The sequence below is a fragment of the Rana temporaria genome, chromosome 2, assembly GCF_905171775.1.
Source record: "Rana temporaria chromosome 2, aRanTem1.1, whole genome shotgun sequence".
Lineage (NCBI taxonomy): Eukaryota > Metazoa > Chordata > Amphibia > Anura > Ranidae > Rana > Rana temporaria.
In genome coordinates this window covers 449,425,264-449,675,806 of record NC_053490.1, presented here as the reverse complement: position 1 = coordinate 449,675,806, position 250,543 = coordinate 449,425,264, and the positions used below count along the sequence as shown (strand labels likewise).

At 44.2% G+C, this 250,543-nt stretch overlaps 3 protein-coding genes and 1 non-coding gene across 7 annotated transcripts; 2 read left to right on the top strand and 2 right to left on the bottom strand.

The window, feature by feature from the left end:
• The first annotated feature begins 22,528 nt into the window (after positions 1–22,528).
• SLC13A5 (solute carrier family 13 member 5) lies at positions 22,529–185,963 on the top strand. 4 transcript variants are annotated; one of them, XM_040338481.1, is made up of 13 exons: positions 22,529–22,666; positions 51,410–51,786; positions 141,748–141,876; positions 143,888–144,024; positions 151,254–151,465; positions 158,033–158,201; positions 161,900–162,022; positions 166,794–167,009; positions 167,657–167,781; positions 173,995–174,110; positions 179,130–179,291; positions 182,958–183,095; positions 184,594–185,963. In XM_040338481.1, exons 2-13 carry the CDS (start codon positions 51,682–51,684, stop codon positions 184,720–184,722), a joined length of 1,761 nt encoding a protein of 586 aa, XP_040194415.1. In that variant the 5' UTR covers positions 22,529–22,666; positions 51,410–51,681; the 3' UTR covers positions 184,723–185,963. The 4 variants fall into 4 exon arrangements, with proteins under 4 accessions (XP_040194415.1, XP_040194414.1, XP_040194418.1 ...); XM_040338480.1 differs by lacking the exon at positions 22,529–22,666 and adding an exon at positions 44,393–44,441; XM_040338484.1 differs by lacking the exons at positions 22,529–22,666; positions 182,958–183,095 and adding an exon at positions 44,393–44,441.
• Positions 108,235–108,960, bottom strand: LOC120927664 (phosphatidylethanolamine-binding protein 4-like). The gene has a single exon (XM_040338485.1). The coding sequence runs from the start codon at positions 108,858–108,860 to the stop codon at positions 108,261–108,263; it is 600 nt and encodes a 199-aa protein (XP_040194419.1). The 5' UTR covers positions 108,861–108,960; the 3' UTR covers positions 108,235–108,260.
• Positions 185,964–202,354: 16,391 nt separating the features above from the next.
• Positions 202,355–202,427, bottom strand: TRNAT-UGU. Its single transcript has one exon. It is a non-coding gene; the product is annotated as a tRNA-Thr (tRNA).
• A 31,018-nt stretch (positions 202,428–233,445) lies between these two features.
• On the top strand, positions 233,446–244,248 carry MED31 (mediator complex subunit 31). The gene is made up of 4 exons (XM_040338479.1): positions 233,446–233,591; positions 236,373–236,447; positions 238,755–238,851; positions 243,725–244,248. The coding sequence occupies exons 1-4, from the start codon at positions 233,567–233,569 to the stop codon at positions 243,915–243,917; spliced, it is 390 nt and encodes a 129-aa protein (XP_040194413.1). The 5' UTR covers positions 233,446–233,566; the 3' UTR covers positions 243,918–244,248.
• The last annotated feature ends 6,295 nt before the right edge of the window (positions 244,249–250,543 follow it).

Sequence of the window (250,543 nt, the reverse complement as noted above, 5' to 3'; positions counted from 1 at the left end):
TTACAAGACCCAGTGCCGATGCTGACCTCCCTGGGGCCCTAAGCAAAATGACATGGCACATTAAAAATGAGAATGGTGGAGGGGGGGGGGGGGGGGGGGTGCTGACGGCAGTGACATGTCACATTAAAGAAAGTTGAGAAGCGGGGGGAGGGGGTGTTCTGCTGTCGTAAATGACTCAGGCCAGCCAGCGAGTTTAGAAGCGGGGTGAGGGTGCGAAAATGACTTCTCACCAGGTGGGGCCTCTAGTAATTTGGGGGGCCCTTTGCAGCTTTGCGTGGCCCTAAGCGGCTTGCATAGTGCGCCTATAGGGAGGATCGGCCCTGACAAGACCCTTTGGCCCTATATACTTTGAACAGCAGTATACAGGCGGTGCAAACAAGACAAGCACAGTAGGTTTGTTACGTAGAATCTGAACCATGTCCTACTTTGCTGCTGCATATTGCTCAATTTCCTAAAGAGACCCTCAACAAACTACATGACACTTGTGCCTGGTGATGAGGCCATTGATGTTCCAGTGGTGGCCCGTGAGCCTGTGGCCATACAGGCTTGGCCCCCCAAAGCGCACATGCTGTGTGGCAACAATATGTCGATTATTTTAGGGGTGGTGGGGGGCCATTACAATGCCAGATCTTGGCTCAATAAATTATTTTTTGGGGAAAGAAAAATTCTAGAAAAAAGGGGGGTTGCCATCCGGGGCCCCCTTTGAACAAATTCTGTGAAGAACTCCTGTTCTCTGAAGGCCTCCATTATTTCCGCAAGTCAAAATTTAGCAAAAAAAAATAATGTCAGTCAAGCCTTAGCTTTCTCCCCATATCTAACCCACAAACTCATCCACTGATCATAAAGTCCAAAAATCCAGTTTTGTATCGTCATATTGCACGATTGTTTTTCCGACGTTTTCTACCGACTGTGAACGACGTTCTCATTCACGCAATATCCCTTTATACACTGCGCATGTGAGAAGCTCTGCACGTTTCCCCGCCCATGACGATCGTTCTAGTGATTGCCACGCCCCTTTTTAGTCGGTCAATGCAAGATGGTAAAGAGTCTGAAGACATGATGGAGGAGAGACAGCAAGCTGCAACCAGGCAGGAGAGAGGCCAGGCACACACCAGGAGGAACAGGAGGTACAAAGCCACCAACATGAGCTTTGACGAGATGGCTGAGATGGTGGCTATTCTAAAAAAGGAGGACTACGACGGCAAAAAAGGGCCTTACAAGAACCCCAATAAACTCAAGGCCCAGATCATGGATAAGGTACGGAGGACTATCCATGCAAAATTTGGGGTGCAGAGGTCCAGGAGCAGTTGCGCAAGAGATGGTCTGATTTGAAAATCCGAGAGCCAGAGCAGCTGGAGAGAATTCGAAGGGTCCTCAGAAGACGTAAGTAATTTTCATGTGTACTCTGAATATTTGTTTTTATTATTTTGCGGCATGTGCTTTTTATTGCAGGTAGTGTATATATACAGGTCAAGAATAGTCTCAAGGTTCATGTTTGTGGGCATAATAATTGGTTGGTCATTCTATTTAAGATCTTTTTATGTGAGACCAATTTTTTATTTAATGTAGATGTGTTATTAACTAGATTTAAATAATCCAACTTAAGTCAATATACAGTAAAAGAAGAGTATGCTCAGCACAGCAGTAGCACAATGGTTGGCATGGCCGATCCGCCCTATAGGCTTACAATGCAAGCCGCTTAGGGCCCCGCAAAGCTGCGAAGGGCCCCCCAAATAACTAGAGGCCCTGCCTGGTAAGAAGTCATTTTCGCCCCCTCACCCCGCTTCTCAACTCGCTGGCTGCATGGGAGAAGAGGCAAGAAGTCAGCACCCCTTGCTTCTCAATTTAATGTAAGATGTCATTTCCGACAGCAAAACACCCCCTCCCCCCACTTCTCAACTTTCTTTAAAGCGGGGGTTCACCCTATTAATAAAAAAAAAAAAAAATTCCCTCTAGCATAACACGAGGCATAGTAGCGCGAGCTACAGTATGCCTGTCTTTATTTTTTTAGTCCGGTACTCACTGTGTAATCGTAGAGACAAGATTCCGACCCCCCTCGGGGAATGGGCGTTCCTATGGAGAGGCAGCATGATTGACGGCCGGCTCTGGCACGTCACGCTTCTCCGGAAATACCCGAAATAGGACTTGGTGCTTCACGGCGCCTGCGCATAGTCTGTGCGCAGGCGCCGTATAGCGCCGTGAAGAGCCGAGACCTGTTCCGGCTGTCTTCGGGGAGCGTGACGTGCCAGAGCCGGCCGTCAATCACCTTCCCTCTCCATAGGAACGCCCATTCCCCGCGGGGAGTCGGAATCTTGTGTCTACGATTACACTGTGAGTACGGGGATAAACAAATAAAGACAGGCATACTGTAGCTCGCGCTACTATGCCTCATTTTATGCTAAAAACATGTTAATAAGGGTGAACCACCGCTTTAATGTGACATGTCACTGTCGTCAGCGCCCCCCGCTTCTCATTTTTAATGTGCTATGTCATTTTGCTTCGGGCCCCAGGGAGGTCAGGATCGGCACAGAGTGTTGGTCACAAGAACAACCTAGTTAGGGGGTCACACAGAGGTGATCCAGTGTATACTTGTTGTTTTTCCATGTTTTTCCATGTAGGAAAACTTGGCCAAAGATAGAGAAGTGCAGAAGCTTTGGTAATGAATAAAATCCTGTGTTAAGCTTAGAAGGATTGTACCACACTTTTTAAAAAGAATGATTGATATTCCTCTTTCAGGCCTCTAATCTTTTTGATTCATGTATCCCTTTTTTTACAATCTCATAGGCCGCAATCAAGCTGCAGCAGTGGAGTCGGCCAAGCCCCACCCTCGCCGGATGTGCAGGAAGTGCAAAATGCCACCACATCAGGTCAGTGTCATACAGCACAGCTTCAGGTAATACATGTAGGCCTGCATAATTTTAATACATGTTTTTTTCCAAATTTCAGGAGGTGTTCGAGCTGTTGGGGGCAGATTAGACACCTAGAGTGCCCAGGTGCTAATTGGGGAGATCATGTCCTGCAGGGCAGAAATAGAGGACACAAACCTCGCCCTCAAGAAGATCATAAAGAACAACCGAAAGGTGGACCAAAACCTCAAGAATCTGATTGATGTGCTGTGGAGGGTTTAAAAAAAAATAGATGTAGACAAGTATTTAAAAGCAAAAATATATTTCTTGACAAAAAAAATTAAACAAATTCTATTAAGATATTTTTTGAAAAATGAAAATGGCACATTTTAAGTGTGATACAATAAATATTTTTGGATACTCAACAATGTGTGGCTTCTTATTATATCAATGCTGCCTAAAAGAAAAAATCTAGATTTGTGGTGTTTACATTGACAATGATGAGTATTTAGTACAGGAAAATAAACATGACACTATGATAACGTAGGATAAAGCTAGAATGAACTCAAATTAGAAAAGAATCAAACAAAGAAAAGTACTAGAACAGGGACATAAAAATTGGGCCTTAGGCACAACACAACACTGCAACCCCTCAGATACTGTAATTGGAGCGCAGCAAAGAGCCACATGCAAAGTATTGCATCACAATTTTTTATTAGACGCCCCTGTTAAACAGGGACATAAAACTTGGGCCTTAGGCACAACACAACACTGCAACCCCTCAGATACTGTAATTGGAGCGCAGCAAAGATCCACATCCAAAGTATTGCATTAAAAATTGTTATTAGACGCCCCTGTTAAACAGGGGCAGAAAAATTGGGCCTTAGGCACTGGTGGCGGAGCCCAGAAACAAAAACTTTCTTACTAGCTATCAGCAAGATCAGTGAGGAGGAAAAGGATATTCAGTCAGCAGCATAACAGGACAGTCACTCAGCATCAGCATAGGCAGTCTCCAAGGGATCTGTCATTTAAAAAAAAATATTCAGTTACATCTGCATCAGGTGCTTGGTAGCTGGTGCTGATCCAAGCCTGATTCATTTTTATGAAGGTCAGTCGATCAATGGAGTCGGTGGAGAGGCGCACCCTGTGATCGGTCACAAAGCCTCCAGCAGCACTGAATGTGCGTTCTGAAAGAACGCTGGATGCAGGGCAAGCCAGTAGCTCAATTGCATACTGTGCAAGCTCTGGCCAGGGATCCATCCTCAAGACCCAGTAAGCCAGAGGATTTTCGGTGGGGAAGGTGTCCAAGTCTGATCTTGCCCCTAGGTATTCACGCACCATGTAAACCAAACGCTGGCGATGGTTGCTGGAACCGGTCATACCTTGGGGCTGCGGACAAAAAAATTGTCTGAACGCATCGGTCAGACGGCCACCTTCTCCACCGCTCCTTCTGTGACTCACCGAAGCCTCAGCAACACGTTGTCCAGGAACAGGATTTGGTAATCCCCCAGGTTCTGGGAACGCGTTGCACAGACCCTTCTGCAAGGCCTCCCGAAGATGTTTCATCTTCTGCTCCCTCTGCGACGGCAAGATAAGCTCCGCAACCTTACTCTTGTAACGTGGATCAAGGAGAGTTGCCAGCCAGTAATGATCCCTCTCCTTGATACCACGAACACAAGGATTGCAGGATCATGGAGGCCATGCAGCGTAGGTTTGCTGAGGCATTCGGGGCACAGTCCTCTGGGTCACTGAGGACTACAGAATCTGCAGCCATCTCATCCCAGCCACGTAAAAGTCCACGGGTTCCTTGGGACTGTAAGTGATCCCTTAAAGACTGCTGCTGCTGAGTGCTAGGCTCCACCTCCATGCTGCTGATACAATCATCCTCCTCCTCCTCCTCCTCCAGCTCGTCCTCTTCCTGTGTGCTAGGCGGGCATGCAGGACCACTGTCTGGATAAAGGGGGCCTTGAGAGGTAAGGAAGTCCTCCTCTTCCTCCCTCTGTTCTGCCTCAAGGGCCCTGTCCATTATTCTACGTAGCGTGTGCTCCAACAGGTGAATAAGAGGGACAGTCTCACTGATGCATGCACTGTCACTGCTCACCATCCTCGTGGCCTCCTCAAATGGTGACAGGACAGTGCATGCATCCCTGATCAAGGCCCACTGGCGTGGGGAAAAAAAAACCCAAGCTCCCCTGACCCAGTTCTGCTGCCATATTGGCACAGGTACTCATTGATGGCCCTCTGCTGCGTGTGCAGCCGCTGCAGCATGGCCAATGTAGAGTTCCATCTGGTGGGCATGTCACAGATTAGGCGGTTCTTGGGCAGGTTGTATTCCCTTTAGAGGTTTGTCAGCCGAGCAGTGGCATTGTATGACCTTCGGAAATGCACACAGACTTTCCTGGCCTGCTTCAGGACATCCTGTAAGCCCGTGTACCTGCCCAAGAACCGCTGCACCACCAAATTGAGAACATGAGCAAAACAGGGCACATGGGTCAGTTTTCCCTGTCGCAGGGCAGAGAGGAGGTTGGTGCCATTGTGGCTAACCACCATTCCTGGCTTAAGCTGGCATGGCGTCAACCACCTCTGAGCCTGCCCCTGTAGAGCTGACAGAACCTCTGCCCCAGTGTGGCTCCTGTCTCCCAAGCACACCAGTTCTAGCACCGCATGGCATCTCTTGGCCTGCATTCCTGCGTAGCCCCTTGTACACCTACAGAGCACGGCTGGTTCAGAGGAAACATCAGCACAGGAAGAGGCCACAGAGGAAGAAGAAGAGTAGGGGGTGGAGGAGAGAGGTGTGTCAGAACCAGTAGTAGTGTTTTGGAGGCGTGGTGGCGGAACAACCTCCAACACTACTGTACCTTGCCCTGCATCCTTCCCAGCTGCCAGCAGAGTCACCCAATGAGCCATGAAAGAGAGGTAACGTCCCTGTCCATGCCTGCTGGACCATGAGTCAGCGGTAAGATGCACCTTACCACTGACCGCCCTGTCCAGCAAGGCATGGACATTGCCTTCCACATGCCGGTAGAGAGCGGGAATCGCCTTCCGTGAGAAAAAGTGGCATTTGGGTACTTGCCACTGAGGTACCGCACATTCCACAAACTCACTGAAGGAGGCAGAATCTACCAACTGAAAAGGTAGCAGTTGAAGTGCTAACAATTTTGCTAAGCTAGCATTCAACCGCTGGGCATGTGGATGGCTGGGAGAGTACTTCTTTCGGCGCTGCAGCAGCTGGGGCAGGGAAATTTGTCTGCTACCATCAGTAGATTTCCCGCATGTACTACTAGGTTGTGACACACCTATTTCTACACCTTCAGTCCTATCAGTGCAGGCTTCAGAGAGGACTGAGGGTCTAGTGGGGTTGGAGCTCCCAGCTGATGAGGGGCAAGGGGAGGTCCACTTTGTTCTTTGGTGTGGGTCTTTCAGGTATGCTTGCCAACGAACTGCAAGGCAGGTCGACATATGTCTGGTCAAGCATGTGGTGCCCCAGCGGGTGATGTTTTGGCCACGCGAGATACGCTTGAGACATATGTTGCAAATAGCAACGGTGAAATCTGATGCACATGTCTCAAAAAAGGCCCACACCAAAGAACTTTTGCAGTACCGTTGAGACACAGCAGCGCCCTGCACAGGCGTAGCTTTGCGATGTAATGCAGTTGGTGTGCTGCCCTTAAGCTGTCCCCTGGAGGGCATCCTGTCTCTTTGGAGATGTGCCTGTGCCTCTTCTTCCTCCTCCTCCTCTTCCTCCTCCTCTCTCTTATCAGGCACCCATGTAGAGTCAGTGACCTCATCATCCCCTCCCTCCTCATCACTGTCGAAAAACCTGGCAGTATGCTGCAGCTGGGGGAACATGACTGCCAGATTGCTGTCCCTCTCGGGCACCCGCTCTCTCTGGGCTCACATCAATGCCTTCCTCTATCTGTGTTCCGTCATCGGAGCCTTCAAAACGCTGCGCATCTTCATGTAGCATGTACCCAACACTGTGTTGAAACAGTTCGGGGGACTCCTCAGGAGGACATGGTGGAACTAGGGAAGGATTGTGTGATGCCATTGTGCAGAGGGAAGAGGACGCCTTGGCAGCTGCTTTGCCAGACAAACTAAGCTCAGCCTGGGTGAGAGAGGATGAGGACGGCTTGGTCATCCACTCTACTAATTCTCTGCATGTTGAGGCTCAACACGGCCAGCTCCCGAAAAGAAGGACGAGCGTGTCAGATGGCCACGTGCTGAAGAGGATGCACCGTGTCCACCACCAGCATTGGCTCTAGATGCAGAGCCTGCTTGGCCTCGTGACTCTCTGCCTCTCTTTGTTGTCCTTCCAGACATTTTAATGGCCGCAGGACAAAATCAGAAATAAACAGCACACGTGCAGTAAGAGCGACTGCGTTTATGTGCAATTAAATAACACACGTGCACTAACAGCAACTGCGTTTATGTGCAAATAAATAGCACACGTGCAGTAACAGCTGATGCGTTTATGTGCAATTAAATAGCACACGTGCACTAACAGCAACTGCGTTTATGGGTAAATAAACAGTACACGTGCAGTAAGAGCTGCTGCGTTTATGGGCAAAAAAACAGCAAACGTTCAGTAAGAGCAATTGCGTTTATGGGCAAAAAAACAGCACACGTGCAGAAAGAGCGACTGCGTTTATGTGCAATTAAATAGCCCACGTGCAGTAACAGCAGCTGTTTTAATGTGCAATTAAATAGCCCACGTGCAGTAAGAGCTAATGCGTTTATGGGCAAAAAAACAGCAAACGTGCAGTAAGAGCGACTGCGTTTATGGGCAAAAAAACAGCACACGTGCAGTAAGAGCGACTGCGTTTATGGGCAAAAACACAGCAAAACGTGCAGTAAAAGCGACTGCGTTTATGGGCAAAAAAACAGCACACGTGCAGTAAGAGCGACTGCGTTCATGTGCAATTAAATAGCCCACGTGCAGTAACAGCTAATGCGTTTATGGGCAAAAACACAGCAAACGTGCAGTAAGAGCGACTGCATTTATGGGCAATAAATAGCACACGTGCAGTAAGAGCGACTGCGTTTATGGGCAAAAACACAGCAAACGTGCAGTAAGAGCGACTGCGTTCATGTGCAATTAAATAGCCCACGTGCAGTAACAGCAACTGCTTTTCTGTGCAATTAAATAGCCCACGTGCAGTAAGAGCTACTGCGTTTATGGGCAAAAAAAACAGCAAACGTGCAGTAAGAGCGACTGCGTTTATGGGCAAAAAAACAGCACACGTGCAGTATTCTTGTAATTTTGTCTGATACTGAGACTTACTCCATTCTCGCCATGGACCCCATAATACAATACAAACGTGAGTTGAAGTCACTAATCACCAAAGGATGATCACTGGCACCAAGACTGCCAGTGATGTATATACTGCCCAAGGTACATAAGACTTTGGTGAACCCTCCTGGAAGACCCATAATCAGTGGTATAGATTCTATAACATCCAGAATTGGCAAGTATGTGGATCATTATTTGCAACCACTGGTGATGAGTACTTTTTTGAAAGATACAAAACATGTGATCAACACATTGAGTGGAAAACAACGTACGTTTTGATCACAGCAGACGTCGCTTCTCTTTATACGTCCATATCACACCATTTAGGACATGAAGTGGTACAATTTTTTCTTTCTCGTGATTCCAATCTTTCCATAACACATAGTAATTTTGTGATGGAACTATTGGACTTCGCAATAAAACAACCACTTTTGGCACAATGGCACGCATTATCTGCAAACAAGGGGCGTGGCCATGGGGGCTAAATTTGCCCCCAGTATGGCCAACCTATTCATGTCAAAATGGGAGCAGGATGTAGTTTTTCGAGATAGATCATCTAAACTCATATTATGGAAAAGGTTTATAGACGATATTCTGTGCGTCTGGGATGGTGATGTTGAATCTGCAGATGCTTTCATCTCATCTTTGAACTTAAATGACAGGGGGATTGTTTTGACTCATGAGCGAAGTCCTATCTGTATCCACTTTCTAGATCTTGACATTCGCATTGAAGAGGGTAGAATTGTCACATCTACTTTTTTCAAACCGACAGACAGGAACGGTTATATACCACTTGACTCATGTGAGTGAGTGAGTGAGTGAGTGACTTATATAGCGCAGCAAATGCGAACTTAATCGCCTCAAGGCGCTTGACATCCAGAGTCGTACCGGTCCTTCAGAAGAGGTGGGTCTTTAGTTTTTTCCTAAAGGCCCGATGGTTTTCCTCCAGGCGGATGGTAGTGGGTAGAGCATTCCAGAGCCGAGGTCCTTGGACCGAAAATCTGCGTTCTCCCTTCGATTTGTAGCGGGATTTAGGAATTTGGAGAAGGTTTTGGTTGGTTGATCGGAGCACGCGCTTGGTGACGTAGGGTTTTATTTTCTCGCTTAAGTATTGGGGAGCGTTCCCATGTATACATTTGTGGGTGAGGCAGAGTGTCTTGAATGTCACCCTGTCCTGTACGGGCAGCCAGTGGAGGGATCTCAAGGCCGGGGAGACTGATTCCCACGGCTTTTTACCTGTTACCAGTCTGGCTGCCGTGTTCTGTCTGACTTGTAGACGTGACATCTGGTATTTCGGTAGTCCTAAATAGAGGGAATTTGCGTAGTCGAGTCGTGAATTGATGATAGTTCCAACCACTACAGCTCTGTCTTCTTCCGGGATGAAGGGGATGAGTCTACGTAGCATGCGGAGCAGATGATGAGAACTGCTGACAACTGATCCTATTTGTGCATCCATCGTCATGTCTGCGTCAAAGATGACTCCGAGGCTTTTGACTTTGTTGCTTGGCGCAATGGTTTGTCCGAGGATGGTGGGTGGTATCCATGTGGTCCTAGAAATGGATTTCCTATTTGCGTGCAGGGTGAGTAGCTCTGTTTTGGATCCGTTGAGTTTGAGGGAGCTTTCAGTCATCCAATTGTCGATCAGTGTGAGGCATTTTCCAAGTTCATGAAATTGTTCTTTTTTGTTGGTGATTCGAAGGTAAAGCTGCGTGTCGTCAGCATAGGAGTGGTAGCGCAGGTCCTGTTTGCTGATGATTTTGAGGAGCGGGCGGATGTAGATGTTGAAGAGTACGGGTGAGAGGGGCGATCCTTGCGGGACTCCGCATGTAACGGTCCGTGTTTCTGATGTAAAACCTCCAAGTTTCACGGTCTGAGTGCGATTTCCTAGGAAAGATGCGAACCACGGTAGGGCCGCGTCCGAGACTCCTGCTACTTCCTTGAGTCGTGTGAGCAATATGTTGTGGTCTACCGTGTCGAAGGCTGCGCTAAGGTCCAGCAGCACTAGGAGACAGGATTCTCCATCATCTGCTGCTTCGAGGGCGTCATCCCATATCTTGAGAAGAGCCGTTTCTGTGCCGTGGCCTGGGCGAAAACCTGATTGTAGAGGATCTAGGAGTTTGTGATCGTCCAGGTGTGGCTGAAGCTGTTGTACTACTGCTTTCTCCATGATCTTGGAGATCGTGTTTAGGCTTGTTACCGGTCTGCGCTGGTTTGGATCTTTCGGGTCGAGGTTGGGTTTCTTTAAGAGGGGTTTTATTATGCCTTGCTTGAGGTTGTTAGGGACTATCCCTTCCCTGAATGATTGGTTTATGATGTGCGTTATGGTGGGTGCCAAAATGTCCGTGCATTCTTTCAAAAGTTTTGTAGGAACGATGTCATTGGGTGATGTGTTGTCTCGGAGGCTTCCGATGATGTTTTTTGTGGTGTCGATTGTAATTGGGACCAGCTCAAAAATCGTCGATCGTGGGTTATTTATGTTGATTTCTTCTTCTAGCTGTATCTGAATGTGGTTGGTGTGCTTTTTCTGTTGAACTGTTGCCCTAATCGTTTCGATTTTGTCGATGAAAAAGTCAGATAGCTCATTGCAGAATTCCTGTGTTTCACTTGCAGGGGGGTCCAAGCAGGAGGGGTTCATAGTCTTAGCGACTAGTTGAAAAAGTTCCCGTGGGCGGTTTAGGGCTTTGGAGATTTTGTGTGCGAAATGGTCTTTTTTAGCTTTAAAAATCGCTTTGTGGTAGTTCTTGGTGAGGGTTTTGTACTTTGTGAGGTTTTCTTTTGATGGGTTCCTCCTCCAGGCTCCTTCAGCTCTTCTGCGATCCTGTTTCAGTAGAGTGAGAGTGTCGTTGAACCAGCCCGAGTTGTTTTTCCGGCTGAGAGCTCTGCGTTTCGGAGCGACTGTGTCTGCTGTTTGTAGTAACGCTTTGTTTAAAGCGTTGAGTGTTTGTTCCGTTGAGTGGTTCCGATTTAGTACTTCTATTTTTGTCGCTAGGGTGGTTTTGAAGAGCTCAGAGTGTAGTTTCTTCTGCGATCTTGCCCAGTGTATAGTTGTAGGGGGTTTGGGTTTTTGAAAGATGGTATCGGTGGTTAATATGAATTTGATGGCGTGGTGGTCCGTCCAAGGTAAAGGTCTGTTGTCCAATTTTCTGATAATCACGTTTTGTTTGAAGATGAGGTCCAAAGTGTGACCTGACGTATGTGTTGAAGTCTTTATCAGTTGCTGCAGACCGCGTTCTTCGAGTTGGTCGATGCAGGCGGTAGCGATGGGATCCTGAGTTGAGTTAGCCCAGAGGTTGAAGTCCCCAAGTAGCAGCAGGTTTTTAGTTTTCAAGGTGTATGTCGAGAAGAATTCGGTGAAGGGAGTGAGGAGATGCGTCTTTGGACCAGGCGGTCTGTAGCATAGTAGTATGTGGACGGTTTCCTCGGGTGTTGTTTGCAGTTGCAGGGTGAGTGTTTCCATAAAGGGCAGTGAGTTCTGTAGAGTAGTTTTGGTGAGAGCGAGGTGGGATTTGTAGATCACTGCAAGGCCTCCTCCTCTTTGTCCTGTTCTATGCTCGGTTAGGATGCTATAATTTTCGGGTACCAATTCTGCTAGGACGGGGTTACAGTCGGGTGTTAGCCAACTTTCCGTGATAAAGAGGCAATCTGTGTTGTGTTGGACGACGAAGTCGTGGATTTCCTTTCTGTGCTTGACTGCAGATCTTGTGTTGATCAGGGCGCATTCTAAGTGTTGTAGTCGCTGCGGTGGCTTCTCGTTTTTTGGGTTTGGTTGGCGGTGGATTCTTAGAAGTTGTTCTTTCCGTAGTGTTTTTTGAATGGAGGTTGGTAGCGTTGCGGCCGCCTTCCTTAAGTTGCGGAGGGTGTCCGCTGCGTACTTGAAGAAGAGCATGGTGGGAGATGACTTGTTGGAGATGTGCTGATACTGTGGTCCTGTTGATCCAACGATGATGAGGATGGTGGTCGGGAGGGGGGGATTGATGATGTTCCCAGAAGGTCCCGTTGACTTCGCTCGGTGCCAGTGATGTGGATCGGCGAGATTGCTGCAAAAAAAGAAGATGGTGGCCCGGCCTAACCCGCCCCCCTCAGTTGATCCAGAGGAAGGCAAAAAAACCCTAACCTAGCGGCCAATTGCTGCGGCGAGGGAAAAAAATTCCTTCCTGACCCCAGAGGCGATCGGAGAACCCTGGATCAAGCTGCTAGGTGGACCCCGGGATGGGACTTACCTGGCCGGTGCGGTCTGCGCTGTGATGGGTGAGCTGGGGAAGGAAGTGCAGGGGGGGGTGAAAAGAATGGATAGAGGGGCCAAGAATGGCCCTTACTTACCGGGTTTTGTAGCCTGGGTGTACCAAGATGGCCGCCGGAACCGTAGCTAGGCCCAAGCCGCGGCCTCTCCTAGCTCTCCAGCCGAGATGTGGCAAGGTTAGCGTCAGAATCAGCCTCCTGATGCTTCTGGGTCTGGAAGAACCCTGCTGGATGGAGGTGATGCTACGGAGGAAAGAGGCAGGAAAGAGGTGGGATGGCCAGAGGCGGGGTTTGGTCACAGCCGCGGTCTTTCCTGTGGCTCTGCGCCCGAGGACGCCAGGGAGCCACAGGCGGAGGTCAGCGGCTGCGGAGGGGGCAGAGAGGTCTGATCGGGGGGGGCGTCGGTGCTGTGATCCCGAGAGAGGGTGCTCAGCGGCGGATGTCTCCTCTGGTGATCCGAGGGCGGAGGTCCGCAGAAGGGGGGGGCGGGAGCTGGACGGGGAGACGCCGGTCCTGGATCCCACGGAGCTCTGCAATAGAAGGGGGCTCGGCGGCGGGTGAGGCCTGGGCGATCCCCGGGGGGGCTAGAGGATGGATGGGTGTCGCTGCGGAGGGGGGTGTCCCGGAGCGGGGGGAGAACCGAAGTTCGGCACGGATGTGACTCTGTGCAACGCTGACAGGAGCTGCAGCAACACACGTCCGCACGTGAGTCTGTCTGACTGAGCACCGATGTACAGTACAGTACAGTGTCATCACCGTTCCTGGCTGTCGGCAGTACCTAAAGGCCAATTTTTACGCCTAAGGCAGAATTGTACAAACCCACTGGATTTCCATAGAGAAGCCGAAATCCTACGCTCTATATTTTTAGCAAAGGGCTATGATGGGGCGAGCCTTGATCTCACCATAAAAGAGGTGAGGACAAGAGATCGCCAAACACTCCTCTCGGACAGACCAATCGAAAGGGACACCAATGAGGACTTTGGATTGGCCTTTTTAACTACCTTTTCCAGCCAACACTGGGCCATTAAACATATCCTTAAGAGACACTGGCTGGTAATTAAAAATGATAAAATATTGGGACCACTCTTGTCAGCTAACCCTAGTCTTATTTAGGGGTGCTCCTAATTTAAGACACTCGGTTGCACCAAATGTATTGGATCCACCTACACGCCCTGTGTTTTTTGGTGATTTTAAAGGTTTCTACCCCTGTAGGAAGTGTAGGGCCTGTAATATTAATGCCCTTCGGGGTAGAAGATTTGCAGACTTCGACCAAGACAGGTGTCATGTACCCGATTAAATTCTTTATTACCTGCAGCACGAAATGTGCTGTATACTTATTGAGGTGCCCCTGTGGGCTTGAATATGTTGGCTGCACTGTCCGCAAACTTCAGGTCAGATGGGGCGAGCATATTTCCAATATCATAGCTGGTTTCGACAAACACAATGTGTCTAAACACTATGATTTGAAACATAATAGAGACCCAACTGGGACGGTGTTTATGGCTCTAGAAAAATACACGCCCCATTGGCGTGGAAGTAATGGTAAAAGGACAATTTCTAGAGCTGAAACCAGTTGGATTCACAGACTTGAATGTCACGTCCCGGGAGGTCTTAATGTAGAATGGGACATCAACTGCTTTATTAATAATGGTTGATGTCCCTTCCCATTAATTATGGTTCTATGTCTCCCTTCTTTATATTTTCTTTTATTTGTTTAGGATAAAACTTTCATTTTTCCTGTGCTAATGCTCCGGTGATAATCCTTCTAAGAGAATCCCCCTCTGGAAGGTGGCAATCTCTAAATTGAAACCTATAAAAAAAATTGTTTTTGCACAGTAGGTTTTTTTTGTAAATGTTGAGTTTGTATTCATTTATTGTTGTACATATGATCTTTATAATTAGACATTGTTGGCTCGCAAGGGTCTTAACAGTGACAGCATTGTGGAATAAGCATGGTGATGTTATCTGCAGTGATGCACACTGTTTTTCTTGTGTTTAGCATTCTGACATGTGTATACAAGATGTCACTGTGATTTTGTACCAATACATATCTTTTTTAAATTGCTGTTATTCAACCACCAGATGTCACAATTGATCCTGATAATTTTCGGCTCTTTGTGCACACCTGTTTTAGCTCTGAGGCGGCCCCGCTGTTGAACCAATGTTCTGTTGTGGGTGCTTGCTGCGTTTTTCGACATGCATTTGTACCGCGATTCTACTGCAATTTTTCTGTGATTTGTGTTTTTTTGTTAGCATTCCTTTAACCACTTCAGCCCCGAACCATTTTGCTGGTCAATGACCGGGCCACTTTTTGCGATTCAGCACTGCGTCGTTTTAACTGACAATTGCGCGGTCATGCGACATGGCTCCCAGACAAAATTTAAGTCCTTTTTTCCCCAAAAATAGAGCTTTCTTTTGGTGGTATTTGATCACCTCTGCGGTTTTTATTTTTTGCGCTATAAACAAAAATAGAACGGCAATTTTGAAAAAAAATAATATTTTTTACTTTTTGCTGTAATAAATATCCCCCAAAAATATATATACAAAAAAATGTTTTCCTCAGTTTAGGCCGATACGTATTCTTCTACATATTTTTCATAAAAAAAATCGCAATAAGCGTTTATTGATTGGTTTGCGCAAAAGTTATAGTGTCTACAAAATAGGGGATAGTTTTATGGCATTTTTATTAATATTTTTTTTTTTTACTAGTAATGGCGGCGATCTGCGATTTTTATCGGTACTGCGACATTATGGCGACACTTCGGACACTTTTGACACATTTTTGGGACCATTGGCATTTTTATAGCAATCAGTGCTATAAAAATGCATTGATTACTGTAAAAATGTCACTGGCAGGGAAGGGGAGTAACGCTAGGGGGCGAGGAAGGGGTTAATTATGTTCCCTCTCTGTGTTCTAACTGAAGGGGGGGTGGGACTGACTAGGGGAAATGACAGATCGCTGTTCATACATTGTATGAACATACAATCAGTCATTTCACCCGATCGCGGGTGCCCGGCGGTGATCGCGCCCGCCGGGCACTCGCATCAGCACCAGGGGCGAGAAGGGGGCGCTCGTGCCCCTAGTGGCTGCAATGCAAAATCACGTTCTATTACGTGATTTTGCGCAGCCGAGCCGACCTGCCGCTGTAAAACTACGTTGGGCGGTCGGCAAGAGGTTTACAACCAGCTATAAACAGGTTTAAAAAAAAAAACACAATTCGTAACAAAATTGCCGTAAAAACGTGGCAAAATCGCGGTACTTGCGTTTTGGATGCGGGTCCATTGAATTCTATTACATGCAAAACGCTGTTTTTTTGCGGGGAAAAAAATCCCCGAACCTTTCCAAAAACGCAGAGGCACAAAAATGCATTCCATAGGAACCCATCTTAAAAAATGTCCCTGCATTTCTGCAAAATGCACCAAAAAACACATTAGTGTGAATCGAGCCTTAGGCCTAATTCCTACACAGGTTGCAGTTGGCATATCCTGGTGCATTTTGCGTTTTTCAATACAAGTCTTCGATTCATTGAAGTCTATGGACCCAAAAACCTGAAAAAAGTCCCTGGTCCTTTCAATAAAATGCACAGTAGTGAACGACATCCGTATGAAACCATTTTAAATGGACTGTAGTGTGTTTCTGAAAAACTGAAACGCACTAAAAAATGCATAGGTGTGAACAATTGCAGCAGTTCCCGTTCATAAGTTGGTAGGCAAGCAATTCACCATTCAAACAAGTCTTGTGCATGGAGTGTCTTGAGCTGACTGCGTGGATCAGGAATGTGCACAAGTGCCCTCTTCATGTGTTAATGTGTATGAAGTCTTACATCACTGGTCTTTAGAACATTGACACTGTTCTACTAGGAACATTACAAATCTGCCAGCTTGTAGAATGCATGTGTTGATGATTTACTTTCCTATAGGCTAATAAATGTATAGTAGTGTGTGGAATTCAACCATTACAAATGTATATATTGATAAAATTAATCATTTACATTCTTGTGTATTACTTGTTCAGGGGCAGACTGACAACTCATGGGGCCCCCGGGAAATAGAAGATTATGGGGCCCCCGGGCTTACAGATAGCCACCATGCCAGGAGGCAGTGCAGAGGCGGGGCAGCTAAAATCTCGGGATTTTCACATCAAAAGCATGTTTTCGGACATATCAGGGACAGATGTAAAAAAAAACACAGATTTTTACATACTGTCCCTGGTTTTACTGAGCCTACAACCCTGATGGGGCCCCCTAATGGCATGGGGCCCTCGGGCAGTGCCCGAGAGCCTCAATGGTCAGTCCGCCCCTGTACTTGTTACGTGTAACTTGAGTAGTGTTTTTTCGAGTTTACTTGTCTAGCATTACTATAATAAATGTACTAGTATGTGAAGAAAGATCATTTTTTTTTGTAAGATTACATGGAGGTACAATATTGCCTATACTAATATAAAGGAGCAATATTATTATGTTTGTAGGCGGGTGCAGTTTATTTTCTCCACTGCAGGTGGTGCTCAGCCGCAGCTGCTCTGTAGCTGGAGGGGAAGTCAAGAGGACCTGGGGCCAAATCTTCAAAAAAGCTGCCTAACTTAACTTTCAGCAGTTAAGTTACACAGGCGTTAAATTTCTACCTAAGTGCCCGATCCACAAAGCACTTACCTAGAAATTACACGCCGTGTAACCTAAGTGCCTCCGTCGCAAGGCGGTCGTCTGCTCGAGGGGGCGATTCCTATTCAAATGAGGCGCGCTCCCGCGCCGGACGTTCGGCGCATGCATGTGACGTCATTTTTCCCGACGTGCATCACGCGAACGTACTTTACGCCGGGCTTTGTGGATCGCGACGGGACAATAAAGTTGCGTCGGGTAAAAAAAAAAATACGCGCCGGGAATTTTTTTTAGAAATTTTAAAAAAAACGCGGCGATCGAAAAAAAGGTTTGTTTTTACAAGGTCTAAACAGTTTAGGCCTTGTAAAAACATCCCTAATTTTACGTATGCAAAACGTAACTTACGCAGAAAACACAAAGCTAAAAAGCTTTGTGGATCTGCTTAAGTACTCATTTGCATACGCAAAGCGGCATTTCGACTCGAAATGCCCCCCAGCGGCAGATGCGGTACTGTATCCTAAGATCCGACAGTGTAAGTCTATTACAGATGTCGGATCTTCTGACTATCTTTGGAAAAATCCTTCTGAGGATTGTTTCCAAAGATAGCCACAGGGATACGCAGGCTGAACAGCAGTTCCGCCTGCGTATCTCCTTTGAAGATTTGGCCCCTGGTTCCTAAAGCCCCGTACACACGATCGTACGAAAAATACTGCATTCGATAATCTGATCATCAGTACAGAGCTTTGGAGAGCCGATCATGACAGTTCATACGATATTATCCGATCGGACATGCACAAAATTTTTTGGATCATTCGATTTTTGTTTAATCAGTACATCTGTTGTTCGAAAATGCAATACAAATGCATTACAACACATTACATCACTTCCGAACTTTTATTCTGTCATACGAGAATTTTTGTGACTTTAGTAAACTCTTCAGGTTCGATCTGAGATTAGCATCCAAAATAAAACAGACGATCATTCGTCTGATAATCTCATTGGCCCAGATTCTCGTCCAGCGGCGTAATTTTGTGCCGGCGTAACATATCCGCTTTACGTTACGCCTCCACAACTTAGCGGGGCAAGTGCTGTATTCTCAAAGCACTTGCTCCGTAAGTTGCGGCGGCGTAGCGTAAATTGGCCGGCGCAAGCCCGCCTAATTCAAATTTGGATCAGGGGGGCGTGTTTTATGTAAAACGACTGTGACCCGACGTGATTGACGTTATTGCGGAACGGCGCATGCGCCGTCCGTGGAATTTCCCAGTGTGCATTGCTCCAAAGTACGCCGCAAAGACGTCATTGGTTTTGACGTGAACGTAAATGACGTCCAGCCCCATTCACGGACGACTTACGCAAACGACGTAACTTTTTCAAATTTCGACGCGGGAACGACGGCCATACTTAACATTGGTACGCTGCACTTATGCCTCATATAGCAGGGGCAACTATACGCCGGGAAAAGCCTAACGTAAACGTTGTAACTTTACTGCGTCGGCCGCGCGTACGTTCGGGAATTCGCGTATCTAGCTAATTTGCATACTCGACACGGAATTCGACTGAAGCGCCACCTAGCGGTCAACAAAAAAATGCAGTTAAGATCCGACGGCGTAAGAGACTTACGCCTGTCGGATCTAATGGATATCTATGCGTAACTGATTCTAAGACAGACGCATAGATACGACGGGTCGGATTAGGACTTACGACGGCGTACATGGCGCTGCGCCGTCGTAAGTCCTTTGAGAATCTGGGCCATTATGTGTACCGGGTATTAGACTGGTAAATCATAACTTTACTTTTGAGCTCCTGCTGGCCGTGAATGCCCTGAAATACTCTGCCTTCTCCAAGTCCTGAGGAATATGGATAGATAAATGTAAGGCCTTTCTGAGCATAACAACGTCATGGTGATGAATAATGTACCCAATCCTTGTATATTCAGGTGCCTTTGAATACTTTGGACTTATTACTTATCTGTAAGAATTGTTACAGGCTGCTCCTTTAGACTTCCACTGTACTCTACACTCAAACTGTTTGTATTTCCTCTTTAAAAATGTTATAAAAACCTATTACTTAAAAAAAATGAGGAACTGGTTCCTCTATGGTTTCCTGGGTCACTAGGGAAGCAATCCGGTTGGATGCTGTTACTCAATGTTACTTTGGCAGCCATCTTGGGTCACCCAGAGCTTATTTAAGGCCCCAGCCCCTGGGTTTGGCATGCTTTATGAAAATGGGTAGTCTTGGGAAAGGTACCCTGTCTGTTAGGAACAGTACTAGGGGTAGGAAAAGGTTCCTGATGAGGAGGGTAAAGCGTAGGGTCGCATCTCTTCTGGACATCTTCCTAACTGGACACGAAATGGCCAGACCGCATTCTACCCCTTTCTACAGACACTGTCACGCTGGCTGGAACCTGCTCTTTTCACGTTGCTGTAACTGTGAGTGCACCTGGTTGGGCAGTCTTCTCACTGGGATTGTTGTGAACTGTTGCTGCATTGCTTCAATACAAGTTTAATATTGCACCTGACTGTGTGAATTATTGCTACCACACCACTCTCCACCCCACCTACATGTTGACTAGCATAATAAAATATATAATTTTAAAATCTCCAGCAGACCAAGCTCGAACATTTTGTTTGGATCTGCCATTTGAATGATGTACTGTCACTATGCACAATATTTCTTCCTTTCTTGAATGGCATAATTATCATTCACATATGGAGCTGCTGGTTATATTTTTGGGTGGCACGTTACCTCTGTATTCTCGCCGTCTAGGGTGAAAGGAGAGATTCTGAAGAATTCCAATGTCCACACAATACACTTCTTTTTCTTGGATTTATTTGGGAGAACTTCAGAAGAAAAGAAGGATGAGGGGTGGAAGGGTAGGTAGGTTCAGGTGCATAATCAAAGTAAAGTAAAGTAAGGAAACACTCAGCAAACAGTTCTCGTCGCCATTTTAGCCAGAGTGGGTATTGCTCACCCGGATAGGTCCCTCTCATTGGCCTAGCAGCCGGGATGGCGCACGAAGCAAAGTACAGTTTCTGCCACAGACCTTCCTTTGAAGATGAGACACTTTTGGTCCGGAATCCCCTGCCACAGGATTCAGCACCGGATCTCTTTAGCTTGGCTTCTTTAGAACTTCTAGATCCGACAGGCGACACTATCAAGCCTCTCGGTGTACGGTGCATCCTTCAATTAAGTTTCCAGGCCTTCTCCCAAGGTACCAGTCTCTTGCATTGCCCTCTCCAGGATAGGCCCTCCCCTGGCTTCGTTCTTCAAGTGGCTTCCTCCCGCAGGACGGACAGCACACGATCACCCTTTCAGCACAGGCCCCAGCCAGACAACTGGGCCCACAAACGAAGCCGCAGCCCGGGGCTGTTCTGTTCTTCTGTCTGTAACTCCACACAGTAATGCAAGGCTTTCTCCCTGGTGTGGAGTGTCGTGCCTGCCCCCTCCCTTGGACTACAGGAGAGTCAGGATGCCCACTCTCTCCCCTCCAACCTGGACATTTTCCATACACGATGCTCCAGTAAAGCTACTAGTATCGTGAGGGATCCTACCCATCCCTCCCACAGTCTCTTCCAGCTCTTGCCATCAGGTAGAAGGTACCGGAGTATCAAAACCAGGACTGTCAGACTGCTCAACAGTTTTTTTCCCCCAGACTGTGCGAGCCCTCAACTCCAATCCTCTTTGAAACCTCTTCTACAGCCTATAAATTGTGACCAGGAACGTCTCACTTCCCCTCTTTTTTACTCTTGAATATGCACTATATGTGTATAGGTTTATAATATTTTTATTTTTATTTTTTTCTTCTTTACTGTGTTTTTATTCCTTGTTTATTTATTTATAATTATGTTTAGTTTGTATGTAGCATCGTGGCCCTGTGAGATACGACATTTCATTCTACTGTATGGCCCGGATTCACAGACATTGGCGCATATTTATGCCGCCGTAGCGTATCTCCTTTACGCTACATCGACGCAGCGCAGAGAGGCAAGCATTGAATTCACAAAGCACTTCCTCCCAAAACTGTGCTGGGTTTCCTAGGCGTAAGCCGGCGTGAGCCATGCAAATGAGGCGTGACCCCATGCAAATGATGGGCCGAGCGCCAGACAGATAACTATAACGAACGACGCATGCGCCATCCCGTGGACGCATCCCAGTGCGCATGCTCACAAACACGTCGGAACAACTGCCTAAGATACGCCGGATCACTGCCTGTGGCGTGAACGTAACCTACGCCTAGTCATATTCACGTCCAACGTTAACTACGTAAAATACGAGGGCTTGAGTTCCCTGGTGCAGACCATTCCATGTCTGCTGCTGAGTTACACCTGCTTTATGGGGCTTAACTTTACGCCGGACGTACAACTTACGCGCACCAGTCGTAGCCTGCGTCGGGCGCATGTACGATCGTGAATCGACGTATCTCCCTCATTTGCATATTTGAATAGAAAATCAATGGGAGCGCCACATGCGTCCAGCGTAAATATGCGCCCACTCTACGCCGGCGTAGACAAGTTACGTCGGTCGGTTGAAGCCTGTTTTTAGGCGTATCTTAGTTTTGTGGGCACGGCGCACATTTGAACTACGCGGCGTATCTCGAGATACGTCGGCGCAAGTGCTTTGTGAATCCGAGGCCTATGTCTTTACATGTAGTAGAATGACGATAAAGCTTGACTTGACTTGATTTCTGGATACTGTTACATTTGTAACTGTCATGATGGTTTTCTACATGCAGTTTTTTGTTTGTTTTTGGTAATCAGTTTGAATTTTTATGCACCATAGAAGTGAGGGCATTAAAGCGGAGTTCCACCACTCCCTGCCCCTTACATGCCACATTTGGCATGTAATTTTTTTTTTTTGGGGGGGGGGGCTTCAGTAGGAGTGGGACTTCCTGTCCCATTTCCTCCTTGCGCCCAGGGACCGCTTAGGCAACTCGTCATATCGCCTTAAGCGGCCCCTCCCTGTAGTCGATCACCTAGGACATGTGACACGTCCCAGGCAATCGCCTGTCCACTCAGGGAGCGCAGTGCCGCTCGCGCATGTGCAGTGAGTGCCCGGCCGTGAAGCCAAAAGCTGTCACGGCTGGGTGCCCACAGTTAGAATGGAGGCGCTGGCAGAGAGGGGGGAGACGAGCGAAGCTCTGGGGTGGCCATGTTTCTGGACATTGGAGCAGGTAAGTGTCTGTTTAATAAAAGCCAGCAGCTACACCTTTTGTAGCTGCTGACTTTTAATAAACATAAAAAAGGCTGGAACACCCCTTTAAGGAGAACATGTGGAATTAGGACAGTCCTTCTCTCTCTTGGGCGTGCAACAATTCCGCTCACAAACTTGGGTGCCAAGACACGTAGAGATGTTCTGCTCTACAAAGCCTTGCTGGGTTCATAAAACGAAATCTATCAGAGGTCCAAGACAGTTAACAACCAGTACAGATATTGTGAATCACACACATTCCTCCCCTTTAGAGTTCCTTCGGACCATTGAAATCAGCTCATAATAAGAGCTTTCATGTAGAAGGGAATGAAGTGGAATTTAACAAAGCAACCAGATCTCTGGGGCCTTTCTCGGAAATGTGTCAGGGGGAAGGCATTAAAAATCTGTCCAAGTACACAAGTAGGACAAATAAGGAAGGAAGTGAGAGGCACCTACTGCAACCCTAATTTATCAGAGGCATCACCAAGCTCTTCGCTTGTTTACTAAAGGTGAGTTCCTGCAATTCCTAGGTCATTGGTTCTAAACATTAATGTACAGCAATTGCTTGCCAAGTACCCAAGCTGTATGTATGTTTATTGAGGCTGCTGGCAAAATTGACTTATGCCATGAGACTAATCAATGAGCAATTGTATACAATACAAAGGTAAGCAACCTGAAGCAACCAATAAGACGACATTGAACCCTAATCAGATCAGAAGCTCTTAATTGGTTGTTATTGGTTAGTGCAGTTTGTACAATGCTGTTTGTGATGCTGAAAAAGCCTGTACATTTATGTATATTACAAAAGTGATGCATACCGTATATATATATATAACGATTATGTATCTATATACTAAGAGCAGAGTTTTACCCTTATAATGTTTGTTTAAAAATCAGAATGTTTCTCAGTGTTTTTAGCCTATATAGGGTCAACAGAATAATAGTGCCAGTAGTTATAAATTTTTCTCAGTTTGGTGTGAATAAGTCTTTGAGCTTTTATTTATTTTTCTTTTTCAACTTTTTGTATTTTCTTGCATTTATTTTTATTGCATCTGTATTTGATTTTCTTTTTGTTACTTTCCATATTAGGAAGTATGTTGTTTTTTTTTTTTTTTATTGTGCAATGGTAAATATGTGAGAGGTATAATGTATGAAATGGTTAATTGGGAGATTGGTGAATGGAAACACTTGTGTGCTGTCTTGGGTGGCTTAGGCCCCATACACACGACCGAACAAGTCCGCTGAAACTGGTCCGCTGACCAGTTTCAGCGGACATGTTCGGTCGTCTGTATGTCCGACCGGACAATTTTCCGGCGGATCGGACAGGTTTCCAGCGGACAAATGTTTCTTAGCATGCTAAGAAACATGTCCGCTGGAAGCCTGTCCGTCGGACATGTTCGGTCGTCTGTACAGACTCACTGGACAGGTCCGATCGGCCGCCATCCCTCGCATGCGTCGAAGTGATTCGACGCATGCGTGGAAGCATTGAACTTCCAGGGTCGCGCACGTCGCCGCGGCGACGGCGCGGCCACGTCACCGCGTATCGTGTACGCGCGGATTTCTGTTTGATGGTGTGTACAACCATCAGACAGAAATCTTCGGGCGGACATGTCTGCTGAAAACGGTCTGGCGGACCGTTTTCAGCGGACAGTCCGTCCGTGTGTACGAGGCCTTACACTTATTTGGCCAATAAAAGTTGATCAGTATATGGAACACTACACATTCGATTTGATGAAGGACAGAGTTCCTGTCCGAAACTGTGCAATCTTGTATATGCATGAAGATTGAGGTAAAGTTCGTTTGAACAGACACTGAGATTGCATTTCCAATTTGATATATATATATATAATTTTTTCCCTCTTACTGTATATTTGTATTTGTATATATGTATACTTATCTCACAAAAGTGAGTACACCCCCTCACATTTTTGTAAATATTTTATTATATCTTTTCATGTGACAACACTTATGCCGCGTACATACGATCAGTCCATCCGATGAGAACGGACCGATTTCATCGGTTAACCGATGAAGCTGACTGATGGTCCGTCGCGCCTACACACCATCGTTTAAAAAAAGTGTCAGAACGCGGTGACGTAAAACACAACGACGTGCTGAAAAAAACGAAGTTCAATGCTTCCAAGCATGCGTCAACTTGATTCTGAGCATGCGTGGATTTTTAACCGATGGTCGTGCCTACTAACGATCGTTTTTTTTCTATCGGTTAGGAATCCATCGGTTAAATTTAAAACAAGTTGGCTTTTTTTAACCTATGGATAAATAACCGATGGCGCCCACACACGATCGGTTTTGACCGATGAAAACGGTCCATCAGACCATTCTCATCGGTTTGACCGATCGTGTGTACGCGGCATGAGAAATGACACTACAATGTAAAGTAGTGAGTGTACAGCTTGTATAACAGTGTAAATTTGCTGTCCCCTCAAAATAACACACAGCCATTAATGTCTAAAATGCTGGCAACAAAAGTGAGTACACCCCTAAGTAAAAATGTCCAAATTGGGCCCAATTAGCCATTTTAGTCTTGTGACTCATTAGTGTTACAAGGTTAACGGTGTATAGTCTTGTAACTCATTAGTGTTACAAGGTTACAGGTGTGAATGGGGAGAAGGTGTGTTAAATTTGGTGTTATCGCTCTCACTCTCTCATACTGGGTAGATGTTGAAGGGGTGGGGGGGGGGAGTCTGTCAGTGCTCAGACCATATGCTGCACACTGCATCAAATTGATCTGCATGGCTGTCATGCCAGAAGGAAGCCTCTTCTAAAGATGATGCACAAGAAAGTCCGCAAACAGTTTGCTGAAGACAAGAAGACTAAGGACATAGATTACTGGAACCATGTCCTGTGATCTGATGAGATCAAGATAAACTAATTTGGTTCAGATGGTGTCAAGTGTGTGTGTGTGTGTGTATCAGCAACCAGATGAGGAGCACAAAGACAAGTGTGTCTTGCCTACAGTCAAGCATGGTGGTGGGAGTGTCATGGTCTGGGGCTGAATGAGTGCTACTGGCACTGGGGAGCTACAGTTTCAATGAGGGAACCATGAATGCCAACATTTACTGTGACATATTGAAGCAGAGCATGATGCCCTCCCTTCGGAGACTGGGCCGCAGGGCAGTATTCCAACATAACGACTCCAAACACACCTCTAAGATGACCACTGCCTTGCTAAAGAAGCTGAGGCTAAAGGTGATGGACTGACCAAGCATGTCTCCAGACCTAAACCTTATTGAGCATCTGTGGGGCATCCCCAAACAGAAGGTGGAGGAGCACAAGGTCTCCAACATCCACCAGCTCTGTGATGTTGTCATTAAGGAGTGGAAGAGGACTCCAGTGGCAAAGTGTGAAGCTCTGGTGAACTCCATGCCCAAGAGGGTTAAGGCAGTGCAGGAAAATAATGGTGGCCACACAAAATATTGATACTCTGGGCCCAATTTGGACATTTACTCTTAGGGGTGTACTCACTTTTGTTGCCAGCTTTTTAGACATTAATGGCTGTGTGTTGAGTTATTTTGAGGGATAGATACACAGGGCTTTTTTTCAGGGGGAACTTGGGGGAACTCAGTTCCACCACCTCTGGCTCAGACCCTTTGGTGCCTGCTCACCACAATCAATTGTAAACACAGAAGTCTGGTTTCCGTGTTTACAAGTGACAACTCTGCACTCTGTGTGTAACCCCCCCTGAACTCTGCACTCTGTATGTAATGCGATCCTGGTATTTAATGCCCCTTTAAGGCCCTTCTACGGTTTGTGAAATCTGAACGGGGTCGTAGTTGAGTTCCTGCACCTATTTTCTGAGAAAAAAAGCTCTGTATATACATATTAATATACAATCCACCAGATGCGGATTGTCAATTGCCACGTCACCTGCCACATCCCCTGCCACCAGATGTGGATTGTCATTTGCCAATGTCGCCTGCCACAAGATGCGGATTGTCACTTGCCAGTGACTGTGTCCCAGAGTGAGGGCGGGCAGGGAGAGGTGTCAGAAAGCTACTACCCATCAGAATATGCAACCAAAGTGATGTTACATTGCGGCCATCTTGTCCACAGTAAGCCTAGGGTTAGAAGTCGGCAAGCGGACATCTTTATACACCAACCAGAGTCTTGCTTTTCAAAGTTATTAACAGTAAACTCAGCTTATAAAGTGAAATGTAAGTTGATTTTACTGTTAAAAATAACTGTGAAAAACAAGACTCCGGTGGGTGTATAAAGATGTCCGATGACGACTTCTAACCCTAGGCTTACTGTGGACAAGTGCAGGTGTACCAAGATGGCCGCGACGCAACGTCACTTCAGTTGCATATTCAGATGGGTAGCGGCGGCTTCCTGACAGAACACCTTCCTGCTCGCTCAGTGACACGCCAGCCAGCTCACCAGCCTTACCGCCCGGCATGATTGCACACTCACCAGCCTGCCCGTCCTCTCGCTCACCCGCCGGCACTCACCCGCTCATTATTTTCTCGGGGGGAGCAATTGCCCTGTTGCCCCCCCCTGGATCCGCCCCTGCAAGAGGAGAGTAGTCCTGAACCCCCCCCCCCCCCAAATTGCATGGTTCCTATGGAAGATCTTCGAAGATCCACAAGAGCCAGTCAGGAATATAAATCCTATAGCATGGGTGCTCAACCTGTGGCCCTCCAGCTGTTGCAAATCTACAATTCCCATCATGCCTCTGACTTTGGGAGTCAAGCTTGTAACTGTCAGCAGCTTGCAATGCCTCATGGGACTTGTAGTTCCGCAACAACTGGAGGGCCACAGGTTGAGCACCCATGTCCTATAGCCTTTGGACTGACTGGTATGACCCGGTAAGGGTTAAACCCCCTTTCTCATATCGTATTTTCTGTGTGTTGAGTTATTTTGAGGGATAGATACACAGGGCTTTTTTTCAGGGGGAACTTGGGGGAACTCAGTTCCACCACCTCTGGCTCAGACCCTTTGGTGCCTGCTCACCACAATCAATTGTAAACACAGAAGTCTGGTTTCCGTGTTTACAAGTGACAACTCTGCACTCTGTGTGTAACCCCCCCCTGAACTCTGCACTCTGTATGTAATGCGATCCTGGTATTTAATGCCCCTTTAAGGCCCTTCTACGGTTTGTGAAATCTGAACGGGGTCGTAGTTGAGTTCCTGCACCTATTTTCTGAGAAAAAAAGCTCTGTATATACATATTAATATACAATCCACCAGATGCGGATTGTCAATTGCCACGTCACCTGCCACATCCCCTGCCACCAGATGTGGATTGTCATTTGCCAATGTCGCCTGCCACAAGATGCGGATTGTCACTTGCCAGTGACTGTGTCCCAGAGTGAGGGCGGGCAGGGAGAGGTGTCAGAAAGCTACTACCCATCAGAATATGCAACCAAAGTGATGTTACATTGCGGCCATCTTGTCCACAGTAAGCCTAGGGTTAGAAGTCGGCAAGCGGACATCTTTATACACCAACCAGAGTCTTGCTTTTCAAAGTTATTAACAGTAAACTCAGCTTATAAAGTGAAATGTAAGTTGATTTTACTGTTAAAAATAACTGTGAAAAACAAGACTCCGGTGGGTGTATAAAGATGTCCGATGACGACTTCTAACCCTAGGCTTACTGTGGACAAGTGCAGGTGTACCAAGATGGCCGCGACGCAACGTCACTTCAGTTGCATATTCAGATGGGTAGCGGCGGCTTCCTGACAGAACACCTTCCTGCTCGCTCAGTGACACGCCAGCCAGCTCACCAGCCTTACCGCCCGGCATGATTGCACACTCACCAGCCTGCCCGTCCTCTCGCTCACCCGCCGGCACTCACCCGCTCATTATTTTCTCGGGGGGAGCAATTGCCCTGTTGCCCCCCCCTGGATCCGCCCCTGCAAGAGGAGAGTAGTCCTGAACCCCCCCCCCCCCAAATTGCATGGTTCCTATGGAAGATCTTCGAAGATCCACAAGAGCCAGTCAGGAATATAAATCCTATAGCATGGGTGCTCAACCTGTGGCCCTCCAGCTGTTGCAAATCTACAATTCCCATCATGCCTCTGACTTTGGGAGTCAAGCTTGTAACTGTCAGCAGCTTGCAATGCCTCATGGGACTTGTAGTTCCGCAACAACTGGAGGGCCACAGGTTGAGCACCCATGTCCTATAGCCTTTGGACTGACTGGTATGACCCGGTAAGGGTTAAACCCCCTTTCTCATATCGTATTTTCCATGTACCACTTTGCTCTTTTTTGCTCCTCCTTCCTCCTCTTTTTCTCTTTCCTTTCTAATCTTCAGGTCTCCTTTCTTCCTTCATTGAGAAATACATTGCACACAATGTACAGGCATACCCCACTTTTAAGTACACAATGGGGACCAAAGCATGTACCAGTATATAAAACGAAAATGTACTTAAAGGAGTTGTAAAGGAAAAAATAGTTTTTGCTGAAATGACTGTTTACAGGGTATAGAGACATAATAGTTAACTGATTCCTTTTAAAAATGATTAAAAATAGATAAAAATCAATCATATAATGTACCTACAGTTTCAGTTTCGTTTTTGCATGTTTCCTGCTTCTCTGCTGCACAGAGCCAATACAGGGCAGTGATGGTTTGGAAAACGAAACTGATTGGTGTTTAGGGGTTTTAGACACACAGTAATCACACCTCCTTGATTAGTGACCACAGAGAGAAAGCTCCCATGACTTTTTTCATCAGGAAACAGACAACCAGGAAGTGTTCAGAACAGAGAAGGATTAGAGCAAAAACGAACAATGAGGACATGAAACCAGGACTGCAGTAAGGTAAAGGAAGCTATTTAGCTAAAACATTTTTTTCCTTTAGTGACCCTTTAAAGTGAAGCAATGCCTTTTTTCACTTCTCAATACATGTACTGCATTGCAATAGTCATTTACAGGCATAACTGTTTACCTAGGCAAGCTGGCCGACAAAATCGGATCTGTTGTAGTCCTCGGTCCCCTCTCGTTGCTCCCCAAGCTCTTTGTCCCTGTCACTTATGGTTCAGAAGCAGTGTCATGTCAAGCTGACCAAGATTTGCCATAGACGTCAATGTTAAATGTTAAAGACCGGGAGCAGTGCTATGTCAAGCTGACAAAGATTTCCCATAGACGCCAATGCTAAAGACCAGGAGCAGCGCCATTTCAAACTGACCAAGATTTCCCATAGACGCCAATGCTAAAGACCAGGAGCAGTGATGTCAAGCTGACCAAGATTTCCCATAGACGCCAATGCTAAAGACCAGGAGCAGCGCCATGTCAAGCTGACCAAGATTTTCCATAGACGCCAATGTTAAAAACCTGGAGCAGTGCCATGTCAAGTTGATCAAGATTTCCCATAGACGCCAATGTTAAAAACCAGGAGCAGTGCCATGTCAAGCTGACCAAGATTTCCCATAGACGCCAATGTGTACGTACTTGCGAGTGTACAATGTGCCAATGTGTACGTACTTGCGAGCTCTGTAAAGTCTGCATTCTGGACCGTACCACAGTATTATACAACACAGGAAATTAAATGTTATGTCTCGAAAATGGTCGTTTCTCCCTTGTCTTCCAGGACGGCACCCTGAGAGATGACTGGTCCACCTGACAGGAAACACAATCAATTAAGAGGTTAAAAACCCCACCCCTCCCTGTGCTCCTCAGTTTTTGATTGTGTTTCCCCACAGCAAAACATTTGTTATTTTCTTATAGACCAAAGGCCTGTGGCTGGAGGTCCCCCCTGGGAGCTGGGCCGCAGGCACTGTGTAGCCTCTGGGCCCAGTAGGATGATCTTGTCCCTCCTGGGGAGTATCCCGTTCTTCTTCCCTCCTGAGTACTGAAGACCCAGAACTTCAGGGGCCATTTTTCCTTCTTTTCCTGCCTACCTGTCTGGGTGTCCATTCTGGATGCGGACTGGCTGATTCATCTGCTGGGTGGATCGCTCCTCTGAGAGTCGCTTCACAGGCAAGCCTCTCTCAGCAGCTCAGAAGGCCAAGAAAGAAGGCGCCCTTTCTCTCCTCACAAAACAGATGAAGAGAGGAAATCTCAGGCGGGGGCGTAATTGAAGAGCCCCCCCGGGAAGCTGAAGGACCCTGGGGTGTTGCCCAGACCTTCAGGGGCCTTTATCCTGTCTCCCCCCCCCTTACCTGCCTAGATGTTCTTTGTCAGATGGGGATGCTGGCCCTCCAGGGAGTCCTTCCCCTGGCTCCTGGCTAGGAGGAAGGGCTGAGAGTCAGCAGGAGCAGGCGCCCACATCCTCCTTTTACTGGAGGCACCATATGGTGGATGTTTGCCTAAACCACCCCAGCTGGGCTGAGGAATGTAAGGCATTGCCCCCCCTCTCCCTGTGTATATACTGCTACAGCTCCCTATGGGGAATGCAGTTGGGGGGGGGGCACTTTGGCAGCTATCCTCCTTGCGTATGAACTAGAAGGATGGAAAAGCAAGACAACAACAGTAAGTACTTTCGTTTGCCATGCAAAGCCCCAATTCCAGTCAGATGGTCTCTGGGCATGGGACATAATCTCCCCTGGGGTGCAGAGGAGCGAGAGTGCCTAGACCACCTCAGATGGGACTGAGGAACGCAGGACATTGGCGCACCCCCCCCCCCCCCGGGTATATACTGACTAATACAGTGCAGGCACAGCCTAACCCTACAGTTCCCTATGGGGACTGCAGTGGGGGGGGGGGACTTTAACAGCTATCCTGCTTGCTTGTGGGCCATAAGGAGGAAAAGCTAGCCCAGTGGTTGTGGCAGGGAGGAGTACTTCCTTTGGCCACGAGAATTGGGCTGCACAACCCCAATTCCAGCCAGTTGGTCTTTCAGCATTGGACCTAATCTCCTCTGGGGTACAGAGGAGTGAGGGTACCTGAACCACCTCAGATGGGAAAGAGGTGGGTAAGGCATTGCTTCCGTCCATCTTCCCTGTGTGTATATGTGTATATATTTAGTGGCGCAGTGCAGGACCGGGGGTCCAGTTACAAATGGCCCAGAAGCTACTGCTAAAACCACCAACCACTCTTGCTTCAAAGACATTGAGGTTAATCGCAACAGTAGGCTGCCAGCCTCTCCCTACATGTCAGGTTGTGTTGAAAGGGGGGGGGTCCTGATGGTTACAGAGTTCCCTACAGGCCATGTACAATGCTAAGCTAGTTAACTTTCAACAGTGTGGGACCAAACTTCTGTGTGGCACAGTAAGGGATCCTTTGTGACAGTTCCCCCTTTTTTTGGGGTAGCTTGTTTGTGTAAGCATAACCTCCCACTCACCTTACACTGGGTTTGTTATAGTGCATGAGGAAAGAGAAACCTTTGTTGGTTTAGGCTACAGTCCACTCTGTGGCAGATCTAAGAGCGATCTACTTTAAATCGCCTCCTACATCCTTTATTCAAGGAGTTTCTGTGCAAACACATGCAAGAGCTACATGATTGCTTAAAAAGTGTATATGTCTGCGCTGTGAATTAAACTAGTGTTATAAGTGAGCAAAAGGAAGGGGAGGGGGGGGAGGGGTGAAGTAGTGTGAACTTGGGAAGTGAAAAACTATGCAGACAAAAAATGGAAGGGACCTATGTGACAATCTATAAGTACAGTCCTAACTGGACCGTATTAAAAATCCATGGTGAAAATGCTTCGGTGAAAAAACCATATAAGTGATGAAGATAAAAATATATGAAATATATATGATATGCAAAAAGTCCCGGATTAGTCCAAGTAAATACAAAACAGTTCCAGGCAGGGCCGGTGCAAGGATTTCTGCCTACACAAGCGAAGCTCCATTTTGGCGCCCCCCCCCCCCCCAACGGCCACCCACCTCCCTTGCAAAAATGCTTCTTTCAATAATTACCCCCTTCACATATCCCCCCACACAGTATTGCCCCCCCTTCACATATCCCCCCACACAGTATTGCCCCCCCTTCACATATCCCCCCACACAGTAATGCCCCCCTTCACATATCCCCCCACACAGTATTGCCCCCCTTCACATATCCCCCCACAGTATTGCCCCCCCTTCACATATCCCCCCACACAGTATTGCCCCCCCTTCACAGTATTGCCCCCCTTCACATATCCCCCCACACAGTATTGCCCCCCTTCACATATCCCCCCACACAGTAATGCCCCCTTTCACATATCCCCCCATCACATACCCCCCACACAGTATTTCCCCATCACACATCCCCCCCCCCACACACACACAGCACTACCCCCCCCCCACACACACACACACACAGCACTGCCCCCCACACACAGCACTGTCCCCCCACAGCGCTAATCCCCCCCCACACACACAGCACTGCCCCCCACACACACACACACACAGCACTGCCCCCCACACACAGCACTGCCCCCCACACACACAGCACTGCCCCACACACACACAGCACTGCCCCACACACACCATTTTGGCGCCCCCCCAACGGCCACCCACCTCCCTTGCAAAAATGTTTCTTTCAATAATTACCCCCCTTCACATATCCCCCCACACAGTATTGCCCCCCCTTCACATATCCCCCCACACAGTATTGCCCCCCCTTCACATATCCCCCCACACAGTAATGCCCCCCTTCACATATCCCCCCACACAGTATTGCCCCCCCTTCACATATCCCCCCACAGTATTGCCCCCCCTTCACATATCCCCCCACACAGTATTGCCCCCCCTTCACATATCCCCCCACACAGTATTGCCCCCCTTCACATATCCCCCCACACAGTATTGCCCCCCTTCACATATCCCCCCCCCACACACACACAGCACTACCCCCCCCCCCCCCACACACACACACACAGCACTGCCCCCCACACACAGCACTGTCCCCCCACAGCGCTAATCCCCCCCCCCCCCCACACACACAGCACTGCCCCCCACACACACACACACAGCACTGCCCCCCACACACAGCACTGCCCCACACACACACAGCACTGCCCCACACACACAGCACTGTCCCCCCACAGCGTGTGTGTAGTAAATGTACTTACCTGCTCCTCGCCTCGGTGACTTGGTTCCCTACTTGCAGCAGAAGAAGCAACATGTGACGTTCTCCCTCTCTCTGAGTGCCCTGCAGTGCAATCTGGGAGTTGTAGTCACTGCAGAGCACAGGCACCAGAGGGCCAAGTGAAGTCTGTGTGCCTGTGCTCTGTTGGAGAACTACAACTCCCGCCATGCTCTGGGGCTGCCGTCGCCTTCTTTAGGGGAAAGGCTAGGAGGACGGCGCCGCAGCGGTGGAGCCTGCTATTGGATGCAGGCAGCCTGAGCCGTGCCCACCACCACTATGAATGGTAAAGTCTTGTCCCTCGTCCGCCGCCGCGGACCGGACTCTGCGGCTGTGTGCAGCGCGCCCGCCGCTTGCGAGTCCCACACAACATACACCTCTGCTCCGGACAATAAAAAAAAAAAAAAAAAGGTAATCTTTCCGCCCCATCCCAGGCTGCGGACCTGCCCGCCCCAAGCGGCCGCTTGGTCCGCCTGGTGGTTGCGCCGGCCCTGGTTCCAGGTGAAATTAATGGAGTAAGTGGATGGTTGAAAGTGAAAACAAAATCCAAAGACTACCTGAACCAACCACTTACCCATATCTATGTCCTAGTCTCCCCCCTTTCCATAAATAAAAACTCCACACATATTATCCTTGAATGGACGTAGGGGTCGGCCACAGCTTTATTTGTTAAAACATAAACAACATCTGTTTAACCTTAATACCATCTTATGGTAAATTACCAAGGGGGGGGGAAGCAACCAGCCAGCCGCCGGCCTAAACCGACGGGCATAAAAGCCTTCCCCCTTTTCCTTTATTATTATTACCGCCAGCTGTGACTTAACAATAAATATCTCACTTAAACACGATAACAAGGCCTGTAAAACCAAAGCCATAAAACGTAAACCGTACGGGATAACCACCGTCATAACACCACCGTAACATTTGTTACTCGCACATTTCCATATTTTTTTTTTTTTTAACAATATATATCCTTTTATTTCCTTTGTTTTTTTTTTTGTTTTTTTTTTTTAAACCACCTAAGCTGTTGGATAAAACGGGAAAAAACCAGGGGAGGGAGGGCGGGAATCTCACTTGCTGGGGGCTGCTGCAGGTAAGAGGAAGAAGGTGGGAGGGAAATCCCCCCTTAAAGCCTTGGTCACATGCTCCCCAAAACCCACCCCCTCGTTCTTGTTTAATTGGTCCTGTCTGCCTTGTAAAACCCACCCTCCCAGAGGGAGGGAGGGAGGAACTAAAGGGGAGAGACACGTTTAACCCTTTCCTGGACTGTCCCATTACCTCAGGCAGTCCGTGGCACCTAGCCCTACTTGGGCCGGTGCCCACCATGCACGTGGGTGAAAAATGTGCAGTTTGATCAAATCCACAACAGCATGCAGCCCACACCATAAGTGATCTTGTCAGCTTACCTCCCAGCTGTCACTTAAAGCCAAAGATAATTACCAATACTCCAAATTCCTGTTAGATGGCTGTCACTCTGTGTACTCATCGGTGATTGGTCATACATAAGGGAGAAAAAATCTGAGGTGTAACCTGGTTCTTCTATCACATATGAGGAAAAGGGGTGTAGCCAAGGTGGGTAAGTATACACTTACACTACTTACACAACGTGTAAGAAAAGGGAGCCTATCTCCACGAGCGCCGAGCTCGTCTCTCTGACTTCTCTCCGTCTCAGCTCCAATCCCTCAGTGTCCTCCAAGCCGATTGCTCGTGGTAAGATGGAAGAAACCGGGGTAGGGAGAAGTGAGAGAGGGGGGGCACATCGCGTGAATGGTACAACAAAAGTATATGGAAACACAAAGGTGCGGTAAAAAACTCACATGGAGCAGTGATGGAACGATCGCAAATCCACGAGCGCCGCGCTCGTCTGCCGTCCGTCTGGTGCTGCTCCTGATTGGTGCTCTGGTGTCACCAGAGCACCAATCAGGAGCAGCACCAGATGGACGGCAGACGAGCGCGGCGCTCGTGGATTTGCGATCGTTCCATCACTGCTCCATGTGAGTTTTTTACCGCACCTTTGTGTTTCCATATACTTTTGTTGTACCATTCACGCAATGTGCCCCCCCTCTCTCACTTCTCCCTACCCCGGTTTCTTCCATCTTACCACGAGCAATCGGCTTGGAGGACACTGAGGGATTGGAGCTGAGACGGAGAGAAGTCAGAGAGACGAGCTCGGCGCTCGTGGAGATAGGCTCCCTTTTCTTACACGTTGTGTAAGTAGTGTAAGTGTATACTTACCCACCTTGGCTACACCCCTTTTCCTCATATGTGATAGAAGAACCAGGTTACACCTCATATTTTTTCTCCCTTATGTATGACCAATCACCGATGAGTACACAGAGTGACAGCCATCTAACAGGAATTTGGAGTATTGGTAATTATCTTTGGCTTTAAGTGACAGCTGGGAGGTAAGCTGACAAGATCACTTATGGTGTGGGCTGCATGCTGTTGTGGATTTGATCAAACTGCACATTTTCCACCCACGTGCATTTGGATTTTGTTTTCACTTTCAACCATCCACTTACTCCATTAATTTCACCTGGAACTGTTTTGTATTTACTTGGACTAATCCGGGTCTTTTTGCATATCATATATATTTCATATATTTTTATCTTCACCACTTATATGGTTTTTTCACCGAAGCATTTTCACCATGGATTTTTAATACGGTCCAGTTAGGACTGTACTTATAGATTGTCACATAGGTCCCTTCCATTTTCTGTCTGCATAGTTTTTCACTTCCCAAGTTCACACTACTTCACCCCTCCCCTTCCTTTTGCTCACTTATAACACTAGTTTAATTCACAGCGCAGACATATACACTTTTTAATCACTATTCACTGTCTGTATTGGACAGATTTTTTCTTTGTTTGCTGCAGTGCCCACACCCATTCCCTGGCCCCCCATCACCTCCCTCCTTTTCCCATTTATCCTACACAGCGCAGGAGTATCACCTAGTTCTATACATGATTGCTTGATTAGGGCCTGCAGGTAGCTAGCTGCCTCCAGGCTTAATTGGTGACCATCTTGTCTAGAGGCTGTCTTAATTGGTCTCTAGGGCTGGGCTCATTGAGACTTTAGTTTTCTGATTATCCCCACCTGTGTATGAGCTGGATAGCATTGCTCAGTCTCAGAGAATGGAGGCAAGGTAGGACAACAGCTATCTAAGGTGTCCAACCATTTTAGGATTTGTTCCTTCACTGGTGGTGAAGTGTTAGTACCTACAACCCACCATGACTCCTCCTTGGCTGCAGACCTCAGTAGTAAAGGTTTGTCTATGCTGGGGTGTTTTTTTGACTCAGCAAAAATACACATCGAGTCTTACATCTCTGCTCGCAAGGGGTATATTGCTGTACATTAGTAATGCACTGCACTGAAACTTGTCTGATGTCCTTTATATCCTAAAAGTACTGTTATCTGTCTACAGATTAGTATGACACAACAGAGAAGGTGGTCTGTACTTTCTGCCTTTGTACCACATGATGGTAATGTACATCATTGAGTCTGGTGACATCTCTGCTAATATTTGCTATATTGCTACACATCAGACAGACACAGGATTGAGGTCGGTCTAAGTTTGTCTCCTGTATTACTGCCTTATTGGTTGTTTATCAGAAAGCCAGTAGCGGAGATTGATTTGTTGGGCTACATAGCAAAAATACAGATTGAACTTGGACCATGGGTAAAGCTTCTACTGACTTGGGTAACTGGTACAGCAGTACAAGGGGGCAGTATGCCGATTCAGACAGTGCTAGTTTGGCAGTAGCTGCCGATTTTAGGCGTGCGATTTGGCATATTGAGTCGCATTCCAGATCGCTTCAATATGGATGTGCTATCTCTATTCTGAGTTGTTATATTGGTACACATCAGACATATACAAAATTGGAGGTTGTCTGTCCTTTATGTTTTGCATACACGGCGGCTGAATATCTGAAGGGACACAGCAGTGAGTGTTGCTTGTCCTCTTTCCGCCTTGTTTTTTTCTGCCAGCAGGGAGACACATTGAGATAGTGGCATCTCTGCTCGGTATTGGTATGTGGCTACATACACTGCCTTATTGGCTGCATTTCAGAAACGCACAGCAGTGATCGGTGTCTTTCTGTTCTCATTGGTGTTTTTTATGTATACACAACAGGGGGTTGTTGGCTGCAATCCTCCAGGGAGATATGGTGTTGAAGACCCCTCGCCTGTTCATCCTGAAAATGTCAAGTTTTCCCTGCGACCTGTGTAATCTTGAGGTCTGTGGATCCAGAAGCAGGGACTAACTGGCGGTGCTACGACCTGCAGTCGCACAGACTCGAATGGTACCTATTGGTAGCCATAGTATATAACTTTTCGCCTGCGTTTTGCAGTCGCAGGTTGAGTCGCACCAGGGTGGGAGCCCTAAGCTCATCTATCCCTTTTTGTTGTGTAGCAAGGCCTCACCCAGGATTGGAGATACTGGGGTTGTTGCCTTACCTGGCAGTACACCAGATAGATCGCAGATGGGAAGACTGTCTGTTTGTTCTGGTTTTATGTCACTGCACAGCTGAAACACTCAACATTTAAGCTTGTCGTTGCTTCTGTTTCATATTGCCTTACCTCACTGTACTTCAGGAAAGCACAATGCTGCAAGTAGCTTGTGTCCTTTCTCAGTGTTGGTTCTATCTGACTGCACTACACATTGTCTTGTGTTCCATATTTTACTGTGTGGCACAGCAGAAGATGCACAACAGGGGAGTTGGTGTCTTTTTCCGTATTCATCTTGATCTTATAACCGTATTTGGTGGTTCGTCAGAAATACGCAACAAAGTAGGTTGGGTCTTTCTGTGTTAGATTTACGGCCTTGTTCTGCTATACATCAGTAAAACCCCACAGAAAAGAGTTCCGTCCTTTCTGCATTTGGATCAGTTATGACCTAGCTTGTTGTACTTCAGAATCACACAGCAGTTATGGTCTGCATGTGTCTTAATGTTTTAAAAAAAAAAAAAAAAAAGATTGGCCACACATCTGTACTGTACTGTGAGTACTGTCTGTCTACATTGAAATTCAGATTTGGGTCTTCCCATTTTCGATATGTTGGTTTAGTTAGCCACACTCGGGCTATTGTCTATGCGTGTGTCTTTTCTGTCTAAATCTATTGGGCTGTGCCCACAATATATGACCTTTTATTTTTTGTAATTTTAATAAATGCCTTTATCACAGTTTTTTTTATATTTCGGCCCTTTTTTCCCATGGAAGGGCCAGGCGTTCTGACCACAAATGGCGCATGTCAATCCTCAGGCCCTTACATTCAGGAATGCCGGAACCCTTTCCTAGGATTGAGGAAGGCGATAAAGAATCGCCTTGTTTAGTAAGAACTTGGGAAGTTCTATTCAGAGGAGTATTTTGGCCTGAAGATGAGGCATAAAGATGTATTCCAGACCGAATAGGTTTTGGCTCAGTGCAGGGACTTCTTTTCGCCCTTCCAGCAGAACTAGATGTACCAGTATGAGCGTTCCACTCCTGCTATGAACTCCATTTCCTGAGTAGGAACTCGGGTGTAGCCACAGATTGGGCATATTTTAAAAGCCCAGGGTTCAAGTTTCTGTTGATCTGTTACCATTAACTAGGGTTTCCTTTTAGTCTTACTGTTGCAAAAAAAAAAAAAAAAGTTGTCGGTCAGGGGCCCTCCTTTTTGCAGTGTTTAGTAAGACAAACCCTCCTGTTGTTCGATCTAGTCCCTTGCAGGTCAACACAGGTCTCCGATTAATCTGTTAGTGGTCATAATTAACACCTACAGGCTCAACAGGCTGCGGTTGTTAGATGTGGGAGGCAGACAACATTGCTAGCCTACACGTTCTTTTCATGATTGCATCTTGCGTGGCCCACTAGTTCCTGCATCTGTAGCGGGGAAGGCAGGGACATTGGTGTAGAAGACTTGCAGTTCAGCTGCATGATCCAGCTGAGATACCTTCATATAGAGTAGAGGTTAAAGCTCACTGCAGAACTAAGGTTCATCAAGGGGTTCTTGTAGTGGTCCCGGCCTATGGTAGGCCTGAGGTTACTTGCTTCTCTCTCAGGGTGCCGTCCTGGAGGACAAGGGAGAAATTACCAGTTACGCTTACCGGTAGCTGGATTTCTACGAAGTCTTACAGGACGGCAGGCCTACTTCCCACCCTCTTGTTCAAATCTATTGGTTTGTATAGGGTTATTGTGGTATGTTGTTACTCCTGTGCACTGGTGTGGGTCTTTACTTTATTACAAACTGAGGAGCACAGGGAGGGGTGGGGTTTTTAACCTCTTAATTGATTGTGTTTCCTGTCAGGTGGACCAATCATCTCTCAGGGTGCCGTCCTGTAAGACTTCGTAGAAATCCAGCTACCGGTAAGCGTAACTGGTAATTTTATTATGTTGTACAAAGGGGTCGTGTTCGGTTGTTGTAAAACAAGTGTGCAATTCATTTCCATGTGTAGGGAGTCGGGACCATTTCAATGTATATCTGTGTGTCATGCCGCGTACACACAATCATTTTTCAGCATGAAAAAAATGTCATTTAAAATGATCGTGTGTCGGGCTTCACATCATTTTTCAGGTTCTGAAAAACGACAAAAAATGTTTTCGAACATGCTGCATTTTTTTAACATCGTTTTAAACTATGTCGTTTTTCAGGTTGTAAAAAATTATCGTGTGTGGGCTAAAACGACGTTAAAAACCTGCGCATGCTCAGAAGCAAGTTATGAGATGGGAGCGCTCGTTTTGGTAAAACTACCATTCATAATGGAGTAAGCACATTCATCACGCTGTAAAAAGCGCAAATCGTCTTTTACTAACACGGAATCAGCTAAAGCAGCTCAAAGGCGAATGAAACTTCCCCTTTATAGTGCCGTCGTACGTGTTGTACGTCACCGCGCTTTGCTAGAGCATTTTTTAAAAACGATGGTGTGTGGGCAACGTCGTTTTAATGATGAAGTTGGAAAAACTATATTTTTTTCTCATGCCGAAAAATGATCGTGTGTACGCGGCATAACTCTTTATATTACTTGAGCACCTAATAAACTTATATGATATATACAAGCATCATATAGATTTGTTTTTACAGCAGATATGAGTTCATTTGAAATAAGCGCATAGCCTATAAACATTCTCTTCCACAACATTCCATGCACAAACGCATTAACATCTTTGTTACATGGAAGGATAATATATTCTGGACAAGAATTTAAAATGGTTTACAACAATTCAATTAGGTTTCCTACTTTTATGTACACATTCTTTTGGATAGGTTTACGTTTTCAAAACTATATTTACTATCCAATAGTTAAAACAACAAGGGCAGAAGATTTAATAGAGGGAAAGATGAAAAAATTGACCGAAGGTCCGCTTTAAAGTGGTTCTAAAGGTAAAAAAGGTAAAATATTTTATACCTTAATGCATTCCCTGCATTAAGGTGAATTTTTTTTTTGCCTCTTGCTGTACTGCATTCAGGAGTTTTGGTGTGCTTTAAGAAAGTGGACCAAACCCACAGGATGTAATAGAATGGGATGTAATAGAAGTCTATGACTAAGCCCAGCAAACCCGCAGAAAAGCTGCAGGAACACTGCACTGCACCCGCGGAGTGGGTAAACCACAGCACATCCATGCAAAAGCAGGCCTATACTATTATGCCCAGTGTATTGCTTCACAGTCACTGACCTGAAGATCTCTTCTTTCCTGCTGCTGGCACCACTCCAAGGCCCCATACACACGATAGAATCCATCCGCTGAAAAATCCCAGCGACTGGGTTTCAGCGGATAGATCCTATGGTGTGTACACTCCAGCGGATCTGTTTCCGCGGATATTTATCCCCTGGGATGGATTTCCAGCGGATAAATATTTGATGACCTGCTATCAAATCTATCCGCTGGAATCCATCCCAACGGATGGATCCGCTGGTCTGTACAGACTCACCGGATCCATCCGTCCGAAGGGATCCCCCACATGCGTCGTAATGATTCGACGCATGCGTGGAATTCCTTATATGACAGCGTCGCGCACGTCGCCGCGTCATAATCGCGGCGACGGCGCGACACGTCATCGCCAGAGGATTTCGGCGCAGATTTCGATTCGATGGTGAGTACACTCCATCGCATGGAAATCCGCGCAAATCCTCGAGAGGATTTATCCGCGGATACGGTCCGCTGGACCGTATCCGCGGATAAATCCTCTCGTGTGTATGGGGCCTTAGGCCCCGTACACACGAGAGGATCGATCCGCTGAAATTTTTCCGCGGACCGGTTTCAGCATGCTAAGAAATCGATCCGCTGGAATCCAGTCCATCGGATTGATCCGATGGTCTGTACAGGCTCACCGGATCAATCCGTCCGAATCCATCCCTCCCATGCGTCGTAATGTTTCGACGCATGCGTGGAAGTCCTTATATTACAGCGTCGCGCACGTCGCCGCGTCATCATCGCGGCGACGGCGCGACACGTCACCGCAGGGGGAATTCCGCGGGGATTTTGATCTCATGGTTAGTACAACCATGAGATCAAAATCCGCCAGAGGATTTATCCGCGGAAACAGACCTCCGGACCGTTTCCGCGGATCGATCCTCTCGTGTGTACTAGGCATAAAGATCACTAGCCAGGATAAGAGATGGGGTGCAGTTGGTATCACTCTGCATGGGACGACTCGGACAGGAGCCAGCATTACAGAGGAGGCATCAGCTTATGCGGCTCTTGCTCCCTATTACAGCTCCAACATTACAAGTAGTCCCTCTGCATTGCACTTTGATTCTCTGGGATGGCTGGTCAGCAAGCCCAGACCGCAATCTACCAGTCACCTATCCACAATTTACAGGTAGACCATAATCTACAGGTTGCTGACCCCCGTTTTAAACTGGAGTTCCACCCAAAAATGGAACTTCCACTTTTTGTAATCCTCCCCCCTTCCGGTGTCACATTTGGCAGGGGGGAGGAGAGAGGGGGGGAGGAGAGAGCAGATACCTGTGTGGCATAAACCACTGCGGTGATCTACGCTACTTCCAGCGCCTACTCTGTCCTCCCCCAAAGTCTTTTGGAGACACACAGGTCCCAGAAGACAGCAGGGACCAGTGAGGACGCGCATGGCGACTCACGCATGCGCAGTACGGAACCAGGAAGTGAAGCCGCAAGGCTTCACTTCCTGATTGCCTTACCGAGGATGGCGGCGGCAGCAGCCGAGAGCTGACGGGCAGATCGGCTTTGGCTGCCGACATCGCGGGCGGCCTGGACAGATAAGTGTCCATATATTAAAAGTCAGCAGCTGCAGTATTTGTAGCTGCTGGTTTTTAATATTTATTTTTTTTTCGGCGGACCTCTGCTTTAAGGTGTACCTGTCTTCATCAACAACCAAACAACGAGCACTACAAAATACATTTTGTCTCCAAAGAACTTTGTTCCAGCCATGTGCCAATTTTAACTGGGAACCAAGTCAGAGCTCTGGCACTCTCCCCAGCATCCACAATGCACGATGCGATACTAATGGAAGTGCCAAATCTCTAATTTTGAGCCTGAGTGGAGAACTTCATAAGGCACGTGGCCAGCTTCCGCAGCCTACTACATGCAAGATATCATTTCTTATGAGCAAAGGGTGTGTGCAGTCAGATGTGAAATATTCTTTACACAGACAGATTTGTTTTTTTAGCCACTTTGCGTTATCCGCCGGAGGCTCTTTACCGAGATCGGAGATGCAGGGTGTCAGACTGACATCCTGCACCACCGATCGCCGTGCTGCGCGCCCCCACGGGCGTGTGCCGGCATGTTATCCTGCTGGATGTCAATAGATGTCCAGTCAGGATAACAGAACCACTTCCCGGACGTCAGTTGTCTATTGACCGGGCGGGAAGTGGTTAGGCTGGTCATACACTAGTAAATTTTCATTTTAAAATGTTTAATTTTAGATTTTTTTGGGGGGATTTTCTAATTATTAGTAGGGTCAAATTAAAGGAGTTGTAAAGGAAAAAGTTTTTCACCTTAATGCATTCTATGCATTAAGGTGAAAAAACTTCAGAGTATACCGCCCCGGCCCCCCGTTATACTTACCTGACCCCTCGAAAGTCCTGCGCTCGGTCCCGACACCCTCTTCGCCGCTCAGCCTGGCCGCTGATTGGCTAGAGCGGATGGATTGAAAGCAGCGCAGCCATTAGCTGGCGCTGCTGTCAATCACATCCAGTGATGCGGCGTGCCGAGGGGAGGGGCCGAGTGATACAGTGAGCGGCTATGGCCGCTCGCTGTGTCACGAGAGCGCGCCCACAAGGACTACACACAATGCGAGCTCTCTCAAATGAACGTGTGTAGTTCGTGCGGGGAGGACCAGAGACAGTCGCCGAGGGACCCCAGAAGACGTGGATCGGGGCCACTCTGTGCAAAACAAGCTGCACAGTGGAGGTAAGTATAACATGTTTGTTATTTTTACAACCCCTTTAATGTTTGTCTTTTACCACAGTGATGGGAAAAATTGACGTAGCGTGATGGGCAGGTGCAGTCTACTTTCTCCACTGTAGGTGACGCTATCTGCAGTGGCACTGTAGTTGGAGAGGAAGTCAAGAGGGACATGGTTCCTATATGGTTTCTGGGGTCACTTGGAAAGCAATCAGATTGAATGTTGCCTCCCTATGTGACCCTAGCGACCATCTTGGGTTAGGCAGAGCCTTTTTAATGCCCATGTTTGGTGCGCTTTTGGTGAGTTGGTGGAGTAGGGGCAGGTGTCCCAGCTGTTGGGGACAGTGCTAGCTCTAGGGAAAGGTTCTTGAAGCGTGGGACTGCATCTGTACTGGACAATTCTCTGATTGGGCACTAGATGGCCAAACTGCATTCTGCTCCCTCTCTACTCTGTCAGTCCAGCCGGACTCTGCTTTTTCACTTTGTTGGGAACTGAGTTCACCCGGCTGAGTAACCTGTACAATTGTATGTGGTTTTGGTTTGGCAAAGTTCATGTATTTCAAAATCACTGCTTCTGAAGGACATTCGTCAAGCCGTTGAAAATACTGAGAATTTACGTACAAATGTTCATAAAATTCACTCAAACATTTGTTTGACAATCTACTAGTGCATACTCCATTTTAGGCCATAGATTTCACCTCTCTAGCAATGTTCTTTTATAGCTTTCTACTGGATTGAGGTGACCTACTTCCTATTTTTAACTCTCGCGGTACCTGTTATCTGTTTTTTTTTAACATCTGTAAATGTAGCAACAATTTCACATGTAATTATTCTCATGAAAGTGTTTAGCTTTGTGTTGTTGCTTAGGGTAAAGGGACATTGTGTCTTTATTCCTGCACAGCACATCGGACAATACTGGAAGGACCTGGAGACCTTGTATTACAATTGTCACCTAGGTATGGAAAACACCTTAGACTGAGAAGTTGGCATTGGGTACAGTTTCTGAGAGGATATTAGCTACTGTAGATATTAAAACTGAAAAGATTTCATCCACACTTTAAAAAATAAACCACATTTGTACACTTTGTACTTGTGGCTTATTTTTTTAATTTTTTTTTTACTCTTATGCTGGCCCTGGCCGTACATTATACAGTTTTCTAATTCAATTTCCTTTAAATTTACCTTCAACTATGTAGTGCAAGGGCCTGCCTAATTGCATACAAATTGAAAGTGTTTAGGTTTGACCTCATATATTATTATTATACAGGATTTATATAGTGCCAACAGTTTATGCAACGCTCATTATATAGTTTTGGTAAATGTAAAGGAAAATTGTACAAAAAAAAAAAAGAATAATATATGGCAAGCCTTACACACAGTATGATGTGCAATAAATTATTTAAGTTATTGGCAGTAGTAATGGTGACAGTGCCAGAATTATTATCATTATTATACAGGATTTATATAGAGCCAACAATTTACAATGTAGAGGGAGGACAGTACAATACAGTTCAATACAGAAGGAATAGGAGGGACCATGCTCAGGGCAGCCATCACAAATTGTGGGGCCCCTTACACAGCTTTAGGCAGGGCCCCCCTGGAGCAGAGAACCGAGGGGGGGCCTCCTCTCTCCTGTCACAAGATGATAAGCGTTATGGGGGGGGGGGGTTGGGGCTGACAAACAAAACAAAGTCAAGCCAAGTCTTCTTTTCTCTCTCCTGCCACGAGTTTCTAAAGTCAGACGTAAAACGTAAAAAAACAAAAACCATCCTGCTCATGGAGCTTACAATCCATTAAAGCGGGGGTTCACTCAAAAAAAAATTCTAACATTACATTGACCTGAGTTGTGAGAATGACATTATGCTGTTTTTTTTTATTTCCTTGCCGTACATACCGTTTTATCTATATTTTCACCGCGGCTTCCGGGTATGTAATCTGCGGGACTGGGCGTTCCTAATTGATTGGCATGCTTCTCACCGGCGCATACAGCGCGTCACGAGTTGCCGAAAGAAGCCGGACTGCGAGTCTGGTCTATACGGTGCCTGCACACCGACGTTCGGCTTCTTTCGGCAACTCGTGACGCGCTGTATGCGCCGGTGGGAAGCATGTCAATCAATTAGGAACGCCCAGTCCCGCAGATTACATACCCGGAAGCCGCGGTGAAAATATAGATAAAACGTTATGTACGGCAAGGAAATAAAAAAAAACAGCATAATGTCATACTCACAACTCGGCTCAATGTAATGTTAGAATTTTTTTTTTGGGTGAACCCCCGCTTTAACCTCCTTAGGGGTATTCCCGAGTCAGGCTCGGGGTGAATTTTTCATACCAAAAGCGGTATCCCCGAGCCAGACTCGGGACTGCATTGCAGGATACAGGGAGAGTTACTTACCTTGTCCCTGGATCCTGCGATGTGTCCCCGCTGTATGTGCCAGCTCCTCCGCTGTGTCTCCTCGCTCGATTCACAGTGCCGAGCTCCGTTCCCTGCGACATTACAATGCACAGGGACGGAGTTCGGCGCCAAATTCAAAAAGTGAAATACACAATACACATACAGTATACTGTAATCTTACAGATTACACATTACAGTACTGTATCAAATAATTTCACACCCCCTTTGTCCTTAGTGGTCTGCCCAGTGACGTGCATGCACTTTTATATAATAAAAACTGTTCTTTCTACCTGGAAACTGGAGATTGTCCATAGCAAATAAAAAAAGTGTCCCTTTACATCAAAAGTGCTTTTAGACCAGCTTGAAAACAGCGATAATAAATTAGAATCACTTGCAGAATTGATCGATAGCGATTTGTGGGGAAATTCGTCATCAAACAATAAAAGTAATGACAGCGACAATTCTGCAACTGAGCAAATTTCAGTGTTTTTGATTTAATTACATTATTGAATAATTTTTATTATAATTACATTATTATTTGTTATAATTAGTTATTAATTATATTATAATTTATGATTTTGTGTTTCAAACTTTATCATGCCCGGGGTGTCTACTAGACTCTTGTTTGGACAGATTTAAGTGAGTTATTCTTAAGAATTACAGGCCTAAAATATAAAACACCAAATTTCCATGAAAAATAATTGTACCGCTTTCAGCACCTAAAACCAGAAGGAATCATACCGCCAGGGAGGTTAAGTTGCTTGAATCCTGAGGTGTGTTTGTCCTTGATTAGGTGTTTTTCTTGTTTATTATTAAGTGCAACCTTGAATCTGAATTTAAAGCTGAAGTTTAACCAGATGCCGAATGCCCATGTACATTTACTGCGAAAGGGCGGCTGCTATGGGCAAAATCACGTACCTTTATGTGATTCTGCACCTTTGGGTCTGGGGCGCACCGGCGACCCACTTCTACTGTGATTGAACACAGCAGGAGCCAATAAGCGGGTTCGGCGGGTGCGATGTCCGCGGCCTCTGCCGATTGTTGAGACACAGACAAAACATCTGTTTACATAGGCAGATTGCCTGTGACAAGGGAAGGCTGTGATCCTGTGTTCCTGCTAGGCAGGAACATGGATCTCTACTTTCCCACAGTACAATCACCCCCCACACAGTTAGAAAGAACTCCCTAGGAACACATTTTACCCTTTGATTGCTCATGATGTTAACCCCCTTCCCTGCCAGCGTCATTAGTACAGTGACAGTGTATATTTTTTAGCACTGATCACTGTATTAGTGTCACTGGTCCCCAAAAAGGGTCAAATGTGTCAGGTGTCCAATTTGTCCGCCGCAACATTGCAGTCCCGCTACAAGTTGCTGATTGCCGCCATTACTAGTAAAAAAGAAATACAAAATTCCACTAATATATCTCATAGTTTGTAGAAGCCATAACTTTTGCGCAAACCAATCAATATACGCTTATTGGGATTTTTTTTAACCTAAATCATGTAGCAGAATACATATTGGCCTAAACTGATAAAGAAATTACATTTGCCATTTTTTGGGGGGGGGGAGTGGGGGCTTCAGTAGGAGTGGGACTTCATGTGCCACTTCCTCCTTCCGCCCAGGGGCCGCTTAGGTGACTCGTCATATCGCCTTAGGCGGCCCCTCCCTGTAGGCGATCACCTGGGACACGTGACAGGTCCCAGGTGAACGCCTGTCCACTCAGGCAGCCCAGCACCGCTCGCGCATGCGCATTGAGCGCCCGGCCGTGAAGCTGAAAGCTGTCACGGCCGGGTGCCCACAGTCAAAATGGAGGTGCTGGCGGAGAGAGGGTGGAGACGAGCGAAGCTCCGGGTGGCTGCGTCGCTGTACAGTGGAACAGGTACGTTTCTGTTTATTAAAAGCCAGCAGCTACACTTTTTGTAGCTGCTGACTTTTAATAAACATAAAAAAGGCTGGAACTCCGCTTTAAAGGGGTTGTAAACGTTATTTTTTTTATTTTTTAAATAGGTTCCTTTAACCGCTTGGGATCCGCGCTATAGTCAAATGACGGCTACAGCGTGGATCCGAAAATCCAAGTGGATGTCAATTGACGTCCGCCCCTTTGCGCGTTCCTCGCGCGCGCTCCAGAGCGCGCAGCGGGGAAACTCTGTGTTGGCCGTGTCCCTTGGACACAGCCAATTACAGATCGCCGCGAACGGCCAATCAGAGTGGCCGTTGGCGATGCGATCTGTGCGGCCAATGAGAGATGATCTCATATGTAAACATATGAGATCATCTGTCATTGCCGTTTTACACAAAGACAGCGGTGCTGTCTCTGGAGAGGAGACCGATCTGTGTCTCTTGTACATAGGGACACAGATCGGTCACCTCCCCCAGTCACCCCCCCTCCACCTACAGTTAGAACACAAAGCAGGGAATACATTTAACCCCTTCCTCACCCCCTAGTGTTAACCCCTTCAATGCCAGTCACATTTATACTGTAATTAGTGCATATTTATAGCACTGATCGCAGTATAAATGTGAATGGCGCCAAAAATGTGTCAAAAGTGTCCGATGTGTCCGCCATAACATCGCAGTCCCAATAAAAAACGCAGATTGCCGCCATTTCTAGTAAAAAAAATAAATAATAAAAAATAATAATTCTGTCCCTTATTTTGTAGGCGCTATAACTTTTGCGCAAACCAAAAATATGTAGAAGAATACGTATTGGCCTAAACTGAGGAAAAAAAATGTTTTTTTTTTTTTTTTATTGGGATATTATAAGTAAAAAATATTGTATTTTTTTTCAAAATTGTCGCTCTTTTTTGTTTATAGCGCAAAAAATAAAAACCGCACAGGCAATCAAATACCACCAAAAGAAAGCTCTATTTGTGGGGAAAAAAGGACGTCAATTTTGTTTGGGAGCCACGTCGCACGACCGCGCAATTGTTAGTTAAAGCGACGCAGTGCCGGAAACTGAAATTTCACCTGGGCAGGAGGGGGGTATATGTGCCCAGTAAGCAAGTGGTTAAGCTAGTGCATTGTTGGTTCACTTACCCTTTTCCTTCGATTTTCCTTGTTTTTTTTCTTTGTCTGAATTTCTCACTTCCTGTTTCTCCTCAGTAAACTTTCCACCATCATCCGAGCGGTGGAAAGTCAGTCAGAACAGCTTACTGAGGAGGAACAGGAAGTGAGAAATTCAGACAAAGAAAACAAACATTTAGAAGGGAAATCGAAAGGAAAAGTGAGAACTGGAGAATTTTGGAAATGACAGGAAAAGGGGCAATTGTAGCCCCCTTTTCCTCATGGGAGAGCGACGGGGGACAGTGTTAGGCTTCTGGGGGGGGTTTTCTTAGCCCCCTGTGAAGAAATTAGATTATTTGGCCTTTGGGTGACCTTTCCTGGGCCTGAATAGAATGCCCGGGAAAGGTCAGTTTAAACTTGCTCATTTGTCCCCCAGGTGACTTTTTTGGCGGGCTCTTTGAACTTTGGGTGACCCTTCCTGGTCTTCTGGACAGAAAGCCCGGGAAGGGTCAGTTCAAACCAGTCAGAACCAATGGGTTTTAGGCCGTTTTTGGGCTATTTAAAGCGGGTTCCGTCCAGCCCAGGCTCATTCGCCTCAGAAGACATTGGAGCTGTGGTGTTCGTCCCCTCCCCCCCCCCCCCCCACTCTTTTCAGAATATATCTTGTCGCGGTTGTTTCTTATGTGGTAGTGTCACCTTTGCTTTATTAATAAAAAATAAAAAAATAAGTTTTTTTTAACAGCAAAGGGGGACTAGCTATGCTCATACTTATTTGATTATATATTTATGTTAAAAATATCTTTTGTGAAGTTGGTTCTAGTGTGCTAGCTGGGTAATTGTGTTGGCAGCCTGAGCCGTAGTGGCTAGGTTAGCTTTAATGCTTAATTTTTATGCTTATTTATTTATATTTTGTTGATAATATTTATCACAATATTTTGAAACCAATATTAAATAACCGCGGCCTTTAACATCCAACAGTGGTCTGCTGTCTTTTATTTATTTATTTATTTAAAGTGTTAAGGGTAATTCCCGTCTGCTATCCCATACACTTTGGGCAAGTTGCTAAAAAACTTAAAGGGGTTGTAAAGGTTCGTTTTTGATTTTCTAAATAAGTTCCTTTAACCACTTCCCGACGGCCGTACGACTATATACGGCCGCAGGGTGGTTCTACTTCTCTGGGGCGCCGTAATTTGACTTCCGCCCCTTTCCGCGTTCCGCGCGCGCGCTCCCGAGCACGCAGCGGGGAACTGCTGTGCTGGTCGTGTCCCTTGGACACAGCCAATCACAGATCGCCGTGAACGGCCAATCGGAGTGGCCTTTTGCTAGGCGATCTGTGCGGCCTATGAGAGATGATCTCATATGTTTACATATGAAATAATTTCTCATTGCCGGCTCTCACAGACAGCGTTGCTGTCAGGGAGAAAGGAGACCGATCTGTGTCTCTTGTACATAGAGACACAGATCGGTCACCTCCCCCAGTCACTCCTCTTCCCCCACAGTTAGAACACTTTATAGGGAATACATTTAACCCCTTCCTCACCCCCTAGTGTTAACCCCTTCCCTGCCAGTCACATTTATACAGTAATTAGTGCATATTTATAGCACTGATTGCAGTATAAATGTGAATGGTGCCAAAAATGTGTCAAAAGTGTCCGATGTGTCCGCCATATTGTCGCAGTCGCAATAAAAATCGCAGATCGCCGCCATTACTAGTAAAAAAAAAATAATTCTGTCCCTTATTTTGTAGGCGCTATAACTTTTGCGCAAACCAGTCGCTTATTGCGATTTTGTTTTTTTTTACTAAAAATATGTTGAATGCGTATCGGCCTAGACTGAGGATAAAAAAAAAATGTAAAAAAAAAAATGAGCTATTTATTATAGCAACAAGTAAAACATTTTTTTTTTTTTCAAAATTGTCGCTCTATTTTTGTTTATAGCGCAAAAAATAAAAACCGCAGAGGTGATCAAATACCACCAAAAGAAAGCTCTATTTGTGGGAAAAAAAGGACGTCAATTTTGTTTGGGAGCCACGTCGCTCGACCGCGCAATTGTCAGTTAAAGCAACGCAGTGCCGAATCGCAAAAAGTCCTCTGGGCAGGAAGGTGGTTTAAGTGCCCAGTAAGGAAGTGGTTAAGCTAGTGCATCGTTGGTTAACAATGCAATAGCTTAAAGGAACCTATTTAGAAAATCAAAAACGAACCTTTGCAACCCCTTTAAGTTTTTTAGCAACTTGCCCAAAGTGTATTTCCAAAATTCTCCAGTAGACTGCAGTAAAGTTCACTCCCAAATGAATATAATGCCATGCTCTGTACTGATGTGTGTTAATGTGCTTGGACAGCTCCCAGCATAACTGTGAGTAACTTCTCTGACTCAAGCTAAGAGTAGAAAGAGGTTACACGTAAAAATCATTCCAAAGAATCTACAAGATGGTCAGCTCGGTAGTAGGCTGCGTTGAAATGTAGATGCTTGGTGTGCATACAGCCAATGACATTGCTGGGATGTAACCTTCTTATTTATCTCTTGTCAGGATACAGGCTGGCTGACAGCTCTATAGGATGACTTTCTCCTCCCATGTGATTGTCTACTAAGGGTGGACTGTGACCTTGCCCTCAAAATGCAGCTTGAAATTTCAAAACACACCTTGATTACCTCCCACTATCTACCTCAGCACTATATCAATGGGAGGAAGCCTGGCAGGATCACATTTATCCATTGAGTGCTGTGAGGACAGAGCTTGCCTGGATCTAAGTCTTGCAGGAATCTGTTGAAGTGACTCCAGCTGTATATTCATCCTTCCATATGATGGCACCATGTGTGAGACAACTTCTGAACTGCAAGAGGTTCTTCATTCTGCTTTTCACTCCCCTGTTGCTGCTCCCTTTACCCCTCATCATCCGCACAAAGGTAACGTGAGCTAAAAATATACAACGGTTATTTATTTATTGTTGACTTGTTGGCTCTTTGAATGTATTCTGTATTGTAATGCTGAATTGCATATCAATATATATATATATATATATATATATATATATATATATAATATTTTAACAAGTAAAAAGGTAATATGAACTAAAAATATGAAACGGTTATTCATTCATTGTTGGCTCTTTGATTGTATTCTGTATTGTAATGCTGAATTGCATATCAACATACAGTGTATATAATATTTTAAAGTGCAAAAAGAAAAAAAACTTTCTCTAATTAGAAAATCCTATGATGCTTCAAATTTCCTTCTGCAGAGCCGGCTTCAGGATGAACCTGTTGGTCTAGAAGTGCATACATAGTCAGCGCTTATGCATCGACAGGACGGTATTTTCAGTGTCGCTGACTGTGTATGCAGTGTTGACCAATTCTAGCTTGTGTAAACTACAGTTAACACGAAGGGTTCAAAACCACAATCATTATGTTGAACAGTTGACTTATTTAACCAACAATCTGATGTGTGTAGCAGCAGGCACCTCTGGATGACTAAAAAGTTGAAAAACCTTGTCTGTTTACTATTTTCCCCTTCCGAGATACACAGAAATAGAAGTATCTGCCTTCCATTGACTAATCATATTCACTCACCCATGGGCGTCCGCTGAAATGTTTTCAGGGGGGAGGGGGGCGCTTCAGCAGCAGCGATACAGAGTTGCGTTTTAACCTTTCTTCGACCGCTAGTGGGGGTTAAAAGCCCCATCCCCACCCCCACATTAAAATGTAAAAACACCCCACTGTGCCACCTGCATCTTTCAATATCTATTTGTCACTACTGTGTACCCCTCTCCACAACTGCACCTCTGGACCCCTTTACATTACACAGCACCCCTTTCCCTTGACTGAAACACTACACTATATTGACAGTGGGCCATATTCTTAAACAAGTTACGTAGGCGTATCAGCAGATACGCCTACGTAAGTCCGTTTCCTATGTTTAAGTGTATTCTCAAACTGAGATACACTTAAACATGCCTAAGATACGACGGCTTGCGCCGTTGTATCTTAGACTGCAATATTTACGCTGACCGCTAGGTGGCGGTCAGCGTAGAATATGCAAATGACTAGTCACGCCGATTCTCTAACGTACGCTTGCCCGCCGTAGTGTTTTAACGTCGTTTCCGTAAGCGATACGCGGCGTAAAGATAAAGAAGCCCCCTAGGTGGCGTACTCAATGTTAAGTATGGCCGTCGATCCCGCGTCGAAATTTCAAAATTTAACGTCGTTTGCGTAAGTCGTTCTTGAATACGACTTTACGTCAATGACGCACACGTCGGCGTCATTGACGTTTTCCGCCGAGAACTGGAGCATGCGCACTGGGCTTTTTGCAGCCCGGCGCATGCCCAGTTCTTTCGCATCAGGGGCGCGCTTCATTTGAATAGAAGACGCCCCCTTGGAGATCCGCCAGGCTACGCCGTGACACTTACACTCCGCTGTCCCAACTTATGGAGCAAGTGGTTGGGGAATACAACACCTGCTCCAGTAAGTTGGGACAGCGGAGTGTAAGTGCCCTAAGCGAAGCAGGCGGAGATTTTTTGAGAATATGGCCCAGTATATTTATTTCCGGTCTAAAAGAGGAACCTTTTTGAATGAGGGACAAATGGATTTGATTCCAGAAGAGGAACAGGCACTCTAAATAAGGAACAACTAGAAACTATGCCGTAGGCTACAACTCCGTGTTGTGTTTGCTCTGCGTTTCCAGACTAAAAATACATCAGAAAATAGTCTAGTGTTACCTGTGGCAACAGATGTTGGAACAAACAAAGCACAGGCCTGGTAAACTATATAAAACGGCGCTCCCCTCCTCTGGCGCTCGTATCGTATGTCACAGAGCTGGGTCTGTGTGCAAGGTCCCGCCCCCTTAGTTCGGCTCGTGTGATAGGCAGAACACTAGAAGACTATCAGAGGAGCCGAACTAGGTGGGCTAGACCTTGCACACAGACCCAGCTCCATGACATATGATACGAGCGCCGGAGGACAGAAGGAGGGGAGCGCTGCAGTCGCCGCTTAAATCGGCCCCAGGGCCAGTTCGGCCCTGCTCCTGGCTTTCCCTGGTGATTCCAGGGGGGGCAAACGACCCCCCCTTGCCCTATGGAGCGGACTCCCATGCACTCACCGAGTCAAGCGTATGAATTAAGACCCAGTTGGCCAACAGACTCAGATTCAAGTAGTCAAATCTTGCCTTCAGTCTTTTGGCATTGAATCATATCATCCTTATTCCTTCTGAACCTTACTTTTTGGACTCCACCTAATTGTTCATATCAGGGCGGCTGGTGCTCAAAATTTTTTGGGGAGCGAAAACAAACGGAAAAAAAAACATCAATTGCAGCCTCACTGTGCCCATCAATTGTTGCCACTGTGCCCATCAATTGTCGCCACTGTGCCATCAATTGTCACCACTGTGCCATCAATTGTCACCACTGTGCCATCAATTGTCACCACTGTGCCATCAATTGTCACCACTGTGCCATCAATTGTCACCACTGTGCCATCAAACGCAACCACTGTGCCATTAATTGTCGCCACTGTGCCCATCACACGCAGCCACTGTGCCCATCACACGCAGCCACTGTGCCCATCACACGCAGCCACTGTGCCCATCACACGCCGCCACTGTGCCCATCACACGCCGCCACTGTGCCCATCACACGTCGCCACTGTGCCCATCAATTGTCATTACTGTGCCCATCAATTGTCATTACTGTGCCCATCAATTGTCATCACTGTGCCCATCAATTGTCGCCACTGTGCCATCAAACACAGTCACTGTGCCATTAATTGTCGCCACTGTGCCCATCAATTGCCGCCAGTTTCCCCCCGTAAAATGCCACCAGTTTGGCCCATCAAATTCCGCCAGTTTGCCCCAAAAATGTCGCCAGATTGCCCCACAATACCGCTAGATTCCCCCCCCCCCCCCAACCAGACCCGGTGAACCTGATTGGCTGAGACGCGTGTCAGTGTTAGGCCCCATACACACCATAGAATCCATCCGCAGATAAATCCCAGCAAATGGGTTTCAGCGGATAGATCCTATGGTGTGTACACGCCAGCGGATCTTTATCCGCGGATATATCTCCCCCGGGATGGATTCCAGCAGATCGGATATTCGCTGACATGCAGAACAAATCCATCTGCTGGAATCCATCCCAACGGATGGATCCGCTCGTCTGTACAGACTCACCGGATCCATCCATCCGAAGGGATCCCCCGCATGTGTCGCAATGATTCAACGCATGCGTGGAATTCCTTATATGACAGCGTCGCGCACGTCGCCGCGTCATATTCGCGGCGACGCGTCATCGCCAGAGGATTTCGGCGCGGATTTCAATGCGATGGTGAGTACACTCCATCGGATTAAAATCTGCTGAAATCCTCGAGAGGATTTATCCGCGGAAACGGTCCGCTGGACCGTATCCGTGGATAAATACTCCCGTGTGTATGGGGCCTGAACCAGGGAATGCACACACTGTGCGCCCTCTGGTTAACCATTTGGAAGCCGATTAGAGCCCACAGGCTGTAATCGGGAAGCCTATCAAAGCTGCTGGCTCTGATAGACACTTCCAAAACACAACCACCGCTGTTATTCAGATAGCCGGTGCTCAACAGGGGGCCGGCCACCTGAATAGTGGGCAGCAGCGGCGACAATATATAGATTCATGCAATGCAGGAATCTATGTATTGTTGAGTGACAGTGCAGGAGAGAGGGCGTAGCGCTCTTGCGCCCACTATGGACGCACCGCCACTGGTTCATATGCACATTACACTAAAGTATTTTATTGGCAACCATGCTTAAATAATTTCAGCTGACAGTACTGAGCTCTAAAACAAGGGTTTAAGGTGCCATAGACCAGTTTTTTAATTTGAGATATAGGGGGCCTTAACGCCATCCCTTGACAACACCAAGGGGCTTCTTATATAACAATGAGAATATGTAATGTTAAAGGAAATGGTCAGACTGCGGGCATACTGTACTACAAGTGTTGGAGATTCGAAACCCACAGCAGGAGACAGACAAAGACTGGGGACATGTTACCAGAGACTGTCACGACTATCCCTTTGCAGGACCACACATCAAGTACCAAAGGGCCGTATGTGACTCCCAAGATGCAGGATGGGCACCAGGTCATTAGATATTAGATGATAGTCTACCAACTTGTTCTTTGTTAGATAGGGTTGATGACAGCCCCATTTACTGACAGGGGACAAAATAGCTGGGCACCTTAGAAATTATTGCTCAATTGTTACTGTTTTTACTAACTTAAAGCGGAGGTCCGCCAAAGAATAAATAAAATAAAAACCAGCAGCTAAAAATACTGCAGCTGCTGACTTAATATATGGACACTTACCTGTCCAGGGCGTCCGAAGTCAACACCCGGAGCCGATCTGTCAGTTGGCTGCTGCCACCGCCATCCTCGGTATGGGAATCAGGCAGTGAAGCCTTGCGGCTTCACTTCCTGGTTCCCTACTGCGCATGTGCGAGTTGCGTTGCGCGTCCTCACTGGTCCCTGCTGTCTTCTGGGACCTGTGTGTCTCCTAGAAAACAGTGGGGGAGGACATAGAAGGCGCTGGAAGTGGCATAGGATCACCGAGGTGATCTATGCCCGGAAGTGGAAGCAAATACCTGTATTTTACATTATCTGCTCCCTCCTCCCACCTGAAAGGTGCCAAATGTGACACCGGAGGGGGGGGATTCCAAAAAGTGGAAGTTCCATTTTTGAGTGGAATTCCACTTTAAGGAATGCATTGATACCTTCTCCCACTCCCTTCTTTATCACCTAAAACAGCAGTGCTTCTTTAACTAGAATGTTCCTGTTTAGCGCTGAAAGTAGCCAAAGAGACATCATGAGATGGTTGGTCTGCGCATGCACATCTGACCATTCTCTAATGGTCTTGTATTTTATATACATTCTGATATTCCTTTTTACAAACTTATTTTGTGTGGGATATTCCATGTCATGTTGGTTATTGATTCAGCATGTACACTGAATAAGTTCCAAACAGACTTTGTAAAAAAACATTCTTGCTAAGAATATACACTGTATTTCCAAAAGTATTGGGACGCCTGCCTTTAAACACACATGAACTTTACTGGCATTCCAGTCTTAGTCGGTAAGGTTCAATATTGAGTTGGTCCACCTTTTGCAGCTATAACAACTTCAAGGTCCATAAAGACATGGATGAGCGAGTTTGGGGTGGAGAAACTTGACTGGCCTGCACAGAGTCCCGACCTCAATCCCTTTGGGATGAATTGGAGTGGAAAATGCAAGCCACTTCCACATCAGTCTCGTCCACATCAGTGCCTGACCTCACAAATGCTCTTCTAGAAGAATGGTCAAACATTCCCATAGACACACTCCTAAACCTTGTGGACAGCCTTTCCAGAAGAGTTGAAGCTGTTATAGTTGCAAAGGGTGGGCCAACTCAATATTGAACCCTACAGACTAAGACTGGGATGCCATTAAAGTTTATGTGCGTGTAAAGGCAGGTGTCCCAATACTTTTGGTAATATAGTGTATCTGTAATGATAAAAAACCTGTATTGTCCCATGTGATTGTCTACTAAGGCCGTGTTCACACTTATGCAGGTTGCATTTTGCATTTTTTAATACAAGTTTTTGATATATTGAAGTCATTGAAACCAATAACCAGAAAAAAGTCCCAGCCCTTTCCATAAAATGCACAGATGTGAGCGTGACCCATAGGAAACCATGTTAAATGGACTGGAGTGTGTTTCTGAAAAACTAAAAAATGCATAGGTGTGAAGGCCTAAGGGGGGACTGTGACCTTTCCTCAAAACGCAGCTTGAAATTTCAAAACACACCTTGATTACCTCCCACTATCTACCTCAGCTTCCTCAATGGGAGGAAGCCTGGCAGGATCACGCTTATCCATTGAGTGCTGTGAGGACAGAGCTTGCCGGGATCTAAGTCTTGCAGGAATCTGTTGTAGTCACTCCAGCTGTCTATTTAGCCTTCCGTATGATGGCACCATATGTGAGACAACCGAATTGCAAGAGGTTCTTTATTCTGGTTTTCACTTCCCTGTTGCTGCTACCTTTACCCCTCATCACCCGTGCAAAGGTAATGTGAGCTTAAAATATAGAACGGTTATTCATTCATTGTTGGCTCTTTGATTGTATTCTGTATTGTAATGCTGAATTGCAGATCAATGTATATATAATATTTTAACAAGTGAAAAAAATAAGAAAAAAAAACTCTCTTATTAGAAAATGCTATGAAGTTTCAAATTCCTTCTGCAGAGCCAGCTTCTGGATGAACCTGTTGGTCCAGAAGTGCATAAATAGTAAGCACTTATGCATCGACGGGACGGTATTTTCAGTGTAGCTGACTGTGTATGCAGTGTTGACCAATTCTAGCTTTTGTAAACTACTGCTAACACAAAGGGTTAAAAACCACAATCATTATATTGAGCAGTTGACTTATTTAACCAACAATCTGATGTGTGTAGCAGCAGCAGGCACCTCCGGACGACTGAAAAGGTCGAAAAGCCTTGTCTACTATTTTTCCCTTCTGAGATACGCCGAAATAGAAGTATCTGCCTTCTATTGACTAATCATATTCACTTACCATGTCAAGTATATGGCCCTGTACACACGGTCGGGAATCCCGTCAGAAAAAAAACGTTGGTTTTCCTGACGGCATTCCTGGCAAGCTTGTCTTGCAAAGCCGTGCATACAGATGGCCATTCAAAAGAACCTCCGTTCTTTTGAATGGCAAGAACGCAGTGACATCATCGACTACGACGAGCCGGCGCTCGTCACATTCAATGCCGTCGCCGTCATCTTGCTACACCCCACACTAAACATGTATGTTACCACGCATGCGTCATACTCTCATCGAGCATGCGCAGGTTTACCTGGGACAGGTAAGCATACAGATGACCGGTTTTCTCGGCAGGAAACCCGACAAGAAACCCAACAAGAAAATAGATAGCAGTTTTCTCCATTTTCCCATCGGGATTCTCGGCTGTTTTCCTGATGGGAAATCTGCTAGGGAGCATACACACGGCCGGGATTCCCGGCCAAATGCTCTCCTGGCAGTTTTCCTGCCGGGAAAAATGGTCGTCTGTACGAGGCTTTTGAGTTAAGACCCAGATGGCCAACAGACATAGGCCCCGTACACACGACCGAGTTTCTCGGCAGAATTCAGCCAGAAACTCGATGGGAGCCGTATTCTGCCGAGGAAACCGGTCGTGTGTACACTTTTGGCCGAGGAAACCGACAAGGAACTCGTCGAGCCAAATAGAGAACATGTTCTCTATTTCCGCGTTAGTCAATGGGGAAACTTGGCTCGCCGAGATCCTCGGCGGCTTCACAAGGAACTCGACGAGCAAAACGATGTGTTTTGCCTGTCGAGTTTCTCGGACGTGTGTACGGGGCCTCAGTTTCAAGCAGTCAGATCTTGCCTTCACGGACAGAACTTTTGGCATTAGAACATATCCCTCTTACTTCTTTCGAACCCTACTTTTCGGATCTCGCCTAATTGTTCATATGCACATTCCACTAAAGCATTTTATAGGCAACCATGCTTGAATAATTTCAGATGACATAGCTTTAGGAGTACTGAGCTCTAAAACAAGGGTTTAAAGTACCATAGACCATTTTTTAAACTTGAGATATAGGGGGCCTTAACTCCATCCCTTGACACCACCAAGGTGCTGCTTATATCAATCAGAATATGTAATGTTACAGGAGATGGTCAGACTGCGGACATACAGTATCTCACAAAAGTGAGTACACCCCTCACACCTTTGTAAATATTTTATTATATCTTTTCATGTGACGACACTGAAGAAATTATACTTTGCTACAATGTAAAGTGGTAAGTGTACAGCTTGTATAACAGTGTAAATTTGCTGTCCCCTCAAAGTCACTCAACACACAGCCATTAATGTCTAGAGCACTGGCAACAAAAGTGAGTACTCCCCTAAGTGAAAATGTTCAAATTGGGCTAAAAGTGTCAATATTTGGTGTGGCCACTATTATTTTCCAGCACTATCTTAACCCTCTTGGGCATGGAGTTCACCAGAGCTTCACAGGTTGAAACTGGAGTCCCAGTTCTCCACAGATTACCTCACCAATCCATCACCTTTACCCTTAGCTTCTAGCCAGGCAGTGGTTGTCTTGGAGGTGTGTTTGGGGTTGTTATCATGTTGGAATATTGCCCTGTGGCTCAGTCTCCAAAGGGAGGGGATCATGCTCTTGTTCACTATGTCACAGTACATGTTGGCATTCATGGTTCCCTCAATAAACTGTAGCTCCCCAGTGCCGGCAGCACTCACGCAGCACCAGACCATGACACTCCCACCACCATGCTTGACTGTAGGCAAGACACACTTGTTTTTGTACTCCTCACCTGTTTGCCGCCACACCTGCTTGACACCATCTGAACCACATAGATTTATCTTGGTCTCATCAGACCACAGGACGTGGTTCCAGTAATCCATGTTCTCAAGTGTATAGAGATACCTTGTGCCAATTGTTCAAAAAATGTAAATACATTTATCTAAACAATAGGTGAAAAACTATATAGCTGCTCCCCAAAATAATGAACTTGCCACTGTGCGGATTAAAAAAATATATATTAATAGGAAGGGCTAAATGTGTCTGCTGTGTACACTGTTAAATGACCATATGCCATGGAATAAAGTGAACATGTACATAAAGTGCAAAATAAATTTGTAACAATTATTGTAAACCTATACATAAAGTGCAACAAATAAGTTGAGCTAATTCTTAAAGGGGTTGTAAAGGAAATTATTTTTTTCCCTAAATAGTTTCCTTTACCCTAGTGCAGTCCTCCTTCACTTACCTCATCCTTCGATTTTGCTTTTAAATGTCCTTATTTCTTCTGAGAAATGCTCACTTCCTGTTCTTCTGTCTGTAACTCACTACCGTAATGCGAGACTTTCTCCCTGGTGTGGAGAAAGCCTCTTGAGGGGGGAGGGGGCAAGCAGGCAAGTCAGGATACTCTCTACTTTGCAGATGGAGAAAGGAGCTGTGTGTTACTGGGCTTCCTGACACTCCTGCTCGCCCCCTCAAGAGGCTTTCTCCACACCAGGAAGAAAAGCCTTGCATTACGGTGTTGAAATACAGACAGAAGAACAGGAAGTGAGCATTTCTCAGAAGAAAAAAAGGACATTTAAAAGCAAACTCGAAGGATGAGGTAAGTGACGGAGGACTGCACTAAGGTAAAGGAAGCTATTTAGGGGAAACAATAATAATTCCTTTACAACCCCTTTTAAATTGTAAAGTCCATAAATTCAGTGTTTTGTCTTGATTGTTGACCCACAGAGAAATAAACAAAGGAAATTCCTTCTCCACTTGCAATTCAAATACACCCAAAGTGCTCAAATGTTAAATCTGCTCACCAGATGGACATGACCTTGTTAATTAAAAAGAAGGTCTAATGCTCTGTATGGGAAATTCTGAATGGATGCCCTGAGCCAGTGGATAGATCTTCGATGCTGTGTCCTCCTCTCCACAAAAGTGTGACGTATAAAAGACAAAGGAACAGTACATAGCGCAATACTGTTTTTATTTAAAAGATAACCTATATAAAATAGTCTGCTTACATTAGATGGTGCCTTGTCCTGGCACTGAGGTTAGGCTGCAATATATTGTATTGGAACCGCTCGCCGCTGAGCTCACGTTATAGAGCCGGCATGCGTTCCACTCCTTGTGAGCGAGAAACCCGGTAGTGACATGACCGGAAGCGCCTCGACGTACGTTTCGTAATTGCTATGTCATCAAGAAACTTACTTGTCACTGGGCATGATAGCCCTATATGGCTGGGAAGTAAACGTGATTGGTGGAGTCGCAATTCTCCACCCTCCACATCTCCAATGCGTATATACGGGTGGCTATTACCATTAACATTGTGTTTGTAATTTGTACATTTTCTCTCCAATTCATATTTTAAGCAGATACAATAATTGCAACAATTATTTGACATAGACCATTATTTAAAATAATAAAAAATATATTTAAATATCAATCAATAATTGGTGATGGACATTGATTTGTGGCTGGAATGTGTGCCCAGTCTTGTAACCATAATGTTTTTAAATTGTTTGAGCTATTAACTGGGAATTCTTTTAATCGTTAGTTAAAAAACAATTTAGGTCCAACTCTGTGTTCATTCCAGCTGTGTCACGATCAGGCGTCAGGCTCGAAGACCAATTGCTATAGCAGTTGAAGACAGGTATACAGACAGTCACTTCTGGCAGATGACACGGGCTCACCTGAGGTGCGGAGTCTAAGCGCTAACCGGACTTCATCAGAGCTTCTGATGGTGGAGATGGATTTTGCTGCGTGTTAGCACCAGGTCACAGTCCTCAGGATCGCCCCACCAGGAGGTGAGCAAGCTGGGGTCCAGTAGCGGATAAGCAGATAAGGATCAAACAGAAGCGTGGTCAGTAAACAAGCCAAGGGATCAATCACGTGTGGCTGCAGGCTGGGATCAAGCAGAAGAGTAATCAAAGAACAGGCCGAGGGTCAAACGCAGGTGGTTGCAGATTGGGATCAGGCAGTAGAGTAGTCCAGGAACAGGCCGAGGGTCAAACACGGGTGGTTGCAGATTGGGATCAGGCAGTAGAGTAGTCTAGGAACAGGCCAAGGGTCAAACACGGGTGGTTGCAGGTACAAATGGCATCAGAGCAGACAAATCGCAAGGCACTGGCTGGGAAGGCACAATAACCTGGCAAAGAGGAAGTGCTGAGACAAGGCTTTTATAGGAAGTCAGTGGGAGGAGCAAAGAGTTCAAGGTTCAGCTGCAATCAAGACACCAAGCAGAGTAGTCTAATGGATCATACAGGTTTATCTAGCAGATCAGGTAGGGAACTGTCCAGCATCCCAGATAGCTCAGTGGGAAAAGACAATGCCAGACACAGAAGAGGTTCAAGCCCAGGTCCTGACAAGCTGGTTGCATAGTGCCCAACCGGTATAACCATTTTGTTTAGTTCTGGGAGACCGCCGTTTTGAGGTGCGTACCTCTCCAATGTTTTGTCTATCCCATAGAATGTTAACAGTTTGGGATTTCTATTGTGAAATAATCTGAAGAGTTTTGACACACTATGCTTGGTGAACCCTTTTGCAATATTAGTAATGTGCTTATTGATCCTGGTCTGTAACCTACGTGTGGTTCTGCCCACATAGTGCATTGGATATGGGCATTCCAACACATACGTTACTTTTTTTTTTTTTTTTTTTGGAGCGGCCTTATTTTATGTTCTTGTTTATTAAGCTACTGATTGAAACCTATCTATTTTTCTATTTATTCTTATTGTAATTTATTGGCTTTACATCTAGTACAGTAGTGAAATCCTTCTCTGTCTAGGAATGTACTATGTTTTTTTGGGTGGTCTGGGATATTAGGTGCTACCCTATTTCTCAATTCTGGAGCCCTTCTGTAGGACTTTTAATTCCATGGGGGAGTAGCCTTTCTCGATGAACCTAGTGATGAGGATGTCTGGTTGTTGTAATCCTCAAGGCTGTCACAATTCCTCCTCATTCGCATAAACTGGCTTTTGGGTATCCCTCTAAGCCATTGCGGGTGATGACAGATTTGGATCGGCACATACCCAGTCCTATTACTTTCTTTGAAAAACGTTTTAGTTAAAATTTTGTTCTGTTTCTTTGTAAGTACCAGATCTAAGTAGCTAACTGTCTGTGTGGCATTCTGCCGTTAATTTCAGACCATAAGCTTTTTGTTTAGCATCTCAATGAATAAGCCTAGACTCTCTTTTGAACCTTCCCACATTAAAACAATATTGTCAATATATCTCTTGTAAAACAAGAGTCCCTCCCATTTTATGGTAAAGACTTTTTCTCCATCCCATTTGTTGAGTACCAGGTTAGCCACACTGGGGTCATACTGTGTCCCCATGGCTACCCCTTTGATCTGTTTGTAATACTGATTTTTAAACTAGAAGTAGTTGTTTCCCATAGCTATTTTTTAACCCTTCAATCAAAAAATTGCATTTTGCACCATTTTAAATGAGGATTGGTTTTTCAAGGCCCATTTGACCACTTTCAGGCCATCATGGTAAATATTGGTATAAAGTGATTCAATATCTATTGTAACCATTAAAGTACTTTTGTTGACTACATTTTCTTGTAAAATTTTGATGAGTTCCCTACTATCCTTGAGGTAGGATTTTCCTTATGTAACAAAGGGTTTGAAATAGATGCCTAAATATTCACCCACTCTGGAATAAAGGGAATCAATCCCGCTAATAATGGGCCTTCCCGGGGGTGTTCTCTAGATTTGTGCACTTCTGGGATAATATATATCAATGGTATTCTGGGAACTTGTGGAATAAGGTATTTTGCCTTTTTTTTTGGTCTAGAATTTTATTTTTTATGCCTTTATTTACTCACTCAGTTAATTCAGATTTCAGTTTGATTGTAGGGTCTGCTTTCAATTTCTTATATGTAGTAGTGTCTGCAAGTAGTCTGAGTACCTCTTGGTTATAATCTTCCTTAGTGAGTATTACTAGCCCTCCTCCTTTATCTGCTGGTCTCACTATGATGTCTTTTTTTCCAATTGCTTAATTCCTTCCCATATTCGTTTGTTTTCTTTAGGCCTCATTCACACGAGGCAGATCCGTTGCCACAGAGTCCGCCAGCTCAGTGGAAGATCTCTCTGTTGATCTCCACTGAGCCGGCAGATGACAGGTCCCTCTCTGATCACTGAGCGGGGAGGGGCTTGTCAAGCGCCGCTGAGTCCTATGGAGAGAGATTGGACGAAAACGGACAGCATGTCCATTTTCATCAGATTTTACCCAATCCGATCCACCAGGACGGATGGCAAACGTATCGCCATACCTCTGATTTTAGCAGATCAGAGCGGATTGGATGTCAGCGGACATGTCACCGCTGACATCCGTCGCTCCATAGAAGTACATGGAGCGCCTGTTCAGGTCCGCCGAAAAAACTGACGTAAATGGTCCGCCCGGGTGAAAAGGGCCTTATACTTTTTGAATTTCAGCTGTTTAACCTCATCCTGGATTAAGTGTTTGAATACCTTAATAAATTGATGTGTACCTTTTTTTTAGGGTTAAACATTGAGTTGTTTTTAAGCCCACTGTGTACAAACTTCTGAGCCCCCATATCAATTGGGGGAGGGTTTGGTAAACCTGCAAAATGCTTTTTAATATTGAGTTTTCTCACATATTTTTCAGTGTCGATTAAAATCTTCAAACTTGTCAAGGCTTTTATCTGGTGCAAATGTAATCCTTTAGCTAGGACCTCCATCTCTTCCTCTGAGAAATGGACCCCCACTAAATTAAAAAGGCTCATGTTTAATTGTTGCATTTTTTTTTCTCTGTCCTCTTTTTTAGATTATTTACCAATGCCATTAAAGTTCATTGGCATGTAAAGACAGGCGTCCCAATACTTTTGGTGATATAGTGAATCTGTAATAAGAATAAACCTGGCAATTTACTATAGATGGTACACCGAAAATGCATGAAGTCTCCTGCCATATCTACATGTATCTAGAGCAGCAGATATCTACACTATGAGCAACAACAAAAGCTAAAGGTTCAATCAGCTAATCAAATTCTGATGATTTTACAGGCTGCACATAGAATGAATGATCATTATGTAGATACTGTGACAATAGTCTAAATGCCCATGAAAGCTTTAAGAACAACTCGGCACAATCAGCTAAATTATACAGTTGAAACACACATATGTGAATAGTCTTAACTGCCAAAAACGTGTCATTTTGTGTAACCCATCTTGTGAAATGGTGACATCATAATTCCTGACTGCAGTTTTCAGTGTCACCTCCCCAAATCGTCTGATTTCGATGCAGGTTTTTCAGCAATGTAAATTTGGTTGCTTGTTTATAGGTGTGGTTCCACCTATATAGGTGTGAACATTTTTAACATATTATATTTTTTTGCATAATTGTATTATTACCACCAGTATTATGTTGATTAGTTATCATAATACAGTATTCACTGTATAGCCATGGTAGTATATATTCAGGTTCAGATTAAAGTGACATGGAATAAAATGAAATAAAAATACCATGTGACAGAAGAAGCTGCATACTGTACTTGCACCGATGAACATTTATGAATCTAAAAGTAAAGGTACTGTTAACTGTTGTCAAACATGGGTTCCTACTCTAAGAGCATACCAGGCCCATCGGTCTGGTATTGATTTTAAGGGGAACCCTTACGCCAAAAAAAGGCATGGGGGGCCCCCCAAAATCCATACCAGACCCTTATCCAAGCACACAGCCTGGCTGGTCAGGAAAGGGGGTGGGGCCTACCAGGGTGGTTTTGGGGGCAGGAGGGATCTGCGGCCCCGCACCCCAAAGCACCTTGTCCCCATGTTGATGAGGACAAGGGCCTCTTCCCGACAACCCTGGCCGTTGGTTGCCGGTGGGGGAGCTTATCGGAATCTGGGAGCCCCCTTTAGTCTTTAGGATTAAGCAGTAAAGGTAGGAGGAGGTGAAGGAAACATTTTTAAGAATCGCTGTAATTAGGCTTTTCCTCCACTTTGTCTCTTTTCATTTGTGAAGGGGATTATGTAAACATTCAACAAAAATGTACAGGCTTTTTTGCAGATGTTTTGATTGAGCGTTTCTTGTTTTTATAATTTCTCGGCAATGCAAAGCTAGTTACTAGGAGAACAAAACGCAGAATATGCACATTATGCACATTTCTTGCACTTATTTTGGGTGTTCAGATTGAAGTCCGTTGGGGCCAAAAACATTTGCCTTTTGAGCCTGTAAGCACTAGCTCAAGAGAAAAATTTAGGCAGTTCTGCTGGTCATGTTTGATGTGCAGTTCAGTGTTTATTTAATATTTGACTCAACATCCATTTACAAAGACCCAAGATAATTCAATTGTCTGGATGTTTAACTGATCTTGTTGTACATGCATTTAGTTAAATTTGAAAGACATGGAAATCTCATAGGCAAGCTGAAGACTAGTAGTCACCATAGTCTATCCAGTATAACTGGTATGTGATATTGGTGGTGGCAGCAGTCTTTTATTTTATATTATTTTTTCACAATTTTCTTTTTTAGATTTTTTTTTTTTTTTATATATAATTTATTCTTTTAACCACTTCAATACCGGGCATTTTCACCCCCTTCCTGACCAGGCCAATTTTCAGCTTCCAGCACTGTAATATTTTGAATGACAATTGCGCGGTCATGCAACACTGCCCATATAGAAAATGTATATTTTCTCTCCCCACAAATAGAGCTTTATTTTGGTAGTATTTGATCATCTCTGTGTTTTTTTTTTTTTTTGCACTATAAAAAAAAAAATTGTGCCAATTTTGAAAAAAACACTTTTTTACTTTTTGCTATAATAAATATCCCAAATTTAAAAAAAAAAACAAAAACAAATTACTTCCTTAGTTTAGGCCGATATGTATTCTTCCACATATTTTTGATAAAAAAATTGCAAAAAGCATATAGTGATTGGTTTGCACAAAAGTTATACAGAATAGGTTATTGATTTATGGCATTTTATTATTAAATATTTTTTTAATAGTAAAGGCGGTGATCTGCGATTTTTGTCAGGACTGTGACATTGCGATGGACAGATTTTGACACTATTTTGGGACCATTGACCATTATACAGCGATCAGTACTATAAATATGCACTGGTTACTTTATAAATGTCGCTGGCAGGAAAGGGGTTAATACTAGGGGGCGATTAAGGGGTTAAATCTGTTACCTAGGGAGTTATTCTAACTGTGGGGGGAGAGCACTGATTGGGGGTGGTGACCGTTTGGTGTTCCTATATACTTAGGAACCCACGATCTGTCTCCTCTCCCCTGACAGGACACGGATCTGTGTGTTTACACACACAGATGCACATTCCTACTCTGTGATCAGCAATCGCGTCAATGTCAAAAGCTGAGGACGTCATATTTACAATGCGCAGGATGGGAAGTGGTTAATATTTATTTATTTTCTTTCTTTTTTTTTTTCAGCCCTGATGGTGGGCATTGGCGAGATATCAGGGGTCTAAACAGACCCCTGACATCTCCCCTTTGAAACAAAGAAAGGGACTGAGGACGTAGATCGCCCAGTCCCATTCTCAGCAGTCTCAGCATTGAAACAAGAGACGGAGGCGCCTGTGTTCATTCATAAACTGGAGAAGAGTTAACAGTTTACTATACTCAGTTATCAAAGGACACAGGAGCATCAGTAGCGATCGTTCACTGTGTCCAATTCAGAAAATGAGTGGACTGGTAAATGACAAATTTACCAGCCCCTTCCTCCACTCTTCATCCTGACATCCCCCACAGCAGCCAGCAGGAGAGGAGAGAATCTGGCTGTGGGTGGAGGAGGAACGCAAAGGGGGGCCGGAGGAGGAGCAGCACACTGGGGGGGGGATGGAGGAGGAGGACATGGAAGTATGATCAGTGTGGCAGGGAGGGACAGTTGCAAGCACGGTGTAACCATTTCCAATCATAATCTATTTTTATAAAGGTGCGAGCCAAATCATAAGATAGTGAGGTAATAGCCATAGTATTGCATGTATCAATGATCATAAGATTGTTGTGTCACAATAGATATACAAGTGGTATGAAGAAATGTGTGCGTGGGGTTTACTCAAAGTTTGCACTTTCCATGAACTTTATTGTAGCCAGTGAAGTACAGTACATTTTAAGGCTTTTTGCCCACTTTTATTATAAAGTAACATTCAAAACTCACAAGGTTAATATCACACGAGTTTTCAGCATCACAATGGCAAATAGAAATTTTCCAGCCTCCTGGCTATGCAGACAACGTAGTCCCTGAGACTTGCCACATTATCTCATTCTGCCCTGTGTCAAACCAACTGCCCAACTTGGGGCTGCACAGGCTCCTGCCTAATTCTCTTAGTTTCCTAGGTGATGGCTCAGTTCATTCGGATTACCTCTTTGTGAGGCCAGATGAGACTCTCCTAGCATTTGTTCATACATGCTACTCTTGCAGCAAGTTGTCTCCAGGGGAGAGAGCCCTGAACCAAAGACAGCCCCTATACTGAAAGAGTTGTGCACACCTGCGCAATCAGGATGCTAATTTCTAGTAAAATGTGGACACAGGATTAGAGGATTTATTCCTCTCAAATCCTCTGGACTTCAGAACCCAACCCAGGAATTACCGCACCAGTCCTGCAATAAAACTGCAAGACCCATTTTTTCCACTTAGAACAGACATCTTGGAGCCTGTCGACCTGCATAAACATGAACCCTGGGTACAGTGGCGTATTAACCATGAGTGCAGTGTGGGGGGGGGCACTGTGACCCACATTGCACACATTGATGATCCCCTGGTTGACAGTCAGGGATGATCATTGCGGTGGGAGGGACAGCTGCAAGCACTAATCTCCCTGTATAGCCTTCGGTGAAGCAGCTGACAGCCACCAAAATGCCATACAGGGAGATGGCTGCTTGCAGCTGTCCCTCCTGCCACACCGATCATCCCAACTGTCCCCTGTGTCTTCCTCCTCCTCTGGGCTCTGGCCCCCCTCCATGTCCTCCTCCTCTCCTGAGCTCTGGCCCCCTCCATGTCCTCCTGGCTCTGGCTTCCCTCCTCTCCTCTCCAGTGGATGTGTCAGGATTGAGAGCAGAAGAAGGATCCGGTAAATATGTGATTTACCAGCCTGTTCCTTTTCTGAATTGGACACGGTGAGCAATCGCTACTGATCACTGCTGTGTCCTCTGATAAATGAGCAGAGTAGCCTGTGCTTCAGTTTATAAATGGGCAGGAGCCCAGTTTTTGAAAAAAATATTTAAAACATTATTTGTAAAAAATAATTAAAAAAAACGCAATAGTAAAAAATAATAGATAATAAAAACCACAAACTACTGACACTGTTCACCCACCACCCCCCAAATCATTGTGGGAAAAAAAATACAAAAATAAATTGTAAAAAATAATTTAGAAAAATTTAAATGGTAAAAAAAATATTTAGAAAAATGTAATTGTAAAAAGTCTAAATAAATCTGACACTGTCCATTGCACTACTCAGACCATCCACTGGCCCCTAAAAAGCATTTTGAAAAAAAAAGTAATAAATTAAAGCGGTTGTAAAGGAAATATTTTTTTTTTCCTTTAAAATAACAAACATGTCATACTTACCTCCACTGTGCAGTTCGTTTTGCACAGAGTGGCCCCGATCCATGTCTTCTGGGGTCCCTCGGCGGCTGTCTCTGGTCCTCCCCGCAATTACTGACCACAGTCATGCGAGAGATAGAGCATGGTGGTGAGTAATTGCGGGCGCGCTCCCGTGATACAGCGAGCGGGCATAGCCGCTCACTGTATCACTCGGCCCAGCCCCTCGGCGCGCCGCGTCACTGGATGTGATTGACAGCAGTGCCAGCCAATGGCTGCGCTGCTCTCAATCCATCCGCTCTAGTCAATCAGCGACCAGGCTGAGCTGCGAAGAGGTTCTCGGGACCGCGCGGGACTTTCGACGGGTCAGGTAAGTAAAACGGGGGCTTGGGGGGACGGCAACATCAGATGTTTTCATTTGCAACTCCTTTAACTTGTAAAATAAATAAATGTAAATAGTAAAAATTAAAAACTACTTGCACTGTCCTCTGCTCTACTAACACCATCCTAACACCATCCTGCACATACTACCCACCGCTGTACACTCCTCCCCCGCACATGCTAATCACCTCCATGCACTCCGCACTCCTCTCCTGCACATACTATCCTCCTGACCATGTGCATGGTTCATAATAATAAATCTACCAGGCTGAGCAAAATAATTGGGCCTTATCTACTATTTACCAGACCCAGTGTTAGGACAAGGTCATTTACCACCCAAGGCAAAGATGCAAAAATGCACCCCCCTTCGCTTTTCTATATTTTAAATATAAAAGTCAGAACGGCAATTCAAATACAGCAAGGTCCCTGCTTTTCTAGACCCCCTTTTACCACATCTGTTACTATACATTTCTTAAAAAGTCTTCCTGAAGTGCCAATAAATAAGTGTAATTTAGATTCTTGAACTCTGCAAATGGATAGGCCCTTATTATCTGCTCACATTCTGTCAAACTGCAAAGTTTTTAGCCTAGGATCAAGAGGTAAGACATACATGACTATGACAACCCTGAATGCTGCACAATGACCACTAACTGGAAATGTAGCATGCTTGCAATTTGGTATGGGACAATCCTAAATGTGTAAAAAAAGAAATCACATAATACCATGATGTAAGTGCAGTAAGGTTCCAGAACTTACGGCAACAAGTCAGCATTTTACAGCTGATTGCAATTTCAGACAAATGAAAGCAGACCTGTGATTGGTTGCCATGTACTCTTGCACACCTCTGTTCTTTTTTTAAAATGGACTAATAACTCTTCCACGAAATGTTCCAAATGCTGAGTGGACGTTTGTTATTTTTTTTAAGTTTTTCTTTAACAGGCTAGTTAACCTTTATCATGAGAGTATGAGTTACATTTGACTAGGTGAAGATCGGGATTCGTCTTGAGCCACTAAAGCAAGAACAGGCATTTATAAAACAAGAGTGAAATACAGGCTTTGCTTAGTTTATAAGAATTTGACTTAAAGCGGAGGTTCACCCAAAAATCAACTTTCTGCCATTAGATCCAGCATACTGCTGACATCTGCAGTATGCTGTTTTTTTTTTTTGTACTTATCGTTTTATCAGCCGTTGTTATGCGGCTCCGAGCGAGGATTTCTGCGGGGAATAGTGTTTTGGTCCATTTCAGGTCCGAATTCAGACAAAAACGTAAACAGGGACTCATCGGACCCATGCTGTGAGTCGCTCCGTGCTTCAGTGTGAACAAACCTTAAAGGGAGAGAGAGGCTGGAAGAACCAAAGTTACAGCATACAAATTCTGGGCAATGGAGGGAGTTTGCAATAATCTGAGACTAATGTGAGACTAGTGACTGAGTCCCATAGAACAGACATACCAGAGGAAGCAAGCATGAAACTGTGGGTGCTTCGTCCATTATTAAGACTTTTTGAAAAAGCAAATAAAGGTGGTTGGCCTGAAAAAGAACTAATAGTTATACTCAGAAGCCTGTTTTTACCCTGGTTAAAAATGTTTCTATAGCCTGGGTATCATTCCACTTTTAAATGCATTGTAAATGTTTTTTTTTATTTGGGTTTACTTTGCTATGTAGAAGAGAGATACATGTGTGTTTTTTATGCGGATGATGTCACTGATGATGTGACTACAAGTGCAAACTAAAAGTGCAAAGTGCACTTGGAAGTGCAGTCGCTGTAGATGTGAGGGGGACATGCAAGGAAAATAAAAAAACAACATTTTAGCTTGCACATGATTGGAGAATAAAATCAGCAGAGCTTCCCCTCATTTCAAATCTACCCCTCCGATTTACAGCGACTGCACTTCCAAGTCCACTTTCAGTGAAATTTCAAGCGCACTTTGCACTCGTAGTTTGCACTTGTAGTGCAAAGTGGATTTGCCTTACATACATAACCCCCAAAGTTTCTAAAAACATTTTTATTGGTAAGATTATTTACATATTTACATTTCTGTAATTTAAAGTATTGCTAAACCCACAACAGTAAAATCAGTCTGTATATGCAGAATAGCATGCTTGTTATACTCACTGTGGAACCTAAGGGGTTAATCCTCTGCACTGTGTAAAAAGGCTGTTTGATCCTGTATACACAGATCCTCCTCTTCCACTGACTCCAGTACAGATCCAGATAACACAGAGTCTATGGAGTCAGACTGCACATGCTCAGTTTGGTGTGTATTGCTTGAGAGTTTTTTTTATTATTTGGGAGAGTGCATGTGATCAGCACAGGGCCAATCAGCACTGTCCAGACAGGGGGTCAGGGATCCTAGATCCTGATAGGACAGCTCACATAATATACTCCTCACATAATTGCATCTCCACGTTCTGTGGGAGATCAGATATAGCGAATGCAGGGTCCTGGGTTTAGTAACACTTTAATCTAAAAATTAATGAACATACAAAAAAAAACACATTTTGCTTGGCCCCTTCAGCATACCAAGACTTTTTGGACAATTTCATACTCCCAACTTTGTAGGAACAGCTTGGGGATGGCCCCTTCCTGTTCCAACATGACTGCGCACCAGTGCACAAAACAAGGTCCATAAAGACATAGGCCCGGATTCACAAAGCACTTGCGCCGACGTATCTCCAGATACGCCGTGTAAGTGCAAATATGTGCCGTCGTATCTGTGTGCCGTACCCACAAACTAAGGTACGCCTAAAAACAGGCTTAATTCCGCCAACGTAACTTGCCAGCGTAGGGTGGGCGCACATTTACGCTGGCCGCATGGTGGCGCTGCCATTGATTAGCCATTCAAATATACAAATGAGGAAAATACGGCGATTCACAAACCTGCGCCCGCCCGACGCAGGCTACGAGAGGTGCGCATAAGTTGTACGTCCGGCGTAAAGTTAAGCCCCATAAAGGAGGTGTAACTCAGCAGCAGACATGTAAAGGTCTGCATCAGGGAACAGAAGCCGGCGGTTTTTACGTAGTTTACGTTGGACGTGTGTCTGGATGGGCGTAAATTACGTTCATGGTGTAGGCAGTGATCCGGCGTATCTTAGGTAGTTGTTCCGACCTAGTTATGAGCATGCGCACGGGGATGTGTCCACGACACGACGCATGCGCAGTTCGTTCAACGTACTTGTCTGGCTCTCAAACCATCATTTGCATGGGGTCACGCCTCATTTGCATGGCTCACGCCCACTTCCACCTACGCCGTCTTACGCCTTCGAAACCCAGCGCAGTTTAGGCAGCATTGGCTTTGTGAATTCCATGCTTGCCTCTCTGCGATGCGTCGGCGTAGCGTACAGGAGATACGCTATGGCGGCATTAATGTGCGCCGCTGTCAGTGAATCCGGGCCATAGATCATGTGAGTGTAAAGGCAGGCGTCCCAATACTTTTGACAATATAGTGTATGTTTTGGAGACCCAAAAGCTGTAATTGGCGGACAGAAAAGTTGGGAAGATCTGGCCATTGTAGTTCCCATATATAGGAAGATAACTAAATCATCCAACTGGCTAACATTGTATACAGAAATATTGGCTTTGGGTGGAATGACCCATCAGAAAATATTGTGGTTTGGTAAATCCTGCAAGAAGTAATATTTGTTCACAGTTGTGTAAGAGAGATGCTGCCTAACTTTGTGTGATAGTTATTAGGAAAAAGAATGACTCACTATTAAAATCCCAAGTAATTAGTATTAAGTAATCAACACGAAGTGAGAAAAGTGAGAGTTCATGTACTACGTTGTAAGTTGGTGTCTCTCTCTTCTTCAGCAGAATTTTAAATGGACATACAGTATTTTATACTGCATTTTATGTGCTAAACATATGCATTCCTTTTTACACTCAGCAGACCTGAGATATATTTTGAGATCATTCCTTTTGCCAGCATACATGTAATGGGAGAAAAGTTTTAGTCCCTCCCCATCTTCTGAGTTCAAATAATCAAGGCAAGCTATGAATTGAGTCATGTGAGTTCTCATCTACTGCCAGTTACGGAGTAAGGAGTATTTTAGAATAAACATGTATTGCCTTTAGCCACTTCATCCCCGGAGAATTAGGCTGCCCAATGCCCGGGCCATTTTTTGCAATTCGGCACTGCGTCGCTTTAACTGACAATTCCACGGTCGTGCGACGTGGCTCCATAACAAAATTGACGTCCTTTTTTCCCCACAAATAGAGCTTTCTTTTGGTGGTGTTTGATTACCTCTGCGGTTTTTATTTTTTGCGCTATAAATAAAAAAATAGTGTAAATTTTGGAAAAAAATCAACATGTTTTACTTTTTGCTATAATAAATATCCCCCAAAAATATATAAAAAAAAAAAAAAAAAGTTTCCGCAGTTTAGGCCGATACGTATTCTTCTACATATTTTTGGTAAAAAAAAGATTGCAATAAGCGTATTTTGATTGGTTTGCGCAAAAGTTATAGCGTCTACAAAATAGGGGATAGATTTATAGCATTTTTATTAAAGCGGATCTCCACTCTAAAGTGAAGTCGCGCTGATCGGCACCCTCCCCTCCTCCGGTGTCACATTTGACACCTTTCAGGGGGGAGGGGGGTGCAGATACCTGTCTACAGACAGGTATCTGCACCCACTTCCGGCCACACGATACGGGCAAAAGACAGGTTTTTTCCTTGCTTCCCGTCCGTCCCCCGTTGTATGCTGGGAACACTCGGCTCCCAGCACACAGCGGGAGCCAATCGGCGGGCGCAGCGCGACTTGCGCATGCGCCGTAGGGAACCGGGCAGTGAAGCCGGAGCGCTTCACTTCCTGGTTCCCTCACCGTGGATGGAGGGGGGAGCAGCAGGGTGACGAGCGATCGCTCGTCATCTGCTGCGGACGGCGCTGGACTCCAGGACAGGTAAGTGTCCTTATATTAAAAGTCAGCAGCTGCAGTATTTGTAGCTGCTGGCTTTTAATATATTTTTTTTAGTGGCACATCCGCTTTAATAATAATTCTTTGTTAGAAATGGCGGCGATCTGCGATTTTTTTTTTTATTGTGACTGCAACATTATAGCGGGCACGTCGGACACTTTTGATGCTATTTTGGGACCATTGTCATTTATACAGCGGTCAGTGCTATAAAAATGCACTAATTACTGTGTAAATGACACTGGCAGGGAGGGGGTTAACCACTAGGGGGCGAGGGAGGGGTTAAGTGTGTCCTAGGGAGTAATTCTATCTGTGTGGGGGCGGGGCTTACTGTGACACGAGACGGATCACTGCTCCCGATGACAGAGAGCAGTAGATCGGTGTTGTGTCACAAGGCAGAACAGGGAAATGACTTGTTTACACAGGCATCTCCCCGTTCTGCAGCTCCGCGACACGATTGCGGGACATTCTTTGTAGACATCCAAGTCTAATAAGCAAGTGGACTGACCCGCAGGGTCTTTGTCGCTAGTAGCAATACTCCATAGCAGTCAGCACACAGCGGACCAACTGAGCTACAACACTCATTACTATATAGGAGAACTGCTGGTTATTCAGTGACTCACTGTTCAATACAGTAGATGCCAGGCTCTGCAACATCTGGAGTTATCCATATACAGAGGGAAACTCTATTATTGAATAGCATCTCTGTACATTACTGCGACCATCTGCAGCATTCACGAATAAGGACTGCCGCAAGCTTGTTGCCCTTACTATACCTGTACAGTGTCACAGCCACTAGCAATTGGTCATCAGCATCCAAGCCCCACCATTATATAGCCGTTATTTCCCCACTATCCCCCGCGGGGACGCACTTGTTGGTTGTTTCCTATATTTATATTCTTGTCATTATTTAACCACTTAAGCCCCGGACCTTTAGGCAGCTAAATGCCCAGGCCAGGTTTTGCGATTCGGCACTGCGTCACTTTAACAGACAATTGCGCGGTCGTGCGACGTGGCTCCCAAACAAAATTGGCGTCCTTTTTTCCCCACAAATAGAGCTTTCTTTTGGTGGTATTTGATCACCTCTGCGGTTTTTATTTTTTGCGCAATAAACAAAAATAGAGTGACAATTTTGAAAAAAATTCAATATTTTTTACTTTTTGCTATAATATCCCCCAAAAACATATATTAAAAAAAAAAAAATTCCTCAGTTTAGGCCGATACGTATTCTACCTATTTTTGGTAAAAAAAATCGCAATAAGCGTTTATCGATTGGTTTGCGCAAAATGTATAGCGTTTACAAAATAGGGGATAGTTTTATTGCATTTTTATAAAAAAATTTTTTTTTTACTACTATTGGCGGCGATCAGCGATTTTTTTTTTTTTTTTTTTTTTTTTTTTTTTTTTCGTGACTGCGACATTATGGCGGACAATTTTGACACATTTTTGGGACCATTGTCATTTTCACAGCAAAAAATGCATTTAAATTGCATTGTTTATTGTGAAAATGACAGTTGCAGTTTGGTAGTTAACCACAGGGGGCGCTGTAGGAGTTAGGGTTCACCTAGTGTGTGTTTACAACTGTAGGGGGGTGTGGCTGACGTCATCGATCGAGTCTCCCTTATAAAAAGGATCACTCGATCGATACGCCGCCACAGTGAAGCACGGGGAAGCCGTGTTTACATACGGCTCTCCCCGTTCTTCAGCTCCGGGGAGCGATCGCGACGGAGCGGCTATAAACGAATAGCCGCGCCGTCGTCCCGGATCGCTCCCCGAGGGAATCCGCCCGCCGCACGCAGCGGAGGGGGTCCTGATCGGACAACCCACCCGCTAGAAGGCAAGGACGTATATATACGCCCTTCTACCTGTACGTGCCATTCTGTGGACGTATATAGTCGTGCGGCGGGCGTTAAGGGGTTAATAAAGGTATACGGTATTTTTCCGTTTGGGACCCCAACAAGTGCGTATATTTAGGCGTCCGGACTGCTTCTGTATATCTTGTTTTATGTTAGTCCATGTCTTTATGTGTTGTTTGTCTGCACGTACATAATAAACTTTGTTTATTGGTGCAACACTGGCCGGCATTAGGAAGCTGGTTTTTGTGATTGGCTTTTTGTAGCTTTATGCTGTAATTTTATCTACCTAGGGATTTTCTATATAATAAATGTAACATATTTTCTATCAATACCCTGATTATTGTCCGTTACTACCAATAGTAGCCCCTTACATCTCCAGGGTCTCTCTGCTTCTTGAATTTTCCCTGTGTGATATTACTAATTTTTTTGCATGTATGTTTTGGCTACTATGTACCTGCCACCACTTCTGTCTGACTTTGCCACGGCAAACTCATGCGGTCAGTCAGCCAATCAGGAGAGAGATGGGGTGGGGCCGGGCCGTGTCGGATGCAGTGTGTCATCTTCCCCCACAGTTTTATTTAATGGTCGCTTCTCCTTTTGTCAGTACCTTAGGCCCTTTTCACACCTGCGGACCGTATGTCCGCTTTTTCATCCATCCGTGTGCAGATGAAAAAGGGACATACATTGGACCCTATGAGATCGCGGGTGTCAGCGGATGAACCGATTCTGCAGACGGAGAAAAACCCTATTTTTCCTTCCGTCTGCAGATCGGATCAACACGGACATATGGTCCGTGTTCATCTGATTCCCCCCCATAGGGGAGAGCGGAGAAAAGTCATCCGCCGGCGTCCCACATCATGCTGTGCCCCACCATGTGCAATTTTTTGTATTTTGCTCCCCGAGAGGGAGAGCGTCCCCAGTAAGCTCTACGGGGAATTCCTCCCCCTCCCTGTGCTCGCCGACACTGCATAATGTGAGCGCTCACACAACCAGATATTCTAGCCTGGGCCGTGTTTAAGTGTGTGCACTGCAGACTGCAGTACACTGTAATCACTGAACTACATTATCTCCATCCCTTCTGTCCCCCCCGATCTGTCTCCCTCCCCCTCTCCTGTTCTTTCAAAACATTCACAATTTACTTTCACTTTCAGTTAGGCAGATAATATACGGTGCAAATTTCTTTCCTGCATCCACAGATTGCAGGAAAGAAACTTGCATGATTCCCCCATCAACAGACAGTGGTGACAGGGGAATATCCCTCCTTCCCAGCAATAATATTCTCCCGACAAACAGTGATTATCACCAGTGGCTATACAGCAACCACTAGTGATAATTATAAGAGAATCTGCTCATTAATGGTTCAAATCTCAGCCAGTTTCTGCTGAACCAGCTGAGATTTAAACTGTCTATGGCTGGTCTTCGCTCTTAGGCAGCCCATACATTGATTAACACTGTGGAGTGTCGGCTTCCTGGCGGGATTGGGCATGTGGGATTTCAAACACACCCGAGCCCATCTCTATTGGTTGTAGACAGTTGAGCTCCCTGCAGGTTGCTTAGCAGCAGTGGACCCTTCTCTGACATGCTGATCGGGATGCAATCCAGGTGATGCTCTTAGTCAAATCCTAGTCATAAATATCAGTGATTTTATTGATCAAAGCCCACACTTTACAGGCATAGAGCCCACATGGCTGCTGATCATACGGTTGATTATATTTATGTGGTTGTACTCTTGATGCTAATAAATACTGTGTTTATTAGATCTGACTGGGAGCATCACCTGGATCACATGCCGATCAGCATGTCAACAGAGAAGTTTATACAGCATTACTGCTGCTAGGTGACCAGCTGGGGGCTCAGCTCTCTATAACCAATAGTGCCAGCCTTCCCCTGCATGCACCCATAATGTCACCAGCACTAGGTCCTAATAGACTGCCGTCGCTGCCAAGGAGACAGACGCCAGACCAGCTCTGTAAATAGCAGGGACAGGACAGCTGGGGAACCCTAGACTGGCAGAACACCAGGGCCCGGTGGCAAGACAACCTTTGCAACCCTGATAGTTCTCCCACTGCTTTGGACCCTTATATTTTCTTGGTGTGCTGGTGACATATATCTCTTGTTTTCTGCCACCCTGGGGGGCCCCAGTATAGTAGGAAGGGAGCTCACTGCAGAACATGTGAAAGGGCCCATAGTGGGATCATAGTAAAGGGCCCCAGGATATATATATATATATATATATATATATATATATAATTGCATTTTATAGTTGGCCCCCCTACTTTTGTCCCTGTCCCCCCATGTGCCCCCCTAAATATGAAAGCTGGAGACGCCACTGTCCGCCGCCTCAGCAGGGATCAACAGAGCGATCCCCGCTGAGCAAGCGGAGGTTCACGGGGCGGATCATTACTGATCCGCCACGTGTGTAAGTGCCCTAAAAGTTTTTGTTTTTAATATAAATTCTTTGTTTATGGCTTTTTCAACTTGGTCCATTGTTTATTTTTCACAGCTTGAGGGCACACTCACACTATGAATCACACAGGAATGCAAAGCGCGCTTCTAGATCACATGTGATCCGAGTGGGGCGCAGGGCAATTTCAGCCTATTTATTTCAAATGGGCTGAAATCACACCACACCAAAAGTAATGCGCGTCTGTACCATGCGAGCTGGTTCGGGCAAACGCACTGCAGATGCGACCTGTATTTGGCGTGTCCTGAACTTTGCATTGACATCTGCTGCAGATCACAAGGGCAGTGCGTTTGGAATGCAGAGCAGGAAACATGCAGGGAACGTGGGTTTCCTGGACTACGTACCAATGTCAACAGGCCCTGAGAGAGTTCCCCTGCTCCACTATCCTGGGCTGCATAAAACTACTTTACATATTTAGGGTCTTTAACACTAGAAGGCAGGGAGGGATAGCCTGTGTGGCTTCCTACACCACATTCCAGTTGCACTGCCCTTGCGATCTCCTGTCAGTGTCAGTACAAAGTTAACGACACCCCAAATGCAGGTTGCAAAATGTATTGGGGGGGGGGGGGGGTCACCATGTTTTCACAGCCCATTAAAGTACCTGTCACCAGTCCATCAGAGTACCCAAGTACCTGTCACCAGTCCATCAGAGTACCTGAGTACCTGTCACCAGTCCATCAAAGTACCCAAGTACCTTTTACCAGCCCATCAGAGTACCTGTCACCAGCCCATCAGAGTACCTGAGTACCTGTCACCAGCCCATCAGAGTACCTGAGTACCTGTCACCAGCCCATCAGAGTATCCAAGTACCTGTCGCCAGCCCATCAGAGTACCCAAGTACAAGGGATGTTTGCATTCCTTGTGAAGGCAATAAAAGCCATCAAAAAAATATAAAATAAAATTATGGGGACAATGTAAATATAAAAAAATAAAGTACATAGGATAAAAAAAAAGAATCCCTCTGTGCTCGTGCGCAGAAGGGAACGCATTCGTAAGTCGCGCCCACAAATGTAAACAGTGTTCAAACCACACTTGTGAGGTTTCACCTCGATCGTTAGAGGGAGAGCAATTCCACAAGCGTGTGCAATTTTAAAGCATGACATGTTAGGTATCTATTTACTCGGCTTAACATCAACTTTGAGGCCCCGTACACTCGACCGAGGAACTCGACGTGCCAAACACATCGAGTTCCTCGTCGAGTTCAGTGTGGAAGCCGCCGAGGAACTCGGCGGGCCCACTTTTCCCATTGACTAACGAGAAAATAGAGAACATGTTCTCTTTTCGGCTCGTCGGGTTCCTCGCTGAAAAGTGTACACACGACCGAGTTTCTCACCAGAATCCAGCTCCGACCGAGTTTCTGGCTGAATTCTGCCGAGAAACTCGGTCGTGTGTACGGGGCCTCACATTATACAAAAACAATTGGGCTAATATTACTGTTTTTTTTGTTTTTTAAATTCACGAAAGTGTATTAAAGACCGCTGCTCAAATACAGTGTGACATAAAATATTGCAATGACCACCATTTTATTTTCTAGGGTCTCTGTTACAATATATATATATATATATATATATATATATATATATATATATATATATATATATATATATATATATATATATATATATATACAGTGAGGAAAATAAGTATTTGAACACCCTGCTATTTTGCAAGTTCTCCCACTTGGAAATCATGGAGGGGTCTGAAATTGTCATCGTAGGTGCATGTCCACTGTGAGAGACATAATCAAAAAAAAAATTCCAGAAATCACAATTTATGATTTTTTAACTATTTATTTGTATGATACAGTTGCAAATAAGTATTTGAACACCTGTCTATCAGCTAGAATTCTGACCCTCAAAGACCTGTTAGTCTGCCTTTAAAATGTCCACCTCCACTCCATTTATTATCCTAAATTAGATGCACCTGTTTGAGGTCATTAGCTGCATAAAGACACCTGTCCACCCCATACAATCAGTAAGAATCCAACTACTAACATGGCCAAGACCAAAGAGCTGTCCAAAGACACTAGAGACAAAATTGTACACCTCCACAAGGCTGGAAAGGGCTACGGGGAAATTGCCAAGCAGCTTGGTGAAAAAAGGTCCACTGTTGGAGCAATCATTAGAAAATTGAAGAAGCTAAACATGACTGTCAATCTCCCTCAGACTGGGGCTCCATGCAAAATCTCACCTTGTGGGGTCTCAATGATCCTAAGAAAGGTGAGAAATCAGCCCAGGACTACACGGGAGGAGCTGGTCAATGACCTGAAAAGAGCTGGGACCACCGTTTCCAAGGTTACTGTTGGTAATACACTAAGACGTCATGGTTTGAAATCATGCATGGCACGGAAGGTTCCCCTGCTTAAACCAGCACATGTCAAGGCCCGTCTTAAGTTTGCCAATGACCATTTGGATGATCCAGAGGAGTCATGGGAGAAAGTCATGTGGTCAGATGAGACCAAAATAGAACTTTTTGGTCATAATTCCACTAACCGTGTTTGGAGGAAGAAGAATGATGAGTACCATCCCAAGAACACCATACCTACTGTGAAGCATGGGGGTTGTAGCATCATGCTTTGGGGGTGTTTTTCTGCACATGGGACAGGGCGACTGCACTGTATTAAGGAGAGGATGACCGGGGCCATGTATTGCGAGATTTTGGGCAACAACCTCCTTCCCTCAGTTAGAGCTTTGAAGATGGGTCGAGGCTGGGTCTTCCAACATGACAATGACCCGAAGCACACAGCCAGGATAACCAAGGAGTGGCTCTGTAAGAAGCATATCAAGGTTCTGGCGTGGCCTAGCCAGTCTCCAGACCTAAACCCAATAGAGAATCTTTGGAGGGAGCTCAAACTCCGTGTTTCTCAGCGACAGCCCAGAAACCTGTCTGATCTAGAGAAGATCTGTGTGGAGGAGTGGGCCAAAATCCCTCCTCCAGTGTGTGCAAACCTGGTGAAAAACTACAAGAAACGTTTGACCTCTGTAATTGCAAACAAAGGCTACTGTACCAAATATTAACATTGATTTTCTCAGGTGTTCAAATACTTATTTGCAGCTGTATCATACAAATAAATAGTTAAAAAAATCATACAGTGTGATTTCTGGATTTTTTTTTTTGATTATGTCTCTCACAGTGGACATGCACCTACGATAACAATTTCAGACCCCTCCATGATTTCCAAGTGGGAGAACTTGCAAAATAGCAGGGTGTTCAAATACTTATTTTCCTCACTGTATATATATATTTATGTATATATAATGTTAGGGGGTTCTACGTAATTTTCTAGCAAAAAAATACTGATTTTAACTTGTAAGCAACAAATGTCAGAAAAAGGCCTAGTCTTCGAGTGCTTAAACAAGCTAGGCTGCAGGTCCAGTGGAGGTTGAGGACCTGGATGTGCTGTCTGATGAGGGTGCCTCAATTGTAAGGCTGAGTGTAAAAATAATAAATCTTTTGGTAGGTAAAACTGTATGTGTGCATGCATGTATTTCAATTGGTATTCAGCTGCTTATTTGGAGTTGAGCTTTAAAATAACTTTTGCAATAGGTTAGTAAATAAACATGGACTGAATAGGAGTATTTATGTTTGATTTACACCTGATTTGTTATCTGATCCCTTTTATATTTAAAGGCATATTAAAACACCAAGCCCTGCAAAATTCCCAAGTTCTGTTTACTGGAAGTATTTCAGGTCACTAGTAAATAAACATGAGATATCTATGTAAAACCATCCTCAATATCTTAGAATAAGATTCCAGAAGTACATAGACTTTCAGTGTGACGCCCCCCCACTGAATATCAGCATACTTCACATCTCCTATTCACGAAATGCTCACAACCTTTCACTGCCAAAAGCCACTGTGTCCTGAAATGGCCAAGAACGATCATTCCTGGCACAGTTAATCCACTATGCAAAGAGCTTCATTCTCTGCATGGAAGAGGAGGAAATCGGGAGGGATGCAAAGCGAAATGTTATGTACTTTATGTGTTCTAGGAATAACCTACAATTATTTATATGAGCGCATTCCTGAAAGCAAAAATGTGAAACTAAAATACATTTGAATGGCTTTACATTTTTTGGAAAAAAAATGTAAGAACCGAACGTCAGTGAGATATAAAAACACCAATTAATAGAGTTGTGTATGTATTAGGAGATATGCTTTTTTAAATCAAACATTTTTAGACATTTTTTTTTGTTTTTTAACATACAAAAGAAGTAGAGAAAAGAATGTTATAGTGCGTCCAGATACAGACCACAAGAAGGCAATACAGTAACAAGAAAAGCTGCTCCAGGTGAGTGCGGCCTCGTACACACGACCGGGTTTCTCGGCAAAAACCAGCAAGAAACTTGCTGGGAGATATTTTTTTGCAGAGGAAACCGGTCGTGTGTACATTTTCGTCGAGGAACTCGACGAGACAAAAAGAGAGCAAGTTCTCTATTTCCTCGACGGGAGTCAAACCGGTTCGTCGAGTTCCTCGTCGGGCTGGTTTTCCGACGAGAAACTCGAGCGTGTATGCTAAGGAACCCGCGCTTGCTCATAATAAAGTATGAGACGGGAGTAAAAGTAGCATTTGTAATGAAGAGAACACATTTTTAAAGCTGTAACAGACTGAAAAGTACAAATAGTCTCTTACCAAACTTTTACTTAACACGCAAACACATGAGATTAGCAAAAGCAGCCCCAAGAGTTGTGCAAGTTGAATCGAACTTCCCCTGCCGTCCTATGTGTTGTAGTCACCGCGTTTGAGAACGAGGAGATTTTGTCTTGACTGTGTGTACGCAAAGCAAGCTTGTTGAGTTCCTCGACAAGCCTAACAAGGAACTCGACGAGGAAAACCATGTGTTTCGCCCGTCGAGTTCCTCGGTCGTGTGTACGAGGCCTGAGTCTCTGGTTAATCCCCACACACACTAGTCAGGTGGGTAATGACTAAGCGCTAACATTTGCGTGAAACACGTCTACCTCTTTGTCCCCTGCTCCATCTGTCAACCACTTGTCATATAAAACTTCAATATAAGGATTTTTGGAAGTGCAGCCGTCCGGAATTATTTCTTCAAGGCAATACAGTAATCTCTAGAATTGTCATCAATCACAAAAATCAACACACTTTAAAGTGAAGTTCCAGCCTGCTCAGCTGAACTCCCACAATTTCAATCCCCCCCCCCCCCCCCCTCAATGTGAACCTGTGAAGCCAATTGTTTACTATGCACAGCTGCACCAGATTTAGTTTTGCTCCAGTTTTAGTAAATCTACCCCAGAATCAGAATCTGGCTCCTACAGATGGCCATTATAAGAGAGTGGTTGATCTTTGACCACCAAACACTCCCAAATGTCAGGTCCGAAATACTATACTGAGCTTAACCTCCCTGGCGGTATGATTATTTCAGAAAAAAGGTGCTGAAAGCGGTACCATTATTTGCAAGAAAATTTGGCGCTTTATACTGTAGGCCTGTAATTCTTAGGAATAACTCACTTAAATCTGACCAAACACGAGTCTAATAGGCATCCCGGGTATGACATTTTTTTAAAAACAAAATTATAAATTATAATATAATAAATAATTATAACAAATAATAATATAATTATAATAAAAATTATTCAATAAAGTAATCAACTCAAAAACACTGAAATTTGCTCAGTTGCAGAATTGTCGCTGTCATTTTTTTTTTTATGACGAATGTCCCCACAAATCGCTATCGCTCAATTCTGCAAGTGATTATAATTTATTATCGCTGTTTTCTAGCTGCTCTAAAACCATTTTTGACATAAAGGGACACTTTTGGTTGCTATGGACAATCTACAGTTTGCAGGCAGAAAGAAGTTTTTATTATATAAAAGTACATGCAGGACACTGGTCAGACCACTAGGGACAAGGGGTGTGTATTTTTTACATACAGTATACTGTAATCTTACAGATTACAGTACTGTATGTAAAGTGTTTGTTTACGTCGTAACGTCGCAGGGAACGGAGATCGGCGGCACACGGGGACACGGGGACACTGTGTGAATCGAGCGAGCACCCGCTCGCTCACACAGTGCGGATGCATCGCTGCATCGCCAGGGGGGTTAACCAACATTTCCATTTTTGTTGGGCCACATATTGCATGCTTTATTGCAACTTTCAAGTTGACCATTGATTTACTGTACATTGCTTCTCAGAGTCCATAAAGATTCCTGCTCTGGTAATATGCAGAAAAAGATCAAGTTCCTTTATGTAAGAACCCTTGAATTGGGCTTCTATGTCATCACCCAACATGTCTGCCAAATTTTTGGATCAGTTACCATATGGCTGGAACATGCAGAAGACTTTCTCTGCCAATCTTTTTTTCTTTTTGAGTTTACACTGAAAAATCACCTGCAAAACAAGTTATACGCACTTTATTTACTAGAGAAAAACGGTAAACTGGAAGAGAACCAGTATAGTGTTCATGTTGCCAACATGGCACCAGATCAAACGCTGACAAAGAATAAGTGTGTTCTTCATTCACATAACTGCTGAGAACAAATTCTCTTTGATCATTGACTTTAGCCCTTTCCAAAACTATGAAAAACCAAAGTTTGCAAAACCTTGGTTTTTCATAGTTTTGGAAAGGGCTAAACATAGTCAAATATACACAATGTATGAAAATATGTGAAATATAAAACATGATGACTCGTATTCAAGGAAGGTCGATTGTTTTGTGTGTGTGTGTGTGTGTGTGTGTGTGTGTATATATATATATATATATATATATATATATATATATATATATATATATATATACCGCGCTATCCGCAAGCAAACAGCAGCAGCTAGCACAACTTATGACAAATAGCCAAAAAACAAAGTGATATAAGCAAGTACAACGCTTAAATTGAAAAAAATCCTGATTAAAAGGACTATGAAATAAATCATGTTAAAACCAATTCTACTTTAATATTGACTCACAGACGACAACACTGAACTCATAATGTGTTTGGAGGTAGATATGTTTTGGTGGCAGTATGTGCAGAAGAGGAGCACAGAGGAGGGTATGATGTAACAGCTCAGTACTGCACATCACAGCCGAAGAGCAAGTCTCCTGCGGTAGTATGCAGTGCAGGTTTCTACATTGGTAGCTAGTCTGCTATGGTATCAGAAACATTGAGAAAGCCTCCCCATACACAGAGCAGAAAGGCTGTTAATCTGACAGCAAGTCTTGCAACAAGTGTGGCATCCTGGCACCAAAGATAGGCAGCAGCCTCTAAAAGCCAGTGCTGCTACTGAGCATGCATAGTGGAAGGGGCTGGAGTGTGACAGCACAGGAAGTGGTGACGGCACAGGAGATGGTGGGGAAGGAGTGACGGCACAGGAGGTGGTGGGAAGGGGGTGACCACACAAGTTGTAGTGGAGGGGGAAATGCTTGCTGTACATGTGGTTGTGTTTCCGATTTGTGCAGGATATCCAATATGCGTGTGAAACAGCGCTGGACCAGTGTATGGTTTGGTATTGAACGGAGGTAAATTGGACTTTGGGGGGTCTTGTACTCAAGGAGGATGTGGTATCGGTGAGACATTTGTGAGGTTCCAGCTGCTGCCTCCATGTAAGCGACAATAAGACACTCCATGAGGTCATTGACCATGAGTGTAGAGACGCTCCCAGTATAACGTTCTTTTTTTGTTTGTTTTTTTATATGATGTTTTTATTTTTTTTCAGGTCCTAGCTCACAAGTTGATCTGCCCTATTTTCATGTATTTTTTGTATGTCTTGTATTGTACTACATAAGGTTATCAATTTTCTGTAGTGTGTTGACGTCTAATGGCAGTTCTGGGCCACTAAAACTTGTTTACTAGTGTAATTTTGGTATCTTCCTCTGTCTTCCCCTCTCGTTTAATGCTAGTTAGTTTAGTCCTAGCTAGAGGGTCCCCTCCTCTTCCATCTTTCCTCAGTTAATGTTAGATTGACAGGACTCGGGAAAGTCATTGTCTTCTTACACATCAAAAGATTGGAAATACATCCTCTGTACTACAAATTAACTGAAGTAAAATTGTGTTGGATTCAACTTCTGTGCCTTATTGAAGAGTTAAGCAGATTGTGGATGGTGCCAAGTCAGCAGGTGACCATACTGTCCAGACAGTCTGGGTCTAAAGAGGCATGTCCACGCATAAAGCAGCATTTGAAACAGAATAAAAGTGGTAGGTAAAGCCAACGTTTTTCAGGGGAAATGCCTACCTCTTCATCAGATCTCCAAAGATGGATTTGTTTGGAAAAGACATGGAGCTGGAGATCTGGGAGTCTGACATTTTTAGACCCCTTTCACACTGGAGCCGTTTGCAGGCGATATTGCGCTAAAAATAGCGCCTGCAAACGACCCTAAACAGCTGCTGATGTTTCTCCAGTGTGAAAGCCCCAGGGCTTTCACACTAGAGTGGTGCGCTAGCAGGACGGGAAAAAAGTCCTGTTTGCCGCATCTTTGGAGCTGTGAAGGAGAGGTGTGTATACCACTCCTTCACCACTCCCACCCATTGAAATCAATGGGACCGAGGCGGCATTGCGGGTGGTTTTAACCCCATTTTGGGCCACTAGTGGGGGGTAAAACCGCCCCACTAGTGGCCGAAAAGCGCAGTGAAATTAGCGGTAAAACACACAGGGGTTGATTTACTTCAACTGGAGAGTGAAAAAACTGGTGCAGCTGTGCACAGTAGCCAATCAGCTTCTAACTTGACAAAAGATCTGGAAGCTGATTGGCTTCTATGCCAAAATTTGCACTCTCCACTCTTTTAGTAAATCAACCCCACAATTTTACATTGCCTTTATCTTTTGTTTCCAGCTTGGATCACACTATATATATATATATATATATATATATATATATATATATATATATATATATATACACACACACAGTGCCTTGAAAAAGTATTCATATACCTCCAAATTTTCCACATTTTGTCATGTTACAACCAAAAACGTCAATGTATTTTGTTGGGATTTTATGTGATAGACCAGCACAAAGTGGCACATAATTGTGAAGTGGAAGGAAAATTATAGTTTTCAAATTTTTTTTTTTTACACATAAATATGTAAAAAGTGTGGTGTGCATTTGTATTCAGCCTCCTTTACTCTGATACCCCTAACTAAAATCTAGTGGAACCAATTGCCTTCAGAAGTCACCTAATTAGTAAATAGAGTCTACTTGTGTGTAATTTAATCTCAGTATAAATACAGCTGTTCTTTAAAGCCCTCAGAGGTTTGTTAGAGTACCTTAGTGAACAAACAGCATCATGAAGGCCAAGGAACACAGCAGATAGGTCAGGGATAAAGTTGTGGAGAAGTTTAAAGCAGGGTTGGTTATAAAAAAATATCCCAGGCAAGGAGAGCATTAATCAGAGAAGTGGCCAAGAGGCCCATGGTAACTCTGGAGGAACTGCAGAGATCCATAGCTCAGGTGGGAGAATCTGCCCACAGGACAACTATAAAGAGAAATCCATAAAAGGGCCCATTTGCAGTTTACGAGAAGCTATGTGGGGGACACAGCAAACATGTGGAAGAAAATGCTCTGGTCAGATGAGCCCAAAATTGAACTTTTTGGCTTAAAAGCAAAACGCTATGTGTGGAGGAAAACTAACACTGCACATCACCCTGAGCACACCATGCCCACTGTGAAGTATGGTGGTGGCAGCACCATGTTGAGGGGATGCTTTTCTTCAGCAGGGACAGGGAAGCTGGTCGGAGTTGATGGGAAGATGGATGAAGCCAAATACATGGCAATCTTAGAGGAAAACCTGTTATGCCGCGTACACACGATCACTTTTTGTGATGAAAAAAAATTAAAAATGTTATCATGAAAAAAAATTACATTTTTCCAACTTCATCATTAAAAATTATGTTGCCCACACACCATCGTTTTTGAAAAATTATGAACAAAGTGACGGCACTCTAAAGGGGAAGTTCTATTCGCCTTGAGGCTGCTATTAGCTGGTTACTTGTTAGTAAAAGACGATTTGTGCTTTTTTGTCTGTTACAGCGTGATGAATGTGCTTACTCCATTATGAATGGTAGTTTTACCTCCCGTCTCATAACTTGCTTCTGGGCATGTGCGGGTTTAAAACGTTGTTTTTGCCCACACACGATCAATTCTCCCTGATGGTGCCCACTATCCTGCCCTGCTGCCCGGGAATGAGCTGGGCCCACCCCCTACCCGGGATAACTATACTCTACCCCCTCCCCCTTACCTAATTCACTCCCCATCACCAGATTTTTCTAACCCCTCCTTAAACTGCCCTCTGGTGTTCTCCCCCCAGCTTCCCCAGTCATGCCGGCCCTCCACCTAGGTTCCCTTCTTTTCCGGGCCTATCCTTTATGAATGGTAGTTTTACCTCCCATCTCATAACTTGCTTCTAGGCATGTGCGGGTTTAAAACGTCGTTTTTGCCCACACACGATCATTTTTTACGACACAAAAAATGACATTTTAAAAAATGACATAAAAAATTGAAGCATGTTCGAATTTTTTTGGGTCGTTTTTCAGAAGACAAAAAGTGATGTTTAGCCCACACACGATAATTTTAAATGACGTTTTTAAAAATGTCATTTTTTTTTCATCACAAAAAGTGATCGTGTGTACAGGGCATTAGAGTCTGCAAGACTTGAGACTGGGGCAGAGGTTCACCTTCCAGCAGGACAATGACCCTAAACATACAGCCAGAGCTACAATGGAATGGTTTAGATTAAAGTATATGCATGTGTTAAAATGGCCCAATCAAAGTCCAGACCTAAATCCAAATGAAAATCTTCATCCAATCTGACAGTGGTTGAGCTATTTTGTAAAGAAGAATGGGCAAAAATGTCACTCTCTAGATGTGTAAAGCTGGTAGAGACATCCCCAAAAAGACTTGCAGTTGTAATTGCTGTAAAAGGGGGTTCTATAAAGTAATGAAAACCATTTATAATTTTCCTTCCACTTCACAATTATGTGCCACTCTATTATAGAAAATCCGAATAAAATTTACTTTTTTGGTTGTAATATGACAAAATGTGGAAATTTCAAGGGGTATGAATACTTTTCCAAGGCACTGTGGGCCAGATTCACAAAGCACTTGCGCCGACTTAACTCGAGATGCGCGGCGTAATTGAAAGATGCGCCGCGCTTATTTTTGCGCCTGATCCTCAAAACGAGTTACGCCTGAAATCCATTTTTTTCCGTCCTACCTAAAAAAATTACACCGGCGCTTCTTCGAGCGCAAAATACGCTAGACACACCGCTGTTTTGATAGACAAAGATGCAAATGAGGGAGATAAGGCGATCCACAAAATTAAGTGTGTGCGGCGTAGATTACGCCCTGTGCGCTTCTGTTAGTTTCATGGTGTAAAATTACACTTTATAAAAGCAGCCCTAACTTTACACCAGCCGTGTAAATGTCAGCTAAAGCAACACCATTAAGGAAGAGCTGAGCACACACACTTGCAGGACAACAATCTGTATGCCAACATGCCAGGGGCATCCATGCGCATAGCTAGACTAGTGACTTTAGTAACCGAGGGTACCCCCTCTTCTGAGGGAACAGCAGTCAGGAGACGCCTCGCAGAATGCATCTTTGCACAGTAAACACACACATTAATTATGTCACAATGAGAATGCATGCATGCACACCCACTGTGGTCCCTAGCACAGACACATCACATGCACATCTAATTGGATTATATCCAAGTACCCCCACTGGTACTTGGGAGCAGTAACGCCACGCCACGGCTCCAATTACTGTATGTCACTGTGCATTCATACACCTTTCACACGGACCTGGGATCACTTCTCCCTGGTCCTGGGGATCCCTACTCCACCAAAACTGAGGGTGACACCCCTTATTTAATCAGGAATGCCACCCCACATTCATACATCATTCATACACATAAAACAAATCATAAGTACAGTAAAATAAAAAAAGTACCCCAAAACTTAACGGCGGCGGCGGGAGCTACGCCTGGGCCTGCCAATGGCACGGCCACGGCCAACCAGGGGAAAACTCCTGGGGGGGGGGTGAAGCAGGGGAAGGAGGAGCCTCCCCTGGTGACTGTCCTCCTGCTGGCCTGCCCTCCAAGGCCACTGCTATCCTATTCAGGCACACAGTCATGGCAGCCGTATTGGCCTGTACAGCCCGGGTGTTGTCCTGGACAGCCTGGGTCAGGGCACTCACCTCCAGGGCCACGCCTGTTGTGGCGGTCTGCAGGTCACACAAGCATGTGATGACCGCCAAGGAGTTTGTGGCCACATCAGAGAGTGACTCCTTAATTGAACCCAGGCTGTCCTCCATCTGGCTCAGAGTCTGTTTGATCTGAGCCAGATTGCGGGTCTGCCGGGCATTGTCCCTCTGCAGACTGGCCGGCAGACGCTCGGCCACCCCCCTGGTGTCATGGGTCGCCATCCTGCCTGCAGCCGAGTCTTGTGGCCTGGGAGGAGGGGAGAGAGAGACCCTTGTGGGGGAGGCCTGTTGGGGGAGGAGTGGGAGGGGCTACCCCTGATGGTGGCCTGACTGCTGCCAGCCTCAGGGGTAGCCTCAGGGGTAAACAAATCCGAGGCCAAAAGGACTTCCCTGGCAATGTCCATATCTTCATCCTCAGCCTCCACCCCCTCATCCTCCTCCCCCTCAACCTCCCCATGAGGGGAGGTGTGGCCACTCCCCTCCCCTGGGGACTCCTGCCCTTCTTGGGACTCTTCTGCAGCCTGTTGTCCAGGGGATGGTGCAGCCTGGCCTGATGGCCCAGCAACCTCCTGGCCTGATGGCCAGCAATCTCCTGGCCATCTGTGGAGGACACAAAACAATCACAGGTTGGAGGATCCACACACTTGGCACATCTTCCCTCCCCCCACCCACACATGCTAATCACCAGATAGAAAATCCCAAAACTTACCTGTCCTCACAGGAGAATCAGATTGATAGCCAGGCAGGCCCACCACCTGCTGTGGGTGGAAACACCGGGCCACTGCCCATTCCTCCTCACTCAGCCTGATGGGGCAGGGTGCGCCTCCTCCAGTGCCCCTGGCATGGGCATTGATCTTGACCATCTTCTCACGGACCAGGCTCTTAAGATCGTTGATCTTCTTTTGTATCCCACCGGGGGTCCTCGTCTCCCCCCCCCCCCCCCCAGGTGTTCCGGCTCTCAGGGCCATGTAAATAACGCCCATATTGGGCGATGCCCCTAGCAAGAATCTGCTTCTCTATGCTTGAAAAATTCAGCTTCCTGCGCTTCGGTGCCATAACACCCACCACTCAGCACCAACAAAAAACAAACACAACAAACAAACACAAATACTCACACAACAAACAAAAATACTCACACAAAAAACAAACACAAAAATCAAACCACACAAGCAGACAGCTACTACAAATTCAAAAACAAACACAACTACTACACTCTACTACTCCTCCAAAACTTTTATCTAACACTCAACTCACCAACACACACCAACAGACGACAGAGCAGAAGCAACTTGCTCTAGGAAAGGGATGTACTTTTGCAAGGGAAGTGTGTTTGTCTGGGGCTATTTATACACAGGGCGATTCTCAAACTAAGTACGCTTGGCCTTTTTCCTATCTCACTGATTGCGCCGAGCCAAGTTCTGAGCATGCCCAGTGAGGTGCAGATTCGTGCGCGCATGCGCAGTAAGGCCGGACCTTCATTTGCATGGGGTCACGGCTCATTACAATGGAGCACGCCCACTTCCTTCCCACTTGCAATAACCCCGCCTTACGCCTCAGGATTTAAGTTACGCTTGCGCAATTTTGTGCGCAAATGCGCTGTGGATACGGCACTTACAACACCAAATTAGGGCGCCGTAACTTAAATGACATAAGTTTTGAGTAACTTAATTTGCGCCGCTGTTTGTGAATCTGGCCCTGTGTGTGTGTTTATATGTATGCATGTGTGTGTGTGTGTGTGTGTGTGTATGTATGTATGTATGTATGTATGTATGTATGTATAAATATATATAATTATTTTTATTTTTTAGATATTGCATACACATGTCCACATTTCCTTTGTGATTGGTATCCTTTTCATGATTGGTGTTCTTATACATGAAAACGTATTAATGACAAAAACATATTTTTTAAGAATTGACTGAAAATGTAAAAAAAAAAAAAACAGTTTGGACAGAAATATAGGAGCTGACTTGCTTTTAAAGCTACAAGATATAGGGCTGTCATCCTTGCTTCACTACTTTGTGACCTGGACTAAATATGCAGATTAGGTGTTTTAACAATTCACTGGTTGCATGCATTTCTAAGCAGTGAAACAAGAATCGAGATGGCCACACACATACCTCCCAACTTTCTGAGAATAAGAATGAGAGACACCTATTAGCAAACGTATGTAGGCATAGGACGCACCCACTGCTACGCCCCCTTAACCACTGAAAGCGGAGGTTCACCCTAAAAAAATTATCTACCATCCCATCCAGCATACTTGCGTCAGCTACAGTATGCTTTTTTATTTTTTTTCACTGTACTTACCGTTTAATCGTTGATTTTCTTTTCTTCTTCCCGCGGGGAATAGGCGTTCCTATGAAGGGGCGTAGATGATTGACGTGCGGCCAAGGCGCGTCACGTTTTCCGAAAATAGCCAACCTAAGACTCTGCTATATACGGCGCCTGCGCAGTCAGCTCCTAATCGGTGCGAGCCGAGTCCTAGTCCGGCTATTTTCGAAAAGCGTGACGCGCTTTAGCCGCACGTCAATCATCTACGCCCCTTCATAGGAACTCCTATTCCCCCGCGGGAAGAAGAAAAAAAAATCAACGATTAAACGGTAAGTACAGCGAAAAAAAAAAAAAGCATACTGTAGCCGACGCAAGTATGCTGGATGGGATGGTAGATAATTTTTTTTAGGGTGAACCGACCCGGACCAATATGCAGCTAAAGGACCCAAGGTGTTTTTACAATTTGGCACTACGCTGCTTTTACTGGTAATTGCGCGGTCATGCAATGTTGTATCGAAACAAAATTTGCGTCCTTTTCTTCCCACAAATAGAGCTTTCTTTTGATGGTATTTGATTGCCTCTGCGATTTAAATTTTTTGCGATATAAACGGAAAAAGACCGAAAATCAAATAAACGAAATCTTAGTCAAACATTTAGGCCAAAATGTATTCAGCCACATGTCTTTAGTAAAAAAAATCGTAATAAGCTTATATTTATTGTTTTTTGCAAAAGTTATAGCGTCTACAAACTAGGGTACATTTTCTGGAATTTACACAGCTTTTATTTTATGACTGCCTATCTCAATTCTTGAGGTGCTAAAATGGCAGGGCAGTACAAAACCCCCTCAAATGACCCCATTTTGGAAAGTAGAAACCCCAAGGAAACTGCTGAGAGGCATGTTGAGTCCATTGAATATTTTTGTTGTTGTCCCAAGTGATTGAATAATGACAAAAAAAATAAAAATAATTTACAAAAAGTTGTCACTAAATGATATATTGCTCACACATGCCATGGTTATATGTGGAATTGTACCCCAAAATACATTCTGCTGCTTCTCCTGAGTACGGGGATACCACATGTTTGGGACTTTTTGGGAGCCTAGCCACGTACGGGAACCCGAAAACCAAGCACCGCCTTCAGCATTTCTAAGGGCGCAAATTTTTGATTTCACTCCTCACTACCTATCACAGTTTCGAAGGCCATAAAATGCCAAAATAGCACAAAACCCCCCCAAATGACGCCATTTTGGAAAGTAGACACCCCAAGCTATTTGCTGAGAGGCATGTCGAGTCCATGGAATATTTTATATTTTGACACAAGTTGCGGGAATATGACAAACTGATTTTTTTTTTGCACTAAGTTGTCACTAAATGATATATTGCTCACACATGCCATGGTTATATGTGGAATTTCACCCCAAAATACATTCTGCTGCTTCTCCTGAGTACGGGGATACCACATGTGTGGGACTTTTTGGGAGCCTAGCCACGTACGGGAACCCGAAAACCAAGCACCGCCTTCAAGATTTCTAAGGGCATAAATTTTTGATTTCACTCCTCACTACCTATCACTACCTATCACAGTTTTGAAGGCCATAAAATGCCAAGATGGCACACAACCCCCCCAAATGACCCCATTTTGGAAAGAAGACACCCCAAGCTATTTGCTGAGAGGCATGTTGAGCCCAATGAATATTACATTTTTTTGCCCCAAGTGATTGAATAATGACCAAAATTTTTTTTACAAAAAGTTGTCACTAAATTATATATTGCTCACATTCTCCTGAGCACATGTGTGGGACTTTTTGGGAGCCTAGCCGCATACAGGACCCCGAAAACCAAGCACTGACTTCAAGATTTCTAAGGGCATACATTTTTGATTTCACTCCTCACTACTTATCACAGTTTCGAAGGCCATAAAATGCCAAAATAGCATAAAACCCCCCCAAATGACCCCATTTTGGAAAGTAGACACCCCAAGCTATTTGCTGAGAGGCATAGTGAGTATTTTACAGATCTCATTTGTTTTTGAAAATAAAGAAAGAAAATAAAAAAAAAAATTTTTTTCTTTTTTAAATTTTCTAAACTTTGTGACAAAAAGCGAGATCTGCAAAATACTCACCATACCTCTCAGGAAATAGCTTGGGGTGTCTACTTTCTAAAATGGGGTCATTTGAGGGGGTTTTGTGCCATCTGGGCATTCCATGGCCTCCGAAACTGTGATAGGTTGTGAGGAGTAAAATCAAAATTACACCCTTAGAAAGCCTGAAGGCGGTGATTGGTTTTTGGGGTCCCGTACGCGGTAGGCTCCCAAAAAGTCTCACACGTGTGGTATCCCCGTACTAATGAGAAGCAGCAGAATGTATTTTGGGGTGTAATTCCACATATACCCATGGCATGTTTGAGCAATATATCATTTAGTGACAACTTTGCGCAAAAAAAGAAAAAAAATATATTTATTTTTCCCGCAACTTGTGTCAAAATATTCCATGGACTCGAGATGCCTCTCAGCAAATAGCTTGGGGTGTCTACTTTCCAAAATGGGGTCATTTGGGGTTAAGTTGAACCCCCAAACATTATATATTTTTTTTAAAGCAAAAGCCCTACAGATTAAAATGGTGGGTGTTGCATTTTTTTTTTCCACGCAGTATTTGCGCAGCGATTTTTCAAACGCATTTTTTGGGGAAAAATACACTTTTTTTTTATTTTTATTTTAAAGCACTAAAACACACTATATTGCCCAAATTATTGATGAAATAAAAAAGATGATCTTAGACCGAGTACATGGATACCAACCACGACATACTTTAAAATTGCGCACAAACGCGCAGTGGCGACAAACTACATACATTTTTAAAAGCCTTTACGGGTTACCACATTAGATTTACAGAGGAGGTCTACTGCTAAAATGACTGCCCTTTGTGTGATACCTCACATGCATGGTGCAATTGCTGTTTACATATGACTCCAGACCGACGCTTGCGTTCGCTTTTGCGCAAGAGCAGGGGGGGACAGGGATACTTTTTTTTTTTATATTTATTTAGCTTTTTTTTATTTTATTTGTAAACTGTTCCTTCCATTTTATTTATTTTTTACCATTTTTATTGTTATCTCAGGGAATGTAAATATCCCTTATGATAGCAATAGTTAGTGACAGGTACTCTTTTTTAAAAAAAAAATGGGGTGCTTTCCCAATTTCCCAATGGCGCTGTTTATATCCGGGGGGGGACATTCCCTCCCACTGAATGTAAAAGCAGTCTAGAGGCTAATTAGCCGCTAGGACTGCTTTTACATGAAAGCCGACCGCTGGCTGAAAAGAATGATACCAAAACCTGCAGGCATCATTCTGGTATAACCATTCAAAGTCCAGCAACATACCAGTACGTTGATGGTTCTTGTTGGACATGTATTGTAATCTTTTTTTTCATGCAGCCTGTTGACTGAATGAAAAAAAGATTGATCGGTGGGTATGCCCACCATTAGAATACCTCCCTTCTCCCAACCACTTCTAATGATGGGCATACATGCAGCATTTATCTATGCCGAAGCATGGGGGCATCCTCCCGCAAAAAAGTTATGCCGTGTACACATGGTCAGACTTTTCCACGGGAAAGCCTCCGTAGGAATGTCAACCGTATGTACGCAGCATTAGGAGCAAAATCGCTCCTCCGCCCCTAATGCCCCCATGCTTCGGCATATATGCTCTTTTTTTAACTGTGGTGGTGAAATCACCTCCTACAGCGTTGGAGTCGTGGCTTTATATATCGTGGGAGCAAATGCTGTTGCTGTCACCCTAAATAAATCCGCGCTGCAACTGAATGGCGTACCTGCTAAGCAAAAATGAAAAAGGTGAAGGGTTCTGCGCAACCTAGCACGCAGACATGGTGAAGGTGCTAAGTATAAATAAATAAATAAATAAATATAAATACTAATCAATGTTACCACAAACACGAGCAAAAAACAGCTCAATCCAATCCAGTGAAGAAGTGTAAGTGTCCAAACGGAAAATAGTACTATCTATACAATGTGCATAAAAATGTCCGATATAATATGCAGTGAATATATAAAAAATTAATTAAAAATTAATAGTATATACATATAAAAATCAATATATAAATGTATATAGTGAAGTCTCTAGCCGTGAAAGAGTGTCCATTCATAAGATGAGAAGTAAATCAATAAATAAATCAATCTGGTGATCCCGTGCTAATATTGATGCTTCAAACAAACACAAGCTGCCAGAAGAGATGTGGCTGATGTGATCACAGGGTAATTCAATAGATAGTGTTGATAGATGGATGTAATAATCCCTCCCCGAGCTCCCGGGACTCTTACCTCCGCACAGATAATCAAGTGCATCCACTATATGTATCTCGACCGGGCCTCCTTGTATACGCTCCACTAATCCTCATTAGATCTCCATGACAGGGTCCTCTCATCCATCCAAACCATTAGTGTGTCCAGGAGAGTAAGCAGGGGAAACACAAAAACAAAGGAGGGGACTCCAATCGTGAAGTAGTAAGCACAAGCTAATTATTTATTAGAAAGGGAAAAATGCTGCGCTTACATGTGTTCAAAAATATGACAGCACGGAACTATTTTTAAAAACGAGCGGCGTTTCAAGCGCCTGTATACGTCACTCCAGGTGTACGTCCTCCCGTCCAATCCCTACGCGTTACGACACGTGTCACGTGTCTTCATCTGGGGAATCTGATTGGCGGTTGTGGTAGTGTTTATGTACCCGAGTGACCGGAAGTACTGGCGTGGCCATTTTATTGGAGTCCAGAATGTAACCCATATATTGTCCATTCATTACAATGCATAGCAGAGAGCATCACTAAATATGACGCTACAACTTACAATCACTGAATTGTGAGGTCTCGTCTGCCAGCAATGCTACAATGGTGAATCATATTAATCACAAAAGGGAGAGAATGGAAAGCGCATACATACACATTATATGATGTGCAGAAATAGCAATATACATATCGGTCCGTTGGCAATATTTTATATTAGCCACAGGTTAAGACCAGCAGGAACGTCATCCATGATAGCGCTTATCATATAGATGTCTATAATTACATCAATAGTATAAATAAGCTTCTTGCATTAATGTATATCAAAAAACCTACATGTGCCATACATTTAAATAATTAGAAATGTTTTTAAAACTTTATGTATATAAAGGCCGGTAACTGGTAGAGAAAAATACCCTTATAGACGTCTCTACATGGTAAAATAGATATATATATATATATACACAGCACAGTGCACTATACATATATAAATAAAAATAATAGTATTTTTAAAAAATTATATAAAATATATAGTTAAAAGATTAAAACAAGGGTATATATAATATAATATAGGGAGGTCGCACACCTAGTTTGTCGCATGATAGTCAACATCTATGCGTAATATAACATCAATATGAATAATCACAGTAGTAAATATGCAATAAAAATATTAAAAATAGAAAAAACTTCAAAATGTTGTACAGTATATGAGATCAGAAATTACTTAAGAAGCAGTTGAGGTCAAATTCGACATTCATTCCTCCTGGTACTAATGTTCGCATACGATCGTATGCGAACATTAGTACCAGGAGGAATGAATGTCGAATTTGACCTCAACTGCTTCTTAAGTAATTTCTGATCTCATATACTGTACAACATTTTGAAGTTTTTTCTATTTTTAATATTTTTATTGCATATTTACTACTGTGATTATTCATATTGATGTTATATTACGCATAGATGTTGACTATCATGCGACAAACTAGGTGTGCGACCTCCCTATATTATATTATATATACCCTTGTTTTAATCTTTTAACTATATATTTTATATAATTTTTTAAAAATACTATTATTTTTATTTATATATGTATAGTGCACTGTGCTGTGTATATATATATATATATATCTATTTTACCATGTAGAGACGTCTATAAGGGTATTTTTCTCTACCAGTTACCGGCCTTTATATACATAAAGTTTTAAAAACATTTCTAATTATTTAAATGTATGGCACATGTAGGTTTTTTGATATACATTAATGCAAGAAGCTTATTTATACTATTGATGTAATTATAGACATCTATATGATAAGCGCTATCATGGATGACGTTCCTGCTGGTCTTAACCTGTGGCTAATATAAAATATTGCCAACGGACCGATATGTATATTGCTATTTCTGCACATCATATAATGTGTATGTATGCGCTTTCCATTCTCTCCCTTTTGTGATTAATATGATTCACCATTGTAGCATTGCTGGCAGACGAGACCTCACAATTCAGTGATTGTAAGTTGTAGCGTCATATTTAGTGATGCTCTCTGCTATGCATTGTAATGAATGGACAATATATGGGTTACATTCTGGACTCCAATAAAATGGCCACGCCAGTACTTCCGGTCACTCGGGTACATAAACACTACCACAACCGCCAATCAGATTCCCCAGATGAAGACACGTGACACGTGTCGTAACGCGTAGGGATTGGACGGGAGGACGTACACCTGGAGTGACGTATACAGGCGCTTGAAACGCCGCTCGTTTTTAAAAATAGTTCCGTGCTGTCATATTTTTGAACACATGTAAGCGCAGCATTTTTCCCTTTCTAATAAATAATTAGCTTGTGCTTACTACTTCACGATTGGAGTCCCCTCCTTTGTTTTTGTGTTTCCCCTGCTTACTCTCCTGGACACACTAATGGTTTGGATGGATGAGAGGACCCTGTCATGGAGATCTAATGAGGATTAGTGGAGCGTATACAAGGAGGCCCGGTCGAGATACATATAGTGGATGCACTTGATTATCTGTGCGGAGGTAAGAGTCCCGGGAGCTCGGGGAGGGATTATTACATCCATCTATCAACACTATCTATTGAATTACCCTGTGATCACATCAGCCACATCTCTTCTGGCAGCTTGTGTTTGTTTGAAGCATCAATATTAGCACGGGATCACCAGATTGATTTATTTATTGATTTACTTCTCATCTTATGAATGGACACTCTTTCACGGCTAGAGACTTCACTATATACATTTATATATTGATTTTTATATGTATATACTATTAATTTTTAATTAATTTTTTATATATTCACTGCATATTATATCGGACATTTTTATGCACATTGTATAGATAGTACTATTTTCCGTTTGGACACTTACACTTCTTCACTGGATTGGATTGAGCTGTTTTTTGCTCGTGTTTGTGGTAACATTGATTAGTATTTATATTTATTTATTTATTTATTTATACTTAGCACCTTCACCATGTCTGCGTGCTAGGTTGCGCAGAACCCTTCACCTTTTTCATTTATATATTTGTGTATTGTAAACACTTTAGGTTTTGCAGCAATTTATTGATACACTTTGTTTAGGGTTTTTCATTGAGTGTCTATAGTAGCGCATAAGCACTGTCACTTTAGTACCTGCTAAGCAAATGATGGTTAACATTAAAACAAAGTAACATTACAGTATAACAGTAAGATCATACCATACCTGCAAAGCAAATACCAAAAAAAAAACATAGTAAAAATTATTATTTATTTTAACACAACCTGTGCCTAAAATATATATATGCCGAAGCACGGGGGCATCCTACCGTAAAAATGTTATGCCGCGTACACACGGTCTGACTTTTCTACAGGCAAGCCTCCATCGGAATTTCGATCGTATGTACGCGGCATAAAATGTTATGCCGCATACACACAGTCAGACTTTTCCACGGGGAAAACTCCGTAGGAATGTCGACCGTATGTACGCGGCATTAGGAGCAAAATCACTCCTCCGCCCCTAATGCCCCCATGCTTCGGCATATATGCTCTTTTTTTAAAGTGGTGGTGGAATCACCTCCTACAGCACTGGAGTTGCGGCTTTATATATCGTGGGAGCAAACGCTGTTGCTGTCAAGATAAATAAGTCCGCGCAACAGCTGAATGGCTCACCTGAAAACAGTAAAGTAAATTACATACCTGAAAAGCAAGCATGAAAAAACATAACCATAAAACTTTGCAGAATAGAATACAGTAAAAAAGAGAACAATAGAGAGAGAATAGAGAGGGAGAGAACAATAAAATGACAACTATTTTTGTTTTTTTTATTTTATATTTTTTTGTGTTTTTATTTTCTACTTTTTTTTTTTAACACTTTTTTTTGTAACTGTAACTGTTCAACTTTTCGGTTCCAGGTTTGGGTCTCTCAAAATGCGATGGCATCTTGGGAGATCCTGTGTAAGTGTGCCTAGCCTGTGAAATGTTTTACCCTACGCTAATACTTCACTAGTGTGTGGAAGCGTTAAAAACATTCACCAATACAAAGACCAGGATCGGCAGGACAGCGGGGACAAAAATAATGGGTGTCACGCCTATATCCGCGCTTAGTACAGACACGACATCTTCTTTGGGGGGCTCGTTGGGTAGGGGTACTCTCGAGGACATACGGAAAAATGCCTCTCATGCAGTCGGCTTACTGCATTTGGTAGGGGATGGTGAGGTGCAGAACCGCCTGGATACAGGAGTTCAAAGATGATCTCATCCTGGAATGTAAGGAAGGATCCATTCCGTCCTGAAGCTTTGTATAAGACATAAGCATTCAGTAAAGTCAATTGAAATAAATATAGAGACACTTTTTTGTACCAGCGTCTCGCCTTATGGGCAATATGATACGGCGCCATCAACTGGTCGTTGAGGTCCACCCCTCCCATATTTTTGTTATATTCGTGGACACAGAGGGATTTCTCCACAAGACCAGCCGCCGTACGAATTTGTACTGTCAAGTCTGCATAAAGGGTGGTAAGAACAAAAACATTCTTATTGTCCCACCACTTTACAGCGAGTAAATTATTACACCTGCAGCAGGCTCTCGCCCCCAGTCTAAGACGGTAATCTACAAGCCGCTGGGGAAAGCCCCGGCGATTAGGTCGCACGGTGCCACATGCTCCAATCTGACGATCAAACAAGTGACTAAAAAGTGGCACGCTGGTGTAATAATTGTCCACGTATAAGTGGTACCCCTTTCCGAATAATGGTGACACCAAGTCCCACACAATCTTGCCAGCGCTCCCCATGTAATCTGGGCAACCCTCCGGCTCTACCTCACTATCTTTGCCCTCATAAACCCTAAAGCTCCATGTGTAGCCTGTTGCCCTGTCACAAAGCTTATAGAGCTTGACCCCGTATCTGGCACGCTTGCTGGGAAGGTACTGCTTGAAAGACAAGCAGCCAGAAAATCTAATCAGGGACTCATCAACGCAGACAACTTGCTGGGGATTAAACAAGGCTGCATAACGTTCATTGAAATGGTTTACGAGGGGTCGAATTTTGTAGAGCCGGTCAAATTCAGGGTCTCCATGTGGACGACAAAGTGCATTGTCACTGAAATGCAAGAACCGCAGGATCGCCTTGTATCGTTTCCTGGCCATGCAAGCAGAGAATGTGGGCATATGGTGGTGTGGACTTCGGAAATTGGTGTATGCCCATGTTGAGGATAAGGCCCAGAAAGGTCTTAAATTCAGAAACCGTAAGTGGTTTCCATTCTCTGGCAAGGACGGACTGGGGATTAGCGGCGATGTAAGTATCAGCATATAAATTACTCTGGTCCACAATAGATCTATAGAGATCTTCCGAGAAATACAGCGAAAAAAAATCAAGTGACGTAAAATCAGCTGTATCTACCTGAATACCGGGTTGGCCAGTGAATGGGGGAAGTACGGGTTCTGCAGAAGTGGTGGGGACCCAATCAGGATAGGCGAATTCTGCAGGAAGGGCACTATGGGCATGACGGGCCTGTCTTTGTCTTTTTCTCTGTGGTAGCGGGACACTACTTGTGCTTGCCACCTCGCCAGCTTGAACTGCACTTATGGGACTCGCCACGTCACCACGTGATACTGCAGTGCTGGATGAACGACCAGGGTGTACTAGGCAGCTGGTGCTTGCCAGTTCACCAGAAGGAATAGCGGCACTAGTACTTCTCTGCTCCATACAAGGGTCCTGCGGGTTTTTGCTGCTCAACAATATCAGAACGGGGTCGGGTACGCCTGGCCTTAGCAGGGACCACAACTTTGTCGTCAGAGCTATCTGGCATGAAGTCGCTGTCATATACAGGATCGTATTCTGAGCCAGAATCTGACAGATGCGTGACCTCCTCTTCACTATCTGTCTGGCTCAGAAACCTGTAGGCCTCTGCACACTATAGTGTACATTCGCTTTGCCATTTTGGGCTCTAAATTTAGTCGTACACTAGTGATGATTCACAGGTAAAAAAAGCACCTGACTGTCAGCAAACGTAGAAATAGGGTTGCCACCTTTTCTTCAAGCCAAACCCGAACACTTTAGCGGCGCATTGCAAATTTTTTTTGTGCTATACTCTATAAGATTTTAAAGACCTGGAGGAAAACATTTGGTGTGGTTAATTTTAACAGGTGGCAACAGATTTGTATATGACTATCTCGGTTACATGGGAAGCCACAGTCCAGTCTGAATAATGTGTCTGGGTTTTAGGCAGACTGAAATCCAGACACATGATTCAAAACCAGAGCTATTCATGTGGACCCCGGACAGGTGTCAATCCTAGGCGTCATAATACAGGGGTCAGTATCACCCCCCCTTTGTAATTCCACCATCATTCACAATTCGTTTTTTAACATTTGAATTAATATAATAATCATTACATTTTTGTTTTTTAGACATTTTTTTTTATATCCGAGTCCCCTATATCAGGTTCTCTTTAGAGAGCAGTCTCTAAGGGGGTGTTGATGTAATGGAACTGTGAAATAATGTGTGTCTCTAAAGAGGGGGGTGATATAAGGACACACTGATCCTTATATCATAATGTGGGTCTCTAAAGGGGGTGCTTATATAAAGAGTTCCCCTTATCTAATAGAGGTCTCCAAGTAGGGGGGTGCTGATATAATGGGGGGTCTCTAAGTGGTCAACAGCAGTCCGAACCCCCCTCCCCACAGACTCTCCCCATTAGCTCAGATTCCCCTTCCCTTATATAGCCCCCCCCCATGATTAGATCAGGGACCTCCCATCAGTGCCCCCTGCCCTGAAAGACCCCCATTAGACTGCCTTACCGAGAGTCGGGAAGTGTGGGAGCTGGAGCATTCACTCACAGGGCTGCTGTTAGAAATTTATAGGTAGGTAAAAAAGGGTAAGGAGAGAGAGAGAGGCAGGGGGGGGGAGAGGGGGGGTCAGGAGAGAGAGAGGGGGGGTCAGGAGAGAGAGAGAGGGAGGGGTCAGGAGAGAGAGAGAGGGAGGGGGCAGGACAGAGAGAGAGGGAGGGGGCAGGACAGATAGAAGGAGGGGGCAGGAGAGAGAGAGGGAGGGAGGGGGCAGGACAGAGAGAGAGAGAGAGAGGGAGGGAGGGGGGCAGGACAGAGAGGGAGGGGGGCAGGACAGAGAGGGAGGGGGCAGGACAGAGAGGGAGGGGGCAGGACAGAGAGAGAGAGGGAGGGGGCAGGACAGAGAGAGAGAGAAAGGGCAGGGCAGGGCAGGGCAGGGCAGAGAGGGAGGGGGCAGGAGAGAGGGAGGGGGCAGGAGAGAGGGAGGGGGCAGGACAGAGAGAGGGAGGGAGGGGGCAGGACAGAGAGAGAGGAAGGGGGGCAGGACAGAGAGAGAGTGGGGGGGCAGGACAGAGAGAGAGTGGGGGGGCAGGACAGAGAGAGAGTGGGAGGGCAGGACAGAGAGAGAGTGGGGGGGCAGGACAGAGAGAGAGTGGGGGGGCAGGACAGAGAGAGAGGCTGACAGAGCAGATGAGAGACAGACCTTTAGAAGACAGTGACACAGCGCGGGTTAGGACTCTGGAGCATGCAGGGCAGGCGTGATTATACACAGACAGCCCTGCATCCACATGTGACCACTGACTAGTAGCTACGGCTCTAGGCGAATCCTTCATCACATCCCACATCCCTCATGTCCGCCGCGCCGTCCGATCCATCACGTCCCGCACAGCGGCACATGACATGTCACATGCAGCCTGCTCGGCCAACCACAGGACACCCGCCGCTGCCCTTTGCTGAGCTGGGCTCAGACACACAAAGCTCACCGTGCCACCGATGTTTAGGCAGTGTACATTGATAGCCGCACGCCGCCCGGGATGATCACGGCATGCGCCCGCCCCCTCTAGATGTTTGTTGCGGCCGGAGCCAGAGATCCGGCTGCCACAGGACAGTTGATATGTGTGCCCGGGTTTCCGGTTCGTGGAAACCCGGGCACATGTGTCCAAACCCGGACTGTCCAGGTCAAAACCGGACAGGTGGCAACCCTACGTAGAAAACGCTTCCAAAGAAAACTGTTAGCGATCGCAGGGATCAGGCCTGTCTCTGCGAACGCTGCAGTTATGTGTGTTGTGTTTTGGAAGTGACAGTGATCGATCAATACTGCGGGTTGGGCTGGGCGGAGGGGCAAAACGCAGGTGCTAGCGGGTATCCGTTGAGATACTATACCAGTAAGGGGGGTATATGCTTTGCGCGTGGGTGTAAGCGTTACTGGCACTAACCTAACGCTGCCTGGGGCGACGCAGACCCTGACTGATGCTAAAATTTAATTGATATCACCCGCCGGGCGATCAGGGGATTAAACCTTTATTGGGTTATATACGGCGGGTGCCCTGATGCTATAAACAGCAAACTAACTAACCAGCGTCAACCGTAACACTTATACGGTGATCACTGGTGAAAGGGTTAACTAGGGGGCAATCAGGGGGTTAAAACCTTTATTAGGTAATATATGGGGGTACCTGACGCTTTCTAAAAACCTGGCGGCGAACCTAAATAACTAACTGGCTAACCAGCATCACCAGTGACACTAAGGCCCCGTACACACGACCAAACATGTATGCTGAAACTGGTCCGCGGACCAGTTTCAGCATACATGTTTGGTCGTGTGTAGACGCGTGCGGGCCGAATTCCAGCAAACATTTGCCCGCCGGGCCTTTTCCCAGCAGACAAATATTCCTGGACGTGTTTTAAAACCGTCCGCTGGAATCCTGCCCGCTCGGACATGTACGGTCGTCAGTACAGACCTACCGTACATGTCCGAGCGCCCGCCGTCCCTCGCATGCGTCGAATGACTTCATGCGAGTGTGCCCGGGTTTCCGGTTCGTGGAAACCCGGGCACATGTGTCCAATGCGACATGTGTCCATTTAAAGCGTGGAAGCCTTTAAATGGCAGGCCCGCCCACATCGCCGTGTCATCGACGCGGACACGCCCCGCGTATGGTTTACGCGCGGACTTCTGTACGATGGTTAGTACAGCCATCGTACAGAAGCCCTCTGGCAGACATGTACGGTGAAAACGGTCCGACGGACTGGTTTCATCGTACATGTTTGCCCGTGTGTACCGGGCCTTATACGGTGATCACTGGTGAAAGGGTTAACTCTAGGGGCAATCAGGGGTTAAAACTTTTATTTAGAAAATTTATGGGGGTACCTAACGCTATAAAAACCTGGCAGCGAACCTCAAAAAATAACTAGCTACCTAGCGGCACCAGCGACACTAATACAGCGATCAGAAAACCAATCGCTTAGTGACACTGGCAATAGGGGGTGAAAGGGTTAACTAGGGCGGTGATCAAGGGGTTAAACCTTTATTAGGGGGGGGGGGGCTACCCTGGACCTAAAGGGGCCTAAGGCTAATGTCCCTAACACTTTTTTTTTCTGTCACAAATGACACTAAATGCAGTGATCAGAAAATAAATGATCACTGCAATCAGTGACACTGTGACAGGGGGGTGATCTGGGGGTGACTGGGGGTGTTTATGTACCTGTGTGTACTGGTGTCAGTGTGGTGCTTGGTGCAACTCACTGTTGGATGTCTTCTCTCCTCTGTGTCGGATGAAAAGACCGACGAGGAGAGATGACATCACTTCCTCTGCCTGTGTTTACAGTTACACAAGCAGAGGCGGAAAATGATCCGCTGGGAGCGATCGCGAGGGGGTGGCCAGAAACGAACAGCCGCCCCCTCATCCCGGATCGCTCCCAGAGCCAACGAAACCGCCGCATGTACCGTGGGGGTCTCGATCGGACCCCCGACCCACTTCAAGGCAGGCACGTACAGGTACATACATGTGCCTGTCCGTGCCATTCTGCCGACGTATATGTACATGCGGCGGTCGTTAAGTGGTTAAAGGAGAATTGTCTGTACTTTCACTAACCGGCAAAAAAACGGTATCAGTGCAACCCTACTTGGTACCCAATATACTTATGATAACATAACACAGAGTAATGGTCAGAAACATTTATGGGATTCTATGAATTGGGATTCATGGCCAAGAACTGTGTCGTAGCCACAGGATCACCCAGCCTGGATCGATTGACAAAAGCAGCTACATCCCAGGAGGCCAGAGTTCTTTCACTGGGTAGGAGAGATGGAGACACCTTAGGATGTTGCTTGTAGATTAGGAACTGGTATCTATGGAATCCGGTAAGATGCAGTGGTTTTGGACGATAATACTTAGATTGAATAATTCCAGTAACAACTCCATTTTGAAGATCTTTACCTAGGATATCTGTGACCAACCAGTGTCTCCAAAATCTGTGTATTGGCTTGGCTCTGTTGGGTGCATCAGGATCCACCATAATTAAGGTGTACAGGTATTCTGGCCTGGCATCATGAAATTTAATTTGCGGTGCTCCCCAGACGTTAATCAAGCTTCGGGAATACTCGTAGCAGTTGGGTATGTACATGCAGGATACATCTCTCATATTTGGGTAGATAACATGGAGATTACCAGAACAAAAGTGAGCATCAACTCCAAAGACACGATCAAAGTCACATGAAATAGGATGAGATAACACAAAGGATGTCAATGATAAGAAGAACAAGCTTACAAACCACTTCTTTGCCATTTTAGCAAGAGCTCCACGCAGTCTGATGGTGTAAAGCAGCCTTAGTTGCCCTGATGATAGGTAAAAACCGGAAAAACACCTAGAACAAGAAGAAAAAATGTTGGTGATGGATAAGTGCCAGCCCAGGGGGGGAGGGGGTACAAAGTACAATAAACATGTTTTTGACCCGTTTCAACCCCTATGCCTCGTACACATGTGCGGGATTTCCAATGGGAAAAGTTCCACACGAAAATCCAGAGGGGAAAGCCGAGAACCTGCTCGGGAAAACTCTGATGAGAGCTTTGGTCGGGAATCCCGACCATGTGTATGCTCCCTCACAGTTTTTCCCATAGGAAAACTGCCAAAAAACGCTGGGGAAAAGTCTGGCGGTTTTTGGCAGTTTTCCCTTCGAAAAAACTGCAAGGGAGCATACACACAGCCGGGATTCCCAGTCAAAAGCTATCCTCGTAGTTTTCCCGTTGGGAAAACCGTCCGTGTGTACGAGGCTTCAGAACAGGCATGCCAACTGGTGTTTTATGGGCTGGATGATAATTTACACTTCCTTACATAATTTTTTCAGCTAAATACATTAGGAAGTGTTTAAGTGTCGGTTCACACAGGGGTGGCTTCAAAGTTGTCCAACTCTTTAGCCGCTCAGCGCAGCTTGCAAATGACTTATTTAATCAAAGTCCATGCAAGCCGCTCCGAAGTCGCCCCAAGGTAGTAAAGGAAACTTTTTCTAAAACGGAGCGTGGCTATTTTTTTGAAACAAACATTAAAAGAATGCAAACCATCATGTAAGAAAAATACTCCTCAAAACATGTGTCCAGATGAATATAGAGTCTTGAAATCCCTGCGTAACAATGAATCAATCATAATAAAACCACCAGACAAAGGTGGAAATGTTGTCCTTGACTTGAGTCGCTCCTATTAGAACAGTTCCATTGTACTGAATGGATCGTGACTTGTCAGGCTGACAAGTCAACTTACAGGTCACCCCTGTGTGAATCGGCACTAATGGTCCCTTTTCGTAGGATTAAAATATTGACTTGCAATTTTACTATAATTTTTTTTCCGAAGTGCAATCTTTTTCTGCAATTACTGTAAGTAGGAGCAGCTCTCGGTAGAAATAATGCCAGGTTCATAGTAACCACTTGCCGACAGCCCAAAGTACATTTACTGGGGGTGGCTGCCATGAGCAGGCTGGATCACACATACACATGTATGCCTTGAAGTCTGTTCCGAGTTAGGAGCGTGCAGCATTCCGCACTCGCGCAGCATTTGTCTGTGACCGGTGTTGACCGCTGCTGTTATAAATTTCAATCACAACAGCCGTGTTACCTATTGAGTTATGCTGTGATTGGCCCACAACTGTCACATGATACCTGGGCCAATCAAATCACAAGTACCATGTGATTATCTGTAGCCAATCACAGATCACTAGTAATCATTGTGACAGCAATCAAAGTGAAAAAAAAAACCACCACCACGGTTACTACAGTGACACTGAACTACTCTGATGAGAGTATGTAAAAAATAAAAATAAATTGTGAATCATAAAAAAAAAAAAATGTTAAAAATTATTAAAAAAAAATTTTTTAAATACTGTCACCGGTCAGTATCCCTGATCACTACCACATTAGTCACATGATGGTGCTGCATGGTGACAGTAAGTAAAACAAATACAATTTCTTCATTTTCCAAAAGAGTGTGCCAAAAAACTTGCAACAAAAAATTGCCATACCTCTTAATAAATACCTCAGACTGTCTACTTTCCAAAACGGGGTAATCTAAAGGGAATTTGTACTGTCCTGGATTTTAAGGAAAACAAAATGAGACTGTGAGAGCCGGTTCATACTGGGGCGACTTGGGATCCGACTTGAAGTCGCCTCAAGTGGTCCCAAGTCGCGCTATCGAGAAAAACAATGCAAGTGAATGGGAGCGGTGTTAATACACACTACTCAAGTCGCTCCGACTTCAAAAGAAGTTCCTGTACTACTTCGATCCGACTTGTAGGCGATTTGTACCCATTGATTTCAATAGAAGTCGCCTCCAAGTCTGATCACTGTCTTAACTGAAGCGACTTTCCAGGAAGATAACATACATTTCTCAGGAAAACCTCTCCCTCCCCTAGAGCTGATTGTTGTTTGATTGGCCACTGGAAAGTCTCCTGTCCTGGAGACGACTTCAGGTCGTGTTGTAAATCGCCCCAGATCGCCCTGTGGTTCATGCTCAAGTCGTGTCGGAGTCGCCTGTGAAAGTCGCGCTGGAAGTCGTGTCGCCCTAGTGTGAACCGACTCTTAGCAGATCAGGATTGATACATTTTCAAATATATACAGTGTATACCATCATTTGTAGACGCTATAACTTTCACATAAACAAATTAATATACACTTATTGGGACTTTTTTTTTACCAAAGACATGTGGCAGATTTTATATTTATATTTTAATATTTAATTTATATTTTAATGTTTTATAACAAAGTAGAAAATGGGAGCGGTTTTAATACACACGACTCGAGTCGCTCCGACTTCAAAAGAAGTTCCTGTACTACTTCAATCCAACTTGTAGGCGATTTGTACCCATTGATTTCAATGGAAGTCTGATCCAAGTCTGATCACTGTCTTAACTGAAGCGACTTTCCAGGAAGATAACATGCATTTCTCAGGCAAACCTCTCCCTCCCCCTCCCTCCCCTAGAGCTGATTGTTGTTTGATTTGCCACTGGAAAGTCTCCTGTCCTGGAGACGACTTCAAGTCGTGTTGTGAATCGCCCCAGATCGCCCTGTCGTTCATGCTCAAGTCGTGTCGGAGTCGCCTCTGAAAGTCGCGCTGGAAGTCGTGTCGCCCTAGTGTGAACCGACTCTAATATAGCAGAAAAAATTAAAACAGTGGTCATCAAATACCACCAAAAGAAAGCTATGTTTGTGTGGGAAAAAAAATATATAAAAATTGAATTTGCGTACAAAATGGCCTGGTCATGAAGGAATGTGGCCACCTTGAAGATTCAGTCCCAGTTTGGTTCAATGATTTTGATTTTGACATCTCTACCCTGGAGTATCCATACACGGTATACATTGATAAAGCTGGTAAAATAAGTATTGAACACATCACCATTTTCCAAGGTAAATATATTTCTAAAGGTGCTATTGACATGACATTTTCACCACATGTCCCTACCAACCCAGGCAATCCATACATACAAAGAAACCAAAATTAAATCAGTTCAGAAAATAAGTTATGTGTAATAAAATGGAATGGAAAAAGTGTTGGACACGATAACTGAAATTTATTTAATACTTTGTACAAAATCCTTTGACAGCTTCATACGCCCCCTGTGTGGAGAAACTAGTCACAAGCATTGCTCAGGTGTTATTTTGGCCCATTCTTCCACACAAACAGTCTTCAAATCTTGAAGGTTCTGTAGGCCTCTTCTATGAACTCGGATCTTTAGTTCTTTTCTATAGATTTTCTGTTGGATTCAAGTCAGGTGATTGGCTGGGCCATTCTATCTGCTTTTAATTTCTTTCTTTCTTTGAAACCAGTTGAGAGGTTCCTTAGCTTTGTGTTTGAGATCATTGTCTTGCTGAAATGTCCACCATCGTTTCATCTTCATCATCCTGGTAGATGGCAGCAGATTTTTATCAAAAATGTCTTGGTACATTTTTCCATTCATCCTTCCTTCAATTATATGAAGTTTGCCAGTACTGTATACTGAAAGACAGTCCCACACCATGATGTTCCCACCTCCAAACTTCACTGTTGGTATGGAGGTGTTTTGGGGTGATGTGCAGTGCCATTTGACCTCCAAACATGGTGTGGCATCCAAAGAGTTCAATTTTGGTCTCAACTGACCAGACTATATTCTCCCAGTATTTCACAGGCTTGTCTAAATGTTGTGCAGAAAACTTTAAACGAGCTTCAAAATCGAGTCTTGAGTGGTGAGCGTACAGGTTATGGTATTTAAGTGCATTGCTTATTGATTTCTTTAAAATAACTGTGCCTGCTAATTTCAGGTCTTAAGCTCTCCACAAGTGGTCTTTGGCTCTTGGACCACTCTTCTGATAATTCTTTTCACTCCTCTGTCAGAAATCTTGCGAGGAGCACCTGGTTGTTGCTGGTTTATGATGAAATTATGTTCTTTCCACTTCTGGATTATGACCCAAACAGTGTTTACTGAAACGTTCAGAAGTTTAGAAATCCTTCAGTATGTTTTGCAATAATAAGGTTGCAAAGGTCTTGAGAGAGCTCTTTACTTTTACCCATCATGTGATGTTTCTTGTATGCCATCTTGGTAATGAGACAAACCTTTATAGGCCATCAGTTGAGAATGTAAAAGGACGGAACATCTATTTGGGCCCGCCTTAATGGGCTTGTGGCAGTCTCCGCAAGTGTAATGTTAATTTATATAGTATTATTATTATATATCTTACTGTCTCTTTAAATTTTTTAGGTGAATTTTTGGGCAATAAGATTTCATGGAAGATTCTAGAATTTCTGGGGAGCCCTATAAATAGGGAAGAGCTCCCAGTTATTTGCGCAGTTGGTCAAGCCTTGGCAAAAGAGCTACCCTTCCTCCCCACCCTTGTCGCTGGTACGTCTGTGGTTGTTCACCCTGGATTGCTAGGGGGGACATTTAATATTCTTTTAGTTCAATATGGCTCGAGTTCCAATAACTGAGCTTATATAGACTATTTACTTTATTTTGGCTGAATAAATAATTAATAAATATTCATGAATTTTGGATGTTTAATTGCAAACCAATAAACCCATTATCTGCCAAAATTTACCGTATATACTTGAGTATAAGCTGAGTTTTTCAGCACATTTTTATAGGCTGAAAAAGCCCCCCTCGGCTTATACTCAAGTGAGGGTCCCACTTACTGCTCTCCGATCTCTCTGGGGCCACTTTGAGTTGTTGCTGCGACTGCCTCTAAAGGTCTGGATAGCGCTGGCGATCCGCCACTAGAGGTCTAACAGTGGCCTGCAGTGTTTTTCGGAGTTGCCGCTATTTTGTTGTACCCGTGACTCAAACCCGACAGTACAGTGGACAGCGAGAGACCGTAAACAAGCTGAGGCTGCAAATGGCTGCAGATGGGCACAGTGAGGCTGCAAATGGGCACAGTGAGGCTGTAAATGGGCACAGTGAGACTGCAGATGGGAATTGGTTACCAGTAGCTGCTTTATTTCCCACTCTAGGCTTATACTTAAGTCAATATGTTTTCCCCATTTTTTTTGTGGTAAAATTAGGTGCCTCTGCTTATATTCCGGTCGCGTTTTACTCGAGTATCTAAGGTATGTTGTGTGTTTATTTTATGGCTGTATGGGAGGAAAATTGTGCGGTTTGGGGTGTGGGCTGCTTGCAATCCCATGAACCAACTGATATTAATTTGCACTGACAAGGGACAGGATTGCTTTCTAATAGCTGATAGATTTCAGCTTGTGTCTTGGCTCTCCATGCCTTTTTTGCACCTCCCTTTCTTCATGTGTTCAATACTTTTTCCCTGTGTCATTCCATTTTATTACACATAATGTAATTACGGAACGTATTTGTTTTGTTTTCCTTGTATGTATGGAATGCATGGGTTTATTCCGACATGTGGTGCGAATTTTATGTCAATAGCGCCTTTAGAAATATAGGCCCAGATTCACATAGAACTGCGGCGGCGTAACGTATCATAGATACGTTACAACGCCGCAAGTTTTCATCGCAAGTGCCTGATTCACCAAGCACTTGCATGAAAACTTACGCCGGCGTAAGCCCGCGTAATTCAAAGGGGCGTGTACCATTTAAATTAGGCGCGCTCCCGCGCTGGACCTACTGCGCATGCTCCGTTTTGAAATTCCCGCCGTGCTTTGCGTGAAGCGACGTCATTTTTTCGAACGGCGACGTGCGTAGCGTACTTTCGTATTCCCGGACGTCTTACGCAAGAAGAAACATTTTTTAAATTTCGATGCGGGAACGACGGCCATACTTTATACAGCACATACGTGGGCTGTGTAAAGTTAGGCCAGCTAAAACGACAACTAACTTTGCGACGGGAAGTTAGACTAGCAGCGACGTAACGAACCATCGTGGATCGGCGTAACTACTAATTTGCATACCTGACGCTGGTTTACGACGCGAACTCCCCCCCAGCGGCGGCCGAGGTATTGCATCCTAAGATCCGACAGTGTAATTCAATTACACCTGTCGGATCTTAGGGCTAACTATGCGTAACTGATTCTATGAATCAGTCGCATAGTTAGGAAGACCCTAAAACAGAGATACGACGGCGTATCAGGAGATACGCCGTCATATCTCTTTTGTGAATCTGGCCCATAGTTACCTATAAAAAATATATATATATATATATATATATATATATATATATATTACTTTATGCAGTACACATATAGACAATGGCTAAGTGGTGAGCACTTCTGCCTAGCAGCACTACAGTCATTGGTTGGAATCCCAACAACGGTACTACCTGCACAGAGTTCTCCCTGTGCCTGCCTGGGTTTCCTTCGGATACTCTGGTTTCCCCCTCACACTCCAAAGACATGCTGGTTGGTTAATTGTCTCCTGTCTAAATTGGCCCTAGCATGTGTATGTATGAATGTGTGTTAGGGACCTTAGATTGTAAGCTCCTTGAGGGCAGGGACTGATGTAAATGTATACTATACAGTATGGCTACTTTCCCACTGGGGAGGTGCGGGCGTTGGCGATAAAGTGCAGCTAATTTTAGCAGCGCTGCCCATTGATTTCAATGGGCAGGGCGTTTTAGGAGCGGTGTATACACCACTCCTAAACCACCCCAAACATGCTTTCAGGAGTTTTTCTAACGTCTTGCAAGTGCACCGCTCCAGTGTGGAAGCACTTGGGCTTTCACACTGGAGTGACAGGAAAGGCATGGCTGGGTGGCAGAGACTAGAGGTCAGCTGACTGGTGAGGAATGTGAAATGGGAGGGGCTCCTGATTTCAGCATAGGTGTCACTGCTGCGAGACACCACAAAGTCATAGACCGTGAAGCTGGATACACTGTGAGTAACACTAACTGTGATTATAGTTGCCATTAAATATCCCCACTACAGTTCTCCGATCAGCAGATGACCTTGATCAAGAGCACTTAAGTTGGCTGATCAGAACTCCCCCCAGCACTGCCACTTATCCCATTCCCCCTCCACCAAGGAGTAAGAGAAGTAATAAAAACAGAGAATACAAGGAAGGGAGAGGAAAAGAGGGGGAGCAACAAAAAAAAAAGGGAGAGAAAAAATAAGAGAAAGAACAAGAAAGATGGCTAGAGAGAGGGATGGGGGGAAAAAACAAGACATTGGGATAGAGAGATAAAAGGGAAAGAAAATAGAACAACGAGAATGGTTCATCCTAAAATGTACCATAAGGATTTTTAATACTGTACGAGTGGAAGGGACTCAGGGAGTGCTAAATGTCTGTGGGTTAAGGGCGCAAATTACTTGTCTTGCCTTGGGTGCTGACAACCTATGCTACGAAAATAATTTTACTGTTAGGGGTCCCCACAACTTGGGAAATTTTTATCAAGGGGTCACTGGACTAGCAAGGTTGGGAACCACTGCTCTAGACGCTTCCTATAGCCTGTAATGAGTGTCTGGATTCTGGATGAATGTATTTTGGACCATTCCTCCTTACAAAACATCTCCCGTTCAGTTAGGTTTGATGGTTGCCGAGCATGGACAGCCTGCTTCAAATAACTCCAAAGATATTCAATGATATTCAGGTCTGGAGAATGGGATGGCCATTCCAGAACATTGTACTTTTTGCTCTGCATAAATTCCCGAGTAGATTTTGAGCAGTGTTTTTGGTTGTTGTCTTGTTCAAATAGCCAGCCCCGGCGTAACTTCAACTTTGTGACTGATTCCTCAACATGGAATCCTTGTGACCCTCAACTTTAGCCAGATTCCCAGTACCGGCACTGGCCACACAGCCCCACAGCATGATAGAACCTCCACCAAATTTTACTGTGGATGGCAAGTGTTTTTCTTGGAATGTTGTGTTCTTTTGCCGCCATGCATAACGCCCCTTGTTATGACCAAATAACTCCATCTTTGTTTCATCAGTCCACAGCACCTTATTCCAAAATTAAGCTGGCTTGTCCAAATGTGCGTTTGCAAACCTCAAGCGACTCCGTTTGTGGCGTGTGTGAAGAAAAGTCTTCTTTCGCATCACTCTCTCATACAGCTTCTCCCTGTGCAAAGTGCGCTGAATTGTTGAAGGATGCACAGTGACACCATCTGCAGCAAATTGATGTTGTAGGTCTTTGGAGGAGGTCTGTAGGCTGTTTTTGACCGTTCTCACCATCCTTCGCCTTTTCCTCTCCAATATTTTATGTGGCCTGCCACTTCTGGCTTTAACAAGAACTCTACCTGTGGTCTTCCATTTCCTCACTATGTTCCGCACAGTGGACACTGACAGCTTGTATCTCTATGATAACTTTTTGTAGCCTTCCCCTAAACAATAATGTAGAACAATATTTGTTTTCAGGTCATTTGAGAGTTGTTTTGCGGCCCCCATGTTGCAACTCTTCAGAGGAGAGTCAAAGAGAAGAACAACTTGCAATTGGCCACATTAAATGAGCTCACCAAACCAATTGTGTGTTCCAATTATTCAGTGCTAAGTAGTTACAGGTATTCAAATCAACAAAATGACAAGGGTTCCCAAATTTATGCACCTGAGAATTTCGTTTGGATGCATATTATGCATTTTCTGTTAATCCAATAAACCTCATTTCACTACTGAAATATTACCGTGTCCTTCAGTTATTTGATAGATCAAAATGAAATTGCTGATACAAACACCCAAATATTTATAAATGATCATCATGGAAATTGTCAGGGGTTCCTAAACTTTAGCATACAACTGTATATAAGTACCTGAATTATATTTATGTATATATAGTTCTTTATTCTAAATATGTTTCTGCAGGGTTTGGAAAGACATACCCGTATAAACTCGAGTTTAAGCCGACACGAATATAAGCCGAGGCACCCAATTTTACCACAAAAAACTGGGAAAACGTATTGACTCGAGTATAAGCCTAGGGTGTCCATCTGCATGCCTCACTGTACCTCACTGTGTCCGTGCCTCACTGTGCCCGTGCCTCACTGTGTCCATGACTAGACTGACGTTTAACATGGGAGTTTATGGAAGGGGTGCCCAGCTTTGAAAAATCATTGCTCCGCGGCCGTAGGTCCTCCAGACAACAAACTTTGCACACTTGTAGAGGATAAATGGGGCTACATGTGCGCCAAGATCTGGGTCCAGGGAACTAACGACCAGCCGGTACAGGGTCCCTAAATTCACCGGAGAAATGACCGTTTAACATGGGAGTCTATGGAAGGGGTGCCCAGCTTTGAAAAATCATTGCTCCGCGGCCGCAAGTCCCCCGGACAAAAAACGTTGCACACTTGTAGAGGAAGAGTAGGGCTACATGTGTGCCTAAAGTCCGGGAGATCAGGTGCAAAAAGGTGACTTGAATATAAGCCGTGGGGGGGCATTTTCAGCACAAAAAATTGTGCTGAAAAACTTGGCTTATACTCGAGTATATACGGTAGTTCATTTTGTTGTCAAAAATTTGGGCATTTCTATCATATGTCTTTCTATGTGCAAAATGGCTTTATTTGCTCCTTCTGTCATCATACATGTCTTTTTTTAAGCTTAAAAGAGAAATATTGACTTAGAATAAAACATAGGTTCCTTTGTATGTGGCATGAGATGTTTGCAATTTCTGGAATTCTGTGTGAGAAGATGGCTTCTGAAGGTCAAAGGTCATTCTTTGATAGCAGACATGGTGAATTATATGATGGATACATACAGTATCTGATGAATTGTCAGTGTATATTAGCATTAAGTTATGTGATAAATGGGAGCATTTGTAAGGTTACGCAGTCGTTTAACAGCCATTGAATTGTTCATTCATTTAACCATAGGTTACAATGTCATCTCATTATAGATCTTATTATATACGAAATACCTGTTTTATAAGTTCAACATTAGTACTTGGGGTCTAGTTAAAAAGCAGTGGTATGGCCATAATGGGCTGCTTTAAAAAAAAAAAACATACATTTTGCTATAATAAATATTCCCCAAAAAGATATAAAAAAAACAAATTTCTTTCTCAGTTTTAGGCCGAAATGTATTCTTCTACATATTTTTGGTAAAAAAAATCGCAATAAGCGTATATTGATTGGTTTGCGCGAAAGTTATAGTGTCTACAAAATTGGTGATAATTTTATGGCATTTTTATTATATTTTTTTTTTTACTAGTAATAGGGGCAATCTGCTATTTTTATTGTGACTGCGACATTATGGTGGACACTTTTTAAATCAAAACGACGTTTATTGAGCATAAAGGTAAAGAATTACAGACATATGAATAATCGGTGCAACATGCACCACAAGCAAGGATACAGTGCAATGTCAAGTACACAGACATAACGGACACATTGAGGGAAGAGCGGGCTACATATGTAGAGTAACATGTGGGGAGAGAACAAAGTTGTAGACCTGTAGTCGGGAGCACCCGAAGGGCACCATGAGGAACCTTATTCATCAGGAGCAACACAGGTGGAGGCCTCCCCTAACCATCTATCCCAGACCTTATGGTATTTATTGGGGCAGCCCCTATGAACATAGAGCAACTTTTTGAAGGGTAGGGTTGCATTGACAGCTCTGATCCATTGCTGCAGTGTAGGGGGGGGGGGGTCCCCTCATCCAAGTTCTAGCTATCTGAAGCCTAGCAAGGAATAACGTCTCTTGCAAAAAGGTGTTGAGATATTTCTCGGCTTCAGACAGTGAGAGGAGCCCAAGCAAGCATTGGCGGGGGCTCAAGGACAGTGGTGATCCCATGCGGTCGTGCAGGAACCGGACCACCTGAGTCCAGAAACCTTGCACACAGGGGCATTCCCAGATGAGGTGGTAAAAGGAGGCGTTAGAGTGGCCACAGCCCGCGCAGTTGGGGTTGCTACCCGGCTTAAACTTTGAGATGCGGTGTGGTGTCAGGTATGACCGATGCAGAATATATAGTTGAGTAAGGCGGTCTGAAAGTTTGGGAGAGACTAACCTGCAATTAATAAGGGCCTCGTCCCAGTCCTCCGCCGACACCACCCCCAGATCAGGCTCCCAACAGGACTTTACCTGCTGGAGAGTGGCAGTCGCCAAAGGCGCCAGTAGGTAGGAATAAAATTGGGAAATCAGTCTCTTGGGGTCCGAGCCCAGAACGATGTCAACAGGCAGCGGGATCTCGAGCGTGGGGATGTTAGAACTAAACTGTGTGACGAGTGCATGTCGGAGTTGGAGGTAACGGAAGAACATGTGGTTAGCTAGGGTGTGGGCTTCCTTAAGGGACTGGAAGGTCCTAACCGATCCGTGGGCAACGACCTGTGTAAGGTATATAACTCCACTCCTGATCCAAATACCGTGGTCGGGGACCGTAGCAAGTTCGGGTAAGCGAGGGTTGTCCCAGAGGGGTGTATGTGAGTGTGGAGACGGCGCCTCGCCGACAGACATGGCAATTTGCCATACTTTATGATGGTGAAAAAGCAGCTGGTGTCTGTCACCCGCCCGCCGGGAGTCGCGAGGCTCGCAGAACAGAATCTGGAAGGGGTGCGAGACCAAGCCAGGGGCCTTAGAGCACACCATGGCCAGGTAGCGTTTCCTGTCTGAGTGATGAAAATAATAAAAGTGGGAGAGTTGGGATGCGACGTAGTAAAGGAAAAGGTCCGGAACCGACGTGCCGCCCTGGCTGGTTGGGCATTTTAACACCCGCCACGATAGTTTGTGCCGTGAGGGGCCCCAGATGAATGAGTTAATGATGGACTTGCTCCTTCCATTATTACATCTACCCAAGCCCTGCCTACAAGTAAACTTGGAAAAAGGTAAATAGTGACCTTCGGCACTCGGAAGTGGCCGGAATTGCGATGACGACACTCCCAAGTATGTTGCCATGTGAGCCCTCCCTTCCCAGCAAGAAGCTCTGAAGTTCTGGCTAGATACGCCGGACCTTCAGAGCGCATGGGCCGCTGACGTCAGCGGCTACATGCAGGGTGAATATCTCCCAAATGGTGTACGTTTAAGGCCGTGTACAGACGACCAAACATGTACGATGAAACCGGTCCGCCGGACCGTTTTCACCGTACATGTCTGCCCGGGGATTTCTGTATGGTGGCTGTACTCACCATCATACAGAAATCTGCGCGTAAACAATACGCGGGGCGTGGCCGCGCCGTCGCGACGTGGGCGGCCCTGCCAGTTCAATGCTTCCACGCATGCGTTGAAGTCATTCGACGCATGCGAGGGATGGCGGGCGCTCGGACATGTACGGTAGGTCTGTACAGACAGGAAATATTTGCCCGCTGGAAAAAGGCCCGACGGGCAAATGTATGCTGGAATCCTGTCCGCTCGGGCCTACACACGACCGAACATGTCTGCTGAAACTGGTCCGCGGACCAGTTTCAGCAGACATGTTCGGTCGTGTGTACGGCCCATAAGAGATATTCATTTTCCCTACAGGTAAGCCTGATTATCGGCTCGCCTGTAGGTAAAAATGACTAAGCGGGGTATACAACCGCTTTGAAGAAAAATCTGTGTTATCCCCTATCCATAGTAAAGCAACATGTTTGCTTTAACCCTCCCCTATCCCAGCAGAATGTCTTACCTCTGCTTTGCTCACCCACAACTGTGGAAGAACATGTGACTTGCTCCATGTGACAGCACTGGGCCAATCAGTCCATAGACTTGTGTAAGTGACCACTCCAGGGTCTTTTAGCATATGCAGGACTTTATTTTTGCTCAGAGAGGAGTAGTAGCCAAAGAAGAAATGTGTTGCTGGGAGAGGGAATCTTGTTTTTTCTTACAATAGCAAAGCCTTGGTTCAGTTCACCTTCTTTCTTTTTTTTTTATTATTCCAGCTTAGTTATGTACCAATAAAGCATTCATGTATTTATTTTGCAAAAATAAAACAGCTTTCCATTTTTTCTACACCGGCTTACCTCACTGTCTTCAAAGCTGTTTAAAAACACTGCTTGATTACTTCTGCCTTACTTCCTGGACAGACTTTAGATCATACAAAGACTTGGGGGCCACACCCTAACTATGCATCACATTAAAGATCACATCAGATGATACACAGGGATGAACCCAATCTCCCTACATAGGTTTTACATGTATAACTGCTGTCTTCCCATTTATATACTGTTTATAAAGTTCAGATAATGTTAGGAGATTTTCTCTTCCTGTTTAACAGAGTTAAAATTGCTGATTGGAGGAAAGGCGCACGCCCCCTCTCCAGGCAGACACTCTCAGGCCCCGTACACACGATAGAATCCATCCGCAGATAAATCCCAGCAAATGGGTTTCTGCGGATAGATCCTATGGTGTGTACACGCCAGCGGATCTGTTTCCGCGGAGAAATCTCCTCTGGGATGGATTCCAGCAGATCGGATATTTGCTGACATGCACAACAAATCCATCTGCTGGAATCCATCCCAACGGATGGATCCGCTCGTCTGTACAGACTCACCGGATCCATCCGTCCAAAGGGATTCCCCGCACGCGTCGTAATGATTTGACGCATGCGTGGAATTCCTTATATGACAGCGTCGCGCCCGTCGCCGCGTCATAATAGCGGCGACGGCGCGACACGTCATCGCCAGAGGATTTCAGTGCGATGGTGTGTACACGCCATCGCATAGAAATCTGCTGAAATCCTCGAGAGGATTTATCCGCGGATACGGTCCGCTGGACCGTATCTGCGGATAAATCCTCTCGTGTGTATGGGGCCTCAGAGGTGTTTTGTAACAGAGCCACACTGCTCGATTACTTCTGCCTTACTTCCTAGACAGACTTGTTTAGATCATGACATAGGAAAGAGTTAACCAGTTGAAGGGAGATGATGCAGGGTGTGTGCTAATGAGATCAGCTGGTCAACTCCTTCCTGTGTCATGACCTAAAGTCTGTCTAGGAAGTAAGGCAGAAGTAATCGAGCAGTGTATTTAAACAGCTACGAAGAGAGCGAGGTAAGCTTGTGTAGAATAAATGGAAAGCTGTTTTACTTTTGCAAAATAAGTACATGCTATTTTGGTACATAATGGAACTGGAATTTAGAATAAAAAAGATGAACTTAGCCTTTTATACCAGCCTGCAGGCTATAACACATGTGATGCATGTGCATGGGTGTGACTCGTATAGGGCAATGAGGGCTAGGGTGTCCACGTGTCCCGGATTGCCCAGGACTGTCCCTCAATTGACATGTCTGTCCTGGGTCCCGGGCACCTTCATTCCGGGACAATACAATGTCCCGGAATGAAATAGAGGACATAGCCACCCCCTACTAACTAATAACTACATTTCCAGAACTGGTTGCTAGGGCCAGCACTGCCTGGCATCTTGCAACCAGTGACAATTTACTCTCAGACAGTGAGACCTGGAGCGAGGCCTGCACCTAGTACAGCACTGCTGTCCCCACCCACCTCGGCACCTCCTCCTTCTTCAGACACCCAGCGGCAAGCAGCAGGGACTGGAGTGATCTTTACTCTCCAGATAGTGATGCCACTCCTTTCCTTCTACGCACGTGGCTCATGCAAAGGGAGTGACAGCAGCACTGCATCTGGTGGCAGGCTATGGGTGGCAAGCAGCAGTGCATCTGGTGGCAGGCTATGGGTGGCAAGCAGCAGTGCATCTGGTGGCAAGTGGAACATTCACCTGACAAATAACCCCCTGCCAAATTCCCCATCAACCCGAGACTACATTACCGCACCGGAAGGTGAGAGAGGTGGTGTGTCCCTGAATGGCAGTTTGTAAATGTGGTCACCCTAGTAAGGGCTGGTTTGATGTCTTGTTACAACAGATGCCACTCTACTTTTTTTTACAACTTTATTGAATTGTCACAAAAAGGCATTTCATTCAAGTCTATGTACTGCAGCATGTTCAACCCCTTGTGGTGCCATAGGCTGTGCTGTGTAAAAATGTAAACAGTTGTTTTCTATGTGTCCCTGCATTAAGCCTCCATTGATCTATGCCAGTGTTTACCAGCCTTTTTTTTTTTTTTAACCCTTTAAAATTCTAAACACTCTTAGGGCACCCCATTCTAAAATGTAAAAATTGCTATTAGTTTTACATAATGCGGCAGCATCGACACACGTAGGACACCCAACATTAGAGATGATTTATTCTTCCAAAGCAAATACGTTTTTGCACACTAGTACTGACTAGCATTTCAGCTCTCCCTCGGTTTCTCTCCATCACTCAGCTTATATGACCCCAGTGTTGACTAAGAGGGGCAGGGGATGGGTAAACAAGGATGCTGTGCAGGCGATCAAAACCCTTCTTATCAACATTAAAGCGGAGTTCCCCCTAAAAAATTTTTTTTAAGTCAGCAGCTACAAATGCTGTAGCTGCAGACTTTTATAATAAGGACACTTACCTGTCCACGGCGCTTGCGATGTCCTCATGAGTGCAGGCGCCGGCATCTTCAGTAGGAGAATCAGAAAGTGAAGCCTTTGGGGCTTCCCAGCCCGTTTCCCTACTGCGCATGCGCGAGTCACACTGTGCGTTCTGAGCAGTCCCTGCTGTCTTCTGGGACCTATTTGTCTCCCAGAAGATGGGGGGATGGAGGAGGGGCCGAACATGGCGTAGATTGCCGCGGATACTTTTGCCGGAAGTGGGAGCTAATACCTGGATCAGACAGGATCCCCCTGAAAGGTGCCAAATGTGACACCGGAGGGGGGGGGGGGGGCCGGATCAGCGGAAGTTCCATTTTGTTATTGAAGGTTATTTAATAAAAGGCTGCTATGGCCATTTACATCCAAACAAAATGGTATTGTGTGATTTATTCTGGTGGAGGTTTGTTGGGTGAAAATGGTGGTGGGTCACGGCTGCGGATACCCCCAGTCATGGCTGTGGATACACTTTAATCACCTCAATGCCATAGACATTGGCACTGCACTAGATAATGAGAGATTTTAATGAGATTTTTTGTTGTTTGAATATACGCTTGGTAACAAATAGCAAGTCGATTTAATACCAGCAGACAACAGCTTCATTTTCACTAATGCCGCGTACACAGTCGTTTTTTGTCTTGTAAAAAAAACGTTTTTTCTCATGGAAAAAAAACAACGTTTTTCAAACTTCATTTTAAAAAACGACGTTGCCTACACACCATTGTTTTTTTTAAATGCTCTAGCAAAGCGCGGTTACGTTCTGTACGTACGGCGCCACTCTGTTCCATTCAAGCTTGCGTCATAACTTGCTTCTGAGCATGCACGGGTTTAAAAACGTTGTTTTAATCGTAGTTTTAGCCTACACACGATCATTTTAAATGACGTTTTCTTTTTTTTCATCACAAAAAACGACCTTGTGTACGCGGCATAAGAGGTACTACTTAGAAAACATACTCTCTACTAAGAAAAATTCTCTGGAATGATTGCTGCTGAGACGTTATATTTGTACTAACATTTAATATGTATGTCTTAAAACAGAAAATGACAGTTTGTCTGTAATGTGTTATTTATGTAACCTTTAACAAGTTGGTACATATAATCCCGTATAGGGTTTGGAATAGCACCAAGAAGTCTATCCTAAGTGAGATGATGACAGGCCAGGAAGCCCAGGCAACATGTGACATAGGATGTTTAAAGTACCGGTAATCTCCCAACAGATTACACATGGCTTCTTTCAATACATTTACATTAATCTGTGACATTTAAAATTGGACTCAAAGAACAATGATAATGCACAAATGAAGATGTAACCCATGGTTGGTTGGACTCCATCTTTCCACTTATGTGTTGCCCAATCTGTCCCAGGAAGACTTTATAAGGATACCTAACTAAATGCTGATCAGAGAAGACAAGCTTGTTCTCTTTAGGCCCCTTGTACATGGGGGCGTTTACCTGCTGAACATCCCTCCTGGCATTTAAGTGTGCCCGGGTTGGACAAGTGAAGCACCCAGCCCTGCTACCTGCAGCTCGTCTACTTCTTTGGCATTCTGCAGCTGGACAAGACTGATCGCTGTACAGAGTGGTACTTACGTTTAGGGCCCTGTGCGTTTAGCGGTGAACACGGAATGCAGGAAAATCTGTGTTATGGGCATTTGCAGGGAGGGATGCACAGCAGCTAGATGCCCCTCGTAGCACTTACGCTGGCGTATCTCGAGATACGCCGTGTAAGTGTCAATGTGCGCCGTCGTATCTGTGCGCCGTGCCCATAGAAATAGATACGCCTGAAAATAGGCTTCCTCCGACCGTCGTAAGTTTCCTACGCCGTCGTATCCTGGGCGCATATTTACGCTGGCTGCAAGGGGCTCTCCCATTGATTTACGATTTGAATATGCAAATGACTGAGATACGCCGATTCACGAATGTACTTGCGCCCGGCGCATTAATATACGCGGTTTACGTAAGTCGTACGTCCGGCGTAGAGTTAAGCCTCATAAAGCAGGTGTTAGTCATGGTAAGGTATGGCCCGTCGTATTTTACGTTGTTTACGTAGTAGTACGTGAATAGGGCTGGGCGTAGGTTACGTTCACGTCGTAGGCATTGAGCCGTCGTATCTTAGGGAGTATATTCGACGTGATTCTGAGCATGTGCACTGGGATACGTCCACGGGACGGCGCATGCGCCATTCGTTCGTTCGGCCCAACATTTGCATGGGGTCACGCTTCATTTAAATGGATCACGCCCACTTCCACCTACTTTGAATTAGGCCGGCTTACGCCTACGATTTTACGTTACGCCGGCGCAACGTTGGGAGAAATTGCTTTGTGAATACTGTGCTTGCCTCTCTGTGTTACGTCGGCGTATCGCATATGAGATGCGCTACGCCAGCAGAAATATGCGCCGATTAATCTGAATTCGGCCCAAAGAGAGCACAAAGAGGGCTACAGATAACCAAAGCAACACTTACAATCCCCAGATCCACATCCAGCTTGTACACTGTAAAGGACTTTTAAGCTGACAATGGCAACACTGTAAATAGCACCTCCCGTTGGCTAGCATTCTCTGTGTATTCTTCCATGCCTCTGTGCAACCCCCCAAAAAACCTCCCTGCAAGAAACCAGTGTCTTTCCAACCCACTAATCCAGGAGGCTCCTCTACCTGGTTCTCCATCTTGGCTCAGCTTTCTCCTCAAATAAGCAGGGCAGCTTCTGGGGCAATTCTGACCTCCTTCCAGCTCCCGTCACAAAGCACATGCTTGGACCCACACAGGCTACAGGCCTAACAAATCAGACAACACAGAAGCACCTCCCCAGGTTGAAGCCCTGGGGAAAGAGACTCTTACAATGTCCACTCCAGGTATTTGTGCTCTCCTCCAGCATGTACCACTGCCCACTGGCAATACATACATTTACCCAGAGGGAAAATAAATATTTTACTGTATATTACTGTTTCCTATCACTCCAAAGGTATCAGTGACAGTTAGTGGCAGCAGTGAGAAACAGCAACACTGAGAGGAGGAGAAAACCAAATGAACACAGACTACAAATCAGCAAAGGCTGTCTACCACCCAGAAGGGCTAAATTTACCAACAATTATGTCATACAGAAGCTTGACTAGATTCAAACTGAGTGGACTGTTATAGGCTGAGCTTCTCTTACATCCTTTTTATTTCTCCTAAAAGAGTTTGTACATCAAGATTGCAAGGTGTTTGCCCAAATAACTTAACCACTTGACCACTGAGCACGAAAACCCCCTTAATCACCAGACCAATTTTCAGCTTTCGGTGCTCTCACAATTTGAATGACAATTACTCAGTCATACAACATTGTACCCATCTGAAATTTTTGTCCTTTTTTTCACACAAATAGAGCTTTCTTTTGGTGGTATTTGATCACCTCTGCGGTTTTTATTTTTTGCGCTATAAAAGAAAAAAGACTGAAAATTCTGTAAAAATAAAAAAAATTCTAGTTTCTGTCATATTAGCAGGTTATTTCTCACACACATCATATGCATACTACAAATTACACCCCAAAACACATTCTGCTATTCCTCCCGAGTATGGCGATACCACATGTGTGAGACTTTTACACAGCGTGGCCACATACAGAGGCCCAACATGCAGGGAGCGCCATCAGGCGTTCTGGAGCACCCAGGCCAATTTTGACATTTCTCTCCTACATGTAAAAATCATCATTTATTTGCTAAAAAATTACATAGAACCCCAAAACATTATATATGCTTTTTTTTCAAATACCCTAGAGAATACAATGGCGGTTGTTGCAACTTTGTATCTTGCACGGTATTTTCGCAGCAATTTTTTGAACGCGTGTTTTTAAAAAAAAAAATGTTTTGTGCTTAAAAAAAACAAAACAGTAAAGTTAGCCCAATGTTTTTGCATAATATGAAAGATGAAGTTACGCCGAGTAAATAGATACCCAACATGTCACCCTTCAAAATTGCACACGCTCGTGAAATTGCGCCAAACGTTGCTACTTTAAAATCCCCATAGGCGACGTATTGCAAGGTATTGGAGTATTGAGGGTATTGCGGAGTATTGGGGGGGTATTGCAGAGTATGGGGGGGGTATTGCAGAGTATGGGGGGGGTATTGCAGAGTATGGGGGGGGTATTGCAGAGTATGGGGGGGGTATTGCAGAGTATGGGGGGGGTATTGCAGAGTATGGGGGGGTATTGCAGAGTATGGGGGGGTATTGCAGAGTATGGGGGGGGGGGTATTTCAGAGTATGGGGTGATATTGCAGAGTATGGGGGGGGGTATTGCAGAGTATGGGGGGGGGTATTGCAGAGTATGGGGGGGGGTATTGCAGAGTATGGGGGGGGGGGTATTGCAGAGTATGGGGGGGTATTGCAGAGTATGGGGGGTGGTATTGCAGAGTATGGGGGGTGGTATTGCAGAGTATGGGGGGTGGTATTGCAGAGTATGGGGGGTGGTATTGCAGAGTATGGGGGGGAGTATTGCAGAGTATGGGTGGTATTGCAGAGTATTGCACTCATACTTTAGCGCTTATCATTATTTTTTATATTGCAGAGTATTGCGCAGGGATGGCTGGATCTGTGACTGCAATTGTCACAGATCCAGCCCACAGTGCGGCGGCTGCTGCTGCCGCCCGCTCCCCCCCCTCCCTCTCCTCTCACACTGTACCGAACGGTACAGAGAGGAGAGGGAGGAACCGGCGTCATTACATGACGCCGGTTAGTTTACAAGTGATCGCGCCGTCATTGGACGGCGCGATCACGTGGTAAGGAGCCGCTTCCATTGGCTCCTTACCGCGATCCGTGTTGCTGCGGGTCCCGTGGACCCAGCGAGCGCCGGTGATCGCGTGTGCGCGCCCGCTCGGGCGCGCAATTCTGACTCTCTGGGAGGACGTATATTGACGCCCTCCTAGAGTTAGGGAACCGCCTTGTAGCCGTATTTCGGCTATAGGGCGGTTACCAAGTGGTTAATCATGTTTGGGCATCTGGAAAGACTACCCAGTTTGTTTGTTTTGCAGGAAACAGTTTTAGGATGATGTTGGCATAAATGAGCTTTATCCATTATAAATTAAATTAAGGGTGTATCAGCGGCGGTGCGTCCATAAAGGGTGCAGGAACGGCCCCCCTCTCCTGGCTCTGCTCTAATTACCATAGATAGATTCATGCATTGCATGAATCTATCTATGGACGCTGCTGTATTACAGCGGTGGGGGTGTTTTTTGGAAGCACCTGATTAGACCCATAGGCTCTAATAGGCACCCAAAAATGTGAAAAGCGCTGTATGTTCGCTTCTCACTCAGCTGTATGTTAGAAAAGCGAAGGAATTCGCTTTCCTAACATTAAACCACCTCTAAGCCAATCGGGTGCACCAGGTCTGTGTTACCTGTCACCTGAATGGCTGAAACGACAGGCGCTGTGATTGGACGCCTATCAGGTGTCCAATCATAGCAGAGGACAAGAGGAAGAGCAGGCGGCAGAAGACATTGGGGTCGGGGAAGAAATGGAGGACATCGGACACCGCTCACCGCCTGCTGCCGTCATCCGCTGCCCACCCGAAACAAGGTAAGTGTCGGGCAGGCGGCGGATGGGGGGCACAGTAGCAGCCTTTGGGGCACAGTGGCAACACTTGGGGCACAGTGACAGCACTTGGGGCACAGTAGCAGCACTTGGGGCACAGTGGCAGCATTTGGGGCACAGTGGCAGCGTTTGATGGTCACAGTGGCAGCGTTTGATGGGTACAGTGGCTGCGTTTGATGGGCACAGTGACTGCGTTTGATGGGCACAGTGGCTGCGTTTGATGGGCACAGTGGCTGCGTTTGATGGGCACAGTGGCTGCGTTTGATGGCACAGTGGCTGTGTTTGATGGGAATAACTGCTGCGTTTGATGGGAATAGTGGCTGCGTTTGATAGCACAGTGGCTGCGTTTGATGGGCACAGTGGCTGCATTTTCATGGGTACAGTGGCAACATTTGGCTGCAATTGATGGGGTTTTTTTTCAGAATGTTTCAGTTTGTTTGCGTCCCCCAAAAAAGTTTGAGCAGCAGCTGCTAGTGAGGCGTATTTAACCACTTCCATACAGGGCACGTATACACCTTCCCGCCCAGACCAATTTTTAGCTTTCAGCGCTGTTGCACTTTGAATGACATTTGCGCGGTCGTGCTACACTGTACCCAAACTAAATTTTTATCATTTTGTACCCACAAATAGAGCTTTCTTTTGGTGGTATTTGATCACCTCTGGGATATTTATTTTCTGCAAAAAAATGACAGAAATTTTTGAAAAAAAAAAGTATTTTTTTGTTTCTGTTATAAAACATTGTAAATAAGTATGTTTTCTCCTTCACTGATGGGCACTGACGGGCACTGATGAGGCGGCACTGATGGGCACCGATGTGGCATTGATGGGCACTAATATGCGGCACTGATGGGCGGCACAGATGGGCACTGATAGGCGGCACGGATAGGCGGCATTGATGGGCACAGATAGGCGGCATGGATGGGCACAGATAGGCGGCATGGATGGGCACAGATAGGCGGCATGGATGGGCACGGATAGGCGGCACAGACGGGTACGGATAGGCGGCATGGATGGGCACTGATAGGTGGCACGGATGGGCATAGATGGGCACTATTGTATGTGTTGTACTAATGGATGCCAATCAGTGATGCCCATTGTGGGCACTGATTGGCATCCATTGCGGCACTGATTGGCATCCATTTTGTGTGTCCTCCTCATCCCTGGTGGTCCAGTGGGCATCCTCGGGGGGGGGGGGGCTGTGCTGATGATCGATCAGCACAAACCCCCCCTGTCACTCACAGGAGCAGCCGATCGTCTCTCCTCTACTCGCGTCTGATCTGCTCTGTGAGAGACTCTTTACCTTGATTGGTGTTGCGGGGTGTCAGACTGACACCCTGCAACAACGATCGCCGCGATGCTAACCGATTACAGTCCAGAGTACAACAAGTTGTTAAACAGAAGTAATAAAACACTTTCAATGGTCTATTAAACAGACCAAAAGGGAGCAAGTAACAAACTTATTTACATATACTTTAAGTACTAATATTGGCTTATGTGAGATGAAGCAAAACCAGTTTGTTTTCTGTGTCATTTGGCAGTGTTGTTCTGTTCCAGCCAGCAATAACACAATAACAATAATTTATATATAGCCAACTGATTAAGGCAAATAGGTGTGGGTGCAGCCAGCATTTCATCATATAAGAAACTCTGGGGTTGAGGCTGTTTCATTTAGCAAAGAAAATAAGGAGAAGCAGTGTTTGCTCTGAATAATGTACAAGTGAAATGGAAAAAACAGGATTTAGCATGGAATACAACTAATTTATATAATTTGTTATCTGCCTCCTCCATACATTATTTTCCTACTTTGTGTGATACATGTGATCTGCTTCTTCTAATGTTGGTGCTGTGGAAACTAACTTTAAGGTGCTAACCCGTTGGTATTTGATCCCCGCTAGGATATCGAAATATGCTTCTGATTACTCTGGAGCTTGTTTTTGCGGCTGTTCTGGCACTCAATTTCATATTTGATGGGATTTGCCCAAAAATTTTGGAAGGCAGTTTTTGACTTATGCCGCGTACACACGACCGTTTTTCATGACGAGAAAATGCAATTTTTTTTTATTGGTCACGAAAAACAGTCGTGTGTAGGCTCCAGAGCATTTTTTGCGACGAGAAAAATGGCCATTAAAAATTTAGAACCTGCTCTATTTTTTCTCGTCGTTCTTCAACTGGGAAAAAAACGTGCATGCTCAGAAGCAAGTTATGAGAAGGGAAATTTGCATAATCAGCCCAAAGGGTGGCGCCATTCAAGTGGAACTTCCCCTTAGTGCCGTCGTACATGTTGTACGTCACTGCTTTTTGCTCGAGCATTTTTTATCACGATCGTGTGTATGCAAGGCAGGCTTGAGAGGAATCACGTAGAGAAAAACTTTGTTTTTTCCATGACATGAATAACGGTCGTGTGTACGCGGCATTAGCCTCCAAAATCTTTGATACACCTATACAGCCCAATCCTACTACAGCCCTAATAAATCCGAAACCTGATGGGATCACACAGAATAAATTTCACCTTCTTTTAGAGCTCCTAGCAGCCGCAAAACAAACCATTGCTAAGGCATGGGAAACACAATATTTCATTCTAGCTGAAACCATACACAGAACTAATAAAGCTCTTTTTTTCCTTCTGATGGAATTTTCTCATGCTTTCGATACTATACTATTGGTTTATTTGTTGCTCTACTCGTTACATTTTTACATTGATATATACTCATCCTGTTCATAAGGCAATATATTTAGCTTTATTGCTGTTTGAATATTGTACCACCAGTACTCCATTTGTCAATCTTTGTTATATTTAAAAATAATAAACAAATTTGACAAAAAAAAATAGATTTTTACTTGCACTTTATCCAATACGCTAATTGAACATTTACTTTGGAAAGAGAACTTACACTTTCAAAAAGCTCTGTTCTTTAACCGGTTCCTGACCGGCTCACGCAGATATACTACGGCAAAATGTCTCTCCTGGGCGAAATCCCGAACATATATGGCTTTGCTCAGGAGAACCACCAGAGGGCGCGCAAGCGCAGCCAGAGGCACGCCCGCTGTGCAGCAGGGAACCCAATGCACATGGCTGGCGGGAATCACGTGCGATCGTGTGCACGAGCGCCAACACAGGGATTTGTGTGTGTAAACACAAAATCCCTGTGCTTCCAGAAGAGAGAACACAGATTGTGTGTTTCTACAAAACCATCTGTCATCTCTCCTAGTCACTCCCCTCCCCACACAGTTAGAACACAGTGAGGGAACACACGTTTAACCCCTTGATCGCCCCTAGTGTTAACCCCTTCCCTGCCAGTGACATTTATACAGTAATCAGTGCATATTTATAGCACTGATCGCCCTATAAATGTCAGTGGTCCCAAAAATGTGTCAAAAGTCTCCGATCTGTCCGTCGCAATGTCGCAATACCGCTATTTCTAGTATAAAAAAATTATAATAAAAACACCATTAAAAATGCCATAAATCTTTCCCATAGTTTGTAGACGCTATAACGATTGCGCAAAACAATATATGCTTATTGCGATTTTTTTTTTTTTTTTTTTTTTTACCAAAAATAGGTAGAAGAATAAACTGATGAAGAAATTTGTTTTTTAAAAACATTTTTGGGGATATTTATTATAGCAAAAACTTAAAAAAAAATTTTTTTTTCAAAATTGTCGCTAACCGTAGAGGTGATCAAATAGAACCAAAATAAAGCTCTATTTGTTGGAAAAGGAGGCAAATTTTTTGGGGGTACAGAATTGCATGGCTGTGCAATTGTCAGTTAAAGTGACGCAGTGCCAAATTGTACAAAGTGCTCTGGTCACGAAGGGGGTAAAATCTTCCTGGGGCTTAAGTGGTTAAATAAACTCCTTTGAGATTATAGAAGAGCTTCAGTTTTCTCTTTGACACCAAAAAAGGAATAAATGAAATAAATAAGTAACGTGTTGACAAAGGGTTGACAATTAACAGCAATTCAGGATTAAGAAGCAGATGGGATGGGACATTGTCTAGGGCAGGGATCTCCAAACTATGGCCCTCCAGTTGTTCAGGAACTACAATTCCCATCATGCCTAGTCATGTCTGTGAATTTCAGAGTTTTACAATGCCTCATGGGATGTGTAGTTCCGCAACAGCTGGAGGTCGTAGTTTGGAGATCCCTGGTCTAGGGGATTTGACAACAGCCAGTACACCATGCTACTAGGCACAAGTAAAAGTGACAGAGGGCCAGATTCTCGTACATCCCGGCGTAGCGTAGCGTAAGCTATTTACACTACGCCGCCGCAATTTACTGGAGCAAGTGCCCTATTCTCCAAGCACTTGCTCCGTAATTTGCGGTGGCGTGGTGCAAATGGCCCGGCGTATCCCCACGTAATTCAAAGGGGGCGGCTTGTATTTAAATTAAGCGCGCCCCCGTGCCGAACGAATTGTGCATGCGCAGGCCTTAAACGTAGGCCACTGCGCATGCTCCGTAGTATGCCGCAAATACATTGCTTGCGACGTGAACGTAATGAACGCACAGGCCTATTCGCGACGAGTTACGTAAACTACGTAAATGACGAAAAAACCCGACGCTGTCCCAACGGCCATACTTAACATGGCATACGGCGGGACCGACGTAAGGTTACCCCTCATATAGCAGGGGTAACCTTACGCTTCCGGAAACTACGTAAACTACGGCGAAGCGGCGCAAAAACGTACGGGAATCGGCGTATTGGGCTCATTTGCATATGCGACACTGAAATCGACGTAAAAGCCACCTAGCGGCCAGCGTCGTATTGCATTTAGGATCCAACGGTGTAAGTGACTTACACCAGTCGGATCCTAGCCTAATTCCGGCGTATCTTATTTTGAGAATACAAAACAATGATACGCCGGCGGGATTTTCGAATTACGCCGGCGTAACTCTTGAGAATCTGGTCCAGCTTCCATTAATTACACTGATGCTAATTTCTTAATTCTGGCCGAACTGTTTTTTACTATTCATGTTGGCATTGGATGTCTTATTATAGGCCTTACTATGGGAAGCCATATTTTAAGAAATTAGTGTCAGCACATTCTCTGTAAATGCATGCCTAAAGATTTCTTCACCCAGAAATCTACAAAGACTGGCATAATTGTATTACTAATGTGACTGCACACCAACATAGTGCGATTAGGTGGCTCGCCTGCCGTGAGTAAGCTAATATGAAGAGACTTGCTGCACACCAACATAGCGAAAGTCAGTTTATTTGGCAATTCCATAAAAGTGCATGACACACACCACAAGTATAACAGCCAGTACAGAGGTTAACGCGTTTCACACAACTACATTGTGCTTACTCGTAACCTTGGTTTAGGTAGGGCACGGTTATGAGTAAGCACAATGTAGTTGTGTGAAACGCGTTAACCTCTGTACCGGATTATGTACTTTTGGTGTGTGTCATGCACTTTTATAGAATTGCCAAATAAACTGACTTTCGCTATGTTGGTGTGCAGCAATTCTCTTCATATTTGCTTACTCACGGCAGGCGAGCCACCTAATCGCACCTGCTTTCCACATCATTTTATTACTAACACTTTTCTGGCACATTCGAATAGTAAGAAATAAGGGATTTTTTTTTAACCTAGGAAAGGACATTTATCTACCAAAACCTATAACAGGAGTAGAGTGTGAGATAGATTGGAAAAAGTATGACCCCTTAACCACTTCCATACCGGGCACTTACGCACCTTCCTGCCCAAGCCAATTTTCAGCTTTCAGCACTGTCGCACTTTGAATGACAATTGCGCGGTCGTGCTACACTGTACCCAAACAATTTTTTTATCATTTTGTTCCCACAAATAGAGCTTTCTTTTGGTGGTATTTGATCACCTCTGCGGTTTTTATTTTTTGCGCTATAAACAAAAGAAGAGTGACAATTTAAAAAAAAAAAAAACACTATTTTTGACTTTTTTATTTAATAAATATCACAATTTTTTTTTAAAAAAACTTTTTTATTGCTCAGTTTAGGCCGATATGTATTCTTCTACATATTTTTGGTAAAAAAAATTGCAATGATCATATATTGATTGGTTTGCGCAAAAGTTATAGCGTTTACAAAATAGGTGATGGATTTATGGCATTTTTATTTTATTAATTTTTTTACTAGTATTGGCGGCGATTTGCGATTTTTTTACTGTCACCGTGACATTGCGGCGAACACATCGGACACTTTTGACACGTTTTTGGCGCCATTCACATTTATACAGCGATTAATGCGATAAATATGCACTAATTACTGTATAAATGTGACTGGCATTCAAGGGGTTAACACTAGGGGGTGAGGGAGGGGTTAATATGTATACCTGTATTGTGTTCTAACTGTGGGGGAAGGGGGGTGACTGGGGGAGGTGACCGATCTATGTCCCTATGTACAAGAGACACAGATCGGTCTCCTCTCTCCCTGACAGGACGTGGAGCTCTGTGTTTACACACAGAGCTCCACGTCACTGCTCTGTCATTACCGATCGCGGGTACCTGGCGGACATCGCGACCGCCAGGCACGCGCATCGGCATCTCTAGCTGCAACACTAGCTGCCTGCTTTAACCCCTAGTTTGCTGTGCTGCACAAGGTTGCAGGGCATTTTTACTTGAATAGGTCATGTTTGGCAGGTGCTACACCCACCAACCATGGCAGGGCGTATAGACTTCTATTATATCCTGCAGATGTGGTGCACTTTCAGAAAGCACACCGAAACTCCTGGATACAGAAAGTGGTTTGGTGCCACATGATCTCAAAAAGTGGTGCTTGCTCCACTTTTTCCATATTCCAGTACATTTGGCAGTCTATTGAAATTAATGGTTGTCAAAACAAGACCGTAAAGGACTGCACGGGAACGTGCGCATTCCAGTGTGAACCGGCTATTACTTATGTGCAGAATATATTTTTATTTTATTGTAAACATAGTTATAAAACAAAAGAAATCTCAAATCAATTTCATCAGTCTCAGCATTGGTTTTATTGCACACCAATACTGCCCTGCACCTAATACCTGTGTGTAATCTGAGTGGTTTATTTAATTTGATTTGTTTGCAGTATGTTTGCTTATGTCCATAAACAAAATTGTCTGTTGTTGCCAGAGAATTAGGAATGATGCAGCACAGTGGCTAAATTGTTAGCGCTTCTGCCAAGCAGCACTAGGGTCATTGGCCTAAATCCCAACAGCGGCTCTACCTACACGGACTTTGCATGTTCTCCCTGTGCCTGTGTGGGTTTTCTCTGGGGAGGATTCCTTCCACACTCCGATAACATGATGGTAAAATACTTAAAATGAATTTAAGTGATAGTAATCGTTTGTTTTAACCACTTAAGGACCGCCTCCTGCAGATATACGTCGGCAGAATGGCACGGCTGGGCACAATCACGTACCTGTATGTCCTCTTTAAGTGCCCAGCCTTGGGTCGCGGGCATGCGCCCGTGACCCGGTTTGAAGCTTCGTGACGTGTGACCTGCGGACCCGATCGCCACTGGAGTCCTGCGATCGGTCCCCGGAGCTGAGGAACTGGGAGAGCTGTGTGTAAACACAGCTTCCCCGTTCTTCACTGTGGCGCTGTCATTGATCGTGTGTTCCCTAATATAGGGAAACACGATCAATGACGTCACAAGTCCAGCCCCGCCCCGCTACAGTTAGAAACACAGATGAGGTCACACTTAACCCCTTCAGCGCCCCCTAGTGGATAACTCCCAAACTGCAATTGTCATTTTCACAGTAAACAATGCATTTTTAATGCATTTTTTGCTGTGAAAATGACAATGGTCCCAAAAATGTGTCAAAATTGTCCGATGTGTCTGCCATAATGTCGCAGTCACGAAAAAAAAGCGATGATCGCCGCCATTAGTAGTAAAAAAAAAAAATTAATAAAAATGCAATAAAACTATCCCCTATTTTGTAAACGCTATAAATTTTGCGCAAACCAACCGATAAACGCTTATTGCGATTTTTTTTTTACCAAAAATAGGTAGAAGAATACGTATCGGCCTAAACTGAGGAAATTTTTTTTTTTTATATATTTTTGGGGGATATTTATTATAGCAAAAAGTAAAAAATATTGCATTTTTTTTCAAAATTGTCGCTCTATTTCTGTTTATAGCGTAAAAAATCTAAACCGCAGAGGTGATCAAATACCACCAAAAGAAATCTCTATTTGTGGGAAAAAAAGGACGCCAATTTTGTTTGGCAGCCACGTCGCATGACCGCGCAATTGTCAGTTAAATCGACGCAGTGCCGAATTGCAAAAACTGGCCAGGTCCTTTACCTGCCTAAAGGTCCGGGTCTTAAGTGGTTAAAATAACTTGCCTTCTCAGTGCAATGGTTTTGCACAGAGCAGCCCTGATCCCACCTGTTCTCAGGTCCCCTGCCGGCGCTCATGGCTCCTCCCCCGCTGAGTGCCCTCATAACAAGCTGCTTGCTATGAGGGAATTTATGCATGCTTGCTCTCAAGTCCTGCTCTTTGTGCCTGTGAGACACACAGAGCCAGGCTCGGCCCCACCCCCTCTCCTCATCAACGGCTCCGAATGACAGCAGCGGGAGACAATGGCATCAAAGCTGAGGCTCTCTCAGCTCTCTCACTCCTCATTGGCCAGTGCGGTGGCCAGGAGTGGTGAGCGGAACAACCAAGCTTAACCCCTTAATACCCACAGTTGGTACCGATAGAGAGTGCTCCTTACCTAGCAACCCATCTGCCATCCATTGTGCACAGCTTTAAAGAGACAGCATCACATACACCACCTTACAGACAGGCCTGAACCATAGCCGGCTTAATACTGCCAATTAGGCACCAGGTACTTTCAGGCCCCCCCTAGCGCAGAGTGCACTCAAAAACCATTTTTTAAATTAGCTATTGCTGTTTGCACTAGGTAAAATTTGTAAACCTGTCATGGTTCTATACATGTATAAAGGAGAATAAAGAGGACCTGTCATGGCACTATACATGTGTGTGTGTGTATATATAAGTATAAAGAGGACATGTCATGGCTCTATACATGTATATAGGAGTATAAAGAGGACCTGTCATGGCTCTATGCAAATCTATGCATTTAAAGGGGTTCTAAATCCTCAGGTCTTTTTTAATAAAAATAACAAACATGCCTATACATACCTGCTCTTTGCAATTGTTTTGCTCTGTGCCCCGCCGCGCTCCAGGCCCCTCCTCTTCATGGGGTGCCCCTACAGAAAGCCGTTTTCCCTGGGGGCTCGCTCCCGAGTCCCCCTGCTGCGTTCATTGACACAGACCGCTTCTGTGTCACTGGATTTAATTGACAACAGCTGCAGCCACTGCACATCGCTGGATTGGATCGGGCTCAGGTAAGAAAAGGGGGGGGGTCTGGGGGGAGCTGCAGCACAGAAGGTTTTTTGCCTTAAAACATGAAAAACTTTGAGGCTTTACAACCACTTTAACCTGCCTAGCGGTATTCCCGAGTATGGCTCGGGGTGAGATTTTTGTGCTACGATCGGTAACCCCGAGCCACACTCAGGATTGCCTCGCTGGATGCTGGAAAAGATTACTTACCTTTTCCCTGGGATCCAGCGATGTATTTCCGCAGTGCACGGCGGCCGGATGTTCCGCCCGATGCACTGTTCCCCTGATCTCCGTTCCCTGCGACGTTACGACGCACAAGTTAATAAACACAGTACATACAGTATACTGTAATCTTGTAGATTACAGTACTGTATGTAAAAATACACACCCCCTTTGTCCCTAGTGGTCTGCTCAGTGTCCTGCATGTACTTTTGTATAATAAAAACTGTTTTCTGCCTGCAAACTGTAGATTGTCCATAGCAACCAAAAAGTGTCCCTTTATGTCAAAAGTGGTTTTAGAGCAGCTAGAAAACAGCGATAATAAATTATAATCACTTGCAGAATTGTGCGATAATGATTTGTGGGGAAATTCGTCATAAAAAAATAAAAGTAATGACAGCGACAATTCTGCAACTGAGCAAATTTCTGTGTTTTTGATTTGATTACATTATTGAATAATATTTATTATAATTATATTATTTTTTATGATAATTATTTATAGTTATTTATTATATTATAATTTAGGATTTTGTTTTTCAAACTTTATCATACCCGAGATGTCTACTAGTCTCTTGTTTGGTCAGATTTAAGTGAGTTATTCCTAAGAATTACAGGCCTACAATGTAAAACGCCAAATTTCCTTGCAAAATAATGGTACCGCTTTCAGCACCTAAAATCTAAAATAATCATACCGCCAGGGAGGTTAAGATTGGTATTGCTAATAAAAACTTACTGCTGAGCAATTTCAATCAAGCTCATGGATACATCAGTGTAAAAATTGGCCCGCTGCTCTCAGTCCCCCCTTCTATAGTGAGTATGCTGGGTGATTCAATTACCTCAATTTGTGGCTCATCCGAGTCTGCAGGCCATGGTTCAAAGGCCATGCAGTGCATTATGATTTGTTAAAAATTCAAATGGGTGAATTTGGACTTTTTTTTATTTTTTGCCAAATTAGAAATCCCAGGGATTTGCCGTGGGTTAGTAAGCATTATGCCCTGTACACAAGATTGGTCCATCCGATGAGAACGGTCTGATGGACCGTTGTCATAGGTTAACCGATGAAGCTGACTGATGGTCCGTCGCGCCTACACACCATCGGTTAAAAAAACGATTGTGTCAGAACGCGGTGACGTAAAACACAACGACGTGCTGAAAAAAACGAAGTTCAATGCTTCCAAGCATGCGTGGACTTGATTCTGAGCATGCATGGATTTTTAACCGTTGTGGTTGTGCCTACTAACGATCGGTTTTTTTCTATCGGTTAGGAATCCATCGGTTAAATTTAAAACAAGTTGGCTTTTTTTTAACCGATGGATAAATAACCGATGGCGCCCACACGCGATCGGTTTGGACTGATGAAAACGGTCCATCAGACCGTTCTCATCGGTTTAACCGATCGTGTGTACGCGGCCTTACACTATGGAGTGCCCATTCTCCATTATGGAGTAAGTATCAAAACTGCAATGGAAAAAGGGTTTCTAAGCTGAACTGCAGCGAAAGGCCACAAAACAAAGGAACATACAGACAGCTGTTACTATCGACTATAATTTAAAGTTAGCTCACTAGTTTGTATTTGCACACAGGTTCACGTTAACCTTTATTTGAATGAGAGTTCAAAGATTAATGTGCATGTAGAGGTAGAAATGGTACTACAGGCTACGATTGCCCACTTGGCAGATGAGAAACATGATGTCACCTTGATAGTATTTATTTTGTTTCATAACAGAAATACGTAAATTGATGTCATTGGGGTAGTTCCAAAAACAAAGTAACTGGATCCAGATTATGAATTTGCCTTATTGTTCTTAAAGTCTGGATTTGCTGTGTCCCATACAAACTGCAAGCATCACAAAGGCTGCACCAGCTCAGATTCACAAATTGAGTAGTTTATATTACATATTTTAAAATGGGTGAGATCTGAATTTCTCAACATTTTTAACACAGATGAACCCTTGAAATAACATCCTGGTTTTAGGGAACCTCTTAAAATAATTACAATATCCACAGCCCATAATACTATAATAAATGTGTAGTGCTCAAAGGGAGAAATAATCCTTATATTGGTGGTCAATAAGAAGAATGCCCCCCTTAGAGAAAGTTAAAAAAGATTATTGGTATATCTAGCAGGTAGAAGTTGCCTATTGCTTAAGGAAGCCCTGACAAACTTGGAAAGAACCCTAGAGTTCTATGGAACCCTGGTTGGAGAAAGGCTGGACTAGATAATCGATAGTTTTAGCCATATTCACCTACTTATGGGGAAAAAAATTGATAAAACCAAGTAAATAGTATGTAATAAAGAACTATGCACATGTCATGTATGGTGTGACATGTTTTTTTATGCTTTGTTTGTCTTTTCATTTCAGGAAGCCAGTTGTGCCTATGCCATTATCCTCATGGCTGTGTTCTGGTGTACGGAGGTTATCCCCCTCGCAATCACTGCTTTGCTACCAGTTTTGCTCTTCCCAATGTTTGGAATTCTGGAATCAAAACAGGTAACATGTATTCCTCTTATTTCCCCCAGAACGTTACTGATTAGGTGTGATTAGGAGCTGCAGTTCCTCTGCCATTTTATGAGTTATATCAAGACCGCCCACAGCACATTTACATCATTACTTTGATGTTAAATACCGTTGTTATGACAGCAGTTAGCTTATTTGTACTGCAGGCGATTCTGCGTCTGATAAAAGTGGTCCCGGCAAGGATTCGCCAAAGGATCACTTGTAGAGGCGGCAGGAAAGGTGCCCCCTGCTTTTCCGGGTAGCGGACACGATTGCGCGTCACCGGCGACTCACTCCCCCTGTGATTCTACACAGCGGGAGCTGATCAGCAGGTCCTGTGGACTCGATGATTCTTTGGTACAAAGGCCGAATGGCAGTCCGCCTATGTAAACAATTGATCCTGTGTTCTTGCAAAGCAGGGACATGGATCCATGCCTTCCCCAAGTAAAAACGCCACCCACACTAAACTAAAACACTAACTAGGCACATAGTTAAACCTTGGATCGCCCCTGATGTTAACCCCTTCCCAGGCAGTGTCATTAGTACAGTGAAAGCGCATATTTTTAGCACTGATCACTGTATTAATGTCACTGGTTCCCAAAAAAGCATCAAAAGTGTCGGTTAGTGTCCAATTTGTCTGCTGCAATTGTCTGCCATTGCTAGTAAAAAATAAATGAATAAATAAAAATTTCCATAAATATATCCCATAGTTTGTAGACGCTATAACTTTTGCACAAACCAATCAATATACGCCTTTTAGAATTTGTTTCACCAAAAATATGTAGCAGAATGCATACTGAAATTCGATTTTTTACATTTTTTTTTTATTAGATATATTTTATAGCAGAAAGTAAAAAATAAATCAAAATTGTCTGTTTTTTGTTTACAGTGCAAAAAATAAAAAATGCAGAGGTGATCAAATACCAATCAAAAGAAATCCCAACAAGTGTATATTGATTGGTTTGTGTGAACGCTATAGCGTTTACAAACTTTTGTATATATACTTTAGTTTTAATTTTTTTTTTTCATACTGGTAATGGCGGTGATCAGCGACTTATAGCGGGACTGTGATAGTATGGAAGGCAGTCTGACACTGTGGGAACCAGTGACACTAATACAGTGATCAGTGCTAAAAATATACACTGTCACTGGAGTAAAGACACTAGCTGGGAAGCGGTTAACATCTAGAGCGATCAAAGGGTTCAATGTGTGCCTAACATTGTTTGGTGCATTCACACTGTGCTGATTTTACTAAGGGATGTGCCATTTGTTATTCCCTTTGCAGGGGAAAAAAAGCAGCACATCCCCACTGACAGGATAGAGCTTTGTATTGTTTACATTCACAGAGCTCTGTCCTATCATCCTCTTTGCCGATCAGTGGGTGGCGGAGGTCAATTATTCACCGGAACCCGCTGATCGGCTTGTGCTATGACTAATTACAGCACCGCGGCAAGACGGCTATGCTCGTGCACGACCCCCACACAGAAGTGCTGGATTACGTACTAGATACATGATACAGTGCAGGAGAGCCGCTCTGCCACCGTACTCTTACACAAGGTAGTCGGCAAGCGAATAAACAGAGTAAAGCGATGTAGCAATATTTACAGATGAGGAAACTCACATTTCTTTGCAGTGACTTTAATCCACCCCTTCCAAACATAACACAGATTTTGACATCTATCTAAAGTCTAGAATTCTCTCTGAATGTATTATCTTAAATTGTAGCTTATGTACAGCATTTATATGTGTTAATGATGTTTATTGTGTAGTGAAAAATTAGGGCCGTTATATGTAGAAAGGAAAGGAAACTTGAAAGGAAAGGTCCAGGGCAATGGGAAGCAAAACATCAACTATTCACATGTTATGTTATTTTGACCTTTTGCTGAAGTTTTTGGGAAAGTTGTTTTAACTGAAAGTTCCCATAGCTGACAGGGGTTGACTTTGTCCGTGTCTTCTGTCTCTTGTGTTTAATGTGATGTGACAGTTTTTGATGGTGTTTTACTAGGTGTGCATGCAGTACCTGAAAGACACGAACATGCTGTTTGTGGGAGGATTAATAGTAGCCGTTGCGGTGGAACACTGGAACCTGCACAAGAGGATAGCACTGAAGGTTCTGCTCATTGTTGGAGTTCGACCACCCTTGTAAGGCTATTACAGTTATCAAAGCTATTGCTACTGTTATCTTTAATTTTGTTGATTGTGTTTTAAATGAAAAGCACAGATTGAGCAAATATTGTAACAATCTGGGGCAGATTTCCCAAGTAACATCATTACGGGTTCTTCAAACTCCATTTGATAGAAGTATGCGGTTTGGGTTTTTGCAGATTTATACTTACTTAGGTGAATGCTGCCTCTGTCACTCGCTGGCTCTAACACTGAGAACTGAGCGATCTAACACCGCAGATCACTCAGTTCTCAGATCTGAGAGCTGTGCAGTGGTTTGTGAGTGAGAGGATGGCGGAGAGGTTCTGAGCAAAGCTGTCGCCTGTGTGTAGCGATCCCAGTCTTCGTTCCTCGTTCTCCCAGATCACCCTGAATGGGAACTCTGACCGAGTGAACTAAGGTGGAACGTATAGAGGGACATTACACAGGAGGCTCCGGGAAACCTTACACAGGGCTGTTAGCCACACACGCTATTGATCTCATTCATAGAGATCCATTTTAGCTGGTAAGCAGATGTGTAATAAGAGGTGGAGGTTTCATCTATTTTGCTCTTTGGCACGGTTTCCTTCGGATCTGTCTGGCACTGCTTTTTAGACATTTTTGGATTCACAGAATTGGACTCTATGGACTAATTGTCATTCACTTATACTTTGATATCATATAGTCACGGTGTCTTATATGCACATTATTATATGTGAACTTAACATTTGTGTTTATTATTCTATCACTTGAATATTTGATAATCATGCAGCGCAGCTTTATTTTTTATTGTTCATGCTATTGATGTTTATATTTGACATTATTTTTGTTGCAGCAGCACGATTTGCACAATTGAATCAGTTTGTGATTCAACACCCTTTATTTAATTATTCACTTTGTTGAGACCTGCGCAGTATTTTTTCCACACATTTGCAGTTCTCAGATCTCCCTAAATCCCTGCTGAATGTTAGTCACCGCTCTCTGCTCTGCCCCCTCCACCCTCAATGGAGAGCTGGGCTGCGGAGGAGGCAGGACAGTCCAGGCATGTGGGCGGATCCTGACTCCAGTGTCGTGATCTTGCCTGAGCCTGGACCGGCTCAGTGACATCAGCAGACTTCAGGCTCAAAACAGGTCACAGGAGTGCAGAACAAACTGCACTCATGTGATCCACAGGAGAAGTACAGTCAAAAGATGGCTGTACTTCTTTAAAAAAAAAAAAATGGCACTTTTTAAAACATGAACTACACCTAGTTCATAAATGTTTTTTTTTCAATATGCTAATGTTGCCTGTATACAGGGTTTTTTTTCAGGGGGAACTTGGGGGAACTCAGTTCCACCACCTCTGTCTCAGACCCTTTGGTGCCTGCTCACCACAATCACTTGTAAACATAGAAGTCTGGTTTCTGTGTTTACAAGTGACAGCTCTGCACTCTGTGTGTAACCCCCTGAACTCTACACTCTGTATGTAATGCAATCCTGGTATTTAATGCCCCTTTAAGACCCTTGAACCGTTTGTGAAATTTGAATGGGGTCGTGGTTGAGTTCCTGCACCTATTTTTTGAAAAAAAAAAGCTCTGCCTGTATATATTTTATATATATATATATATACACACACACAGTCCCTTGAAAAAGTATTGATACCCCTTAAAATTTTCCACATTCCATATATACAACCAAAAACTTAAATGTCTTTTATTGGGATTTTATGTGTTGCCTATTACTATTGCCTTTGTTTGACTGCCATGCCAAGGAGGAGGTAAACGTGGGGGCCTTGAATAACAATAACAAGTATATAACAAGTGTGTATATATATATATATATATATATATATATATATATATATACATATACTAGAATTAATCTTGGCCATGATATAAATGAACAGCATTGTGCCATATATAATCTTTCACAGGTGTGTATCTTTCAGTGATATACCTGTATTACACTGAAAGTATCAGAGTAATAACATGAAGGATGTGCAGTCATGTTCAGGACTAAGGCCCCATACACACCATAGAATCTATCCGCAGATAAATCCCATCAAATGGGTTTCTGCGGATAGATCCTATGGTGTGTACACGCCAACGGATATTTATCCGCAGAGAAATCTCCCCTGGGATGGATTTCCAGCAGATGGATATTTGCTGACATGCTCAACAAATCCATCTGCTGGAATCCATTCCAACGGATGGATCCGCTCGTCTGTACAGACTTACCGGATCCATCCGTCTAAAGGGATTCCCCGCACGCGTCGTAATGATTTGACGCATGCGTGGAATTCCTTATATGACAGCGTCGCGCCCGTCGCCGCGTCATAATAGCGGTGACGGCGCGACACGTCATCGGCAGAGGATTTCAGCGCGGATTTCAATGCGATGGTGTGTACACGCCATCGCATAGAAATCCTCTGAAATCCTCGAGAGGATTTATCCGCGGATACGGTCCGCTGGACCGTATCTGCGGATAAATCCTCTCGTGTGTATGGGGCCTAAGGTGTATCCCATAAGGAATCAATAGGGGTAGAAGGATTTGGTATAAATAAACGTTATTTGATGGGCAAGCATGAGAGAAGGTAAGTAAGGGGCAAAAAGAGGAGAGAGCTAAAGAGAAGCTAAAGAGAATATTAAAACAGTTTCTAAATATTTAAGATTGTTAGAAGAGGAAAATTATAGATTAACAGCATGAAATGTGCTTGTGCTAACTGCCCTCCTGTTCACACGCTTACTTTCAAATACTTTTCTCAGGCCCTGTAAATTGGAGTAAATAATCTACATTGACCAAGTTTAAAAATAACTTTGTTTCCCACCAAGTCTGTAGAGTTATTTGTGAATGACTTTATGTGTTTGCATACTTTCACAAACGATATCAAATATGCACAGTATGAATGCAATATACACTGTACAGTATTTTACAAAAGTGAGTACACTCCTCACATTTTTGTAAATATTTTATTATATCTTTTCATGTGACAACACTGAAGAAATTACATGAATAAAGTGGGTGATGAGCGCAAAAATTACTGAATGGTGCACAATATAAATACACAAACGTCCAAAGTAAAAAAAAATTAGTCCTCTAATCTAAGAGGAGATGAGTGCACAAATGTGACAGGTCCATATGTAACCATCACTGTGATAGTGAAACGTGGTGTGATGGGATGTCCCAAATAATGAAAGTATAGCCGTGAATCCGTATACAGGTGATATGCAGGTAATAAAACAATCCTCAGATGCAGCTGGGCTCACAGAGCGCTTACCTCCCCATCATGGGAAAACAGCATAATCAATCCTCGGATGGGATGTGTCCCGGAGACAAGATTACTCCCCGACTTCCTCGCCACTGGATGAGCAGCTACCGTCCTGTGGATCCTCGACTGGAGTATAGCCAGGGACAGCGTCCTTCTCGCTGTGTATGTAGCTTTGGTCTTCACCAAAATGGAGGCTCCGTGTGCATATACACAAAGGGTATCCCCAAAAATGATGAGAAAGGCTCAAATAGTGAAGTACGTCCGAAAGTATTTAATACAGTTCAAAATTAAGAATAAAATAAACAAATGTTTATGCTTAAACCAGAAGCATAACCGATCAAGCGTGAAAACAAAAGTTCCGGCTGTGTGGACGGGATGTCATGTCACTTCCGGTCACGGCTAGCGGGGCCTTGCGCGTTATGTCACGACACGTGACTTCATCAGAGGCAGAAGAAATTACATTTTGCTACAATGTAAAGTAGTGAGTGTACAGCTTGTATAACAGTGTACATTTTCTGTCCCCTTAAAAGAACTCAACACACAGCCATTAAATGTCTAAACTGCTGGCAACAAAAGTGAGTACACCCCTAAGTGAAAATGTCCAAATTAGCCATTTTTCATCCCCGGCATCATGTGACTCATTATTATTTCAAGGTCTCAGGTGTGAATGGGGAGAAGGTGTCTTAAATTTGGCGTTATCGCTCTCACTCTCTCATACTGGTCACTGGAAGTTCAACATGGCACCTCATGGCAAAGAACTCTCTGAGGATCTGAAAAAAAAAATTGTTGCTCTACATAAAGATGGCCTGGCTATAAGAAGATTGCAAAGACCCTGAAACTGAGCTGCAGCACAGTGGCCAAGATCATGCGGTTTAACAGGACAGGTTCCACTCAGAACAGGCCTCGTCCTGGTCGACCAAAAGAGGTTGAGTGCGCATATTCAGCGTCATAGCCAGAGGTTGTCTTTGGAAAATAGATGTATGAGTGCTCCTAGAATTGCAGCAGAGGTTGAAGGGGTGGGGGGGTCAGCCTGTCAGTGCTCAGACCATACACTATACACTGCATCAAATTGGTCTGCATGGCTGTCGTACCAGAAGGAGGCCTCTTCTAAAGATTATGCACAAGAAAGCCCGCAAACAGTTTACTGAAGACAAGCAGACTAAGGACATGCATTACTGGAACCATGTCCTGTGGTCGGATGAGACCAAGATAAACTTATTTGGTTCAGATGGTGTCAAGCATGTGTGGCGACAACCAGGTGAGGAGTACAAAGACAAGTGTGTCTTGCCTACAGTCAAGCATGGTGGTGGGATTGTCATGGTCTGGGGCTGCCGGGAAACTGGAGACCTACAGTTCATTAAGGGAACCATGAATGCCAACATGTACTGTGACATACAGATGCAGAGCATGATCCCCTCCCTTCTGAGACTGGGCTGTGGGGCAGTATTCCAACATAATGACCCAAAAGTAACCTCCAAGATGACCACTGCCTTGCTAAAGAAGCTGAGAGTAAAGGTGATGGACTGGCCAAGCATGTCTCCAGACCTAAACCTTATTGAGCATCTGTGGGGCATGCCCAAACAGAAGGTGGAGGAGCACAAGGTCTCTAACATCCACCAACTCAGTGATGTTGTCATGGAGGAGTGGAAGAGGACTCCAGTGGCAACCTGTGAAGCTCTGGTGAACTCCATGCCCAAGAGGGTTAAGCCAGTGCTGGAAAATAATGGTGGCCACACAAAATATTAAAACAAAATATTGGCTCAATTTGGACATTTTAACTTAGGGGTGTACTCACTTTTGTTGCCAGTGGTTTAGACATTAATGGCTGTGTGTTGAGTTATGTGCTGTTGTTACATGAAAAGATATAATAAAATATTTACAAAAATGTGAGGGGTGTACTCACTTTTATGAGATACTGTGTATACAGTCAACAGCCACTTTATTAGGTACACCTGCTTAATTGCTTGGTAACACAAATTGATAATCAGCCAATCACATGGCAGCAACATCATGCATTTAGGCATCTAGGCATGGTAAAGACGACTTGCTAAAGTTCAAGCGAAGCATTAGGGGAGAATGGGCTAAGAAAGGGGATTTTAGTGACTTTGAATGTGGCATGGTTGTTGTTGCCAGTTGGGTTGGTCTGAGTATTTCAAAAACTGCTTATCTAATGGGACTATCACAAAATTTCAAGTGGCAGTTGTGTGGACAATAATACCTTGTTGTCAGAGGAGAATGGGCAGACTGGTTCAGAATAATAAAAAGGCAACAGTAACTCAAATAACCACTCGTTACAACCAAGGTATGCAGAATATCATCTCTGAACACGCAACACATCAAACCTTGAGGCAGATGGGCTAAAGCAGCAGAAGACCACACTGGGTGCCACTCCTGTTAGCTAAAAGAACAGGAAACTGAGGCTACATTTCGCACAGGCTCACCAAAATTAGACAATAGAAGATTGGAAAAACGTTGCCTGGTCTGATGAGTCTCGATTTCGGCTACGACATTCAGATGATAGAGTCAGAATTTGGTGTAAACAACATGAAAGCATGGATCCAAGCATGGTGGTGTAATAGTGTGAGGGATATTGGCTTGACACACTTTGGGCCCCTTAGTACCAATTGAACATTGTTTAAATGGCATGGCCTATCTGAGTATTGTTGCTGACAATCTTCTGATGGCTCCTTCCAGCAGGATAATGCACATTATCTCAAATAATCCCAAACTGGTTTCTTGAACAGGTCAAAGAGTTCACTGAACTTCAATGGCCTCCACAGTCAACAGATCTCAATCTAATAGAGCACCTTTGGGATATGGTGTATATAGGATAGTTCAATTCTAGTGGAGTATAGGAGAATGGGGTCCGGTACTAGCAACATGTACCTAATAAGGTGGCCAGTGAGTATATATACAGTAAAATCTTGGTTATGAGAGTAACTTGGTTTGAGAGCGTTTTGCAAGACAAGCTAATTTTTTTAATACATTTTGCCTTGATATACAAGCAATATCTTGATATAAGAGTAGCGTCATATCACAACTGAGTATAAAAAGAAGAGAGGAGCCTCTAAATGTAGCAATATGGTTACATTTAATGAAGGTACAACATTTTGCAACTTATTGCTACACTTAGAGGTGCCTCTCTTCTCTTTTATACCCTGTAAAAAAATGCTTTGATACACAAGTGCTTTGGATTAGAAGCATGTTTCTGGAACAAATTATGCTTGCAACGTTTTTTTTCATGCTGAAAAATGATCGTGTGTACGCGGCATTACACCACCTTTTTTTGCACTTTGCCATCTTTTACCAAATTACTTTCCTCCTAACTGTTGGAATGCCATTATCTATGCAACATTTGTAGTCCTCTTCTGATAATGAGAACACTTACCTTGTACAGCATCAAACACACATGAGAGCCATTTCACTCAGTATAGTGGAATTTGCTAAAGGACAAAGGGACCACATAGCCAACATGGTGGAGACTGGGTGGTATTCAGGGACTTTTGTAAATGATTGGTGTGCTTTAAGCTGGCCACAAGCATCTGATGAGGGTAGCAGCTTTTGGTTGGATCTGGTGAAACATTAATGTCTATGGCAGAAGCAGACGCCACTAGCCAACTGTTCTCTAGTAACTAAACTAGACAGGTGTGAAAACCTTGCCATATTAATTTTAGCTAGGTAAGCTGGTGCAAGTGGTGGTCCCTTTGTTCCATAGACATGATGTACAATCTTGTGGTGTATGTTTTGTGCCTATATTTGAACAAACAAAAAATAAATTTCTGATTCATGAACAGCTAATGTCATCACATTAATTATGAATTCCACTTTCATAATTTGATAAGCTAAATAGTTTTTACTAAAGTTATGTAATACTGTATTTTACTACATTTATTATAATACAATAGTTTAGCTATAAGTGGCAGATATTGTTTTTCCACTATAAAATGAATACATATGTCTCACTGTTCACCTTTACCACTAGGCTCATGTTGGGGTTCATGGGAGTCACGGCCTTTCTGTCAATGTGGATAAGCAATACTGCAACCACAGCCATGATGGTTCCTATCGTGCAGGCAGTCCTCAGTCAGCTCAATAACACTGAGCAGGAGCCTTCCATATTGGACTCCGATGGACAAACCAACCAAGCAATGCAACTGGATGAAAAGGATGCCATTCCTATGATAGAAATGCCAAGTAAGAACACATTTTTTCTTTAAATTAATAACTGCTTAAGCAAAGCTGTTCATTTATTCTTAGGGAGAATCTAGCAAGATGAGCAAAACAATTTACTTGATCCTAAAGCTGAACTCCAGTCAGGTATTACAGTAATAAACAACGATGGATGCAGTTATGTTTTTTTTTTTTTTTTACTTATTAAATGTATTTTAAATAAAATTAGTATAAATACTTGAATTTGCATTGACTTCAGCCTCCTATCATCCACTGTACAGCTGCACTCAAACTGGGATTGGGAGGGCCAATCAGAAACCCAGTATTCACATGGGCTGACAAGGATCATGCCGTCAGGAGAAGAGAGCAGGGGGGCGAGAGTACTCCTAAATAGTAACAAGGGTACAGTCAAAGTCTACCAGTAATTAGTGTGAAGTGCAAGGTTCCTAGATTTTGAGAAATCTGGACAGGCTATGATTTAGAATGGCCAACAAGTTAATCACTTCAGCTCTGGAAGGTTCCCCCCACCCTTCATGACCAGGAAATTTTTGGTGATTATTTTAACTGACAAATGCGTGGTAGTGTGACGCTGTACCCCCAAAAAAAAGGAATGTCCTTTTTTCCCCACAAATAGAGCTTTCTTTTGGTTGTATTTGATCCCTTCTGCGGGTTTTTATTTTTTGTGCTGTAAACAGAAAAAGACCAACAATGGGTTATTGGTGGGTCTAGGTGGACATCACGTGACACAGTTGGAGTGGGTCGCTGGTGGTGCACGTGCGCCCTAGATCTGGAAGTGCAGAATCATGTACAGGTGCATCAGTAAATGTACATGGGGCAGTTTGGCATCTGGTTAATGCAAGACTTAAAGGATCACTAAAGGAAACATTTTTTTTTAGCTAAATAGCTTCCTTTACCTTACTGCAGTCCTGGTTTCATGTCCTCATTGTTCGTTTTTGCTTTGAAGTTGCTGTAATTCTGCTCTGATCTCCACACTTCCTGCTTGTCTGGCTCCTTATGAAAAATCTCATGGGAGCTTCTCACTGTGGTCCAAGCTGTGTGTCTAAAACTCCTCAGAACCAATCAGATTCATTTTAAAAACAAAACACTGCCCTGGATTTGTTTGTTTTTGTTCTGTGGGTCTCTTTACTTCACAGAAACATGAAACCAGTTTAAAAACGAAAGTGAAACTAGAGGCACATTATATGATTGAATTTAATCTATTTTTAATCATTTTTAAAAGGAATCAGTTAACTTTTATGTCTCTATACCCTGTAAACAGTCATTTCAGCAAAAAATAATTTTTCCTTTAGTGACCCTTTAAGCTCATCAATGGGGATATTTAGCTCTCTCCTGGACTTACCTATGGTCTGTTTTACATCAGTAAAAATATGAGAAAGTAAACCAAATTCTGATTTAGTACAGCCAACCATCTTTTATTAACCGCTTCTCGACTGCATGCCGATGTACGTTGGCAGAATGGCACGGGTGCGCAAAAGGGCGTACTCGTACGTCTCACCAGAATCCCAGGATAGCGGACTCGATGTCTGCTGGTGGCCCATGATCACGACGAGGAGAGGTAGAATGGGGGTATTGCAAACAAGGCATTTCCTTGTTCTGCCTAGTGACATGACAGGGATCTACTGCTCCCTGTCATCGGGAGCAGTGATCTTGGTCATGTCCTAGGTAGCCAATCCCCCCTACAGTTATAACACGCTGAGGGAACACATTAAACCCCTTGATCACCCCCTAGTGTTTAACCCTTCCCTGCCAGTGACATTCAAACAGTAATCAGTGGCTATTTTTAGATCTGATCACTGTATGAATTTAAATGGTCCCAAAATAGTGTCAAAAGTGTCCAATCTGTCCGCCGCAATGTCACAGTCCCGATAAAAATTATCGCAGATCACCGCCGATTTTCTAATAAATTAAGGAAAATAAAAATGTCATAAATCTACTCCCTATTTTTGTAGATGCTATAACTTTTTTGCGCAAACCAATCAAAATACATTTATTGTGATTTTATTTACCAAATACCGTATTTATCGGCGTATAACACACACAGGCGTATAACACGCACCCTAACTTTAAGAGGGAAGTTTCAGGGAAAAAACGTTCCACATCCCCCTGCGTATAACACGCAGGCACAGTTTACCCTCTATTTTCAGGGTAAAAAAGTGAGTGTTATACGCCAATAAATAGAGTATATGTAGAAGAATATATATCCGCCTAAACTGAGAAAGTTTTGGTTTTGGACCGGGCTATCTCAGAGAAAAATTCATCAGACATGTGCCTACTAGATCGCTGCGGTCTGAGAATTTGGCTTTGTTGAACATCCCCAAATTTGCTAAAAACAAATGTGGTGGGAGGACCCTGGAAGTTCAAGGAGCTCAGTTCTGGAACTCCTTGCCCCTTCGTATAAGACTGGAAAATGATCTCCTAAAGTTTAGGAGATTGTTAAAAACATGGCTTTATATCCAGGCTTTCGGGGTGACTTAAATATTAAGTATTTTGATAGCTCAAAAATTTTATATATTTAGCTTTGTATGTTTTATATTTTTTATTCTCTGATTGTTATTGTTTTATTGTCACTTGTTTGGTCGATGTAGTTTTTGCCCCTTTTCTGTTCTGTTTTTATCCCGCCAGCGCATCGAGGCACGTGTGTAAGACTGCGCTGTGTTTTATAAGCATTTTAATAAATAAATAAATAAATAAAGAAATTTGTTATTTTATATATGTTTTGGGAATATGTATTATGAAAATTGGTGCTCTTTTTTGTTTATAGTGCAAAAAAAAAACACGCAAAGGTGATCAAATACCACCAAAAGAAAGCTCTATTTGTGGGAAAAAATGGACGGAAATTTTGTTTGGGTACAACGTCACATGACCCAATTCTCAGTTAAAGTGACTCAGTGACGAATCGCAATAAATGCTCATTTAGTGGGTAAAATATTCCGGGGCTGGAGTGGTTAAGGAGGGCATCTATCAGGGATCAGGGATCAGAGATTTTTCTAGAATACTATAGATTATCAGATAAGTATTGAACATTTTCAACTCCAAAATTACATTTATTTAAACTCTATGCATGGCAGTGGGTTTTGCGACACATTGGGGGTTAGTTACGAAAGGCAAATCCTCTTTTCACTACAAGTGCAAAGTGCACTTGAAATTGCACTGAAAGTGCACTTGGAAGTGCAGTCGCTGTAGATCCGAGGGGGACATGTGAGGGGAAAAAAACAGCATTTTAGCTTGCACATGATTGGATAATAAAATCAGCAGAGCTTCCCCTCATATCAGATCTAGCCCTCAGATTTACAGTGACTGCACTTCCAAGTCCACTTTGTAAATAACCCCCAGTGTGGTGTCGTGAGTGTGGTGAGCTGCACTGCTTTAATATACAAGCTTGCTGTCGTTTTAAAAAGTGGAAAAAGGGGGGGGGGGGAATCTGCGCTAGTTCACAATATACAAATCTGCAGCTGACACAACATCTGGACACCAGATAATATATAACAAATTGTGGTGCATAAAAAGTTATATTTAATGGTGAAATGTGTTAATATCCATAAGTACGCAATACAAGATATTACCCAGTGAAGGTACTTCAACCAAAGGCACACCAGTGCACACCACATTTTATGTGAGAGGAGGCTTGTCGGAGGATTTTGACCCTCAAATTATAGAGCATTCATGACCGCTTTATATCAAGGTTTTCTCGAGTTGTAATTCCTTGGATACAAGCACCCCACAGGAAATAGCACCCAGGTCTTCCACTTTAGCAACTACCGCAATCCTCCTCCATAACTCGTGACTCCTAGCCATTTAAACATCCAGGGTGTACATATAAAAAATAAGCACACTTTCCATAGTGGGGGGGGGGGGGGTGATTATTTTCTGTACTCACTGTATATATTTTGCATCAAAGTACTGTTGGGAGCTTCCACAGTAAGTTGAACTCTATTATATGTGAATCTGGAATTCAGCCAGGCTGAGCCTGGCCCTGCGGTGTGTTAGTCGGGGCTCAGACTGTTCATGGTTGCACGGCTGAGGATTCCTGGATTTACATATGAAAGAGATCAACCGAATGTGGAAACTTCCAGGGGGGGGGGGGGGGCTGGCAGAACTACAATGGAGCAGACAAAAATCAGGTTGTAAACAGACTAGGCTAGGTGTGTTTGGCCCTAGGATAGCTGGACAGGATAGTGAAGGGAAAGATGCATGTAGGACAAGAAAGGAGCATGGAAAGCTTACAACATGCATGGGGACAAATGGGACATTCACAGCATATTACAATCATGGTAATTGGGGAAAAATGCAAGAAATACAAGAGCATTAAAGACATAGATTGTGATGTTAAAGGAGGAAACTTACCTTACTATACTCCTCCTGCATGACTTGTATGATGGCAGAACACGTCTCCGGTATGATGATCCCAAGCGCCTGGGGAGAGATGCCTGTCGAGAACTTGAGGTCCTGCAGGCTCCTCCCAGTCGCCAGGTACCGCAAAGCGGCAATAAGCCTCTGCTCGGCCGTGATGGCTTGGCGCATCAGTGTCCTGCCTCGTTATAAAGGGGGACAGAAGATCCAATAGACGGTGGAAAACGGGGGTCCGTCATATGGAGAAAGTTCCTGAAGTCCTCAGGATTATTCTCCTGGATTTCCCTAAGCAGAGGCATATGAAAGAATTGGTCACGCTGGCGAAACCAATTCTTGGCCCATGATCTCCTCCTCCTCCTGTTCCCAGCCACAGATCGAGCAACATTATGAACTGCAGAAGAAAGCCCATACGCAACACGAACTCGAGCATGAGAACGCACCTCCACATGGCTTCAAACCGGTCGGCTGGTCAGAACGCACTTGAAACAGAAAGCACCCCAAATCCAGCAAGACCTGTAAAGATCGCACTTGAAAAACAGTTACGAGCGGACAGGAAGGCTCTGCAAAACAGAAACGACCCGACCGCAAGCACTGAATGCCAAATACGAACCCACAAGAACAAACTGAACCCGAGAATACGATCTGCAAAGCACGGAGACTGAAAAGCGCGAATCGGCTCTAACCAAACTTTCACTAACACGCGGTAACACGGAATCAGCAAAAGCAGAGGCAAGGGTGGCGCCTAAGGCTTTGGCCTTCCCCTTTATAGTGACATTGTACGTGGTTTACGTGTCCGCGTTCTGACCCCGATCGGTTATTTAACCTATGGTGTGTAGGCACATCAGACCATCAGTCAGCTTCATCGGTTAACCGATGACAACGGTCTTTCGGACCGTTCTCATCGGATGGACTGATCGTGTGTACAGGGCTTTAACCGTATTTGAAAAGTCACTAAATAACCAGGACTACAAAATCCCACAAATAAAGAATTAGAATGTTTTTCAGGTTCCCACCACTATGTGGGATTCACAAAGTAAAAAATATTTTCTTTAGTTTTCTATTGCATTAGACATGAGTTAATGTTGGCAGAGGAAATCCATTAAATAAGACATCTCCTCAAAATGTGTTTCTGCTCTGTGTTGTCTTAAAATTACTAATTGACCTTCTCCAATTAAACATTGACCCGAACTTTCACTTACAAGTCAACGTGATCGTTTTGCAGTGGTGGACTTTTGATCTTTTGAACTATTGCTCTACAGTGATTTAAATATCATGCACATCAGCATCATATACTGTATGGTATACCATGGTGTCAGTAACTCACTACCATAAATTTCATGGAAAAAATGGGGAGATTTTATTTTTAAACTTTGTTTTTCAACATGTTGTTTGAATTACCAATTTAAAATGACATTTCATCCAAAATTGAAATATGTTTTTAAAGCTGTGGTCTTCTTCAGCCTCCGAAAATAGCCGAACATGTACAGCTCTACACGGCGCATGCGCAATCACTATCACACATGCAGCACGCTCTGGAAGGAGTGCTACTCCCTGCCCCTTGCAGAGAAGCACTAGCATGGGGAGCGTGCGGCATGTGTAATAGTCATTGCGCATGCGCCGTGTAGAGCTGACTCTCAGCTCTACATGCTCGGCTATTTTTGGAGGCTCGCTTGAGGTTAGTACTGCGCAGGTGCCGCGCCTGCGCAGTACAGGGGGGTCCTTATCCGCCAGGTGGAACTTATTCGGCAGAACTCCGACACGGTGAAGAGTGCTGGAGGGAGATGGAGGGAGGAGGTTAATAATTTTAAAGCAAGAGCAGAGACCGTGTAGCTGTCAGCCCTGATCCTGTGACACAGAAGGGGTGGGACAGCTAAAAGAAAAAAGGAACTGTCCTGACAAATCCAGGACTGGATGAAAAGTATGCACCTGATTGGCTCCTTGTCCTGCTTCTCCCTCCCTTAGTCTGAGCTCTTCTATACAGGTCTGCAAGAGGATATTACCTGGTCAAATTTAGGTGCTTGCATTAATAAAAAAAAAATGAATTTATGTTTTATTGAATATAGATTTGCAATTATTTGTATATTTTATATTTGCCAGGAGTTTAGCATTAAAGAAAACATGTTCTAAAAAAGTGCATAGGCTTTCACTGATATCCTTTGAAAATTGTTGTGATTCAATGGCTTCCATACTTTAATGCACTATCTGTTTCTATTTCTCCAGTAGTGGCAAATGGCCACACGCGGGAAATCTCCATACAGGATAAAGAGAAAAAGGAGAAGCATATTAATAAAGGCATGATGCTGTGTGTCTGCTATGCAGCTAGTATAGGAGGTACAGCAACATTAACAGGAACGGGACCAAACCTTGTACTGAAAGGACAGTTTAGCTCGTAAGTACATGGACCAATTTATATCAGTGTAATATACTGGGGAAAAAATAGAGCTGTTTTTCAAAGAAACCAATAACTTTAACATAATATGTCCCCTTTTCCTGCAGTTTTAAAAAAATCACAAGTGCTGTTTAAGATTATGTGTAAGCTGTCATCATAGGGTACCATGCTGTGTATTAATGTCACTATAACTGCAAAGTGACCATTTATGGACCTTGCTTTGTGCACTGGTCCAAATCATTTGATGGAGGGGGGAGTATGGTGTGAAGTTGCTTTTTTAGGGGTTGAGCTTGGCTCCTTAGTTCCAGTGAAGTGAACTCTTAAGGCGTCGGCATACCAAGACATTTTGGACAATTTCATGCTCCCAACTTCGTGGGAACAGTTTGGGGATGGCCCCTTCCTTTTCCAACATGACTGCACACCAGTGCACAAAGCAAGATCCATAAAGACTTGGGATGAATTTGAGCGGAGACTGCGAGCCTGGCCTTCTTGTCCAACATCAGTGCCTGACCTCACAAATGCACTTCTGGAAGAATGGTCAAATATTCCCATAGACACACTCCTAAACCTTGTGGACAGCCTTCTTAGAAGAGTTGAGGCTGTTATAGCTGCATAGGGTGGGCAAACTCAATATTGAACCCTATGGACTAAGACTGAGATGCCATTAAAGTTCATGTGCGGGTAAAGGCAGGCATCCCAATATTTTTGACAATGTAGTGTATCAAAAAGATAAGTAGATATAAGATCAGACTATCTAAACCTAAGATCAGACTATATAAACAATTTGCAGTTTTATCTGCAAATCTTGGCTTTACATGTAAAACCGGTGCCTGCCCACTTTTTTTGTCATAGATTAGTTTACCCAGATTTGGTCAAATTTACATTAAAGAAAAATTCTAATCTCAAGCCTTTACAACTTATTCGTGCAGTCCTGCATGTTCACTGCATCATAGACTCACCATATTTTGGGACAGATGGTATCTGATACCACTTGAAGGCTAAAGCCTCGTACACACGATCATCCATCCGATGAGAACGAACCGACGGACCGTTGTCATAGGTTAACCGATGAAGCTTAAAAAAACGATCGTGTCAGAACGCGGTGACGTAAAACACGACGTGCTGAAAAAAACGAAGTTCAATGCTTCCAAGCATGCGTCGACTTGATTCTGAGCATGCGTGGACGTGGATTTTTAACCGATGGTTGTGCGTACTAACGATCGGTTTTGACCTATCGGTTAGCAATCCATCGGTTAAATTTTAAAGCAAGTTGGCTTTTTTTTAACCGAAGGTTTAATAACCTATGGGGTTTACACACGATTGGTTTGGACCGATGAAAACGGTCCATCAGACCGTTATCCTCTGGTTAACCGATCGTGTGTACGAGGCCTTAGAAATCTAAAATCTATCCATATGTAAGATATAACTAAGCTATTGAAATTTTTTTCAAACCACACTGGCCCAAAAGGACGGATATTGAGCCATGTTGATAATGATTTGCACAGTCTAGCGAAGCGGGTATGGGGACATACTGGACAATCCATTGGGGGTCTGAAACCAGAAAAAGGTTAACTTCTGACCCAAAATGAATATTGTTGTATGTAAAGTTCTGGTAGCTGTTTAAGGCTTCATGCAAACTAGATGCTCAAAATGCTGGATAAAAATATTTTGCGTTTTTTTGCCAGCATTTTGCAGTATTTAGGAACGTTTGCCAAAGTGTTTCTATAAAGGAGCGGGCGGCCGTCGGCATCCTTAACAACCAGTAAATAGTTGGTTGTCAAGAAGTAGGTCCTTAACGGATGACTCATCCACACCTGACGCTGGCTCCCACCATCTGATAGCTCCACCACCTCCTGCTGCTAAATAAACTAAGGAGCAGGGCTGCCAGGTGTCCCCATTCCCTTGTGGTGTCATCGACCCAGCATGCACCAGTTGATGATGTCACAAGGAGCAGGGTCACCTGGTTATGTCATTGGGTAGACCAGATTCCGATAAGCCCCCCGAATGCAGATCCCCACAACCACTCCCCAGAGTTGAAGGGAAGAGGACCCTATCTACATCAAGCCCGCCTCATGTTGAGGGCATGTGGTCTGGTATGGTTTGTAATGATGTGTAGGCTTTATGTTATAATTCAAGTTCAAGTGGGGGTCACTCGTTTGTCGCCCCCTTTCCTAGCCTGTCAGGCTGCATGCTTGGATAAGGGTCTGGTATGTATTTTGGGGGGCCCCCATGGTATTTAAAAAAAAATATGGCATGGGGTTCCCCTCAAAATCCATACCAGACCTAAGAGACTGGTATGAATTTGGGGCAGACCCCACTTAAAAAATCCATACCAAACCAGAATGGCCATGCTATTTTTGTTTCTCAAACTTTAATTGCCAACCCTTTTGTTTGCACTCATCAGGGAACTCAAAGTCTGCATTGGGGAACCAGCATTTAGGAGTGTTCAGCATTTTTCTCTGCTGCAAACAAATGTGCTTTTTTCTGTTCCTAGGAGCTGAAGGTTGAAAAACGCTTCTAGCCTACAATAGTGTGCATGGACACATAGGATAACACTATTTGCTTCTAGGGACAGAAGAAAAAAAGCTCATATCTGGGGTGTAGAGGGGTCAGAGTGCTGGGGGGATATCTGGGGTGTAGAGGGGTCAGAGTGCTGGGGGGATATCTGGGGTGTAGAGGGGTCAGAGTGCTGGGGGGATATCTGGGGTGTAGAGGGGTCAGAGTGCTGGGGGGATATCTGGGGTGTAGTGGGGTCAGAGTGCTGGGGGGATATCTGGGGTGTAGTGGGGTCAGAGTGCTGGGGGGATATCTGGGGTGTAGAGGGGTCAGAGTGCTGGGGGGATATCTGGGGTGTAGAGGGGTCAGAGTGCTGGGGGGATATCTGGGGTGTAGAGGGGTCAGAGTGCTGAGGGATATCTGGTCTGCTTACCTGCGCTGTCTTCATTGTAGGGGCCCCAGAGCATTACTTTGCCCAGGGGCCCATGATGCTAATAAGACGGCCCTGCCCCCATCCACACATTTGAGGTGGATGGGGGAATCGCTCCCACTGTGCCATTGTGTTCTCACGACGGGGAGCCATGGATCGAAATTTGGCGGGTTAGTGAATAGAGTAAAGCTAGCAGAAAATTCACTTAGCACGAAATATATACTAAATTGAAGCGGGATTCCACCCGTGATTTTTTATTTTTTTTAAAGTCAGCTGCTACTAACACTTTAGCTGCTGACTTTTAATAAGGACACTTACCTGCCCTAGTCGCCCGCGATGTCGGCCCCCCGACGGCGATCGCTCGGTCCTCACGCCTCCATCCTCACTAAGGGAACAGGCAGTGAAGCCTTACGGCTTCACTGCCTGTTTCCTACTGCGCATGCCCGACTCGCGCGGCGCTTTGTGAATGGGCGGCTGCCTCCTGGGATACACAAAGTTCCCAGAAGGCAGTGCTCCCCATTTACCAGAAAACACAGCAATGGAGGACGAGGCAGAAGATCCACCGCAGTGGAGGAAGAGGCAGAAGAGCTACTTCCGCATAGCAACTGCCCTTTCAGGTGAGTATAAAAAAATTTTTTTTTTTTTTTGGGGGGGATAAAAAACAAAGGGTGGAACTCCACTTTAAGCTACTAGCAAAATTGGCCTAATGCTATCTATCATACATGCTATAAAATGTGATGAGCATCTCTGAGCTGTTTTGATTCTATTCCAGGATTTTCCCCAATAATGGTGATATATTGAATTTTGCTTCTTGGTTTGGATTTGCTTTCCCTAACATGATTGTGATGTTGTGCATTGCCTGGATGTGGCTTCAGTTGTCCTTCATGGGAATGAAGTAAGTTATGTCTCTTATGAATACAATGATAATTTGTAAACAAACACTGACTTACTTTAAAATGATCAACAAATAATATCAAGCAAGTAAGACCCCTTTCACACTGAGGCACTTGAAAACTGCCCATAAAACGCTGTGCGCTTTTGCTGCACTTTTAAATCACTTTTGTGGTGCATTTCAAGTGCTTTTGAGACGTTAGCAGTGCGCTTTTTTGAAGGTCACGTGACTCAAAAGAACCATTTTTAATGGAGAGGGGGCTTTTGAGGCGCTTTTTTTAGGACTCCAAACATGCTCAAAAAATGCTGATTGCAGGAGTTTTTTCATCGCCCTGCCAGCGCACCGCCCCAGTGTGAAAGCATTCATTGATATTAAAGCGGAGTTCCACCGAAAAAAATATTAAAAGTCAGCAGCTGCTTTTAATATATTGACACTTACCTGTCCAGGGTGCCTGCGATATCGGGTCCCGAAGCCAATTTGTCCCTAGGCTCTCGGGTGGAGGCGCGGCCATCTCCGCGAGTCATGCTGCGTGATGTCACTGGTCCCTGCTGTCTTCTGGGACCTGTGGGGTTTTTTTAGCACAAAAGTGCCTGAAAAGCACCTCAGTGTGAAAGGGGTCTAATAGTAAATAAGGGGAATTAAAAATAGGATATTCATCCTGGACTGATATAAGGAAAATTGGGAGCATCACACTGAAAAGACAAGAATCATTCCACATCATAATTCTTTGTTTCCAATCATTTTTATTGGTAATTTCCAGGTCGTGCAGATCAAACAAATACAAATGTCTAATATAGAGAATGGTTATCCATCAATATCAACCAATGATAACATTCAAAAAAGGAAGAGGCCTGAGAATAGGCCTTTAAGGCTACATAGAAGAATTTTCAGGTACCAGATAGCCAGTCTGGGATGCACACATAAAGTTCTTTGGAGCAGGATTTCCTTAGAGAAAATCAGTACTGAAAAAAATCTAGGTTGCCATCGCTGAACCTCTTTTGAAAATGTTATTTTAATCCAAAATCACTTTTTTGTATAGTTTTGGATAGAGGAGAGATGGATTAGAACCCCTGTCAGTTTTTATTGCTGCCTGTGTCCCCGTTAGGGAGATTCACCCTCTCTATTTGTCCTGTTTATCATTATAAGGGAAAGAAAATCACAAATTTTGTGTTGTCCCTAAAAAAGTAATAGGGGGGATCTCCCCATGGGGACACTAGTTCACGTGATTCTCTTCATTTGCAGGGATTTGCGCTCACTTCCTGTTTTGGCTATGGGACAGGAAGTGAAGGTAAATGTCTCCAATGGGACAGAGATGACAAAAATAAACCTTTATAGAGGTCTTAAAGGGTCACTAAAGGAATTTTTTTTTTAGCTAAATAGCTTCCTTTACCTTACTGCAGTCCTGGTTTCATGTCCTCATTGTTCGTTTTTGCTCTGATGTTGCTGTAATTCTGCTCTGTTGTGGACACTTCCTGATTGTCTGGCTCCTTATGAAAAAAGTCATGGGAGACTTTAGTTTCGTTTTCCTAGCCATGACTCTCTATGGCACTGTCCAGCACAGAGGCTTGAAATAACATGCAAAGACTAAACTAGTTTCAGTTTCGTTTTTGCATCTAGGAGGCACATTATATGATAGATTTTTATCTATTTTTTAATCGTTTTTAAAAGGAATCAGTTAACTATTATGTCTCTATACCCTGTAAACAGTCCTTTCAGCAAAAAAAAAAATCCTTTAGTGATCCTTTAACTCTCCTTTATTCTATCCAAAAAGAAAAAAGTTTTGACTATAGTTCCACTTTCAGCATTGTGTTCTCTTTGTATTTTTCAAGTATCATTGGATGTAGTTAAAAAAAAAAAAAAAAGCTGTATTCTAGTGTTTTTAGCTTAATGAATTGAGCCAATGCTCTCTTAAGTGTAAATTATTTTTAATCTTATATTTGTTAAAGTTGTCAAAAAGCGCCCTGAGCTCAACCTTTTTTGAAGCCAATTAGAGCCTCATTGATATCCATGCGTCTGGCACCCTACATGTAGATTAGGGGCCGGACACATGGATTAGGGGGGTGGTACCATGCGCCCCTAGTGGAGCAGCCGCCACTGGTTGAAAGCATTCTTACTTTACAGCATTTATTCACACCTGCCTAAAACTTTTATACAGTGCTGTACATACAGTACAAGATAATCAGGAGTAAAGAGGGACAAAGAAAAACAAAAAAAAATAGTAAGTGATTAGATAAATAAATGTGGGGAGATGGAGGGGGAACCTCTCTCAGTATAAACTACATCTCTAAGGTGTAGACCGTAGCATCACCTCTGAAGGCCCCAAGTAAACAAAGAAGAGGTCAACATGAGCACTCAACAGCTCTCAGTAGGTATAGTCATAGGTACGTGTCAAAAGAGAAATGTGTATAAAATATGTGCTGTGCTACCCCCTATAATGGTATTTTTCACCAGTGTGATAACCACAAGAACCAAAAAATATAATAAATATATATGACACAAATCTTAAGAATCTTTAAACAATAATCCAAACGATTGTGTACATATACTGTATTCTCAAATTTTGCTACCAAATCTAAATTCTCACCATGTAATTAATTGTTCATCAAACAATAAACAGTCCTCTCATGTATCTTCAAAAAAAAGATCCACTTCCTATTTTCCATATCCAATATCTCAAGTGGTATTATCAGTTAATTGATTCACCTCGTGCTCCTTATTCCACCACCAGTTTTCTATGCACTCACCAGAATATTCAACCCTAAAATGGGTCTAGCCATGCATGTAAATATTGTCCATTAGGACAGCTCCAGACCTCCAAACCTGTCCATCTGGTGCTTTCTGATGCCACTTAACCTTTGAGGATTTACACGTCCCAAAAAGAATGCCATATAAAATAGTGTATTTCGCTTTTTATTAATATAATGTGCCTTCAAATGCCTTTCCAAAAATGGCGCTTGGTCGTTACATTCTTCCAGCGCCCGTTCCACACACACCGTAACTGACTCTTGCAGAAGTGATGTCACAACGTAAAACCATGCCCAATGCGCTTTGTCTGGCTTGATGTAATCAGGAGCGGATATCCACTGCATGTCCGCCACTGTCCTATATACCTTAGCAGCCATTTCCAATTGATCAGTACCCAATTGATAGGTCCCCCAGCACCATCTTGTGTATGGACAGCACTACGACACCATACAATACTGACAATGGACTAAACTATCATAGACAATACTAAAATCTCATAATACATATAAATTGTTTAAAATTTTATTGGGCATAAAATATTGCTAATAACCTCTAAAAAAAAAACAACACCTAGTCTAAACTTACCATAAATATAATATAACATTAAACATGTATGAGAAAACAGTTTAAAGCTATACCAATATTTAACCCATAAGGTTGCAATGTATTTATCTGGAACATCCACTTGGTCTCATTTTGTAATACCTCTTTAGTCAGATCTGAATTCCTCCAATTATTCCTGACCTTGTCAATACCACAAAAGACTAAAAGACCCAGGTCCTTGGTATTGAACTCTTGAAAATGCCTAGAAACACTGTATTTATGAAAGCCTTTCTTAAAGCGTAAGTTAACCCCAAAAAAATGGATCCTGCTCTTTTAAAGCATGTTATGACACAGTGCTTGTGCTGTACCATTTGGACCCCTGTAACACCTAAAAAAACCTGGCTCAAAACAGCCTCTAATCCTGCATATTATTCACTCACCAGAAGGAGTTGGCCCCTAGATTATAAGGAGGTCATATAATGTTTTGTGCATATGGTATTCTAGGCTCTTATCTCTCCCTCACTTCATAGGCACCAACCATCCAAATATGTTGCAAATGCCACTTCTCTCCCTCCGGTCAGACAACGTAATCAAAAGTGAAAAATCATAGCGTAGTATATCAAAAACCATACAAATGTGCACCTGTGATATTACTCTCACGTTTAAATAAGTGCCCACATGCAAAACCAAAAGTGCTAAATCGTGCTCAATCGTGACAGGTCCCCTTCATGCTGAACCCTCAATCTAAAATGCCCACTCACCGGACATAAGTCAGTCACCAGTCAATATCCCTAATCGCTGCCACACCAGTCATATGATGCGCTGTACTGCCCTGGCATTTTAGAGCCTCAAAAAAATGATAGGCCGTCAATACTTCGGGATTGATCAATTTTCAAATAAATATACCATGGTTTGTATATGCTATAACTTTTACACAGAGTAAATAATATACAATGATTGGGTTAATTTTACCAGGCAAATCTAGCAGAATACATTTTGGCTTACATTTATGAATAAAGATTATTTGTTTGCAACATTTTATAACAGAAACTAGGGAAATTCAAGGTAGTTTAATGAAACACTCGTTGTCTAGACACAGCGGTAGTATAGCACAGTCTTGTTCTGTTAGATCCAATGAAAAGGCTTCATTTACTTGCTTTTCTCTACCCTTCTTCTGTGGCTGCACTTTGCCTAACATACTATAAGTATTAAGATTTTATTTCCTGCCTCTTCTGTAATTCATTTTTTTTATTCTGGTCCTGTGTTGCCACTTTTTCTGAGCTGCTTTCTTTCTTCTTATTCAGTTTCCTTCTCTATTTCTTCTCTTCTCCTTCCTACAGGTAGATTTGGTGGACTGATCATGCAGATACAGTAAGAAATTCAGGAATGTGACAGTAGGTGAAGATAAGGAGTTTATGTATTCTTCGGAAAATCGCTTTTATGGCTTCATTAAAGAGTAACCCCTTCACCTTTTCTTCATATTAAGCTTAAAGAAGACATGGGGATGTGGAGCTAAAAGTTCAGAGAAGGAGCGAGCGGCTTATAATGTCATCCGAGAAGAATACCGCAAGCTGGGGCCAATTTCCTTTGCAGAGTATAACGTGCTTTTTCTCTTCACCCTGCTGGTCATCCTTTGGTTTACAAGAGATCCTGGTTTTGTTAAAGGTTGGGCCACTGTGCTCTTCAATAAGGACAATGTGGAGTAAGGCTTTTTGCATTTTTTATTTAGTGATATTTTATAATTGCATATGAATTTCTGTAGTGTGTTCCTTCTAATCAACCCAAGCGCTACCTTTTTTCCATATCCAGAATTTACCATTAGGCACAGTAGGACTGTCACAATGTTCAAAGCCAAGTTCAGAGGATTAAAGGGGTTGTAAAGGAAAACATTTTTTTCCCTAAATAGCTTCCTTTACCTTCTTCACTTACCTCATCCTTCGATTTTGCTTTTAAATGTCCTTATATGTCCTAATGTCCTTAGGGAGGGGGCGAGCACGACACTCCACACCAGGGAGAAAGCCTTGCATTACTGTGTGGAGTTACAGACAGAAGAACAGGAAGTGAGGATTTCTCAGAAGAAATAAGGACATTTAAAAGCCAAATGGAAGGATGAGGTAAGTGAAGGAGGACTGCACTAAGGAAAAGGAAGCTGTTTAGGAAAAAAAATTGTACCTTTTACAACCCCTTTAACATATTGGTAAATTTGGTAAAAAGTTATGTAATAGATTTAATTGTAGACTGAAGTCTTGTGAGAAATTTGGCTATATCAGTCATAAATCACATTAGTGTGAAACCCCACATATGTTTTAATATGTAATGGTTAACACCTATCTGTTTTTCAATCTGCAGGTATGTAACTGATGCCACTGTGGCTATATTTGTAGCTGTCCTTCTGTTTGTTCTGCCAGCAAAAAGACCTAAATTTACCTGCCATACGCAGAGTGACAGTTTTGATCTTGAAGATCCACGAGAAGGTGAGAATAAATAAACATGTAAAACACTCCCAACCTTCAATGTAATGCACCCTCAATACACTCAGAAATACATTGGTGGAAATAGAGCCTAAACATATAAATGTGTGGGTGGTTCATAGGTTGTTCATCTGTACATGTTGCCTTAAAATTAGAACTAAGGGAAAAACCTTTTTTTTTTTCGTTGTGGACTGAGTAGGGGAGGGTATAACTCCCGTCATTTCTTTCCGTCCCATTATGAAGATTTTCCTTTTACTTCCTGTCTCATAGTCAAAACAGGAAGTGAGAAAAAATCTTTCCAAAGTGAGGGAATCCTGGGTTGTTACCAAGGAATTAGTATTTGTGACGGTATTAGAATGATATCCCCGTCAAAGATTCCCTTTTTCCCATAAAAGAACATCCCATCCTGGAATCGCCATAATAAACCACACATGAGTCAGTGCTTACTGCTGGAACAAGACAGACTTTAATGGTATAACACACAGCTTATATGTAATTTCCAAAACTGTTACAATGACAAATCTCCGCCCCCTCACACTGGGGCTTCCATACAGATCATGGGCAGACATTTCGGAGCCGACCCTGAAAACACATTTTCTTTAGATAATGACATCAGTGAAGGTAATTACTAGTTGTACAGAATACATTATCTAGACAGCCTGACCACAATGAAGCAATCAGAATAATTAACATGAGCCACTTCTAATCACGGTAAACAGTAACCACAGGGCTCCTTCCCACACACAATTACCCTTTGAAATAGGACTGGCTGAGGAAGGGTCATTAACATTTCAAAAGCCTGTTAGCAGAGGGGTGAGTCACACCTGAAATCACCTGTTACACTTAACACACAGCAATATTACTTAGCAGGGAGAATTTAAACTGAAGCATCCTTCACAATGCCCCCCTTTTTCTCCCTGCTCCGGCAACCCGGTTGGACCTTCCCTGGTCCAGTAGGGTTGACGGGTTCAGAGCTTTTAGTCCGAGGTTAACTCCGTTTAGCGTGACTGACCTCCCTTGGCAACTGCTTCCGACTCAGGTATGTCACCGGGTCGTCAGATCACACGCCGGTCAGTCCCCAAGTCTTTGTGCGATCTGCAGAGTCACCAGAAGTCAGTGTGAAGACGGCGAATGGGTCTGTGCACCGCCGTCTAGGTGTCCCGCTATGGGAGGGGGCAGGTTATGGCTCTGAAGTGACAATCACAGGAGATTCATAAAAAAGAAAAAGTTATATTTGTTGGAATGCTGTAGCACTGGTGCTCAGAGTCCGGGGGGGGGGAATCAGTGCCCCATAGGGTCAGCCACCCCATGCTCCCTCCGCAGCCGCCGGTTCTCCGCATTGAGCTTCTCCAGCTCCATCTCCAGTTCATGGAGCCTGGGGGGGTCAGCCTGCTGTGACCTCAGGTGGTTGTTCTCCTCCTCCATGCGGCTTATGCACTCCTCCAGCTCTATGTACCCACAGATCTGCTCCTGCTTGCTCATGTCCTGCAGGCTCTCCACGTGGTCCTTCATCATCAGGAACTGGGTGGTGGTGTAAGGGGCCACCGGTGGGCCCTTGGCGAACATCTCGGCCCGCATCTGGGACGCCCGCTGCGACTCCCACTCCTCCAGTCGCTTCTTCTCCTCCCAGGTCAGCTTGTTATACGGCTTCCAGGACCTCTTCTTCTTGGAGGGTGGCCGGCCGTGCCTCTTTCTGCCCAGCTCCCTCCAGGGCCCCTCCGGCTCATGGCTGTCGCCCATGACCAGCTGACAATGGTGTTCCCTGTTGTCCGTAATAACAGATTGTACCATGAGGGCTTCGTAAGGGGTGCCCAATGGTTCTTCCCGACCCAGCTCCTGGGGATCCCAAGCAGAGTCTACACAATGGGCTGCTGCTGGTGGGCGGTACCCAGGTTGAGACCAATTTGACCTGGTGTTGTCATTCAGGGGGTAATTCTGCTTGAAGTGACCCAGCTGTTTGCACCGGAAGCAGTGTTGTTCGTTGTCCTCCTGGTGTGGATAGCAAGGGCTAGATGTCATTGGTCTGTTAGGAGGTTGTACTCGTGGTGTGACCTGGTTTGTCTTGCGAGTATCCGCATATTCACCTGCCAACTTCGCGGCCTCTGGTAGAGTCATGGGCCTGCGATCTCTCACCCAGTCTTTGACGTCCGTCTGGATGTGATTGTAAAATTGCTCCAGGAGCATTAGTTGCAAAATGTCTTCTGCGGTGGTGGCCTGGCTGCTGTTAACCCAGTTAGAGGCCGACAGGGATAACTGGCATGCCCATTCTGCGTAAGAGTCTTTCGTGGTTTTGTGTGAGTCCCTGAACTTCTGTCAGTGGGACCTTGGGGTTACTGCATAACGAGCCAGGAGCACTTCTTTAACCCGGGCGTAGCTATGGATATCCTGATCTGGCACAGTCCGGAAAGCATCAGAAGCTTTGCCTGACAGTTTGCCTGACAATATTGCAACCCACTCTCCTCTAGCTATTCGGTGCAGGTTACATTGTCGCTCAAAATCTGCCAGGTAGTTATCAATCTCACAGTCCTTTTCATCAAAAGCTTTAAAAGCGCTAAACGGAATATCTTCCTTGCGTCTGCTGTGCTGTACTCACTGTTTGGAGAATGTGCGGCTGCTTGTTGGACTGCTGCCAGTTTTAACTGCGTCTCTTATTTGTTTAGCCTCCTCCGCTAACAGGTCCATCACTTTCAGCACCACATCCGCCATTGGGTTCGGACCGAACCATGCTAGCTTCTCTCTCATTAGCTTGTTGGCTGGTGATTCCTCCTCCTGAATCACTGGTGTCTCCATCTCTTGTACTGCTGGCGTTGCTGCAACCGAGTTCTCCTGGTCTAGCTCCATTAATTCTGCTATGATGCCCCGCTTAGTTTTGTTGCTAGCAATCCTTCCACGACTTCCAGTAGTTCTTCCAGTGTCTGCTTGGAATCCGGGTGTAAAGGAGAGTAGAAGGGAAAATCCCACCGCTGCCACCAATTGTGACGGTATTAGAATGATATCCCCGTCAAAGATTCCCTTTTTCCCATAAAAGAACATCCCATCCTGGAATCGCCATAATAAGCCACACATGAGTCAGTGCTTACTGCTGGAACAAGACAGACTTTAATGGTATAACACACAGCTTATATGTAATTTCCAAAACTGTTACAATGACAAATCTCCGCCCCCTCACACTGGGGCTTCCATACAGATCATGGGCAGACATTTCGGAGCCGACCCTGAAAACACATTTTCTTTAGATAATGACATCAGTGAAGGTAATTACTAGTTGTACAGAATACATTATCTAGACAGCCTGACCACAATGAAGCAATCAGAATAATTAACATGAGCCACTTCTAATCACAGTAAACAGTAACCACAGGGCTCCTTCCCACACACAATTACCCTTTGAAATAGGACTGGCTGAGGAAGGGTCATTAACATTTCAAAAGCCTGTTAGCAGAGGGGTGAGTCACACCTGAAATCACCTGTTACACTTAACACACAGCAATATTACTTAGCAGGGAGAATTTAAACTGAAGCATCCTTCACAGTATTCTCATTGGAAGAATTGCCCCCTGTTTCTTCTCTGGTGATGACCCAAAATTTAGGATTTTCTTTTACAGTATTACTTTCAGTGATAATAGTACACACAAAGTCTGAGCCCACAGCCTGATATACAGGGCACAGAGAGTGGAAACTGTCAGCTTATGTTGTCCATGCTTACAGCTCCATAAGAGCACTTTCGTTCAGAAAAATAGAAGCTGACAACCGCAAACACCAACTATTACACTGGTCCAAGACAGCCTAGTGTTGTACCAGCTTGTGTTGTTGTCAGTTTGTGTTTTTGCAAAGGAGGCTCTTTTCTCCAGCTGCATTCATTCACCACACAAGCTGACCATTTCCACTCTTTTCATTCCCCTGAATAGCAGGCTGCAGCTCTGCACACTATGTGAAAACAAACGAGAGATGAGGAGACAGGCCACTTCACAGTATGGCAATGCTCTATCTGGCAGCTTATTAGGTGGTAGAAAGGGCTGTGTAGGCTTAGCTTGACTGCCTGTCATGCCCCCTCTCCTCTTGAGCTGCCACTCAATACTCCATCTCCATTGATCGGTGTTGTTGCATAGCTAGACAACTGGGCAGGGCTAGCAATCCAAATCCACAGCTCAGTAACACCTGCATAGATTTAGATTGGGAAAAGTGCCTTGTGCACTATCCCCTGTTTGGTTTAACAAGCTATTCTGGATCGGCTGCAAAGGCTATGAATGTGGTTTTCAGGAGCACATGGCGCTCATTGCCCTGATGAGAATATCCATACCAAATCACCTTTCCAGATAGCTTACTCAGTCACAACTCACATGAAAGAAGATCTGGCGATGTTTATTCCTTGTATGGTCCGTAGAATGTGCAGTTACAACAGGTAAAAGAACGATTCTTTCATGCAGGTTTAGAAGATGCAACAGGTCACACTGATTGTACAGCATAAAATGACTGATACAGAGAAGAGGGGGGAAGAGAAAACTCAGGAGCATGCAAACTACGGAGTGGCACAAGAGACAAACTTAAGATGAACATTAAAGAAACAGTACATTATAATAAATCAATATCATGTAACATGACACAAGCTGCATCCTCTTCTAGTGATTGATCTTTAGCTATTAACCCCAAAGTTGTTGTTTTTTCTCAAACAAATGTTTTTTATTTAAAAAGGTACAATACATCCATTACCGGCATCAGAGCAACATATTATATTAGACTTGTACAATGCTTAAATTCACTTGGAGTACTGCAAGTTTCACACAAACATATACATTGTATGCATCTTCACACTAAATAGAGTTAACCATAACCTGAGACAGTAGTGCAACAAGCTAGTCTGAGTCCCTGCCACTAATTCAGTGATGCCATATTTACAATAACCTATCCAATACATGAAGAACCATCTTTACACCCGAGGCGTTTCAGGGTAACCTTCTTCAGGGGTGTGTAGAGAAGGACAATTAGTTCATCTAAGCATAAAAATACATAAAGTTAATTACATGCATTTAGAACATTATTAAATATATACAAAACGTTTTCTTTATATGTGATGTATATACATGTAATCATTCACTTAAGTATTATAAAGGATGATTGAAAATATAAACAGCACGCTGGGTTCAATCAATGAGGTTGCCAGTCAAACAAGAAATGGGTATCAGGATATACAATTAATGCAAGTTTGAGACGAACATTTATACAGGTGTTCATCCCGGAGAAATTATTCCAAAGATCGAGAAGCCGGTGGATCAGCCAGAAGAGATATACTGGGATGGAGGTCCCTAAAAATATATAAGATAATAAATACAAATAATAGATTGTACCCAAATAGGGCTAAAAATTGTATATATTATATAGAAAGAGTAATAATTTGCTACAATAACAGTTTATATGTTAATAAAGGATAATGAAAGGTTATATATTTATATGTCCTGATTATATGAGATCCGCAACAGACCTAATAATGTCCGCTGTCAAACAGTACACTGTATTACTACAGGGATAGAAAAAGATATGACATTACTATAGGGATTAATCTAGCCTTAATTTTAACCTCTATTTTTTTAAGTATTTGTAGAACTATTTAAATTAATATTATATGAAAAAAGGAAGAGGGAGGGGGGCTAGATCAAATATATACACTATGGGCCAGATCCACAAAGAACTGCCTATCTTTAGGCAGGCGTAGCGTATCTCAGAGGTTCCTTATCCAGAAAATTTGCGCCGTAAGTTACGGCGGCGTAGTGTAAATGTGTCGGCGTAAGGGCGCAAAATTCAAATGACTAAGATGCGGGCGTGTTTTATGTTAATTCATCTTGACCCCACGTAAATGACGTTTTTTTTTAACGGCGCATGTGCCGTCCGTGGGGGTATCCCAGTGCGCATGCTCGAAATCACGCGAACGTTTTACGTAAACGACGGAAAATTCAACGCTGTCCCGACATCCATACCTAACATTGCGTATGCACCTAAGATCCGACGGCGTACTAAGACGTACGTCAGTCGGATCTAGCCCACATTCAGGCGTATCTTGTTTTGTGGATACAAAACAAAGATACGACGGCGCATCGTAGAACTTACGCGGCGTATCAATAGATGCGCCGCTGTAAGTTCTTTGTGGATCTGGCCCCATATCATCATTGGATTGAATTATGTTAAGGAGCGAACATTTGATTACTGTCCTTGCTTTTATAGAAGAGGAATCATTTATGTCCGCACCATTACTGACCTGGAAGGTAGTTCATAAGAAGATGCCATGGAGTATTGTTCTTCTTCTTGGAGGAGGCTTTGCATTGGCAAAAGGCAGTGACGTAAGTATATCATTGTTCTTGAGAACACAGAGAAAACATTTAAGCAGTTTGGAAGTATGCTGCAAGTTCTCATTTGTTTTATATTTCAATATTTTGTTCAATATAATGTGTACAATTTCATGCCAAAATGAACTGTGTTCTGGCGATTCTCCAAGGTTCCCTGTTGGTCCAGGGCACTAAGAACTGATATGCTCCTTTTAATGTTGTCTCTATCTGCATATTCAGATAAAAATCAACTTTTGAAGTGGAAATAGTTTAACAGAGAAACTATAATGTTACCAAGAGAAAATTGTAGCTTTCATAGGAAAGCTTTTACTTGGCTGAACATTCTGTTCTATTGTATGAATTGATGCCAAGAGAATGAAATAATAGAATATTGACTGGACGATGTCCTATGATGAGTATACAGCTGCATCTTACATTTTAAGAATTATTTTGAGCATGGTAAAATGTGTGTATTTGGCAATGTTATGTGTGTGATTGTGTAAGGTATCAAATGAGTAAATTTCCCTGTGAAATACCTGCCACACCTTCAGATAAGGAAGAAAGTCGAAGGAAGAAACAAGCTTGACACATTCCACTTACTAAAACTTGGGACATATTGGAAAAGTGCACCATTCCCACTTCTGGCTTCTGTTGTCACCCATCAAGGTGATGCACCTTACACAGGGAAGCATCCTTATTGGCCACCTGTCTTTACTGAGTTATGGTGCCTTACCGTCCATTTCATTCCCCACTTTGCCCTCTAGTGTTTGTTTCACATTTTTGCCTAGTTTATATGGTGCCTTCTTGTTTATCATCTACAGTGCCTAGGAAAAGTATTCATACCCCTTAAAATTTTCCATATTTTGTCATATTACAACCAAAAGCGTAAATGTATTTTATTGTGATGTTATGTGATAGACCAAAACAAGTTGGCACATAATTGTGAAGTAGAAGGAAAATGATAAATGGTTTTTACATTTTTTTTTACAAATAAATATCTGAAAAGTGTGGCGTGTATTTGTATTCAGCCCCCTAAATCAATACTTTTTAGAACCACCTTTCACTGCAATTTTTTGGGGGTATGTCTCTACCAGCTTTGCACATCTAGGGCAGGGGTCTCCAAACTGCGGCCCGAGGGCCAGATGTGGCCCTTTACTAGCCTTTATCCGGCCCTTGGGGCACTATTCCTCCAACTGATATGAGGCACTATTCCTCCCACTGACACCAACAAGGGGGCACTATTTCTTCCTCTGATACCAATCATGGGATACTATTCCTCCTACTAATAGGGACACTAGTCCTTCTCCTACTGAGACCAACCTTGAGGCCATATTTATTGTCACCGATGCTGGGCCCGAGACATTTGATGTCTCCGCTGCCCACAATTCGGCCCTCCTAAAGTCTTAAGGACAAAAAAATGCCCCTTTGTTTGAAAAGTTTGGAGACCCCTGATCTAGAGAGTGAATTTTTTGCCCATTCCTCTTTGCATAATAGCTCAAGCTCTGTCAGATTGGAACAGCAATTTTCAAGTCTTGACACAGATTCTCAAATGGATTTAGGGCTGGATTTGATTGGACCCTTCTAATAGATAAATGTGATTTGATCTATTCTAAACCATCCCATTGAATCTATGGCTGTATGTTTGGGTTATTATTTTGCTGGAATCTGAATCCTGCCCCAGTCTCAAGTCTTTTGCAGACTCTAACAGGCTTTCTTCTAAGATTGCCATGTATTTGGCTCCATCCATTTTCCCATCAACTCTGACCAGCTTCCCTGTCCCTGCTGAAGAAAAGCATCCCTACAACATAATGCTGCCACCACCATGTTTTGATGGTGGGGATGGTGTGTTCAGGGTGATGGGCAGTGTTAATTTTCCACCACACATAGTGTTTTGCTTCTAGGCCAAAAAGTTCAAATTTGGTCTCATCTGATCAGAGCACCTTCTTCCACATGTTTGCTGTGTTCCCCACATGGCTTCTCGCAAACTGCAAACAGGACTTCTTATGGCTTTCCTTCAACAGTGGTTTTCTTCTTGCCACTCTTCCATAAAGGCCAGATATGTGGAGTGCATATGTGGACCGTTTTCATCGGACATGTCCGCTGGGATCATTTGGTCTGATGGCTGTACACACCATCAGACCAAAATCCCCGCGGACAGCGAACGCGGTGACGTGGCCGCGACGATGACGCGGCGACGTGCGCGACCCTGGAAGTTCAATGCTTCCACGCATGCGTTGAATCACTTCGACGCATGCGGGGGATTTCGGCCCAGCGGACATGTCCCATGAGTCGTACAGACCATCGGATATGTCCGACGGACAGGCTTCCAGCAGACATGTTTCTTAGCATGCTAAGAAACATTTGTCTGCTGGAAACCTGTCCGCTAGGCCGGGAATCCGGTCCGGTCGGCCGTACAGACGACCAGTTTCAGCAGACATGTTTGGTCGTGTGTACGAGGCCTAATGGTTGTCCTATGGACAAAGTCTCCCAACTGAGCTGTGGATCTCTGCAGCTGCTCCAGAGTTACCATGGGCCTCTTGGCTGCTTTTCTGATTAATGCTCTCCTTGCCCAGCCTGTCAGTTTAGGTAAACGGCCATGTCTTGGTAGGTTTGCAGTTGTGCAGTTGGATGATGGATTGAACAGAGCTCCATGAGATGTTCAAATCTTGGGATATTTTTTATAACCTGACCCTACTTTAAACTTCTTCACAACTTTATCCTTGACCTGTCTGGTGTGTTCCTTGGCTTTTTGTAAAAGCTGAGGGCTTCACAGAACAGCTGTATTTATACTGAGATTAAATTACACACAGGTAGACTATATTTACTAATTAGGTGGCTTCTGAAGGCAATTGGTTCCTCTAAATTTTAGTTAGGGGTTTTAGAGTAAAGGGAGCTGAATACAAATGCACGCCACACTTTTCTGATATTTAGTTGGTAAAAAAACATTTATCATTTTTCTTTCACTGTACAATTATGTGCCACTTTGTGTTGATCTATCACATAAAATCCCAATAAAATACATTTACCTTTTTGGTTGTACCATGACAAAATGTGGAAAATGTCAAGGGGTGTGAATACTTTTTCAAGGCACTGTATGTTAATGATACAGTGGGGGTTATTTACGAAAGGCAAATTCACTTGGCACTACAAGTGTACTTGGAAGTGCAGTCGCTCTAAATCTAAGGGGTAGATCTGAAATGAGGGGAAGCTCTGCTGATTTTATCATCCAATCATGTGCAAGCTAAAGTGCTGTTTTATATTTTCCTTGCATGTCCCCCTCAGATCTACAGTGAATGCACTTTCAAGTGCACTTGCAGTGCAAAGTGGATTTGCCTTTAGTAAATAACCCCCAGTGTGTCTAGACTCCTATACTCACTTGGGCACTATTTGTGCCTCGTACCTAATTTATCTATTAGAATACTATAGCTGCTATTCTAGGTTTTGCCTACCACTTATTCTCTTCTATGAAGACCCCACAGACACAAATATAAGTTTGTTAAAGGTGAGAACTTTTGGGCTTTAAAGAGGTCCTCTGCTGCAGATTCAGAAGAGGACAACATACAATTCCCTTTCTTCTCTGAATTTTTCAGATTTCTTAATGACATGGTGGGTGAGAATTGATATGACTGCATAAATAGCATCTATTCAAGAAGGTGATCCACTTGACCGTGTGATTCAATACTACACATCTAGTGATATAGAAATAATTTAAAAAAATACATAAAATTTGATAAGTTAGTGAGTCTTAGGCCTCGTACACACGACCGAACATGTCTGCTGAAACTGGTCCGCGGACCAGTTTCACCAGACATGTTTGGTCGTGTGTACGGCCAACCGGACAATTTTCCGGCGGATCGGACAGGTTTCCAGCGGACGAATGTTTCTTAGCATGCTAAGAAACATGTCCGCTGGAAGCCTGTCCGTCGGACATGTTCAGTCGTCTGTACGACTTACCGGACATGTCCGCTCGGCCGAAAGCCCTCGCATGTGTCGAAGTGATTCGACGCATGCGTGGAAGCATTGACCTTCCAGGGTCGCGCACGTCGTTACGGCGACGGCGCGGCCACGTCACCGCGTATCCTGTCCGCGCGGATTTCGGTTTGATGGTGTGTACAACCATCAGACCGAAATCCCTGAGCGGACATGTCCGATAAGAACGGTCCGCGGACCGTTTTCATCGGACATGTCCCCTCGTGTGTACGAGGCCTAAGTGCTCAAAGGTGATTAAAAAATGTTTAGTGATTGTTCAAGTTATTGTAGGGATAATCTTCCTCCCAGACTATTCAGTGTTAAACCAAAAAAGCAAACGCGCTCCTCACACAGTTGTGATCAGGCAGATTGCCAGATAAATGGGACCATATATTATAATGGTGACAAAGGCACATCATGATGGGTTAATAACTCTGATGGTAAATCAGGTTGATAGCATTGCCATTTCACACCTTCACAGAAATAGCTGCGAATTGGATCTCACATCATGCACAATATCACCAGCATGTATTTAAAGAAAATTCACACAAGCACAAGGAGAACATCCAAACCCCATTCAGATAGTGTCTTGGATAGGATTCAGACCATGGACCCTAGGGCTGTTTCCCAACACTATCCCGTCGTTGTTAGGCAAGTCCACTGCAACAAATGCTTGGCAGCCACGACTCTTCCTTATAGTTCTTTATGGCCTAACTTTTGTAATGTTATATATTTTCTTAAATTGTTTGTATGTCACTAATTGTGTAGTACTTGTATTTCATTAGTGCTGCATGTTGTTCTTATAACAAATTATCTCACACAAGGCTCTATTTATGAGGTGGTGTAATTGTCCTTATAAAGTAAGATGAAGAGCAACTGTTATGTGAAATGCAGCATCCCATGACAACTAATCATAAATTATCATTAACTGACATGACTATGGTGAAATGTGACTGGTTGCTATGGATGAATGTATGTTACACAAAGTCTTTGTACTATGTTTATTTATATCACAAAAATGAAATGATCAATACCATATCTGCTTTTGGTTCTTCTACCCCACAGGCATCTGGTCTTTCCTTATGGCTTGGTCGTCAGATGATGTTTCTTCACAGCATTCCAGCTTGGGCCATCGCCATTATCCTGTCACTAATGATCGCTGTTTTTACTGAATGTGCCAGCAATGTTGCTACAGCAACTCTTTTCCTTCCCATCCTGGCCTCCATGGTAGGTTTATTAATCCATATGAAGCTTTTACCATTCATCTGATTTTTAAAGTGGTTGTAAATCCCAGTCATGGAATTTGAACTACGCACATATATCTGCAGTGTTTACTTATCTCTCTCTAAAGCTCTAAGTGTGGTTTCTCTGTGGTGCTACTTTCCTTTGTTATCATTCCCACTGTGCTGCTGACAGATTAAGAACATTAACACAATCTGCACTTTGGAAGGGGTGTAGAGAGGGCAACAAGACAACAGATATACAAGTAAATATACCTATGTAGGAGGATTTGTTTCATCTCTGTGTATCATCTGAGGCTGTTCATTTCATTGGGTATATGTGAGGGTTTTCAACCACTTTAAAGAGGAACTACAGTCTGCTTACATAATATGTAATAAAAACATCTTTGCAATTCTGAAGCTTCCCTCCAACCATTTTGCACATTACTTTATATATACTGTGATTCTGCACTTGCCAAATATGCTGCAGAAATCTCCCTCTACTAAGTCTGGCTGCATCCATTTTAACTGTGGGCAGTTAAAATGTTCACTTCCTGGATTTACACAGAGGCACACCTTCAGCTCTGCAGCCCTGCAGATTTCATTGGCCCTCTTATGACTCATCCTCCCTTCCTGGCAAACTCTCACGAGAGAGAGAGAGAGAGAGAGAGAGAGAGCTCTACATGATGTCATAAGCCTAGGTTAATGACCAGACAAGAAATAGAAGTGGGCTGTATAAGCTATTTAATGGCAGAAAGAAAATGTATAACTATCCAAAGTTAAAACAACAAGCACAGAAGATTTAATAGATGAAAAGTTGAAGCTCAAAAGAACATAGCCAGCCACATAAACTGTACAATTTTTTAAAAAATAAACCTGATTCATGCCAACAGTGCCCGCCAAATGTATACATCAAAAAGCAGTCAACACAAACATAAGACAACTGACATAGCGAAAATACATGACCTTGTTAACACCACACCCATATGGAGTTCAAATCATACCATCAGCCCACATTAAGGCCCAAAAGCCGATCCACTTTATTCTTTACCTATATACATTTTTATGTGGGGGAAGAGGATGGATATTTTCATAAGTGAGGAGCCAATATCTGTTAGCTATCCTTCCCCACTTCCGGGAGTCCGACCGTGACGTCACCGCGGGGCTCCCTCCTCCTCTTCCCCTGGCCGCAGGGCTAATAGGAGAGAGGAGCAGGCCTTGTGCATGCGCACTAGGGTTCCCAGCGTGAAGCCGAAAGGATACACTGTCGGGTTCCCTTACCCGCAATGGCGGCAGCAGCACCCGACAGCTGATGGGAAACATCAGCTGCGGTGCCGACATCGAGGGACACAGGACAGGTAAGTCTCCAATTATTAAAAGCCAGCAGCTGCAGTATGTGTAGCTGCTGGCTCTTTATTTTTATATATATTTTTTGCCCAGAACACCCCTTTAAAGTGTTACTAAACGCATAACCCTGCATTCACTATATCTGGTCTCCCACAATTCACAGAACCTGGAAATGCAATAGTTTTAGTAAATATAAAATGTTAAATACCTTTTCTCATCAGCAGCTAGAGCAGTCTTTTGACTTCTATCAGTGTCTGGCTAAAATTTGTGGGAGGCGTTTTCATTCTCCCATGATTGTTCTATGAACTGAAAATGAAAGAAAATCCAAAATTTGGAGCCGTCACCGGAACAAGAATAGAGAGGCAGTCTCCCAGTGACGCATGTTCTGGTGACAGTTGTCTAAGAGAGGATTTTCATCACTTTCAAAATATTATCCATGACCCTCTGTCTGGACAGTGATGATTGGCCCTGTGCTGATCACATGCACCCTCCCAAGAAAATGAAAAAAAAAAAAAAGCTCTCTAGCAATACACAACAATCTGAGCATGTGCAGCTTGTCCCCTAGCCTCTGTACTATCTGGAGATGGATTGGGGACTGTGGAAGAAGGGGAGGATCAGACTTTTTACACAATGCATAGGATTAGCCGCTTGGGTTTTACAGTGAGTATAACAAGAATCCTTTGCTGCATTTGCATACTGATATTACTGTTGTGGGTTTAGTAACACTTTAACATAGTAGTGATGGATTAATTACTTGAGCCCTGGGTTGTTTTTAGTTCATGGGACTTCCACCAGCTGAGTTGGATCATACATAAGGGTTACTGTACACAGGCATTTGCTTCTAACATGGCTTATTGCAAGGTTTGGAATAGTGTTTGAATTTTAAATTGGATTTTATGTGGGGTGCAGTTTTTGCAAATATAATCATATGATGGTGGCAGAAACAATTCCTGAGTGAACAGTGGGCATATAAATGGTGTATGATTTCTTAATCATTATATAAGGAACCTATACTAAGAGCAATACAAAGGCAGCTATTGCTTATAATCTTTTGAAAAATAACCCTAAAAATATCTAAAGCTCAATGGATTTATTACACTATAGTCCAAATCTAAACTTCTACCTAAAACTAAGAAATTCATTTTAATTATGCCACCACTTAGCTTTCCAGAATATATTAGTACTGGACCCAGTCTTTTAAGGTCTCGGGTAGTCAGTTAGATAGGGCTTTAATATTCCAGTGGCACTTAATTTAGAATCCAAATTTAACATTTTGCCTCGAGGCATTTCAATTAAAATCTGATTATTAGGATTAACATTGACTGTTCAGATCAGTTCATACCATTTCTTACAGTTTTTTGTAAATCATAGTTAAATATATTATAAAAAGAAAAACTGCTCTAACCAAAAAAAAAATTATAATCAGGTGTAAAAACCAGAAGGCTGCAATTACTTGATACAAACACAAATACAAATGGAAAAAAAGAAAACTGCGCCAACTAATAAATATACTCAGCAAGCAAGGCAGGTATAAATATAACAGAATGAACAAAAGTCCAAATAAAAGTTGAATAATGAACGGACGCCTCAGATATTGGAAATCAGGACAAACAACACCCAGGTGCACTTGACATCCGAGGAAACCACCACCACATGGAGAGCAGCTTACCAGATTGCAGATAAACAGCAGTGTATAATGATCCAACAGCAAGATGGAACCAGGGTGAACAGAACCACAGTGGGGTTATCCTCAGAGTGTGGAGACTCAGATCCGTATCAGACGACCAATCCGTGGGTCACTTGGTAACGGCTGGCAGCCTGGAGGTATTGGTGATCCATGACCCAGCGGAGCCTGATCGGCGATCCCCAGCTTGGCTGAACTGGGCTGTGTGTGACTCCCTACTTCCTGTAAGTAGACGGTGGTTTCCTGTACGAGTCGCTGTGCCGATCGCTCTCTGTATTGTAGATATTGTTAACAGTTTTAACAACCTTTTAATTTCTCATTGTCCTTTGGACAACTACAGTATATTAAAAGAAAAATAATATTTATGGTGAATTCAGTGTGCAGTAATAGTAGTATACTGTTTGAACCCTGTAAAAACATGTTTATATACAGTAAACTTCAAATATGCCAGTGGGTGCAAAATAATAGGGACCATGTGTTGTACTACCCATGGCTGATATAGGTTATGCAGAGATTGTGCCATACTGTTCTGAATTTGGTAATACTACCTGGAGGTGTTGAATTAACCTTTTAGTAATAATATAGGTTAAAATACCACAGGTCACTAAATGATTAATCTATTTATTTTTGTCTGTATCCTAGGCAAAATCTATTATGGTTAATCCACTGTACATAATGATTCCTTGTACTCTGAGCACCTCCTTTGCTTTCATGTTACCTGTCGCCACACCCCCTAATGCTATTGTCTTCTCATATGGTCATCTCCATGTGTCTGATATGGTAAGTTTCTTTATAATGTACAGTCTTTATGCACTAATTTATACATATAAATATGCAATCAGGCAAGTTATTACTATAAACTGTTTAGAGATAGAGAGGAAGGGTTAGAACTTCTGTCACATTTTGATTGTTGTTTGTGCTTCTGTTGGAGGAGATCGAGTTTCCCAGACAGAAGCTAATGAGAAATCCAAAATGTTACTCGCACATAAGTAGATTGGGAGTCTTGGAGTGGGGCACCTTTTCCAGTGGCAAAAATCAAAGGTTTTTGCTAAAGTCATATCTTTTTGGTAAAACTGAAGGAAAATATCCCCAGGTGGGCCACAAACAACAATGGAGACATTCTAAGCCTTCCACTCCAAAAACTAATAAGAAAAGAGTTGTATCTGCAGTTTCACTGTAAGGATAACCATGTATAGCATTATAATTTATTTTGATGCCACAATTTTTCTTCTCCCCCTGTTGTAAATCCAAAAAAGGAATATAAATTCCTCCCTTTTCATGTCTTCTTGGCTGTTGTTTTTGTTGGGAGCAGACAGGAATCTATGTTGTAAGTACCCAAAGGACACTGAATCAGGACATATACACATAGCCCTTCCTAAAGATTCAACATTAACAAATCTAATACAGATGTTCAACAACCTGACTGTGTATTGGCCAAAAGAAATTGCAGCCGACAAGTACCGGCTGTGCATAATCTGAACAGTTGTGTCAACACAATTTATGGCTAAATTAGCAGCTGAATTTGCATTTTGAATTGAAAAAATAATCATTCAAGGACCTGATTCCTGAACATTAAGAGGATCTCTTCTGTGGCCACTGCTACTTCTGGTTGAAATACTTGTATAGCTAGAGGTGGCTTTTCCTTACCTCAATGTTACATTCTGGATAGAATGAGGAAGGGTTATAAACCCTGTTAAGTTTTCAGTTCTGTAGAAACCACTGTTACTGGAACTGAAAATTAAGGAAAATCCAAAATTTGGAGCTGTCACCGGAACAAGAATAGAGAGGAAGTCTCCCAGTGACGCATGTTCTGGTGACAGTTGTCTAAGAGAGGGTTTTCATCACTGTGTAAGCTCCAAGAATAAAGAATCTCTCTCCACCCCCATAGGTGCCAATAGCCAAGCACCAGTGCTGTCATATGGGAGGAAGGGGAGTGAGTTACGTGCTAACTCATACCATTGTATCTGTTTGCGCAAACTATTGGTGCTATATGAATTCTGTATAATATTAATAATAATATTTTTTGTTCCTTGCTGGCAGCCAAATGGATCTATGAGAGAGCAAAAACACAGTGATTATGAACTGCTGCAGGAGCCATTATTAAAAGTGAACCTAGCAAGGGCATAGCACAGGTTCACTTGAAGATTTGCCATAAATAACCTTAAAAATGAAATTTGTTAAAGAATGATTTATTATCATAGGACTAGACTACATGCAGTTTGTGATATTTCATTGTTGAACAACAATCATGTTAAGGTAATTTATTATTTTTTTCCAGGTGAAAACAGGCATCATGATGAATATCATTGGTGTATTATGTACCACGATAGCTATCAACAGCTGGGGACGTGTCATGTTCGACTTGGACACTTTCCCATCATGGGCCAATACTACAGATGGAAACTGATGCAAAATGTATTTGTGCCAACATACCTGTGCCATGAACACTTATCTTCCTGATCATGAACACAAGAGCTGTATGGAGCTTGATTTGTCAAAAGGGATTGCTGGATAAAACGGACCTCAAAAAGCTAAGGACATAGAAATGGAAGATCTAAGATTACTTGCAGAACAAATGAAAATGCAATACAAGAACTACCGTACTTTTCAAGGTTACATGAACCAGGATTTCAACAGGATTTGTAAAAAAAAATATTTAAAATCCTATTCATTACATACTCATTGTAAATAGACTTATCTGCTGGTTGGTTCTTAGTAAATGTTCATTTTTTTCTTTTGTCAGGTGGTCAAAAAGCTACACTATTTAAAAAAAAACAAGCTAGTTTAAACTTCTTAAACAGAACATCATTTCTTACAATTGGTTTCATCTGGTGGGGTCGGACAGTTAACAGTAAAAATGTGATACTGAAATTTTGTTACATGATAGTTTTCTTGTCACTTTTTACCCCTATTGATTATAAAATACAAGTCATATCTGATTGTTACATTATTATCACAGTGAAATCTATTTTTTAAAATAATTTAATTAAAGTAACTCTGTTAAGACAGGGTCCAAACTAAGTGAAAACCGCTCTGTAAAAAAAAGATGCTGTATATTTACTTTTTCGGTAGCCTGTGTTTCCAAACTCCACCATATTGCTGATCCTGGTTCAGGACGTATCGAACACCTTTAAGTGTATTGAATACCTGCTACTCCACCACGCGCTCTGGTCACTTCTTCTGGGTGATACGTGATTATCAATTAAATGATATAGAGGACGGTGGGAATCACAGCGAGCAGTGGAGGAAGCAGGTGTTAGCACACCCAGAAGTATCGTATAGATTTAAAGACATGGGCTACCGGACAGGTAAATATACAGAATTTTTAATTTGTAAACCGATGAAATGCAGTCTTCAAGAATATATCACACATTCCTTTCTGTGCAACCATTGACTAATTTTTTTAATTTTTATATTTTTCTCAAACAGATTTTGCAGAAAAAGCTTGCACTTTTTACAACTTACTCAAAAAGAGGACTTTTTAGTAACTTACTGCTATTGCATATTAAGGTCTAATGGAGATATGCAGATTTGTGCTGACTGAGAACTATAATCCATGCTAAGATGGACTGGGTCATAACTGATGTGCTACCATGGCTCCTCAAAAATGTAAATAGTCAGTCTATGCAGAATCTTCCTTAGTCTTAGGCCCCGTACACACGACCGAGTTTCTCGGCAGAATTCAGCCAGAAACTCGGTTCAGAGCTGAATTCTGCCGAGAAACCCGGCCGTGTGTACACTTTCGGCCGAGGAAGCCGACGAGGACCTCGGCGAGGAAATAGAGAACATGTTCTCTATTTCCTCGTTGTTCAATGGCAAAAGTCGGCCCGCCGAGTTCCTCGGCGGCTTCCACACTGAACTCGACGAGGAACTCGATGTGTTTGGCACGTCAAGTTCCTCGGTCGTGTGTACGGGGCCTTAGCCTCTGACTTAACAGAACCCTTGGCTAGACTGTAAAATTTTAGGTACACCTTAATTAAAACTTTTTTTAGGTTACACTAGCAAATGGTTAGAACCTCTGGCAGGTATTTTTTTTTACCATGTCCCAAAAACTCAACAGAAAATCTCTTCAAAGTGAGGAGAAATCCCCTCCATCTTAAGCATTTGTTACTTTAATACTTTAATACGTCATCACTCTATACAAAAACAAAACGTTTTGGCTTTAGATATACTTTATTATTCTGAGTGCTACATCACTAAAAAGCCCCTACCCTCTTTCCAATAAGAAACTGATTGATTGATTTTCTGGGGAATCATTTGTCTCCGTGCAGTTTTAGACTGCGTGCTTGGCAGGGAATGGCAAACCAATATACTGTAGTGCTTGTACAGGTAGTACAGGGGAGGACATGGAGGGGATATTTCAAATGAGCATAAGTCATTGTGAACACAATGCTAAGATGTGTAAATATAAACTTTAGGTGAATTGTATAATTGTATGATCAACTTATTTTGTAGATGTGTATATGTGCCAAATTAAATCTCCTGTAAATGACGTGTTAATATAATTAACTTATACAGTATAAGGGATGGTTACAACCAACAGACTTTTTTTGAAAAATATTTTTAGTGTTACATAATGTACAGTTGGCTAGCTAAATGAACCTTTCACTTTACCTTGCACTAGAAAAAGAAAAGATGATTTTGATACATTTTGGGGGGAAATGTACCTTTACTTTGGATTTACCCCAAGGAGCTAACATAAGCAGCTTGTGCCAAGAAGCACCTGATAGGAGACTTTGGGGGGGAAGATTTACTCAAGGCAAGTCGGCTGCTCGCTTTTTTTTAGGGAATTTGCCCTTAGCTTAGAGAATGAGGTAAAGCCCTGTTGACCTCCATTATCCAATCATGTACAAGAAAAGTTTTTTTGCTTTTTTCAATCAACCCCATGGACTCCTTTTGCCAATTAATTTTTTACATAGGAAGTGAAATGCAAATGGCTTGATGCACAGGTTACATCTCCTACCAGCACCTCCTTCCCTTGGTTAGTGTTGAGAGAGTGACCTCCGCACACACCAAGACTAGGAGATGGTGAGAGGAGAAGCAGATATACACTACGGCCCGGATTCAGAGAGCAGTTACGACGGTGTATCTCCGGATACGCCGTCGTAACTCTGAGTTGCGGGGTCGTATCTATGCGACTGATTCATAGAATCAGTTACGCATAGATTTCCCTGAGATCCGACCGGCGTAAGTGTCTTACACCGTCGTATTTTAGGCTGCATATTTACGCTGGCCGCTAGGTGGCGCTTCCGTATATTTACGCGAGGAATATGCAAATTAGGTAGCTAATGAGCTACCTTAGGCTTTTTCCGGCGTAAAGTTAGCCCTGCTATATGAGGCGTATCCTATGTTAAGTATGGACGTCGTTCCTGCGTCAAATTTTGAAAATTTTACGTTGTTTGCCGAAGTCGTTCGCGAATAGGACTGTACGTAAGTTGCGTAATTTCGAGCATGCGCACTGGGATGCGCCGTTCGTAAAAAAAAAGTCAAATACGTGGGGGTCACAATTAATTTAAATAAAACACGCCCACATCATCCACATTTGAATTAGGCGGGCTTACGCCGGACCACATACGTTACTTAGGATGCAAGTTCTTTCTGAATACGGAACTTGCGCCCTAATTTACGACGGCATAACATCTGAGCCGAGCGATACACCATTGTATCTGAATCCGGGCCTACATGTCACACACCTGGCATCATATAGTCACCAGTATAGTGACCAATCATTGAGTATTCAAATACCTTGCAGTACAATACAAGCAAACTATATGACTAGCATATTAAATATTACTGTTACTGAGCCATCGGGAAGAGCTATCCTCATCCCCACATTTAAATAAGGTTTACAGTTTCCTTAGGCATAAACATGTTGTCTGCTATTACTGCACTTTGGATTGTTGGGTACCAGTTGACCAGAATGCCTTATACTGTGATTAGGAGGCACAAAGAGGTTGAAATACCATCCATATTTAATGTATTTAAATACAGCAATCAATTATGACGTTAATACATTTTATGCTAATTGTTTTGAAGTCCGTGGAAGTTTATAATCTATTCTGTTCATAGATATTGTAATTTATTTCTTATCATCTCATAACACTGGTTGGAGGTCACTTTGAACAGTAACAACATGTAATGTGTGCCTGTCTGCCACAAATATATAATGCAAAGATCTAAATAATGTCTACCAGCTGTCTTGGAATAACTATAACATCGGACTCTGTTTTGTATTAGTGACTGGTGCATTTTGATCTTTTTTGGCAAACATTGAAAGAAAATGTAAAGTGTTTTGTATAAAATATTCAACATATGACTTTCCTACAGTTTGTAGTGTTACAACATGGAATTATATTTATTAGCATTGGTTCATACCATTTTCTAAAAGGAGTTGTAAAGGAAAATGTTTTTTTACCTTAATACAATCTATGCACTAAGGTGAAAAAACATCTGATGCTGCTGCCCCCCCCCCCCCCAAGCCCCCGTTATACTTAACTGACCCCTCGAAAGTCCCGCGCGGTCCCGATATCCTCTTCGCCCGCTCAGCCTGGCCGCTGATTGGCTAGAGCGGATAGATTGAGAGCAGCGCAGCCATTGGCTGGCGCTGCTGTCAATCACATCCAGTGAAGCGGCACGCCGAGGGGCGGGGCCGAGTGATACAGTGAGTGGCTATGGCCGCTCGTTGTATCACGGGAGCGCGCCCGATATCAGTGACCACCATGCGAGCTCTCGCATGACTGTGGTGACTAATTGCGGGGAGGACCAGAGACAGCCGCCGAGGGACCACAGGAGACATGGATCGGTGGCACTCTATGCAAAACGAACTGCACAGTGGAGGTAAGTATAAATATGTTATTTAAAAAAAAAAAAAAAAATTCCTTTAGTGACCCTTTAACATTGCAAGGTAAAAGATGTGCGCTTGCGCTTGCGGGACATTAGAAAAAGTCATGCAAGCAACATCTTTGGGGCGGTTTGCTCCCAAAACGCCCTGCCCATTGCAATGAATGGGCAACACTTCCAGAGTGCCTGAAAAGCGTTTCGGAAGTGCCGCAACACAGGTGTTTTTAACCCATTCTTTGGCCGCTAGCAGGGGTTAAAAGCACCCCGCTAGTGGCCAAAAAGTGCCACTTTAATAACGCTAAAGTGCTGTTATAACTAGTGGCGCTTTAGCGCTAATGCACGCACGGCCCCAGTGTGAAAGGGGTCTTAGGGTTTCAACATACTATTCCCAATGCACACGTTCCTGTAAAATGGCTGTGCATATAAGTGGGTGCTGAAGAGACCACAGACTGGAACCAGGAATAGTCCGAGTTAGAGAATGTTACCAGCACACCACAGATCTTCAGAATGGGTCCAAAGCTTTATTCAGCGATCACATCGTTACAGCAAATAGCAACATTTACATGCCTGATGAAGGGGTCCTGCATGGCTCCGAAACAATTTTATTTCTTGTAACGATGTGATCACTGAATAGAGCTTTGGACCCATTCTGGGGATCTATGGTGTGCTGATAACATTCTCTCATTCTGTTTTTATAGGGGTGGCTCCTCTCTTGGAGCCACCCTTGCACATAGGGACTAAAATTGTGTTGCCCTAAATTGTGTGAATCAATAGAAACACACATCCCCATAGTCTATGATGGCAAGGCACTCCCCTCCTCCTCCTTCCTTTCCTTTCCTTTCTCCAAGTGAACAGATTGACTTAGGACTTCATTGTCACTGAAAACACTTTTCTATGAACACTGGACGTTCAGAGAAGCAGCCCTGAGAACTGCAAGTATTGGGCTAAGAATTTTAACAGGTAGTTCACTGGGCAATGTTTTTGTAATTGTGTTATACACAATACACCCCATTGTGTACTTAAAAGTGGGGTATGCCTGTATTTTTTAAGGGTAAAATCGCTGAGGACCTAACACAATATTTACTGCAGCAGTGTCTACTACTCTGCCAGACAGGGCTGTGCTTTGTGGCATGGCAGAGCTGAATTTAAAGGAACGCTAAAGGTTTGTTTTTTATTAGAACTGTAGTTCCTATTAGGCCGTGATGTAGCAAGAATGAATGCGCACCGCAAACCAGGAAGTCAGTAAGAATAATGATTCAGGAGTGAAGGAGGTGAATAAAACAGCTCGATTTCAACAGGTATCAAACTAGTTATAATGCAAAACATTACTTTTTACTTTATCAGCTACTGTCAGACTTTAATTTAAGAGGAAAATATTTTTGTCTTTACAACCCTTTTAAAGCATGGATGGAAAAAAAATGACAATTCAGGTAAACACTCTAAATATTTTCCATCTGTGTATTTAGCCGTTTGCCTTTTTTTGTTTATTAGAAATGTAGAAAAGGTTTGGGGCGCTTTCACATGGGCGGACCGTCTGACAATTTTTTAGGCGGACCTAAACGGCGATCTGTGCTCCTCTATGGAGCCACGGATGTCAGAGGTGACATGCCCGCTGGCATCAGATCCGCCAAAGTGTGACGGAGGAAAAACCTACCGTATTTATCGCGGTATAACGCGCTCTGGCGTATACCGCGCACCCCCAATTTGGCCCCCAATCCTGTGGGAAAAAAAGATTTTTAGTTTTTTTGTACTTACAGTTTTGATGTCTTGCGCGGCGTCCATCTGCGGCCTCGTCGGGTCCGGCGTCCTTCTGCGGCTTCGGGTGTCCTCTTCGGCGGGTCCGGCGTCTGTCTTCGGCGGGTCCGGCGTCTGTCTTTGGCGGGTCGGGTGTCCATCTTCGGCGGGTCCGGTGTCCATCTTCGGCGGGTCCGGTGTCCATCTTCGGCGGGTCCGGTGTCCATCTTCGGCGGGTCCGGTGTCCATCTTCGGCGGGTCCGGCGTCCTTCTTCGGCGGCGTCCTCTCGCTCGTTTCCCGCCACGACTTTGAATACTGCGCCCGCATATAGCGAGCGCAGTACACTCGTGAATCTTCGGGCAGGCTCGGGCGCCTCTCGCACTGACGTCCTGTACGCTCAGGACGTCAGTACGAGAGGCGCCGAGACTGGCCGAAGATTCACGAGTGTACTGCGCTCGCTATATGCGGGCGCAGTATTCAAACTCATGGCGGGAAATCGGGTATCGGCGTATATCGCGCACCCACGATTTTGCCCTGATTTTCAGGGCAAAATAGTGCCCGGTATACGCCGATAAATACGGTACTTTTCCATCTGTCTATCAGATCGGATGATAACGGACTCTCCGGTCCGTTGTCATCCGATCCCCCATAGAGGAGAGCGGCGCTCTGACAGGTCAGTCCCTGCACAGTGTGCAGAGACAGACCTGTCATCTGCCTGCTCAGCGGGGATCAACAGAGTGATCCCCGCTGAGCTAAAGCGGAGCCCGTACACGGACAGCCCCGTGTGAAAGGGTCCTTAAAAGCCCTGTACCATTGGGAACATTTCCCTTCACTTCCTGTGCTAGAGACACAACAAAAAATTTGAGGAAACGTCAAAGTAAGGGAAACACTCTTTGAAAACTGTCCCCTGGCCAAGTGTCCCCACTGAAAGACTTCCCCTCACTTCTTGTTCTGGGAAATTTCTCATTAGAGTATCTGACCCTTCCCCACAAAATGTATTGCTTACATACTTTAGTTAAAAAAACACAATAAAATACATTTTCATTTCAGGTTGTAACATTACAAATTGTGAAATGTCTGAAAGACATTAGTACTAATGCAAATTGCTGTATGCGGAATCACTGGAGGTCATGTGTAAAAGTGTGGTGATGATAATTTCCTGTAATGCTTTAAGTTTTCAAGCAGGTTAGACAATAAATGGATTAATCCAGCTGGTTGCTTTGGGCAGCATTGTCAACTGTCAGAAACATTTGATAGGCAAGGTCCAGGGTACAACTCAGAGGCTCTTCACCAGTGGCGGCTGGTGCTTCATTTTTTGGGGGCAGCCAAACCACCGGACACCCCCCCCCACACCCCATTGGGTCTATCGATCAATCAAACCACCCACCCCCGTTGCTCGGTCGATCGGTGAACAAACCCCCCCCACGCTCGCTCACCAGCCCCGCAATTACCCCATCCAGGGTGCGGACAGCTTCAGCAGCTTCCTCCTATGTCTCCTCCTTAACGGCTTCCCTCCTGCTTATGCTCCCGGACAATAAAGTCACTTCTCCTCTCAGCCAATCGGGTCTTAAGACCCGCTTCCTGATTGGGCCGAGAGGAGAAGCAGGAATAAAATATTGAATATTAATTTGCTATTGTCACACAACTTTGTGGGCTCGGGGCGCCGTGCTCTGCGCCCTGAGCCCACCCCTTTTTTAAGCCAATTAGAGCCTCAGGCGTCTGGCACCCTGCATGTAGATTAGGGGCTGGGTGCCTAATAGAGCAGCCGCCACTGCTCTTCACACAAGGTTAATAAATTCTAGTGAGCCCCTTGCAGATTTTGTGAACAGTACTGATATCCTAGGATGCTTACATTGTAAGCAAGTGCTTCCCTGTGTGGGGACAAACTTTTTCATGGACTGTCGTTTATGTTAAAATTTCTAACTTATGAAGTGTGTAATGCATCACTGGAAAATGATGTAAATAGCCACGCATCTGTTTTGTGGAAGGATTCCTGTAATTAATGAACATCTCATAAAATAAAATTATATTTTGATGAATGTTTGAAATGTAGGAAATAAATGAATTTGTGGATTAGATTGGGTGCTGTATATTATTTTGTTGTGGCAACACAGGTGATGTGGGCAGCAGCATTAACACTACATTTGAACACTAAGATTTGGAATATTGTATTGTATTTTTTGTGGAATTTTATTTGCAGAAAGAGGGTATGTAGGGCAAAACGATATCAGAAATAAAGAGGAGGGCAAACTTCTTACAAAATCCTCTTGAAAAAGCCTTTACTGGAGATACTAGGGAATGGCCAGTAATTCTAGGTCTCTGTTGGAACAGACCCAGTCCATTCAGTAAACTCTCAGGTGTGCATGTGCTGGAAGCAATTGAGCACCAGAGTCCAAGACCAGGTCTCAGGCCTCGTACACACGACCGAGTTACTCGTCGGGCGAAACACATCGTTTTCCTCGTCGAGTTCCTTAACAGGCTTGTCGAGGAACTCGACAAGTTTGCTTTGCGTACACACTGTCAAGACAAAATCTCCTCATTCTCAAACGCGGTGACATACAACACATACAATGGCAGGGGAAGTTCGATTCCACTGGCACAACTCTTGGGGCTGGTTTTGCTAATCTAATGTGCTTGCGTGTTAAGTAAAAATTTGTTAAGAGGCGATTTGCACTTTTCAGTCTGTTACAGCTTGAAAAATGTGTTATCTCTATTACAAATGCTACTTTTACTCCCGTCTCATACTTTATTCTGAGCAAGCGCGGGTTTCTTAGCATACACACCATCGTGTTCCTCGTCGGAAACCAGCCCGACCAGGAACTCGACGAGCCAATTTGAGACTCCCGTCGAGGAAATAGAGAACTTGCTCTCTTTTTGACTCGTCGAGTTCCTCGTCGAAAAATGTACACACGACCGGTTTCCTCGGCAAAAAATCTCACCCACCAAGTTTCTTGATGGATCTGCCGAGGAAACCGGTCGTGTGTACGAGGCCTTACTCATAATGTCCTAGGAGAGCTGTCTGCCACCCAGCTTCTACACAACACTCTTCAGTAAGACCACTTTCACACTGAGACGCTATAATGCTAAAAATAGCGCCTGCAAATTGCCCTGCAGACAGCCGCTGCTGTCTCTCTAGTGTGAAAGCCCAGAGGGTGCACTAGCTCCTGCCCACTGAAATGAATGGGCACCGCGGCTATAACGCCGGCAAAGCGCTGCTGCAGCAGCGCTTTAAGTGTGGTTTTAACCCTTTTTCGACCGCTAGCGGGCGAATACCTCCACAAATACGACAGTAAATTGCTGCTAAAAATAGCGGCGCTTTACCGCCGACGTTCCAGTGTGAAAGGGGCCTAAGGGAGACAAAGATCCTTCTCCAGACTCCAAGATGATGCCCTCCAGCATAAAAAATCCTTTTAGCACATCTTCTCCAGGCCCTCAGCCCAGTAGCTGCTGAGGCCCAAACAGCAACTCCAGCACACAGACTGCATCCCAGGGGCAGCAGCCCCAGGACATAGACACTCTGAGTAGGCCTCCCAAACATTTATGACTTCCCGCAGCCACCTTCTGGTCACTTGCTCATAATGATTGGCTGAGGTCCGATAAGTATCCTTATGCAGTGGTCTTTCAGAAGCAGGCAGGAGTAATTGGCCACCAAGCTTGGGAAAACCTGGCCAAACAAGAAAACTACTCCACTAAGTACAATGGAGACAAAAACTAAATTTAGCCTAACATTTGACAGGGAGCTACACATTTAGAGCCGGTTCACACTGGGGCGACTCGTCATTCTATTCACCAGAACCGTTCTAATAGGAGCGATGCAAGGCACCCCCGACTTAGAAAAAGGTTCTTGTACGACTTTGGGGGAGAGTCTGGGCGATTTCCATTGACTTCTATACATAAGTCATTTTGCTAATCGCCTCTGAAGTCGTCTTCAGGACGACTTGCCGAGTCGCCCCCGAAGTCGTGCCGCCTCAGTGTGAACCGGCTCTTAGGTGTGTACAGATGTGTAAACATGCATATACACCCATTTAATTCTTTCATCTTCTTCTAGCTGCCAGCGTTGCAATTTACAAATTTATGCTCTTGCATATACAGTAGGCGTATAAAATACTGCAATCAGACATAACATTTTTTCTTTTTTTTTACTCTTGCTCTTACATCATTGCTGCATTGCGGATCTGTATACAGTTGCGTGTATTGTCCCATACACAAGACACCAGTGTTTCAGAACGATAAACAAAAAAAAAAACCCTACATGGTTACAAACATTGCTTATTTTCATCCATGTGCAAGAGGCCTAAATGCAGCATTACACAAAGCATACAGAAGTAGATTTTAGCATATACTACATAAGTACATACCAAATACAAAAGCAATGTTCTGGGATAAAACAAGCATGTGGCTTAATCTAAAAAAACACAAATCAAGGGTATATTCAAAAAATCACAGGGCCCCATGGAAAAAAATTTGATAGGCCTTCACTCAGTAGAAAATGCCAAGCAATGACCCCTATTTACAACATATTAACACTGGTGGTCAGAGATGAACATGTAACATGCTCCAATGCACCTGTCTGCTGCCGCCATAGCCCCTCTCCCTGTGGCAGCGGGTGGAGGATCCTCTCCCAGCACCCGCAATCACATTTTAAAAATGGCACTGCTGTGCAGAGCTCCACTTTCACAGCCATGTTACTCATTCACCGGAATACGTGAATTAATAAACTACAAGGCCACTGTGGCAGACAAACTTGTAGTATCAATGGTTGAGGAAAGTAGAAAGAGAGCACTGCACCCATAGGTTAATTTTACTTGTATTGTGACCTTAAGGTATTACTGTTGGTGTACATGGTCTGGTTCCTTGGAAGGCTGCTTCTACACCCAGTGTGATGTAAACAGAGTTCAAATTGAAGTGCCACACCACTGCTAAGAGGTCATGATACAACTTTATTCCATTAAAGGTCAGGGGTACAATTAAAAAAAGTAGCCAACGTGTTTCAGGGCATAAGTGCCCCCTTTGTCAGGACTTGACTGGCAACAAAGTGAACAAACCAGAAGTGAGCTGATTCTACAATGGTTATTTTTTCCTTTGTGAATCAAATTCAAAGCACAAGGCTAGTCAGCACTCAGCATCTTATTTGGCTGCCAAATCGCCAATACATATATTTATATATTTATTACTAACCCACACAACTGGATACAAGGACAGCCACACATAAAAAACATTAAACAAAATGCTGCCAGCTTAAAAAAGGAGGGACTGTCGAAGCCATGCCATGCACCCACGGGTCGCTGAAACCACCCACAACGCATTCGAACGGACATGTGCATCAAAGAGCTGTCAAAAATGTATACCAATAGGATTCAAGACGATCAACCTACTTGTATCAATTTAAGACATAGCCTAATGCCGCATACAGACGGTCGTTTTTTGTGATGAAAAAAATGACGTTTTAAAAAACGTCATTTTAAAATGATCATGTGTGGGCAAAATTTTTTGTGTCGTTTTTCAAAACTGCGTTTTTTACTTCATAGAAATTGACCGTGTGTAGCAAAAAAAGTTTTTTTCAAACGACGTTTTTCATCCCGCGCATGCCCAGAAGCTAGTTATGAAGCGAGCTTCAATGGAAAAAAGTGGTGAAACGTAACCTCGCTTTGCTAGAGCATTGTGAAAAAACTATGGTGTGTAGGCAACGTCGTTTTTGAAAATGATGTTTCAAAAACGTTGTTTTATTTCATGATTTAAAACGTCATTTTTTTTCATCACAAAAAACGACCGTCTGTATGCGGCATAAGACCAATTTAAATACAATTTACCAGCATGACTGAATAAGCCAGCCCAGGTTCCCTGCTGAACCGGACAAATTTAGATCCATGTATAGCCAGCTTTACAGTATGCTTTATTATTTTTTAAGGTAGTTTATTGGTTTTTAAGGTCGAGTAGAGTATGCCTTATGATTATGTAGATTTGTGTTTTTACATTATGTTGCATTCACCCTAATCCCCACTCTTTTCTAAATTATACTGTATGTGTCAGGCAGATATGCTGTATGCTTGTTCTCATTCATTTGTGTAAACTTCATTAGATTTAGTCTAGACATCATAATTAGAAAATGCTGCGCTTGACTAATTTACTACAGACAGCGCCTAGTAACAGAGGATACAACATACAATTTGTTGCACAAATATAAAATACACCCTTCTTGCTATCCAAGGGCTAATTCACATGGGTGCAGAGCCCCATACAGTGGGAAGAGCCATTTGTCTACCTTTTTGCATTAGCGTGGAGCTGCTTGCAAGAAGCTTATTATTATTATTATTCTTATACAGAATTTATATTATGCCAACATAAAGCACAGCTCTTGACAACATGAGGGCAAACAGTACAGTCTAAGTAAATAGATAGGTATCGGCTGCATAGAATCACTCGCACAGTCACGTTTGACAGGTACACAGCCCTGGATGCACAGGTTCTGCGTCGGGGACTATGCATCAGTCCTTGTGCACCTGCCAAACTCATGTGAGTCCATACAGCCGATGTATACCCATAAAAGTCTAATAGCCAGATTCAGAAAGAGTTAAGCTGTCGTATCAGTAGATACGACGTCGTAACTCTGAATCTGCGCCGTCGTACATTTAAGTGTATTCTCAAATTGAGATACACTTAAATGTGGTCGCCGTCGTATCTTAGCTGACTATTTACGCCGGCCGCTAGGGGCGTGTACGCTGATTTACGCCTAGAAAGTGTAAATCAGCGAGATACGCCTATTCACGAACGTACGCTTGCCCGTTGCAGTAAATATACGCCGTTTACGTAAGGCGTTTTCAGGCGTAAAGTTAGTCCAACAAAAAGCTGGCCTAGCTAATGTTAAGTATGGACGTCGGTCCCACGTCGAATTTTGAAATTTTTACGTTGTTTGCGTAAGTCGTCCGTGAATGGGGCTGGGCGCAATTTACGTTCACGTCGAAACCAATAAATCTTTGCGGCGTAATTTGGAGCATGCGCACTGGGATATGTCCGCGGACGGTGCATGCGCCGTTCAATAAGTCAATCACGTCAGGTCACCCCCCATTAACATAAAACACGCCCCCTCAGCCGAATTTGAATTAGCCGCGCTTACGCCCGCCCGATTTACGATACGCCGCCGTAACTCAGCAGGCAAGTACTTTGTGAATCATGTACTTGCCTCGCTAACTTACGGCGGCGTAGTGTAAACACGATACACTACGCCGCCGCAAAGTTAGGGCGGTCTTTGTGAATCTAGCTATATAACGCACAAATCAATTAATATACACCCGTCGTTTTTCTGTTTTTACTAACAACTTATAGCAGAATACATTTTGGCCGAAATGTATATAGAAATTTGATTTTTGATTGGATGTTTTATGACAGAAAGTAGAAAATATTGTTTTTTTCTCAACATTATTGGTCTTATTTCGTTTACATAGCAAAAAAAAAAAATAAATAACAGTGGTGATCAAATACCACCAAAAAACGGAAATTTTTTATTCTTACCTTCGGTAATTTTCCTTTCCTGGCCTGTCCTCACGTCAGCACATCATGGGTTAATCCCCTCCTCCGGTCCACCAGTACCACCTTCTTTTAGCTAATAAGTAGGGGGCCCCTCCTCCCAGTCCTTGTTCCACTAATTTGGCGGACGACAGACTATAGGGAGGGAAAGGCTGTGCTGACGTGAGGACAGGCCAGGAAAGGAAAATTACCGAAGGTAAGAATAACAATTTTCCGTTTTCCTGGCCAGTCCTCCCGTCAGCACATCATGGGATTTAATTTAACACCCTAGGGCGGGAAAATGTATATAAGACTCGGACGACAACTATAAATGCTGCTTAGGTGAATCTTTCTTTATTTTGCCTGCAAAGGTGCCGATACCACGGCATTTCCGAAACTAGACGCCTTGGGTGACGTCACGCCTAGATTTCTAATGCTTTGCGAAGGTCTTGCAGGAACTCCAACTGGCCGTCTTGCATATTTCCTCAACTGGTATTTTGGCAAATGCTGCCCAGGAGGCTGCCACCCCTCTGGTAGAGTGAGCTCTAGTTGACTGAGGAGGCGTCAGCCCTTGTTTCTCGTACGTGAGCTTTCTTACTTTGGTGATCCAGGTTGAGATTATTCTTGTTGAAACGGCTTGTCCTCTTTTAGGCCCAGATGGTAAGATGAAAAGGGAATCCATTTTGCGCACTTGTTGAGAACGGTGCAGGTAAATTGAGAAAAGGTTGACCATGTCTAGAGGTCTGAGGTCCAGTTTTTCTTCCTGCCTAGGAGGTAATGTAAAGCTAGGTAGCACTGCCTCCCAGTTAAGGTGAAATTTTTGAAACTACCTTGGGCGTTGATATTGGTGAAGGCCTCAGAATTACTTTGTCTGGAAGGATGATACAGTACGGTTCCTTACTGGACAGGGCCGCTAGCTCGGATACCCTTCTTGCCGATGTTACGGCGGTGAGAAAAAAACAGTTTAAGTGTTAGGAACCAGAATGGACAAGATTCTCCCGGTACAAAAGGATGCAGAAGTAGTGCTCTTAGCACTGTGCCTAAGTCCCAGGCCGGAAATAGAGACTTCCTTGGAGGATTAATTTTCATGGTCGCTTTTAAGAATTGTTTTACCAGTGGTTCGTCTGCCCACCTGTATCCTGTAAAACACGACAAAGCTGAAATTTGTACCTTCAATGTACTATGGGCTAAGCCTTTGTTTAGAGCAGATTGCAAAAAGTCCAATACTTGTGCCACATTCGGATCCACCGAAGCGAAATTTTTCTGTAACGCAAAAGTTGTAAACTTTGCCCAAATCCTGTTGTAGGTGACATTGGTGGAGGCCTTTCTAGACTTTAACAGTGTTGAGATTACTTCCTTTGAAATGCCTTGTGCCTGGAGTCTGGTTGATTCAGCAGCCAGGCCGTCAGTTTGCAACCTGTTCGGGTTGGGGTGAACACATTGGCACTGCCATAGGAGATCTCTCTTTAGCGGCAGACGTCTTGGGGGAGCCGACGCCATGTGTAGGAGTAGAGGGAACCATGGCCTCTGCGGCCAAAAGGGTAGAATTATTATTGTATGAACCTTTTCCCTCGCAATCTTTAACAAAGTCCTCATTACTAGCGGCACCGGCGGAAAGATGTAAACTAGGGGAAAATCCCATGGAATGGAGAAGGCACCTTGGGTCAAGGCTTTGTTGCAACGGAACCTGGACACAAATTGGGGTGTCTTTGTATTGACTCGGGTCGCCATTAGATCCACTGAGGGTGTCCCCCACTCGGAAAAGATTGGTTCTAGGAACTTCTTGTTCAAGGCCCATTCGTTCTTGTCGGGGAACTCCCGACTCAGATGATCCACGATGGAATTCTGGCTGCCCGGAATGTAGGCTGCTGTTAGGGCTTCCAGATGTGCTTCGGCCCACACAAATATTTTGGTTGCCACCTGCAGAAGGGGCAAGCTCTTGGTTCCGTCCTGTCTGGCTATATATGCTACTGCTGTCTAACATTAGTTTAACTCGAGCTCCCTGTACCAGTTTCTCGAAGGCCTGCAGGGCCATGTATGCTGCTTGCAGCTCCAAAAGGTTGGAGTGTCGGGATTCCGTCTTGCTCCAAACTCCTTGCACCTGCCTGCCGAGGCAGTGAGCACCCCAGCCCCGGAGACCGGCACCCGAAGTTATCGGAACCCAGTCCCCGGGGCTGAGGGGCATGCCCCGCAACAGGTTCTCTGATGACTTCCACCAAGCTAGGTTCTGTCGAATCCGGCTTGGTATGAGAATCCTCTGGTGAAGAGAGGTACCGTCCTATTGGTTCAGGAAGGTTGCCTGGAAGGCTCTTGTGTGGAATCTTGCCCAAGGAATGGTTGGGCTTGCTGCAGTAAACATCCCGAGTAGGGTCATACAATCTCTTGCCGTTAGCGATGTTGACTTCATCACGCTGCTGACGCAGGCTACCAATTCTGCCTTCTTTCGTTCGGGTAGGAGGACAAGGTCTCTGTTTGTATTGAAAAACAGTCCCAGATATTCCATCTGTTGTGAGGGAATCAATTGGCTCTTTTGCCTGTTGATGATCCGGACAAATTTTGATAGGATTTCTAGAACCATGTCGCGTTGAGACGCCAGTTCTCCGCTCGAATGTGCTACTACCAGGATGTCGTCTAGGTAGTGAAATATTTTTATGCCTTTCAGGTGAATGATGGCAATAACGGCTAGTAAGATTTTGGAAAACACTCGCGGAGCTGTGCTGATGCCAAACGGCAGACACCTGAACTGGAAGTGATCTTCCCCTACCAAGAATCTTAGATATCTTTGGTGGCTCTCATTGATTGGGACGTGCAAATATGTATCCGTTAGATCGACTGATATCAACCAGTCTCCTGGTTGCAACACAGAGATGATTGTAAATACAGACTCCATCTTGAACGTCTTGGGTTCTATGAAGTGGTTTAGAATTCTCAGGTCCAGAACTGGTCTGAGATCCCCCGATGGTTTGGGAACTAGAAAGATTGGAGAGTATACCCCTTTTCCTTGTTGGGATAGGGGCACCGGCGAAATTGCATTCTTTTGCTGTAAGCCGTCTAAATATTCTTGTAAGCAGTTCCGTTTCCTCTGATCTGTCGGTTATTTTGTGTGGACCACCGTATTGGGTGGTTTCTTCTGAAAGGATATTTTGGAACCGTATCTGACCGTCTTGCGGACCCACTGGTCCTTGACCTCTTCCGTCCATACTTCCCTGAAGGACATTAACCTGGCGCCCACCTGGGGGGGGATGGGCGGTTAACCCGTCAAAAAGATTTTTTCGGGTTTTTTCGCGGTCTGTGCCGCTCTAGACTTTACCTTCTGCAGAAAAGAATCTTGTGGATTTTTCCAGTAGGGCCTTGTATATTCCCGTCCTGGCCTGTATGACCTGGCGTCATACGCCTTTTTGTAGTCTGGTTGGGCTGGCCGGGTGGCCTGCTGTGTCTTCCTAGGTCTCTGTGGCATTAGACCCGACTTTCCCCCTGTAGCTCGACTAATAGCTTCTTCTAGGGTCTTTCCGAACAGCACCTTGCCATTAAACGGAATATTGCAGAGACTCAGTTTTGAGGTGCTGTCTGCTCCCCAATGTCGCAACCAGAGGGCCCTCTTTGCCGTCACTGCAAAAGCCATGATTTTTGCGAGTAACTTTGTCAGGTCCATAGAGGCTTCCGCTATGAAATCGGCGGCAAGATCGAATTCCTCCATTGTCTGTATGACTGATTCTGACCCTGTATCTGCTTTTAGGACTGCTTGGGTTCTTGTGGTCCAGACCTTGAGCGCTCTGGAGACTGAGGTTAGGGCAATAGCCAGGCGGCACGCTGCACCTGCAGCTGAGTAGACCTTTTTTTTTAGGTCTGTGTCTGCACGTCTGTCCATTGGGTCTTGCAATGGCAATGCGACCTGTCGGGCCAGGCGCTGTAAGGCCACATCTATGCCCAATGGAGAGTCCCAAAGGTCTGCTTCTGGTGGAGGCCCCAGCGAGATCTGAACTTGCGACCCCTGGTTTACAAGACCAGTGCTCTAACCCCTGGGCTATGGAGCCCCCAGTCAATGGTGTCTCTCACGGCTGTGACAAATGATTCAATATATTGAAAATCAAATAAATATTCTGAGGGCTCTTCAGAGTCCGATAGTGATAGCGTCTCCCGGGCAGGTGATTCATCGCCCACTTATTGATTGGCGCTACTAACTTTAGATCTTCTAGGTGTTTTGGTGGCTGCGGCTGACTGAATACCCTCTGCCACCTGTAGCCACGTCCTTAATGCAGCCGGTGCATAGAAGTTTGCCAGGTTCGGATGGTGCCGAACATGCCCAACAAAGACCATCGTCTGGGCGGGGTCTTGATGCATTTGGCTCTGCTACAGTCGCAGAGTGACTGGATTTGCGTGCTGGACTAGAATGGGACTTATGCGTTGCCCGAGAGCCAGACGCTTGCGGAGATTTTGAACGGTGGCGGGACTTTTTTCTCCGTTCCTGTCTTATCTTAGGGCTTCTGCTCCTAAAAAGACAACCAAGAAACATTATCTTTAGCTCTTGGTATTGCACTCTTTTACGTTGTGGCCCCCGTTGACCCCTCCTACCTGTCCGGTGACTTTGGTGCATCCTGAGGCTGTGGTGAGCTCATGCTGTGTAAAGAAGCAGGATACGCACATCAGGCGATGTAGCAATTGATACCTAATTTTATTTTATTTATTTATTTAATTTTATTTTATTTTTTTTATTTTTTTATTTTTTTTTGCTGAAATGACTGTTTACAGGGTATAGAGACATAACAGTTAACTGATTCCTTTTAAAAATGATTAAGAATAGATTAAATTCAATCACACAATGTGCCTCTAGTTTCACTTTCGGTTTTAAAGGTACATACATGAAGTTCCGGGTGAGAGGTGAGTCGGGAAGAATCACAGAACAAAAACAAACAAATCCAGGGCAGTGTTTTGTTTTCAAAATGAATCTGATTGGTTCTGAGAAATTTTAGACACACAGTAATGACAGCTTAGACCATCGTGAAAAGCTCCCAGCACCATGGTTATAAGGAAACAGGCAACCAGAAAGTGTGGAGATCACAGCAGAATTACAGCTACTTCAAAGCAAAAATGAACAATGAGGACATGAAAGCATAGTGCAGCACTGACACAATCCTCCTCAGCTGGAGGCTTACCTAGTGCTTCCTCTCCCAGACAGTGGCAGACCGCACTGAGCCTCCTGTCCTGGAGAGTCTTTTAAATCCGATTTGGGCACGCCCACGGCGCGCCCCCGGCCCCGCCCCCCCTGTGAGGTCACCGCCGACTAACAAAGTGAAGGAAGGAGGGGCGGCGCGCTCCTACGGAGCTCAGATCTGAGTAAGGAGAAGGAGCCACAGCATGTCCTAGCAGAGGACATGAGACACACCACAGCCTCTATGATCACAGTAAGCTTCCTATAAGCTAAAAACGCCCGCAGCTCATGCACCTGAGCGTCCAGTGTCATAAAGGGGCATACCTTTATTACTTCTGGACCTTCCAACCCGAGGAGAGGCTGAACCTGGGTGGGGATGGTTCGGCAGGGGGGTTTTCTTTCTTCCTCTTCATTCGTAGCTTGATTGTCTGGAAGAGTCTTAGGTGGTCTGATCGTCCGACTAAAAAAAAGGAACAAGGACTGGGAGGAGGGGCCCCCTACTTATTAGCTAAAAGAAGGTGGTACTGCTGGACCGGAGGAGGGGATTAACCCATGATGTGCTGACGGGAGGACTGGCCAGGAAAAAAGGTTTATTTCTGTGAAAAAATGTACTTTACCTACAGTGTTGCATAACCACGCAGTTGCCAGTTAAAGTAGCAAAGTACTGGTCATGAAGGGGGTAAAACCTTTCAGAGGTCAAGTGGTTAAAAAGAAAGCAGAGGGATTGGCAGGATCAGCAGGGATTTCACACAAAGGAAGCAATACAAAATAAAGAGAATACTGTTTCATACAAGTACATGGTACAGCAGGTACATATCAGGAATATGAGATGTTGGGTTTACATATTCTTTAAAGTGGTTCTAAAGGCAGAAGGTTTTTATCTTAATGCATTCTATGCATTCTGTCTCAATAAGTGTATGTTGATTGGTCTGTGTAAAAGTTAGAGCGTCTACAAATTATGGGATATATGCTGAAATTTTTATTTATTTATTGTTTTTATACCAGCAATGGCGGCCATCAGCGACTTATAACGGGGCTGCGATTGTGCTGTGACCAATCTGACCCTAATTGATGCTGGGGTGGGGATACTAACTAACAGCCACTGACATTATAACAGTGATCAGGGCTAATAATATGCATGGTCACTGTACTAATGACACTTGGCTGGAAGGGATTAATGTCTAATGACGCGTAAACACGATCATTTTTCGGCATGAAAAAAAATTCGTTTTTCAAAAACGTCATTTAAAATGATCATGTGTGGGCTTCACATCATTTTTCAGGTTCTAAAAAACGACAAAAAAAAATTCAAACATGCTGCATTTTTTAACGTCGTTTTAAACTATGTAGTTTTTCGGGTTATAAAAAAATGATTGTGCGTGGGCTAAAACGATGTAAAAAACCTGCGCATGCTCAGAAGCAACTTATGAGATGGGAGCGCTCGTTCTGGTAAAACTACCGTTCATAATGGAGTAAGCACATTCATCACGCTGTAACAGACAAAAAAGCGCAAATCGTCTTTTACTAACACGGAATCAGCTAAAGCAGCCCAAAGGCGAATGGAACTTCCCCTTTATAGTGCCGTCGTACGTGTTGTACGTCACCGCGCTTTGCTAGATCATTTTTTAAAAACGATGGTGTGTAGGCAACGTCGTTTTAATGATGAAGTTGGGAAAACGTTGTTTTTTCGACATGCTGAAAAACATTTTTTTTTTTCATGCTGAAAAATGATCGTGTGTACGCGGCATTAGGTGTTAAATGTGTGCCTAACAATTATTTGTGTGTGTGCTGCTTTTTCTGGGGATCTACTTGCTTTCATTCCCTGCTTAGCAGTCTACCATGCTCCTAATGTCCCGTACACACGATCCGAATATCCGACTTTTAGAAATTCAATAGGTAACTAAAGTCATGAAAATTCTCGTACGACAGAAAAAAAAAATCAGAAGTGATGTCGTGTTGTAATTTATTTGTAATGTATTTTCGGACGACAACTATACTGACTAAACAAAAATCGTACGATCTGATATCATACGAGGACATTTTTCGTGCTTGTCCAATCGAATAATATTGGATGAAATGTCGTGATCGGCTCTCGAAAGTAGTGTACACACGATCCGAAAATCGTACGATTCTTCCTTGGACGTCAGTTTTCGTCCAATATTCGGATCGTGTGTACGGCCTATAAGAACACTTCTCCAATAAACAGTGCTCTTTCTCCCTGTTCAGCGCTGGTTAGCCGAGTAATGCAGCGGACTGACTCGGTTTATTATTTTTTGCTGTGGCAGCACATATCAATTAAAAAAAGGAAAAAACGGATCTGTAGTTATTGATTGCCTGACAGTATTACAGTAATTAATAAAGAAGGTTTAATTGGGCCATAAGTAATAAAGCAATATCATTTCCTGGTAATGCTAAAGTTAGATGAAACATTGGAGCTGTAGATACTCGATCTACCTTTTATAACCTTATATGCAAAATCTGGAATCATGTCCAACAAAATGTGTGTGGTTGTGGAAGAATTCCCATAACTTTTGGATAAATTAAAGGCCTTTCTAGCTAAGTACACACCAGAGGTCAGAGACAGCACCACTTATATCATAGGCTACATTATTTTTGGTTTACCCTCTGAGTGACATAAGAACATAAAATCACCATCTACACGTACAAATTATACATTTCATCAGTGGAAAATAAACGTTCACCTTACTGAGCTTTTTCAGAGAAATACAATTTCAACAAGAATGCTGTGAAGACAAAAATGTATATTCAGGTCAGGCTAATCACCACTTTAAAAATGAGGTCACGTGATTAACGTTTTTACTATTCCATATTTTTTGGTTTTATGAAAGGACAAATAAAAAAAAAAAAAAATGTGTGATTAAATATAAACAGATTATAAACCAGATTAAACAAATAATCAAGAGGAATGTGTATTCTTCCTTGAATCTTGGTGTGCTTTGTGTATTTATTCTAGGTCTTTGTAGTCTTCCCGCATAAAATGTTGTCTTTGTCCCGGAGATTCCTGTAATGAAGACCAATCACTGCTGTGTCTCTCTTCTTAACCACTTCAGCCCCAGAGGATTTGGCTGCCAAATGACCGGGCCACTTTTTGCGATTCGTCACTGCGTCGCTTTAACTGACAATTGCGCGGTCATGCGAAATAGCTCCCAAACAAAATTGACGTCCTTTTATTCCCACAAATAGAGCTTTCTTTTGGTGGCATTTGATCACCTCTGTGGTTTTTATTTATTGCGCTATAAACAAAGATAGAGCAACAATTTTGAAAAAAAATTTACTTTTTGCTATAATAAATATCCCCAAGAAATATATACTGTATATAAACATTTATTTTTGCTCAGTTTAGGCCGATGTGTATTCTTCTACATATTTTTGGTAAAAAAAAAAAAATCACAATAAGCGCCAATCAACAATTTTTATTGTGACTGCGATATTAGACCCCTTTCACATTGGGGCGTTTTTCAGGCACTTTTCAGGAAGATGATGCATGTAATCCAAGCCCAGCACTAGAGGAATACAGAGACAGTCTAAGAAAAGAGAGGGTAAGTCTGCAATGCCAGATAACTGTAGTCTGTTATCGGCTACAATAAGTACTGCTGGGGAACACTTTGGATTGAGGGTAAGTATTGCCATAAAAACTGCATCTTCATTTTATCTTTTCAGATTGAAGAGAAGTAGTGAAGCAAAAGGGGCTTTTTATTTTATTCTAAAATGGATCCAATCCATTTTTTTTTCAGCTGCCCCTGAACTATCCTTTATGTTATCTTATCAGTGCACATGGTCTGTTATAGTAGTTTCTAGGCAGTAGAGTTTAGAAGCATTTTTTGGAAAGCAAAAAAATGCAATCAGGACGAGTGTTCAGAAGCATTTGAAATACCAAACGCCTGTTAAACGCGGTAACTCGCGTTTAGCCACATATCGTTTACAGGCATTTTTTAATTTTTGACTATTAACAAAAAAATGCTTCTAAATGCAAACGCGGCTATACGCGTCATGTAAACGCGGAAAAAATAACTTTTTTAAACTTTGGTTACTATCTGTAAAGTTAATTCGTTCAGGAGAGGTTGTAAAATGTCCTGTGTACATTACAATTTTTGTTTTTGTTTTTTTTTGTTTTTTTTATCCTTCTGCCGCTCTTGCCTAGTTTAAATAAGCACTCGTGTCTCCCAGTCTTTTAGCCCGCAGCATTTCTTTTGACCCGAAAAGGAGATGTTTTAAAATCCACGTTTCCATCTTTACTGTGGGCACTGTGAAGCCCAGCAGCTTGCCCTTCCGGGATACGGTGAATGCTGACGTCCCAGCATTCACCGCTCTATCCCGCGCATGTGCAGTGTTTACGGCGAGCGTCGCCGTCAACACTGCACTGTTGCCATCACAACGGCCGGCGTAGGTCTCCTAAAATGGAGAATTCGTAGCCGCCCACGTCACATGTCCAGCTTGCCGAGTCATGTGACCCGCGAGATATCGCGGGATTATAGCACAGCGCGTCTCCTGGGATTCTCCTCACTCACTCCCAGGAGACATAGCGCTGGTCCGGGGAAAATTTAATACACGCCCACTCCCGCGGGGAAACACTGATTGACGGGAGAGAAAATGCTCGATTACCAAGGTAAAGACGGCGATTAAAAAAATAAATAAACGGATTGGGTATTATCGATGGGCAGTGGTTTAATTCAGCCAAACTTGAAATTTAGGGTGAAACTCCGCTTTAAGTTTTAATAAATTTACAAGTGAAATCCACCCTAGTAAACAAAATACATGGCTAAATAGTTACAAAGGCAGATAATGTAACAATAAACAATGTATAGCGAACATACTGTCCCAGCTTTGTAATGCTGGAATCTGTATTCTGTATGCCAGATTACCCACAAAAAAACATAGCTGACAATTTCTACTTTTTTTAAACTCTGGCAGCTCAACAAAAGCTTTTTGAGTAGACCTTATAAAGAATAGTTATATCACTCCCAAAAAAGAGAAGGTAAATTATGGGCTACATAAATATGGAGAACCATAATTTACCATGCTTTGAGCTCATGATTAAAAGCATAATTTTCTTTCTTGTCTCTACATGTATGATAGGAGACCATTGTATAGCCTTAAACAACAAAAGTGTGATATGCGTGGCGTAACTAATGTGTGTTTTCCTGCTATGGAATGCTTAGTGGTTAAATTTTGTAAATTCACCATTTCTTGTATTTATTTGACATGGAGTGGCCAAAAACAGCACAATTTTTTTTTAAACTATTTAACATTTCATGTACACGCTTACAGTGTATGCAAAGACAAAAAAAAATGTTCGTTAAAGAAAGAATCGGTAAGAGTTAAAACCTATCGGTTTATTTTTCCTGCCTTTACATAAAACTCTACTTATTATTTTAATCATTAGAATTTTCAGACAGCCCAAGTAAAAGTCTATTCAAAATGTGTTTTTTTAGGTAATATGGAACCAAGCAATAGTTTTGTGGTGCTAGATAAAGGAAAATTTATATGAAATACTTACCGTAATTTTCCTTTCCTGATGGACTCCATGGCAGCCTACGTGTGGGTTAATCCCGCCTCTCATACCTCATAGGACCCTACTCCCATAAAGCTTTGCTTCTCCCAATAGACTGTGTTCCGTAATATAGCCTACTCCAGCAAAGGGGAGGGAACTCCGGCTGCCATGGAGTCCATCAGGAAAGGAAAATTACGGTAAGTATTTCATATAAATTTTCCTTTTTCCTGACAGACTCCATGGCAGCCTACGTGTGGGAAATAACTAGCCATACACACCCGGGTGGGCAAATTGCTGGTTAAAGAAAAAGTTTTAATTGACATTGTCAACAGATAAAACATGTAAACCAAAATTAACCGACGATAAGGAAGCCGGTTCCACGCAGTAGTGCGTCATAAATGTATTCAGTGATGACCAAGAGGCCGCTCTGCAGATAACTTCCGGAGAGACGTGTCGGGCAGCCGCCCACGACGTAGCCATGCCCCGAGTAGAATGGGCGGTTACCGCTTCCGGTGGAGCCAAACCCTTCGCTTTATAAGCCCCTTGGATTGCCTGTACAATCCATGCTGCAATAGATCTAGGGGAAGCACGCATTCCCTTATTCTTTCCGTGAAATGAAATAAATAGATGATCGGATTGCCGAAAAGATGCTGTAGCTTCCAGATATTGTTTTAATACATTCCCAACATCCAAAGGATGAATTTCAGAGTCCTCAGAAGAACGAAAGATGGGAAGGACGATCTCTTGGTTCTCATGGAAGACTGATGTAACTTTAGGTTTGTGACCTAGCATAGGAATCAGGACTACCCGGTCCGGGAAGAACGTAAGAAAAGGTTCCTTACATCCCAATGAGCCAATTTCCGAAACCCTTTTCGCTGAAGTCATGGCCACTAGAAAGACCGTCTTGAGAGAAAGATCTTTGATTGGTTGTTGGTCTGAATTCTGTATGTTTGAGAAAAAATCCAGAACTAGCGGAAGGTCCCATTTGGAGAATCTTGGTTTTCTTAGAGGTCTCAGTCGGATAGCTCCTCTGAAAAACTGTCTGACGAGAGTGTGAGTGGCCCAGGATATCCCGGTGAATGCGGAGATAGCCGAGACTTGGACTCTTAGTGAGCTTACAGATAGAGGTAGCTCAAGACCCGTCTGAAGAAAACCCAGAATGTCCTGAATTCTGGGATTATCAGGAGAACCGTCCATAGAAGTGGTATAGTCAGAGAATTTTGACCATATCCTTTGGTAGATTCTGTTAGTACTTGGTCTCCTAGCGTTCAATAGGGTGGAGATGGCTCCGCTTGGACAACCTAACGCTTCCAACCTTCCCCTTTCAAGAACCAGGCCATCAGATGTAGATGGGTTGGACATGGATGAGGAGTTGATCCTTGTAGCAGGAGATCTGATCTGGATGGAAGAGGAACTGGATCCCGGAAGCTCAGCTGAAACAATAATGGGAACCACGGCCTGTTGGGCCAGTATGGGACTATTGCCACTATCTCGACTTCCTCCCACCTGAGTCTCGATAGAAACTTGAGGATGACTGGAATTGGAGGGAAGGCATAGGCTCTGCGAAACCTCCACTGATCCGTTAGAGCATCCACCCCGAAGGCCTGGGGACAGCGACATCTGGTGTAGTACTTCTCCAGCTTGAAATTGCATGGGGATGCAAACAGATCCACTTCTGGTGAAAAATCCAGTGACAGGATCCAACTGAAAATCTCGTTGTGGAGAGACCACTCGTTGTTGTCGAGGGATGTCCTCGACAGAAAATCCGCCTGTAGATTCTGAGATCCGGGGAGATATACCGCTGTCAAATCCTTCAAGTGTGTCTGCGCCCAAGACATAATTGGATTCACCTCCTTCAGTAGAGACAGACTGCGAGTACCACCCTGTCTCTTGATGTACGAGACTGCTGACGTATTGTCCATCCTTAGGAGGACTGAAGACCCCTTTATCAGGTGAAGAAAAGCTTGTAGGGAACAGAAGGCTGCGCGAAGTTCCAGCACATTGGACACAATTTTCTGGGACGGAAAGTCCCACTTCCCTTGGGCTACTTCCTTCAGGCAGAGAGCCCCCCAACCTGTGTTGCTGGCATCTGACGTGATCGTGATCCAAGATACAGGAGCTAGGGAATGGCAATTGAGGAGATTTTTCCTTAGTAGCCACCAGGAAAGACTTTCCCGCATGTGTGACATTATCCGGATCAATTGGTTTTGTGATCTCGGGTCCCACTGTTGAAGAAACCCCTTCTGGAAGGGCCGCATCTTCCACTGTGCCCATCTCACCATCGGAGTTGTGGAGACCATGGTGCCTATAATGTTGAGGCATTGTGAGGCTTTCAGGAAAGGAGACTCTAGAGCGCAACGGATCCTGTCGCGAACAACTGGGATTTTCTCCAGGGGCAAAGAGATGGTACTTAGAGATGTATTGAATTGGGCCCCGAGAAATATCAGTGATTGTGTTGGTACTAGGTGACTCTTCTCCTTGTTCAGTAGCCAGCCAAACTCGGTCAGAATCGATATGACCAGATCCCGGTGCGTCAATATTTGCTCCTTGTTTTGCGATAGCAGTAGTAGGTCGTCTAGGTAGTGGTGTAGACGAACGCCTCTGGTTCTGATCAGGGCTACAACAGCTAGTAAGAGTTTTGAGAATACCCGTGGGGATGTTGTGAGTCCAAACGGGAGACAAACGAATTGGAGGTGAATATTGCCTACTGCGAACCGCAGATACTTCTGAAATTCCATTGCTATGGGCACATGAAAGTAAGCATCTTTCAGATCTATGGCCACAAGCCAGTCGCCTGGTTGAACTGCTTGCCGGATCGTGAGCAGCGATTCCATTTTGAACTTCTCTTTTTTGATAAAGGTGTTCAGATGTGTCAGGTCTATCACTGGTCTCCAGGAACCTGACTTTTTTTGGACCAGAAAAAGGGGTGAATACATCCCCTGGAACCTCTCGGCCGTTGGGACATGTATAGCGGCACCTTGAGCCACAAGAGAGCTCGTGTAGGACAGGAGGACTTGTCTTTTTTCTTCTGAGCATGGAATTGTTGTGTGAATGACTTGAAGAATAGGGGGTTCTGTAAAAATCCAAGAATGGCCTGTAGATATTGTTTTTACTGTCCAGAAATCTTTTATTGAGGCTGCCCAGACATGCTTGAACTGGAAGAGACGAGCCCCGACTCTTTCCGTCTGGGCCGGCTCTATATCAAAAGGACTTCGGAGCCTCACGTCCACCAGAAGAAGGGCTTTTTGCCGGCTTCTGACCAGAGGGTTGGTTTCTTCTCCAATTCCTCCTAAAATCACGTCCAGGTCTGTACCGACGGGCCTCCCTTGCCCGATCTTGATCTTGCCTGGGAAAGAATTTTTTCTGTCCATACGGACGACGATCCTGGGGAAGGAACCCTGACTTACCCCCCGTGGCTCGGGTGATGGCATCATCTAGTTTGTTCCCAAACAGGGAAGAACCCAAAAAGGGTATCTTGCACCATGCCTGTTTAGAGGCAGGGTCAGCCATCCAAGGGCGTAGCCATAGGGCACGCTTGGCTGTGACAGAGGAAAGCATGACCCGAGACACTAGACGTATAAGGTCAAGGGAAGCTTCCCCTAGGAAGACTGAAGCCATCTTTAGTTCTTGGACTGGGATGCTTCCAGATATGTCTTCAGAGACACAAGATAACACAGTGTCCATTTCACCTGTCCAGGCCTCCATTGCTTTTGACAGGGCTGCCAGCGCTAGGGCTGGTTTACAGGCCATGCCCGCTGTAATATAAATTCGTTTTAAGTCAGTGTCTATTTTCCTCTCCAGACCATCCTTAAAGGAAACGGTGTCTTCCAAAGGGAGAGTGACGTGTTTCACCAGTCTCATCAAGGCCGCATCGACTAGAGGAGCTGACTCTAAATGTCTCACCTCTTCACTTTTGAATGGGTATAACTTCGCTATCTTGGATAGTAAAGAATTTTTCCTGTCTGAACCAGACCATTCTTCCATAATTACATCTCCTAGTTCACCAAGGAGGGGAAAGTTTGGGCGGTCTTTCTTAAGCTGGCTAAAGAACTTCCTTTGCTTGGAAGGTGCTTCTACTGGATCCTCCCATTTTAAAGCGTCCTTGACTGCTTTCACCAATGTTGGGACCAGGGAAAAATCAAAACCAGCAGCATAATGGACATTTTCCATTTCACTTTCTGAGGAAACACTTGGAGAGCGGTTGACTCTAGAGGGCCCCGCAACTTCAGGATCATCCTGTACCAGGACTGGGGATGGTTCAACAGGAGGAACAACCGCTTGGGCGGAAGTAGAGATGTTCAAGGATTCTTGGACCACTCTTCTGACCAGGACTTCAACCTGCTGGTCCTCACCCCCTCTTTCCCTTACAGCACGGGAATAACATGGCTCACAGAGGGATTTTCCTTCTGGGACCTGAGCTCTACATCCCCAACAGGAATTCCTTTCAGAATGACTGGAGTGACGGTGAGAGTGGTGACCAGACGAGGATCTAGAACCTTCTCTATAATGCTTAGATGAAGATCTAGAGCTTCTAGAACTTGAATGATGTTTTTGTGATTGAACTTCATTATTATCTTCACGTGCTACAATTTGAGAAGTAGACCTAGAGGGACTGGAAACAAAAAAGACAAAATACATTTTTTTTTTTTTTTTTAAAACCAAAACCCCATAGAAAACAGGCAGAGGGAAAATAATTCCATCCTACCTGCAGCGTAAGGTTTGGCCACAGGGGGGCGGTGACACATCCATGGCAGTGAGGATACAAACAGTACTAAGGAAAAACCAATAACAACAGTGCATCAGGCAAACAATAAATAACACTTAAGGAGACATAAGGCAGTCACTAGTACAGCCTCTTACCTAGACCAGAGACACACACACTTCAAATCAGACCGTCAGGATGTGCCACTGATTAGCTGTACCTGACAGCTATTTAAACTTGCCGCCCCTGTCAATGACGTCACCGCGCATAGCTGTGCGCCTGTGCGGTGAACCGGCGTCACCCTTTAGGCCTCGCGCGCATGCGCGATCGCGGCTGACTGAAACAGGAAGGCGCACACGCAACCAAGCCTCGTTCGCAAACGAGGCCCGCGCATGCGCAGACCCTCAGAAAGCGGCGAGGCTGAAACGCAATGCGTTCCAGCGGCCATGAGCAGACAGACAACAAACATAAACCGGCTGCCATTACAGTAAGTAAACGAATTCATACATTACCACCAGTGGAGACCCCATAATCCATCCTGGATACAATAGCCACCGCTGCACGCTCTGCAAGATCTGGGCCAGTAGATATGACCACCTGCTAATAGCCAGGATATATAGTCAGATAATTGCTTACCTGCCAGTGGCAGGTTAGTAAGCTTTCACAAAAAACGTCCGTCCCACTAATAGTTGAGACTTGTTGGACATTAGAGCCATACAAAAAACACTCCATGTGTAATAAAACCAGGACTATGGATCAGGGGATATCTTTTTCTGAAGTAACAAACTACTTTGGTCCTAGGAGGAGGACAAAAAAGGAACACAGTCTATTGGGAGAAGCAAAGCTTTATGGGAGTAGGGTCCTATGAGGTATGAGAGGCGGGATTAACCCACACGTAGGCTGCCATGGAGTCTGTCAGGAAAAATCGTTTTATGGAATATTTGAATAAAAAAATAAACAGTAAAATATACAAAATATAAGCAATATACAGTAAGGTGACCAGATTTTTTAAATTAAATCTGGGGACGTATTACTATTTTTTATTTTTTTAATTGCAAATGGTACATTATTTTATAAGCATATCTTCCTTACATTATATATATGCAGTGTATATGGTATGTGTTTATCCCTTTGCCGCCGAGCGTACGCACATATGCGTCCTTGGCTTTCGGTGGTTATACCGGGATGATGCCCGCAGCTGCCCATTTCATTTTTTAGAGCCGGTGGATTGGCTTTCCAGGGATAACAACCGATGCGGCTAAAAGCCGATCGGTTGTTATCCTGGAGGAGCGGGAGGGGACATCTCCCCCCTCCTGCTGCCTCCGCCGCTCTTACCGGGCCTCCCATCCCACCGGGAGACCAGATCAGTGATCCGCCACCTCCACTGCCCAGCGAGAGACTGAAACAAAGCCGCGAATGGCTTCGATCCAGTCTCTTCAGTGTAAACACGGAAGCGACATCATGACGTCACTTCCAAGTTACTTGGCTGCCAATGGTGCCGGTTTAAAAAAAATACACAGTATTCAGAATTGCCGTTTTTGGCGATCTGAATACTTTGAAGTGCAAAGGCGGGATTGGGGGTCTTTTAGAGTAAAGTAAAGAAAAGAGTACCTGTCACCACCTATTACTGTCACAAGGGATGTTTACATTCCTTGTGACAGCAATAAAATTGATCAAAAAATGTATTTTTTTTTAAAACACAATTATATATTATAAAAATAAATAAGAAAAAAAAAAATTTTAAATCGCTCCCGTCCCCGCGAGCTCGTGCGGCAAAGAAAACATATACGGAAGTTGCACGCGCATATGTAAACGGTGTTCAAATCACACATGTGAGGTATCGCCGCGATCGTCAGAGCATGAGCAATATTTCTAGCCATAGACCTCCTCTGTAACTCTAACCTGGTAACCGTTAAAATTAGGGTTGTCCCGATACCGATACTAGTATCGGTATCGGGACCGATACTGAGCATTTGTGCGAGTACTTTTTTTTTTCGAGAGGGGGTGGAGAGGGGGCAGAGAGCGGAGCAGAGCAGTCCTCGTATGGAGGAGAGCTGCTACCGCTGCCGCCTAGTCCCCTAAGAGAAAGCCAAGTCCCCCCCCCCCCCGCCGCTGCCGACATCTAGTTGATTTGCGCTTGGGGAACATAACAGCTTTCATTTGAATAGCTGTGTGTTCCCCGCCACACCTCATCATGTATAGACACTCCCCCTTGCCCGGAAACTTTGATAGACAGATCACCCATCCCAGGATATGTTCCCCCAGCGCAAATCAACTAGATGTCGGCAGTGGCGGGGGGGGGAACTTGGTTTTCTCTTTGGGGACACAAGGCTGCATCTAGGGACAAAGCTGCATTATGCACAAGGCTGCATTATGCATAAGGCTGAATTTAGGGACATGGCTGCATTAGGGACATGGCTGAATTTAGGGACATGGCTGAATTTAAAGACATGGCTGCATTAGGGACATGGCTGCATTAGGGATATGGCTGAATTTAGGGACAAGGCTGAATTTAGGGACAAGGCTGCATTTAGGGACATGGCTGCATTTAGGGACATGGCTGAATTTAGGGACATGGCTGAATTTAGGCACAAGGCTGCATTATTGGTATTGGTACTTGTACTCGGTCCTAAAAAAGTGGTATCGGGACAACCATAGTTAAAATTTAAAGCGTCGCCTATGGAGATTTTTAGGTACCGTAGTTTGTCGCCATTCCACAAGTGCGTGCAATTATAAAGCGTGACATGTTTGGTATCTATTTACTCGGCGTAAAATCATCTTTTACATTATACAAAAAAATTGGGCTAACTTTACTTTTACTCATTTTTTTTAAATTCATGAAAATGTATTTTTTCCAAAAAGTTTCGTTTAAAAACACCACTGCACAAATACTGTGTCACATAAAATATTGCAACAATCGCCATTTTATTCTCTAGATTCTCTGCTAAAAAAATATATATAATGTTTGGGGTTTCTAAGTAATTTTCTAGCAAAAAATACGGATTTTAACTTGTAAACACCAAATGTCAGAAATAGGCTTATTCGTGAAAGGGTTAAGGAATGATTGTATGATATATATATATATATATATATATATTTCTCACATTTCGTCCATGAGATAAAAAAAAAAAAATTATTATTTTTTTCGAATTTTTGGGGATATGACTACCAAATGTTAAGAAGATAAAATAGAGAAAAAACTTTTCAATGCATATTTTGTATTTTATTCTTACCAAAGAAGCACATAGGTGCTCTATGTACAGAGTTCAGGAGTAAAAATAAAAAAATAAAATAATATGGTTGCATAAGTGTGCACACCCTCTTATAACTGGGGATGTAGCTGTGTTCAGAATTAAGAAGTCACATTCACACTCATGTTAAATAGTAGTCAGTACACACCTCCCATCATTTAAAGTGTCTTTGACTAACCCCAAATAAAGTTCAGCTGTTCTAGTAGGTCTTTTCTAACATTTTCTTAGTCGCATCCTACAGCAAAAGCCATGATCCACAGAGATTCGAAAGTATCTGAGGAATCTCTTAGTTACAAGGTATCAGTCAGAAGAAGGGTACAAAAGAATTTCCAAGGCATTAGATATACCATGGAACACAGTAAAGACAGTCATCATCAAGTGGAGAAAATATGGCACAAAAGTGACATTACCAAGAACTGGACATCCCTCCAAAATTTATAAAAAGACAAGAAGAAAACTGGTCGGGGAGGCTGCCAAGAGGCCTACAGGAACATTAAAGGAGCTGCAGGAATATCTGGCAAGTACTGGCTGTGTGGTACATGTGAAACCAATCTCCCGTATTCTTCATATGTCTGGGCTATGGGGTAGAGTGGCAAGACTTTCTTATGAAAAAAAAAAAAATCCAAGCACAGCTAAATTTTGCAAAAACACATCTTGAGGCCCCGTACACACGGCCGAGGAACTCGACGTGCCAACGAGTTCCTCGTCGAGTTCTGGGATGAAGCCGCCGAGGAGCTCGGCGGGACGCCTTCTCCCATAGAACAACGAGAAAATAGAGAACATGTTCTCTATTTTCTCGTCGAGCTCCTCGGCGGCTCCATCGAGCCAAAACTGTACAGACGACAGAGTTTCTCGGCAGAATCCGGGTTTTGACCGAGTTTCTCGGTGAATTCTGCCGAGAAACTCTGTCGTGTGTACGGGGCCTAAGTCTTCCAAAAGCATGTGGGGAAATGTGTTATGGTCTGATGAAACCAAAGGTTGAACTTTTTGGCCATAATTCCAAAAGTTATGTTTGGCGAAAAACAACACTGCACGTCACCAAAAGAACACCATACCCATTGTGAAGCATGGTGGTGGCAGCATGATTTGGGCCTGTTTTTCTTCAGCTGGAACAGGGGCCTTAGTCAAGGTAGAGGGAATGATGAACAGTTGCAAATGCCAGTCAATATTGGCACAAAACCTTCAGGCTTCTGCTAGAAAGCTGAACGTGAAAAGGAACTTCATCATTCAGCATGACAACAACCCAAAGCTTACATCCAAATCAACAAAGGAATGGCTTCACCAGAAGAAGATTAAAGTTTTGGAATGGCCCAGACCTGAATCCGATTGAAAATCTGTGGGGTGATCTGAAGAGGTCTATGCACAGAAGAGTGGGCAAGTCAAGATGTGCCATGCTGATAGACTCCTTCCCCAAAAAATTGAGTGCTCTAATGTAATCAAAAGGAGCTTCAACAAAGTATTATGTCGCGTACACACGGGTTCTAAAAAATTACGTTTTTAAGGGCCTAGAAAAAAAGTTTTTTTCAACCCGATCATTAGAACGGCCTTGCCTACACACGATCATGAAAAAAAATGCTCTAGCAAAGCGCGGTGACGTACAACACGTACGACGGCACTATAAAGGGGAAGTTCAATTCGGATGGCGCCACCCTTGGGGCTGTTTTAGCTGATTTCGTGTCAGTAAAAGACGATTCGCGCTTTCTGTCTGTTACAGCGTGATGAATTGTGCTTACTCCATTACGAACGGTAGTTTTACCAGAACGAGCGCTCCCGTCTCATAACTTGCTTCTGAGCATGCACGTTTTGTTCACGTTGTTAAAGCCCACACACGACCATTTTTTACAACCTTAACAACGACAACGTTAAAAACAAAGTGAAAAAATAGAGCATGTTCGTAAAAAAATGTGCCCATTTTTTAGATCGTGAAAAATGCTCTGGAGCCCACACACGATCGGTTTTAATGACGTAATTTTTTAGAACCCGAAAAACAGTCGTGTGTACGCGGAATTAGAGTGTGCACACTTATGCAACCATATTATTTTAGGTTTTTATTTTTAATTTCCTCCACCTAAAAGATTTCAGTTTGTTTTACGATTTAGTTTATAGGCCCCATTAAAGGTGAAAAAAGTTATGAAATGATTTATCTTTGTCTCAATTTTTACATCACAGAAACCTGACATTTTAACAGGGGCGTGTAGACTTTTTATATATATATACTTTTTATACAGACGCTTTATAGAAACAGTAAGGTTTGACCTCATATTAGATGGTTTTGGTAAACCTGAAGAGAAAAACCTGCAGGAAAACTCATAGTGTGTATGGGGCTTTACTGTTTCTATAAAGCGTCTGATACAATTCTAGTCCAACAACCTAATGCAGAAGATGGCATCACTCTGGAATGCCAGCAATGTATGGCGTGCTTTTGGTATGAATGAAAGACTAATTCACATCCATAGTGATCAGAGAATACCCCACTATTAGGTCACTGAATCATTTCTACCATTCAGGATGTGTGGCCGTGCAGAAGAGACTAGGATAATACAGAAACGTCCTTGATGTCAGCAGTTAACCTGTTTTCTGCCATTTATCTGGAGCCTTCGCTGGAGGTTACTGTCTGGTATTATCATTTCACCCTGTCCGCGTGGAGGTTTGAAAGTAAAATATACCGTATATAGTGATATGAGGGTTGGTTGGCTCAGAGGTGGTGAACCTTTTTAAAGAGAATCCACGTTGGTCAGAACTGTGTTTATGGGCACGTTAGCTCATTTTATTGAAACAAAAATATTAAGTCTTTGCAACACAAGGTTTCCCCCATAGTGGTTTTGTCTTAACTCAAAAGCAGCGTCAATAGAAAATGCCAAGACACCTGGCTCTTCTGTCGGCAGCATCCTGCTTTCTCTGGTCTCCCAGACTATGGGCTCCTCTGGCTCACTCAGGCTATGCTTGCAGTACCTCACTGCACAGGCCCACTCTTGGCCTCTGGATAGGGTTCTACCACCACCCTGGACTCGCCCACTTTTGAGATCTACACATCTCCCTACTGGACTCTCTAGTTGCCTTAGCTTTCTCGGTCCTGCAGGTAAGGGAATCTCTCCACCTTGGAGTCTTGTTTCCACAGTAGGTGACCTTTCCTGGCTGTGGCACACCTTTATCCTCACACACAGACTATCTCCAAATGGCAGAAACTGCCCTAAGCTACTCTCAGACCAGGAGCATAACAACCTTGCACATGTGTACTCGTACATACTGCAGGTGTCTAGAAAATAAAATAGAAACAGGATTGAAGGTTCCAGTCCACCCAAGACACTTTAGAGCCTCCAAATTCCAGGCCACCATCCGGTATTACAAAATCTGGAGACAACTCACTACACAGCTTTCTCCACTCACAATACACAGATTGCAGCCATTTAAACCGTACGTTTGAGAATCCTGTGTCCTTTCCATATCCCTTTCCTAATATCACAAATTGGCAGGGCCTTACAGTCACACTATACAAACACTTTGTGTGTATAAACTTTAACATAAAAAAGTTTTACTTTGCATAGTGAGTGAATGATGGATTCCTGCCTAATATGGGGTACATATAAAGAGGCAAACTCCAGTCGAAACTTTTCTTCCCAACCTCTTGGTACACGAAGTACGCAAATATGCAGGTGGGCCTTAATGCTGAGAGGACACATATTTGCATACCAAAATCTATACAAACCTGTGCCGAGGGCGCACACCCTGGCCCAGATTCACAAAAGAGATATGACGGCGTATCTCCTGATACGCCGTCGTATCTCTGTTTTAGGGTCTTCCTAACTATGCGACTGATTCATAGAATCAGTTACGCATAGTTAGCCCTAAGATCCGACAGGTGTAATTGAATTACACTGTCGGATCTTAGGATGCAATACCTCGGCCGCTGCTGGGGGGAGTTTGCGTCGTAAACCAGCGTCGGGTATGCAAATTAGTAGTTACGGCGATCCACAACGGATTTTCGCGTTCGTTACGTCGCTGCTAGTCTAGTTTCCCGTTGCAAAGTTAGTCGTCGTTTTAGGTGCCCTAACTTTACACAGCACACATATGGGCTGTTTAAAGTATGGCCGTCGTTCCCGCGTCAAATTTTTTTTTATTTTTTTCGTACATACCGTTTTATCTGTATTTTCTCCCCGGATTTCCCGCGGGAGTGGGCGTTCCTATTCACAGGGTAAGTTATTGACGTTCCTCCGACCGGCGCATTCAGCGCGTCACTGGTTGCCGAAAGAAGCCGAACGTCGGGTCGGCTCTATACGGCGCCTGCGCACCGACGTTCGGCTTCTTTCGGCAACTCGTGACGCACTGTATGCGCCGGTCGGAAGAACGTCAATCACTTACCCTGTGAATAGGAACGCCCACTCCCGCTGGGAATCCGGGGAGAAAATACAGATAAAACGGTATGTACGAAAAAAAAAAAAAAGACCAGCATAATGTCCGTGTCACAGGTCAGCTCATTGTAATGTTAGAATTTTTTTTTTAGGGTGAACCCCCGCTTTAACGAAAAGCCAATCACTGCAGTCACATGATCAAAACCCTTGCCTCCTGGCATCAGAAACCCCTTTTAACGTGTCGGGGAGGCACTAGCGTTAAGAGGATAAGCTGGAATTTTGCTTAAATGTTAATACAAAAATTCTAAACATTGTTAATGTAATTTCATCCAGACCTGCTGCTTGCATGGAATCCCAGACGTATAAACCACTTAACCCCCCCCCCCCCCATTTTTTGCAATACGACACAGCGTTAACTAACTATTGCGTGGCCGTGAGACGCTGTACCCAAATAAAATGTATGTCCTTTTTTTCCCACAAATAGTGCTTTCTTTTGGTGGTATTTGAGTAACTCTACGTTTTTTATTTTTTTTTTGCGCTATAAACAAAAAAAGACCAACAATTGAAAAAAAGAAAAATTTAAAATAACCTTTTTTTTTACTTTTTGCTATAAAACATATCCAATTAAAAAATTGAAAAAAAAAAACGAATTTCTTCATCAATTTAGGGCAATATGTATTCTGCTACATGTTTTTCATCAAAAAAATCTTCCCAATAATCGTATATTGATTGGTCTACAAACTATGGGATATTTATATTTATTTATTTTTACTAGTAATGGCAGCGATAAGCAACTCATAGTGGGACTGTGATATTGCGGCGGGACATTCTGACACTTTTCGGGGACCAGTGACACCAATACAGCGATAATACAGGGCTATAAAAGAGGCGCCGTCCTGTAGCAGTAAGGCGTACCTTAAAGGGTCACTAAAGGAATTTTTTTAGCTAAATAGCTTCCTTTACCTTACTGCAGTCCTGGTTTCATGTCCTCGTTTTTGCTCTAATCCTTCTCTGTTCTGAACACTTCCTGGTTGTCTGTTTCCTGATGAAAAAAAGTAATGGGAGCTTTCTCTCTGTGGTCACTAATCAAGGAGGTGTGATTACTGTGTGTCTAAAACCCCTCAACACCAATCAGTTTAGTTTTACAAACCATCACTGCACTGTATTGGCTCTGTGTCTCTGTACATCACAGAAGCAGGAAACAGCAGGCAAAAACGAAAATGAAACTGTAGGTACATTATATGATTGATTTTTATCTATTTTTACTAATTTTTAAAAGGAATCAGTTAACTATTATGTCTCTATACCCTGTAAACAGTCATTTCAGAAAAACCTTTTTTTTCTTTACAACTCCTTTAAGTGATTAAACAGGTTTCTCCCGTGTCTACAAAAAGGACAATACAATATATTGCGTTTTTCCCAAACACCACATTCACAGTTATGCCCCGTACACACGATCGGACCTTTGTCCGACTAAATTCGCATTGGAATTCCATCGGAGTAAAATAGAACATGTTCGCTATGTAAACTCCGATGGAATTCATCGGAATTTCTGATAGAGTTACTCCGATGGGGCATACACACGGTCTGAATTTCCGATGGAACAAGTCCATCAGACTTTTTCCATCGGAAATTCCGATCGTGTGTACGGGGCTTTAGAATTTCATTCAAGAAATTTTTTCCTACCTGCTCTTTAGAATTTTCAAATCACTACAGTCAAAAACAATTGTCGTTTTTTTCCCCCCGCTATCCATTCGAAAATGGATCAAATGGTCAGAAAATGAAACATTTTCAAATGAATTCTACTAGTGTACGGTCAGCTTAAAGTGGGATTCCACCCGCAATTTTTTTTTTTAAAAGTCAGCAGCTACTAACAGTGTAGCTGCTGACTTTTAATAAGGACACTTACCTGTCCTACTTGCCCGCGCTGATGGCCCCCCGATCCCACGATCGATGCAGGTCCCGCGCCGCCATTCACACTAGGGCAAACAGGCAGTAAAGCCCTACTGCGCGAGTCTCGCGCCGACTTGTGAATGGGCGGCTGCTCTCTGAGAACACACACAGTTCCCAGAAAGCAGCGCACCCCATTCACTAGGAGAAGATGAAGAAGAAGACGGATCGCGGCTACGGAAGAGGCAGATTACGAACTTCCGCATAGCAACAGGTATTTCGGGTGAGTATAATTTTTTTTTTTTCACATTTTTATTTTTCAATATTTTTTATGATTTTTGGGCAAATGTTTTTTTCTTTCCTGGTTGGAACTCCACTTTAAGTTTTGGGTTAAGAGAGAAAAGCCCTGTACACACGGCCCAGAATCTCGTCAGGAAAAAAACTTTGATTCTTGGCAAGAATCTCTTGCCACCCGAGTGTACAGACACTCCGTTCATTTGAATGGCATGAACACGGTGACGTCATGGACTACGACGAGCATGCGCTTGTCCCATTCGATGCCTTCGCCGCCATCTTGCTACACCCTACCTATGCCTTGCAAGCTGCCACGCAGGCGTCAAAGTCATTTCGAGCATGCGCAGGTTTCCATGGAGAGGCAAGTATACACACGCTCGGGTTTCTTGGCAGGAAAACACTGCCGAGAATCTCACGACGAAAAACATGTTCTCTATTTTTCCCGTCTAGATTCTGGGCAGTTTTATTGACGAGAAACCTCAAAGCCTCGTACACACACACGGTATACTCGGCAAGAAAGCTCTGCCAGCAGTTATCTTGCTGGTTCTTGACGAGAAAACCAAGCGTGTGTACGAGGCTAAAGAGTTAGACATTATCTAAATGTTTATTGCTGACTGTGAGTCAATTGGAGATTTTTTTGCACTTTTTATCCCTGATACCAGGACAAAAAATGAGGTCCTAACCGTTCCCCACCCTGCTAAATTAAACATGTTTTTGACATTTCCCTTCATGTCCTGTCCCTCCGGCCCACTAAGACAGAATAGAAAAAAAGGGTCCAAGCTCCCCAATGAAGACACAAATAGAAACAAAAACCTGACGTGGTGTTAACCGCTTCAGCCCCAAAAGATTTTACCCCCTTCCTGACCAGAGCACTTTTACAATTTGGCACTGCGTCGCTTTAACTGACAATTGCGCGGTCATTCAATGCTGTACCCAAACAAAATTTATGTCCTTTTTCCTCGGTTAAGCCGATATGTATTCTTCTACATATTTTTGGGGAAGAAATAGCAATAAGCACAAAATTTATAGCCTCTGCAAACTATGGGAAAGATTTTTGCCATTTTTTTTTTTACTAATAATACTTTTGACACTTTTTTGGGACCACTGGCATTTATACAGTGATTAGTGCTATAAAAATGTCAGTGTAAATGTCACTGGCAGGGAGGGGGTTAACACTAGGTTGGCGATCAAGAGGTTAAATGTGTGTTCCCTCAGCATGTTCTAACTGTGTGGGGATGTGAGTGACTAGGAGAGAAGCCATATCGTTTTTCCTACTTCGTAAGAAGAAACTATATGGCTGCTCTCTTCTGACAGCACAGGGATTTGTGTGTTTACACACACAAACCCCCATGCTGTCGCTCGTGCACGCGTGTGGCAGGCGACGAGCGTGCCCGCCGGTCACACACATTGGGTCCCCTGATGTGCAGCAGGCACGCGTGCCCTCTGGTGGCCGAAAATGGGTAGGACGTACCCCTACTGGATTTTTCCCAGGAGAGACATTGTGCCGCAGTATATCTGCGTGACACAGTCGGCAACTGGTTTTAAAATATATATACTTTTTTTTTTTAAATGACAAACATGTTATACTTACCTGCTATGTGCAATAGAATTGCACAGAGCAGCCCCAATCCTCCTCTTCTGGGGTCCCCTGCCGATGTTCCTAGCTATTCCTCTTCTGGGTGTGCCACCAAAGGAAGCCGCTTCCTATGGTGGCACACTTGCAGACTCGATCCTAAGCTTATAAACAGACAACTTGGCGCAGCGCCACCCCCGCTCCCTCGTCATTGAATTTGACTGATCGATTCCCCTGACTCAGCAAAGCCTGTGAGAGAGGGAAGAGCTGCTTCAGACAAGCAGAGATAGATCATATGAGGGCTCAGGTAAGCATAAGGCCCCTTTCACATTGTGGCGGGAGCCGCTAAAAATAGCGCCGCTATATCGTTGCATTTGCCACGGGATTCGGCCGCTAGCGGTCCAGTATTAACCCCCGCTAGCGGCCGATAAAGGGTTTATACCGCCCGCAATGCGCCTTTGCAGAGGTGCATTGCGGGCGGTATTGCCGCGGTTTCCCATTGTTTTAAATGGGAAGGAGCGGTGAAGGAGCAGTATACGCACCGCTCCTCTCAACACTCCAAAGATGCTGCTGACAGGAGATTTTCTTTCTCTCCCGCCAGCGCATCGCCTCAGTGAGTATGCAGTGCAGGAGTTTTTCAGGCAGTATAGCAGCGCTATTTTTAGCGCTGTACCACCTGAAAAACTCCCCAGTGCGAAAGGGGTCTAAGGCGAGTGGGGGGGTGCAATGCTAATACCTAATGCAGGAAATGCATTTCGGTAAAAATATATTTAAGCTTTAGAACCACTTTAAACGTGATGTTCCTCAGTATCTTGTAAACTTGCAGAAATACCTTTTATTGGTGAGATTTGCTGAAAATGAAAAGTCCTATCTGTGTAAAAATCAAAAATGTGAAATAGCAAATGGTTTTTAGGATAAATGCCATAATATTGAATGAAAAACAATGTCAAAAGATATAATTATGTTATTGAGATAAGGCATGTGTGTATTCATGTCTCTGTGAGTGTGTGTAACGTTAGGTATACATCTAGTGCTTTGTGAACACACATTCATTTATTTTATTGCAACTTATGCTTTCTTTCCTTTATTTTTGCTCTGGTGATCTGGTTAGTACTGAAGGTCTGTTGTTTTTCAAACAGAACAGCTGTAGCAGTTGGAGGGTTGAGGCAACCCATTTATCACTGTTCCAATGAACAGCTTTTTTTGTTATATAAACCTTGATTCTAAAAGAAAAAGAAAATGTTCCTGTGACTGCTTATAAAGCAGGAGTTAGGCTTCCTTTTGTTAGTGTATTTAAATCTGCTAGTGTATCTGACATTCCCCTCCCCCAGACTGACAATGCTTTTGTCCAAGGGTGTCTCTTTGCTCCTTCATCCAGAGTGGGGGCATTCTTATACAGGAGGTGTATTACTGGCCAGATCACAAGGTGAAAACAGGAAAAAAATCCTTAAAAAGAAAACGAATGCAGCCACCACATCTAATGATTGGCAAGCTACAATATATTTCTAGTTTTGGTTTTAATACGTGTTTCTGTATACAAAGCTAGAACTCATTTCCCTGGAGATATTATTCTATTGTAGTGTCTTTGGGCCAGATTCACAAAAGAGATACGACGGCGTATCTCCTGATACGCCGTCGTATCTCTGTTTCTATCTATGCGACTGATTCATAGAATCAGTTACGCATAGATAGCCAGAAGATCCGACAGGTGTAATTGTTTTACACTATCGGATCTTAGGATGCAGTACCGCGGCCGCCGCTGGGGGGAGTTTGCGTCGTAAACCAGCGTCGGGTATGCAAATTAGGAGTTACGGCGATCCACGACGGATTTTCGCGTTCGCTACGTCGCCGCTAGTCTAGTTTCCCGTCGCAAAGTTAGTCGTCGTTTTGGGTGCCCTAACTTTAGTCAGCAATCGTATTGCTGTCTAAAGTATGGCCGTCGTTCCCGCGTCGAAATTTTAAATTTAACGTCGTTTGCGTAACACGTCCGGGAATACGGAAGTACGCTACGCGCGTCGCCGTTCGAAAAAATGACGTCACGGCGCGCAAAGCACGACGGGAATTGCGAAACTGAGCATGCGCAGTAGGTCCGGCGCGGGAGCGCGCCTAATTTAAATGGCACACGCCCATTTGAATTGGCCCGCCTTGCGCCGGAGGCTGCCAGCGTAGTTTTCATCGCAAGTGCTTTGTGAATCAGGCACTTGCGATGAAAACTTGCGGCGGTGTAACGTATCTACGATACGTTACGCCGCCGCTCACCTATGTGAATCTGGCCCTTTGTGCCTGGTCTAAGCTCCTTATTAATCTTTATGTAATTGCATTGTGCTTTGGCAGATTGGGGGTAGATTAACCCCTTAATGTCCAGCCCCCCGGCGTCCCTTTAAGAAGGTCAGTACGCCCAGGGGTTGGGAAGGATCTTCATTCAGGTGACCACCTTGATTTGCTGAAAATCCCCAAAGGGACAGACTCCAAAAAAATTCTCGTACAGGAACAGAACGAATGATTTTCATCTAATGTGTACCGTTTTCGTAAGATTTTTATACAAGAAAAATCAGAAAAGAAAGAATGTGCATGATCAGAAAAAGTAAACCCCAAAAAAAGTATTTGGCGTACGAGAATGTTCGTACAAATTTTCTTTCATCAGTTCCGATTTTCTGTGAAACAATGAGGAAAATCGGACGATGGTTCACCCGATTTTATTATAGTGTGTATCCCACTTTTAGTGAGTGTGCACTAGGGTGGCACCGATACCGAGTATTTGCACAGCCTTAACCACTTCCTTACTGGGCACATATACCCCCCTCCTGCCCAGGTGAAATTTCAGCTTCTGGCACTGCGTCGCTTTAACTGACAATTGCGCGGTCGTGCGACATGGCTCCCAAACAAAATTGGCGTCCTTTTTCCCCCACAAATAGAGTTTTCTTTTGGTGGTATTTGATCATCTCTGCGGTTTTTATTTTTTGCGCTATAAACAAAAAAAGAGCGACAATTTTGAAAAAAAGTCAATATTTTTTACTTGTTACTATAATAAATAGCCCATTTAAAAAAATAAAATAAATAAAAATTCTCAGTTGAGGCCGATACGTATTCTTCTACATATTTTTGGTAAAAAAAAAAAAACGCAATAAGCGACTGGTTTGTGCAAAAGTTATAGCGCTTACAAAATAGGGGACAGAAATATTATACATTTTTATTATTAATTTTTTTTTACTAGTAATGGCGGCGCATCGGTATCTCAGGAATGCGGAGGGCACGCGCGTGCTGCCGGCGGCGCTCACGCGCCCTCTAGTGGCCTGGAAGAGCGGAGGACGCATATATGCATCCTGTCAGAGATTTAGAACCACCCTGCGGCCGCACAATTATCGTACGGCCGTCGGGCAGTGGTTAATAAACTCCCTATTCTCCTCCATTTAATTATTATTTTCCTGCTTTTTTTTTTTTTTTGTGTTCACGTCTATTTTATAAACGATAAACAATTAAGAAGTGTGCAAAAAATACTGCGCTAACCAATTACCAAACCAAAACAAGAAAAAAGCACCACAGCAGCAGCTCTGTTTATGTGATAGACCTAAATAAATAATTACAACTTTTTTTTTTTCGTTTGCTTTGTTAGTAAATATTTTTACACATTTTACATTGAAAAGTGAAAAAAAAAAAAAAATCTATTTATTTAATTTGTAAATAACTTTTCAATGCTTTTTACCATTGCTGACAGCTAAAGTGAAAATAAAACAGTTGCTGTAAGTATCGATAATTGGTATCGGCGAGTACTAAAAAAAAAAAAAAAAAAAAAAAGTATTGGTACTCGTACTCTTAAAAAAAAAAATGTTATCGGTGCATCCCTCGTGTGCACCATGTAGTCTTCTGTGTGTGGCCAGCCAGATAGATTTAAGGCGACACCTCCCTCTAGTGGTGGCCAGAGGTATTGTGGACTGTGACAAGTGTATCACATCAGGTTTTACGTTTTCACCCTGTGTTAGATGTTTTTCTTTTATGTTTTTTTTTTTTTTTTTTTAAGTGTATTTTGTGCGTGTACTCGAGAGAGGAGGCGGACTGCAGGAGTTGGGAGTAGGCAGGCCTCCCCCAGAGGCAATCTGCCACCTTTCTCCTTCCCCCGGGTGGCAATGGCGGGTGTGTGAGGGGGTCCTCCCACACAGCCCGCCCTACCTGCTCCGCTTTGAAGCCCAACGGGGCAGAGGGACTCCCTATAAGGGAGTGAGAGGATTTGCCCGCTCAACCAGCCCAGTTGGTCCTTTGCCTCTCTTTTTTAGAGACCGCGTGGTCAAAGTGCATGCATGTTAACCCAATTTCGAGTGCGTGTAAGTGTGGTGGTTTTTGTGGGAGGGAGTGGGCGTACTAAGCGCAGGCTTACCTCGCATAGCACACCCACCGGGAGCCGGGCTGAGACCACCAAACTCAATTCACATGTAGCTGAGACCGGGATCCGAACCTGTAGCTGCAGAGGTGAATGGCTTGTCAGCGCAGTGCCAATCGCGTTGAGCCACCACAGCTCCCAGATGAGATGTTTTTCTTTTGATATTTTGGTTGTTACATTTATAATTTTTCTTTCTCGCAGGATACTTTATATTTTATGTGCATGTACACTTTGGGTGGCTGGTGTCTCAGCCCCCCCCCCCCCCGATTATACATTTATACACTTCTGTACCAAGTGATTCGGTGCAGGCAAGAGCAATGCAGTTGCGACCTGCGTTTGGGGTGTTGCGCAAGGGCATTGCGATCGGAATGTGGTGCAAAAAGCTGCATGGAAATACGGTCACATTATTGTGTTGGCGGCCCTTTATTCCTGGATCTTCAGACCTGACTGATGATGGAACTTCTGCTCTTCTTTTTCAGCAGTGGGTGGATTCTGAATGCAGGACTGAGCAGTGCCACGTAATGTGTGCGGCACTCTAAAGCCTTGTACATACGATCGGACTTCAAACAAACTTTTCCGTGGCTTTTTGCCCGAAGTGAGTTGGCCGGGCACACCCACAGCATACACACGGCAGGACTTTTCTGCAAACTTTCCCAACATCACGTGGTTTTTCTGCTCTTTACCGCCACCCTTTGGTCAACTTCTGCTATTGTTGGTTCTGAGCATGCGTTTTTGTACTTCAGACAAAAGTCTAATGGATTTCTGTACACCTGATAGGACTTTGCACCGTAGGGCCTTTGTTGGCGAAAAGTTTGTCCGTTTGCAGAGTGAACTTTTGTCTGATGAAAACCGGAAAAGTTTGTCAGATTGAAAAAATTAAAAGCCAGCAGCTACACATACTGCAGCTGCTGGCTTTTAATAAATGGACACTGACGGAGCGTGCACACGGTCGGATTTTTTTGAAAACCTGCTCATTTTGAAGTTTGTTGGCAAAAAGTCAGACCTTGTGTATGGGCCTATAGGGGGTTCTGCGCACCCGAGCCTGTTGGCCCACAGGCATGTCCAGGTAGAAGCACACTCATAGCAAGGGAATGGAGCTACCTGAAAAACAGACATAGAAGACAGGGACAATTTTTCATTTAAATTGCAGAGATGACAGGTGGAAGACAAGCATCAAACGCAGTGTGTGCAGATCTTTGCAGAGCATTTAAAGCGGGGGTTCACCTGTACATAACACTTTTTCCCCTTAGATGGATGCTCGTTTTGTCTAGGGCAGTGATGGCGAACCTTGGCACCCCAGATGTTTTGGAACTACATTTCCCATGATGCTCAACTACACTGCAGAGTGCTGGTGCATCATGGGAAATGTAGTTCCAAAACATCTGGGGTGCCAAGGTTCGCCATCACTGGTCTAGGGGAATCGGCTAGTTGTTTTAAAATATGAGCTGTACTTACCGTTTACGAGATGCATCCTCTCCGTCGCTTCCGGGTATGGGCTGCGGGACTGGGCGTTCCTATTTTGATTGACAGTCTTCCGAGAGGCTTCCGACGGTCGCATCCATTGCGTCACGATTTTCCGAAAGAAGCCGAACGTCGGTGCGCAGGCGCAGTATAGAGCCGCACCGACGTTCGGCTTCTTTCGGCTACTAGTGACGCGATGGATGCGACCGTCGGAAGACTGTCAATCAAGAAGGAACGCCCGCTCCCGAAGACCCATACCTGGAAGCGACGGAGAAGATGCATCTCGAAAACGGTAAGTACGGCCCATATTTTAAAACAACTAGCCGATTCCCCTAGACAAAACGAGCATCCATCTAAGGGGAAAAGAGAAAAAAAAAACAGCATTGGGTGAACTCCCGCTTTAAAGGCATAGTTCACCTTTACCACAAACTATCCATGCAGATAAGAAACCTCTGTAGATAAAAAGAAGCTGTGCGGCTTTCACCAAAATCAAATATTGCCCTTGCTATAGGTGGAGGCTATTTACATACCTCACAAAGCCTGACTGGAAAACTCCTAGGACGCTGCTAAGAGGGGCTCAGCTGTTTCTGTTCAACCCCATCATCACAGGAGTGAGCTCCTTCTCCGATTCAAACCCCCACACATGTGCCCCCCCCCCCCCCCCGGATGTGGGAGCTCTGAGCTCAGCATTTGGGAGCTCACTTCTGTGATGGTGAACAATAACAGCTAGGCATCTCTTAGCAACATCCTTCAAGTTTTCCAGTCAGCCTTCATGAGGTACAGTATGTATATGGCCCCAGGGCCGGTGTTAGGAATCATGGGGCCCCATACAGCCTACCCGACGAGAGGGGGAAAAACCTGTGTGAGAGGAACGGAGGGCATTGTTCTTCACCGATCCTCCTGCTGTCCGGGCCCCTCTGTGTGCCGGGGCCCACTACAGGAGGGCTGGTGGTCCCCCCCCTATCAGCAGCCATGTATGGCCTACACTTATAACAGGGACATTATTCATCTCTGGTCAGAGTTGCACAATTTGTTTTTATCTTCAGGTGTCCCTTATCTGCATCGGCTGTTTTTGTAAAAGGTGACCTGTGCCTTTCTAGGCATTTTTATAGGGGGGGAGGGGAAGCAAAACAACTGAAAGTAGCTCTAACCCTTCACCACTCTGTCTGCCGGTGTCCTGTTGAGAAATGCCCCTATTGAGAAATGCCCAGCTGGAACTGCGAATGCTCAGTACGGAGCCACCGAACATCGGAATTTACAATCAGCTGTAAATAGTGCCTGCGCACAATAGCCGACGCGAAGGGGGATGTCTACATGAAAGGGGCGTATTTTGTCATGATGGGCAGTGCTGCTAAGATAGGGGCGGAATTTGTCACGAAACTCAAACACGTGTTTAGCCAACTGAAGGGCGGGTTTTTCAATGTTAGCAGATATATTTGTTTAGATGTGTTTGAGTTTTGTGAAAAAATGCCACCTCCACCTTAGCAGCACTGCCCATCATTACAAAATATGCCCCCTTCATGTAGGCATCCGCCACTCACACACGCCCATTGTTCTGTCTCAGCACCGGCAACTGCTAGACAGTAAAGCTGCGTGGCAGCACACCCATCGTGAACAAATTAGCCCCTTGCAGACTTGCACGAGCATCGGGAGCATGTGGCACAATGTCAGCTATTGTGCGCAGGCGCTGTCTACAGCTGATCATAAATTCAGATGTTTGGTGGCTCCGTACTGTGTATGCGCAGTTCCAGTCGGGCATTTCTTGACAGCACACTGGTGTTTCGTCAGATTAGGCGACCCGTCAGAATGTGTAACGAAATTGAAGTTCTGTCGCCGCCATCTTGCTACACCCCCCCCCACCCGTCTACAATAAGGATACACTGAGGAGTGGGCAAGCGGACATCTTGTTACACCCACCGGAGTTTTACATTTTACACTCATTTTTAACAGTAACTGAGTTTATATGGAGAAATACAGTACTTACAAGTCTGTGTGAATGTTTAAGAACTGAGCTGAGAACTTCTGTCCAATTAGCCAACCTGTGAGATTAGCACACTTGCCGCAGCTTTTAAAATTCAACATCTAAACAGTACGACGGAGTTGTAAATATTGTATTTTACAATAGAAACTCAGTTTACAGTTAAAAAAAAAACGTATATGTTGCAAAACTCTGGTGGGTGTAACAAGATGTCTGCTTATCCCCTTCTCAGCGTATCCTTACTGTGGAGTGCAGGGTGTAGCAAGATGGCGGCGACGAAGCGTCACTTCCTTACAACGGCACACCTAATCTGATGAAACACCGTTATACAGGATTATATACTGGACCAAACTTATAAATACACCGCACAAATCTCAAAAATACAAAACTGCAGCATACGACATTCTGAAGAATCGTGTAAGAGAAGAACTCCCCATATCTCCCCGTTTTTGCGCCAAAAGAAACATCGTGTGTCATAAATCCCTTCCGCCAAACTAACCACACCCATTGAAGACACTTCCGCCAACACAACAACAAACTTCCGCTTCCGGTGCTTTTGTTTATCTTCCAGTTGAAGACGATTTCGGTGGAGAGACTCCTCTCTAAATTGTACGGGATTATCAAGCGTGCAGAGCTGCGATGGCTGCAGCGCCAATGGAGAGCGGTAAGTGTGTGCGGAGTGTCTAGATACCAACAGCGATATGTAGGAGGGTTGTCCTTTGGTCTCATATTACAGGGGACCTTCCTACTATTTATGTGTGTATCTCCCTCCTCACCGATTCATCCATTACAGTTACTTCCTTGCTCTCGGGGGGGCAGTTTATGCAGAGCTGGAGCCTAGGAGGATCGCCTCTTCCATGGAGAGCTGGAGCCCAGGCTGATCACCCCGGAGGATCTCGTACTCCTTAGAAAGCTGGAGCCCAGGCTACCCCCCCCCCCCCCTAAGAGGATCTCCCATTCCATAGAGATCTGTAGCCCAGGCTGATCACCCTGGAGGATCTCCTATTCCATAGAGATCTGTAGCCCAGGCTGATCACCCTGGAGGATCCCCTATTCCATAGAGCGCTGGAGCCCAGGCTGATCACCCCAAAGGATCTCCTATTCCTTAGAAAGCTGGAGCCCAGGCTAACCCCCCCCCCCCCCAAGAGGATCTCCTATTCCATAGAGATCTGTAGCCCAGGCTGATCACCCTGGAGGACCCCCTATTCCATAGAGCGCTGGAGCCCAGGCTGATCACCCCAAAGGATCTCCTATTCCTTAGAAAGCTGGAGCCCAGGCTTAACCCCCCCCCCCAAGAGGATCTCCTATTCCATAGAGATCTGTAGCCCAGGCTGATCACCCTGGAGGATCTCCTATTTCATAGAGATCTGTAGCCCAGGCTGATCACCCTGGAGGATCCCCTATTCCATAGAGCGCTGGAGCCCAGGCTGATCACCCCAAAGGATCTCCTATTCCTTAGAAAGCTGGAGCCCAGGCTAACCCCCCCCCCCCCCAAGAGGATCTCCTATTCCATAGAGATCTGTAGCCCAGGCTGATCACCCTGGAGGACCCCCTATTCCATAGAGCGCTGGAGCCCAGGCTGATCACCCCAAAGGATCTCCTATTCCTTAGAAAGCTGGAGCCCAGGCTTAACCCCCCCCCCCAAGAGGATCTCCTATTCCATAGAGATCTGTAGCCCAGGCTGATCACCCTGGAGGATCTCCTATTTCATAGAGATCTGTAGCCCAGGCTGATCACCCTGGAGGATCTCGTATTCCATGGAGCGCTGGTGCCCAGGCTGATCACCCCGGAGGCTCTCCTCTTTCATGGATATCTGGTGCTCAGGTTGATAATTCAGGAGCATTTCCTATTCTAAGGAGAGCCCAGGCTGATAACCCCGGAGGATCTCCTATTCCATACAGAGCTGGAGCCCAGGCTTAACCCCCCCCCCCAGAGGATCTCCTATTCCATGGAGATCTGGTGCCCAGGCTAATCACCACGGAAGATCTCCTCTTTCACAGAGAGCTGGAGACCAGGCTGATCACCCAGGAGGATCCCCTCTTTCATGGAGAGCTGATCACCCAGGAGGATCTCCTCTGATCACCCAGGAGGATCTCCTCTGATCACCCAGGAGGATCTCCTCTGATCACCCAGGAGGATCTCCTCTGATCACCCAGGAGGATCTCCTCTGATCACCCAGGAGGATCTCCTCTGATCACCCAGGAGGATCTCCTCTTTCATGGAGAGCTGGTGCCCAGGCTGATCGACATGTAAGATCTCCTATTCCATGGTTGGCTGGAGCCCAGGCTGATGACCCTGGAGGATCTCCGATTCCATAGAGAGCTGGAGCTCAGGCTTTACCCCCTCCCCCCCACACAAGATAATCTCCTATTCCATGGAGATCTGGTGCCCAGGCTAATCGCCAACGGAAGATCTCCTCTTTCACAGAGAGCTGGAGACCAGGCTGATCACCCAGGAGGCTCTCCTCTTTCATGGAGAGCTGATCACACAGGAGGATCTCCTATTTCATGGAGAGCTGGAGCCCAAGCTGAACCCCCCCCCCCCCCCCCGGAGGATCTCCGATTCCATAGAGAGCTGGAGCCCAGGCTGATCGCCCCGGTCAGGCTTCCAGTTAGAGGTGCAGGATGGCTCTGAGGGCTGCATCAGCATTCCTTACATTACAGTGCACCCTCCTTATCTTGTGCTGCTGCTGGGAAGAAGCTGGGGGCAAAACTAGGAAGCAGGGTCTGGAGGAGGGCTGGGGTCAGCTTCTGGCATCTACTGAATGCTGAAAACAGGTGAGGCAGACACTAGGGGGTGCTGAAGCTGCCAAGAGGCGCAGGATCTGTAGGCGGTGGTCCGTCCTCAGGACAGGAGGGCAGAGACGAGCCTCTCCATGGCTGTGTAAGGGGGGGTCACGCAGCTGCAGGAGAGGTGCGAGGGACACATGAAATGGCCTGGAGGGTCGAATTTGGCCTGCAGGTCTTGTGTTTGATACATGTGGTATACATCTAGCTCCAGGGCTGCACCATGGTACCAACACAGAAAGCAATCGATATCTGCCCTGCATTGTAGGTGGTCAGGAGAAGCTTTGTGGCAACCTTATTTTATATTCTCCCCCCCCCCCCCCCCCCCAGTGTCCAGAAGTGGGCTGTAAAGTGTATCATAAGGCACACCCCTTTTTTTTGGGTGGAATGATGAACGGTTAGAGATCCCTTGCTAGGTCTGTGTTCCTGTATATGTCCATTAGTGAGATTCATTCTAATGGGACACAGAGGACAGAAAATGAAGGGTGCTGGATTGTATGTCACCACTCCACACCGTCGTACAAAAAGAAAATAAATACTGCAGCCACCACATCTAAAGATCGTTCAGCTGCAATATATTACATTTTGGGTTTAATGCTGCTATAAATTGGTATCACACATGTAAGTAATGATGACATTTCCTTTATTTCTTCTTTCAGATGAACAAGCCCGATATCGGTTCCAGTTGGAATTGGAGTTTGTTCAGTGCCTTGCGAATCCGAATTACCTTAACTGTAAGTATATTATGGAAATTGTTTCCCAGTCGTGTCTATTTTGTTCATTTACAAATCATAAAGTGGTGGAAATTTTCTTTTAAAGGATACGTTCACCTTTACAAAAATAAAAAATGATTGCACATTTTTTTTTTTTGCAGGTAAAAAAATATATGCATTTATTGTTTTATAATGGACCTGTAAAGCATTTCACCCACAATCAGCAGATCGTGGTTGTAATGCCATGGTCCTGCAGAATGTCTGTTTCTGTCTGGCCATCCCTCCGATATGGCCAGACAGTTGCACTGTGACACCAAGACCTAATGAACTACCACAGTGCTCAACAGCGCCATGGTAGCTCAATGAGAACCTTGTCATTTTCCCATTCACAGAACACCTAATGGATAATGTGGGCGGAGCCCCAAACGGCTGCGTTTTTGGCAGATTGTGACAGCTACAAGGGGCCGGGGGATCTTGATCACAGAGATGGCGCAGAGTGTATTATGCTGTAACAGGCATATTTGAATGTATCATATTACAATGTGTCAGTGTGGAAATGTTCCGCCCTGACCTCAGGAATGGGAATATCAGTCATAGCTGAATTCTGCTTGGTTGTTGTGTATTAGTGCACATTTTTCCTTTTTGTCTTTTTCTAATGTTAACTTTTTGTGTGCAAAATGCCATTGCTGCCTTCTGCTAGAGCTAGTTGCCTGACGGTAAATGGCTTCAGTACTTTGAGTGAATAAAAATTAAGTGTAGTTATAGCCAAACTTTTTTTTTTTTTTTGGACACTGTGGAAGGGTTAGACTGTTAGGTTTTCATTGCTGTCTGTTTTCTGGTTGGGGAGAATTACTATTTCTATTTTTTTTTTTTTTGTATTGTCACTAGAACAAGGGGCAAGGGTAACTCTTTCAGGAGGGTAAATCTAAAGCCCCATACACACTATCAGTTTTCCTGCAGGTTTTTCTCTTCAGGTTTACCAAAACCATGTAGTGCAAGGGCCTGTCTGATTGCATACGAATTAAAACTCTTGAGGTTTGACCTCATATTAGATGGTTTTGGTAAACCTGAAGAGAAAAACCTGCAGGAAAACTGATAGGCCCGGATTCACAAAGCACTTACGCCGACGTATCTCGAGATACGCCGCGTAAGTGTAACTATGCGCCGTCGTATCTGTGCGCCGTGCCCACAATCTGAGATACGCCTGAAAATAGGCTTCATCCGACCAACGTAACTTGTCTACGCCATCATATCGTGGGTGCATATTTACGAGGGGCGCATTTGCTGCTCCCATTGATTTCCTATGCAAATGAGGGAGATATGCCGATTCACGAACGTACTGGTGCATAATATACGCGGTTTGCGTAAGTCGTACGTCCAGCGTAAAGTTATTCCCCATATAAGGGGTGCAACTCATGCAAAGGTATGGACCAGGGAACACAGCTGTCGTATTTTACGTTGTTTAGGTAGTACGTGAATATGGCTAGGCGTAGGTCACGTTCACGTCGTAGGCAGTGATTCAACGTATCTTAGGCAGTTGTTTCGACATGATTCTGAGCATGCGCACTGGGATGCGGCCACGGGACGGCGCATGCGCCGTTCGTTTTAAGTACTTCTATGGCGCTTGGCCCATCATTTGCATGGGGTCATGCCTCATTAGCATGGCTCACGCCCACTTCCACCTACGCTGGCTTGCGCCGAGGAAACCCAGCGTAGATTTGAGTGCGAGCAAGTGCATTGTGAATCCACTGCTTGCCTCTCTGCGCTACGTCGGCGTAGCGTATATTCGATACGCCGGCATAACTATGCGCCAATGTATGTGAATCCCGGCCATAGTGTGTATGGGGCTTAAGAGTGGGGACCCCTGTTCAGGTGTCTTTCTGCATTGGGCTGGTTTCACTCCATAACGCAGGGCGCTGCAATGCAACTTTTTACATATACAGTACATTACTATGCGTTGTGGTAACACATCGGAATGGGCCCTTATTTTTCTGGGTCCGTGACTCAAACTACTGAAGTCAGATGGGGTAGGCATGACAGCCAGGCAAAAAAAATAAAAATCCTTAGTCTTAGAAATGTTGCCAATATTGAAGGTATGAAAACCTATAGACGACAAGAAAAACATGACGGAAGTTCTAACCCATCCTGTATCTAAGCTAAGGCTTTACAAAGAACGTTTTTGGCTGGACTTGCACCTTTATTCTAATTTTGCTCTGAACTGGTATTGATCTGATATCTTTTGTAGAGTGATGATTTTAACATTCTCTTTATGAAGTGCTATTTTCTTCTGAGTACGATCATTTAATTTTATTGTTGCCTTCTCTTTAGTCCTAGCACAGCGGGGATTCTTCAAGGACAAGTCATTTGTTAATTATCTGAAATACCTTCTTTACTGGAAGGATCCCGATTATGCAAAATATTTAAAGTAAGTGTCAAATCTCTTTTTAGTACTTCTATCATTTTGTGTGTGTGTGTAGTTACTGTACTTTGCATTGTGTGCATAGGTGGAATTGTCAGTACCAAAGTGAGATCGAATTCATACAAAGATGGCTTGTGTCTGTCACAACCAAGGCTATAATATTGCCTGATTCCTGAAAGATGTGTGTATGCCAGGATGGAGCACTCTGTAGTGTCACCCGCAGGGATGTTCCTGCCCCAGATCTACAGAGTTGTGCAGTCAGTTAATTGGAGGGGCACCAACTAATCTCATGTTTGCATACACTAACCCTTGTTTGTTGGTACCTGTAAAAGAGGAAACAAGATAGAAGGAAAATGTAACGTGCGACCTTTAATGAAATCAGCAAATCAAATATTTTAATGGAAAATCATTTGTGCTGTCATACTTCATTTTTATCTGCGGTTTTTGTATTGCTTATACCTGATATATTTTTATTTCTTGCCAGTAACTGAGGTTTAAAGTGTAAATTCACCTTTGCCAAAAAGCACACTGTGCTGTCTCATATGGGTATAGCAGCAGAAACTGGTAAGCCTACCTTCCAGCCAGGGCTAACTTTCTGTTTAAAGAATGGTAGCTTCCAAAAGGGAAGCTCTGTTTGTCTGCCACAGTGAACGGAGACACAAGTCCCCCCCCCCCCCCAGTCTTCAGGGACACTTCACAGGGCCCAGAAGACTGCTGCCCATTTACAAGCGCTTGAATAATTGGCTCGAGTGAGGACACTGTTGGATCCCTGGACAGGTAAGTGCCCTAATATTAAAATATTAGAATTTTTCTGGGGAAGCCTAGAGCTCCTCTTGACTAGTTGCTGACTGCCCCATAGCAGTTTTGCTGCTACAGGGTGGTAGCTCTTTACCCGATCCTGTGTGTGTGTGTGTGTGTGTATATATATATATATATATATATATATATATAATGTGTGTGTGTGTGTGTATAAGTATATAGATATGTGATCCACGCTCTCTGCATGTTCCCGAGCTGGGGGCACGCACACGCGCCATGATTTGCTCCAGTACTGATCACTTAACGTGTCCCTGCTTTTTGGCCTGGACCTGCTGATCAGTTCCAGTGAATCGGTGAACAGCATGTGCCTGTGCTCACAAAACACGGGCACAGGCAGTGACATGATCTCTCCTGGAGCCCTTTTCGCTTCCAGCGTGAAAAGAGGACAGGAGAGAGTAAACACTATGTGCTAAAGAACAGGGTGGCGCTCCCTCCTGTGGCACTGGTCCTGATGGCTGTTCCGTCCTGACAATAACAGGACAGAGCCATCACAGGTTGCAGATATTTTAAGAAGGGGTTGTTTTTTTTTATTTTTTTTTCAGCCTATTGATTTAGAATGTATTTGTGATTTCTGGTACATAACTAGAAATTCTTCAGTGGACATTTCATCATAACTAGCTAGTGAAACGGTGTGGTGCCTTCCTCTTAGAACATTACGATCAGTTCAGTTCCCAGAAATAAAGAAAAGCTAACAAACTCAGTAGGACCTCATGTCCGTGTTCCTGGCACAATACTGGTGCGAGCCTCTGATGCTGTCATAATGTGGGTGGACTGCACCAGGAAATTTCTCAGCTTAACTGTTTCAGAGTAGCCCTCCATTGGAACAAATCTTATTCTTCCCAGTAATGCTACCACCCAATAGTAGAATCCTATGACTGGATTTGACATATTTTATTTAATATTGTTAGGACAAGGACTTAAATATTATGTAATCTTCTGTCAAGCTGATTTCAACTCTATGGAAAGAAGCCAATCTTATTGCAGTAGTGACTCCTCCTTGATCAGAGGTTTAATATGGAGAAAGGGAGCTGCATAGCACGTTTCTGCTGCTGTGCTATCACTTTAGTTTACATTGACCGCAGCTTTTAAAAACACTCCTAGCTGCTATAGCCATGAGTGTTTCTCCTCGTTAAGCCGACTGTCACTGCCTGATCACTTCTGCCCCTTTCACACTGAGGAGTTTTTTAGGCATTGCAGCGCTAAAAATAGTGCTGCTATACCGCCTGGAAAAACTCCTGCCCCAGCCTTCTCAATGTGAAAGCCTGAGGGCTTTCACACTGAGGCGATGCGCTGGCAGGAGAGAAAAATCTCCTGCAAGCAGCATCTTTGGAGTGGTGAGAGGAGCAGTATGTATACCGCTGCTTCCCATTTAAAACCATGGGAATCCGTGGTAGTACCGCCCGCAATGCGCCATTAGATTTTTTTAGCCTGACTCATTGAATAACTCCTTGAACACTTAGGGGGGTACTGGTGGTTCACAGGACAATTCAGCAGAGGAGGGGGTGGAGCGGAGCTGACAAATTCATCAATCATCATCCAGCACTGAGCCCTGTCCTGCATCCTTGCAAGCAGAGTTACTCAGTGTGCTGTAAACAAAGTCCCTGACCATGCTTGCTGAACCACATGTCAGCAGTAAGGTGGATCTTGCGGCTGACTGCCTCGCTCAATGATGCCACACCATTGCCTTCCTTGTGATGGTACAGAACTGGAATGGCCTTATGTGCAAATAAATAGCGACTGGGAACCTGCCATTGTGGTACAGCACGTTCTGCGGAATCCACCAGATGAAAAGGCGAGAGTTGTAAAGCTAGCCGCTTTGGCGAGCTTGAATTTAGACACTAGGCATGTGGGTGGCAGTGGCTGTTTTTTTTATTTATTTTTTCTCTGCGATAGCTGGGACAGAGAAATTTGCCTGCTATAGTCCACAACCAGTATTGTGCTGCAAGGACCTGTGACACCTTTCCTTATACCATCAGCCCTGTCAGTGGAAGCTGCTGAGAGGTCATGAGTTATAGCAGGGGTAGACCTGTAGGGGAGGAGAAAAATTTAAGCTTGCAGGTGCTCTTGCCAATGGGCTGAGTAGTTAAATGCCTTGTCAAGCATGTGGTACCCAAATGGCTGGTGTTTTTGCCACACTTGAGGTATAGTTTGCAAATTGCAACAGCGCGAACGCCTGCACATGTGCTAAAAAAGGCCCACAGCTGAGCTTGTGGGAAGTGGGCCAGGAGATAACAGCTCCACAATGTGATGGAATAGGGTGGCTCCTCTCTAATCTTCCATGATGGCTGCCTTTTTGGCATTGTGCCTCATCCTCGCTTTCCTCCTCTGCTCTATCCGACACTCAAGTCAGTGACATCATCATCACCCCCTCCATCCTCATCATCACTGGAGCCAACTTGGCAATATGCTGCGGCTGGGGGAACATGACTGGCAATTAGTTGTTTTTCTCACCTCCCTACCTTCTTCAACCTCAGAACCAACATCAGGATCAAGTAATGCCTGTGCATTGTCAAGGAGCAAGTGGCTGATGCTGTGTTCAAATCACTCTGCTGACTCTTCCATGCATGATGCTGGGGCTATGGCAGGAGTAGCTGTGGACAAGGATAGTGCCTTCCCGGGCTCTCCTTTGCATTTAGGAAGCCTGAGACTGAAGCCATCGCTGGCTTACCATGACGCTGAACAGGTACCGGAACGTCCCTGATCATTTCTATAGTATGTGACATTGGACATGGGTATTAGAAACCAGAAGCGACGAGTATTTTGTCACTTTCAGTTTCGCAGGATGTAACCAAAGCCATTTTTGGTCTGGGAAAGGATCTTGGCACATTGATCTTGGTGTGGGTAGAGAAGAGATCTGGGGTAAAATATAATGGCCCAGATTCAAGAAGCGGTTGCGCGGCGCAAGGGCTTACTTGCTCCGGTGTAACGAGTGCTCCTGATTCAGGAACCTCGTTGCACCGACTGCAGCCTAGGATGTGACAGACATAAGCCTCCTTATGCCTTCACATCCCAGGCTGCATTCTTGCGTTGGCCGCTAGGGGGCGCGGCCTTTGTGATCGGCGTATAGTATGCAAATTGCATACTACCACCGATTCACAAAAGTTGTGCGGGCCCTGCGCACGCAAGGTACGGAGTTTCCGTACGGCCACTTTAGCATAAGGCTGCTCCTGCTAATAGCAGGCGCAACCAATGCTAAAGTATAGCTGCGCTTCCCGCTCGCGACGTTCACATTTTACGTCGTTTACGTAAGTGAACCGTGAATGGCGCTGGACGCCATTCACGTTCACTTAGAAGCAAATGACGTCCTTGCGACGTCATTTGCCGCAATGCACGTCGGGAAAGTTTCCCGACGGAGCATGCGCTGTTCGCTCGGCGCGGGAGCGCGCCTAATTTAAATGATTCCCGCCCCCGGCGGGATCATTTACATTAGGCAGCCTTACGCACGGCTGATTAACATATCGCCCGCGCAATTTACGGAGCAATTGCTCCGTGAATCGCGGGCAAAGCGCAATATTTGCGTGGGCGCAGAGAAAAATTTTTGCTCTTTGCCCACGCAAATATTGCGCGATTCTACCTGAATCTGGGCCACTATATGTACCTGTAGCAGGATGTTTACATTCCTTGTGATAGCAATAAGTGATCAAACTTTAAAAAAAAGAGAGAGAGACCTTACCTTCGTGCTTACATATGTAAATGGTCTTTGCACCACACATGTGAGTTATCGCCGTAAACGTTATAGCAAAAACAATAATTTAGCACCAGACCTCCTGTGTAATTTTTAAAAGCTTTGCCAATGGCAACGTTCTACAGGCGTAAGTAATTTTAAAGTGTTACATCTGTTTACTCACCATAACCTCATATTTTATCAAATAATTGGATATTATATTGTGTTTGTGTGCACTAGAATTCATTAAATTGTATTTCTTCTCCCCAAAAAAATGCAAATATCATGTGATCTAAAAAAAAAAAAAAAAATTTGCAAAACCCAACAATTTTATTCTGTAGGGCTTCTGCTACAAAAATTCTGCTCCTAATTATACTCTGCTTTGTTTTCCTCCAGGTATCCTCAGTGCTTGTATATGCTGGAGTTGCTACAGTATGAACATTTCCGCAAAGAGCTAGTGAATGCCCAGTGTGCCAAGTTTATTGATGAACAGCAAATATTACATTGGCAACACTATTCCCGCAAGCGTATGAGACTCCAGCAAGCTCTGGTAGAGCAGCAACCACAGAACAATGCCATTGGGAAATGACATGCCTTCATTGGCTGTATATACAGATATTACGTACTGTTACAGAATGGAAATACTGGCGCCCATTGGCGATAAATGGACTTGAACTTCGCATCACTTTGTTACCCTCGATAATGTCAATCTCTCTAACATTCTGCATAGCACGTGATGTCATTAGTGACGACTGAGCAGATACTGTTTTGTATATTACACTACTTTTCTCCAGCACATGAATCTACTGTTACTGGCACACCATGCATGATCCAAACTATCTGCCCCGAAAGGTTTTGTTAGAATATTGGCCAATCGTGTTCCGCCCCCTTTTTCATATTGAGGGTTGATACGCCCGAATTCAGGTTTGGGTGGGTGCTGCCTGGATATTCCTCACCACCTTTCTATAACTCTTAGGAATTCAACTTTTAACATCGCTAAGCATTCCAGTACTTTACAACATTCTGTGTGACGTAGAATAATTGGCAAGCCAATGAGGTGCAAGATGGACTTGCAATGAACAGCGCTCTAGGGATTCTACTGAACAGATAGCCAGATGAACACAGTGGGACTGGCTTACTAAAGGCAAATAGACTGTGCACCTTTCAGTTGCTCCAGAGCTTCGTAAATGAGGTGAAGCGCCACTTTGCAAAGAATACCTAATCGCATGCAAGGAAAAAAAAAATATATATTTTTTTTTCTCAATGCATTTCTACTCAAACCTGATTTGATGATGGAAGTCAGTCAGAGCTTCCCTCTCATTTAATAAGCTCAACTGCACTTGCATGGTCTATTTGCCTTTAACCACATCACCCACTTCCTAACCGGGCCTTTTTTTGCGATATAGCACTGTCGCTTTAACTGACAATTGCGCAGTCGTGCGACGTGGTACCCAAACAAAAGTGACATCCTCCCCCCCCATAAATAGAGCTTTCCTTTGGTGGTATTTGATCGCCTTTATGTTTTTAATTTTTTTGCTATAAACAGATAATTTTGAAAAAATATTCTTTACTTTTTGCTATAATAAATATCCCCAAAAACTATATAAAAGAAAATCCCTTCCTCAGTTTAGGCCGATTATGTATTCTTCTACATATTTTTGTTAAAAAGAAAAGTCCTAGTATGTGTATATTGTTTGGTTTGCGCAAAATTTATAGCGTCTACAAAATAGGGGATATATTTATGGCTTTTTGTTTTACTAGTAATGGCAGCAATCTGCAATTTTTTTTATATTGGGACTGCTACATTTCAGTGGACAATGTAAATTTCACTGGCAGGGAATGGGTTAACAATAGAGGGTGATCAAGGAGTTAAATGTGTTCCCTCATGTGTGTTTATAACTGTGGGGGGAAGGGACCGATAGCTGTTCTTAAGTACTAGGAACAGGCGATCTGTCTACTCCCCTGACAGAACAGAGATCTGTCTGTTTACATTGACAGATCTGCAGTTTGTCCTTCTCAGGAGCAATTGCGGGTAGCTGGCAGCCATCAGTCATGCGAATTGGCTCCTACATCACCGGGCGTGCGCTCACGTACCCCCTATACTAAGTGTCCGCCGTACACCGACGGCGATTCGCGCAGGCAACACTGCCACCGTTTTACAGTGGGTGGGGTCAGCCAGCAGTTAATATATCAACCCAAGTGTGTTATGCAGACAGATGCCATCTCCTACATTGTTAGGTCTGTTCCCTTGTAGACCATATGCTTAGCCTCATGGGAGGAAGATGTTGGTACATATGACTCCAAGGTGTTCTTTATAAATGGCAGAATATGTAGGGCCTAGAGAGTATTGGTATGTGGAGGCACCTTGTTATTTTTGCCGTTTACTGCATATGCCACAATGACAAATTTTGTTGAGAGACTTGGTATGAAGAAAATTTAAAACAATTCTCAATGCTTTGTGAAAGCTAATAAAAATGTTTTGCAGTGACCAAGATGGTTTAAAATCTCCTCAAAGATATGCAGCAAAAAAAAAAAAAGCATAAGAAATGTTAAGAAAAAAAAATCTAAGTAATATTTGGGGGTTCTAACACCCTAGAGCAGGGATATGCAATTAGCGGACCTCAAGCTGTTGCAAAGCTACAATTCCCATCATGCCTCTGTCGCTGGGTGTCATGCTTGTGGCGGTCAGAATCTTGCTATGCCTCATGGGACCTGTAGTTCTGCAACAGCTGGAGGTCCGCTAATTGCATATCCTTGCCTTAGAGAATAAAATGGCGGTCGTCGCAATACTTTGTCACACCGTATTTGCGCAGCGGTCTTACAAATGTACTTTTTTTTAAAGTTTGGCTTAAAAAAAAAAAAAATGGAGTTACCGGTAACATCCTTTCCAGTAGTCTTTCAGGACAGCCACAAATAGAGAGATAGGCTCCTCCTCTTCCTTCAGGAAACACTGCACAGCCTTCAAATTCTCTCCTCCCCCTGCTAGACCTCAGTTTTTATACGAGCACCTCCGGTCCGCTGGGGAGACACAAGAACATGTTAGTAATCCATAGTTTAAACATCAATATCATACTATGTTCCTGGACTAAAAACCAATCTTCCAACTTTTCGGGTGGGTAATCAGGGCTGTCCTGAAAGACTACTGGAAAGGACGTTACCGGTAAGTGTAACTCCATTTTTCCCTATCCGTCTTTCAGGACAGCCACAACTTGAGAGGATAATCGAGTACTTACAATTAGGGTGGGACTACGGCTTGCAAGACTTTTCTCCCAAAAGCTTGTTCGCCTGCTGACACCAAGTCTACTCTATAATGCTTGACGAAGGTGGCGTAGCTGGACCAAGTTGCGGCTCTGCATATTTGATCTGGCGTTGCTCCAGCCCTTTCAGCCTGAGAAGTAGCCACCGCTCGAGTAGAGTGTGCCTTTATTCCTGTAGGGACTTCCCTGCCAGTCAAGGAATAAGCCTGCCCAATAACTAATCTAAGCCATCTAGCAATTGTGCGTCGAGATGCTTTCTGGCTCCGGAAAACAAAACAAATAAAGAGTCTGACTTCCTAAAGCTTTTGGTCAGCTCCAAGTATTGTAGGATGCATCTCCTGACATCTAGTGTACTAAACTTTAATTCCCTTTCACCTGAGGGATTGGAACAAAATGAAGGCAATACAACCTCCTGGCTTCTATGAAATTTGGAAGCCACTTTAGGCAAAAAGGCCGGATCGGTTTTAAAAACAACCCGATCCGGAAAAATAACGCAAAAAGGAGGTCGAATGGACAGGGCTTCCAATTCGCTGACTCTCCTGGCAGTGGTCACTGCAACCAAAAAGACTGTTTTAAGTGTTAAATCTTTTAACAAACATTTGTCTAGGGGTTCAAAAGGTAAACCTGTTAACACCTGTAAACGAAAGATCCCACTTGGGGAAGGGGGGACCCTGAGAAGGTTTCTGTCTGGACAAAGCCCTAAAGAACCTGATTACCCAAGGATTAGAGGCTAGAGGGGTCTCTAGAAATACACTAAGGGCTGAGACCTGACTTTTAAGGGTGCTCACTGATAAGCCCTTATCCGCTCCGCACTGCAGGAACTCTAGAACGGACGTGTGGCTTTGTGCTGAAAGGGAGAACTCTCGGCACCACGCATTAAAGCGAAGCCAGACCTTTCTATAAATAGAACGTGTCTCCTTCTTCCTACTGTTAAGAAGGGTGGAAGTCAGTTTGTCCGAAAAACCTCTGGATCTCAGTAAGGACTCTTCAGTAGCCACGCCGCAAGGTTCCACCTGTGTACCTGTGGGCATAGGACTGGTCCCTGCGAGAGGAGATCTTCTCGAAGTGGAAGGAAGAAGGGAGGTTCTACAGTCAGTTGTTTCAGAACTGAGAACCAAGCTCTCTTGGGCCAGTGGGGCATCACTAGAATAAGTGAGGTGTTTTCCCACTGAAGTTTCCTCAGGACCAGTGGTAGAAGAACTGGGGGTGGGAAGGCGTAACAAAGTCCGAAACGCCAGCTCTGGGACAAGGCATCTATCCCCGTTGCTCCCTCTCCCCTGCCCCGAGAGAAAAAACAAGGGGTTTTTGTGTTCTGTCTGGACGCAAAGAGGTCTATCTCTGGAGACCCCCATCTCTTGACCAAGAGATGGAAGACCTCCTGATTGAGGGACCACTTGTCCTCCCTCAGCTGGCTTCGACTGAGGAAGTCTGCTGTACAGTTTTCTATTCCCCTTATAAAGATTGCTGATAAGGACAGGGTGTTTGTCTCGGCCCAGCGAAACATTTCTGTTGTAATGGCCGACAGGGCTACACATCTGGTGCCACCCTGTTTGTTCACATAGGCCACGGCCGAGGCGTTGTCTGACCTCACCTGGACGTGATGTCCTTGAAGCCTCTCCTGAAAGAAAATGAGGGCTAGCCCGATTGCCCTCAGCTCCTTCCAGTTGGAGGAATGTCTCTGCTCTGCCGCTTTCCAAACACCCTGTGCTGGAAGGATCCCCAGGTGAGCTCCCCAACCTCTGCCGCTTGCGTCTGTGGTAACCACTTGTGGAGACTGGATATGCCACAATCGACCCTGCGACAAATTGGCGCTCTTCCTCCACCACCAGAGAGATCTCTTTACCTGGCTTGGGACCTGTACAAGGACGTCTAGGCGTTCTGAGCTGTGATCCCAGATTTTCAGTAGGAAAGCCTGTAGGACCCGAAAGTGAAAACCGGCCCACTGGACCGCCGGCAGGGTGGAGGTTAACAACCCCAATACTGACATCAGGAACCTGATTAAAACCTGATGGCTGCCCTGGAGGGCAGCTACCGACTTGTCCAGCTTTAGAGCTTTCCCTAATGGGAGAAAGACCCTTAGAAGGGTGGAGTCTAGGATGTACCCTAAGTAAGGAATGCGTTGTGATGGTACCAGGCTGGATTTCTCCAGGTTCAACAGCCACCCTAGGTCCATAAGGGTCCTCTTGGTTAATTCCAGGTCCCTGGATAACTGCTCCGGGGACGCTGCAAAAAGCAGCAGGTCGTCCAAGTAAGCTATTATGCCTACTCCCTGAAGACGCAGAAGGGCTATGGGTTCTGCCAGGACCTTTGTGAACACACGGAGTGAGGAGGATAGACCAAATGGCAAGGCCTGGAACTGCAGGTGCACCACCGATGTTCCCAAGTCTATTGCTAGCCGCAGAAACTCCTGAGACCCCTCTGCAATGGGTACGTGCAGGTACGCGTCCCTGAGGTCCAGGGAGACCATAAAGCAATTCTGTGGAAGGAGGGCCCTCACCGTAAAGATTGACTCCATACGGAATCTTTTGTATGCTACTGACTTGTTCAGTGGTTTAAGATTAACCTGTACTTTCCGGAGGGTTTCCTTACCACGAATATATGGGAATAAAACCCTTTTTTCTCTTCCACTTTTGGGACTCTGAGAATCACATTTTGGTCCTCCAGATCCTTCAAGGCCCCTACTAGAGCTTCCGCTTTTTCTCTGTCTCTGGGGAGCTGAGTGACCAGGTATCTCTGAGGGGGAGGTGATGAGAACTCCAGGGAGTACCCCCTTCTTACAATCGCCAAGACGTACCTGTTTGGGGAGATAGACTCCCACTGTGGGAGGAAGGCCCCCAACCTTCCTCCCACCCTGATCTGGGAGTCATTGTTTCTTAGGGGGCTGGTCAGGAGGGCGAAAATCGCTCCCCTGCCCCTACCCCTGGGTGTCCAAATCTTTTTCTGATTTTCTGGTTTAGGGACCCCTTGTCTTTGGGGACGAAACCCCCGCCCTTTCAGTGGAGTTTTACGTTTGAACGGAAAAGATTTTTTCTTATCCGCCGTGCGGTCTAAGACTGACTCCAGACCGGGACCAAACAGGAGATCTCCTGTAAACGGAATCCCACATAATTTGGACTTGGAGGCAATGTCTCCTGACCAAGTCTTGAGCCAGAGAGCTCTTCTGGCGGAATTAGCCAGAGCTGCCGACCTAGCCGACATGCGGACTGACTCTGCCGAAGCATCAGCAATATAGGCTACCCCTTTTAAAATTGTAGGGAAGGAAGCCAAAATGGTTTCCTTATCCGTCTCAGCTTCAATGTGTTCTTGGATTTTTGAAAGCCAGTGCTCCAAATTACGGGCCACTACCGTAACTGCCAATTCCGGCTTTAAATTCCCAATTATGGACTCCCAGGCTTTCTTTATGAGAGAGTCCATCGTTTTATCCATGGCATCTGTCAGATTGCCCATATCTTCGAATGCTAGGTCGGTTTTCCTGGAGACCTGTGAAAAGGCCGCATCTAATTTAGGCATTTTATTCCAGATAGAAGTGGAATCATCTGCAAAGGGAAACCTTCTCTTAAGGAACTGTGAAAAAAAGGGTTTTCTTTCAGGGTCTTGCCACTCCTTCTTAACAGTATCTATCAGAAGTTCGTGAACCGGGAAGACCTTGCCCTTGTGTTCCCCCAGACCCTTGTACATCTGGTCATGGAGGCTAAGAGGTTTACTGTCTGTGCGAATACCCAGGGTCGTGTAAATGGCACCTAGTAATTCCTCAACCTCATCAAGAGATAACTTGTATCTAGAAGACTTTTTGGACTCACTGTCCTGGTCCTCTTCTCCTGACTCTGCCTGCGAGTCAGATGCAACATTCTCCGACCAGGAGTGTTGTACCTGAGAAGGGCCTGCAACATCAACTGCCTCAGCTGAAGGATCAGGAGAGACAGGTGCAATACCCTGATCATCAGGCTGGGTTGTAACC

What these genes read in the sequence shown, in the direction of transcription:
- MED31 (XM_040338479.1), top strand. Translation starts at nt 233,567, where the DNA reads ATGGCTGCAGCGCCAATGGAGAGCG. An exon ending in TGCAGCGCCAATGGAGAGCG is followed by an intron (nt 233,592 to 236,372) that starts GTAAGTGTGTGC and finishes TTCTTCTTTCAG; the next exon opens with ATGAACAAGCCCGATATCGG. An exon ending in GAATCCGAATTACCTTAACT is followed by an intron (nt 236,448 to 238,754) that starts GTAAGTATATTA and finishes CCTTCTCTTTAG; the next exon opens with TCCTAGCACAGCGGGGATTC.
- SLC13A5 (XM_040338481.1), top strand. Translation starts at nt 51,682, where the DNA reads ATGATGGCACCATGTGTGAGACAACTTCTGAACTGCAAGAGGTTCTTC. An exon ending in GAATTCTGGAATCAAAACAG is followed by an intron (nt 141,877 to 143,887) that starts GTAACATGTATT and finishes GTGTTTTACTAG; the next exon opens with GTGTGCATGCAGTACCTGAA. An exon ending in TTCAATAAGGACAATGTGGA is followed by an intron (nt 167,010 to 167,656) that starts GTAAGGCTTTTT and finishes TTCAATCTGCAG; the next exon opens with GTATGTAACTGATGCCACTG.
- LOC120927664 (XM_040338485.1), bottom strand. Translation starts at nt 108,860, where the DNA reads ATGGCAAAGAAGTGGTTTGTAAGCTTGTTCTTCTTATCATTGACATCC.